We start from the raw sequence: 222967 nt of genomic DNA, 5'->3' as shown, positions 1-222967 counted from the left end.
AAAGAAGAGGGAGGGGAGGAAGGAAGAGAGGGGAAAGAAGTGTCTGAGAGAGGGAGGGAAGGAGAGGAAGGGAGAGAGAGGAAAGAGGTGTGTGAGAGAGGGAGGGAAAGAAGAGGGAGGGAGAGGAAAGAGATGTGTGAGAGAGAGAGGGAGGGAAAGAAGAGAGAGGAAGAGGAAAGAGGTGTGTGAGAGAGGGAGGGAAAGAACAGGGAGGGAGAGGGGGAGAGGGGGAAGGAAAGAAGAGGGAGGGAGGGAGGGGTGTGAGAGAGAGGGCGAGGGAAAGAAGAGGGAGAGAGGGAGAGGAAAGAGGTGTATGGGAGAGAGGGAGGGAAAGAAGAGGGAGGGAGAGAGAGAGAGGAAAGAGGTGTGTGGGAGAGAGGGAGGGAAAGAAGAGGGAGGGAGAGAGGAAGAGGAAAGAGGTGTGTGAGAGAGAGGGAGGGAAAGAAGAGGGAGTGAGAGGAAAGAGGCGTGTGAGGGAGGGAGGGAGGGAGGGAGAGAGAGAGGAAAGAGGTCTGTGAGAGGGAGGGAGGGAGAGAGAGGAAAGAGGTGTGTGAGAGAGAGGGAGGGAAAGAGAGAGAGAGTAAAGAGGTGTGTGAGAGAGAGGAAGGAGGGGGGAGAGAGGGAGCGAGGGGAGGAAGGGAGGGAAAGGAGAAGGTGGAGGGAGAGAGAGAGAGATTGGGAGGGGAGAAAGAAATAGCGAGAGAGAAAGAGAGGGGAAAGAGAGAGAGATTGGGAGGAGAGAGAGATAGCGAGAGAGAGGTGAGGGGGGAAGGGAGGGAGAGAGGAGAAAGAGAAGAGGAGAGAGAGAAAGAGAGGGGGGAGGGGGAGGGAGGAAGAGAGAGGGAGGGAAAGGAGGAAGAGAGAAAGAGGGAAAGGAGGAAGAGAGAAAGAGGGAAAGGAGGAAGAGAGAGAGAGGAGGATATACAAATGGAGGGAGAGAGAAAGAGAGGGGGAATAAAAGAGCAGAGGATGACAAAGGGGAGAGAAGGGAGAAGAGATGGGTAGAGGGAGAGAGGAGGGAGAGCAAAAGCATGAGGGAGCAGGTGAGTGTGTGTGTGGAGTCAAGGGGACGGCTGGAGAGAAGTAAACTTAGGATATAAGCTGTAAATAAACATTGTTAAACTGTTCCCCAAGTTCTGTCTCTTTGGTCCCCGTCAGCCGTTACGACAGAACGATCTGGCCAACATGGACCAATCAGACTCGGGGCTGGACCAAACTCTACATCGGGCGTTTTCGCACCACAGAATTGTCATTGGGTAACATGAAGAAACCATCCGGACCCTGCTCAAATGTAACCACACTCTGACGCCAAACTTGGACCGAGGAACGCAATTTACGGCCCAAGTTTGGCATTCCTTCTGCCTCTAACTCCCTAATTCCTAAACCTAATTTAGGAATTAGGTTTTCTTCGCATTCACTCTACGTTCCACATGTCCCAGCTTAAACCGGTTTGGTCCAGTGACCTAACAAATAACCTTACTTTCAACTATCATTTGCACATTTTATGTTATAAATAAACATTGTTAAACTGTTCCCCGAGTTCTGTCTCTTTGGTCCCCGTCAGTCGCTACGACATAAACTTAAAAAGATAGGAGCCAGAGAGAGGGTTACTTGTTTAGGATGAAGCTAAACAAGGACAACACCAGGTCTAAACCAATAGTTTAGTCTGAACAAAGTCACGAACTAAACCTTGACGTAAGTCGAAGGAAAAAAAAAACAATACATAAATATCACAGGTCTAAAACTATATGCTAAATCAGGATTAGGAATTAGGTTGTGTCACCTGATCTGCTATGTCAAATAATCTAGTCGTCCTCTTAAGAAAAAGTGCTTTCAGCCAATCTGCTTTCTCGATGCAAACTGTACAGTTATGGAGCACTACATCGTCTCATGTACGTAGCACTGCTTTGCACAAAACTTTTAAAAACATGCTCAGATCATGGTTACTTGAGAATCAAGTCTGTGAGCATAATTAATATTGTGATTTCCTTGTACTGCTGTTGTGTTGCTGTTGTACTGCTGTTGTGCTGCTGTTGTGCTGTTGAACTGTTGCTGTCGTACTGCTGAGTATTACAGATTATTTAGCAACCAATACTAACAATAACAGTTCTTTGAATAATAAATAAAAAAAAATAAAATAAAAATAAAAAGACTTCCTGTGTAGTCATGGATTTGTGTTAAGTCCTGGTTGGTGTACTTCTGATTTGCTGTCCTTAATTCAGCAGTTTGCGACTAAAGAAATTCTTGTTGGACTAAAGACATGTGCTGCTGATCAATTGGTCGACTGAAAAGGGGGTGTGGCAAAAGCTCTTAAAACTATTAATATGCATCTCTATGTATCTAACCCAACCTGCATTCACAAGACTACACCTGCAGGGGGAGTTCATGCAAAAACTACTATTTATGTACTACTAGATCTAGGAAACAATGTATTTATATAAAGATAGATTCAACTTGTGGATCATGAGTTTAATCTGCCTTTTTTCAGATAAGCTAAAGGCCTACAGCTACTACTTCTACTTCTTTCTAGTATATCTAATCTAGTACCATCTTGTAAAAGTACAGTGTCATGGTAAATGCCACTGTTTATCTGCCCCTGCGCTCTGCCCCAGGAGACCCCTCTAACTCAGGTCTAATGGCACCCAAGGGAGTCACACCCAAAGGGACCTATCTGAATTATTCACAAACATTGATATTTAGACTGTATAAAACCTGGTTTAATCCTGCTAAAGACCTCATTTGGATCTGGTTTAGACCTGGTTTAGACCTGGTTCCTGGTTTAGACCTGGTTTAGACCTGGTTGCTGGTTTATACCTGGTTTATACCTGGTTTAGATCTGGTTTAGACCTGGTTGCTGGTTTAGGCCTGGTTTAGACCTGGTTTAGACCTGGTTTAGACCTGGTTTAGACCTGGTTTAGACCTGGTTGCTGGTTTAGACCTGGTTTAGACCTGGGTTAGACCTGGTTGCTGGTTTAGACCTGGTTTAAACCTGGTTGCGGGTTTAGGCCTGGTTTAGACCTAATTCCTTATTTAGATCTGGTTCAAATCTGGTTTAGTCCTGATTTTGTCCTAGTTTAGCAGCCCAACCCTTTTAGACCTGGGTGAGACCTGTTTCCTGCTTTGGACGTGAATTGGTTCTGGTTTAGTTCTAGTTTAAACCTGTTTTAGTACAGGTTCAGTCCTCACTCGTATGTTTAATCTTGGTATAGAACCTTGTTTAGGACTGGTTTAGACTTGATTCCTGGTTTGGATCTGGTTTAGTCCTGGTTTAGTCCTGGTTTACTTCTGGTATTTAAATCATCACTGTTTGCAGAGTTTTTATTACAAAGACATGATCAGACAATGCACCATAAGGTTCTCTTTCCTTTTGAAGGTATTTTCATAACATAATCATTTATAGTTACTAGACCTCAATCATAACCACATATCTATTAAACAGGCCAATAATGAACTGAACATAACATATTTATATCACCATGTTACCAATTATTGTTTTGAAAATGCCACCCAAAACAACATATTAACATATTTTATAAGTTTCACTTTCATTTTTAACACTCCTTGCACTAAGTCACTCCCGTTTCAGAGGGTTACAAACCCAACACCCTTAAAAATTCATGGAGAGAGGCTGGTCCTTACAGTGGATAGAGGAGTTTTATACTGCAGCGTGATCCACACCAAGGGACGCACTTCTAAAAGGAAAAGACACTACAAAAAGAGACAAATATTCAAAGATCCAGTCCCTATGGAAATTACAGATGAGGTAGTTGAGCTCAGTGCCATAACACAAAAACGTCCCATTCCTGTCTTGTCTCAATGAGCAGGCATGTTGTGACGTCAACACATTACAGTGTTCATTACAGTGAGGACTAACAATTCTTCCCTCTGAAGGACTCCAGACTGAAGGGTTCAGGTATGTTTTTATTTTTATATTTTTATATAAAAAACATTAAAAAGTATGAAACCTGATGCAACATGGAAAACAATGAAGTAGGAAAAGCAGAAATAGAAAAAAGCAACTTTACAGACAGCACATCACATGACATAAACCTCAACAGGCTTATCTTATCTTATTGTAAAGTTAAACTGTGACATTTTTAGATTGTTAAGTGATGGAAAAAGCAACAGTACTTTCACTTGAGTGCATGGTAAACGAGGATCCAGGTCAGTTGAATTTTCTGCTGAGTGTTCCATGTTTATTCAAAGTCAGGTTAATGGATTGCTACAGGAATGTCTTTGCAGTTTCAATAGTAGGTTTCACACAGATGATCTTCTGGTTGAGGATCAGGTATCGTTTAAAACATCATGACTGATGGTCCATGTTTATATTCAAAATTGTTTTAAGTCACATCCGTGGCCTGGCAAATCCAGACCGATGTCTCTCTGTATTTTTTATAGAGAGAGATATCAGTGTGGTCTGTGCTATTTTTTTTCCTTTATTTTTTTGTATTTATTTTTTTCCGGCTCATGCTTGTTTCTGATTGGCTAATCCACCTGTCAATCACGGCCATCTGGGCAGATCCACTGGTGACCAGACCCAAAGTATTGTGTGTGTGTGTGTGTGTGTGTGTGTGTGGAGACACATAAATGATAAAACAGGTGCACTGTTCATGGAAATGATACACTCTGAAAATGCCTCATGTTCTGATGTTGATGATTTGTTGAACTCTGTAACTTCGAGTGTTTTGAATGTTCTGGACACCATTGCCCCGATGAAGGTTAAAATGGTTAAAGATAAGCAGAAAGCGCCATGGAGGAATGATGACTCGGTCAGGGCACAGAAAAGGGAGTGCCGGAGGGCCGAGCGGGAATGGCGCAAGTCAAAGCTCCAGGTTCATTATGAAATTTACAGAGAAAAGATGCACATGTACAACCACAGTTTATGTAGAACAAGGCAACGGTATTTTTCTGACATTATTTGAAGTTGTAGTAACAACTCTCGTGTCTATTAACAAACCCCCCAGCTCCACTGCCTTGTCCTTAGGATGAACCAATTTTTGTCTTAAACTGTTTGTGGGTTTGAAAATGACAGGAATCTCATACTTTCTGAAAATTCTCTAAAGTTTTTCAGACACACCTGCTGTGTAAGGAATAGTTATACCTTTCCTTTTGAGTTTAGATTCTCTGTTGTCCTGTTTTTTTTTAGCACTTTTAGATCTATTGAAGACCCATTTTCGATATCCACAAGCAGAGAGCGTTCTCCACGTGTTGCTCCTCCTTCACTTTTCCCTCTGTGTTTGTGGGCACCACTTGAGCTCTGTCTTGTAGAGTACAGATAACTCTGAATTTGTGCTGCAGTGGATGGTGTGAATCAAACAGCAGGTACAGGTTTTGGAGACAAAGGTCCTCTCCTACTGTTGCTGCACAATCTAAGAAGGCCAGTGTGTTCTCCTTGGCCTCTTCCCATGTGAACTTGATGTTTGGATCAACAGTATTAATAAGGAATAAAGGGCTCCAGATCTTGAATTTTGATTTTAGTCCAGTTGTTATCTACATATTGAAGCCAATGTGTGGGTGGAGTGCCTGGAAATGAGGCTAATGCCTCCTGTTCAAATTGTTCCATGTATAAGTTTTGACATTATAGGATAATAATAACAGCTGTAATAAGAAGCTGTTTTTGTTAGGAAAGGCAATCCTTCCTTAAACAGGAATGGGGACCTTATACATCATCTATCCCCCATCTATAACTCCATCCTCAGACCCAAACAAAGAGAGCAATGGCAGGGTCGTTAAAGGTTGAATAGACAAAAGCTGTTTCCAGTTTCAGTGTAGTTAGCCCCTCCCTTCAGACAGATATAAGGCAGTGTCCACCAGCAATCTGACCACAACTGAAGAAGTGGCTTGAATGAGCATCGAAACATCTTCACTCCTACAGCAATTTGTCCAATTGACGGATTTAAACTTCGTCTTTTGCAGATAACATTATCAGTGCGGAGAACCTCATCACAGCTCTACGTGATGCCAGTGAGACTCTAAGCGATGGTTTGATTGTGGCAATGATTCTTGGTGGTCTACCAGACTCATTCAAGCCTTTAGCAGTACACATAACACAAAATGAGGATGATGTGACATTTCAAGATTTCAAAAGGAGACTACACATATATGAAGAGTCAGAGAAAATGAGCACTACTGAGGCAACAAACAACATGATGAAAACATTCACAAAGCAGGATAAAAATATCCAAAAGAAGTACACCAGCAGCATTCAAGGTAAAACTGACAATACAAACATGACATGTTACAAATGTGGACTAAAAGGGGCAAAATGAGGCAACCCCGAGTGCAATTTTTGCAGACATACACCAAGAGTCCATATACAAAAAGAAAGGCATTCAGTGTAACTCGCCGATAGGGCAAGGTGCAATGGAATGGCTCAATGCTCAAGGTGTGGGATTCGTTCCCCATGCCTCTGTTCTTAATATGCATTGTCCCTTCATTAAATAATAAACAAACAAACAAACAAACAATGCAGAGGAATTGCAACAATACACTTATTGGACAGCGCTGAACAAGAGCACAGGGCACAACTACGAGACGCTCTGTACATCCCTCCTATCGACACAACATCTTTTCTGTGGCGAGAGCAGCTGTTGGAGGAGCAAATGTGACCTTCAAGATTTCAAATTCACAAGTATGAAATATTGTATTATTTGCCAGCTGTTGATACTAATCCAAACCAGTATAAAGTGTGTCATGAGGTCCAAACGTGGCATGAGATCTTAGCGTGCTGTAACTTTGAGGATGTAATCAAACTCCAAAGTGTAGTCAAAGGTATGGAGATTAAGGGAAGTGCTGTTATGCCAGATCAGATGTCTGAGATCTGTACAAAAGGCAAATTCATCCAAACAAGAAATAGGGAAGCAGACGTTTAGATGGAATATGTAAAACACTGTGCGTAATTGTGTCCAAAAATGCATGAGGATGCAGTGATGTCATCCAAGTCAGTTCTGTGGAAAAATGCTGCAGAATGGACCTTACTGTGAAAAGATTTATAAATTACATTATTGTTCCAACAGGGGGATGAATTTATATTTATATGCGAGGTCATGTTTCCACAAATGGATACATTTCAACAATAACAGTCTATAGTTTATTATTTTTGTGAACAGAAGATTCCTCCTGAGAGATTTTTGCTTTCATTAAACACCCTTTGCCCTTCATGAAAATTTAAAACTGTTACTATTGCAAAATTTTTATTTATTTTTTTCTGATGTCATCTGTAAATTGAATGTTTGACAGTCTCGTAGACACAAGTGCAGCAGGTGAAGAAGAGCAGAGGAGAAAAGACACAGTCTTGAGGTGCCCCAGTCCTATCAGAAGTCAAACATGGAGGATGAAGACTGGGTGGACGGTACTGAGGACAATAAAATTATGTTAAATGATAAACATATAACTCATTATAATTGTTTATTATCATTTCTTTTTCCAGTGGGGATCATGGTTAAAGAGTGGAAAGAAGAACTTCAAGCTGCTCTACAAAATAATGACCAGGCTCTAGCAGCTACAAAGGCTCTGGACTATATAGAAAGATTAAACAATCTTCCTCTGACCATTGCAATCACTGGAGAGGCTGGCTCTGGTAAATCTTCTCTGGTCAATGCTCTGAGAGGAATAAAAAACAAAACAAAAGACGCTGCCCCTACAGGCGTAAAGGAGACCACAATCGAGCCAAAAGAGTACCCTCACCCACAAAACCAAAAGATTAAAATATGGGATCTGCCCGGGATCGGTACCACCAGGTTCACAGCTGACAAATACCTGCAGCATGTGGGGTTTGAGAAGTACGACTTCTTCATCATCGTTTCCAATGATCGTTTCAGAGAAAATGATGCAAAACTGGCTCGAGAAATTCAGAGAATGAATAAAAAGTTCTACTTTGTTCGATCCAAGATTGACCACAACATCCAAGATGAGAAAGACAGTGACCCAGACCTAAATGAGGAGGAGCTCCTTAAAACCATCAGGGATGACTGCACTGAAGGTAAGTGTGTTTGTTTGGGTGGGTTTTCTCTACATGCTCATTCATGTTCTGTTTTATTTTGATGCAGGACTTCAGGACCTCGGTATCAAGTCTCCAAAAGTCTTCTTGGTGACCAGTCTCAGACTTCAGCTGTACGATTTCAGTCTGCTTTGGAAAACTTTAGAGAGAGAACTTCCTGAACACCAACGAGACGTGCTCCTTCTCGCTCTGCCAAACATTAGTCAGGAGGTCATTGAGCAGAAAAAAAAAGCTTTAGGGAGCAGAATAAAATGGCTCACTTTAGCGTCTGCAGCTGGAGCAGCTGTACCTGTCCCTGGCTTTTCTGAGGGTCTTGATTTGACCATGATATTAGCTTTTACGATACTGTGTCTAAGATCACTGGGTCTTACTCGTGAGTCGCTGCAGAAGTTGTCTGAAGTTAGTGGGGTGTCTTTAGAGAATCTCAAAGCAGAGTTAAAATCTCCTCTGGCATCAGCAGGTGAGGTAACCAAAGAGCTCCTGCTAAGAGTGCTGTCCATGTCTGCCACTCACATTGTAGCATCAGCTATTGAGGAAGGATCCAGGTTTATCCCAGTTATTGGAATACCGATTGCAATGGGTCTTTCAAGTTTTACAACCTACAAAGCACTATATTACATACTAAACTCACTGACAGGAGATGCACATCGTGTTTTTATGAGAGGCCTGGCATTGAACACACGTGTGTAAACATGAAAAAATGTAGATTTACCAACATTTACTTTCTTAATGACCATAATAATTCAGTTTTTAAATGTCTTGGTGTATAAATGTTAAAATGTCGGTGGTTTTTAGAAATTATTTTTGAAGTGCTGCAGTTGAAAGATGAAAACTACATTGAAATAGGATTAGACAACTTATACTGTGCTAAAAGTAAATAAACCCTACAAACACACTAAAGACCTACAGCAAGATTAAACCAGGACTAAATCAGGACTCAAACAGGATGAAGCTAGGAGTAAACCATGACTAAATCAAGAATAAGCAAGTATAAATTAAAGCAAGACTAGCCTCAAGTCGCAGGGCAGATTGCCATTTTTCTACAGATTTGATTGGCTGTGAAATTTGAGGGAATTATGGGGGGACAAGCCATAAGTCTGAAGCCAGAGTAGACCTGCAAGGTTTTTGAATGAATAACTGGCTGATTAATGTTAACTCTGCTTCACATCAAACGTAAAAAGACGACTCTGGGTCAGAAAAGCAGGTCCTTTCTTTGGACAGGGAACATTATCTTTCCTTGGTGCTGATTTAATCAAAGAAACTCTCATTGATCGGCTGTAGTGTTTGTGACAGTGACAAAAGTTGAAAATATTTTAACTTTCAGGATCGTGTCGCAGACCCGGCAGGTTGAGGGAGACATTTTTTGAATTGTCGCACAGAAATAAATATGGAAGGAGCAATGTCACTCCCCGTGTGTTGAGCCCATAAAAAACAAGCTATATATATATATATATATATATATATATATATATATATATATATATATATATAGAGAGAGAGAGAGAGAGAGAGAGAGAGAGAGAGAGAGAGGAATGACAGGACTCTTCTCGGGTTGCCTCTCCACAGATCTGACTTGTAACTTGAACTAGTGGTCTTACCTGCTTGTCTCCATGGTGATAGGTAAGTTTAATGCCATATTACACTGTATATTGTAAGAAAAGCAATAACATCTCCACAGAGACAAGCAGGAGGCAGATCCTCCCCTAGAAAAGTTACACAGTGCACCTTTAATAGAAGTTATTTTTGTAATTTAGAACTAGGCAATGGGAACAAAAAATATGATAGAAAAAGTATAATAAACATAAAAATACTGCCTGAATTGAAGTACCCCAAAGGCTATTCAATGAAGTTTACATGGAACAATTGCGCCATCTAGAGTCTAACGACATCAACCACTTAACTGTCCCACTCTACAACCAGTAAAACATGTCTGCTGCGCTCTAGTGACAAAAGAGGGCATTGCACTGTAATCACTACAAGATTAAGAGCAGATTTATAATAAACACCGTTATGTCAGTGACCAGATTGGGACTAAACCTGGCACTAAATATGGGCTAGACCAGGACTAGAACAGGACCAAAGCAAGTCTACATTTTTACTCAAACTGGGCTTAAACTAGGCAGAAAAAGTGTGAACGCACCCTTAATAACAAAAGTACTGACTACTTTAAATTAAAGGGTTAAATCTGGTCATTTGACACTCAAAGTAGGAAAAGTATTTTGTAGGAGAATAATAGGCTTATAAAGAACTTAGAACAATGTCACATACCTAGTACAACATGCACAACAAGCAAACTCCTCCAGCTCCTGGTGAACATCTGGAGATGGGTCTCTAGGCGTTGGACTCCAGTTGCCCACTGCTTCTGACAGGTTCAACCCAGAGACACTGAAGGATGGGCCAAAAGTGGAGGACCCATTTCCCTACGGAGACCAGTGTACCTTGGTTTACATTAACTTTAAACGTGTTTTACAGAATAAAAATCATATGATTAACATACAGATATTATATACAACAAAAAATGAAATAAAAGTATCAAAATTAAACAGAAAGTCTATGTAGTAGTAGTAGTAGTAGTAGTAGTAGTAGTAGTAGTAGTAGTAGTAGAGTTTACTTCTACTGTAATGACCATCTGGTTCTGTGTATTTGGGTTTAAACATAAAAATGTTAATGACACAGAAGCTTTTAAAAACTACAGGCTTTAGAACACGTGGAATCAGGACTCTCTCATGGTGGTCTTCACTTGGTGCTGGTCCCGTCAGAACTGAGGTGGAATAACAATATGAAGACACAGGCAGCTTTGCAAATCATAGTAATCATAACCATAACACTTGTATAGCACTTTTCAAGATACCCAAAGATGCTTTACATGAGGAGACGAAACAAAGACAAACACAAGAAAAAAAAAGTTAATGAAAGGTGTTTTTAAAGAGATGAGATGGGGAGTGTAGATCTCTGATGTGTCTGGGTAAGTAGTTCCAGAGGGTGGGGGCAGTAGTGGAGAAGGCCCTGTCTCCCCAGAACTTATGTTTAGTCCTGGTGGGGAAAGACTGGAGGTTGGCTTCAGCTGAGCGATGTATGAGAAATTGCAAATAGTTCATAATATTGGGTGTTTTTAGAGAACCGACCATTTGACCAGCAGTGGTCAGTGTCCAGTATGACCCACGGACAGCTCTTGTATGTGTGGAGTACGACCCGCGGTCATCCCTGTTATGTGCAGAGTGTGACCCGGAGACATCTCTAGTATGTGTGGAGTATGACCCGTGAACATCTCTAGTATGTGTGGAGTATGACCCGTGAACATCTCTAGTATGTGTGGAGTATGACCCGTGAACATCTCTAGTATGTGTCCAGGACTCGTCTTAAAGCTTAAATTCAACTGTCTAATCTAACTATCTAACTATTCTAATAAAAAGTGGCTCACATATGACATGGTGCCACTCTGCTGGCTTCCTCCTTGACTTTTGTAATCGCTTCAGTTTCATAAAGTGTTAATAGAGTGTCTTTATTAAACGAACACTCACAGTAACCTTTGTAAACTCACTCCATGCTGTCCCTCTACAGGACAGAAGCTGCCATAGGCCCTGATGCTCAGCTGGTTCCTCCCCTCAGCTGGTAGGCAAAATATATACATACATATATATAAAACAAAATCTCCTCCTCACCCTTTGTGGGTAGTCTCATCCCCTCTTTCCCACGTTCGGGACCTCTACCGGAGGCCTGGGATCTTGAGGGTTCTGCACAGTATCTTTGCTGTTCGTAGTACTGCATCTGGAAGTCCTACAGGATCTTGGCTCGATCATTCTCCACTACCTTTGGAGGTGTATCCCACCTTGATCTTGGGGCTTCCAGTCCGTACTCTGCACAGATGTTTCTGTGCACTATGCCCGCCACCTGGTTATGTCGCTCCATGTATGCTTTCCCTGCCAGCATCTGCAGTTATTTGCTTGTGGGATACCAAGGTATTTGTAACTGTCCTCAGTGTCTGCTATTGTCCCTTCTGGGAGAGAGACCCCTTCTGTGTGGACTACCTTCCCTCTCTTTGTCACCATCCGACTACACTTCTCAAGCCCAAATGACATTCCAATGTCTGTGCTGTAGATCCCGGTGGTGTGGATCAGTGAGTCACCGCACTGAACTTGGCCGTGCAAAAGTCCAGCTTGGTTGCAGAAACTACCCGTCGGTGTTCATCCTTGATTGTTGTACATTGATCTGTGTTGTGTTGTGAATAACTGGCCAGTACACAGTGCGGTTCTTCGTAGTTTAATCTGTATAGCCAATATAAATACTGGTCAAGAAACCACAGCTCAACACAGAGAGCAGCACTCTCGTGCCCAACTCTCATCAACTGGCAATGTATAAAACAATTAATTGAAAATGTTTTACAATAAAATTATATAAAATGTACCTGTTTAGCCAACATAAATACTGGTCAGGAAACCACGGCTTAACACGGAGAATAGCACTCTACAAGGGTAACAAGCATTAGCATCCAAAAGTTAGCTTCTATCACGACATGTGTAACAGTCCATTACTGAGTAATAACTCATATGTTGTACAAATATTAGCTCATAAAAGTCCCAGATTACATAATTAATGTGTACACTTAGGCAGTCATTATATAATGAATAATTAAACAGAAAAAAACAATTTATAATATTAGAGCTAATGTCAGTAACCCACCTCGTGCCCAACTCTCATCAACTGGCAATGTGCCAGGGGCACTTATCACTACCGGTCACCACAAGAGGGCGCTACTCGATTACAATACATAAGCCCAATTAAACGTAATGACAAGTGGAATCAAATACCATTTAACCACTGTTACATATATATAAATATATATACATTATAGTTAAAGGTGCACATGCAACCTTTATGGTCTCCAATAACATGTTATTGCCTTGCCTGTAATGTTCCACAGTATGACACTGAACTTGTCTGTGGAGAGGTGAGCCCACTTGCAGTAATAATGTGTTTCATGCTATTTGTCAAAAATAAAATCCCATATAATTGTATAAAGTCAAGACAAATAAGTGTAATGTCACACTTTGGACCATTCCAGGTAAAGCAGCCCATGGGTTTCAGAACGATGACAAATTACGACAGTTGCCATAGCATTTAACAGTTTAAGTTAAAATATTAGAAGACCTATATTTTGAATGTGAAAAAAGTCCTCAAAACATCGGATATGACAAGAGATTGAGTTACAAAATACTGAATAGGTGAATTAAAATGTATTTTGTAACGTATTGTGTTGGTTCAATCAGAGTACTGTATTCTGAATATTTTTACATTGAGTTGCATTTAAATTATAGGGTGAAGATGCAGCACAGGATTAAAAACAGCTTTATGCAGCTTCACTGACTGAGTACTGTTCTGAATTTCCTCTTGTGGATAAATAGGGTCTTTTTGATTTTTGATTTGATTTGTTCAGTGCGATTAAGTAGACCTACGGCAATGTACAGTCTTCCAAAACTGCCCACATAAAGCACCTAATATTCAGCCTAGCTTTATTTTTACGCTAGCTAGTTAACATTTTTAATAACATTTGAGTCGTAGTATGCTAGCATTAGTGGTAGAACGGGTGTAATAATATAGTTGTAAACACTGAACACCGATTTTCCTTTATAAAATCACAAGATTGACCTACCTGTCCTTCGGTCCCACCTTCTGCTTTAAGGCGGAGGAAGTGAAGGTTTGTCCGGGTTAAGGCACCGCTCCCTCCCCCTCATCTGTCAGAAGCAGCGGGACATAGGACACAGCCAACAGTCTTCCGTTTTTACACTTTTACACCACTTTTCTATATAGTTTGACTACTTTTAATAAGTTTTACCGCTGGGTTTAGCATTTTTTTTTACACTTTACTCTGGTTAATTAGCTGTTATTAGCAATGCAACGGTCGAGAAGCTAATGTTAGCCGAGTGCTAGCAGGGAAAGTAGCCGGGGTTAGAGCTCCACTTCTCGGCTACATGTAATCCGCAGAATCGGGGATAAATCATGGAACACTCTAGCCAATTCGGAGGATTATTTCGTTATCTCCAAGACCCTTATCTTGTTGCCCGTTTTCAGCGCATTTGCGGAGTCCGGGGCACGTTTCCGAAGACCACCGCGGAGGAGTGTAACAACAGCGGGGACAGAGGAGAATGTGACCGAAAACAAGCGCGCAGCAACGGGGCATGTTCTCACCACTCGCCGGGGGAAAGCCATGGGGAAACAGCGGGGGTTTTCGGGACTGGAGAAGAGGAGACACACAAGAGCAATTCACAAGGACTTCACAAAAGATCTAAAGGTGTAAATGCATCCAAACAACCAGGGAAAGGTGGGGAAAAGTTGACCCAAAATGGTGCAGCTGGTCAGGGGGGAGAGACTGCAGGCAGCGCCGTGAAACCGCTTCGGAAAAACTCGCTTACTGGAGACGCGGGGCAAGAGTTTATCATAGAAAACCGCATTTTGTATTACTTATTCACCTTTGGAACCGAACTGGGGAATGAGCTGTTTTATATCACGTTTTTCCCCTTCGTAATGTGGAATATTGATGCTTTCGTGGCGCGTAGGATCATCTTGGTTTGGGTCTGGGTCATGTATCTCGGTCAGTGCACCAAGGATCTCCTCGGCTGGTCCAGACCTGCTTCTCCTCCCGTGGTTAAAGTGGAGATGTTCTACAACTCCGAGTACAGCATGCCCTCCACGCACGCCATGTCCGGAACCGCCATCCCCTTCGCCCTCTTCTACATGACCCTCGGCCGCTGGGAGGTAGGTACAAGCCGGGCAGATGGGCACTACAGCGCACGGTCCTCCTGAGCTGGTTCTGTGTAACTTTATTATTGTCAAAATAGGCCAGCAATGAGAGATAAAACACACAAAGGACATATATTACGCAGAACTGAGCTTTTAGCCATGTTATAATGCTGTTACCCCCTCAGAAATATCCACGGATTTTTGTTTTGCTTCATTCTGACATGTTTCATTCACCCTGCATTATTAGTCTCTCTACATCTCCAAAGCTCAAAATGCTCTGTTCCACTTTGTGATGTCATGAAGTGGTGAGTAACTGCCTTTTTACCTTCTTGTATAGTTGAGATGGTCAATTCCATGGCTGAAATTATCCAAATGATTATGATGTCTTACTCCAAATCTTGTACATATCCCAGTTTAGACTTCCGCTGCTCATCCAAGCCGCTCGTTCACTGCTGGTCAGATTACTCCTACAACTTTTTGTCCATTTGGCAGATTCAACTTCAGCTTTTACTATAGATCAGACCTGGATAACTGAGGGATTACACAGACACTCTTCATCATAATATAAAATAAGTATTATATCTGTAGAGAGAAACTGGTTTGCAGCAGTATTACGTGGCTGGGTCGTCCCTATTCAACATATAAGAAAGATTAGAGATAAGATAGAACTTTATTGATCTCACAGTGGAGTAGCATTCACACAAGGTAGGTGGGTGAAGTGTCTTGCCCAAGGACACAACAACATTATGCGGTTACCCAATCACATTTTGGTAATAATCTACGTCAGATTTATCCTCTCTTAAATTTTGATTTCTGTTCCATTTTGTAACCTTGTAACTTCAGCAGAAAAAGTCCAGTTCCTCATTTGAAGAAGGAAGTTTTATTTGGTTTTAGTTCCCATTTTTTTAATTCTGTTGACTTAAGAACATCTTAAATCCCATTCACAGGACAGGAATGAACCTTTCCTGAATATCTTTAGAATGATGTCTCTGTATCTGTCACAAGTAAAAGACACATAGACTAGTTTACACCATGGACCACTATGAACCTACTGCACACTGAGGGAGTACACACATATAACACACATGGGAATAGAAAAGAAAGTACTACCATTTAATGTTGAAAATCACATTCTTTTGTCTAAAGAAAGAATTATTTTTTTTAAATTATTGTCATCGTGGCATCGGTATCGGGTCTATTCCTTTGTATCAAAATCAAGTTTGAAATGTTAGTATCGTGACAACATTATATTAGATTATTTATCAACAAGTTATCTTTTAGTAACTGTAATTGTGATTGGTTGGTGACATATTATAACTGAATATAAAATGGGAATATTGAAAATTCCAGGGCTGCAAGATTAATCAAACTGAAGTTGAGATTTGAATGGACGCACTTAGCAAATAGCAAATTTTGTGAAGTATCATAATTTCATCAACAAACAAAATCTTCTGTATTATTCTGCATTAAAAAAAGCTAACTCTGTAGTTTAGATGTGCACAAACATGCTCTGAAATGTGATTCTTGTTTTAGTTTGTCAGTTCAGATTTCAGTCTTTTTGTCAATTCCTCTGGACGTGTTTAAAATGTGAACTTTGAGCAGAATCCTTTTATTAAAACATAAATCACAAATCTAATCATAATCACAGTGTATGTCACAAAAATCATAATTCCAAATCTTTCAGTCCTAATTCTATAGACTATTAATAAATATACTACTTTACATATTCCTCTTTTCACATCTAAGAAATGTACTGTTCCAAAATGTCATCCTCCCATATCCCTGTGTGTCAGATGCCCTCCCATCCTCCCATATCCCTGTGTGTCAGATGCCCTCCCATCCTCCTATATTCCGTGTGCCAGGCGCTCTCTTACATCCTGTAACTTGACCTGATATCCCCTGCTAGTCTCCATGGAGATATAAGTTTAATGTCATACTGTGGAACATTCTAAGCAAAACAATAGCATCTCCATGGGGACTAGCAAGTAGAGGAGTAGAAACGTTACATAGTTCAGCTTTAAGTATGGTGGCATTTTACAGCAGACAACATAACTGTACTGCAACTGTTTTATAACTGTACTACAACTGTACTACAACTGTACTATAACTGTACTATAACTGTACTTTAACTGTACTTTAACTGTACTTTAACTGTATTATAACTACTTTAGCTGCACTACAACTGTACTTTAACTGTACTATAACTGTACTTTAACTGTACTATAAGTGTACTTTAACTGCACTACAACTGTACTTTAACTGTACTATAAGTGTACTTTAACTGCACTACAACTGTACTTTAACTGTACTATAAGTGTACTTTAACTGCACTACAACTGTACTTTAACTGTACTATAAGTGTACTTTAACTGTACTTTAACTGTACTTTAACTGCACTTTAACTGCACTTTAACTGTACTTTAACTGTACTTTAACTGTACTTTAACTGTACTATAACTGTACTTTAACTGCACTTTAACTGTATTTTAACTGCACTTTAACTGTACTTTAACTGCACTTTAACTGTACTTTAACTGTACTTTAACTGTACTTTAACTGCACTAATTGCTCTAACCTTGATAATGTCTAAAGTGTTTTTCCATCTATGATATTTACTGAAGACGTGGACTCGCTTACTGCAAACAGCTCAGAGCAAACAAGAACTTTGGTCTTTCTTTAAGTATTCATGAGAAAGACGAGACCAGGACTGAACAAAAACCAGGTCTCAGACGGACTGGGGATCACGGCCAAGTCCTGATACCGATCTGGCCTACATACAACAAGTATAGGAGCACTGTTATATGGAGTCCAAGCTAAATGTTTAGAAGCTGTTGGAACGTTTTGGATAGAAAGGCATTATGTTAAAAATAGAACTAGTGAATATATGGTACAGAGGAGGAACAGTGGGTATATGGTACAGAGGAGGAACAGTGGGTATATGGTACAGAGGAGGAACAGTGGGTATATGGTACAGAGGAGGAACAGTGGGTATATGGTACAGAGGAGGAACAGTGGGTATATGGTACAGAGGAGGCACAGTGGGTATATGGTACAGAGGAGGAACAGTGGGTATATGGTACAGAGGAAGAACAGTGGGTATATGGTACAGTCAGAAAGCCTTTAAAAGTAATTATTGACTAATGGACTAAATGTATAACTCAGGAATAAACCTGGATTATAACAAAATAGGAACCAGGATTTAACTTGATCCAAGACTAAAGTAGTACATTTACACCAGACTAAATCTGGGCTGAACCAGGAAACGTGCAAACTAGAACTGGACTTGAGACACACAAACTATTTCTAGGATAGTCCTGCTTTAGTCCTGCTTTAGTCCTGTTTTTGTCCTGCTTTAGTCCTGCTTTAGACCTGTTTTAGTCCTGCTTCAGTCCTGCTTCAGTCCTGCTTTAGTCCTGCTTTAGTCCTGTTTTTGTCCTGCTTTAGTCCTGCTTCAGTCCTGCTTTAGTCCTGCTTTAGTCCTGCTTTAGACCTGCTTCAGTCCTGCTTTAGACCTGCTTTAGACCTGCTTTAGACCTGTTTTAGACCTGCTTCAGTCCTGCTTCAGTCCTGCTTCAGTCCTGCTTTAGACCTGTTTTAGTCCTGCTTCAGTCCTGCTTTAGTCCTGCTTTAGACCTGTTTTAGACCTGTTTTAGACCTGCTTTAGTCCTGCTTTAGTCCTGCTTTAGACCTGTTTTAGACCTGCTTCAGTCCTGCTTCAGTCCTGCTTTAGACCTGTTTTAGACCTGCTTTAGTCCTGCTTTAGTCCTGCTTCAGTCCTGCTTTAGACCTGGTTTAGACCTGCTTTAGTCCTGCTTTAGTCTTGCTTTAGTCCTGGTTTAGTCCTGCTTTAGTCCTGCTTCAGTCCTGCTTCAGTCCTGCTTCAGTCCTGCTTTAGTCCTGCTTTAGTCCTGGTTTAGTCCTGCTTTAGTCCTGCTTCAGTCCTGCTTCAGTCCTGCTTCAGTCCTGCTTCAGTCCTGCTTCAGTCCTGGTTTAGACCTGGTTTAGTCCTGCTTCAGTCCTGTTTTAGACCTGTTTTAGACCTGCTTCAGTCCTGCTTCAGTCCTGCTTCAGTCCTGCTTTAGACCTGTTTTAGACCTGCTTTAGTCCTGCTTTAGTCCTGCTTCAGTCCTGCTTTAGACCTGGTTTAGACCTGCTTTAGTCCTGCTTTAGTCTTGCTTTAGTCCTGGTTTAGTCCTGCTTTAGTCCTGCTTCAGTCCTGCTTCAGTCCTGCTTTAGTCCTGCTTTAGTCCTGGTTTAGTCCTGCTTTAGTCCTGCTTTAGTCCTGCTTTAGTCCTGCTTTAGTCCTGCTTCAGTCCTGCTTCAGTCCTGCTTCAGTCCTGCTTCAGTCCTGGTTTAGACCTGGTTTAGTCCTGCTTCAGTCCTGTTTTAGACCTGTTTTAGTCCTGCTTTAGACCTGTTTTAGTCCTGCTTCAGTCCTGCTTTAGTCCTGCTTTAGTCCTGCTTTAGTCCTGCTTTAGTCCTGTTTTTGTCCTGTTTTAGTCCTGCTTTAGTCCTGCTTCAGTCCTGCTTCAGTCCTGCTTCAGTCCTGCTTTAGTCCTGCTTCAGTCCTGCTTTAGTCCTGCTTTAGTCCTGTTTTTGTCCTGTTTTAGTCCTGCTTTAGTCCTGCTTCAGTCCTGCTGACCCTGCACCTTAAGCCAGTCCAATATTTCACCTCTGCAGTTGCCATATTTGTAACACATTTATCTCCGTCAAATTTGCAGAGATGCGTTTCTCCAAAGTTAAAATGAATACAAAGTTTTGGGAGACGTTTGATAAGAAATTCTTGGAAAGTAAATTTCTTGTTTTAAGAAAAGTGCTGTTACAAGTTTTTAGAGTTAAGAAATAATTACATTGAAAACCCAAACCAGGACACAATCCAGCAGCAGTGTGCCACAAGGTTAACACATGCCACTGGGATTATTGGCACTAAATACTTTTGACCAATTATATTGTTGTGTGTCAGATGCCCTCCCATACCCCTGTATCCCTGTATGTCGCAAGATGTAACTTTTTGGGCCAAGAAACTGCTAAAGTTTTCATTATGGATTTGTTTACTGCTGGAAAACTTCCTGTCCTTACTGTGAGCGGGCTGGCTCTTATTTGTCCTGGAGGAGGGCCTCTTCCTGCTGATTTCCATGGAAATGTTGTTCCTTTGGCTGTAATATTCCACATTATGGCATACAACGAATCTATCTCCCTGGAAAATGTTCTGAATATTTTTTTGAACTTTCTATTTCCATGGAATCATAGAGGCGCCAGCTTCAGAAAGTTACATAGTGCTGCTTTAAGTGCGATGTGGACAGGTCAAATGTCTGTAGTTAATCTGCAGATGTTGTGGTGGAGTTGGATAAATACAGTGGGAGAATGAACCGTGTCACTGATAGAAATGACCAGGGGGAAAAAACATTTGTGGATTTGACTTTTGGAGACTTCTGATGAAAATCCCAGAGAATGAGACAGAATGCTGGGACATAATTTTGCTTACACGTCTCTTCTTTAATTTGACCCACTTCTCTAAACCCCACACTCTGCAGTTTTATCAGTGCACCCACAGCCAGGGGTCAGAGGTCAGGTGCCTATCGCTTACCCCAACAGTGACACGCTGAGGCGTAAATCAAACTCAGCCATTCACACAGACACAATACAGATCCCACGCATTCTGTAACACCGAAGAAACAGAGCGGCAAAGGATCATGGGAAAATGACCAACTTTAAAATCATAAACCAAGTACTATTTCAGAAAGCTAATTATATCAGAGTTAATTACTGATTGATGAACTAAAATACACTTAACTTAGGAATAAAATAGGACTACTAAAGTAGGAAGTAGGATTTAACCAGGAACTAGTTTAGTCCTGGTTTAATCCTAGGGTAGCCTTGGTTTAGTACTAGTTTAGTCCTGGTTTAGTACTAGTTTAGTCCTGGTTTAATCCCAGTTTAAACTAGTTTGGTACCTAGTTTACCTAGTTTATTGTATTAGTCTGTTTGTTGATAAATCAATTTGAAGAACCCAAAAAATGTGATCCAGCTTTAGGTTGGCAGTGTATTCCAGCTAAATCATAACCTTTATGCAAAATTTGAATATCAAGTTAATGTATGACAGTGTTTCTCAAACTATGTACCTTTGGTGATACACGGGGCCCTCTGCAGTTTGAGTAGTTGCTTTATTTACAGACAAATCTCTGCATGTTTTTGTCCTCTGTGCATTGATCATCATTTAGAACCACCTTATCCATGGTTTATTCTAACTTTAGACCTGGTTTAGTCTCATGTTAGAACATGTTTAGGCCTGATAAAGTCCTGGCTTAGATCTGGTGCTACTCAGAAAGCCAAAAATTAAGTTGGTGGTGCTTAGTATGAAAAGTTTCAGAACCACGGCCTATAATTAAAAATAAATAAATTAATAAATAAAAGTGCTATTTTGTACTTTCAAATTTGTATCTGTTTGACAGTTGAAGCTGGTAAAAAGTGTCTATAAATATCTAGGTGCACATTTCTGATGTACTGAAAAAATATTAAAGCTCACAAGAGTCAATTTTGCTTAAACCATGTTATAATGCTGTTACCTCATCAAAAACACAGCTTCAGTTGTATTTGGTTTCATTTCCACATGTTTGAGTAACTTTTTATTATCAGTTTGTTACATCTCCAAAAGTCAAAATGCTCTGTTCCACATTTTGATGTCATGTAGTTGTAGTTTCAAGCTCCTTTTACGTTTTGTTCAGTAGATAAGCAATTCCATCGTTCAAATCATCCAAATGATCCTAGTGAAGGTGTATCTTGTTTAAAAACACAGTGGAGCACTTCCTGTATTACCACATGACATCACAAGGGTCATCACGAGTGTTTTCTGTTTGAGAGAAGAATTCAGCCTAAATGTGTTAAACTTGTGAATGAAACACAACACAGCTTCAGGTCTGTTTGTGATGAGGAAAAAACATTAGAGCAGATCAGAAAATAGCCTAATATGGGCCCTTTAACGAGAATCCAAAATATACCACCAAATTCATTTCTGTCTCGCCCTCAACCAGGGCTGCAGGAGCGAAATGTCACGTACTGAGAATGTCCCATGGAGTTCTATTGTCTGGACGTCCTGTTGCTGTGGGAGACCAAAACCCTTCCCCTCTGGGTTTGGTCTGGAGGAAGTCTCTGCTCCTCTGAACATCTGATCACATTTAACACCCCATTGTTTAATAATAAGGTTTATACTGGAAGGAAAACTGCTCGGAAGTTTCCCTGTACTCAAAATATAACTCGAAGAAAGTATTACATCGTTGTGTAAGTCTCCAAATAGGGCTGGAAGACACTGAATTGTGCTCCAAAACACATATTCTTAGTGAAAATTAGCTTCTTTAACAGTTAAGAATTTATAAAACACTGAAGAGGACACGTTTATTTCACATGGATAATTAAGTGTACTTTAAAGGAACTGCATGTAACATTTTTATTTTTAATTTCATAAACTTGACCTAACTGTGTCCCCAAATACCAGGTAAACATGTTAACACCATAACAACTGTAATGCTCATTTATTCTAGTGACACTGGATACGATGGATTTGGTGTTTTGATTCTCAAGACGAGTATCTTAAAGCAGAATGAGCCTCACATGAGTCTCTCATTTGGGTTGCCAGTGTCAATGCTGAAATCCATTTGGTTTAAACCTACAGTGCCTTTTTCTGATCTGAATGGTCACGACCTAAACCCCAGCACTTTCAGTCAGTCATGAATCAATGCTAGTGCAGCTAGGTCTAATTTAATCTCTCTCTCTCCTTAGTATCCTTTTGCTGTGGGTCTGTCTGTGGCTCTGAGCTGGTGCGTCCTGGTCTGTGTGAGCCGCATCTACATGGGCATGCACTCTCTACTGGTACGTACGAATACTACTATTATTATTACAGCATACAATACTACTCCTATTACTACCGATACTATACTAGTACTGCAAAAATGAAAGAAGAAATTCCCAATCTCTCCATTAAACAGACCCAAGCTGATCATTGATGATTTGAAATGACACTCGATTAAAATTAGCTTGATTGCGTTTGCGTAGGCTTACAAAACAAAAGAAAACATTGGTCGATGATGATGGTCTAGCTCCAGTCCCTCTTTCCCTCTGTCCTGATCCTGAATGTGTAAAACTCTGAGTCATATAAACCTGAAACTTGACCCAAGTCTGAGTTTAATCTGTGGATCCAGTTTCCTCCATCACACGCGAGCAGCTCAAACCCAACTGTGTCTCAGCTGCACCAGGGGGTTGGATTACACATACAACACCCAGGACTGCACAATATATCGAGTCAACATGAAATCTCAATGATTAAATCACAAAGGCTGCAGTTGTCTAGATATTAGAATGTCCACTGCAAAGAACATAATATTTAGCATTTTTATAGAAATATCTTGTACCTTGTATGTCTTGTAGTTTCAGCCTCTACAAACCTTCTGAAATGCAGGGGATTTTTCTATTTGTCTAGCAGTTCATATTTCGGTCTTCTCATAAATGGTGAAGCCGTATTATGTCACATTTGAGCTATAAAATAGACACACAAAAAAAAAAATTCCTCAAAAACCTATAAAAACATGCAGCGGGCTCGCATCTCCACACGGCCTCCTCCTGCTTGTTTCCATAGAAATGTTGTTCCATTGGCAGTAATCTTCCATAGTATTGCATAAGACATATTTATCTCCTTGGAGGATGTTCCAAAGTGTGTTTTCAACTTTCCATTTCCTTGAAGTCAAATATTTTGCATCTTCAGAAAGTTAAACACTGTTGCTTTAATGCTTCTGTGTGGGTTTAAAACGCGCACTCGGAACAGAATCTACTTTTTATTGCAAATCACATCACACAGTACCACAGTGTTTTTCAGAAAAAAATGCAAGTATATTTTTATCCAAAATTGTGTAACCTTCTCTCTACTAGCCTCTTTAATGTTCAAATCTACCCAAATACATTTAAATGTGGAGTTCATTGAGAAACCTGCATTCTCTCTGTTTCCCTTTTAGTTTGACTCCAGTCTGAACATGCTCTGTCTGTGACTCCTGTATTTGTGTTAAAGAAGATTATGAACTGGTCCAGACCTGACAGAGACCAGATCTAACAAAAAACAGATATTTTCTCACAGTACAACAGTTTAACTCAAAGTAGAGACTATCCACATTGTTTATACAGAAATATGCGATTTTAAAGGACCTTGATTGGACTAAACAAGGTCTGAACCAGATCTGACACAGGAACTAAACTTGGGCTGGACTGGGCCTGACACAGGGACTAAACCAGGTCAACATTTGGTCTGATTCAAGGATTAAATCAGTTCTAAACTAGGTCTGAACCAGGGACTAAACTAGGTATGAACTACAGACTAAACTTGGTCTGAACCAGGGACTAAACTAGGTATGAACTACAGACTAAACTAGGTTTAAACTAGGTCTGAACCAGGGACTACATTAGGTTTAAACAAGGACTTTATGCTGTTGAAGTTTTCTAGCCCAAAGCAGAGATTAGCCCAGTGACTTCCCCTTTAAGACACTTTTGTAGGATTACACAGGATTACAAGGCTAAACAAACAAGGACTGAACCAGGACTGAACCAATACTAAACCCGGACTAAACAAACCAGGAGTGAACTAACTAAACTGAACCAAGGCTGGACAAAAACATAACCAGGACGATACCAGGACAAAACAAGCCTGAAATAAGACTAAAGCAAGACTTTAAAAAGACTAAAACCAGGGATAGAATCAGAATTAGAAGACTTTTATTGCCATTGTCAGTGAATACAACTCACAAACTAGGAACCTTCTTCAGTGATAAAGTGGAACATAAAACACTGAATAATAATTAGATATAAGTAAAAATAAAAAATAAAAAAGATATGCTTAAAAACAGAATAAAACCAGGATTAAAATCAGGGCTAAACCAAGACTAAACAAGGGCTACAGCAAGGCTGGAGGAGAACTGAACCAGGACTAAAACCAGAGCTAAACCAGGACCAAAACCAGGACTAAATCAGCAGTTAAACAATGACTAAACCAAGATTCAACCAGGCTATGAGTTAAACTAGGACTAAACCAAGTCTAAACCAAGACTAGACTAGGACTAAAACTAGGAGCTAAACCAAGAATAAACCTGGGCTAAACCAAGACTAAACCAAACCTTAACAAGGGCAAAACCAGGGCTAAACTAGGACTAAATACAATACTATAAGAATTATACTGCAGTGTCAAAATTGAATCATTTTGACCCAGCTGCTATTGTTCTATGGAGCTCAACAGTGACCTCCCTCACCCGGTTCTGTAAGTACATCTCTCAAAAATTTTTCCCATACACTTCCCGAACTTTCCGGCTAATCAGCTCTGTGGTAACTAATGACGACAAGAACTATCATTTTATCTGATATAATCTTGAGTGTGTATTTCTTCACAAAAAACATCACATTCTAAATGCAAGAATCTAAAAAAAGATTTTCAAGCATTGTAATATCATACATTGCACAAAAATAAACATGTCCAAACTAAATTTACAGATACATGCGTGAATACAGTCAATGGGGCTGTCCAGGTTGGTTTTGGTGGAGGATCCAGGTCTGATCCGGGTCTGATCCGGGTCTGATCCAGGTCTGATCCGGGTCTGATCCAGGTCTGTGGGTCTGTTACATTCTCTTCAGAGGAGAGATGGAGAGAGCGTTATTGCAGTTCTGTCAGATCATGTCAACTTTAGTCTTGTTAGTTCTAATTGTGTAGTCCATGTTTAGTCTGGTTGAGTTTGAGTTTAGTCCTGTTTTGGTCCTGACTTAGTCCTGGTTTAGTATTGGTTTAGTCCTATTCTAGTCCTGGTTGGGTCCCAAATTAGTCTGGGTTTAATCCTGGTTTAGTCTTAGTTTAGTTTTGGTTTACTCTTTGTTTAAGACTGGTCTTTTTTGGTTTAGTTTGTCTTGATTCAGTCCTGTTTAGCCTGGGTTAAATCCTGGTTCAGACACAGGTAAATCCTGATTTAGTCCTAATTTAGTTCTTGTTTAGTCTTGGTTTAGTTCTTGTTTTGTCTTGATTCAGTCCTGGACTGGTTTTACCGGCCGCTGGCTTCTTATTGATGTGTGATAAAGGGGTTACTCCAGGTCATTACATTATCTCTGGCAAAGGCTTTAGATAGTACTCTGCTGATGTCGGAAACACCGTCTTATGATTGTACTCACACAGGGTTTCTCAAGCTGTGGTTCTGGTACAGGGACCTTGAGCGGTATCTGTTTAGTCCAGCCCTGATTGTAAGTCTCTGTTAGTTTTAATTTAGTTCAAGACAGGTTGAAGCTTTGAAAGTTTGAAATAGTTTAGACCTTTTTTCTACTTTAGACTCTGGTTTAGTTCTATTTTAGTCCTGGTTTATGTATATTTGGTTTGGTCCTATTCTAGTCCTTGTTTAGTTCTAGGTTTAGTCTTAGTTTAGTCCCAATTTTGATGTGGAGTGTATTAGTCTGTTTGAACTTTGATCATGATAGAACACTATCGAACCAGGGGTCAGAGGTCACTTTTAGGCTCAGCGCGCTTCTCATTTATCTAATCTGAATAGTCTTATCTCAATGCACATGTCACATTATATTTATGAAATTTATAGCAAGGCAAGTTTATTTGTATATTACAATTCATACACAAAGTAATTTAAAGAGCTTTACAGAATAAACTCACAATACAACAAATCAAAACATAAATAATCACAAATAATCATCATAGAATGAACTTTAAAACAGAAGAGTGCAGAATAAAAACCTTTCAGTCACATGCAGATAAACAGAACTGTTTTGAGCCTGGATTTATACATTATCAAAGTAGAGGCCTGTCTCACATCTTCAGGAAGCATGTTCCAGGTTTTAGCTGCATAAAACTGAAACACTAATTCCCCAGGTTTTGTCCTGGTTTAATCCTGGTTTAGTCCGGGTTTAGTCCCGGTTTAGTCCCGGTTTAGTCCCGGGTTTAGTCCCGTTTTAGTCCTGGTTTAGTCCTGGTTTAGTCTTGGTTTAGTCCTGACTCTGGGCATCAGCAGGAGGCCTGTCCTCAGAGTGTGAGATGGTTCATGTGGCTCTAACATGTGGGAGATGTTCTTTGGTGCTGGTCCATGGAGAGACTTCTAGAACCACTTCCTGGTTCTATACCTGAGCACAGGACACATGTGTGAAGTACTTCCTGGTTCTAGTCAGGACCCGAGCAGCAGTGTTCTGGATGTTCTGTTCTGTCTTAAGGCTCGTTTGGAGAGGCCAGTGAGCAGGACATTACAGTATCTAACCTACTGGACACAAACACATGGATAAGTCTCTCTAAGTCTGGTTTTGACAGTTTACCTTTGATTTTTACAATGTTTATTGATTTGATGTGGCTGTTAAAGTTCTAGTCTGGCCATGGTTGTTCTTTGTTCTTTGTTCTTTGATAGTTTATTAGTTTACTCAACTTTATTGTCCCACACAGTTCACAGTGTGCGAGGTGCATAAGCTGCATAGGCAACACAAATAAAGCAACTGATACTTGACAACACACTGAAGGTGTTCTGCATGTATATCTGTGGCAGAATGTTCATCAATTACAATGGTGACACAAGCACACATTAGCAAACACTGCCGAAAAATGTGTTTAGATTGTCTGAAAATCTCAAGGAAAAATACAAAATGGATTTAAACAGCCCAGTTTCAGTAGCCTGTGATCAATGTGTTCATAGTCTCCTTTAGCAGTTTGAGTTTCAACAAAAAAAGTGAGAGTGACTAACTCTAAATCTGCTGGCTAATTGTAATGTTTAACAGCTCACCTGTTTTAGCTCCAGCTAATTCAGTTCCTTCTGGTCAAATTTTGGTAAAGCAAAGCTCAGATTAAAATATAACAAAAGCTTCAGACAGAGCAGTGCCTCAAGTTAGCATCACACCACCAGATAATGTTGATGACATCAGCTGCAAAGTATCAATACAGTATCAGTGCAGTCGACATGAGACGAGTACCATCTGTGAAAAAACTATACAAGAATTGAAAAGACAAAAAATGGTTCTTAAAAGCATGTCTTGTAGAAATCTCTAGACCTGGTCAGAGGAGCTGATGGCACAGATTGGCAGCCTCACTTCTGTTAATCTGCCCCAGGGCAACTGTGGCTACAGAAATATCTCTGTGGACTGAATTAATAATGCAAACCATCTTTGGATGCCCAAAGAAATAGATTTTAAGAGATTTTTTTTGTTTAATTGTACTTTCATGTTTAATTTTCAATGTCTAATTTTGTGAGATACTTTTATCTCATCTTGTACATTTAAAGTCGGACGATATGGCGATAAAACTGAAACGTGATCTAAAAATCTGGGAACAAGAAAATTGTGCTATACATTTTCTGACATATTGCCAACTTCTTTTTTTACCTTCCTGATGGTTGCAAAGGTATCATTGTTATTGGAATATGAAAAATCTCTGTTTAACCTTTTGTCCTCTTTCTCCTCAGGATGTATTTGCTGGTGTGCTGTACTCCTCCCTGATCCTGCTCGTGTCTCTCCCGGCTTTAGACTCCGCAGACCTCTTCATCCTCCACAGCCACTGGTCTCCTCTCCTCATCATCGCCCTGCCCTTCGCCCTGGCTCTACTGTGCTTCCACTTGGACGCTTGGAGCACGTCACGGGGGGACACGGCTCAGATCCTGGGCACTGGAGCGGGCGTAGCTTTAGCTTCTCACGTTAACCTCCGCCTCGGTTTCAGTCGTGATCCTGTGTTCGTCTCTCTCTCCTTCCCTCCGCTCTCCTTTTCACTCTTCGTCACAGCTTTGGTGCGGTTGATCATTGGTGTGGCAGTTTTGGTGTTGACACGCGCGGTGATGAAAGCTATTACCCTGACGACGCTGTGCCGGGTGCTCAGGTTGGGAGGGGGCGGAGACGTGAGGCGGGCGCGGCAACATATGGAAGTGGAGCTTCCATACAGGTACATCGTCTATGGAACGGTGGGATTCAACGTGCTGTTCCTCGTGCCTCTGCTGTTCAGCTACATGCAGTTCTGAGCGAGACTACACCACCCACAATGCACTGCAGGGAGATGACTGCAACTCCCAGGATGCACTGCCCCGAGACAACTGCAACTCCCAGAATGCACTGCACTAAGAAAAAAATGACAGAAAACTACACAGCATATTACAGATCTATGACAGAAAACTACAGGCCCCACAATACCCGTCTCTGACCTTGATTTCATTGATTAATTTATTAGGACAATGTATAATTACATTAAGTATAAAAGCAGAGATGTTTGTACCAGACTGTAGCTTAACACCTAAACCCCTCACTAGGGATGCACTGATCCAATACTAGTACCGGATATTTGAGCTGAAAAATGAGCTGATCCGATCTCTGGTTGGACACATAAATTGATGAAGTCTATTTACTGCCCGTAGTTGACCCAAATCTCATAATGTGTTAACTTACTTTTACAAAGGTGTCGGATAAATAACAGCTACGTAACACATTTGGACCCGTTCTCTCTTATTTTATTTTAGTTTAAAATAAATGCCTGCAGACTTCATTCTCTGCACTGGTATCAGTTGATATCGGATATACTTAAAGCTTTAGTGTTGAAATTACTATTGGAACTGAAAGAGCTGGATCGGCGCATCTCACTTTTCACTGGTGGAAGGAGAACTTATTGTGTTAATTATCAGTGGGGTGAGGAATATATTACCAGAAAAAAACATGTTTAATTGTTCATATCGGTAGGTGGTACAGTTAAGTAAAATGTGATGGTTTAGAAGTCTTTTTTGTTTTATTTATTTTTTTATCCCCAAATTTGTTCTAATTGCAGCGATATCCAGAATACACCACAGTTAAGCCTTTTTCAACACTGACTCTAAGCTAAACCCATGATGCCTTCCTCTCCAGCTTCATGCAGCTCTGAACTACAGCTCCCATGATGCACTGCTCTGACCACTGATCTTCTACTGTGCTTTTTTAAGACTTTAAACCCATATTTTTATACTTCCAAATCGTAAAAGTTTTCACTGCCTTGTAATTGACTGTGGCTTTGACTGTTATTGCTTAAGTAAATGGGAGAATTTACAGATATAACTTATTGCACTGGCTTTAAAGGTGCACTGTGTAAGTTTTCTGGTGCAGGGTCTGCCACCCCCTTGCCTCCATGGAAATGTTATTGCATTGCCTAAAATATTCCACAGTATGGCGTTACACTTATCCATCTTGCATTTATTCAATAGCAGGTGTTCTTACTGTGAGTGGAGTTGCTTCTCCATGGATCTGACCTGTAACTTTACCTGGTGATGTGCTATGTTCCCTCTTTTCTCCATGTAGGTAGATAAGACTAATTCCATACTGTGGAACATTCTTCTGCCACCTAAAAACTTACAGTGTCCCTTTAATGAAAAAAATTAAATAAATAAATGATGAATAACTTCCAGGTAGCCAGTACATCTGAACATGTTTTAAACTTGAGGATGGACCACTAAGAAACTAAACTGCCTTTTGCACAAAAAATATTCCGAATTGTCTCAAAAATGCATTTAATTTTGCCTTAAACATAAAAACCACTTACAAATACATTTTCTATTCTGCCTTTTGCAAAAATATACTGCTTTTTTCTACGGCTGTACGACACATCTTTACATTACTTCATCACACTGGGGGTGTTCTGCATGTATGTCTGGAAATTCAGATGTTGCCATGGTGACACATTGCACACATTAGTAAACACTGACATGTTTTAAAATAATCTGAAAACTCAAGAAATACAAAATGTATTTAAACAACACGTTTTCAGGAGCCTGTGATCAATACGAGCGTTCATGTTCTGTTTAGGAGACTGAAAAACTGTTGGCTAATGCTAGCTAGCTTGTGACTGTAATGTCACTTGAGACGGACATGAAACCATCTCACCTGTTGCAGTTCCAACTACGTCAGTGCTTTATGGTCAGATTGTGTCAAAACAAAGCTCAGATTAAAGTTGAAACAGTAACAGAGCTTCAGACAGAGTAGTGCCTACACTTAGCATCACCTCCAGGGATTGTTGATGACATCAGCTGCAAAGTATCAGTTTTTATTATTTTAGGTGAGCAATTTTAAACCAAGAACCTTAAAGTCAAAACTCAGAGATGTTTTTTTGTTTTTTGTTTTTTGTTTTACTTTTTTCTAAAGCAATAGAACCTGTGGACTGTTAAATGCATTTATTCCAAAGTATTTCAAGGTTTTGTTTAGAAAGATGGACTCTTCATGGCACATATTTTAGAATGTTTTTACATGATTCTTTGACACTGTAGTTGTTTAGTTTGAGAGATTTCTGTGTTTGATTTGTTCTGGTCTCAGGAGAAAAGTTAAAATAATAACTGTAAAAATAAAAATTGTGTTTTCAAAAATATAAAGTGAAGTTTTTTTCAATTTTGTAGATTTCTACTTTTGCTGCTGCTAATGCTAAGGTTGAGATCACCCATTCATTTGTTAAATGAACAGTATGTAGCCGGCGCTCTTACTGTTTTAAAAAAGCTACTACAATCCCAAACTACCCTGTGTGTCCAGAGTCTTACCCTGCAGATAGAGACACATACAGGTTTGTCTCATTCTCAGTTTATGGACAGGTCGGATATAGGTGCTGGGGTTTAGGTAGAGACCATTCAGATCAGAGAGAGGCATTTTACATTTGAACCAACTGCATTTCAGCTTTGAAACTGGCAACACAAATGAGAGCGTCATATGCAGCTCATTCTCCTTTCTGATTGGATAATCATCTTGAGAAACAAAACACCAAATTATTACAAATAAATAAGACATGTCCATTGTTTTAGTAATTAAGTATCAGTATTGCCAGTATAGGCCAAGTTTATGAAATTTAAAATCAAAATCTTCCTTTCCTTAAAATTCCTTTAACTTTCTTTTATGTGCCAGACATAGAGTAAATATCCAGTCTATGGTGCCAGGCCCTTGATCAGGCTTTACTTCATTATAGTGTTAGATGATTCAGTGTTTTCATGCTTTTTATAAATGTTGTTATTCGGCTCTAAATTATGATTTCAATTATGTGGTAATGTGACTTTTTATATAGGTTTCTCTGTTGTATACGTCTAAATAGTAGTGGTGTATCCGTGCTGATGCAGCTGCTCCCCCTGCTGGGGAAAAGTCATTATTACATCTATAGTATATCTACTGTTGTCCACTTCCTACTGTGGGTTTGCTTCAGTCTATTCGGCATAGCGTGTGTTTACAGTCAGGTGTATATTTACATTGTATTCTCTATATGTTTGTTTGTGTATACACTTTTATTACAAATGTTATGTTTTAAATGCGGAACCTTTTATTCGTGACCCTGTTTCCTTCACGGACTGTAAACACCGCTACACGGACCATTTCCCCCACGCGACATTTTTGCTCTCAAAACAAACGTGACAGGAGAAACTTAAAAATACATATTTACAAGTTGAAGGTTTCTCCTCTAGAACATCACAGGGAACAAGAACTCAACAAAATGGAGGACTGCAGCTGAAAACAGTAAGAGATACACAAATGTACAGTTTACTCACAGGTGGGTAAAGCTCAGTTATATTTACTCCAGTAATTTTTTAAAGGCAAGGCAAGTTTATCTGTATAGAACAATTCATACACAAAGTAATTTAATGAGCTTTACAGAATTAAAAAAGACACTAAAATCACACAAATCAAAACATAAATAATCATCATGACATCAAAATCATAGTGGTGTTTGGTTTCATTCTCACTCCATTGTGTTTTTAAATCTCATACACTAGAATCATTGGATGATTACTGAAGTAAAGGTAAAAGGAGCTGTTAACGTGAAAACTACCACTTCATGACATCACAAGGTGGAACAGAGTATTTTGAGCTTTAGAGATCTAGAGGTGGAAGAGTAGCGAGTAGTAAAAATAGTAACATTCTAATAGTAAGGTACTGGTCCAAGAAATTACTCAAGTAACTCAAGAGTAAAAAAGTAATTGGTATAACTACTATTCAAGTAGACATGGGACGATATTGAAATTTTATGTAGCGATTATCATGGCCAAAATAACTGCAATTAGCAACTTGAATTATTATCGTGATATTATTGTTGACAGTTAAAAATGTTCAATTCAATTTATTTTTGTAAAGCCCAAAATCACAACAGCGGCCGCCTCTTAGGGCTGAATAACAGAAAGTTAGAAAATCAACAATGAAACAGAAACAGACAAAAAAAAATTATCAACAGAAAAAACAAGCAAATGGAGAAGTGTCCCAGAGCGGCCCCTGTCCTCAGTCCCTCCTTCTCTGCAAAGAAAAACTAAAAAACCCAGTGGGAAAAAGAGAAACCTCGATGAGAACCACAGTGAAGGAGAGATCCACTCCCATTGACGGACAGGCTGCAGATGTGTCCAGGACTAATGCTCATTTGCAGATAAAGTTACTTATGGATATCAATAATTATCATTTTAATATTACGAATAGAAATTAGATATATATTTTTTTTACTTTTACATAATTGTACTTTCTTATCACGAACTATGATCTAACAGCGATCATTATGTAGAAGTATTTTTTTTCTGCACATTCTGGAGATATTATAATATAAAATGTCCCATGAACGATTATTGTCGACCCTTTTTAACACGGTAAATTATATTATTGTTTATTATCTTATCTATCTCAAGTAGGAGTAAGTTTAAGAGTAAAAGTAAAATAGTGAAAAGTGCAATTTCTTTAAAAAGTTACTTAACTCATTCATTTATTTATTTACTATTATTATTTATTGATTGATTGATTTATTTATTTATTTTGATGGGATGGGGTGAGGCGTGAACCTTGATTTTGTTATCATAAAAAATGTTTTAAAAAATTGACCAAGTCACGTCTGGATGTAAGAATACCGTTACGTCATAAATACTTAAATAGAAGTACAAAGCAGCGGCCCAGTAAAAAAAAAATTATTTGAAACTATTACTTGAGTAAGAGTAACTAGGATCAATGCAATGTCAGCAGCTCTTATATTAGTTTGGAAGAGTGTTAGCAACAAGATCAATTCTCCTGCTATATTTATCCAACCACTCCACAACATCTGCAGATTAACTGGAGACATTTGACCTCATCTCAGTCTAACACTACAGGGAGATAGGAGGACGGTAGGGCATCTGACACACAGGGATGTAGAAGCATGGACAGGGCATTGGACACGCAGGGATACAGGCAACTGACATCTTTGTTTCTCCACAGGCTTTAAAAATGGAGTTGTTGGAGGCCAGACTCTCCTCTCTCTCTGTCTCCGGCCGCTCTGCTCCGCGTGACCCCGTCTACCTCCTGGACCTCTCTATAGCGCCTCCTCCTGGTGACACTGTGGTCGCGTCCTGCTCTGATTTCACCCTTCACCTCCACAACAAACAAACTCTACGCCTTCTACAGAGCTACAGTGGCCACAAAAGTCCAATTTCAAACGTCAAATTCACTCATAAGTCCGCAAACACTTTCTACTCCGCGTCTTTAGATGGCACGGTTCGTTTGTGGGATGTGCGTTGTTCCGGGAAAGAATCGGATCAGGTTTTTAGGAGCGATCCAGTTCACAGTTTTTCCAGTTTTGATTTGAGCTGTGACGATTCTCTTTTGTGCGCTGGAACGGAGCAGATAAACCATGAGGATAGTTTTCTTGTGTTTTGGGACGCGCGGAAACCCGGAAGTGCTTTGTTAGGGGTCTACTCCGAGTCGCACTCTGATGACATCACACAGGTGCTCTTCCACCCCACAGACAAGGACAGGTAAGGTGTTTTAATTTATATTCTAATTTATCAGTTCTTAAAGTTGCCTCGAACTTCTCTATCCCCACGGAGACACCAATCACTACGCTAAATTACAGGTCAGATTTGTGGAGAGATGAGCCCACTCACAATAAGAATGCATGTTTAAGCTTTACAAATACCTCTCATTGAACAAACGCGAGATGGATGAGTTTAATGTCATACTGTGGAACATTCCAGGCAGTGCTATCTCTATAAACATGTTCTGAAATGTCCCTGTGTGTCAGATGCCCTCCCTGTGTCTCCATGGAGTCTTATTCTTCGTAAAAGCTGCTAATCCTGTAGTTTAGACCTTTGTTGTGAAATGAATGGGATTCTTGGATTAGTTTAAAGTTCAGATTTCAGTGTCTCTCAAATATTAAATCTGGACTGGTTTGAGATATACCTTGTCGTATTTTACTGTCCATGTCAGGATATTTATAATTACAATGGCCTTAAATCTTGTTGTGATCCTCAGGTTGGCTTCAGGATCCATGGACGGTTTGGTGAATGTGTTTGATTTGACGAAGGGCTCGGAGGAGGACGCTCTGGTAGCCACGTGTAACAGCGAGTCGTCCGTGAGCGCTCTCTGCTGGCTGGGCGGGGAGCAGGGGTCGGGACAGGTGCGACAGGAGCAGACTCGGCTCCTCTGTGTCTCTCACGATGAAGGATTGAAGCTGTGGGATCTGGAGAGCCTGGAGACGGAGGGGGAGCTGACGGTCTACAGCACCCAGGACGCACGCACCACGATCGGACACAGCAGCAGCGTGAGTGGGCACTGGGCTACTATTGCCAGAATAATGCATCTTTGAAAACATTTTGGTGATATTTGGGGAGAGGAATGTAACTGAAAAACCACTTTTCTGAAGCAGTGGTATGTGAGCTCCATCTAGTGGTGTGCGATCTCCATCTACAATTCTAATATTCGCTGAATTGAATCTATTTTGTCCAACTTTTTATTGTCCTTGGCTAATTTCTTGCTTATAACGACCCTAGCAATGATGCAGTTCAATTTTACATCTGGCTCAGCCCTTTTGACATTGTACTCAGCTCTAGAAATTTAACTAGTATTTGATTTGCACATTTGCTTCATATGTTGGGGACAAAAATGGGCAATCATTTAAAATATAAAACAAGCTAATCAATTTCAAGCTAGGATCCTGGTCAGGAGTACCTAGCTGGAGGATTATTATGTGTTAGGTTGATGGGGAAACCAGAGGACGCAAGTTGAACATGCAAACTGCACATAGTTAGCCCCACACATCTTAAGAATCAAACCCTTTAATGCCACACCACACTTCTGTACAGCAAGAGAGTCTGAGCTCAGGCTGATGGTCCAAACCTACTCTACTATGTGATTTTTACAGTCGTGAAAAAACCCCTCACTTATCTCATGCATTCTGAGCATTCTGATTATTCACCACGATGAGTTTATAAGTGATTTTCACAACTCTCAGACCAGTGCCAAATTTAGCAGTCACAGTAGAGCTAACAACAACAACTAGCTAATGTACACTTCCTGATTTTTGGACAATAAAAAGCTTTACAATACACAGCAAGATGCATTTTTATCAAATACATGGGAAAGAATTAGATAAAGCCCCTGTATTTAATGCCCCCCTCCTGCCTCTCTCTTCAGGCTGACTCTGTGCTGGACTACCTGATCGGAGGTTGCTGGTTGGATTCTGAGGGGCAGCTGTTGGTGGTCGGGGGTAGCGTTGGAGGAGACATTCACCTCTTCACCTGCGATAAATCAGGTCTAAACCTGGTCAGGACTCTGAGGACCGGGCACAGTTCCACCGTGAGGAGTTTCGGGTTCGATTCCCAAAGTCTGAGTCTGTTCACTGGAGGAGAGGACGGAGTTCTACTGCGGTGGAGCCCGGACGAGAGGAGCGGAGGAGGTGGGGATTAAATAATAAAGTCTGTCTTAAAAACATGTCAAAACAGAACTGTAGTTCAAACGTATTACTCACTTTCCTAATGGATTCTGAACACCATAATTATTCACCACAAATGAGTTTCTAAGCTCTTTAGGCTAAGAACAACTAGCATGCTAACAGTGCACCAGTGTTACTTCCTGAATTCTGGACAAAATACTCTATAATGATGCAGAGCTGCTTTTAAAATATGTTTGTACTGGGGCAAGACATGGATTACCTTTGACTTAATTTCATAAAAAATCTGTTCCAGTCTCTTTAAATAAAATAATGATTAATTAATTAATCCATGATATTTAGAGAGTAACTCAAGTGTGATATTTGACTATGTTGCTATGTTCACACAGTTTTAGTCAGCAAAGTGTTATGCAAACTATAGCATGTTTAGTTAAAGCTGCGTAACTTCTCTTACAAATGAGAAAATGTGTATTTCCCCAGGAAGTGTAAAAGCAGCACTTTGTGACAAAGACAAATGGTTCTGTCTGCGTATCTGACAAGAACTAATTTTACTTCTTTTCATGGAAAATATGTTTATAACCCTTTAAATGATTTTGTTTTATGTTGTTCAGTTGCGGAGGGGGAGGTTGGAAGCAGCCGACAGGAGCAGAGTCGAGTGAAACCTGAGTCCTTAAAGAGTGAATCTGTGATGAGACTCAAGTCCAGACCTCACAAAAAACACAAGTTCAACAGAGACAAGAAAGTCACGTGACACCAACTTCACTTTTTTTATTTTAGCAAAATAATTTATCTGTACTAAAAAAGTAGATGAGTGTATCTCCAATTTATATTCCTCCTCTCCTATATTCAGCCTTTAATGCTGATACATGTAGTTTAATGTGTTTTATTATCATCATCATTATTATTAAGAGACTTTAATGTGATAAAATGACTTCTCTGGTGCTGTCCATTCTGTGCTTGAAATGCCAAATCTATTTGTTCCATTAGGCACATAAATTGGACTTATTTCTACCAGTTTGTCCAGTTTATTCAGGCCATTCACCTTTTAAGCAATAATGTAAAAAAAAGACTGAAATACTGGAATTGCTGTGTTTGGTCAAAAACCTTTAATAAACAGCTAGAAAACTAAGAAATTGTCTCATCTGTTTTCTGTTTGTAATTTATTATGCATAAGGGGAACCAATAAAAAACTTTTTTTAATCAAAAATAAAACTCAGTTGAACAAGTATGGAGCTGACATCACTTTGGCCTTTGCTGAATCGTTGGCCTAGAATCTAGAAACAAACTGGTACATGAACAAATAGTAATATTATATTTTGTATTCAAAATTACATTCTGTTTTAGAAACTTGACATTTTATCGTCATTGTGTTATCAGTTGTCAAGCCTTTTTCCTTAGTATCAAAATTAAGTTGTAATTTTTGGAATTTATATGACACTTATGCTAAATCTAAATACACTTAATAAATTCTACTACAACTCATCACTTGTGATTTTGATTTGATCAACATGAACAACAGACTGATAGTGTCACAATACTAAAATTTCAAACTATTTCCATACTAAGGAACAGACCTGGTACTCAATACTGGTATTGAACCCACAGTGATGATAAAAGGGCAAGGCAAGTTCATTTGTAATTCAAAGTGCTTTACAGAATAAGAAAGACAAAAAAAAAAAACATAGCAAAATGTGAAGTTTAATCTGTCAACTGGACAAATCGTTGTAGGCGTGAAGACATTTCGTTGCTCATTCAAGCCGCTTCTTCTGGTCTGGTCAGATAGCTGGTGGACACTGCCTTATATCTATCTGAAGGGAGGGGCTAACTACACTGAAACTGTAAACATCTATTGTCTCCAGATCAGACCTGGACAACTGAGGGATTAAACAGTCATAATTCTTTAGAAAATAGAATGCGATTTTCAACATTAAATGGTAGTACTTTGTTTTCTATTCCCATGTGTATTATATGTGTGTACTCCCTCAGTGTCCAGTAGGTTCATAGTGGTCCATGTGTGTAAACTAGTCTGTGTGTCTTATACTTGTGACAGATACAGAGAGACATCATGCTAAAGATATTCAGGAAAGATTCATTTCTGTCCTGTGAATGAGACTTTTTAGCATGAATACCTGCTCAAATACATTCGATACTAGATTTAGTATTTATTAGTATCTGATTTTCGATACTTGTGAAACATTTCCACTCGTTTGCTGAGCTTTGGCCTATAATTGGCTCAGTCAGTGGAGCGTTCGCCCACTCCTTCAGCTGGACACTTGGTCTGACTTGCCTTCAGTGAGTAACTTTGTGTGTACAGTTTTCCTTGATATAGGCTACAGCAATATGAAGGTCAAATCAAGGTAAACAGCTCTTTAAAAAAGATATGACATTTTGCCATTTAAATTAACCAACCATTGTCATTCCATAATTTGCTGACCCTGAACAATATATTTTAAGTTTTATTTATTTATCTAATAATTTAAATTCAAAAATATATAGACATCTCTCTTCATATTTGTCCTCTCACAGTCACAACCTGTTATGCCACTGTTACATAACCATCTGCCTGTCCAAGCGCTCCCTTCACCTTTCCCCGGGATACCCTTTCTCTCCTCGGGCAGCTGTGAGCCAACTCCCGGGGCTTTTACGGTCCAAACCAGGCCCCGAACCGTTCTCTGGTTTAGCCTCATTACCACAGGCTGAAACTGGGACACTCTTTACGATTTTACCCCGATCTCTCGCTCCTCTCCTCTGCCTCTCCACCAACCTCAGGAGCGCCGTTTTGACGTCACTGATTGACGTTTTGCCTCGGCCAATCGCAGCAGCGCAGGTTGTGACAAAATATGTGCCCCGAGTAAAATGTGCTGCCCTAACAGGTTTAATGTAGTTTTTAAATAAATGTGAGAAATGTGCGCAAGAGGAGAGGGTCAGATGGAGCAGAGGATGAAGAAAAAAGGGTCAGATGGAGCAGAGGATGGAGAAAAGAGGGTCAGACGGAGCAGAGGATGGAGAAAAGAGGGTCAGACGGAGCAGAGGATGGAGAAAAGAGGGTCAGACGGAGCAGAGGATGAAGAAAAGAGGGTCAGACGGAGCAGAGGGTGAAGAGGAGAGGGTCAGATGAAGCAGAAGGTGAAGAGGAGAGGGTCAGATGGAGTAGAGGATGAAGAAAAGAGGGTCAGATGGAGCAGAGGATGAAGAGGAGAGGGTCAGACGGAGCAGAGGATGAAGAGGAGAGCGTCAGATGGAGCAGAGGATGAAGAGGAGAGGGTCAGATGGGGCAGAGGATGAAGAAAAGAGGGTCAGACGGAGCAGAGGATGAAGAAAAGAGGGTCAGATTGAGCAGAGGATGGAGAAAAGAGGGTCAGACGGAGCAGAGGATGAAGAAAAGAGGGTCAGATGGAGCAGAGGATGAAGAAAAGAGGGTCAGATGGAGCAGAGGATGAAGAAAAGAGGGTCAGACGGAGCAAAGGATGAAGAGGAGAGGGTCAGATGGAGCAGAGGATGAAGAGGAGAGGGTCAGATGGAGCAGAGGATGAAGAGGAGAGGGTCAGATGGGGCAGAGGATGAAGAGGAGAGGGTCAGATGGAGCAGAGGATGAAGAGGAGAGGGTCAGATGGAGCAGAGGATACAGAGTTTCTTTCTGTCCTATGTGTTACCTGCTAGAGATAGAAATTAGCATCTTGGCTACAGATGGAAATTAGAATCTTTGCAATAATCTGACATATTTACTCTATAATTACATATGTTCAATAAATGTGCACTATGCATTTTTTCTGAAGGCAGGTCTCCATGGTGATGTTACCGCTTTGCCTGAAATGTTCCACAGTATGACATTAAATTTATACCACCATAGAGAGACGCAGGTAAACCCCACCAGTCAAATGTACAGGTCAGATCTATGAAGAGGCAAGCCTGTTCAGGGTAAATTACCATGTTATTTTGATAAACAGTTGTAACTGAATTTAATGCAAGGTAGAAAAGTTTAATGTCACATTGTTGGACATTAAAAAGAAAGTATTAACATCTCCATGGAGAAGAGCAGGTGGTGTACAGTTCATCAGAAAAGTTGCAGAGTGCACCTTTAATATACACTGTCCCTAATACTATCAAATGAATACATTCACTGTGAAAACCTCTATGTTTGTGCAGTTCTGTGTTGATAACTGTATATATCTACTAGTATGAACAAAGTGTCTTTATGTGGGCTACCTAATGTGAAAGCAGCATCTGGTAGGGAAAAGACGTTTTCTTTTTCAGTACTGACAGAGTCATAAAATGAGGAAATGGGAAGTTGTAGTAAAGTTATGTTGATCAACAATAAACATGGCTCTTGTGGGGACTTCTTCTTCCAGCGTTACCACCAGTGGCTCATCCAGTCCGGGGTGTAGACTTCTCCCTAACACCCGCGGCCATTGCGCGTAGTGCGTCTGTGTGCGCCGAGTCCAGCACGCTACGCTGCGTCTGTGTGCCATGGTCTCTGCCCAACAGTGTTGACAAAAGGGTGAAAAGAACAGCCCCGAACCAAAACGAGCCAAGAAAACTCCAAAACCGGGGCTCGGGACAGGACCTACAGACCAATCAGCAACAGGAATGTAATAGCGACAGTCCGCAGCTTTGTTTACGCGTATTTTGCTGTCATTTTATGGGAGTTTGAGGATTGTTGCAGTGCTGCTACTCGTGGGTTTGGCTGCTCCAGGCCGCTGCACTGCTCCGGGAAAGACATCTGCTGTTTGCCCCGCGCTGGAGGAATCAGAAGTTTAGATTTGATAACACCAGGACACAAACCTCCGCCTCCGTCTCCTCAGTGGATCCAGGACAGGTCTTACGCTCGGAGCGCATTGGGACCATCATCCACAGACCGCGGCTGCAGCTCGGGACTCCTGCTCTGTCTGTCAGCCTGTAGCATTAGCATTGCTAGCACCTGGATTTACATCTGCCTGGGATGATGGGTGATCGCCCAAACCAGCCCAGGTAACGCTGTTCCACGGGCAAACGCCGCCAAACACTTTTACGCACAGCTTTTACTACTGTTTGTGTTGCATAAGTAATGGGCAGTAGTAAATCTGGGGACATGCCCTGACCAATTCCCTAATTATTGATCCTACTACTCCATCCTAATGTGCTCAGTTTTCAGCCTACTTGCTTTGATCGGAGTTTGCATGGTTTATTTAGGACTGTTCATGATAAATTATATGTTAAATTATGCAGGATTTTGAATAGCAGCAAATACATGGCGATATATTTAGTAAATTCAATGAGAATGGCGGTGAAAAGAAGACTTATTATCATTATTATATTCAGTACTTGATAAATATACGATAATCATTGTTTTTGAATGCGCAGAGTTGAACACAAGTGCGCTGATTGTTTATGTTAGTGGCGATTCCAAATAAACCCGTTGCTCTGAGTGCTCTTTAGCTTCAGGTGGCTAATCGGAAAGCTAACCCGCGATAGCCTTAGCATCAACGTAAGCTAGGTTCGAAAAACAGTATTTTCTCTACAAAACGTCCATTTTTACAATCAGAACCGACGCGAACAATTGAACAACACAATCGTGATGTTTCATACGTATCCAAAAGTGAACTGTCTATCGCTGGAAGTGTAAAATTAAATGTAGTTGGCGTGAATCGGAGCTAATGTGGCTAAGCTAACGCACAGAGGCGCTGTCAAGTTTTGAATCTCGGAGGCCCAACATGGACAGTTCTCACGATCCCTGCTGCTAATCTAAAACCAGATGTGGCACAACCTTAAGACAACGTTTGTGAGGTAAAAGTGATTTATTATTTAGGACAACAAGTATCTTTTAGGTGGTAGAAACGTGTACATGTATCTTACGTGTTAAGGTGTAATGTTAGACCTATGCATTTAGCTGCGTGCCTAAAATGGCATAGGAGTCTTGCGTGTCTTGTAGGACGACCACACCAGTACATGGCGACTTCATGCTCCTTGTGACGGATTATCCAGACACTGACATGCAATTTGCCCAGTATTTTTTTGACATAGTACCGTTTTAAAAACCCTATTTCCCCTATCTGCAGTTCTGCATGCATTCATTCCACATTAGAGACTCATAACATTGCACTAAGTTACTGTAATGTAATCTAATTTGATCAATTTGATCCTCAAAATATACTTTAAAGCTCTCATATGGCTCAAAATTGACTCTTGTGAGTTTTAAGCCATGTTGCAATTTTTTTCCCATGGGTTTGTTTCATTCACACATGTTTTAGTCATTATTTATTATTAGTCTGTCTCCATCTCCAAATCTTAAAATGCCTTGTTAACAGCTATCTTTTGCCTTTTGTTCAGTAGAGAGATTGGCAATTCCAGTGCAGAAATGATCCAAGTGATTCAGCTGAAGGTGTATGGAGTTTAAAAACACAGTGGAGCACTTCCTGTAATACTGCATGACATCACAAGGCAAAACAGACTGTTTTCTGTTTGACAGCCTAAATATGCGAGGTGTGTTTGTTAAATATATGTGAATGAAACAAACATAATTTCAGGCCTGTTTTCGAATAAGGAAATTATAAAATGGATCAGAAAAAAACGTAATATTATCCCTTTAAAATTCTATAATAGCTTTGGGTGCTTTCTCAGAGGGTGCTTGGGTGCTTTGTCTCCTGTAGGCTAAATGGCTTCTCTCATTTCAGTAAGGGATCTATATATATTTATAGGTGGTTAAGATTTAATGTCAGTGTCAAAAATTAGTGTTGGTAATATAGCATTTGGCATTTGAACGTAGCCTTAAAATTGTGAATGGGTGGATGGGGTAAGAAATGCCATTTTGCCAATTAATAAATCTATTCTATATGAACATTCAATATGATATTCACTTGCCAAGTTGCTATCACCATTATTGGTCATTTTGAGAAGATCTATGACAAATTGCAGTATGAATGTTTGTTTTGTGCATGTCTGTTGAGAAATAAATGCATCTTGTTGCATCCATTGTACTGTAAAATCTTGTACAAATATATTTGGTGACACTGGTATGAAATAATTTGCATATTTGTTTGAGGAAAAGCAGTTTCAGGAGTAGCAGAGTAAAGTCAAACATTCAAATTTGAAACCACAAACAAATCACTACATGCCGCAGGTGAGGAAGGGGTGACAGCTGTAGATTTGACTTTTATTATGACTGAAATAGTGTTGTCACGTTAGTATAATTTCAAACTCGATTTCGATACTAAGGACTACTTTTTTAAGTATCGATACCTGCTCAAAAGAGTAGCTTTAGTATTGATTAGTATCTGATACGTTTGACAACCCGCGACTGAAATACTGTTTTGTATTCACACAGGTGGGAGGATGTGCATTTATAACCTGTCTCCTTGTACTTATCAACACTGAACTTTGACCTTTAGTGAAAGCGACTTTGTAAACGTGAACTTTGAACCAGGAAGTGTAAGGTTGAGTTTTCTTATTGGTCTTCTCTTTGGAAAGGTTGGTCAGTATTGAGCTCTAAGACTGTTGTTGTCAGGTGTAGGTTTAGTGCCGAGATTTTTTGGAAAGTTGCTTTTAAAATTGTTGCAGAGGCCAGAAATTTTCCAAAATTCTGTTTAATTAAAAGTGGAACTTAAAGGTAGACTATGTGACTCCACCTGCTCGTCTCCCTGGAGAGGTCATTGCTTTGTCTTGAATGTTTCACTGTGTGGTCTGAAAATTGTCTATCTCCACGGAGACGAGCAGGAGAAAAGCAAGCAAGTTACAAGTTAGTTCTGTGGCGAGGTGCCCCCACTCACAGTAAGAATGCATGTTTTTCAAGGTCATTCTGAGCAATAAAAACAAATGTAGCAACATTGTCTGGACAGAATGGCATTAAACTTGACTAAGTAATAACATCTCCATGGTGACAGACCCCCGCCACCACCACCAGAAAAGTTATGTGGTGCGTCTTTAACCTCTGAAAATTTGAGCTTTTTGGCTACGGTCAAAAAACAAGATTCTCAAAGTGCCACATTAGACCATTATTCATCCACTTCCTTCATATGGTGGTAGTTAGTACTTATAAAGCCACAGCTGCCCTGAGGGAGACTGATTTAAATGTTTCTGCTTATTCCCATCACTGCACATAACTAGACAAGGTGTGGAGTGTCTTGCCCAAGGACACAACGGTAATACATGCACGGGTAGAACAAACCGCCAAACCTATGATTAACAATTAGCCACATAAAGAAATAAGGATTAATATTGACAGTAGGATTGTTAAAAGTAATGAAAATTACTATAAAGAAAACAAAGTACTGTCATTTAATGTTGAAAATCATATTCTTTTGTCTAATGGGAGAGTGTTTTATTATTATTATTATTATTATTATTGTAGTATTGAAATCGGTATTGAGTCTGTTCCATAGTATCCAAATAGAGATTAAAATTGATATTTTGCAGTTTAATATTGGCTATTGATTTGGATTTGATATAAAGACATAGTACTAGTTGCTTATGTTATTTTTAATTTTTTTTGCGGTCTTTGTTACCAGGTAAATATTTCGACATGTCCTTTACGCTGATGTGAAAGTGCCACTGGTTTGTCAAGTTTATTTCACAATCTTTGCCTTATAAAAACAGTAGTAACTTCATTGGAATGTATTGTGTACAAGGAACTGAGGAAACTGATTGAGAATATTCTAAAATGCATTCATGTATTCATTTTTTATTTGATCACCCACTTTGGAATATTTGTTGTTCTCAATAGTGTTTGTGAAGGTACGTCAAAAAAAAAAAAAAAACAGCTGCTACCATGGAAATCGGTAGTGGTGCAAAACTAACATAGACATATACTGGTCAAAACAACATTAGAAAGTTAACGAAAGTGCGGTGGAACAATTCGATGAACTCCTGGGTCACACTGGTAAATTCATCTACCGCTCTTTAGTGCCAAAAAATTTGAATGAACGCTACGGCTAGTATTTAGCATCTTAAAAACTCCATTGGTTTAACATTTGGCTCACGGAAAATTCTATGAGCTGCGATGTCACAATCCCGAGTTTCTTGCTGCGATCCTGGAAGTTGGACCGCAGATCTCGGAATGGGGAGATGTCCGAGTTTAACATCAGATGCCCATTCAGTTGTCAAGTGGGAAAAAAACATGACCAGTAACGATTCAGTAAAGTAATAAGTACTAGGAAAGTGCTTAAATCAGCCAAAATGAGGATCCAATTAAGTTCATTTAGTAAAGCGGACATTGTTACATGAGCAGGTAATAAAGCAACGTCTGAGAGTTTGAGAGAGAATTTCTGCTTTTGTTGACATTAGCACTGTGTACACATTAGCAACATTAGCATAACAGCACATTTTTAACTGCAGAGGCTCAACAGCTGTGCAGGAGCAGGTTCACAGAAGCGGCTGGACAAAATAACACAAGTATGATCAATATTTGAACTGTCAGATATCAAACTTCATCCATATACAGGCCGCCGCCATGTTGGATTTTCTGACTCAGACCCCTGAAATGTTCTCAGCATTTCCGAAATTCCAAGATCGGTGCACGTTGCAGTTGTCATGTACAAGTCAGAACTCAGAAAATCCAATCTCTGAGGACGACTGGAACGCACCATCTAACTCAACTGTACAATAAAAGCAATCTTGAATCTTAAAATTTAAAACTATTCAAAACCAAATGAATAAAAACTTGGGAGGTCAGGATAATAGTGAGAGTTTATAACTGAGAAACCTTATAAATGAGAACGTCCAGTTCACTGAGCATTTAAGTTTAGTTTTTGGAGTGTAAATTGAACTGAAATGACTCATTTTTGCTTTTATTTATGACTGTTGTCTTTGTTCGCTTCAGTTGTTGCGAGTGCATGTTTGTCATACCTGAGCCTGGTGTGACACAGGATAAACCAGGTCAAAGTCTGGACTTACAGCTGTAGGGATGAGTCAAATATTGTATATCTGTATCAGTGACATCCAAGGGTTTGGGGAACATATCTAATTATTATTATTATTTTTTTATTTTTTTCTGACAAGCATTATGATTGTGGTTAGATTTGCAATTTATGTTTTAATTATAGGACTAATACAAGAATCATATTTCAGAACATGTTTCTGAAGATCTAAACTACAAGGCTAGCAGGTTTTGTGCAGGAAAAGACTGGAAATTTGGTTGTTAGTGGAGGAAATGAAGGTACTTAAAAAATGGCAGTATTTGTCATCTGCTAATTGTTTCCAATTAGATTGTGATTCGGATTCAATTATGATTAATCTTACTGCTAACAGCTTACTCCTAATGAGACATTAGGCTAAAAATATACATACTTACTTATTTAATACTAATACAAATACACGTCATTTATATATCATTTATATATATAAATAATATCTGCTGATATATATATATATATATATATATATATATATATATATATATATATATATATATATATATATATATATATATATATATATATATAATATCAGCAGATGACTCTTTACAGGCAAATTACAGGTCAGATCTGGTATTTTTGAGCAATAAAAACACCTTAATTGAATAAATGCCACATTGGTTATACTCCATACTGTGGAACATCCAAAACACAGCAATGACCTCTTCATGGAGACAAGTGAATTGAAAATTTACATATATGTAGTGCAACTTTACATGAGGCTAAAAGTAGCTCCTGTTTTCATTCATTTATTTCAGATACACTTAAAGCACATTTCACACGCACACACACACACATGCACGCACACACATATATATATATATATATATATATATATATATATCATATGTACATATATATTCCACATAGATACACATAGACTCATTCAATTCAAATGCAGTAAAAGGTCACTGACAGTAATTTAGATGCACAGTGTTGCTGTGAGTACCATGAGGCATTTCTAAATTGCAACAGAAAGAAAAACAGACCAACCATGGTAAGAACAAGAATACAGCAATGTAAAGGAAACGATAAGCATAAAGTAGAACCAACACTGATACAGAGAAAGTGCAGTATGACTTTAGATTTAAACAGGCCTCTCTCTGTATACAGACCAGACCATGTCTTTATGTAAAAATGTAAATTTATGAATACTTTGGTATTGCTTTTGTTTTAAATCGAGAGCATTTCACAGTTTCACCCCACACACAGTCACACAAAAACCTTTACGAGTGGTTCGAACATTATGTAGTATAAAATTTCCATAACCTCTCAGATTGTAAGTTCTCTCTTTAAGAGCAAAACACTTTTGCACATTACATGGTAATAACTTACTGAAGGCTTTGAATAATATAATTAAAGTATAATATTTTACAAGGTCAGGAAATTCAAATAATTTGGACTGGGTGAAAAGATTGTGAGTATGATCTAAATCCTGTCACTGTAAAAACTATTATACCATTGTTATCTTGTTTGTTTTTACCCACTCAAAACATGTAGTTATAAAAAAGTTCCGGCAGATGGCGCTAGGCCTGAATGTGGCAGCTTAGTGAAATCAAAAGTAGTTTGTGTGCTAATGCTAATGCTACATATCCTACACACAGCCATTATTTTTTCCATAGAGTCACATCTCCTTCAGTTGTGGCACATGTTGTTCTGCTGCTTCAGTTGAACTTCCTGAACACTCCCTTCCTCTCAGACGACAGAAGAATAGACCTGCTCTTAAACCGTATAGCGCCATTTACACTGACTCGTGTTTGATTTGATAATGATTTTTACGAGCACAAAACAAAAACGAGATTTTGATATCATTTTTAATAAATTATCAGTTTGGACCTCAACATTTTTTTTTTTTGTTGCTGTTATTGATACTTTGCAGCTGATGTCAACATTCCCTGGGGGTGTAATGCTAACAGTAGGTATTGCTCTGTCTGAAGCTTTTAATCAGAGCTTTGTTTTAACACAACCTGACGAGCTGATTTAGTTGGAACTACAACAGGTGAGATGATTTGTGCTGTTAAACAAGTCCCTCTCATATAACATTACAGTCACAAGCTAGCTAGCGTTAGCCAACAGTCACACTCACCTTTTTGTGTAAAATCAAACTCCTAAACAGAACCACGAATGCTCGGATTGATCACAGGCTCCTGAACGTGTGCTGTTCAATTTCATTTTGTATTAGTTTCTTTCAGGCAGTGTTTGCTAATGTGTGCATTGTCACACCATGGTAACTGCTGTAATTTCTAACATAGACATACATGAAGAATCCTCCCCAGCATGATGTCACTGCAAAGTATCAATAGTACTAGCCACACTTTTTGGAACTACAGCTTTTTGTCCGATGCATATGGAAAGGCTTTTTTTTTTTTTTTTCATGCAGTGATACAAGAGGATAAATGCAATGCCATACTGTGTAACATTCCAGACAAAACAGTAACATCTCCATGGAGACAAGCATCAGGAAAATTACTAGAGTACCTTTTAATGTTTTACTATATTTGTACAACTCTAAACACTAAACCTCTTCTCATCTTTATCTGTGCACACTTGGTTCTTTACGCTTTCCTCTTTCTCTCCTCTCATAATCCCTCCCTCTTTCTCTCTCCTCCCTCTCTCCCTCCCTCTCTCCTCTTCCCTCTTTCTCTCTCTCTCTGTTATGTAAGCCTGAGCAGCAGCAGCCTGAATCCTCCTTTCCTTCTCTCCTCCTCTCTTCTGTTTTCTGTCTCTCGTTTTTTGGATTTAACTCTTAACGAACGCTCGGGGCTGGACTATGGTGGTGACGGGGGACGCCTGTGTCCCTCTGTGCGGGTAAGGACCACTTCTAGACCTGGTTTAGTTCTGGTTTAGTCCTGGTTTAGACCTGGTTCTGGCCTGGTTCTGGCCTGGTTCAGTCCTGGTTCAGTCCTGGTTCAGTCCTGATTTTGGTTTAGATCTGGTTTAGTCCTAGTTCCTTGCATTTATCTCTTGATGTCTCTGGTTTTTTGGTCACATATGGTTTATTCCTGGTTAGGTCTTTGTTAGGTCTTTGTTAGGTCCTGGTGTGATCCTGGTTTGGTCCTGGTTTGGTCCTGGTTTGGTCCTGCTTTGGTCCTGCTTTGGTCCTGCTTTGGTCCTGGTTTGGTCCTGGTTTGGTCCTGGATTGGTCCTGGTTTGGTCCTGGTTTGATCCTGATTTGGTCCTGGATTGGTCCTGGATTGGTCCTGGTTAGGTCCTGGTTAGGTTCTGACTCAGACCATGGCTTATTACCTGGTTTACAGCTCATCCTGTTTCAGTCTTTATAAACCATACAACCTGCATACTATTAACATTTATTAAGTGTTTTTTATTATTATCATCGTGGCATCAGAACCTGTACTTTCTTTAGACCAGGCATGGCCAAACTGTGGCCCGGGAGCCAAATGTAGCCCTCAGACCAATTTTTCTTGGCCCTCAAGCTTCCAGGTGATTTGGTCCATATTACTTTAAACAGTATTTTTTGCTGTACATTTCTGAAAATCTACTTTAACAAGCCCATCTCAAATATTTAATGTGTCCCATTGAGGATGTAAGCGCGAATAAAAGTCTAGCGGTTCAGTCTGACGCAGATTCGAAGTATTCACTGTATTTGCCACCAGTCTATGGCCCTCAATCTCAATCTAGCTTTGTCTGTTTTTTTTTTATATGTGGCTCTTAATTAGAAAACTTTGGACACCCATGTTTTACACAATAGAATGTGATTTTCAACATTAAGTAGTAGTACTTTCTTTTATATCATTATTATCATATTTATCATATTTTATACATTTTCTTTTATGGTCTTGTCTCCGGGTACTCCCTCAATGTCCAGTAGGTTCATAGTGGTCCACGGTGTAAACTAGTCTATGTGTCTTATTCTTGTAAAGATATTCAGGAAAGGTTCATTTCTGTCCTGTGAATGTGACTTTTTTTAGTATTGATACCTGTGAAAAATGAGTTTCTAGCTTCAGTATTGGTTTTAATATGGACGAGTGCCTGATTTGCTGTACTTTTTACTACCCTACTATTAACTTGGTATTGATTTTATTTTTTGGCAGCTCTAAGTCACAAGTTCCAGATTTGAACAGAACATTTTGTAAACGATCCATGTTTCTCTTAGACGCATTTGAGCCAATGATGTCTCTTTTAAGATCTATAAACTTATGTATGCCTGGTACTGGTTAGATTTGTTTTACAATGTGTAAACGTGAACAACAGCTACATTTACAGGTGCAGTGTAAAACTTTTCTGGTACCGCTTGCTGGTCTCCATGGAGATGTTATTACTTTGTCTGGAAAGTTAAGGTTACTATTAGTCCTTGGTTTAGTCCTGGTTTTGGCCTAAACTGAGAACCAGGAATGAACCAGGGACTGAACCAGACCAATTTTTGATCCTTAGTTTAGTCCCTGATTTCGTGGTTTCCTACTGCCTGCATTATACCTGACTGCACTGACCCATGTGATTTAGTACCTAGCCTTTAGCCGTTAGCCTTTGCTGTTAGCATTAGCGCTGGGAGGAAGCAGATAATTGCCTTTGGACATTAGCGTCACAGATTATCAGACCCTGTTCAGCTGCGTCACTGTCACCCGGACTTAAGAGTTCAGAGGAGACAGCAACACACGGACTACAACGTGTACAAGAGACCCAGCTAAAGGATACTACTACTGTTACTGTTACTACTACTGTTACTACTACTGCCACTGCTAATTAGGGCTGTTGGATTTGGGGAAAGTGTCTTGTGATTAGATTTGTGACTTATGTTTTATTAAATGACTTATGTTCAAAGTTCACATTTTAAACACCTCCAGAACTGACAAACTACTACTACTACTAGCACTAATACAATTTTGCAGAATTTTAGTAGAATTCACATATTTTAGTAGGCTTGATTAAATTACTGTATTGTATCTTTAAAATGTACTTTTATCTTTTTTCCAGTTTGTTGCCAGTGCAGAGACACGAGTGAGATTTTCCTTTTCCTCAGTGTCCTTTTGGAGCTCTCCTTCATAAACAAAGCAGGGTGAATGAAGTGTCTTGCTCAAAGACACAGCGGCAGTGTGCTGGTTCAGTCTTGAGTCTGTCTGTGTGTGTATGATGTTTTGAAAGAACAGTGATCTAAGTGCAGCCTCAAGCATTCACTTCTTTCTCTCCTCTCACCTCTTTCTCTCTCTTCTATTCACTCTCCCACTCTCTATTTTGTTTCCTTCTCTCTCTCTGTCTCTCTTTTCCATCTCTTCCCCTCTCCTCTCTCTTTCCCCCACTCCTCTCCCCCTTCTCTCTCCTCCTCGAGCTTCTCTTCAGATAAAAGTCTTTTCCTTCTTCCCTCAGTCCACTCTGATGCTCAAACTCTAAACCAGGATTTTACATTTCTTTGAGAATCACATTCACCAGAACATGAGGTCATTAGGGTTCACGTGCCTGTGAAAAAACGTTTTGAGTGACAGAACATAGTGCCAGATTCAGGGCTTGAACCAACAACCGTATGGTCCATAGTGCTGGAGTCAGAACTTGAACTGGTGACCGTATGAGTGACCATGTGTATTCCTTTTATATTGGTGATTTATTTAGGTGGTTAATGATATTTGACCATATTAAGCTTCTGCAGGTTATTTCCAGTCATTCTGTGTTACATGTACTCTTCTGAAATGTGTAAAGATTTAAACCTTAAAAGGCAGTAGCTGACATTTGTATGAGGTCTTTCTGCACTGCTGGGCACTAGGGCTTCACAAAAATGCCTAAATGTGATTTTCCTGACAAGCATTGCACTTACTATTAGATTTGAAATGTATTCTTTAAAAATGGGTTACTGTTCAGAGTGAGGATAAGTTCATCTTCAGAATACAGGCCTCTGCTTTAGTGCTGGGGCAGTCCCGGTTCAGTTTTGGTTCAGTTATGGTTCTTTCTTTAGCCCTAACCTCTTCTTTCTTTCTTCCACAGGGCCATGTCGTCTGCAGCCACCACAGCGCCCTCTGTGGACAAAGTGGACGGCTTCTCGAGGAAGTCTGTGCGCAAAGCCAAACAGAAACGTTCCCAAAGCTCCTCCCAGTTTCGCTCACAGGGAAAACCCATCGAGCTCACGCCGCTGCCGCTGCTCAAAGGTGAGACACACACTATACATCAAACATATGTATGAATGTAAGGGGCCTATACTCTGCTCAAAGGTGAGAGGGAATAATATGAAAAAATACATTATATACATTATATGGAGCAGCCAAATCATGTACTTGAGTAAGAGTAATGCTATTTCAAAATGATTACTGAAGTAGAAGTACAAAGTAGTGGTCCAAGACATTGGCTCTTACTTGAGTAGTTGTACTCTACTTGAGTAATGTAATTGGAAGGACAAAACATGAAATAGTGCACAAAATCTGGTATGTTCAAAGAACAGACACAAAAATGAGACAAACTAAATCATATCTGAAGGAGCTGCAAGAAACAAATGTTCAAATAATTTCATATTGTAGTCTGATTTTGTATTTACCTCAGAGTTGACACCTTTTGTTGTTCTTGTATCTGTTAATGTGTTGTTGTTAATGTAACTGCTTTTGTATGTGACACTTGGCTGATGTGAACTTTCTGTTGTCAGTTACCAGAGTTAGGAGACTCTGCTGAGTTAAGACCACTCTTGTTTTGTGTTTGTTTTGGTGTGGGTTACAGCCTACAGTAGCCCTTGTGTTCAGAAAATAAACAACAACTAGCTTCCTCACACCAGAACGCTACACTGTTATGTCAGCATAAAGCTTTGGTTCCTTGTAGACTTGCGTTGTTTACACATGTGAGTGGCTCTGTGGAGTGACCCCTGTGGCACTAGATTTAATTCTGTTTACTTCACTTTTGGGTCGGTCTTGGTCACATACACCGCACATTATTCACCCCAAACACCAGGGGCCACGTGACACTCCATCAGCTGCTCAGAGAACTTATTTCTGTGACAACACGCTTCAAGCTGACACAGCCCTGTGAATACACAGGCACGCACTCGCTTGCCCTATACCCGGTGGTCTTTTCTTTCACCTGTGGCTAAATACACCGGGAGGACTGTACACGCTGGTGATGGAGGAGAAAAGGTTTTGGAATGATACAGACAGATGCAGGAGATACAAATGCCCTCATCAGACAAACGTGTCAAACAAATATATGTGATCCAAGCACTTTTTGTCCAATTCCAAACACTTTTATTGTCACAGCGGACTGTTGAGGTTGCCCCGAAGTCAGCAGTGTTCACACCTCACACCCTGCTCCAGAGTGTGTGGCAGTGTTCACACCTCACTCGTCCCGCTCCAGAGTGCGATGGCAGTGTTCACACCTCACTCGCCCCGCTCCAGAGTGCGATGGCAGTGTTCACACCTCACTCGCCCCGCTCCAGAGTGCGATGGCAGTGTTCACACCTCACTCGTCCTGCTCCAGAGTGTGTGGCAGTGTTCACACCTCACTCGTCCTTCTCCGGAGTGCACATGGAGCTGCTCTGAGACCTCCTATTGAAGCACTCTTGGACAGGCCTGGTTTACTGTGGTCCAGAATGTGACTGTCGAGTTCACACTGAGCCAAGCACCTCTCGGAGTGAATGCTCTGGCACATCGACCTAACCAGAGGCAGTGTGAAAACAACCTTACTCACAGTGGGAACCACTTTTACTCAAGTAAGAGTACTGTTACAGCAATAAAAATGTTACTCAAGTTGGAGTAAAAGTATACTGCTAGAATAACTTTTTAAAGAAATTGTACTTTTCAAGTAGCTGAGTACTACCCACCCAAAGTAAGATGGTACCAAAAATAACAAATATATGTACGTGGAGCCTGAACTTGGAGTACTGGACTAACTACAGCTACTATTACTTCTGCTACTTTTACTACTAAAACTAGGCCTACTTCTGCTAACTACAAGTCAGGCAGGAGCTTGGATAACTTTATTCGTTTGCCCTTTAAAATTTGTGCTGCTCAGACAGAATGAATCAGCTTGTTTTAATCAGATCAGAGTCAACTTTACATTTACACTTTCGCTTCAAAATCAAGATGATTTGGGTATTCGATGATCATGATTATTCAGACCGTGATGTTATCATTAACAATTAAAAACATAATTTATGACCAATGTGGAGGCATCTGTCTGTTTCTGTCTCATCAAATTGATTTGCTGAAGCAGTTCACAGAGGAATGTGCTCTATTACACACTGAATGAAAAGGAAGGATTTCACTGCTGTTTGGCCATGGACTCAACAATTGTGAATAAGTGATACATTGTGGTGTTTTTTTCTGTAGTTATTGTAGTAGTGTAGTTTCTGTAGTTATTTTACTATTGTAGTTACTGGAAACTCCATAATCCCCATGGGCAATATAGAGTTTCCAGGATCACGATATTTGATAAGGATATTTCTTTGCTCTGCCCCAGTCTTTGAACAGACACAAATATGTAACAAAACAGTTTTATATCCCAGAAAATTACATTTTGCTATTATTTTTACAGAAGTGACAAGGTAAAGTAATGATCACAAGTGAATAATCTGCTTAAAGCTTTATTTAAACTCTTTAAACACTGTATAAATGTGACCACACCGCTCTCTTATCCAGTTTGAAGATAAAACAGGGCTGTGGATGAGTTTGTACTGAATTCAAAATATACATTGAGGGAAAATGATCTAAAACTGCTCCGCATAATCGACTCAAAAATATCTGCTGAGCTTATCAGCCATGAAAAAACCCAGATCTCTATTTTGTATAGTACTATAGTTTTTGTAGTTTCTCTAGTTTTGTGGTGTTGTAGTTTTTGTATTTTGTTGTAATTTTTGTTAGAGGAGCATAAATATGCTTGCTTCAAGCCTGAGTGGTCGCCATAGGAACCACACAGCTGCAGACACAGGAATGTAAATTTAGAGACTTATGTAATCTGACACAACACTACGGCACAGGACTGGGGAATATGAGCAGAAATGCAGCTTTAACATTAAAGATGTATTTAAAGAAGCGTTCCTCTGCGCAGGGTCTTGTTTGTGTCACTGTGGAGTGTTTGGATTTAGTCTGTGACACAACGCAAAGAGTAGAGATGTCAAGGTAGAAATACTGAAAAATAGATCATATCGTGAATGTTGTTTGAAAGTGGGGCTTGGCGACGTCTCGATTTATTGAATTTTTTTTCACACACTGGATGATTTTAATCAAGTTTAATCGAAGTCAGAACTGGGACTGCTCATATTTTGGAAGGTCTTTGTTTTCATTCTTATCATATTATTGAAGAAATACATAAGTTGGCTTAAATTACATATGTATAGATATCTAATTGTAATTGTAACCCTGCTTTGCAAGTAAACATGTTTTATACTAATCCTCAACTTCACTATTTTGTAATTTTTTTAAATCTTGATTATTAAAACCCAAATTGACTGTATTTGATTAATTGTCCAGCCCTATTCGGAAGATATGCAGAATTTGGCTCTCCAGTGTTTTGTTTTGATCGTCCCCAAATCAGTTTAAGAGCGTTGCAATATTAACCAGGCTCATGCCAGACTGATAAGTGTCTCTATGATCGAGTTCTACAGGTTTATCAATCTGAAACGGCTCTCACTGAAAGCGGTCAGGAAAATGCAGAACGTCATGATGAATGCTTGAATCTGATTGGTCAAAGCGTCACAACAGCAGAACAAGCCGTAGAAATCAAACCTGAGTTAAATCCAGACAAGAGAAAAGCAGAAATCTTTCCTCTATAAATGCACCAAGCTCTTCTTCCCGCTACACGCGCTTCACTTTTGGCTTCCACACAAACTTCAGTGCGGCTCTGTGATTGGTCCAGCCGCAGGAGTATCTCAAGATGGACTTTTGTGAGTTTGTGAACGTACAAATATTGTGAGAATTTGCTGTGCCAGGTTACTGTAGCGTTGCTTAAAGAAGTGAAGACATTTCCCTGCTCATCCAAGCTGCTTGGATGAGCAGTGAAACGTCTTCACTCCTACAACATTTTGTGCTGTTGACAGGTTTAACTTCGGCTTTTGTTATGGATCAGGCCTGGACGACTGACGAATTACACAGGCATTGCTTGTGTGCTTCTATTTACATCATCTAACACAATAGATTTTATGTTTTTTATGTTAGAAAACTGCCCAGTGGGAGCTGACGTCACCATAAACATCATCACAACAAAGCACCATGTAGCTGTCGGCCCCTCCTACGGATAGCTGCAGATAGCGATAGCAGGTTTTTTTTTCATTTGCATCAAAATGACCACACAACTATGCCAAATCCTACGTGTATCACAAATTAAGAAAATTCAATTGGAGAAGGAAGTACAGTAAATATATAGAGCAGTGGGCGTGTACCGTTGATGGTGAAAATGGCAGTAGAGCAACGATATGTCATCTTGAAAATAAGCGATTTAAAGATTGATCAGACGTGCATGAATCAGGAATCGGAAGTGCAGCTTGAGGTGAGAAAATGGGGAAGGGAAACAACAATAACATGGTTCAAATCGTCTTGCAGCCCCATAAAAAACAGAGCTAGTTAATTTTAAAGACTAAAAATCAGGTAGAGCTGCTTTAAATCCCATTGAGACGTTCCTTTTAGTTTATGTGCAGATGTCTCATTCACATTTCTCTGTAGCTCTTGTGATGAATCTTACTGTATCTCTGAATGTGGCCCGACAGTTAAACAGGTCCATCTGTTCTGTCTCTGTCTCAGTTTAAAGCAGCGCTGCAGAAAATAGACTTTAAACATAGCTCCTTATACAATACCCCTCCTCCTCCTCCCCTCTTTTTCTCTTTCTCCCTCTCATCCTCTTTCCCTTCTTCCCGCTTCCCACATGTATTTCCCTTTCTTTCTTTCTTTCTTTCTTTAATCCCTGTCTTTCTTAGATTTTTCTCTCCTTTCTCCTCATTTCTTGACATTTTTTCCTCTCCCTGTCCCTGACATTTTTCGATAACTTCCTCTCCTCTTCTCCCTCTTTCCTCCTTTCTCCCATAATTCTCTCTCCCCTTCTTTGTTCTCACCCATCTCCTCCTCTTTACACTCACCCACTCTTATCCCTCCTTCTCTTCATCATTCTCTTCCACTTCTCTTTATTTTCCTCTCTGTACCCCATCTCCTACTCTTTCCCCCCTCTTCTCTCCCTCTTCTCTCTTTGCTTTTCCCCCCTTCTCTGTCTGGCTTCCGCTGTACTCCTCTCGCTCTTCTTCCTTTATCACATCCCTTTCTCTCCTTGCTTTCCTTAACTATCTCTTCCCCCTCACCTTCTCTCTCCCCCTCTCCCTCCCTTCCTCCCTCCCTCCCTCCCTTCTTCTCTCCTTTTCTCCTCTCGCTCCTTCTATCTCTCTTCCTCTCTACCTCTCTTCGAGCTCTCCCTCTTTTCTTTGCTCTCTATTTACCTCCCTCTCTTTTTTGTCTCCCTCTCTCTCCTTCTCTGCCTCCCCCCTTCTTTCTCTCTTCCTTCTTTCTCTCTCCCTCCCTCCTTCTTTCTCTCCTTCTCTCTTCCTTCAAACCGCAACTCGATCTCGTTGGTGTCCTCTTACACTTTTCCCCCCTTCCACAACACCTCCAAACCCACCCCCCTCTCCGGCACATGTCCTCCCCGACTTGGGTGCTCTTTTAGCAGGTACCCTAAAGCCCTCAACCACCCCCCAATGACGGAGGAATCGAACCATCAACCCGCACCCCGATAACCAGCCAGGGAGGCCTAGCGTAGCCGTAAGTGTGACCAATGTGTGAATTCTGCGGTTAGCGTTAGCAGTTAGCCGCACTTAGCTGCTCTGCGACTGGTGAATGGTGTTACAGCTAAAGTTAGCCTAGCTGCTGTCATCTGTAGGGGCTGTACTTAAAATGGACCGTGGGGTAAGAGTAGAAGTGTTTTCAAAATGAGAATGGAAAAAGTTTGCTTGGAGATAGATCAGAGAGAGACTTTGTAACACAAGGAGGTTAAATGGAGACAATGTTTTCAGACAGAAGTTCAGAGTTTATTTCAAGTTTGGAGCTAATGTTGTCACGATACTAACATTTCAAACTATATTTCAATACTAAGGAGTAGACTCGACACTCGATGCTGATTCTGGTACCATGATGATAGTAAACAACACTTTCTTTAGACAATAGTGATTTTCAACAGTAAATGGTAGTACTTTTTTCCTTTTCTATTCCCATGTGGCTTTATATGTGTGTACTCCCTCAGTGTGCAGTAGGTTCATAGTGGTCCATGGTGTAAACTAGTCTATGTGTCTTATACTTGTTCTGATCACAAGTTCATTTCTGTCAATGAGACTTTTTTAGTACCGATACCTGTGAAAAAACTTTGTTCAGTGGTTGTTTTAGTGTTGATTAGTGTCTGATTTTAGTTACTTTTGTCATTACTACTTTGGATAGATTTCCCATTTATGTTTCAATAATAATATTTTGTTCAAAGTTCATCTTTTAACGTGCACTCCCAGGAAAATTGGCATTTGACACTGAAATCTGAACTTTAAACTAATCCAAAAATCAATTTTTACACAGAATAAGACTCCATGAACACGCAGGGAGGGCATCCGGCACGCAGGGAGGGCATCCGGCACGCAGGGAGGGCATCCGGCATGCAGGGAGGGCATCCGGCACGCAGGGAGGGCATCCGGCACGCAGGGAGGGCATCCGGCATGCAGGGAGGGCATCTAGCACACAGGGGCTTTTCAGAATATGTTTTGTTGTTGCAAATTGCTTGTGCGTGACTGTTCAAAGCAAATAGTCATTTTGATTTGATTGCAGTAAATCCTTGTTGGAGACTCGTCAGGCTCACCGGAGTTTGGAACAGGATTGAATTATAGAGATTTGAGATTACTCCTCTTTAGTGGGTCATAGGTCATAGTTAAGGACGTGTCAATGGATTTAAAACACTGTAATATTCAACTGTCAAAAATATTAAAAATGAAATCCTGAAGTCATTTTAATGTATGAAAAGCAACATGTGCAATATAGCCAATGAGAACCTGAGCCCGGCATATTAAATGGTCATTATGATTTATTTGATGGGTTCAGGCTGAAATGTGCTTTGAACTTGCTTCACTGCTTTATTTATAAATCTTTAACTATTAGGATGTCAAGACTATTCAGTGAATCAGTATGTCATTGTTTAGTCCACAGTATTATTGAACTCATGATATATTTATAATTGTGACCAGTTTATGACCAAGTCATTTCAGTTCAAGTTCTACTAAAAATGTTTTTACATGAACTTTGGTCCTGAACCAGGCCTGAACCAGGCCTGAACCAGGCCTGAACCAGGCCTGAACCAGGCCTGAACCAGGCCTGAACCAGGTGTAAACCAGGCCTACACCAGGCCTACACCAGGTCTAAACCAGTGGACTACATAATTTCCATTGTATTTCTAGAGAGGAATTTGTCCAAAGGAGGACTGAAAAGTGCACAAGGCAAGTATCACCTAAAGGAGCACGTGTCCCACAGTTTGAGAAACACTGCATTAGACAGTGTGAATGAAAGTGACTAAAAGTGAGTGAAAGTGAGTGAGGGATTTATTGTTGCTTTGGGACCAGTAATCGTGAATAGTGGTAAATCTGTGATGTTTGTTCTCACAATAATCCTTCCTGTAAAATGTGATGGCAGCACATCCTCTCTCTACGTTCAAACTCTTGTTGCCTGTGTAATTGTCCAGGACCCTGTGTGTGAGGGTCAGTGTGTTTGTAAACACAAATGTCCTCAGTCTGTGTCATGGACACTGTCCTGAGTCAGGATTCTGCTCTGAGCCGGAGTTACATAAACCAGGATTAGACCAAAACATCTGCTGCAGCTGTCACACAACATCAGAGACAAGAGGGGAGACGGGGGAGGAGAGGAGGGAGCGGCGAGGAGGAGGAGAAGAGGGAGAGGAAAACAGGGGAGTGGAGGGGGAGAGGAGGGGAGAGAGGAGGGAGAGGGAGATGAGAGTGGAGTAAGGAAGGGGAGAAGGAGAAGAAGGAGAAGGAGGGAGAGATGGGGGGTCGAGAGGAGGGAGGAGTGAGAGGAAAGGAAAGGGAGGAGTGAGAGGAGAGGAAAGGAAGGAGTGAGAGGAGAGGAGGGTTAAGAGGGAGAGTACAAAGAGGGAGGCTGAAAGGAGAGGGGACAGATGAGAGAGCTGTGACACAACATCAGAGAGGAGAGAGGTAGGGTGAGAAAAAAGGGAGAGCGACAGGCCGCAAAGATATGGGAGAGAGTGGGATGAGACGGCTAAAGGGGAAGAGAAGCAGGGATGGTGAGTGCAGAAAAGGAAAGGCACGAAAAGGTAAGAGAGAGAGGGGGAAGAGGAGGAGGAGAGAAAGGGAAAGATGGAGGAGATATAGATCAGTGAGAGGAGAGGGGATGAAAGGGATGGAGAGAAGAGAGGGGTTAGAGGAGATAGATGGAAAGTTGGGAGCCACAGGAGAGAGAGAGGGGGGGGGGGTCTTCATTGTCCCTTTTGATCCACATGAATCTATGAAAATATTCCTCATTGTGTAGTTCTCAGACAGAGGACCTCAACATCTGAGTTATTTTCTCATTTCGTATGAATATTTTGAATGGACACAATTAGCCAATCACAACGACCGCAAAATCTGAAGTACCATCATTTCATCCACAAACAACCTGCGTTATTCCGCACAGAACCATCTAACCCTATAGTTTGCATAGTTAGTTATTTCCATGTGTTGAACAGCAAGTGGATATAGTCATTATCCTGTCAGGCCTACGTCGCATTCTAGTGCCCGACTCTCTTCATAATACATGTGGTTTGTGTGTCTGTAGTAAATATTGTGTGCAGTTTATTGACCCCTGCGTCTTTGGAGAGAGAGGGAAATCCCCAAATCTAAAATCAGCCCATCAGATCCTGTTTCAGATCCACTACTCCACTGCGCCGCTCTACAACAAGACGCTACTAAAACTGAAATACTACAGTCTGCAAAGGTCAATGACATCAAAATGTGAATGGTACCAGCAAATCCCAAAGGCTGCAGTTATTCTCCTGTCCTCTGTCAAAACCAAACGTCCCTGTGTCTCCATGGAGTCTTACTCTGTGTAAAAGCTGCTAACCCTGTAGTTTAGACCTCTACAAACATGTTCTGAAATGCTTGGAATTCTTGGATTAGTTTAAAGTTCATTTTTCTGTTATTTATAAACTGATATTTTCAACAATATTGTACGTTTAAGGTGACTCTATCTGTGGAATCAAGTAGTTCTCTTATTATTGTTTTGCATATTAGCTCTAGTAATAAATTTAATAAGTTTGTAAAATTAGAATATCCAGTATGTAATCTACAACTGATAGTTTGCATTCCCTCTGATGCTAACTGTAGGCACTGCTCTGTCTGAGGCTAGTTAGACTTACATCCGAGCTTTATGTGAACACAATCTGACTAGAAAGAGCTGGAACTACAACAGGTGAGATGATTTGTGCTGTTCAACAAATCTCTCACACATAACATTACAGTCACAAGCTAGCTAGCGTTAGCCAACAGTTTTTCAGTTTCGCTCTCACCTTTTTGTTGAAAATCAAACACGGCCATGAACACACGCTCCTGAAAATTCACAGTTTAAATCCATTTCGTATTTTTTCTTGAGTTTTCAGGCTTTAGGATCTTAAACATTTTTGACATCGTTTGCGAAAGTATGCTTTGTGTCGCCATGGTAACTGCTGCACATTCCACCATAGGCATATGTGCAAAACACTCCCTGCATGATGGCACTGCAAAGTACCAATAAAGAAGCAATCAAAAAAAATCTCTCAAACAAGGGTATTAATGAATTATTCTGCACGTTTGATTTATTGATGTATTTATTTATTTCGTGGACATATTGGCCGACAATAACTGAATAATGTGCCAGAGTTGGCCAAGAGGTTTGTTTTAATGGCTGTTCATGTTTTATGCAATACTTGAATCTCAACCAAGACATTTGCAAGTAAATGTAGAATTGTATCTGACTGTTCTGTTAATACTGTTTTACATACCTGTCCCTAATCACTAAAGGCCTTATATTAAGCATGGACTTGTGTTGTGATTTGTTTCATTCACACATGTTTTAGTAACCCTTGATTATCAGTCTGTCTACATCTCCAAAGCTCAAAATACTCTAAATAAATACTCTATGCCTTAGTCTTGTACAGCACTTTTCCAGATGCTCATGGTCACTTTACAATTCCGTACATTATTCATTCAATCCTCCCTTGATGATGTTTTCTCTTTAGTTCAGTAGAGACGGCTGAAATCATCCAAGTGATTCTAGTGACGGTGTGTGGAGTTTAAAAGCAAAGTAGAGCACTTCCTGTATTATCACATGACATCACAAGGTGGAACAGAGTGTTTTCAGTTTGATAGAAGAACTCAGACTAAATATGCAGGTTTTGTGTGTTAAACATGTGTGAATGAAGCAAAACACAACTCCAGGTTTGTCTGCGATGAGGAAACAACATTAGAACAGCGATCATAAAAGCTTAATCTGCGCCCCTTTAGACTTCTCACATCAACAGCTCTGCTCCGAATGCCCCGCCCCCTGGTTTTAATTGGCTCATTACACTAACAAACTTCAGCCCCGTGTTTAAAGTTGCCGTCTGAGCCACAGGATGTCAGGTCTGATTAAACCTGATTAGAACCAACCCACTGTCTCTGAGTGAACCAGGTTAAACACAGAATACCTCTGACGCCACCTTCACACCAGGGACACGCACAAATGGTTGTTTTCAGATTCTTGGATGTGATGATGTCCCAGATGGGGGCAAGAGACAGTTTTTCTTATTGATAACATTTTAGTTTCTGTTGAAATATCTTAAAAGTGCTTCCATCTGTGTTAAATAGTATTGCGCTATAGAACGTTGTGATGTCATCTGAAACCCAGCAACAAGTCAAACCCTCCAGCTACGGTAGTCCTGACCGAGACTAGCTCAAGATCTGGAGGTGGGTCCACTGCTCCTAACTGCTCCCAGAGACACTGAGGGGTGGGGTCAAATGCAGGTTTAACCCAGAGACACTGAAGGATGGGAGGAGGCAATATAGTCTACTTCAATTTTAAAGGCTGAAGTAAGAACAAGTAGATGTGGTAAGTCATTTAATAATACACTAACAAGTAATGGTAACTGTTTACACCAGGACTACACTTAAGAGTGAACCAGGGGCTAGAGCCGGGACTACACTTGGAAGTAGTCCAGGGCCTAAAAAAAAAAAGACTAAAATATTGATAGACTAGGATTAAGACTATATCTAGACCAGCACTTTAAACCAGGGAATATAGATCAAATCAAGACTTTAACAAGGACTTTAATAAGGGCTAAGGGTTTAGCAGGACTGAAGCAGGACTGAAGCAGGACTGAAGCAGGACTGAAGCAGGACTGAAGCAGGACTGAAGCAGGACTGAAGCAGGACTGAAGCAGGACTGAAGCAGGACTGAAGAAGAACTGAAGAAGAACTGAAGCAGGACTAAACCCCCTGCTGACTTCAGAGCTTGTGGGACTCGTAGCGCCCTCCTGAGGTCGTGGTGAGTTCAGGCGCTGTGGGAAACCCTGGCTCTCTTATGTAACAGTTAAGCCGCTCAGTTCAAAGACGACTTCAGCTCCGAGTCAGTGGAGAAAGCGGAGTCAAAACAAAGAAGTGAAAGTGTGAAACAGCACTGTATATGGAGCCTGTGCATGTTCAGTTATCCACTTTACACTGGATTTGGACTGGATTTACCACTGTGGAGCACGTTCTGCCTGTGTCTGTCTGGTTTTAAAGATCTTGGCTTAGATGTGACACTGGATGTGTTCTTGACCCTTTGACATACTGTAGTCAAACTTACTTTTTCAAATGGACCGCTTTAAATTAGTATTAAAGCTGCATTACCCAATTTTCAAACAGCGAAACAAGGACGTATGTACATAAATCAGTCTAACTTGTGCCTGCTTTTGCAAACACTTTGGTACATCACACTAGTATTCACATGCACGGCTTTTCAGAGAGGTGCACAAACAGCCTTTTCAGATGGAGATGTATACCATGGGCAGACTTCCAATCCTTGTGCTACTTATGGCTTTTATTTCCAGGGTTGTAATCTATTAAATACTATTATGGATATTAGTTACTTAGACCGTATATATATGTAAATGGACATAGCTAACCCGCTATCCGCCATGTTCCAAATGGGAAGTGAACATGTGCGGAATTCCAAATATGAAACTCTGCTCCAAATTGGCCCCTATAGCTGCTATATAGATGCTATGGGTGACGTCACACTCACTTAGTCCACTTCTTTATGCAGTGTATGATTAGTAGCCATGTAGCTGGTTAGCCTTTGCGATGTCTCAATATTTAATTTTTTGTAAAAGTCTATGGGAAAAATGAGTGGAAAATGTACCTTTGGAAATGGAGCAGACTTCGAAGTGGGCGGGACTGTGAAACTCCATTAACTGCAGACAGTGCACAGAGGTTGAAGTGCTGCTTTTACAGTATACACTACGGAGAAAACACATTTTTAATTGTTAATAAGAATCAAGTTGGGCACCTGAGCTTAAAGCCTGTTGTCACTATTTGAATTGTGTAAAGGAAAAACAGATTATGTGTTCTTATTAGTCTTTTTAGGTGAGTTTGGAGGTCACAGAGCTGCAGACTTTCTACTGTATATTATTGATCTACCTGTATGTGATACCTGCTCTACCTTTTAGATATAGAATATTTACTCTCCCTTAATATATGTATTAGGGGTTTTCAATATGCACTGTGGCCTTAAGAAAATTGTGATATGTTTTTTTTTTTTTTTGGCAATTTCCATTTCATCACGAGTCATGCTCAAGTTGTCTCCTGCTCTTGAGAGTTCACACTTCACTGTAATTGGTTAATTCCACGTGCTATTCAGTCAGAGCAGAGCAGAGGCTGACAAGTAGAAAGAGGGAGAGAAGGAAAAGTGTCCGTTTTTGAGCATACAGCGACATTAAATAGAGAATTACTGAATAATGATCTGACGATATCAACAAAACAGCATATTGTCTAGAGATGAGATCATGATACGCATTATAAAATATCACTAACTGCCATGATTTCCTCTCCTGTTTAGACGTGCCGGCCCCGGAGCAGCCCGAGCTGTTCCTGAAGAAGCTGCAGCAGTGTTGTACAGTGTTTGACTTCATGGACACTCTGTCCGACCTCAAGATGAAGGAGTACAAACGCTCCACCCTCAACGAGCTCGTGGACTACGTCACTGTCAGCCGCGGCTACCTCACGGAGCAGGCCTACCCCGAGGTCGTCAAGATGGTATGTTCCAAACACTATATAATCTGATATACACACAAGAGCGGGCCTACCCCAAGGTCATCAAGATCAAGAGTGCACAGCATTTGTCTTGAACATAAAAAGGGTTAACTTTACACTCGTGGATCCAAGCATGTGTTTTCGTCTCGTCCCATCCTATATTTCCATGAAAGCCATTGACATAAATGTTTAAATAGATTTATTCCATGTTTGGCTAAAGCCTGTGTGTGTGCTGCAGGTTTCTCACAACATTTTCCGGACTCTTCCTCCGAGCGACAGCAACGAGTTTGACCCTGAAGAGGATGAGCCCACTCTGGAAGCCTCATGGCCCCATCTACAGGTACTGGACCAGGACTGGACCTCGACTAAACCATTATCAAACCCGGGACTAGACCAGGGGCCTCATTTATGAAGCTGTTCCATACATGTGATTTATAAAACCTGTACTACTACTATATACAGTCTATGGCCGTGACCCAACGCAGATGATACTCTCAATCTGTGACTGACTTTTTGAAACAACCACCAGACCTGAGAAACTCCTTCAGACAGAGCTCATGAGGCTTTGGTTTAAGGAAGCGGTGAGATACTGTGCACTGGAGTTCAGATCAGCCCAAAGAGTAAAGTACAGATAGTGGTGGAGGTTTACAGAGGTCTTTATAAATCAGGAGTTTGTTACTCCTAGTGGCCACGAGAGGCACACTCTCCATAAATGAAGAGTAACTTTTAAATCTGCTTTTAAATAAATGCTCATTATTTTGTGTAATATTTATTAGATGTTTATTTCCCTTCTTCTTTACTGCAGCTGGTTTACGAGTTCTTCATCCGGTTCCTGGAGAGTCAGGAGTTTCAGCCGAGCATTGCCAAAAAGTACATAGACCAGAAGTTTGTCCTACAGGTCAGTACTTCCCACTCTATACTGCGTTTGTGCTGTTTGGCCTCAAGAATTTGACACTTTGAATAATACAATAAAATGATTTGACATGATTTTACTGCAGTCATTGAAAAAGAAAAACAAAATGCAATGTAATTATGATTTTGGTTCCCACATGTGGAAACTATACCTTCTGAGAAATGCACCAGACCCAGATCAAAGAACTAAGACTGCTAATGTTTTATCATGTGACTTTTTTGTTTTGTGTAACTCTTGTGTCTACTCTTTGTGTCTACAGCTGTTGGAGTTGTTCGACAGCGAGGATCCGCGGGAGAGGGACTACCTGAAAACAGTGTTGCATAGAATCTACGGGAAATTCCTGGGACTGAGGGCTTTTATACGAAAACAGATCAACAATATTTTTCTACGGTGAGAGTCAAACAGTTAACTACTTGGTTGTTGGTTTGAACCCTATTGTGTCTCTGGGCAGGACACCTCTACTGTGGCCGGTTGAGGCAGCCAATTAGAAAATACTATTCAAACTCATTGTATTCTCTTCTTTTAATATCAGATTTAAATTCTATAGAAAAAGTCTGGCTTAACAGTTGTGGGAAACTACATTTATATTTCTAAATCATACCCTGTTTACATTTAAATGCTTTCAGGGGTCTTGCTGTTTGAGGGAAGAGAAAATCTGAACTGTTAAACTTATCCAAGAATGTCCATGCATTTCAGAACATGTTTGTATAGGCCTAAACTACACCTTTTACACAGCCACGGAGACACAGGAAGGGCATCTGACACACAGCACATTTCAGAACATGCATGTAGAGTTTTTACACAGAATAAGACATATCTTACAGCCCTACACGTTTGATAAATTGCCTTGTGGGATCTATCTCGTATCTGATGTTTTGATTAGCTCTACTCACTCTTGTGTTATAGTATTTTGCACTGTAATATAACACAGTAATAACATATATTTATATAACAGCATGTGTAAGACCAATCCGCCACAACATTATAACCAGTACATTTTTGGCTCACTGTTGTAGTTACAGCACAATTATAAACTAGACAAACATTTATCAAGTCTTTAGAAAACCACCTGGCAGACTGTTTTTGTATTTGTAAATATTTGTCTCCAATTGTGAGAAATTCTGGCTCGTGTTAAAAGTTCAGTTAAAAATGTTCACCTCTAGGGTTAAGAACTGGCTGAAAATGAGTCAAAACTGTACTCACTTGTAAATAAGTAGTATGACAGTTGGTGAGTGAGAGAAAGTGTGAGTGTTAAATGTATATTTGGGGACTGATGTAACTATTTTAAGGGATAAGTGTTTTAATATACTTTGCATATTAGTAAATTGTAAAAAAGCCCAACCAGGGACGGGAGTTGAAAATTAGCTCTTGCTATAAACTCTGTATGCATCACATCAGCTGCAATGTTCATTTTGTAACTATGTCTGATTGCATTGTCCCTGTCAAATAAATATATAAATAAATAAATGTCCTGAGTTCAGTCCTGCTTCAGTCGGGCTTCAGTCTGGTTTTGGTCTTGTCTCTAACGCTCTCCTGTTGTGTGTTTCAGTTTTGTTTATGAGACGGAGCACTTCAATGGCGTGGCAGAGCTGCTGGAGATCCTGGGCAGGTCAGTCTCGGTGTGATCCAGTCTGATACTTACACTGTTACTGCAGCAGTCCACCTTTAAACCAAAACAGGTCTAGTCTTGGACAAACTTAAAGAGGACATTGAATAAACTAATGAATACACATGGATAAAAGCCCATTTTACACAGAGTTGTATATTGCATGATTCCTGTGTGTTTGATTCTTCCTGTATAGTCCTGTATTAGAGGCTCATGCCACATCTTTACTCCAGATCCTACATCTATAGGGTTTAAAAAATGTAGAAAAGAAAGGAGTGATCCACACTGCAGCTCTTTGGAGCTCCCAATTTTTAATTATTTTAATAGCACCGCAATGTGACATTTTGGGGTCAAGCCCTTCTTCAGACATGAAGGATTCAGTTGCACATGTGTTATGTACAAGCCCAGATAGTCACCTGACGAACCATGTGACAGGAAAGCTAATGAATGCAAATGACTGTTTGAAATAAATTATGAGATGGAATGAAAGACCGTATAAACTGGTGTTCTCTAATATTGTTAAAGCCGTGTATCAGTTTATTTACACAAGAGCACAATATTAGCACCAACAAAAATGTCACAACCATTTTTCAACACTAAACAGTCCTGCGTCTTAAAAAGGACCCGTTTCTCAAGATGTTTAGGATCATATTGCTGTTCACAATAGACAAAATAGGAAAAAATTACAAATGTGTTTATTACTAAATACACAAAAATGATCTTTAACACTTTTTCTGTGCCCTTCCAGTTTAATAAAGTTCTGTTGTATTTCACAGTATAATAAATGGCTTTGCTCTGCCGCTGAAAGCTGAACACAAACAGTTCCTTGTTAAAGTGTTGATTCCCCTCCACACGGTGCGGAGCCTGTCCCTCTTCCACGCACAGGTGAGACTCTACACACCTGTATACACCTATCAGCACAGGTAACTCTATACTCACCTGTGCTGTTTTTACAGTGTAGAGGTCCTTGCCTGACAATACATAACAGTAGAGGTGAGACTGTACGTGACACCGGACTCACCTGTACATTATAAAAACACAGATATATTACAGCACAGGTGACACTGTGTACACTGTAAACATAAGCAGGTATAGAATGGCACAGGTGAGTCCGCTATAACCTGTGCACTGTAAAAGAAACACTAATCTATAACAGCACAGGTGAGATTATTTATACCTGTGCACACTATACACTTCTGCACAGGTAAAACCACATACTCACCTGTACACTGTCAAAACAACAGCACAGGTGAGAATATACACACCTGTACACTGTAAAAGCACTAGGAGGAAAAGGCACAGGTGAGAATGTACCTGACACCAGACTCACCTGGACGTCACACACTGGAAAAACACTGGGATATAATAGCACAGCTAAATCTATACACATCTGTTCACTATGAAGAAACTATGGACACAGGTCAAATATATCTGCATTTTAACACAATAAAACAAGGATATAACAAATTACTTTTGGGCTCAGTGGGGAAAGTAAAGTGGTTTCCGAAAATGTCTCTAGCCAATTGCAATTTATTTATGTTTTGATCTGTGGTAGTTACAGCACAATTATAAACAAGACAGACATTTATCAAGTATTTAGAAAACCACTTTACCCTGGCAGATTAGACTTTATTTTTAGAAAGTAAATGTGTCTCTCTAAATTATGATGAATTACCATGGTTTATGTCCTGGTTTAGTCCTGGTTTAGTCCTGGTTTAGTCCTGGTTTAGTCCTGGTTTAGTCCTGGTTTAGTCCTGGTTTATGTCCTGGTTTATGTCCTGGTTGAGTCCTGGTTGAGTCCTGGTTGAGTCACTGGTTTAGTCACTGGTTTAGTCACTGGTTTAGTCACTGGTTTAGTCACTGGTTTAGTCACTGGTTTAGTCCTGGTCCAGTCCTGACCCAGTCCTGACCCAGTCCTGACCCAGTCCTGACCCAGTCCTACATTCGTTACGGTTCAGTCCCGCTCTAGTCCCGCTCTAGTCCCGCTCTAGTCCCGCTCTAGTCCCGCTTCAGTCCCGCTTCAGTCCTGGTTTGCTGTGTCTTGAAGGTGACTTTGTTTTGCTACATATTTACAGGCTGTTTAATGATTAATTCAGATTTCCTGATGTCTATGGCTCAGAGCAGCTGATGTTTCACTTCTGACCATGCGATACAACTGATACAGATATTACCTTTAATCGTTTAGTTGATGAATCTGTTGATGGACACTTAGTCGACTAATCGTGTTATTTAAATGTTAAAGACTTCTACAGGACAACAGCAGAAGGAGACGTGAGGGAGCTGAAGATTGGGTATTTTTTGGTGTTTATCTATAAAAAAGGCAGATTCAACTCATGATTCACAAGTCTAATACGTTTCTATATAAATACAATGTTTCCTAGTAGTTGTTTCTGCATAAATTGTAGTTTTTGCATGAACTGTCTCTGCAGCTGTAGACTTGTAAGAGCAGTTTGGGTCAGATGCATAGATACTAGTTTTGAGAGCTTTTGCCACGCCCAGTTTTGAGTCGACCAGTCGGTTTGCAGGACATGTCTTTTAGTCAACTACAGCCCTAGACATAACGTACACTCATAATTTAGGTAGCTCTGTTGTCAAATGGAGGGATTTCCTTATTCAAACAGGCTTATTTGCAAGTGAAACTGTTTTTAGATCCATTCTTTTTTATGAACTGACTTCTATTATATCCGAACTTTTAATTATAATTGTAGGCTCCATTCATTACTCGGTCTTCAGTGCTAACTCCTCCCCCTTTCTCTTTTCACAGTTGGCGTATTGCATTGTACAGTTCCTAGAGAAAGACCCCACATTAACAGAACCAGTGAGTATCTTAAACATTTCTGAATAATTATTTTAACTTACCCTCGTTTTGTCCTTAACCAGGAAATGTTAAATCTGGCATGCACAATGTTAGGATTTAATTTCATATTCCACATCTAAATATATCTAACTGTTGTCTATTTTAGGTAATCAGGGGATTACTCAAGTTCTGGCCAAAAACCTGCAGTCAAAAAGAGGTGAGGAAATGTTTATAAATATGTTTACTATGAAGAGGAGAGAGTCAGATGAAGCAGAGGATGAAGAGGAGAGAGTCAGACGAGCAGACGATTATATCTCTCTTGTTTTTGTGGTAGGTGATGTTTTTGGGGGAGTTGGAGGAGATACTGGATGTTATTGAACCCACACAGTTCGTCAAAATCCAGGAGCCACTTTTCAAACAGATCTCCAGATGTGTGTCCAGCCCGCACTTCCAGGTAACACCCTTTCACAATAAGACAACACCATTTCACAATAAAAAACATACAAACGGAGGGGAATTTAAGCAATCAATGGGAGATACCAGTGTTTTTGTCTTGTACAGATGTTCAGATACGTCTTATCAGTATAATACCGATACCAATGAATTTTGTATTAAAGTTCATCGAGGAAAAATATTACCTTCACTCCGCCCTAGCTTTAAAGGAGCTGCACCTGTTTTTTTCTTAAAAACGTGAAAAAACAACAATACTAGTTCATTTTAAACGGTTTGCAGTGGCCCAAACTTATTGCTCACTTACCTTATGCATTCTGAGCGTCCTAATTGCTCACCATAATGAGTTTATAAGCCCTTTTCATAACTTTCAGAAACCAGGGCATCATGGTGAAGCTAACAACAACTAGCATGCGAATGTTCTCTACCTGTTTGTCAGACTGTAAAATCCTTTAGAATTTGATGCAGACAGTACACAGCAGATTTATTTTGACCTGAAGAGCTGCTTTTACAATATATGTGTACTGGGACAAGACACAGTTTGGTGAAATACATGAGGAAAAATCGGGTACAGGCCCTTTGACTGATCTACAAATTAAGTACAAGTAAAATATGAAAAAGAATCTCTTAAAAATGTATTGATATTTGATTAAAAAACTGACCTGTTTTGACCTGTTATGTCTTTTAATTAAAGAGGACGTATTATGCAAAGTTTCTTCCATGTTGTAATGTTGTTCCTTCATCAAGAACATGCCTGAAGAGGTTTTAGATGTCATCCATTATAGTTAGCTGTAAGATTCTGTACAGAGCTCCGCCCACAATCCTACATCACCCACGCTTCCACATGACAAGTCTTCATAAAAATACAAGCTCAAAAAGGAAGCTGAAACTTGGAAAACATAGTAATAAGTTATTTTCAGTGAACATAGCATTTTGAAAACAATAAAACAGTATCATAGTGAGCTAAATATGTTATGTGTCATCAGTTAATACCCCCATGGTAAAATACCCCCTCTTTAATTATTCCCTCATGTGTCCTGTAGGTGGCAGAGCGGGCCTTGTACTACTGGAATAACGAGTACATCATGAGTCTGATCGAAGAAAACTCCAGCGTCATCCTGCCCATAATGTTTGCCAGCCTGTACCGCATCAGCAAAGAGCACTGGAACCCGTAAGTACTATGAATACTACAAATACTACTACTGCTACTACTGCTATAAACGCTATACCAACCTTTGACGCATCAGCAAAGAGCACTGGAACCCGTAAGTACTATGAATACTACTACTGCTACTACTGCTATAAACGCTATACCAACCTTTGACGCATCAGCAAAGAGCACTGGAACCCAAAAGTACTGTGAATACTACTGCAAATACTACTTCTACTAGTATACCAGCCTCTACTGAAAGAGCACGGGACTATACAATGCAACAGTGGCAGAAGTCAAACCTGTGACCTTCAGGTTTAATCACTGAGCCTCTGCCGCTACAACATCTACTACTACCATCACTACAACTGTTTTTACTTCTACATCTCTGTTTTAAACCTTGTATGTATTTCTCATTGGCTTAGGGAAAGTGCAGTTACTAATAGAACCTAATCCTGTGAGGGGTTTGGCAGTACAGAGTGACTCCCCTGATGGTGGATGTCTTGTGGTTATTCACTGGTGGATCATGTTTGTTTGGGCGTATGTTGTTGTAATGTCTTTGTTCTGTGTTAAACCATGGACCCCCTGTCCCATAAAGTATTGTCTCATGTCCTCTTATCTCCCTCAGAGCAATGGTAGAGCTTGTGGTTTTACTTGTACTCACTGTATTTACATGGATTTAGTTTATTATTTTCTCAGTGCTAAACGTCCGTCTTGTCTTTTGCGTTTCTCAGATCATGGCCCAGGTGTTTTGATATAAACTGTATCTCTTGGTGTATTTCTCCATGTTAAACCTCTCTGTTTTTGTTTCCTTCAGAGCGATCGTGGCGCTGGTGTACAACGTCCTGAAGGCTTTTATGGAGATGAACAGTACTTTATTTGATGAACTCACAGCCACCTACAAATCAGACCGCCAGCGGTGAGGATGACACAATAGCTCAACAACTCGATATCACAACATCAGAATAACAGAGCTGGAGACGGGTCAGAAATCTATGGTAGAATTTGGTGTGTTACTGTCAGATGCAGATGTGTTGACCTGGCTTGTGGTTAATATCACTGTAATTACTGGGCCTTACTACATGAAACAAAAACTGGTTCAACGTGTCTTCTCTGTCAGGATAAATAAACAACAGTGAAATTATTTTTTTCACAATATCTTCATAACGTGCAGCCATTTTTAACCCCAAAGATGTGATTGTCATATTTATCTTATGGCTTAATGTCCTTTCAACTGACAAGTTTGAGGAGCCAATCCCAAACTAATAATGAGAAGGTTCAGCATTTGTGGATCAGAAGTTTGGAGATTTATTTCAAAAACAGTGAGTCTTTCATAGAGTTGTTAAGCGATGATGTCACTTCTGAATCCAATTAGGAACTTCACAGCTAATTTCTCACTTTGTTTTTGTTCCTTATTAATAACACAAGAGAGAATTAGCTTTCAGAAGTGTGTGTTGTGTGTATCAAGTATGTTAATTTAGTAATAATCTAGCGTAACATAGGATTATCAGTGTGTATATCTCACTCTATGTTGCCTCTAACACAAGCTTAGCGTTGTCTTGCTTCTTCTCATACACAGTTTGTCACACTCAAAACTTTATTAACTGTAAAAGACTCCTAAAGTGGAAGTGACAGCACACATTCCCTGGGGCTGTGATGCTAACTGTAGGCCCTGCTCTGTCTAAGGCTCTGTTAGACTTTAATCTAAGCTTTGTTTAAATAGAATCTGATCATAAAGTACTGATTTAGCTGAGGTGATTTGTGCTGTTAAACAAGTCTCTCTCAAATAAAATTACAGTCACAAGCTAGTTAGCATTAGCCAGCAGTTTTTCAGTTAATCTTTTTCATCTTTTTGTGTAAAATCAAACAGGACGCAAACATGAGCGCTCGTATAGATCAGACTCCTGAAAATGTGCAGTTTAAATTTAATTTGTATTTTTTCCTTGAGGTTTTAGACTATCTGAACACTTTTTTGACAGTGCATTGTGTCACCATGGTAACTGCTGAACATTCCACCATACACATACACGCTAACACCCCCAGCATGACGTGACTGCAAAGTATCAATAGGCCCCTCCCCTCCGTCTGAAATGACGGCATCAAATTGAACATGAACGCAACCATTCAGACTTTTTTCTTTGTTTCCAGTGAGAAGAAGAAGGAGAAGGAACGTGAGGAGCTGTGGAAGAAGCTGGAGGACTTGGAGCTAAAACGCGGCCTTCGGAGCGACGCCATTATCCCCACTTAACGAACCTTATGTCACTTCCTGTCCTGTCCCCTACACTTCCTCCTCCCGTTTCCCCGACAACGACGACGACCGCCATTTTGTTCTGCTCCTCCTTCTCCACGAATCGGGAGTCGAGTCAAAGCTGTTTTTTCTTAATAATTTTGAATTTTTTTTTTTTTTTTTTTGTGTTTTGTGCGACTTTATTTACCGTAGAACCATCACTTTTTTGTTTAGCTATCATTATTTCAAAGTAAAAGCACTGTAAATAATTACTAAAGTAGCTCGGAGGCAGGCGTCTCAGTGTGGGCTTTTAATTTGAAAGTTCATGCTGGTGAATTTTCACATTAAAAGTCTGCATTTGGACGCAGACTTCCTGGAATACCTTAGTTTTACCATGACGTGGGTGAATGAGACCTTCCCAGTCACTGTAAATAATTATTTTTTTCTGTTTTTTTTTTTTCTGTTTCTCCCGTTAAAGCTGATAATATTATTGCGAAAACAATACAAAAATGACAATAATAAAAGAGATAAAAAGTGGAAATAGACTTTTGTGGGAAGGGGCTATTATTTTGGCGGGATAATATTAGTTAATGCTCCTGTTTAGATTTTACTTTCACCCTTCACTTCCAGTGTCCTTTAAAAATAACACTACAGATAGAAAACGCTTGTCTGGAGTCGTTTACATGCAAAAAGGATTTACGTTTTGGACAATTAATTTCCATAATTTGCATGTGAGGCTAGAAAGGAAAACATGATTTTTTTTTTTTTTTTGTCTTAAGCAAGTTGGACACTTTTTTTCATATAAAATTATGCTTCTGACTGAACCAGGACTGAACCAGGACTGAACCAGGACTGAACCAGGACTGAACCAGGACTGAACCAGGACTGAACCAGGACTGAACCAGGACTGAACCAGGACTGAACCAGGACTGAACCAGGACTGAACTAGAATTGAACCAAGGACTCAACCAAGGACTCAACCAAGGACTCAACCAAGGACTCAACCAAGGACTCAACCAAGGACTCAACCAAGGACTCGACGAGGGACTAAAACGGGTCTGAACTCACCTCTGCTCTGATAATGCCTCTACTTTTTCACCCCGTTGAAAAGAAACATCTTGTGAATGTCTTAAATTCTAGACACTAAACTTACAATTTAGATTTTTTTTTCTGCAAAACCTTAAAAAACCTTAAATTTTTTAGTCCAAAACTAATACTTGCTGCGTGTAAACCGACTCCTCCATCTTTAGACCCGGTTCATCTTTTCATTTCTCATCTTTTTGTCTTAAAACTGCTAAAAAAAAAAATCTATTCACTATTCTACCTGTTTTTCATCATAGGCCAACTTTTCAGTTTTTCTGTGAAGCAAAAAAATATTCAATTTCAGTTTGTAATTTTTCATTTCACGAAGTCAGACTCCACTTTAAAAACTATTAAAACTCTTGAAAAGATTTTGGATTTCTTTTTAAAAGTCATATTCATAAAAGTTGAATGACGTAGATTGTATTATTTTACCATCACAACCTACAACCTATTAAACTGATAAATTGTTGAGACATTTTTTTTCCTAAATACATTTGACTAAAGCTGAAATGTAACGTAAAAGTTTGAGCTAAAGCATAGACCAATGTACGTTATTGCGGTATCTGTATCTGTACACTAAACTAAAATTTCACAATTATGGACGACTGTTTTGATCATGAATTTGTAAACTCTTTATCACATCATTTCACTGTAGCTGCTTCACAGAAAACCCAGGACTTGGCCTAGTTTCGGTATCAGTCTGGCACTGGTACAAACTGCCTACATTTTCAAAACTCCATGTAACTGCAGCGCGATGAACTGCCTAACGGGGGCGCTATTCTTCACAGTATTCAACCTCCAGAGTCAGATGTGTTCACTGATAAATGCCAGGTTAAGCCAGTCTAAGTCCTATTGTAGACGTTTGAATAGAAAAGAGAGGAGAGGTTGTATCCATGTTGGGTGAAAATGAATGGAAGTCAATGGGACAGATGAACAATATGGGTTTTATAATGTTATTGTAATTATAAATAGTTTCAGAGGTGCTCAATAAAAGTCCCTGGTTTAGAACATGGTTAAATCCTGGTTTAGACCTGGTTAACAACAAGGTTTAGATCTGGTTTAGTCAAAGATTTTAGACCTGGTTTACAACTGGCTTCAGTCCTGGTTTAGTTCTGGGTTTTGTGTTGATGAATCTTCTTCTTTGGTCTAATTATGGTCAATTAACCCACTACAACATTTCATAAAATAGTATTTGCAGATTCTAGGTCTGGCATTAGTTCTGGTCTAACACTAATGTTCTTGAGGTCTAGCGATTAAACTCGATCTTAATCCAAATTTAACCAGGTTTAATCCTAGAAGTATTGACCTAGACGTGCTTTAGACCTGGTTTAGTCCCTGGTCTAGTCCTTATTTAGTCTCAGTTTAGCCCTTAGTCCTGTTGTAGACTTGGTTTAGGCCACAATGTTGTAGTAATCTTAGATTTGCGTTAAGTACTTTATTCTGGGTCTAGACTTGGTTTAGGTTTGGTTTTACTCCCTGGGCTAATCCTGGTTTAGATCCTGGTTTAAACCTTGTTTAAACCTTGTTTAGACCTTGTTTAGACCTTGTTTAGTCTTGCCCAAGTCCAGGTTTACTCTTGGTCTAGTTCAGGTTTAGACCCATGTTTAGTCCCAGTCTAGTCCTAGTTTACACCTGGTTTATTCCTGGTTTTGTTCTGGATTAGTCCTGGTCTCGTCTAGTTTATATCTGATTTAGTCCCGTTTTAGCCCTGGTTTAGCCCTGGTTTAGCCCTGGTTTAGCCTTGGTTTAGCCTTGGTTTAGCCCTGGTTTAGTCCTGGTTTAGTCCTGGTTTAGCCCTGGTTTAGCCCTGGTTTAGCCCTGGTTTAGCCCTGGTTTAGTCCTGGTTTAGTCCTGGTTTAGCCCTGGTTTAGCCCTGGTTTAGCCCTGGTTTAGCCCTGGTTTAGCCCTTGTTAGCCCTCTGTCTCGCGTTGCCTTCCATTCATTTCCACGGTGGCGTCTTTAGCGTCAGTCCGTTTTAGCGCCTTAGCTCTTCACTTCCTGTTTAGTTGAGTTTAGTTTTTGGAGCATTTCGGGTCTATATTTTCGTAGTGGGAGGGTGGTCTCTGTCTGTCCATTTCTGTCTGATTTTTTCCTCTTTTTTTGCAGCAAATTTAATGTGTGCTTAGAGCGGCCCAAATGTACAACTTATGATTTCAAAAACTGCAAAAACCAAGAAAAAAACACAAAAAGGGTTGGAGAAATACAAATGTTTAATTATTTTAAAAAATAAAGAGATATTAAATTAAATCTGTTTTGTGATAAAGTCCAGACAATACTTCTTTATTGGAGCGAAAGGGTTTGAATGTGCACGGTTGTGGGTTCGACTCCTGATCTCTGGAGTGAGCACGTTCTCCCTGCGTTATTGTGGCAGAGTGGTTAGCCTGTCTCCTCCCTCTCACCAGGAGGTTGAGGGTTAGACTTCCTGGCTCTCTGGCAACAGGTTGTTCTTAATGTTAAAAAAAAATGAATTCAAACAAATGTAATATGATATAATTTATTTTTAAAACATTCGGAAATAGCTTTTTTTTTTATTTAAAATGCTTTGAAATACATTCATGAAAATATATTCTCTGCTGCAATAATTTTACCTTTTTTTTTTTTAAGTCCAACCATCTCAATGTGCTTCTTGGCTTAAGGGTGAAGGAGGAGCACATGCAAACTCCTCTGGCTCCAGGAATCGAACCAGGGAGCTTCTTGCTGTGAGGCGAGAGTTGTAAACATTCCATATATTTGTAAAGAAAAGCAAAGCAAAATATGATGTGAAGTGTTACAAACAAGGAATTAGTTCAACAACTTTATGCAAGGGACAAAATTTACCAAAGCATATACAGAAATTATACTATGTTTTCACCAGCAGAGGGAGCCAAAGCTGTTCTTTTAAATAAACTGGACTGTTCTGCTTTAGTCAGATAAAAAAAAAAAAAGATAATTGCATAAAAATCCAACAGACAATTTGAACTTCCCTGAAAAAAAAATCACATTTTTTGAAATACAGTGAAGAGAGAAAGATAAGAAACAAGTCAGACTAAAAATAATAGACACACATAACAGCAAAGGTGAGTTAAGTGTCTTGCCCAATGACACAGTGGTAAAACACCTGTAATGCATAACACACTGCCAAAGCACTTAACATCAAGACGATCACGAAATAAAGAATGGGCCTCAGTCCTTGAGTCAAAACAATCTGAACAAACGGATCTGAAACATTTACTTCATTAAAGTCACATTTCTGTGGATAATAACTAAATGTGAGTAAATGACTTTGGATAAAAGTACAAACATAATGAGAGCTGGTTTTAATCAGCTTTTTTGGTTGATTTTTTTTAACAATCCATGGGTCTGTTTCCTGTTATGCCCAACATTTTGAGGACATTTTCCACTTCAATGGTTTTGAAAACATTTAGCCCAATTAACTATTTAAATTATTAATCTCTATGACAATGGCCCTAATTTTTGACATTCTGAAACCCATGGATGTAACATTAGCATCATGTACTCCACCTTGTATCATGTCTACCAGGATTGTCAATGTTCTGTCCCAGAACAAAAGCAGATTTAAACCAGGTTTAACCAGAACTAAACCAGGACTAAACCTGGACTAAACCAGGACTAAACCAGGTTGACAACAGGTAAAAATCTGAAACAAATCCAAACTAAATGTGTTCATCCATTGTCGTACACCAGCACAGTCTGGGGTTGAAAGTCTGTCAGGACTCTTTTCAGTCTCTTCCTGTTGGGTCCCGGGTTCAGACCCGGGTTTAGACCAGGACCAGACCCAAGACTAGACCCAGGATTGGACCTGGGACTTGCTCCAGGTCTTGCTCCGGGTCTCGTTCGCCCCTCCTCTCTCTCGCTCGGGACTGGTTCCAGGTGGATTTTGCGGAGCAGGTTTTGGATCAGTACCGCGCGGCGCAGGTAAACCTCCGGATCCATCAGAAACCTCAACTTCTCCAGAGACAAGGCCAAAATACAGCCACGGTCCTCAGACAAGATCAGGTGCTACAGACAGAAAGACATTTAAACATCTCTGCTCCTCTGACCCTCTCCTCTGCTCCTCTGACCCTCTCCTCTGCTCCTCTGACCCTCTCCTCTGACCCTCTCCTCTGCTCCTCTGACCCTCTCCTCTGCTCCTCTGACCCTCTCCTTTGCTCCTCTGACCCTCTCCTCTGCTCCTCTGACCCTCTCCTCTGCTCCTCTGACCCTCTCCTCTGCTCCTCTGACCCTCTCCTCTGCTCCTCTGACCTTCCTCTCCATCCTCTGAACCTGGATCTTGGTCAGATATGCATATAGCTGGAGGATTACTGTAGCAGGTTGATGAGAGAAACCAGACCAAACCCAAACAGACACAGGGAGAACATGCAAACTCTACCAACCATCTTAAAGGTCCATCTCCTTCATTCGACTCTTGATGATCCTTCATTGTGAAACAACCATAATTAAATGTTCACTGCATTTGTATTTAATGAGGTGAACTTAAACTTAATTTAAACGGCTTATCTCAATGGTGCGCTGAAAACCAAATTTAAGTGAATTTTCCATCAAAAACTAAACGTATTTAGGAGTGTATATGATAAGAAATTGTAGTATTTAAAGAGGGGGTATTATGCAAAATGTACTGTTTTGGTGCTTTCTACCATGTTCTAACGTCGTTCCCTCAACAAAAACATGACTGAAGAGGTTTTAGATGTCATCCGTGCATGTTTGAGTAATGTAGCGATCTCTTCCGGGGCCCTATTCGAACCCTGTTTACAGTTAGCTGTCAGATCCTGTACGAGGCTCCGCCCACAAGCCTATGTCATCCACGCTCTTACACGACAATTCTCCATAAATATACAAAAACATGATACAAAACAGTACACGGCAACTTGATAAACCTGATGTGATGTGCAGTAGTTTCATTTGTGGGATGCAGCTGATTGTGTTGTGGTAGTGCTCTGAAGGGGGAGGGACTTAGCATGGAGAGCAAAGGGAGGAGATACTTATAAAAATATATGTTAATATGTTGTTTTGGGTGAATATAGCATTTTCAAAACAATAAAAGGTAACATGGTGATCTGAATATGATTTATGTTGCAGCTAATACCCCATAGAAGTAAAATACCCCCTCTTTAAGTTATTTTCAGAGTACCCCACACTTTGCCCGGGGACCCAGTTTGAGAATGACGTTTGTACAGAACTCATACATTTGCTTTATACTTGTGCATTTGATATTGACTTCATTTCTCTCTCGTTTGGTTTAAATACACTGATGTTTTTTCACATACATCAGTTAATCCTTGGATCTTGGTTTAGTCTTTTGTTAAATGCGATGGTGTTGTCATGGAAACTGCACGCTCTGTTGTTGTTAAAGAAAGAGAGAGATTATAAACTCGAGGACCTCAAGAGAGCAGAATAACAGGTTTGACCCAGAGACACTGAAGAATGGGTCAAATGCAGAGTGTCTTACTTGGTGTAGGTAAGCCGGCACTGCGGGGGGTAACTCCTCTTCTGCATATTTCCTCTTAAAATAAGCGACTTTCGACGTCCTTAATTGGTCAAGAGCCTCTAACAGGAAACAGCTGTGGACAGAGAAAAGGTGTCAGATGCCCTCCCAGATGTTGTGTTTGGATAAATACAGCTGCAGAATGGATCCTGGTTAAATCCATGTGGTGTGAACAGTTTATGCAAATAAAGTGTTGCATAATTGTCCCTGATTGTCGAACGTTACGAAACACGACACCTCTGAACGTGACTCATGTTCAGTCTCCAGCCAAAAGAAAACAAAAGCAGAGTGAGATATTAAAGCTGCACCATGTCATTTTTCTACGTGCTTGTCTCCATATGGTGTGATTGTTCTGCCTGGAATGTTCCACAGTACAGCATTAAACTGTCATGCTTTTATTCAATAACAGTTGGGTACCTTAAGAACATGTTTTCAGTCAGCATGCTCTCCTCTCCACAGATGTGACCTGTAACTTCCATTTCTCAGTTCAAATCTATTTATTATTGCATAACCCAAAATTGCAGCTTGGCCTAGTGGTGTCTCCTGATCGTCACCATGGAGTTAAATAAGTTATACTGTGGAACATTCCAGACAAAGCAGTAACATCTCCATGGAGACGAGCAGGTGGCGAACCCTCCACCAGAAAAGTTACATAGTGCAACAAGATATAGCAAAACTGATTTTTAGAGAGAAGCACAATTTTGAATGTGCTCGATTAGATCTAAATGTCCGTGTCAGATGACCCCGTCCTCTGCCCTCTGCATCTTCTGACCCTTTCGTCTGCTCCTCTGACCCTGTCCTCTGCTCCTCTGACCCTGTCCTCTGCTCCTCTGACCTTCTCCTCTGACCCTGTCCTCTGCATCCTCTGACCCTCTCCTTTGACCCTCTACTTTGCATCCTCTGACCCTCTCTGTATCCTCTGACCCTCTCCTTTGCATCCTCTGACCCTCTCCTTTGCATCCTCTGACCCTCTCCTTTGCATCCTCTGACCCTCTCCTCTGACCCTCTCCTCTGCATCCTTTGACCCTGTCCTCTGCATCTTCTGACCCTCTCCTTTGACCCTCTACTTTGCATCCTCTGACCCTCTCTGTATCCTCTGACCCTCTCCTTTGCATCCTCTGACCCTCTCCTCTGACCCTCTACTTTGCATCCTCTGACCCTCTCCTCTGACCCTTTCCTCTGCTCCTCTGACCCTGTCCTCTGCATTCTCTGACCCTCTCCTCTGACCCTCTCCTTTGCATCCTCTGACCCTCTCCTTTGCATCCTCTGCCCCTTTCCTCTGCTCCTCTGACCCTTTTCTCTGCATCCTCTGACCCTTTCTGTATCCTCTGACCCTGAATCTTGATCAGGAATGCATACAGCTGGAGGATTATTGCGCATGTTTGTTGCAGAATGTTCCACAGTACGGCATTAGACACAACTCCTCTCTCATAGTATATTCCAGGTAAAGTAAAAACATCTCCATGGAGACAAATAATTTCCAGATCTCCACCAGAAAAGTTAAACAGTGCTCCTTCAAGTTGAAACGTGAAATAATGACTTTACAATTCAGACGATTCAAAATGTGTGTGGACTTTATTTCATTGTAGCAGAAAAGTATCATCATTTTTTCAGTCAAAAACTATAATGTAATAAAAATACACAGATGTTCTTACCTTAAAAGCACAAATGTTTCAGATCCGATGTGAAAATATATCCGTTTTAGAAGCAGGCTCTGTATCTGTAAGTCCAGTTTAAGACCGGTTTAAATCCAGTTCAGCTTGGTCCCAGTCTGGTCTTTGGTCCAGGTTTCGATCTGCTCTTAGTCCAGTTATGATATATTTGGTTTAGATTTAGGTTTAGATTTTTGTGCCCAGTTTTTGATCCGGTTAAAGTCTAGAGTCGGTCCGGTTTTAGTCTTGGTTTTAGTCCTGGTTTTTGCCCGCTTTGGTCCAGTTTTGGTCCTTAGTCTGTTTTGAAGGCAGGAAAACCCTCTCTTTGAGCATCACAGCAACAGCCCTCTCCTCGCTGCTCTCTGATTGGTCGGTTCAGGCCACGGTGAGCTGTGACTGGTTGATTTGGAGGCATGAGAGGAGGATGTTGCTAAGAAACAGAAGCCTATACAGCGGAGACGGACCAATCAGAGTCGAGCATTCAGGGATGGTAAATACAATACAGGAATGAATACAAAAGATGTAAGTGAACAAGGACTGAAGCAGGACTAAAGCAGGACTAAAACAAGACTAAAGCAGGACTAAAACAGGACTAAAGCAGGAGTAAAGCAGGACTAAAGCAGGACTAAAACAAGACTAAAGCAGGACTAAAACAGGACTAAAGCAGGAGTAAAGCAGGACTAAAGCAGGACTAAAGCAGGACTAAAACAAGACTAAAGCAGGACTAAAGCAGGACTAAAGCAGGACTAAAACAAGACTAAAGCAGGACTAAAGCAGGACTAAAACAAGACTAAAGCAGGACTAAAACAAGACTAAAACAAGACTAAAGCAGGACTAAAGCAGGACTAAAACAGGACTAAAACAAGACTAAAGCAGGACTAAAACAGGACTAAAGCAGGAATGAAGCAGGAATGAAACGGGAATGAAACGGGACTGAAGCGGGACTAAAGCAGGACTGAAGCAGGACTGAAGCAGGACTGAAGCAGGACTGAAGCAGGACTGAAGCAGGACTGAAGCAGGACTAAAACAGGACTAAAACAGGACTAAAACAGGACTAAAACAGGACTAAAACAGGACTAAAACAAGACTAAACCAGGACTAAAGTAGAAGGAAAGAAGGATAGAATCAATGAACTGGGGCTGATGTTTTCACTCAATCAAAGGACCCAAACCAGAACTGAACATGGACTTAAACAGGACCGTCCAAACCAGAACTAAACTAGGACCATGTCAAAATCAGGTCTAAGACAAGTCAAACCAGGACTGTACTAGGGATAAAGCTGGGACTTTATCCAGAACTCAAGCTTGAGATCTGGATAAAGTTAACCCAGAGACACTGGAGGATGGGTCAAATGCAGAGGACACATTTCCCTATGGGTAAAATAAAGTGTACCTTAAACTTATCTTAAACTCAACCTAAAAAGAAGTAGAGGAGAAATGATGCAGAAAATAACAGTTATAATAAAGTATAAACAGGACGATAAATATTTGATATTTGCGCTCTTTATTTGGAACAACAAACTCAGTACAAAAGGTGCTTCAGTTTAACCACACAGGACTCTAGGGCTGAACTAGACTGGGACTAAAACAGGACAAGAACCAACAAAGCTCTAGAAGGTTCAAGTGAAGGTTAATCAATAGTTACAACAGGGTTAATCCAAAACTATAAACGGTCCAAACAAGGACTAAAACAGGACTACACCAGGTCTAAACCAGGACTAAATCAGGTCTAAACTACTGAACAAGGGACTAAACTAAGGCTAAACCAAGTCTAAATCTGGGCTAAACTAAATCTAAACTAGAACTAAAACGAAGGCTAATCCAGGATTAAACCCAGTCTAAATCTGGCCCGTTGAGTCCACGTGGGTCCAGTGGTTCATGCAGTGAACAGCAGCATTCAGAAACACTGAGAAAGTTTCATGCAAAAACTCTAGTCAAATTTAAACTGTTTAGAATACACCAAACAACTAAACCAGGACTAACCCAGGACTAATCCAGGACTAGACCAGGGACTAAACTAGGGTCCAGGATCCAGAGATTAAACCAGGGGCTAAACAGGTGACTAAATCAGGCACTAATCCAGGGACTAATCCAGGGACTAATCCAGGGACTAATCCAGGGACTAATCCAAGACTAATCCAGGGATTAAACCAGGACTAATCCAAGACTAGACCAGGGACTAAACTAGGACTAAACCAGGGACTAATCCAGGGACTAATCCAGGGACTAAACCAGAACTAAACCAAGGACTAAACCAGGACTAAACCAGGGCTAGGCCAGGGACTAATCCAGGACTAGACCAACTAAGTCTAAACCAGGTTTAGTCCCTGGTTTAGACCTGGTTTAGTCTCTAAACCAGGACTAAACCAGGGATTAAAACAGAGACTAAACCAGGACTAGACCAGGGATTACACCAGGGACAAAACCAGAACTAAACTAAGTCTAATCCAGGACTAGGTCAGGACTAAACCATTACCACACAAGGGAATAAATCAGGACTAAACAAGGACAAAAGCAGGGACTAAACCAGGACTAAACCAGGACTAAACCAGGACTAATACAGGGACTAAATCAGGGACTAAACCATGATTACACCAGGGCTAAACCAAGACTAAACCAGGACTAAACCATAAACTAGGACTATATCAGGGCAAAACCAGGGACTAAATCAGGGCTAAACCAGGGACTCCACTCAGAGAGAGATCTGGAGTTTAACCCACAGCGTTCGCACTGAGAGGAGTAGTCCTGTCCTGGAGACAGTCCTGAGTCGTTTGGTGGTTAATTTTGATATGTCTGGTCCAATAGTTTTACAGGCACTTTAACTTTTAACTTTAACTTCATGCACCATTTAAAATATGAAATATATTGAAACATCCATAAATCGTCTGCTAAAAATATAAAATGTACTTCTATACAGGCCTCATGCATGAACACATGTGTGCACCGACAACAGGACTATTCACATGGGCTTAAAATCACTTCAGATCTAAAGGTCATCTTGAGTTTTGGACATGTTTTGTTATTCCTGACAGGATCCGGAGGTGGCAGGTTACTTCATAATAATAAAGTACAGGTAGTGGTCCATGAAATTACTCTAAAGTCCCTGTACATGATTTTTCTCCCATGTATTTGAGAAAATGTGTCTTGCTCCAGTACAGTTATATTGTATAAGCAGCTCTTGAGGTCAAAATGAGTCTGCTGTGTACTGTCTACCTCCAATTAGGAAGTGTTTTATTATCCAGTAACCAGGATATGCGCCTTAGTTGCTAGTTGTTGTTAGCTTTACCGTGACAGCAAAAGTCTGTTTTGTGAAGTGCTTATAAGCTCATCACAGTGAATCATTAGGATGCTCAGAATGCATGAGGTAAGTGAGGGATAAGACATTAAAAATCAGGTACAGCTCCTTTAAATATTGTGTATTTGAACTAAGAAGTGCTCGTGTGACTCAACCAATCACATTAAACCTCTGTAACAAAAATAAGATTTAGTTAACATGCATTTTTCTGTTGGCCTTCAGGGCAAAATGGGAAGAAATGGCTGACTTTCTGTGCCTTTGGCCTCTGTTCATGTAAACTGTACACTCTTTATGATTGTGAAACTGCCAATACCAAATTACTCACTTCAGAAATACAGTCATAACTATGTACAAAAAAAATAAACAGATAAAACGTTAAAAAGTGCATATGATAGGTTTGTTGTTCTTGGTTTGTTGGAGTGTACCTGTGTTAAATATTTATCATAGTTTTACAGTAGTTCAGTGCAGTTTGTTGGGAAACATGGATTAAACACTGATTTAGCAAAATAAAGGTGTTGTCATTTATTTTTATTAGTCTAATCATAACGATTGTGTAATTTACACAAGTTTTGGCCCTTGTTTACATTGTGGTTGCTAGGTAACAGTCATTGAATTACCTGTGTCGCATCTGTTGATTGCAACCAGGAAGTAAAATGATAGTTTATCATTTTAAAAATAGACTAAACTTGTCAAAATGTTTAGTAAAATCTTAAATATGTTAAGTATATTTTTGTGGAAAGTCCTCTAACCTGTCATATGCACTTTAAAAGGCTGCGGCCTTTATTCCTTGGTTTATTCTGCATTTCCCTCTGCTCCACACACATGTTTGAATACACTGTTGCTTTTTTTGGTAAATTCATCATCATCAGTAAAATATTTTAAAAATACAGATTTAAGATGTCATTTTTCAGTCTTCATTGTGCTGTGTCATTCCATGTTCCTTCCACTTCCCCAAATAGAAAAGTTTAAAGTTGAAATTATCTTTTAGAAACAATTAAACAATCCAAACTAAATTCATATAACTGGAAGCATCATTTAATTTGGCATTTAAGAATATTGAATATATCTTTCATTAAACTTAAAATAGACTCTTAGTCCAACTTTGTGCTCCTTGTAGCAATCATAGGGAAGGGTATCTGACTTCAAGCATTCATTTGCAAAATAAAAAAATGCAATACTAAAATAACAATACAAAAAATGTAGTTACAAATTATATATATATATATATATATATATATATATATATATATAAAAATTGTAACTACATTTTTATATATAGTCCATCCACTTTGTTCTTCTTCTCTTTTCGGTACCACTTCATAATAACTACATCTTAATTAGCCTTGTGAACAAAGACTCAATAGTTTATTAAGAATGATTCAGGCACAGCAACTAGGGTTTGGGAGTTGGGGTATTAAAGACGGGGTATTTTACTTCTGTGGGGTATTAACTGCTAACTCATAACATATTGAGATCACCATGTTACCTTTTTTGTTTTGAAAATGCTATATTCATCAAAAAATAATGTATTAACATAAGTTTCACTTTCATTTTTGACACTGAGTCTCCCCTCCCTTTACTCTCTGTGCTAAGTCCCTCCCCCTTCAGAGCACTATCACAACACAATCAGCTGCATCCCACTAATGAAACTACTGCACATCAGGTTAGTCAAGTTGCTGTGTATAGTTTTGTATCATGTTTTTGTATATTTATGTATTGTCGAGTGGGAGCATGGGTGATGTAGGCTTGTGGGCGGAGCCTTGTACAGAATCATACAGCTAACCGTAAAGACGGTTTGAATAGGACCCAGCAGAGATCGCTAAATTACTCAGAAATGCATGGATGGGAACAACACGATAACATGGTAGAAAGCTAAAAAAAAATCTATTTAATTAAGTGTAGTTATTATAAAGTATTGTTATTACCCACTTTTCAGTTAACATGTTGTGGTGTGGCTGGGAGGGCATCTGGTTTACCCCTCAAGAAGAGCGTGTCAGGTGTCAGCTGGGAGGGCATCAGGTGTCTCCTTTGAGCAGCATGTGCCACCTTGTTGCAGACTTGTTGTCCATTAGCCTCTCTCATGTCGGTCCAGTGGCTCTGCTCCTCCTCTCCACTGCAGTTTTGACCCAGATGTCCTCCCAGCCCATCATCACCCCCTCCTCTCCACGCTCCGAGGAGGTGGTCTGGGAGGGCATCAGGTTTAACCCTCGAGCAGAGCGTGCCACCTGCAGACTTGTTGTCCTTTGGCCTCTCTCATGTCGGTCCAGTGGCTCTGCTCCTCCTCTCCGCTGCTGTTCTGACCCAGAGCGATCCAGCCCACCATCTGCTTCTTCATGCTGCGACGATTAAAAACGGAAACCAGCAAAGTCACATCCGACAGCTGGAAGAGCGCCACCTGCAGCAAACACTGGGTCAGTACAGATCTGAGGGAGATGATGTTATATTAGTACAGGTTTAGTGTAGGTCAGTTTAAGTCCTGGCTCAGTCTTGGTTTCATCCTTGTTTAGTCCTGGTTTAGCCCTGGTTTAGCCCTGGTTTAATCCCGGTTTAGTCCCGGTTTAGTCCTGGTTGAGTCCTGGTCTAGTCCTGGTAGTCCTGGTTTAGTCCTGGTTTAATCCTGGTCTAGTTCTGGCCTAGTCCTGGTTTATCCCTGGTTCAGTTCTGGTCTAGTCCTGGTTTAGCCCTGGTTCAATTCTGGCCTAGTCCTGGTTTAGCCCCAGTTTAGCCCTGGTCTAGTCCTGGTTTAGTCCTGGTTTAATCCTGGTCTAGTTCTGGCCTAGTCCTGGTTTAGCCCTGGTTCAGTTCTGGTCTAGTCCTGGTTTAGCCCTGGTTCAATTCTGGCCTAGTCCTGGTTTAGCCCCGGTTTAGCCCTGGTCTAGTCCTGGTTTAGTCCTGGTTTAGTCCTGGTCTAGTTCTGGTTTAGTCCTGGTTTAGTCCTGGTTTAATCCTGGTCTAGTCCTGGTCTAGTCCTGGTTTAGTCCTGGTTTAGTCCTGGTTTAGTCCTGGTTTAGTCCTGGTTCAGTTCTGGCCTAGTCCTGGTTTAGCCCTGGTTCAGCTCTGGTCTAGTCCCGGTGTAATACCTGGAACATAAATGTCTCTTTGTACACAGGATTGGGTTGTCCGCGGCGCACTGAGGTTTTACAGCGAGAGATCTCCTGACCCACAGAGTTTAGCAGTGACAGACGAGCGTAAGTGTCTAAAAAAATAAACACAAATATTTCAGGTCATTTCACACATTACTGCTCTGTCACCACTGGCACATGATTTAGGTCTGTGTACTTCACTTTTGGGTCTGATTCACGTGGACCAGGCATCATTCACCACAAACACGGTGCCATGAGCCACGTGAGAGGCATCAGCTGATCACAAACTTATTTCCATGACAATACGCTTCAAGTGAACAGAGCTAACCTCGCTTTGTGTCTGAGTGTATTGTTTATGTTCATGAACTGAATATTAAAACACATTTATGTGTCAAATAAAAACATAGTGATTGATAGTTTGTACCTGGGGGTCTGTTGAGGCTGAGGTTCCTAAAATGGCTCCCTTTCACCACCTCCACAGACATGCGTCCCGTGGTTGCGTTGTACGACAGGCCCAGTAACAGCTCCGGAGCGCCCCCGTGTGTCAGAGACTGTGTAGAGGAGGCGCTGTCCGGGGAGAGGGACATCTGCGAGCCCATACTCTGAAAGCAAAGGAACTGGGTTAGTCCTGGTTTGGTCCCGCTTTCCATCCTGTTTCAGTCTAGGATCAACCCTGTTTAAATCCTGGTTTAGTCTTGCCTGGTTTAGTCCCTGGTTTGCACCTGATTTAGTCCTGGTTTTGTCCTGGTTTAGTCCCGGTTTCCTCCTCTTTCAGTTCCAGTTTAGTTTTTGTGTAGTCGTGATTTTGCCCACTTTTAATCTTGGGGCAAGTACACTTTATTAATCCCTCTTGACATGATGGAAATTGATCCTTCAATGCCACTGGGGCAAACTTAGATGGATGATTTGACCTATTGTGCATGTTTAGGGTTGATGGAGTAAATCGGAAAAGCCCCACACAGAAATCCCAGGAGTCAAACCCAGAACCTTCTTACTATGACGTGAGAGTGGTATCTACTCAGCAACTGTGCCGTGTCATCGTGGTTTAGTCCATTTTAGTGCATTTTAGTCCCGCTTCAGTCCTGGTTTAGTCCTGATTTAGTCCTAGTCTTACCTTTATATTGCTCCTCGGCTGCAGTAGCAGAGTGGTTGACAGAGTCCCACCTTGAGGGTCCAGCTCTGACAGCCTAAGGATCTTTTCTCCCATCATCCTCTCCCTGGACATTCTGCCCCCTAGAGCATAGAGCCGGAAGCGCAGTGCAGAGACGTGGAGGTCACTGGGCTCAATACGATTAAACCTGGATATGAAAACACACAGCTTTAGCCCTGGTTTAGTCCTGGTTTAGTTCTGGTTTAGCCCTGGCTCAGTCCTGGATTAGTCCTGGTTTAGACTTGGTTTAGACTTGGTTTAGTCCTGGTTCAGTCCTGCTTTAGTCCTGGTTCAGTCCTAGTTTAGTCCTGGTTTATTCCTCCTTAAATCCTTGTTTATACCTGGTTTGGTCTAGGTTTAGTCCGAGTTCACTCCTGCTTTAGTCCTGGTTAAACAAGGGTTCAGTTCTGGTTTAGTTTTGCTCTTGGTTCAGCCCCTTCACAAGAAGTTCTTGTTCACTTCTGTTTAAGTTAAATCTTAAACCCTGATTAAATCATAAATCATGAATCCTGGTTTAATCCTGGTTTAGTCCAGTTTAGCCTTGTTTTAGTCCTGTTTCAGTATTGATTTAGTTCTGGCTTATTTCTGGTTTAGTCTTGGGTTAGTCCCATTGTATTCTTGTTTTTCTTTGTTTTGGTCTAAGTTGAGTGCTGGTTTTAGTTCTGGTTTAGTCCTGGTTTTGTCCTAGTTCAGTCCTGGTTCAGTCCCGGTTCAGTCCCAGTTCAGTCTCGGTTCAGCCCAGGTTCAGTCCTGGTTCAGTCCTGGTTTAGTCCTTTTTTAGTCCTGGTTTAGTCCTGGTTTAGTACTGGTTTAGTCCTGGTTTAGTCCTGGTTTCTTACCTAAAAGTCTCGTTAAAGTCTGGACTATCTCCTTTCTGCACAGAGCTCTTGTGTCTCTGTTTCTTGGCAGGCAGTAGGACCATGTGGATTTGCCAAGAGTCCATCCCGGTCCGGGTTTTATCCGGCAGATCCCGGACTCCCAGGACTGAGATCGAGACCCGCTCCAGGTCTGGGGAATAGTCCAGGCTCAAGACTAGGTCGGCGCACTTAGACACGGGTAAACGAGGAGACGACGACAGGTCCAGCGGGAGGTCCAGGACTGGGGGCTGCTCCTGCTGCGTGAGGAGAGACACGGGGGAGTTTAGGAGAGAGTGGACTACAGACAAGAGCAGATCTGTAGTCGACTTAAGAAATTGCTACATCGGAACGTCAATATCGAGTAACGATATTGGCCGAAACCAGTATTGAAGAATCTAAATTAATATCAACCGAAACTGATACTGAACCCGATATATTGCCCTTTCCTATTAGAAATTCTTTTCGACTAAAGACATGAGCTGCCGATCGTTTCATCGACTTAAAGGGAGCATTGCAAAACTACTACGTTTCTCTATGTATCTGACTCACAAGATTACACCTGCAGGAGGAGTTCATGCAAAAAACTACTATTCACACAGATATGTACTAGAGAATGGCGTATTTATATGTCAAAAGGCAGATTCAACTCATGATTAAGTCCCAAATCTTCAGCTAACTCACATCATTCATTCTCCTTATATCCAATACAAAGCCGTATAATAACACATGTCTCAAACGCAGAAGACGTCTCCTCTTGAATAATACTGCTGGGTTTCAGATAACATCACAACATTCTGTAGGCCAATAATATTTAATACAGAAACAATGCAGATTTGTGGTGTAATACAGTGAATTCTCGAGTCCTGTCAACAATAGAAATGATCAGGTTGAACATTTGTGAATTTACCTTGAGGATACATGGCAAAGTACAATCTGCATCTGCATCTATCTGTGAGTGTGACATTTTCACAGTCTAAAATCTGAAAAACAGCAATTCCATAACTTTTACCGAGCAACCGTTATTTAAACAAGGGCTGAAACTTGAATAAATTGCATAATGTATATAATTAGACAAGTAAAAATGGATGGCCACATGTAGATTTAGTTAAATGAAGGTTTAAACTGTCAGAAACATGCCTTCCTTGCCTCTAAACTGTCTGTATTTTGGATGGAGTTTTTCATGCTGATGACGTACATAGATTCTGTTTTACAGCTCACTATTATGTCCTGTATTTTTGTACTTTTCCTCTTTCCACAAACTGCCTCTTAACTGCGATTAATACTGACCACAGGCACTACTAACAAGTTCAAACACTGGATGAAGGAGGTCTTTGAAATCAGAAAGTGTCATGCAGACAGGCTTCTCCAAGGACCAACCAGGCGACAGGAGGCTAGGCCGGTCACCATAATCACCATATGGACTTATTGTTCGATATATGAAAGCTGGAACAAAAGATTTTGGGGCTCAATATTTATCGTGTGGACTTTTTCTTTGCAATAATGGGGCGATTTTTGTTATTTCTGTTGTAATACGATAAGATTTAAGCGGCAGAGGGTTGAATAAATAACTATAATTATTGGTTCATTGTGCAATTTATTTGTTGCAGTTCAGGCCTTTTAATGATACTCTATTTAAAAATGGTTTACTGGGATTATCCAGCTGTATTACATCACCATTGAGACCTTTGATAGTTCAGAAGACGCAGCTAGCAGCCCAAACATGTCAAAAATTAGGTCACTATTACATCCTACTTTGTCATCTTTAAAAACCAAAGTTAGTGAATTCCCGGTTCTGTATCCAGTCACTATTGCAAAAGAATTTGCATCTACAGATGAATTACAGTTGTGTTTTTCATTTGATTGCTGCTCTGCGTGAGCGTGTTCGCTCTCGTTCAAGGCAGTGATTTATATTCTAACACTCCATACTACAGTGAGACTTCTGATAATGTCATATGAGACCTAGTTTAAATTCCTGTTGAAACCAAATTATCCCTGAAGCAGATCTTAACAACGCCATCGACAAACACTTCATATTTACAGAGAAATAAAATCAACAGGGTCTAATTCTAGTGACTCCACAGTATGGAGAGGGCAGACGAGTTTAAAGTAAGAGGGGAACACTGAACAGAAAAACCCTGACTCGTCCAGGAATCAAGCTCACAACCTGTGTCTGTACTAAAAATGATGTCACCATGAAATTATGATCATCGCTGCATAACTCCACTGATGTCAATGTATATTAAAGTGGCTGTACCATATTTTATATAAAGCAAAAAATGTCTTGCCCCAGTACAAATAAATGGTAAAAGCAGCTCATAAGGTCAAAATGAGACTGCTGAACCAGAAGTGTGCTATTAGTATGTTATACCCGTCTTAAAAACAAGAAAAACAGAACTAGTTCATTTTAAACAGTTGCAGTGGTCCAAAGTTATTCCTCATGTAACTTATGCATTCAGAGCATCCTAATTATTCACCATGATGAGTTTACAAGCACTTTTCAAAAGCTCACATAAACCGGAGTGGAGTTTTACCGTGACAGTAAAGCAAACAACTAGCATGCTAACATGCACTTTCTGATTATCGTACAATAAATCACAACATTTCCTGGAGGTGTCTGTACTGTTTAAATCAATTTTGTATTTTTTTCCTTGAGTTTTGTCCTGAATTTTTAGACTATGTTAAAACTTTTTTGACCGTGTTTATGTTTGTGTGCATTGTGTCACCATGGTAACTGCTGAACATTCCACTGTATAGAGATACATGTAGAACACCCCCAGTGTGACGTCACTGCTTGGTCTAAACTGTGTTTCATTTTTTTTTACCTGACATTGACATAAATAAATCTAATCTAATCTAATTTAAACCTGCAGTACCTCTGGGCTCCAGGTGGAGGAGCTGTCATCGTCTCTGTCTCCTGGGGTTTGGGGCTCTAAGTCCTCACTTCCATCTGCTTCCTGTCTGACCACACTTGGACTTGGACTTGGGTTAGACCGGTTTAGGCTGGATCTGGACTGGCTCAGAGCGGTCTGGACCGGGTTGGATGGGTTTAGACTGGTTTGGTCCTCCTGTGTGGACCCTCTGCTCCTCTTGGACTGAGACCTGGTCTGGGTCTCTTCAGCGGCTGCAGAGAGAGGATCCTGGGTCTGAGCAGTAGAGTCTGGAAAAGAAAGTGCAAAAGATGTTAAAGCAGATGTATTGTGCTTGTGTCTGTAAAATAATCTATGACCGTGGACCATTGTATTTTAATTTACACATTTTAAATCACAATATTGATTTAAAACGACTTATGGACAGCTGCTCTCTGAATAACTTCAGGTGAGTAAATGGTGAAGGGAAACAACTATAACATAGATAAAAGCTCTGAAAAATCTATTTTGCAGAATAGGTCTGATTTAAGAGATACAACATAATCATTCGCAATTTAAAGCAACACTATGTAACTTTCTGGAGGTAGCATTATTCTATGGAAATAGAAGGTTAAAACCATACTTTAAACATTCTCCATTGAGATAGATGCATTCAATGCCATACTGTGGAATATTGCCAAAGGAACAATATTTCCATGGAAAAAAGCAAGGCCCTCCTCCAAATCAAATAAGAGTCAGGTTTGTGGAGATGCAAGCCCGCTCACAGAAAGTACACGTTTTTCTAAGTTTTATATTTCAATATAAAAAACAAAATAAAACTTGCTTTTACTTTAGTCTATTTTTGGGAGAAAAAAAAAGTACAAACTGTGGCTTTAACTTATCATAATTATGTATTTTACTTATTCTCTGCTCAATAGATTTTTCAGAGCTTTTAACCATGTTATAGTTATTTAACCATTTACTCACCTGAAGTTGTATTTGGAGTGATCCGTGCATGTTGGAGCAATGTTTAATAACAATCAACCCGTTTCCACCTCCTCCAGAACACGCCCACTGCTCTGTGTTAACTTTCTTCTCCGATTTTATTCTCTTAATCGGTGATATGCAGGATTCATCAGCGTCATGTGGTCATTCTGGTTGTGATGAAAAAGAAATCCACTGCTCACTAGTGTGATGTGCAGCTATGACGTCAGCTCCCATTGGGCACCGCCGTTTTCTTACACAGAAGTCAGCGAGCATGTTTCTTTTATTAAGTTGTTTTAGGTGTCATAGGTTATAACTATAGAGCAGGCACAAGCGCAATATGTCATCTTTAAGTATCACTACTGGAATAACTAATATAACAACAAACTCCAATGTAGCGTTCTGGTTTAATGAAACGCACTGGATTTCTTCTTGTTGTTTATTTTCTGAACACGAGGGCTACTGTAGGGCCACACCAAAACAACAACAAAAGAACAGCAGTCTCAACTCACTCGACTCCAAACTGACCAGTAACGAATGAAACCTTGAAATAAACTTGTCGGCATAGCAACCAAAAGTGTCACATACAACAGCAGTTACATTAACAACACATTAATAGATACAAGAACAATTAAAGGTGTCAACCCTGAATTAAACACAAAATATAATAAAGTAAAAGGTTTTATCAATGATTTTGCTGCTAACGCTGCAGTTTAGACCTATACAAACATTTTCTGAAACGTCCCTGTGTGTCAGATGCCCTCCCTGTGTCTCTATGTGGTCTTATTCTGTGTAAAAGCTGCTAACCCTGTAGTTTAGACCTATACAAACATGTTCTGAAATGCATGGGCTTCGTGGATTAGCTTAACGTTCAGATTTCAGTCTTCTCTCAAATGTTAATACTCCTGTATGGGTTTAAAATGTGCACTGTGGACTGATTTTAAAGCATAAATAACAATAAATAACCACAACACGTACAGAAACATATTATTATTAAGACTAAACCAGATCTTAACATGTTTTTCCTGTTCTTCCTGTTTTTCTAATCTTGTGGAAAAAGAGCCAGTAATTGCTTCCATCCTCCTCTACTAAAACCCTCCTCTCTTTGTTTTTTATGAATGCATGCTGAGAAAAGGCATCGCTATGGAAACAGCATCCCAGGATCTCCATGGTAACCGCATCCTGAGTCATCGCTGCGTGAGAAACAATCACACAGAGAATAAAATGGGTTTGGACGCACTAACCCTGAAGAGTTCTAGGTACTGTTTTGTTGTTTTGAAAGAGACAGACACTAACAAGGACTAAACCAGATCTAAACCAGGACTGAGCTAGAGCTAAAAAAGGACAAAACCAGGAGTAAACCAGGAGTAAACCAGCACTAAATCAGTTTCATGGGATCCAGAATACACACTTCTTCAATACTAGATGTGAGTCTGATCACACGTGCATCTCCCAGAGTTCAGATGGCCGTGACTGAAAGGTGCATTAGCCAATCAGGGACACACACGGTCCATCCGCATCAACAAATCAACAAAAATGGCCGCTTACGTGGAAAAAATATCACGGGGGACGGAAAAAACACAATGGATTTCTGCAGAATCAATAAGCATAGAACTAAACTCTGTTAATCTGAGGTGAGAGAAATGTAATTGTATTCAAAATGATGGGTGACCAATAAGCTCCTTCATTTCACATGCGTCACTGAAATAAACAAATCCAATTGGACGGTCATGTTTGGTTCTGGCTTGATACGGGATGGAAGAAGTGAGCAATAGACCGATATAATAATAAAATGCAGAGATGTGAGTCAGTATTTACCAACCGACTAAACCAGGACTAAACCAGGACTAGACCAGTATTGTCCCTTACCTTCCATGTCGGAGAGCTCGGTGCTTGCCTCTTCGTGGTCGGACAGTCTGGAGAATCTGTGTCTTTTGTTCAGGGACTTTACCGACTGTGACTGCACTAATTCAGAGTTAGCGATGTTAGCACCCACTTTAGCTCCCACCGTAGCGCCCAAGTTAGCTGCCACGTTAGCTCCTAGATTAGCCGCTGCGTTAGTCGCTGCAGTGTTTTTAAAACTCTGCGATCGCGACACAGAGATCTCAAACTGCTTCAGGATTTCTGCTTCGCTGTCGGATGAACTCGAGCCAAAATCATCCTCCTCGTTCCCAAAAGTCTTCACTGGAAAAACAGGACAAAATAAAGGAAAAGTCAGGGGTAAAGATAAGGAAAAACTGGGATAAGAATCCAAGAATCTTTGGATCAGGAATGAGACAAAAAGGAAAATTAGAAACACATCAGAAATGGACAATGTAATCGTAGGACCTAAATTAGGCCTACATGCTATCAATCCTTATTTATTGGTATTTTGAATTGTAACATACAATTTAAAAGAGTATTAAGCCAGTGAAATGAGTGGTTTGATGAACGTGTGTGGACTTTACAGGTCTTATATTACACAAAATTGTCTCTTGTGAACTTTAAGCCACATTAGAGTGTTGTTCCCTCCTCAAAAACAGACCTGGAGATGTGTTTTGTTTCATTCAAACATGTGAGTAATCCTTTATTATTAGTCTCTCTACATCTCTAAAGCTCAAAATGCTCTGTTCCAAGTTAACAGCTGCCTTATAGCTTCTCTTTGGTAGAGATTTATTGGAGATTGGTAATTTCAGGGCTACCATTATCCAAATGATTCTAGTGAAGGTGTTTGGAGTGTAAAAACACAGTGGAGCACTTCCTGTATCACCACATGACATCACAAGGTGGAACAGAGTGTTTCCTGTTTGAGAGAAGAACTCTTAATATGCAGGGTTTGTGTGTTAAACATCGCCTCTCCACAGGTGTGACCTGCAACATGGCCTGGCGGTGTCACCCGCTTGTCTCCATGGAGATAGATAACTTTAGTATCATACTGTGGAACATTCAAGGCAAAGCAAAAATATGGAGACAAGCAAGTGGCAAACCCTCAACCTGTTTAAGAGAGAGACATTTTCTCTTCCTTAAACACACACTCTCACACCCATGTAAACAAACCCTGGAGGCAGTGGGTGAAGTGTTTTTCAGGAAACAACAGTATCCAGTGATTAGAGCCGGAGTCGTACCACAGACTAAAGGTTTAGTGACACGTGACTTACACGGCTCTTCATCTGACTGAACGCGACAACAGGAAAAACATGACCCCATCTGAAGCAAACGTAACACTAGAAAAAAGGCAATTTTCTGTGAATACAAAAAATAAACCTGACTTTGGAAGATGGTTTGAAACTATAATTGAATCATTTTTGTACAACTAAACCAGAACTTAACGTGGTCCAAACCAAGTAAATATGAAGTACATGGGTCAAATTAACAATATCATCTTACATATACATATATATGACTAAAGCAGGTCTGAATTTAGAGAAAACAAGGACTGAACCAGGATAAAACTATCACTATAGCAGGTCTAAACCAGGTCTAACACCAGAACTGAACCATGTCTAAACCAGGATCAAACAAGGGTCAAACCAGGGTCAAACCAGGGTCAAACCAGGTCTGAAATAGTACTAAACCAGAACTAAACTAAAAACAGGAAAAATCTAGGTCTAAAACAGTAATAAATACAAACTGAGCAGAAACTAAACCAAGACCTAATTGAGTCTAAAACAGGTCAATAAAACCATTTCTAAACCACGACCATATCAGGACCAAACCAGGACTAAAGTATGATTAAACTAGGTTTAATCTAAGACTAAACCAGGTCTAAAATAGGCCTATAGCAGGTCTAAACCAGGACTAAACTAGAACTAAACCAGAACTAAACCAGGACTAAACCAGAATTAAACTAGGACTGAACCAGGACTAAACCAGGTCTTACCTTGTTCGGCTCAGAGTGGTGGATGTTTGCTTTGAAATGTGTGTAAATATGAGGCCCCTCCCACAGACACACTTTAGTCAAACACAAAGACAAACACAAAACTCACATGGCACGTTTAAATAAAGATTATACATTTAAAATAATACAAATATTTATATCCTTTCCATTTTAATATGATGAAATGTCCCATAGTGGGGCTTTAACCTTGTTCTAACGGGATGACATGTTTCGCAGTGCGGCTTTAACCCTGTTCCGGTGTAGTGTCCCCTACAGAAACATCCCTGCAGTAGTGTTTTGTTTCATTCACACATGTTTCTCCCTCTTCACAGCTCACAACACTCTATTACACCTTATGATGTCATCAGGTGGTATTTTCAAGTATCGTTTGTTCATTAAATCCATACACTGTTAAAACATCTTCAGTAGAATTATTTTTAAATTGTTATTAACGAGTTTCAGTAACATAACATTTGTCCTGTGATGTAACGGAACGCAACACTCTCGCCTCTTACCCAGTGCGGAGCGGTTGCCGGTTCGATTCCGTCTGCGTCTCTGGCCCCGGGGCTCGAGGCAGGGCAGCCCCCCGACTTCAGAGAAACAGAGCTTCTTGTTGATGAAGAGGAAGAGGAGGGCCAGGGCGATGATGAAGATGCCGACAGCGGAGAGGAAGCCCAAAGCCTCTGGAGTGACTGGCAACACGAGTGGACAGAGGACAACACAGTGACCAGACCAGACCAGCAGACAGCCTCACGAGTAAACAATGAGTAAACAACGAGTAAACAACAACAACGTCAACAAAGATGGAGGAACGCAGAGGACGAGGAGAGACCAGGGAAACTTATAAGAACACTGCAAAAGAAATATAAAGAGCAGAGGCAGTTACAGATGTCAACGTTATGTACTTAAAGGTCCTGTACATCATTTTTCCTACATATTTGACCAAAATGTGACTTGCCCCAGTACAGATTATTATATCAGCAGCTCTTTAGGTCAAAATAAATCAGCTGTGTTCTGGCTGTATCCAATTAGAAATCAATTTACTCTCCGATAATAATAGGAAGTGTAAAGTTGTGAAGAGTGTGTATAAACTCAACGCTGTGAATGAATGAATGTATAAGTGATGAATAACTTTGGACCACTGCAATCTGTTTAACGTGGACTAGTTCAGTTTTTTTGCATTTTTAAGAGGTTAAAAATGAGGGACAGCACGTTTAATTGATAATTGTGAATATTCAGGTCACTACGGCTGCAACGATTAATCACATGAACTGACTATTCTGTTCAAATAATCGTATTTTGATCCATTTTCTGGACTCTACAAACAAGTCTTCAGGTACCACATTTCAGTCTTTATTTGGTTAGATTGTATTTGTTTAAAAAAAGATATATACAACAATAATTGACAATTTTATAATCAAAATGAGTAAAAGTACTCCTAAATAATATTGAAATTAAAGGTCCTATATTACGCAAAATAGACTTAGAATGTTGTTACCTCCTCAAAAACATAATTTTTGTGAAGTTGTAGTTCTGTTGTGATTTTTTTCATTCACACATGTTTGAGTAACACTTTATTATTAGTCTGTTACATCTCCAAAGCTCAAAATGCTCTGTTCCACCTTGTGATGTCATGAAGTGGTAGCTTTCAAGTCAACAGCTCTTTTTACATTTAGTTCAGCAGAGATTGAAAATTCCAGAGCTGAAATAATCCAAATGATTCTAGTGAAGGTGGAGTTTAAAAACACAGTGGAGCACTTCCTGTATTACCACATGATGACATCACAAAGTGGAACAGAGAGTTTCCTGTTTGAGAGAAAAAGCCTAAATATGCAGGGTTTGTTGTGTTAAACATGTGTGAATGAAACAAAACACAACTCCAGGTCTGTTTGTGATGAGGAAACATTAGAACAAAGATCAGAAAATAGTGTAATATGGGACTTTTAACAATAGTGATTTAAGTAGAAATTTAAAACAGCTGCTCAAATAAGTATTCTGAACTAAATAAGTATCTTTATGAAAGTCCTGAATGAAGTACCGCTGTATTATAACCTCTGTTAAAATAATGCCTGGTATCAGCACTGATATTGGTAACTATGGTAACTAGAGACATTTGTCCTGGTCCCATCTCAGAGTCCAACACTACAGGGATATAAGAGGATGGGAGGGCATCTGACACACAGGGATACAGGAGGCCTTTAACGAGACGCGCTTTAGATTTATAAGTGAACCGGGAGCGCTCTCTTGTGGTCGTCGTTGGTATTACAGCTGAACTCTAAACTGCTCTGAGCTTATCTTTTTAAACAAACAGGATTTAGAATAAAATATTGAACTGATCCTTCTCGGTGTCAGGCCATTAATGAGTCAGTGATGAGTTCTTTTCAAATACAAATGATTAGAAAAGTACTAAAAATACAGGCAAGAAAAAGTATAGGATTTACAAGAAGTGAAAAACATCCTTGTAAGAAACAACACCTTAGATAAATAAGACTAAACCAGGATTTAAGTGGCGTCAAGTGAGGACTGAACTAGGTCTTGACTATAAAGGGATTTACTGAAGTTGGCCATAATCATTTAGGTCCAATACTGACAATGTAAACTGTATTATGTTTAGTTTTTTGAGTTTTTTTTTCTTTTCAAATTTAAAAAAGTTAAAAAGAACCAAGTATGAGAACAAGAACTAAAATTCACCCTGAAGTGAGACTGAAGTCAGAACCAAACCAGGACTAGACCAGGACTAAGCCAGGACTAAGCCAGGACTAACCCAGGACTAGACCAGGACTAGACCAGGACTAGATCAGGACTAAGCCAAGTCTTTTACAGGAGTCCTGGTTTAAATCAGGACTTAAACTGGTCCAAAGCACAGATTAAACATAAACTTATAAACTTACTCTCATTTTCAGTGTTCTCTTCAGCCTCCATCACAGATCAGGCATTTTGGGGGAATTTAGCAGTCAAATTTTAGTCCTTGGTCTCTGTTTCCAGTTGAGATCCTGGTCCAGTCCTTAGTTCTGGTTGAAATCCTGGTTTAGATCCTGATCTGGATCCTGGTCCATTTCTGGTCTCTGGTTTAGTTCCTGGTCCAGTCCATAGTCCTGATTCACATCCTGGTTAGACCTCAGTCCTGGTTTGGGGTAAGATCCTAGTCCAGTCCTGGTCTCTGGTCTCTGGTCCAGTCCTGGTCTCTGGTCCAGTCCTGGTCTCTGATTTAGATCCTTTGTCTGGTCTGGATGTTGACTCTCAGGTGTCACTCAGCACTAGTCATTTTAGCGTTGGACTTTTCTGTTTTCAAAAGAGGAGGTGTGGTCCAGTCCTGGTCTCTGGTCTCTGGTCCAGTCCTGGTCTCTGGTCTCTGGTCCAGTCCTGGTCTCTGGTCTCTGGTCTCTGGTCTCTGGTCTCTGGTCTCTGGTCTAGTCCTGGTCTCTGGTCTAGTCCTGGTCTCTGGTCCAGTCCTGGTCTCTGGTCCAGTCCTGGTCTCTGGTCTCTGGTCTCTGGTCCAGTCCTGGTCTCTGGTCTCTGGTCTCTGGTCCAGTCCTGGTCTCTGATCCAGTCCTGGTCTCTGGTCTCTGATCCAGTCCTGGTCTCTGGTCTCTGGTCCAGTCTTGGTCTCTGGTCCAGTCCTGGTCTCTGGTCCAGTCTTGGTCTCTGGTCCAGTCCTGGTCTCTGGTCCAGTCCTGGTCTCTGGTCCAGTCCTGGTCTCTGGTCCAGTCCTGGTCTCTGGTTTAGATCCTGTGTCTGGTCTGGACTTTAACTCTCGTATGTGTCACTCTGCACTTGTTGTATTAGTTTTAGACTTGTTTTCAGAGGAGGAGGCGTGTCTTAAACTGCAGTAAAAACACGGACACAGTTTGATTTGGATTAGATTGTGTTTAAACAAAGAGGAAGGAACGGGAGGAGCAGTTCAACAAGTCAGAAAGATAACATTTTATACAAGACCACCTTTAAGATAAGCTCCAGTTTTAAGAATAAAATAATCTACTAAATTGTCCCATGACACTTTAGGAGCAGAACTGCAGCTTTTGAATAATTTCCTTCACAAACAAAATCTCCTGTTTTATTCTGTATAAAACCCTGGAGTTTAGATCTGCACAAACATGATCTGAAATGTCATTCTAGTTTTAGTCGGTTCATATTTAAGTGTTTTAGTCAGTTCTTCTGGACGTGTTTAAAATATGAACTTTAAACAGAACTATTTTATTAAAACATAAATAGGAAACCTAATCACAATCACATGTTATGATCTATCTAAACAGATAGGTTTAAAGCTGTATTGCGGAACATTCCAGACAAAGCTGCGCATCCAGAGACAAGCAGGTGGTAGACAACAAAAGTTACATAGTGTATCTTTAACCAGATCAAAACCAGAACTGAACCCGGACTAAATCAAGACTAAACCAGGTCTGAACCGGGACTGAACCAGGACTGAACCAGGACTAAACCAGGACTAAACCAGGACTGAACCAGGACTGAACCAGGACTGAACCAGGACTAAACCAGGACTAAACCAGGACTGAACCAGGACTGAACCAGGACTAGACCAGGACTGAACCAGGACTAAACCAGGACTGAACCAGGACTAAATCAAGACTAAACCAGGACTGAACCAGGGCTAAACCAGGACTAAACCAGGACTGAACCAGGACTAAACCAAGACTGAACCAGGACTGAACCAGGACTGAACCAGGACTAAACCAAGTCTGAACCAGGACTAAACCAAGACTAAACCAAGACTGAACCAGGACTGAACCAGGACTAAACCAGGACTGAACCAAGACTAAACCAGGACTAAACTAGGACTAAACCTGCTCTGAACCAGTTACAAGGCCAAGTTCAGATCTAGGCCGTGGGGAGGGGGGTCAGTGTACATCTGTACAGTTTTACACGCGCGTGGAGAAAACACCTTTATAATGACACGATCCTAAAACAGATCTATTTCAGTCATCAGCCTCTAGCCTCATTGTCACAGATTAAACATCGATAACCTGCTGCATCACTGGCTCCTCATTAAAAAGGCCGAGACAGCGCCACAACAAACACACGGACCGACATATTTACTCGCATTTTCGTTCATTTTGGTTGGATACATTTTGATAAATATAGTAGAAATAAGTGGTACGAGGTGTGCTGGAGCTGGTACTCACTGTCCGAGGCCATGGCTGCTCTCACAGCCGAACACAGCGGCTCTGGAGCGGTGTAGCATCCCTGTGTCCTCCCGCTGCAGCCTCCAGTGCCTCCGCCTGTCCGCGAGAGGAGCTCCAGAGACAGGAGCACGAGGAGGGAAGACCTGAGGAGAGGACAGGGGGACAGGGGAGGTACGGCAGGGTAGAACCAGGGCGAAGTCACACAAAACTGGGCTAAGCTGCAGCGTGTAACTTTTTAGCCAATAAATAGACTAAAATAAAAGCGTGTTTTAGATGTGGAAAAAAAAAATAATAATAATAATAATAATGATTACTATTATTCTTATTCTTATTATAAATGAATAAATACGAATAATAATAATTATTATTATTATTTCATTTATAATAATAATACTAATTATTATTATTTCATTTATAATAATAATAATAATAATAATAATAATAATAATAATAATAATAATAATAATAATAACAATAATAATAATAATAATAATAATAATACATCCTTACTCGGGCTTGCATCTCCCCAACTCCTACTTTGTCTATATTCTTCCAGTCTGGCATAAAACTATAAATCTGTCTCCATGGAGAATGTTCTGAATAGAATCATGCAGGTAACATGCCACCTCCAGAAAGTTACATACTGTACCTTTAACCTCTTTTTGTTATGGGGTAAGGCACATGTGTCAAACTCAAGGCCAAAGGTGGCCCTCCACATCATTTTATGTGGCCCTCGACAGGATATATTAAAAGGTAGGACTGTCTTAAAATGTCATTTTATCAGGAGATACAGTTACACATCCATATTTTTTACATCTAGGCAAATGCATATGTAATATTTGTTTTGCATATGCATGTAGTCTGGCTGCTACATGTAGTTTGCTGTAATTTGAAGAAGTAATAAATACAGAAACAGTTAATTAACAAGTTAAAAAAGTAGTACACCGAGGGCAACATTTTGCTAATGTGGCACTCGGTGAAAATGTGTTTGACACCCCTGGGGAAAGGCGTTTCAACTGACAAAATCTTTCCAAAAGTCTTATTTATGGTAGAAAAAATAATTAATTTCTGCTGGCAAAGAAGATGTTGAAATTGGTGGCATTGTGTTTCATGTGGATGGATCCAGTTTTTACAGAGATATTAACGACAAACCAGGTCAACACATCTGTAATCTGACAGTTACACAGTAAATTCCACCTGAGAATTCCCAGTTTTATCAAAATAACTTACTTTTACATATTTTCTTTTTATTACTCTGGGAATTTTAGACTTTTATGATTAATACATCAACATGGCATCTGATGAACTCCAGTTAAATTACATGTAACCATAGAACCAAAGTGAAATGTGTTAATATCAAAATGGATATCTACAGCATTTGGCAAACAGGACTAAACAGGGTCTAAAGCAGGTCTAAAACAGGACTCCACCTGGGAACACAAAAGGTCTAACAGCAAACCACAACAGAAAACAACACATTAAAATAAGAATCAAGCTAAAATATCTTTACTCATTTGAAAATTGCACATTTTAAAATCAATGTGTTTTCATTTGTGGTTTTACAGCCTATTTTTTCAAGTTTCAGTAAGTCAGCAAGTTTAAAAAAAATAAAAAAAACACCACAATTTATATGCATTAAAAACAACATAACAGCTGAATTTTAGGTGTCTTCAGTTTTCCATTTGAATTTCTTGAAGCATCGAGGAGGTTTTTCTGGAACAAAAGAAGTGATTTAAATAAAGTGTGAAAGTGTTATAAAGAGACATATTTTATAATTTGGATATTTTGAGCATTTTTACCATTATCCCGAGCAGTGAGGCAAGTGATTCTAGTATGAGATAAAGCATCTTTCCACATGTCTCCTGAAAAACAGAAAACAGGACTAAAACAGGACTAAAACAGGACTAAACCAGGACTAAACCAGGACTAAACCAGGACTAAACCAGGACTAAACCAGGGCTAAACCAGGACTAAACCAGGACTAAACCAGGACTAAACCAGGACTGAAACAAGGTGGATGTTATCAAAATAAGACTCAAAAGGCAAAAATTTAACTAAATAATAATAGTTTAATCAACAAAAAGAAGAAAAAAAATGAAAATTCCAAGATAATCCAAACTTAAGGAATCACAAAAAATGAACGAGGGGAAACATGAGGCTAAAATAAACCAGGAAACAAGGAACAGGTAAAACACATGAGGGTAGCAATCAGGATTAAATCGATGGCTATACCAGGACTGGACCAGGACTAAACCAGGGACTAAAGTAGGACAAACTAGGACAAAACCAGAATAAGCCAGGGGACTAAACCCGGACTAAACCCGGATTACCTGTATAAATCAAAAGTTTTTTCTCACCTGACACTTGGATGTTTTTGGTAGCCCTGTATCTCAGAGTTTTCTGTTTAATTCTTTCATAACGGGCTGAGGGGGTGGAGCTTTGCTCTGGTTTGGTCACATCCACCTCTACTGCACGATGTCGCCGAGACTTTGACGCCTGAAAGAAAAATAACGTTTAAAATCTAAGACAAAATAGAGGGGAACTTTGTCATAAAATGCAGATGTAAACAGCCCACTCTCACCTGTGCTGCCTGTTCGTACGCTCTGGACTTGATGGAAGCCAAAAGATCTGCTCTTCTGGAACTCTGCAAAGGACATACTGTTAATGTTGTTTTAGTCCTGGTTTAGTCCTGGTTTAGCCCTGGTTCAGCCCTGGTTCAGCCCTGGTTCAGCCCTGGTTCAGCCCTGGTTCAGCCCTGGTTCAGCCCTGGTTAAATCATGATTCAGTCTTGGTTCAGTCTTGGTTCAGTCCTGGTTTAGTACTTATTTAGTACTTGTTTAGTACTCGTTTAGTACTCATTTAGTCATGGTCCCATTCTGCTTCTGTCCTGGTTTAGCCCTGGTTCAGTTCTAGTTTAATTTAACTTAACTTTAACCCACAACAGTAGTTGGCTCTTATGGCTGAAGATGATAATTGATTTAACCAACAAAAAGTTAGAAAATGAACAATGAAACAGAAACAGACAAGGAGTGTCCTCCTCAAAAATATACCTGGAGTTGTGTTTCATTCCTTATATTGATTTATTTCAGCTAATATTTTTAGTCCAATTTGAACAGCTTGACTCATAAGTATGTTTTTATTACAATATTTTCAAGCTGAAATACCACAGCATAGGTTTTCAAAAGATGCTCAACCTAAATAATGCTTTTAAATCTGCTTTAATTTTTAAGAATTGAATTGAAGAAATCTGACCTCCTGTTGAGTGGATGGTCCCTCTCCACTGTCTTCATCTCGACTTGACTCTGAGCTCTGAAACTAAACACATAATGTACGAAAAATAAAATATTAGTCATTTCAAAAGTATATTCTCTTCAATATGATCACAGTAATCACCTCGTATTATTATATTATATGTGTGGGGTGTGAGACTAGCATTACTGTAGAGTAGGGATAGAAATCACAGGGTCGCTCACAATTTGCTACGTTGCCCATAATAGAATAATATCACAATATAATGATACATATACACATAGCTCACAATACAATCATTGGCCAAACATGCGATCATGAATAACCAACAAAAAACGCAGTGCCGCCACAACTTAGTTTTGTTAAAAATAACAAAATTATTATGAAATATTAATATTATGAAAAATTACATTTAAATAACATTAAAGAGTGAGACTGGCAAGACTACCTTGTCCTTTTGCCACTTGTAGAAGTCGAGCACAGTCTCTCTGAGTGTCTGGACCAGGTCTGGATGGGACAGACTCAGACTTGAGTCAGACTGAGGACAGACCGAGGACTTGAGGTTTTCATAAAGACCGTGGACATTCGACAACTCCTGAAAAACATTCAATACATTTGAACACGAACTGTTCAAATGTGTAGCATTTTGTATTTGGTGGGACTAGAAATGAGGGTGGTTCTCCATCTGTCAACCTCAGGGCAGACTGGGGGTAGAAGGTTCAGTGACATTGAGCGCCAAAAGAACAACACAAGCACAATACCATTTTTATTTGAATATGATATTTTACACACAATGTCTGTTATCCTCCTTCATTAATCCAACAATATGCTGAGATAAGGTTACTATAAATTAAAAGTACAATATTTATTTATGGCTTTACTTGGCAGGGACAATGCGGTCAGACATAGACATACTCAAATCTATATTGTCAAAGCTCTTTGTGACAATATCAGGCTGCTACATATAGTCTGCACATAAATATTAAAAACTGTATAAATCGCACACCCAGAAGAAAGAGCCATAAGAATCACTAGTATTGACTGAGTGAGGCCATTCCACCCAGCATCGATTTTCCTTAAAAAAAAAGCTGTTCTAAAGCTGTGTGGACACCAAAAGATTTATGCATTTGAATACTAGTGATGAAGGGTTTGTGAGAGCAAGGATAGAGTTACATAGACTTAAATACCTACTTCCTCCTTTTAATGTTTGAAAATTGGTTAATGTAGCTTTAATTCATGAGTGACACTGCATGAAAATGTATGTATGTATGTATGTATGTATGGTAATCCAGTCTTACACAGTAGAAACATGAGTATTGTGATAGTTACCTCGAGCAGGTTGTTGTTGATGAGAGTCTGAGGAGCTGAGGGCCGTTCCATGAAGCTCTCACAGACTGGAGACATCTGAGATTTCTTCTTCCTGTCAAACGCAAGCTGCAAAAACACAATCGGAAATGCACATTGTGTCATACATTAGTCTATCAGCAAAGTATTGTAAGTCTAGGGATTTTGGTTTAGTCTTTAGTAGGGTTTGGTACCCAGATACTTATCAGTAAGATAAAACTAGTATTGAGAATTACCATTTAAACAAGTAACAATACTGAAAAATAAATCTGATAACAAAATTTGACTTTTTCATTAATAGTTGTATTAATAGATTTAAATATCTGAATTGTTCACTTGGAAAGTACAGATTTTGATGGGTGTCATACATTGGAGTAACTCACCAGTCGGGGCATTGCAGTGAAGACAAACGCTTTTATGTGCAGGAGTTTTTTCAGAATATAAACCACGTCGTAATGCTGAGCTTCTAAAGAGTCTGTCTCAAACTTCTGAATTTCCTCCCAATCCTTCAGAGCCAAACGGATCTGAAACAAAACATATTGAAATTACTGAACATGGAAGCAGCGGATAGGGTCAGATGGAGCAGAGGATGCAGAAGAGAGGGTCAAAGGAGCAGAGGATGCAGAGAAGATAGTCAGATGGAGCAGAGGATGCGGAGGAGAGGGTCAGATGAGTAGAACTAGATTGTCGGTATATTTTTTACCTTTTCGAGAGGATTTGCGGTCTGAGAGTGGAACAGAGCGTACAGAAGGTAGAGCCCTCCCACTCGGATCTGAAAAGTGAAGGGAGGAAGCAGGAACTCATATGCTGTGTCCAAAACCAGACGAGTGAATAATCGGTTATTGTGTTTCGCAGCTCCACTGAAAAAAAAAAAAATTAGGTTAGGATTAATATCATGGGCCATGTTCTACAATCTGATGTCAAAATATGTCAAGGAGGATAGGAGTACAGAGGAGAAGTAAGTGAAGTTTATTAATCTGTTGACACGATGCACTTGGACTTTGTTTTAAGAGGGGCTTTTTTTTACATTTCATCCAATTTCTTCAAACTTTCTAGCATTTTTAGAGAGCTGAAGATGCATACTACTTTGATGAGACCAAACCTTTTTACTCTAAAAACGTTTGTCCAGTTGTCGAGATTCAAGCCTTTTTGGCATGGAAACTAGTTGGACGATTGGGGGATTACAAAGACATCTTTCTTTACTGTAGACATGGATTAATATGGCTCTTGTGTAGTTCACAAATAACCTAAGAAGTGACAATAGTACAAAAACCACTGATTGCACTTTATAATCCATTCCTTTGGTTGAGTGATTTGATATTGAAAAATAAAATATGAAACTCACTAGAAAATCTGCTCAAACTTCATGTCCCTCCAGATTTGACTGAACGCTTCAAACCGTACGGACTCCGTTTGCTGGAAGCGGTTTAGGAGCTGATCACAGTCCGCCTTCACCAGTTTCCGATGATGATTCATCTTTTTACAGCTTTAAAATATTAAAATTGGAACAGAGTCAGAGTAAGACGTTTGGAACTAGGTTAAACCCCCACATGACCACATTTTTACACAATAAAACACAAAATGTGGTGTTTTTTTCATGTAAAAGTAAATAAACGGAGGATGTAAACAAACGAGAGACTCACGACAGACGCTGGATTATTGCGTCATCAGCAGGCGACAGAAGAGAGCTTCAAATGCATAAATAAAAATTAGGAGACAATGATTGCAATCTTTGAATAATAAAAAATATTATGATTTAACATTTTATTTATATGTAAATGTGTTCTAATAGCAGTTTTATAATTACTAATACAAATAAATAAATATTGTAAATTACTAAGTACATCGAAAAAAAAAAAGAACATTGAATAATAAATGTTTACTAGAGTCATCTGTGGTGGTCACAATTTTAAAATATATTTATAAGAAGAAAAATGTGATAATTAGTTGATTTATTTATATAAGAGTATAATTTTATAACGTAAATTTATACAAGCAGAACTATTTTAAATTAAAGTATTTTTTGTTTAGTTTTTCTGGCTTTTGATGGCGTGTGTTGTTTCCATTAATCTATAATATTCTGTCATACTCCCAAGATTGTTCCGTTGTGTCTTTAAACTGTGATCCGGATGTGCGCTGCTGTCCTGCGGCAGTAAACAGCAGCCTGTCCCGCTGACGTGGAGCTACAGTTTCTGCACCAGATCTACGGGTTTATCCGCTTTTATCCTTTACTACCGCCATTTTCAACATTTTTACTCGAACATAATTCAACTACATGCGTGATATTTCATAGAATTGACTGAATATCGGGTTAAAAGTTGTTAAAATAGTTATTTAAGATGGCGGATGATGCTAGCAAGCCGTTCGCAGGACTCGCAGATGTGTCCATATCCGAGGACATTGCAGTGGAGGGGGACATTTCAGTGCCTGTGGGGACATCCAGGTAAAGTCTTATGGTTATCAGGGACGAGCTCAAAAAGTATTTAAAGTAGGACAAGTTGTGCTAGCTAGTAGCCAGCTAGTAAATTGTTGGGACAGGAAGGAACAAGCTCTAGAAGGTAATGCTAATCTGCTGCTCTTCCTCAAACATAGCTACATTTAACTGTTTTGTCTTAATTGATATGGGGAAGCTTATATTTTTCACGCAATTTAAATTCTGTAACATAAAATACCCAATAATTATACATTTTAAGAAAATGACATGGATGCAAAAGAGTTAAAACATGAAAATGAGATGCCATTGGATAAAAGCTACTAGGGCCTACTGCCCAAGTTATTAGTATTTTAAAAGTATAGTTCCTTAATACAAACATGGCACTATTAATGTATTTGTAATAGCAATAATTAAACATTGCACCACCCAACAAAAATCTAACTTTATGCAGGGAATGTGATCACTGAAATCTTAATTAATTATCTTATTTAAAACTAAATGAAATGCATACAGTTGAAACAATGTATGTGAGGCAGCAATTAGTGCTTTGCTTGTCCAGGAGCTAAGTAGGAGAATATGACCACTATCTTTCTTTCCAAATCTTCTGTCTCCATTTGTCTTATGTAGAGTATGCCACTTGCTTGTTTCTATTGGGATGTTTTTACTATGCCCAGAATCTTCCACACTTCCATGGCATTAAACTTACCAATCTGGGATGTAGTGCATCTGCTTTTATAGTTAGTAAAAAAAACAGAAAAAACAAAACAAACAAAACACATGCGTTCCTACTGTGAGAGGGGTTGGCTCTGTACAGATGTGACCTGTAACTTGGCCTGAACATCATGGTAATAAGCAGAAAGCAGACTCTCCACCCAAAAAATTACACACAACAATGAAACACAAGTTGTATTTTTTATCCCAAAATTTTCTATAATGACTATATACTATATGTATGTATATGAATGTATATTGTGCATTATCTCACTGAATAAATAATTAAACAAATCTAAAAAAAAAACAACTCTCTGGCAGTTTTACAAAAGTGTTGAATTGTTCCATATTTTTCTGACTTCCAGGCGAGATGAGGAGCTGTCGACTCTGGATGAGCCGGTGAAGGAGACTGTACTGAGAGACCTGAGAGCTGTGGGGAATAAGTTTGTCCATGTGTTGTATCCGAAGAGGAGCTCGGCGCTGCTCAGAGACTGGGACCTCTGGGGGCCTCTGCTGCTCTGTGTGACTCTGGCTCTTCTGCTGCAGGGGGGAGCCACAGAGACCCAGGAGCAGGGAGGACCACAGTTTGCTGAGGTAAGAAGTTATAAGGGGTCTGGTTTAGTCCTGGTTTAGTTCTGGTTTTCTTCTAGTTTAGGGTTCACACTTGTCCTGGTCTGATCCCAGGTTTAGTCTTTCTGTAGATTTGGTTTGGTCCTGTTCTAGTCCAGGTTTAGTTTTGGCTCCCAGGTCCCCATTTTGATGCTATGTTTTATTCCAATCCAGTTAAGAGAAAAGCACAGCCAGAGACATCTTTCCTATCCACCAGATATTCACAAAAAAACTGTCAAAAAACTGTCAACAGCAGCCTGCATGTCTTTGTCAATGTCATATTCCTGCTGACTTCAAATAAAATCATCAAACACTAAAACTCTGACTATATTTTTAGTCGACTAAAAGAACTATTGTTTTTGCCAGATGATAAAAACATAAACGACTGAAAGGAACAAGAAACCAGACCAATGACATACAAGTGATCATGTTGTAATTAAAATAACAAATCTATATATTTTTTTATTTATAAATTAGCATGACATATTTGTAAAGTAAAAATAATTAGTTGACAAAACTAAAAATCATTTTGGTCAAAAGACTAATATTAGATTAGTTACCGTATTTTCCGCACTATAAGGCACACCTAAAAGCTTTTAATTTTCTCAAAAACCCACAGTGCGCCTTATATATGGATCAATATTGGTCAATTATGACATCCGTAGTCAGGAGGCGTCGCTGAAGTAATAGCGGTAATAACCCTTTAAGGACTGAGCACACTATGAGCCAGTATAGCTTACCTAGACTTTTATTCTTTTTTAGCCATAAAAATCATGTTAAACGAAGTATCAGAATTTACTGCATTTTTTCACACAACTACTTCTATTTTACACATCCATCCGTATTTTTTTATTTTACGCGTCGAATAAATGACTGGGAAAATCCCCGCAGCACCGCGCTCTCATTCGTCACCTTCGAGGGACAACAGAGGCAGATTACCGTAATGATGGTAAAATATTTGGATAGCCCCATGTCTCCGCTTTGAGATGCCGTTTGAATTTACATGAGAGCACGACTGGGCACGGAGTTACGCTGCTGGAAAGTCCGCAACCCGCTTTATCGGCGAAGATAGGATCCGACGCTATAGAGATAACGGGGAGACAGCGCCGGGCGACATACGCCACAATCTGCCAATGGATTGCGGATGCTGGGGCTGATATATCAGTCTCAACTGTGGTCCGAGTTTCACGGAGGGAGGAATTGTCACTGAACTGCCAGACAACAGCAGCGACACAGATAATGGCGATTTTGACAAGATGAAATCGGGCACTTTGAATGAGCTCGACCAACTGTTCAACTCAGACACTGAAGAGGAAGAATTCGACGGATTTGTGAATGAGGAATGAACTGAAAAAGTGAGCTTTACGTGTTTCTTTCACGTGTTCACAACTAAACAAGGCTGGGAGATATTGAGAATATGGACATTAACGTTTGAACAACGTTGAGTTATTGTTATTGCTTTGCACTATTTCGAGAGTTACTATATTGTGAATGCATTAACTTGTTTTGTGAGTGAACAAAGTTTTCAGAACGTTTTTTTTTTTAAAATTCTATTAATAAAGTTTGACTGACTGACTTATCTGACTGTTTTGTTGACATTCTCTTTAGCGCAGCTCCATCTCGTGGATGCGTAACACAAACACAGCTACTACAGTCGTTTCTATTCTATGCGCCTTATAATGCGGTGTGCCCTATATGTGAAATTGGTTTTAAAATAGGCCATTCACTGAAGGTGCGCCTTATATTCCGATGCGCCTTTATAGTGCGGAAAATACGATAATTGTAAAAATTCGCACTGCTCACAAATATCAATGAAACTATATTCAAACAAAGCAGTACCCGACTAAATCTTACAGAATACATTGAGATAGTTGTTCTGGTTGGTCAGATTAGATTTTACACATTTTCATATCTCTGTTTCTCCCACTCTTTCCTCTCCTCAGGTGTTTGTGATCGTGTGGGTGGGCTCCATCGTCATCACCTTGAACTCGAAGCTCCTCGGTGGCACTCTGTCGTTCTTCCAGAGCCTGTGTGTCCTCGGTTACTGCATAATGCCCCTCACTGCGGCTTTAGTCGTCTGCCGCCTCGTCCTGCTCTTGGCCAACAACGCGGTGAGCTTCGCAGTACGCCTCCTGGTAGTCAGTGCCTCCTTCGGGTGGTCCACGTTCGCGTCGACTGCTTTCCTCGTGGACAGCCAACCTCCCAATCGCAAAGCACTGGTGGTCTACCCCGTGTTCCTGTTCTACTTTGTGATTGGATGGATTATCTTAACTTTTTCACCATAAAAAGTCACTGAACCTAAAGACAATGGATGTTCCCATGTTAAGCTTTTTTCAACACAACATTTTTCATGTTTTTATATCCAAAAATATATGAAAAATGTCTCCTTTTGGGATGAATGCTGTTTCACATTCTCTCAACACCTGGATTGTCACATTCTGCTGGTGATGATAAAAGTCTAGTGAAGATGTATGTTCTTTAAAACACAGAGAAGCACTTCCACAGTTCAATAGGTTGTGTTCATGTGACACCACAACATTGTAGAATCCCTTTAGTTTAACCTGAGCTGAGACAGAATCCTCAGGTGGAGTTTCATCTCTGTAATTACTGGACCTATCCACATGAAACAAAAACTGGCACAAAGTTCAGTGTCTTCTGCCAGTATAAATAAACAAAAGTCACATGATTTTTTTCACATTATCTTCAGAAAGTGGTGCCATTATTCAACCCAAAAGACACAATTGTTGTCAGCTGAAAGGACTTTAAGCCATAAGACTAACACGACAAGTTTGTGGAGCTAACTAATAATGAGAAGGTTTAACATTTGTGGAGCATAAGTTTCGAGATTTCTTTAAAAACAGATAATCTCCCGTAGAGTTCTGTATGCTCCGCCCTTCCCCTGAAACGATAACTTCATCTAATTCTATAACATGAACACGACCTGTTGAAATAAAGCAAGTTTTTTTGTTCAGGAGTCAATCCAAGGATTACGCAAATCTCAAAACATGTATTAAAGCCTGCCTGTGGGATCTTATGGACAAAGCGCTTTACCAAATCTGCCTTCAAATGACTACTGACACAGATGGAACACTAGGGGGTGCTGTGGTTTGCCCCATTTCGCTGGAAGTGGATAGAATGTTTACTATTGTGGATAATAAGAGTCTAAACTTGTACATATGGGGGAAAAGGGTTATGAATGTCTTCCATGGAAATATTTTTATGTGATATTAATCTAAATAAGTTAACTTTCATTTCTGAAGTGGTTGGGCTGTGATCTGGAATAAGTTTGAATTAATTTTGAAATATTTGGAGCAGCAGACGGGAGCAGTTTGGTCTTTCTTTTAACTAGGCAGGTCAAAGTTTAGTTTTACAAAACTGAGATGAAACGACACAATTTTAAAAGTGCACTATGTAACTTCTATCTGCTTGTCTCCATGGAGATGGTATTGCTTAGTCTCGAATGTTACACAGTATGGTATTAAGCTTCTCACAGTAAGAAGGCATGTTTTACTGTACTTTTGAGCAAATCAACACCAGCAATGAAATAAAAGATGGATGTGTTTAATGCATTACTGTGAACCACTCCAGGCAAAGAGTTAACATCTCCATGAGGATGAGCAGGTAGCAGAAACTCAAATTAATGTGAAAGACAGATAAAAAAAAAAACATTTCGTATCAAAGAATGAAACTCGTTCTTAAGACAAGCAGCTCCTTTCTGCACGCAGTAATGGTGTTGATGAATTGTTCTTTGGAGTTTTCCCACTGAAACACTTGGAAGCTAAACGCTGTGTTTAGCATTGCTCCTGTCTGCTACTCCAAACTTATGTTAGTTTAAATGCAGTTATTATTTTGGATTACATCTGAGACATGAAATGCAGAAAAATCACAAGACGGATACAGAGAAAATTCAACCGGCAACCCTCTCCTCTGAGGGCACTGACTGAGCCACTGTTGCCCCTAATGCAGAAGGACTACAGCGTTTGATATGAAATATTTTTGTAAACATATTTGGGAGAATGATTGAAGGACCAGAATCTCAGATATGGACTGACCAATCAGAGCACAGCGTAGGTTTGATGGGCGGGTTTGTTTAATAATTAACTTTAATTTATGATTTAAATAAAATAATAAAATTTAACCATTCAAAATTGTCGGTTTTTATGCTGATGTTTTTACACTTGACCCATCCTTCAGTGTCTCTGGGTTGTCAGGAGCAGTGGACCAGATCTTAGGATCCTGCTGGAGGATTATTATGTTTTTGGTTGAACGGAAACCACAAGAAGCACACTCAGACACAGAGAGAACATGCAAACTCCACACAATCTGAGAATCGAACCAGGGACCAGCTTGCTGTGAGGTGAGGACTATAACCACCATGCTGTATTGTAAGAATCTCTTGAGTACTTTTAGCTATTACAAAATCTGACCTAAATATTCATGAGAAATGTATAATACTTTTATAAACACGTATTTTATGAGAAAAGTTTACAGGAGAGTTGTCAAAAGTATCGAAAATCAGATACTAAAACTAGTGTTGAAACGAGATAGTCATTCTTTACAGCTATAGATACTAAAAAAGTCCCTTTCACAGGACAGAAATGAGCCTTTCCTGAATATCTTTGAATGATGTTGAGCTGTATCTTAGACACATAGACTTATACAGATATAAGACACATGGGAACAGAAAACAAAGTACTACCATTTAATGTGGAAAATCTTAGCCTATTGTCTGAAGAGTGTTTTTCATTGTGGTATTGAAATAAAAAAATTAATGAGTATCGAGTGTATTTTTAGTATCAAAATAGGTTTTGAAATTTTAGTATCGTGACAACAGCAGTTTGTAGTTGTGTGGATAGTCAGTCTGACCATATTCAATTGAATTTGCAATTTTAGAATTTAATTTTTCTGTCAGAAAGAGACAATTCATAATCAAAATGACTCAACTAAACATTTGTACAAAATAAATACATTTGGCCATTTTCAACGCTGCACGAGCGCCAGACTTTTCATTGTGAAAGTAAATACCTAAATACCATTGTATCCATACATTTAAAATGAAAAAAGCAGCAGAAAATAAGCCGAAATATGCGTTTCAGATTTACTTTCGAAATCTGAATTACAATTACACTATAGTGAATTACATTTTGAAATTTTAGAATTTTGAGGGGAATTCTATGAAAAAAAGTTTAACTCAAATGAAAAATGTATCTAAAAGAATCCCTTTGTGTCAGATGCCCTTCGATTAATTCATGCATGTTTGAGTAAACCTGTATCATCCAGCATTTGAGGCTTGAGTGCTCAGATAATCCACCTTCCCCCTAGCTCCGCCCACTGCTCTGTCCTTGATTGGCTCTGTGAACAATGGTAGAAAAATCACTCCAATCAGAGGGACAGTCGGCCCGACCATTTCTGCTGTAATCCCTGACTGAAGGACTCTTCTGTGTTTACAAAGGGACATCTTTGTGTGTCAGGGCTAATGCTAATGCCAATTTTGGACCCTAATAAATATTTAAATAACACAACAGACTGAAATAATCTTCACCTAAAAATAATGGGAGTCATCTTTACCACAAATGTTTAACATTTCGTCAATGACATCCACCTGCAGCTACCTGTCCACTAACGGATCTGTCAAGATTATGTGATTTTTTTCACATTACAGTGGAAATGGCTTTGCTGATAAGTTACTACATAGCCGATTAGCCCTGAGCTTTCAAACTTTTAATATCATTTTTTTTTTTTAGAAAGTCTTTGGGAAAAATGAATAGGAAATTTACATGATGAACCAAGCTGTGAGAGGTCACTGTTGAGCTGAATTATTGCAAAGGTAATTGCTGAATAAATGCAAGAAATGTCAAAAATGCAACTAGGTTATTTGCAAAATCATTCAGGCCCAAAACATAATTATTACAAAGAGATTCTTATCATTTTGAGAGCTGCGAAGTGCGGAAAACATATGACTTACTTTAGCCAACCAAAAAACTACAAAAAATAAAGTCTTTTCCAGTTCAGCAAAAGCACTTTGTACAAGAGCACCTTAGACCCCTCCCCTTCTGTACAGGTGAGCCTTACGCCCCTCCTCCTCAGTACAGGTGAGCCATAGGCCCCTCCTCCGAAGTACAGGAGAGCCAATAGGCCCCTCCTCAGTACAGGTGAGCCCATAGGCCCCTCCTCCTAAGTACAGGTGAGCCATAGGCCCCTCCTCCTCAGTACAGGTGAGCCATAGGCTCATGCTCCTAAGTACAGGTAAGCCTTACTCCCCTCCTCATTCCGGTGTGACAACTGCATCTTAGCTCCTCCCCCTCAGTACAGGTGAGCCATGGGCCCCTCCTCCTAAGTACAGGTAAACCTTAGGCCCCCTCCTCCTCAGTACAGGTGAGCCTTAGGTCCCTCCTCCTCAGTACAAGTGCATATTAGCTCCTCCCCATCAGTGCAGGTGAGTTTTAAGCTCCTCTCCCTCTGTACAGGTGAGTCTTAAACTCTTGCCTCTCAGTACAGGTGCACTTTAGGCCATCCTGTGTTCAGGTGTGTCTTAGGCCCCGCACCCTCAGTAGTCCTCGTGAACACAGTCACAGTCCCGTAGCATGTCTCTTGGGGGCCTCTGGGTGCAGACTTGGACTCGGTTCTGGGTGAGTTCTTGCAGTTGTTCGATTAGTGTCTTGACAAAGGGAGTGGGCCAGTACTTCCCGTTGAGGCAGCAGCGGTCCACAAACACTTCCAGTCTCTCCAGGTGCTGCAGTCGGTGCAGGTTTAGTAGGTCCTTCTCCGGCTCACGGCGTAAAAACCTGCAGCAAAGAACACGTTTTAGTCAAGTGAATTAAATTAGTTTTTGCAGGCCCTGTACCTCATTTTTCTCCACATATTTGAACAAAATTGGTCTTGTCCCAGTTAGGGTTTTGAAAGGTATTGATAATCAGATACTAATCGATGCTAAAACTAGTATCAAAACTAGATAATCATTTATTTATTCATTTATTTATCATTATTTATATAGGGGAACCCATGAGAGCACTTGGGCTCTTTTTTTCATGGGCACCCTGTTAAAAATACAATACAAGCAGAAAAACAAAATAGTATACAATTATAGTAAGTATACAAATCCATATAAAACATAAAAAACTGAGCAGGTTTGTGTATAGAAGTTTGTTACCAGATTATTAAATTGCAACTGTGTGGAGAGTATTCCATTTTTGTGACACAAACCAGCTAAAAGCCTCTTTCCGGTCTCAGTTTGGTCCTGCTAGTCCTTAGCCTTATGCAGTCATGTGAGGTTCTGGTAGGTTTGAAGTAGTCCCTTATAGATACACTTCATACAGTGTGTTCTCTTCTAAGAGACAGTGAAGGACAACCCACTTTTTCATAGAGAACACAGTGATGAGTTTAAATCCATCACTTATAATAAAACGAGGGGCAGAGGGCAAGAGTGAAAGAGTGGATCCAGCGGTTTCTGTATGTACACCACATCCCCATAATCCAGAACAGAAGTGTACCCCACATGCCCATAATCCAGAACAGAAGTGTACACACACATGCCCATAATCCAGAACAGAAGTGTACCCCACATGCCCATAATCCAGAACAGAAGTGTACACCACATCCCCATAATGATTTTTTTTTTTTTTTATTCCATTAAAATCTTAAAAGAACCTGATCAGCAGGTACAAAACAGTGTCCTCTGCATATAAATGCAAATTGTAACCAATAGAATTAATAAAACTAGTAAAAGGTAGGGGGCCCAAAATTGAGCCTTGGAGTCCACTCCTTTATTTAAAGTTGGAAAATCTGATTTAAACCCATCGGATACAACTGGCTTGGTTGTGTCTGAAAGATCATTTTAGAACCAATAGCATTTTCATATCCAACCTGCTTCAGATGCTTCAAGAGGATTCTATGATCCACTGAATCAAAAGCTTTAGTCAAATCAATAAACAGAGCTACACAATCTAAACAAGTCATCAAGGGCTGAGAAAATGTCATTTAAAACTTTTATGGTTGCTATGACAGTACTCTGCCCTTCTCTGAAACCTGATTGGTAAGACTTCAAAATGGAGCATTTATTTAAGTAGTAAGTAAAGTTCTAAAATTTTTGCAAGACAAGGTCATTTAGATATTGGTTGGAAATTATATAAAGGCAAAACATGTGCTGTTTTCCATAATTCTGGTGTAACCGCCATTTGAATTGATAAATTAACAATATTTAAGCAAGTATCAATACTGAAAAAAATTTTAAAATGATCATTTGTGTATCAAAATCTGTTGAGTTTGTTCTTTAGTATTGAAATTGAGTTTGAAATTTTAGTATAGTAACAATACCAGCCCCAGTACAGATATTTTGACCTCAAGAGTGGCTTATAGAATATAAGTCTGCTGTCTGCATCTAAGGAAGTGTGAGCTGCCACGCTAGTTGTTGTTACCTTTATTGTGACAGTAAAACTCTGTAGGTTCTCCAAATGTTGGCTTCTGAAAGTTCTGAAAAGTGCTTAACCTCATCGCTAATTAAGATGATGTGAATGCATATGGTACGAAAGGAATAACTTTGGATCACTGCAAACCATTTAAAATAAAGGCCCTGTGCCTGATTTTTACTGTCTTAAAAATGGAAAAAATCAGAACTAGTTCATGTTCATTGAACTAAGGTGTGAACTGTCACCACGCTCTAAATGGGGGTAACCTACAACTCCAGGTAGGCCTTTAATGGAGAAACAATATAAAATGGCAAAGCACAAATAAATGCATCTCCTTTTGCATGCTGTAGTCATTTAACCCCGTGTATGCTGACCGTATGCGCAGCGTCCTTAGGTGTGGGAACAGTGCTGGGATCCGCCTGCAGATGGAGCCACTGGAGCGGTTCTGCTCTATGTCGAGGTGCATAAGGCCCGGGACTCTGGGTGCGATGATCTCCATGTCTTTCAGTGTCAGGGTCAAACGCAGGGTCAGCCGGGTCACTGTGGGGGGAATTGAGCACGCGTAGTTTGAGATCGCGTGGCCTCCTGCAAACAGCCAACAAGAAACAGGTGAGGCTGACGCTGCTAATGCGGCTACGCTAACACTACAGCTACAGGTGAGACTACGAATTAGGGCTGCACAATACTGGTCTGAGGATCAACTCCCAGTTCTGTCACAGTATGAATGTGATGTGTGAGTGTAGGAGGAGATGAGAGGGACGGATGGTGCAGATTGACAGCTTTACTTCCGTTAGTCTGTCCCAGGGCATCTGTGTCTATAGAAGTAACTTATCACCACAGAGTCTGTAGTGAATGAATGATGACTACAGTGTCGCGCGTTTGAGACGCTTTGTTAAGTGCATTACAAGAGTAAGACATTATTATAATTTTCTGATAGAGGGTATGCCACCTTCTCGTTTCCGAGGAAAGGGAGACCAAGTTACTGGTCAGATCTATGAAGAGGCAACCCCGCTGACAGTAAGAATATATGTTTTCTGTGCATTTGGAGCATTAAACCCAATCTATGAAATAATGTGTCTCTGCCCTGAGCCCTGTAGCTACATCTGTGGGGAAGAGCCAGTGTTTAAGCCCCGCCGTTGCAGGTCTTAGTCCCTTGGTTCTTGTCTTAGTCCTTAGTCTTGGTTCTTAGTCCTGGTCTAGTCCCTGGTCCAGTCTGGTCTGTGTTACCAGCAATGGTGAGATCCTGCAGCTGTGTGAGGGGGGAGAGCCAGTGCTTGAGTCTACACTCGAGTCCCTGGTGGATGGACTTGTATCTGACGGTGAGAGAGCGCAGAGAGGACAGATTCTCCAGAGCGCTTTCAGGGAGGATGGCCTCTGGGTAATCCACCAGCTCCAGAGAGGTGAGGGAGGGGCCACCGTAACGCCACTCCTCCTCTAGGGGGAGACAGAGAGTGAAAGAGAGCGAGGATGTAAGATTTTGATTTTAAATTTGATAAACATGAGCCAACTGTGTCCCCAAACACAAGGTAAATATGTTCAAATCAAATACAACCTTTTCTTCTAACAATTCTAATGCAGATTTACCCTTAAAATCCTTTGAGATTTAATAACTGCAAGCTGGTTTTATCTGTAAAATCCAGCAACTCAAAGCGAGGCGCTCATTCAGCTTGAGACCCAAAACAAAAAAAACATAAATAAAAATCTATAAACAAAACAATGCCATAAATCAAGATGTTTTTGTTTTAGATAAGCTTTTCAAATCCATAGCAAGGCCCACAAATTTAATACTGGCTATTTAAGACCATCTTTTAAGACCAAAATGACGTGCCTGACAACAGCAGTTAGACAGAAGGGCGACGTTTTTTCAACAGTAAGTGAATCGGAGCCATTGGAGGGCGCCCACGCTCACTTCCTATTTGGAACGTGGCAGCTGCCAGGCCAGCCATGTCCATTCATACATACAGTCTATGGTACCATTGGTTAAATAGTCTCAGTAAAAGTCACATGTACCATCTGAGAGCTGTGGGTCTGGAGGGCTGAAGTAGTCTTCCTCCAGAGGCTCCGGTGGCTCTCCCTTCATACCCCAGGACAGGTGCTTCAGATGTGTCAGCTTTTGTAGCAGCGTGTGGAAGGCCGAGCAGGGCACTGGCCGGATGGTAGCGCCCCCTAGCCCCTCGGCATGTTGGTGGAACAGCAACGAACGGAGGTTTATGAGACGAGACGCGGCAGAGACGAACTCCACGGGCCAAGGCAGGCGAACGTTACACACACTCAGGTGGGTCAGGCGCTGAAAGAGAGAGTACGACGATTTAAACAGTAATCTGAAACTCAAATGTACAGCAAAATCTACCTTACCGTAAAAATGCCTTAACTTATAAAAAGTAGGAACGAGACAAGATCTCATGCTACAAGATCTGTGAGACAAAATTGTCACAAGATGTGCACACATAAGAAAAATGTTCTTGTAAATATATTTGGACTTGACAAAAAGCGGCTGTGTGTTGGTGAGTTACTCTTATTGTTCCAAAAAGCAGTGCTATAATGGCAACAATAATATTAAATTAATGAAAATTTAGGCCAAATTTGGAACCTGAATTGCAGAATTTATAAATTAAGAATTATTTTAAAACTCTTGTTTTGCCTCGTTCTCATGGACCCAATCTCGTATCTCGTCAGAAATTAAATGTACAAACCTGCTTAGATCAGAAAACTATGTCAAACGTAAGAGGGAAAATGAGTGCACAGGGCTTAGGGCACAGGAACACACAGATGCAGAGAACAAAGATGCAATTTCAGACCTCAGACAGACCAGAAGTGGGAAACCACCTCATGACATCAGCAGGTGGAACAGAGTTTAACTGCTGGATGGAAAAGAAATAAACTAGAAGCAAAGAGCAACATTTACTTTTTTGAGCTTTTAACCATGTTATGCAGTTTTCCCCTCTTCGAATACATCCCTGGAGCTGTGTTTTGCTTCATTCATGCTGGTTTTATTAGTCCATTATTATTGGAGGTGCAGTTTATAAAGTATTTTTTTTCCAAATGCAGACATTATTTTAATTTAGAAAATGTGAAATAATTATTCCAAGGTGACCAAAAACATGTTTAATGGGCCCATATTACCCCATTTTCTGATCTATGTCATAATGTTATTTCCTCATCACAAACAGAACTCGAGTTGTGCTTTGTTTCACTCACACATTTTCACACTCTAACCCTTGTAGATTTAGGCTGAGTTCCACCTTGTGATGTCATCATGTGGAAATACAGGAAGTGCTCCACTGTGTTTTTAAACTCCACACACACTCATATAGAGTCATTTGGATGATTTCACACCTGGATTTGCCAATCTCTACTGAACTAAAGGTAAAAGGAGCTGTTAACTTGAAAACTACCACTTCATGACATCACAAGGTGGAACAGAGCATTTTGAGCTTTGGAGACAGACTAATAATGCAGGATTATTCAAACACGTGAATGAAACAAAATGCAACTCCAGGTACGTTTTAAGGAAGTAACTTTATAACATGGCTTAAAGCTCAAAGGATTTAATTTAGCATAATATAGGGCCTTTAAAAAGAATCAAAGCCACGAGAATGCAGAATGTGTGTTAAAAAAGTCACTTTCAACACGTTCCTTTTAATCCTCTAGTTTATCCCTGTACCTCTCGTAGCTGGTCGGCCAGGTTCCAGCTCAGCATGCGTTCTTCCCACGTGGCGTTCCGAACTCCCAGATCTCGGAGCTCTGGGAATCGCGACAGGTTCACCAGGTACTTCTCTCTGTAGAGCCGCCCTCCGTCCACAAACACGATGGCGGTTAAAGAGGGCAGGAACGTGATCAGGCGACGCCACTCTTTACGGCGAAGGTGACGGACCTAAGACATATTTACAAGTAGAATGAGTAACACAATTTAAATCTAGACTGGAAACCCACCTCTTCTCCCTGGCATTTAATATTAGGTAGGCAGGATATTTTGGTATTTTATTATATTTTTCATATATATTTTTGGTCATGACTTTTATGTGAAACACTTGCTTTCAGTTGTTTAAATGTGCTTTATGATTAAACTTACATTAGCATGAATTTAATAACCGTACAAGCATAAAGTGAAGAATAGAATGTTTTAAAATTTCACAAGCAATTTGATTTCAATGTAATCAACCCTACTAAAACACACAAGTATGCTCCTTTTTATTTATTTTACTAGCAATAGAAAAAAAATATTACAAATTACAATTATTAATAGATTTTGATGAATGTGTAGTATTGGTCTGGCAATCTATTAGACATCATCACAAACACACTCAAAATCTGATTATTCACAAATATTTGGAGTTACAAGATTATTAATATTAGATGTAAACAGAAATATTTTTTAGATGTTTGTTTCTTGTATTAAAGATGTCTTGTTTAATATGTGGGAAACATTATTTTTAAAGGTGCAATATGTAACTTTTTCAGGTGGACGCTCCAACACCTGCTCGTCTCCATGGAGATGTTTTTGCTCTCCTTGGAATGTTCCACAGTATGGACAAACCCGGCCTAATTACACTGCAGATCATCTCCATTTAATAGAACTAGAGGAGTGATATGGTGTTTGTGTCTTAAATATGGCGCAGTGGTGATGAGGCTGGAGGTGCAGAATGACAGCCACTTTTCCACCAGTCTGCCCCAGGACAAGTGTGACACAGGAGTAGCTTTCAGGTGGAAATTAATAATGGATTTAATGTAATCCGGTGATTTTATAATGAGGTTAATTGAAGAAGTGAAAAGTTGTGACACGTTTGAAAGTCAGGCTCGTTGTTTACATCACACAAGGCGAAACTTCGGGAATTTACAAAGCTTTTTTTCCACTTTAACACTTCAAATTGAACCAAGGTTATTTAAAAAATGTTTTAATTCAGCATTTTTGTAGAACCCAAAGAATCAGCACATTTCTCATGTGGACACTCTCCTCTGGACCGTACCGCGACTCTGGTGATCCTGCGGCGGCTCAGCGTGTCCCAGAAGCCGTAAGTGTAGCGGCGCAGGTCGGTGAGGAAGACCGTGGCTCCGCGCCACAGAGCCGGGTGATCCGAGAGGAGCTGCAGGGAGCGGCAGCAGCAGCGCACCGCGTGTTTATCCGCCGTGTTTAAAAAGCTCAGAATGTGGACCACTACTTCAGGCGGCAGCTCCTCCATCGAGGCCGAGCCGGGCCGAACCTTTCCGGGGCTTCGGGCCACGGCACCGGCGCTTTCCGCTCTGGGGAGGGAGACACAGCGCCCCCTATCCACGTGGAGCGAGAGCGCAACAATCACAAACAGGTTTATATGGAAGCACAAGTGTCATATGAATCATTTTTACATATCATACAGTGAACGTTACAGAGGCTGAGTTTGAGCAAAACCAAAAGAAAGAGACAAACAAAAAATACTCACACAAGGTTTAAATATTTTCAAAATAAAGTAATTTTTATCTTTCATCACATCTTTGATACAGAATCTTATGCAAATATACATCCATAAAAATACGTCAAGAAACGCTCATTCATAAATTTCATTGAGGCTCAGGGCTGCATATTGTAAACAGTTGTAATATTCATCAGGGTTTATAAGCTGTACAGTATTCATATTTTTAAATATATAAAACATTTCTGATTAATCAGAATTGTCTAATCAAAGTAAATATTCAAATAATATATCATCAAACTGTTTTAAGATCAACAGATTTACATCAGTAATTAGTGAAAGGGGAAAGATAATAACAGTCCCTCATTTTATACAAAGCTCTTCTTCAGTGTTTACCACTCTCTGCAGGCAAACTCTGCAGATGTGATAGGTTAAAATTTTTACTATGTTCCCCTAATACTATGCTCTGTTCTTATATACAGTGATGCAAAATCATAATGTAATTTCATGCTAAGAGAGAAAATAGTTAAAAACAGTAAAAGGTTTGCAATAAATAGTAATTTACATAAGCCTTAAAAAAATATACATACAGTTAAAAATTAGTTAAAATGTGTATTATATTTTATGCCTCAATAATATTGTCATTTTATTCAAGGGAAAGTAATCATGTCACCAGTAATCGACTACTAAGCCTGGGATCCTTTGTTTTAGTGACTGGTAATGCCTTCACCCACCACTTTGGGGATTTGTGCTGTTTCTCCTCATTGCAACAAATCCTGCGTGAGGGAAACTAAAAATCACTCTCCTGATTAATTCTTCATAATTTCAGGTCAAGGTTACCAAATGTTGTGTACTTGTGATCTGTGTATTACTGAGAGATTTTGTTGTTGTACTAGCATGTTGAACTGAGGCTAGGAATGTTTATATCTGTATTTTAGAAGTTTTCAGACCTCATGTTTTTTGTGTTGTGAACTGATGCTCTTGTAGCCACACAAGCTAATGCTCCAATGCAAAATACTGTTCATTAATTGCATTAAATCTTGAGTGAGGGAAACCACTAAAAATCACTCTCGTGATTCATTCTTCATATTTTAAGCTTTGTAACATTCCCCATTTTCAGGGGTCCAACACAGAGAGTGGTAAAGACTGCCACAAAGATCACCAGCACTCCTCAACCCCGCAGAACATGTACCATCGCAGAGTCCACAGGAGAGCTGCCTCCATCATCAACGACTCCACCCACCCCCAACATGGACTATTCACACTCCTACCTTCAGGCCGGAGGTACAGAAGTGTGAAATGAAGGACTACCAGACTCAAGAACTCTTTCTTTCCAATGGCTCTTGAACTGCTGAGCCACAGCCCCCCCCCCCCCCCTCCTGGACATCGACTTATACTTTGCACATGAATAATTTGCATTATTATAATTGTATCTTATTATTTATCTATTTTATACTCATATACATACATATATAATAGTGCAAATTATTCATGTGCAAAGTATATATATATATATATATATATATATATATATATATATATATATATATATATATATATATATATATATAAAAATCTTTGAATCCTCATGATTTCACCAAAACATTGTCAATATTTTTGATGCTCTCCCATCCTCCTTTTTCTCTGTTGTGTTAGACTGAGCTGGAGGGAGGTCAAATGTCTCTAGTTAATGTGCAGATGTTGTGCTGTGTCAGATGCCCTCCCAGATGTTGTGGTGTGGTTGGATAAATATAATGAGAGAATGGACCTTGTCACTGATTGATTGACTTGTGGATTTGACTTTTGGAGAAAACACCAGAGAATGAGACAGAACACTGGCTCTGCTCCAGATTGTCTTGTTTGTGGATAAAGTGGAACTAAACATTAAATACATTTTAAATGCACTTAACTGTGTATATGGTGTTTTAATAGCATTATCTACTGTTCCTAGTCATTTTGGAGCAAGCTAGGTAAAGTTGCAGCTTTGTGGTCAAAAACATCTAAATCTAAGTTTCTGCTACTTTCAGTGACCTCTGAAATTTCAAGTAGTTGGTGACATTATGAAACACTGCCCGGATTACAGCCAGGTGTTTCTGATTACAAACAGAAACACCTCACTCTCACGCCTTTAATCCTCCAGGTACTGCCCAGTTTAGAAGCTCTATTTGAAATGTGGTTGTTGTCAGAGTTTAGATGTTTAGTCCCACTTTAAAACTCCAGCATGTGGCTCATCGGTTCAGTGGAGGTGATCTCAATCTCCTGCCTCTGCCCGTACAGCCCCTGCTCCACAGCGCCCTCTCCAGTTGCCCGGGCACACAGCAGCTGGGTGCAGTGGAGGTAGAGGCTTGAGAAGAGCTGTTTGCTCACCCAGGCTTCACTCATCCCTCTGCTCTGCATGCTCCGACGAGGCCCTGGTTCAAAGCCCAGAGACTCCTGAGGCACCAGCAGAACAGAGCCACGCAGGTCCAGCACGGAGACCTGCCGACGCAGCGAAGTGCGGAAGAAACGTGTGTTCATGATTGAGTCCGCTACAAGAGAGAGAACAGTAGGACAATCAAAATCCACATTTTTCCCAAATCGTTCAGCCTTAGAGGAGTGACCACATGGTAATGGTTTATTATTACATTCCCTTTTGCAAAAATAAAGGTTGTTTTATATTTGAGCGTAAAACCCCTATTTTATCTGTGGATACCCCCACATCATTCTCCTACCTGATAACCTACTGTCTAATAAGGAAAATATAATTACTTTAGTTAATTACTATGGTTAATAAAGATGTGTCATGGCCGGATCTCTTTGACCTAACCTTCGTAATACTCTTGTTATGTTATGTATCTCTTGTTTGTGCTTCTAGCCGTATTAGAGACAACAGCTCTTGACGATTATGCACAATTCATTCAATAAACCAGACTTTTTGATTCAAGACAACTTCTCAGTTGTTTTTATATTTTTAAGGTTTTTACTATTAGAAATTTCACACCAGATGTTAGCTCCATAATAGTTCAAAATTACTCATAGTTAATAGAAGCAGTTAACATGCTATCTCTTCATTGAAATGTGCACAAAGTTGTTTTGACCTCTTTTCTAAAATCCCCTCCCCCCTCCGCTAGACAGTTTTGGTGGCACGGTGGCTGAGTGGCTAGCCCTCGTGCAAGAAGGTTCCAGATTCGACTCCCGGGTTTTGTGGAATTTGCATGTTCTTGCTGTGTCTGGGTGGGTGTGCTCTGGGCACTCTGGTTTCCTCCCACCCACATCGGCTCTCAGCTGACTGGAGCTTGACACATAACATGACATATAAACCAGTTGTAAAAGAAACTGAGTTGTCAAACCTCGTGCTGCTCTGTGACCCCAAAATAAATCTGTATAAATGTTTAGAATCCTCACCTATCCTCTGAGTGGTGTCGTCTGTGGCTCCGTCAAAGAAACACACGTAAACCACGAGGCCCTCCCCGATCTGAAGCACATTTCACACATTATACACAGTATTATTTGGCTGTTTCATCATATGTTTTCATTAAGTGTAAATTAATTATAATTAAGTCTAAACAGTGTCCTAACCAGTGAGGAAATAGTGATATATCTTTTTGCATTCTCTTCCTCCACTTACCTGTGCGTACTGTGACTCCGCTCCGTCTACTCCAGCCCGAGTTTTGACTCTGGCACGACTGCACTGCTGCACCATGACACGGGCCTCCAGGGGGCGCTCACTGACAGTAGGGGCAGCATAAACAAAACAAGAAAAGACAAAAACATCCCGGGAGATGAAGCCTGAAGTTCCTCTATGTCGATACATTTTTATCAGATCATTTTAACTCAAATAGTTTAAAATGCTGCTAAAATACGCTTTTTCCAGTATTTAGTCACACATGATCAATCAATACAATAAGGCTGAATAATGAATTAAAGAGGCGGTATTTTAATTCTATATGGTATTACTGCTGACATATAACATATTTAGATCACAATGCATATCATCACTGCGGACATGGCAGATGATGATGATATTTATAGACAATGCAGGATGTTGTATGCACAAGCTAATACTCTTCTGTTCAAGTTTGGTTCATGCTCTGATGATGTGAAGATAATGTTATTTAAATCATATTGCACACCACTATACACTGCCCACCTCTGGACTCAGTACAAAAAAGCGAGTCTCCAGACGCTGCAGGTGGCTTATATTGATGTGTTGTGGGTGATCTTGAGGAGGCCACGATGGACCAGTCCGACTGAAATGTTTGTCACTGCACGAGTGAATACGTTGCAAGCTGTACTGAGAACTTTAATGTACAGGTTTATCTGCAGACTGTATAAGTCAGAAAATGAAATTATACTGTCACTCACAAGCATAAGATGCAGTGCAATTTGCTACCAATCCAGAATGTGGAGACATTGGTATGGTTGTCTTTTTAAAACATAGATGTTTATTGTTTGTATTGTTACTGTCTGTCTGTTTTTTAAAAAATGGACCACGAGTCTGAAATAAAGATGAATTGAATTGAATGTTACCTTTTATTGTTTTGGCAATGCTATTTTCCTAAAATAATATATTAAAATGTTTAATTTGTATCACTTTTTTTAGACTCTCTGAGTCCTCCCCTCCCTTTGTTCACATCTCCTTCAGAGTGATATCACAACATGATTTGTGTGCATCCTGCTAATGAAACTACTGCACTTTGTATCAGGTTTATGAAGTTGTAGTGTATTATTTTGTATCCTGCTTTTTTATATTTATGCATGGATGACATCTAAAACCTCTTCAGGCACATTTTTGTTGAGGGAATGTTATAAAAAGTACAAAAAGTCAATTTTGCATAATACTCCCTCTTTAAATATAAGACTTATTTTTGCCGTAAAAACTCATTGTAAAAGCACAGTATTTCTGTGATATAAATATCATAAAATGCACATAGTGACCTGTTGTACCTGTCTGCCCTCCTCTTGTCCTTCTGCTCTGTCTGTCTCTGTGAACTCTGTGTTTCAGACTCTGTTTCAGGTCCAGGTTTGGAGCTGCAGACCATGGGCTCCACACTCTCCCTCTGCACCCTCCTCACCGGCACCTCCTCGTCTGGGAAGAACTTTCTCTTCAGAGGGCGCCCTCTGCTGCTGTGTGTGGGTCTCTGCGGGCTCTGGGTGCTCTGCTAAATTAGAGATGGAGATATATTAAAAATTGAAAACATAATGATTTTCATTGGAATGCATCACACTACTTCATCACACAATTTAGGCTTCAAACTGCACTGTATTTAAATAGAAATATACAATAAAGTATTTAGAATACAGTACTCTTATTGAACCAACTGAAAACTTATTGTAAGTAACATTTATTCTTAAAAAACATCCCAACTTTGTGCAATCCATTCATGTTTTCTGCAATACTTGAAGATCAACCAAGACGTCTACAGGCTGGTTTTTGATGCATTGTCATGATATTGTCTGATTTTTGTCATCAGGAGAACCCAAAACCTCTAGAGTTGTGTGTTTTTGTGTCACCTGTTTCTGTGTTTTGTCAGAGGGAGAGGTCTGGATCACCTCCCTGTGAGACACTTCCACCTTCTGTTCCCTAAGCACCTGCGGTTTATCGTGGCTCGTCAGCACCTGCTCCTCGTGCTGGAAGTTCATTGCATTCGGATTCAAAATTTGGATTTCAGATTTTTCTTTCTGTAACAAAAACAAGTCAAGTGAGTGCTTCCCATGAAAGTGAAGTCATATGCCACGTTCAGATTGTGGTGTCTAAAACCCTTCAAGCGTCTCTAGTTGGGAGCACAAACACATGGATGCACAGTGAATTTCTTCAAAAATTGAATACCAGGTGCCACAGTGGGGCTGCAGTGACTCTAATGCAAACTGTTGTTGTGTCCATAGGCTAGACACTTGCCTATTATGAATTGAATAGAATAGAATAAGAAAGACTTTTGTTCCTGCTGTGATAAGACTCTTATGGTTAATGGTTTTTGCACTTTTAATATGTGTGAATGAATGTTGTTTTTTGCTACGATTGTAAATGAGCTCCTGCAAGAAAAGTATTTCCTGAAAAGGATTCACAAAGCATATCTAAATGTTATTTCAAAAGAGTAACCAAAAGTATTGTTGTAATGTCATTATCTGATACCTCATTTGTGTTAAATACTCTTCATTATATGGCAGACATTACAGTTTGATCAGTAACTTTCACCTTGTTCTGTATGGCCCGTTTCTCCTGTGCCGCTCCTTTAGCGTTGATGCTGGTGGGGTTCTGCTCCTGTCCTCTGAGCTGGGCTACGAGCGTGTTTTGGGCAGCAGTCAGGAGAATGGGACCCCCAGACTGAAGGTTAAAAGGAGAACCAAGATGAAGCAGAAGCGGGACCTGGACCTGGGCCTGCACTTGAGCTTGGACTTGAGTTTGGGCTGGGTTTGGAACTTGAGTCGGGATTTGAGTTGGAATTTGAGACAGAACTTGGGTCGGGATTTGAGGCAGGACTTGGGTTGGGACTTGGGTAGGGATTTGGGTTGGGACCTGACTCTGGGCTGGAATTTGGACTTTGGACTTTTGGGTTTCTATTGGAGTTTGAACTTGGTTTGTTACTTGGTTCTGAGCTGGAATACGGACTTTTATTTGGGACTGAAGTGAGGTCTTGAGGTCAAGTGAGGTTTGAACTTGCTTTTGGGGCTTCGGGTGAACCCTCTGCACCTGAAACACAAACAGAAGACAAATCAAAATATAATGGAAAATCACTCTGCCAGTGACACAGGAAGGACATGCACACTCCACTCAGAGAGATCAGGAGTCTAACCCACAACCACCGGGTAAGAGGGAAAAGACAGGATAGCCACAATAACAGTCTAAACTCACGTTTATCTCTGTGTCAGACTCAGTTTCACTTCCGTCACTTGACATGTTGTTTTCATCCTCCTCTTCCTCCTCTGGATCACTGCGTGTTCTATGAACACATGAAAATGACAAGAAACAAAAGATACAAAAATAAAACATTTCAAAGTTAAAGATGACATATTTTATCCAACTTGTGTTTAGAGTGATTGATTTAGGCCCATATTCACCGCTGTCCCCCCAAGCACTGGGGCACGTTTAAGTGAATGGGCTGAGCTCAATTTAGCCTCAGAGGCTAGTTACATCCAGTGGCTGTGCAGGTCAACCATGCGCCGCAAGCTTTGCTCGTGCTAGAGCTGAGCAGACCGAGCCAAAGCTAATGATTAAAACACAATTTTTAAGACAAATAAAGAATTTTGGACTGAGAAAAACAGTTAAGATCTGAAAATAGTCAAAATGGCCACAAAATGTGACCTTTATGAAAGCTGTCAGCCCCTGTCTGTCCCTGTCTGTCCCTGTCAGTCCCTGTCAGCCTCTGTCAGCCCCTGTCTGTCCCTGTCTGTCCCTGTCAGTCCCTGTCAGCCAAACACGAGCAGGTTGCATTTACATTGCGCTCTAGGAGAAAAATACTTTCTGGGCTGGAGGGGATTGTTTTGGTGTAATACCAATGGAGTGGTCACTAGTCCAAATTCTTTGTACCTGTGTTTGCTGTGTCGAGACCTGAGCTTCTTGTCTCCATCTTGTTTCTGAACAGGAGGAACTTTGGGTTTGTTTTTCAGGCGACACACAACACATTTACTGATCCACTGTGCAATATCCGAGCGCATTGTCCTCCAGTTACATCTGTTACACATGAGGCAATCATAAGAGAATATTAGCCAATTATTATTATTATATAGTAACACTAGTGGTAGTATTTCCTGACCTCTCGTTAAGTAGTCTCAGACACTTGTTGACCTCCAGGTGGTTGAGTTCATCGTGATATTCCCTCAGAGCCTCATTTACTTGCTGTCTGTTCCTGAGTACAGGCACAGCGCGATCTCTCACCCGAATGTGCAGCACGCCATCTGAAAAACACAATAAAAACAACATATAATATCGCTGCTGTTTTACTGATATCAGAACATTTAAAGGCATGCATTTAGTGACAGTTTTAAGTGTTGGTGAAAAAGTACTCTATTACTATCAGCAGTGGGCCAGATTTTGGCCAGCATCCTGATCAAAAGAGATATTAACTAATAATTGACTTTTATGAGCTCTTAATCAAGTTATGATAGTCTTCTCTCATCATTTACTTACTAAAAGTTGTATTTTGATTCATGCATGTTTGAGTAATTCTGTATTGTCCTACAACTGAGCCTTGAGTGCTCACAAATTTTACTTTTCCCCTACCCCCTATCTTCACCCATGATCTGGTAATTAGTTGAGATTATTTGAAACTTCTCAAATTGAAATTTGATTGCACACAATTAGCATATCACAAAGGCTGCAATATTTGGAGTGCCAACCTTTCCTACAAACAACAAAATCTCCAAATCTCCTTATTCTGCACAAAAACTGCTAACCCTGTAGTTTAGATCTGTACAGACTTGTTCTGAAATATCCCTGTGTGTCAGATGCCCTGTGTCTCCATAAAACTGCTAACCCTATAGTTTACGTCGGTACAAACATGTTCTGAAATGTGATTCTTGTATTAGTTTGTCAGTTCATATTTCAGTCATTTTGTCAGTTCACCTGGGCATGTTTAAAATGTGAACTTTGAACATAGCACCATTAAAACATAAATCACAAATCTAATCACAAAGCTTCTAAAAAAAATACTGCTATTATATATTTTTCCCAAATCATTCAGTCGTAACTTAAATGAAATTCTATTGCTTGCTATTGTGAAGAGAGTTCTGCAGTTTGGACTAGGAGGTCTATTGTCTATTATCAAGCCATTTTAGATCATTATTGTGATGTAAATCCGAACCTTTGACAAAATACTTCTTGCAGAACCTCCTGAAGGTGTTCTTCTCGACGTAGGTGAGTCCAGGGGGGTAGGTCCTGGTGGAGATGTACAGCTCCACCGCATCATATTTAGCAAAAAATGCATCCTTCAAACAATAAACAAAACTGTGTCTGAGATTAAAACAGTGAGATATTTTTATTTATGATCTGCTTTGAGTCTACCTCCTGATCCTCGTCCGTCTCTGCAGTATTTTGCCCCTCGCTCAGGCTCTGCATCTAATCACAAAACACAACAACATCTTAAATTAGGCTGATTCCAACATGACCCACTTAATTAGTTCAGTTCTGGTTTGGTACTGGCTCAGACTTAGTAAATTACTGGTTAAGCCCTGGTTGAATCCTGGGTTTAATCCTAACTTATTTCTGGTTGATTCCAAGCTATGCCCTGATTTAATACTGGGTTTATTCCTGACAGCCCTGATTTTGGTCTGGTTTAGTCAAAGTTTCAGTCCTGGTTTAGCCATGGTTTAGTCCTGGCTCAGCCCTGGCTCATTCACTGTCAAGTTCCTGATTCAGTCCTGGTTCAGCCCCAGTTTAGCCCCGGTTCATCCCCGATTCTCACCGCCTCATCTCCATGTGTCTTGATGGTTGGCACAGCATCTGGCTTGAGCACCTCTCTGCCCCCTGAGCCGTCGAAGCAGTCATCGGTGAAGTGAACAGAGCAGACAGACGACCAGAGGTGAGGGTACCAGTGAGGACGCCCAGCTGCCTTCAGCCAGCGAGCCAGCAGCGAGGGACTGTCCATGGGGAAACTATGGAGAGAGGAAGGGGAGGATGTCACAAAGACTGATATCTGCAGATAACTAAATGTGTCTTGCTCCAGGGTACAACAGCAGTATGCAAAGCCAGTAGTTCAATTCTCCACTCCAACCAGATGGATTAAATGTGGCTAAGACCGAAGAAATTGTTGTGGACTTTTGCAAGAAAGCTCACAGTCCAAAAACGAGCTTTATCCATGGGGAAGCAGTGGAAATGGTGGACGCTTAGTACTTAGTACTTAGCACTTGGGGACTGTGTATGATTCCTCTCTAAGAACACTGAGCAAATTGTCAAACAAGGACAGCAAGGACTTGACTTCTGTGTGGAGAAAAAGGGTGCTCCAAAGACTAAGGGGATACTGAGCCAGCCTAACCATGTGCTGTGCTCGCTTTTTGTGCAAATGCCCTTTGGGAGGCGATATGTCGCCCAAAAACAAAAGACCAACCGTTAAGCTAAATCTTTTATTCCTTCTTCCATAAAACTTTTAAATGGAGAGTAAATTTGCTGATGTGTGGGTTCAGTAAGATTTGAATGTATGCTGTGTGTTGTGTATGTACATGATTTTATTCATGGCTTGTGCTCGACCAAAGATTTGTCAACTGAATCGCCCTTTGGGATTAATAAAGCTGTTGATTGATTGATTAAACCAGTAAATGATGCTGTTGACTATTCAATCACCTTTCTCTTATAAGAATGAGGTACATATGCGTGAGTGATGGTGGTCACATGGCTTTCAGACAAATTATTCTTTCCTAATTCAAAGGATTATGGGAGGACCTTTCCCCACTGAAAAAGGGGTCGTGCAGGAACCCATCTTCAGATCCTGAGCTACTTTTAGTCAGGACTACCTTCGCTGGAAGATTTCACCTATTGTGCATATTTTGGGTTGTGTCCAGAGGAGACTCACCCAAACACAGAAAGCTAGTCACTTAGGCAGAAGCCGATCAGCTTGACTGCATAGATTTTTTAAACCTTTATACTTGTTTAAGAGCCTGAATATAAGCTGTTGTTAGACTGTTTAAAGGTTCATACTTGTGGAAGGTGAGCCCCAACTTCCTCTCCACTGGTCCACAGCAGTTGGTGCAGGTCATGATGCTGCAGCGGAGCCACTTCCTCTTGGAGCGGCTGAGGCAGGTGGGGCAGCGTGAGATCCAACACGACAGGTCTCTGCTCATGGAGTACCAGTAATAATGCTTTACAATGGCTTTAAAACAGGTGCCGTGTCCATAGTGACCGCTATTATCATGGAACTGCTGCAGGATCGCGTTCACCTGAAACAAAAGGAGACAATTTAAATGCTGGATCGGATTTTTTGTGTCTTAAAAAAAATGAGATCTTTTATTGTTTGCAGTGGTTATTCCTCACTTAAGTTCACTTAATTCTGAGCATCACCACGATGAATTTTTAAGCACTTTTCACAATTTTCAGAGACCAGAGCGGAGTTTTGTTGTGATGGTAAAACAAGCTAACAACTAGCATGCTAACAATCTAAAATGCTTTATTATTAGACAGCACATAGTGGTCTCATTTTGAAACCCAGGTTGCTCGATAATGTCAAATTATAGTAATAGAGATCCTGCACAGACTGCACCTTTCCAAACAAAGACTCTCTAAGATGTTCCCAGGGGTGGACTCTTCCTGTGAACACTGTGGGTGCGGTCCTGCCTCTTTGTCCCACACATTTTGGGAATGTCCCAACATCACTATTTACTGGACAAGGATATTCGAGACCCTAACTGTGAACCTCAAAATTTAGCTGCCAATGGACCCAATGATGGTACTTTTTGGAGTGCCTACTGTTAATGTGTGCCTTAATAACAAGCAAAAGAATGTCCTGAGTTACGATATACTGTTGGCCAGACGCTTACTTTTATTGAACTGGAAAAGCAGAAACCCCCCAACTCTATATCGGTATATTCGGTCTATGTCGGTATATTTATATCTATATTTATGTATTATTCTTACTACCACTGTCATCTTTTTTGTTTGTTCTATATTTCAAAAACATAATAAAAATATAGTAAAAGAGATACAGAGTTGTGTTTCACCTCATTCATAACCTCTATTGACAAATCCTTGGAAATAAACACAGTTTTCCTCAGCCTGTATATGGTCTTTTAGCTTCATATGGTAAAGTGGAAACACTAAATCCACTTTTTATCACTAACCTGTGTTTATGATGATTTAATAGTATTCTGTACTGTTCTTAGTCTCTTTTGGCTATTTTTGTGCAAACTAGGCATATTTGCAGCTCTCTGGTCAAAATCTAAGTGCGTGTCAACGGTGGCCACTGCATTTTCAAGTACTATGGGACATCACAGAGGATGACAGTTTTTTGCTTTTATAATAGTTAGTAAATGTAAATTGGAGATAGACGTTCATGCTGAGCTGAAATGAAATAAAACTATTTGTTAATAGACTCAGTTATTCCAGACCTCCTCTCTGCTGCGGGGGACTCTGACTGGAGGAGAGCGCAGGTTGTAGTAGAGGACTCCGTCTGAAACACATCATATTATAACTGAAATAACAATAAACAAAAGATTTGTATATAACCTGATATGATGTACTATGACTGACCAATGAGAGTGAAGCGCTTGGCCATCCTCCTCAGAGAGCCTTTTCTCTTCTTAGTTTGTTGAGGAAGTATCCTGTGGCTCAGATACCTGCAGCAGGAGAGGGTTTAGTTGTCTTTTCAATATTTTATACTTCATTACGTACATTAATTAGTTTATTTAATCTGTGTTCAGTTTATTTATGTGTTTGTTATGTGGCACTGTAGTTCTACAAATGTATTCTTTGGTCCCGGTTTTGTCGAAATTGAGCACTGGCGTAGTCCTTGTTAAATCCAAGTTTCATCCGTGTTCAAGCCTGGTTTAGCTCTGGTCTGAAGGCCTAATTTAGCCCTTGTTTGGCTCTGATTGGGTCTTGGTATTAGACCTGGTTAAGTCATGGTTCAGTCCCGTTTAAGTCCTAGTTTATTCCTGGTTTAGTTCTTGTATGATAGCATTTCACAGTTCCTCTCTGGTTTAGTCCTGGTCCAGCCCTGGTCCAGCCCTGGGTCAGTCCTAGTTTAGTTCTTACCTGGCGATGTGGTTGTATGTGGTGAATGATGCGCTCTGCCTGGACTCCTGCACTGGGTCTGGGGCTTCTCTGGGGTGGCGGTCTGGTACTCTGAGGCTGTACTGGTGCTCCTGGAAAGGGGGCTCACTCTGCACCGAGCTGAAGCCCACTGGACACACCTCTGCTGTGGCCGCGGCGCATGTCAACAGGTCCTCCAGAGATGAGGGGTGGAATAACGGCTCCTCTGAGTCTAATGGCTGAAGACAGGAAGAGGGAGAATAATGGACAAAAGGATGATTTTGACATATTGCTTGTTGCAGCCGCTGTAATCAACATTCCCTTTGGGTGTGATGCTAACTGTAGGCTCTGCTTTGTCTGAGGCTTTGTTAAACTTTTCACAATTTGACCAGAAAAAGCTGACTTAGTTGGAACTACAAAAGGTGAGATAATTTGTGCTGTTAAACAAGTCACACATAAAATTACTGTCACAAGTTACAGCTACTACAAATCTAGTAGATGTAAGCCCCACCTGTTTGGAGACCCCGATAATGGTGGGCACAGCATCTGACCTCAGTTCCTCTTGTCCCTCTTCATTCATAAAGAAACATTCTGGTTCAAAGTGTCTGGAGCAGAGCCTGGAGCCTTTTCTGACCGATCCCTCATCTCTCTGAGCCACCACCAGCCAGCGCTGCCTCTGCTCGCCGGGCTTAGGGAATCTGGGAAAGGAAAAATAAAGGCTGTCTTTAGTCACTGTAATTTCACATTTGTGATCTGTCATAACTTTAAAATTATAACTTGAATTCATCTTGTGGCCACAAAAGGTTGAATGGGAAAGACACTGCTCAAAACTACTACTGCTCATCATCTACATGTAATTTCCCAATTTTGGAACAAATAAAGTGTATTGGTGTGTTTCACATGATGAAAGAATGACAAAAACATTGACAGCTTTTCATATTGTGTTTGTGTAAAGGAAATTAAAATATTGTGTGATTAGCTTACCTTTGAGAAATCACGTGGTCTTGTAACTAAAACTCATTTGGTCTGGTCTTCAAGACAGTGTTAGAAAACCTTTCATCTAAACCCTTTTGTTCCCTTTTGGTTGCTAATAGTATTAAGATGTGTTTATAATGTAAGTGAAGAGAAATGCAATCAGACCATACAGTTGGCTTTCAGCTCCCTCTCCTTTGAAATGTATCACACCTTGTATTGTTTTGACTCCACATGGTACACCCTGAGGTGATCAAGCTCATGAAGCCTCCAGGAGCTCGTCTGGCCACACCTCAGTAGGAGTGTCACATCCTTGCGTTGAAATGTATGTTCTCTGGTCATCTCAAACTATATAACCCTGGTGATTTCCATCAGTCAGGGTCTGGCATAAGGGGGAGATGCTGTCGGACCTATTTTTTGCAAGAAATAAACTCTTGTCTATGCTTCAACATTCATCAGAACCTGCTAAAGGAATCTTATTTCCACAACACTTGTTTTATTGATAAAATGAATCACAAAAACAAGCCTGACTAGTCAGCTACTGGAATAGTAGCAGTAATTGTATCAGCAGTAGTTGTAGTTATAATAGTAGTCGTAGTAGTACTAGCCGCAGCAATAGTAATATTAAGAGCAGCAGTAGCAATTGTAACAGTGACAGTAATAGTAATAGACTGACTTGTGGAAGGTGAGCTCTGGGTAGATGAAGCTGGATCCGTCGCAGCCATAGGCCAAACAGTACTGCACCAGCTCTGAGGCCTCTGGAGCTCTCCTCTCTTTACACACCTCACAGCGCTTTATGTAGTCTTTAACCATGTCCGTCACTCCCACCCAGTAATACATGGACTAGAAACAGAGACAACAATATAACAATAATACCACCCATTATGACTGGAGAGGAGGAGAGAGAACAATATGACAGTAACACACAGACACAAAACATGCATTACAGATAATTAATAAAACAAACATAATCTAAAATGGGATACTAATTTTTTAAATCTTAGTTCACAGACATTTTAAAAATAATATACTTACAATTGCAGCATTTTTGGTGGAGGGTCTGCTGCTTGCTTGTCTCTATGGACATTTTAATGTTTTGCTTGCATTGCTTGTTCCAAACTATGGCATTAACTTAGCTATTTTGCACTTGTCCAATTGAAGCTCTTTAATATCTTAATACATTATCCACATAGTATTTCTATGGAGATAGAAGTTTAATGCCACACATAAATTGGAATATTCTAAACACAGTAATCTTCAGGGAGACAAGCAACTGGCAGATCATTCACTAGAAAAGATATACAGAGCATTATAATAACACTAATAATAATAAATTATATTAGCCACTAGTGCCCTATTTACAAATGTATCACATAATGTAAGTTTGAATGTCAAAGCTAGTCCTATATCTTTCTATGTTTTTTATACAGTTGTATATCAGTCTGGTCATCTCTCCCTCCATTGTGTCTCAACCCAGAACCAAACATGATCGTCCAATCAGATTTAGTTTACTTCAGTGATCCATGTGGAATGAAGGATCTCATTGGTCATTGATTATTTACAAACAAATTGGCATTTCTCTCCCTTCAGATAGACAGAGTTTAGTGCTTCGTTCATTGATTCTGCAGAGATCCACCATGTTTTTCAGTCATATAACATATCATAAGATATCATAATGTAAAAGATTTTGATCCTTTTTTCTCATTTTTTTTTCTTCACAAGCAGCTATATTTGTTTTGACAGAGACAGACCATGCATGTCCCTGATTGGCTAATCCATCTGTCAGTTATGTCCATTTGAAAACTCCTATGTCATCTTCATAAAGTACCGAGGAAGTGTTTACTGTGAATCCGAGGCAAAACCATAGCATTTTACACCATTATTTTAGACCACTGTAAATACATAGGATTTATTAAATCTAGTTTAGCTCTAGTTTAGTCCTCACCATGATTTCTCGGACCATGCGCACTCTCCCCGCGTGGTTATTGTTGTCGTGGAACTGGACCATGATTTCTCGCACCTGCTCCTCACTCATCACGGCCTGTAAGAGGCGCCCTCTGTACTTACGCAACAGGCACCCATCTGAAAGAGAAGCGGCAAAGTGGTTATGCTGTCTCCTCCTCTCAGTTGGAGGTTGTGGTTTAGATTCCCTCTTTCAAACACAAACCTTTATATATGAAGTGCTTGCTGGCTTTCCGGGCCACATATCGCTGGGCAGCTGTGGTCTCGGGATGAAATTTCCTTTTTCGTAAATACAGCTCCACACGGTTTAAAATGTCAAAGGACGGCATCTAAACGAGACAAACCAGACAATATACATTCATGTTGGGGTAAGGCTTTTCACTTACTCAGGTACATAAAAACAAAATTGAGTTTTGTTACAATACTAAAATTTCAAACTCAATTTTGATACTAAGGAATAGACCCAATACTCAATACTGATTCTGATAACATGATGTCAAACAAAAAAAAACACTTTCTTTAGACAGTAGAATGTCATTTTCAACATTAAATGGTAGTACTTTCTTTCTTTTCTATTCTTATGTGTGTTATATCTGTGTAATCCCTCAGTGTCCAGTAGGTTCATAGTGGTCCATGTGTGTAAACTAGTCTAAGTGTCTTATACTTGTGAAAGATACAGCTCAACATCATTCTAAAGATATTCAGGAAAGGTTCATTTCTGTCCTGTGAATGTGACTTAGAATCAATACCTGTGAAATGAGTACCTAGTTTTGATGCTAATTTTATTATTTGATTTTTGATAACGCTAAAGGAGACTGGACAGTATATTTCTGTGATAAAATGTTAAATTATTTGTGTCGTTTCATAAATGTGTTTATGCTTCTCCAAATGTTGAGGGATAAATAAATAATTTAGATTCTGAATAATCTTTACACACTGTAGTTTCTTTCACATTAGATTAATTAACCTAATTTCTAATCTAAAGGCAGTTTACTAAAATAATATTGTCAGAATTTGCTCAATATCACACTTAAACAGTTTCAGATTGCTAAAGCGCATTTAAAACTTTGTTATTTTAACCAACTTAACATCACATATTATGTTATGAAATAAGATGATTTTAAACAGTGGGTTTAGCCTCCTCGTTTATTGCAAACATCTGCGCAATCATTGGAATTTGATCAAGATTTTTTTTTATATATATTTAGTAACATATTTTTAGATAACAAACACGTTTCGCTTGATAATAAATAAAATGTGTTGAATCCGTTCCCACCGTTAGAACAGGATCGATCGGTCCACAAAAATCTTCGTAACACCGTCACCAACTTTCCCCTAAATATAGACTTTATTTGCGCAATTTTTAACCCAAACTATTCACACAACCGGGTTAATTTCGTAAACGACATCTTTGACCAGCTAGAATTCGTCTAAAGTGGCATTTTAGACTGATAATCGAAGCTAAATTGTGCTTAAAGTTGATCATGCTAAAATGTGTTTAAAGCTAACTGCGGCTAACGCGTACTAACCGGAAATGACACTTTCAAAATATAAGTAAGTTATCCTTTTAATTCAAAATACAACAATCAAAATAATTTCCTTTCAGTTTCATTTTAACTCTTTGGCCTTTTACACTAATGCCAATTACGATTAAATACATAGTAAAAGGAAATTATAGAGTTAGATTCATTTGACATGCTTTTATAGTGCTATTGTGTTAAACAGGAAACAGCTCTGTTGTCATGTGTGCTGTTTTTACTGGGGTTGTGTTTGGTGCAGGTTGCAGGAGCTAAAGTAACCCCAACACGCTGAGCTCTGTCCGCACAGTTCCTTTGACTGAACTAGGACTGACGCCATCTACAGACATGGAGGAAACGAGAAACATGCACCAAATAGTCGTTTATATTGTTAAGAATTCGTTCCAAAATTGCACCTAAGATAAGTCGGGCTTTACACAATCCACCATTTAATTAAACTGGTCTAATGTTTATTATGGCCAACTAAATAGCTAGAAACAAATAACAAAGATAGATTGTCTTTTGATAATGGAGCAAGTCAGCATCTAGTCCTCAAAGCTTAAACTACAAACCAATAAATGGGAATGATGGTGGTGTAGAACCTGGTTTAGACCTGTTTAGGACCTGTTTTATTTCCGGTTCCATTCTGGTATAGTCCTGTGTGGAGTGCAAAACAATTTTTCTTTGAAACTGACAACATTAAAGTTTTTTTTAAAAATCACCAAAACCAATATTTTATTATTAGCTTCCCATTCCTTTTAGACAATCTCAAGACTCAGAGCTACTTTCTGTACAAAGTGTGTAGACAGAAACTCGTGAAGTAGCATTTCAGTATTTTGCAATGACAATCTGGAATCATTTACAAAAGGACTGGAAACTAAACGAACAGGTCTCAATAAATCAGTTTATATTAATGCTGAAAGGTTTAAAAATGTGATCCATGGTTCAATACTGTCCTATATTACCCCAAATTGACTCTTGTGAGCTTTAAATCATGCTGGAATGTTATTACTTCATCAAAAACATACCTGGAGATGTGTTTTGTTTCATTAACAAATGCTTGGGTAACTCTTTATTATTAATCTCTCTACATCTCCAAAGCACTAAATGCTCTGTTGTACCTTGTGATGTCATGAAGCGGTAGTTTTCAATTTAACAGGTATCTTTTATCTTCAGTTCAGTAGAGATTGGCAATTCCGGGCTGGAACAGAGAGTTTTCTGTCTAAGAGAAGAACTCAGTTCAGTTCGTGTGTTAAACATGTGTGAATGAGCCACAACATAACTCCAGGTAAATCTGTAATGAGGAAACAACATTACAACAGAGATCAGAAAATAGTGTAATAATGGCCCTTTGACAAACTAATTCTTGTGATTGTCTAAATACTGTTTGATCTGTGCCAGGACTCCCATGAAAAATGCATTATGTCAGTGGTTAAATTTAAATAAAAAAATAAAAAATAAACTTCTCTCCAATCAAAACTCCATCATGTGCGTATAGGGCCCATTTGTGTCTAGTTTAAGCACCTGTCTGTTCCCGTACGTCCCATGTTTGATTACAACATTTTCTTTTGCTTCAAGTTCTTTTTCGCACAGTGCCACAAACGCCTCATACAACCGGAGTCCATCTTCTTTGTTGATGTTATTGTGATATTGCATGGCTTTTCCTTTGGCTTTTCCTCCCAAAGTCGCCTGTGGAACGATCAGTAAACTCCCGGGAAGATCCAAAATGGACACAATCTTCCCTGAGGACGACTCACTGAGGCGCAGGTTCAGCAGAGTCGACACTGAGAGAGAGGAGAAATAATTTTATATTTTAAAAAGGTGCATTTTCTGGTGGAGGTTCTGTCACCTGCTTGTATCTATGGAGATGTTATTGTTTTGCATGTTACGTTTCATATTATGGCATTAAACATCTATCTCCACAGAAACAAGCAGATGTGGGCAGTAGGCAAAATTATTGATCAGAACTCTGTGCCAGTTTTTATGTATAGTTCATATGATAAGTAATTACAGAGATATTTACCATAAACCTTGTAATGTTGACAAGGCAAAAGACAATTTCAACCATTTAATTCTGACCTCAGTTTAAACTATAAAACTATACCAATGCTGGGAGTAATATCTTTCATTACATTAGAATGACACTGTGAGAATCATTCTGAGTGTAATACATTTAAAGTGAAACTACACACACACAAAAAAAGGTTTCTGGATGGGAACCGTAGGGGAAACAGTGTCCAGGTGACCAGCGCTGAAATGTCTCTACATTGAACCACTCCTGGACAAATGAAGGATTACACCATCCCTACAAGCCAAATCTACTGTTTTTTGCTCCTAAACTGTGTGTGTTGCGTTTTAATAGCACTATCTGCTGTTCCTAATCATTTCTGGCAACTTTGCAAATTTGCTGAATAAAAATCTGTACTGCCTTCACGTGGTTGTGGATGGAGTTTAGGTGTTTAGTCCAACCTCAATAGTACGTTGTAGTTTACTGACCCATCTTTGGCAGAATTTCATCAGTGGCTCCTTTGAAGAAACAAATGTAGATCACCATTCCTCTATCGATCTGTGGGAAATTACATTACAATAGTTTAATCTCTGCATCTCTTTACCATGAACATTTGGACAATATGGCAATACAATATGAGGAATTATTTGTGGTTTAAGTAGGTCATTGTATATGTTATCTTGTTTTTGTCACTCATTTTTATCTTCTCTTTTCAAAACAGTTTGGGGATTTTGGTGACGTTGGACAATTTCAAAGTCAAATCAAAATAAAATTGTTAAAAAATAAAATGGACTTGACTTGCAAAAAGCTCTCACTTATCACTTGAATTATAGGCACACTTTAACAGGATCTTCATTCGGATGTATCGGTATTTAACATGACTTAAGCCTAATGCAATAATGATAAGGGGCAGTGTAAAATAAATGCAAAACTATTAAAACAATAGCACGCAATATAATAAATATATTAATTATGTTATATCTTGTGACTACTATTCACTGGCTGGGTACATGATGAAGAATAGCCAGCCCAGCGCAAGTAAAATGTGAATACATCCACGATCCATCCATTCTTGGACCCTGAGCGGTTCTGACCTGCACGTACTCCGCCTCAGAGCCCTCCTCGGCAGGTTTGACCATCAACGAGGCCCGGAGACACTGCTGCAGCACCGTGCGAGCCACCGGAGATTCTTTCTCCGACATTATTCTACTTTAACCTCCAACTCTGTCCACTTTCGACCAGGATCTGACCGCTGTCACAGGTGCATGAGAGAGAAAGCAAAACAGAGCGTATTTACTTCCGCGTTACGTCCAAACAAACCCTACGTCACAAAATTCAATGTGTGTGCGTGTGTGTGGTGTTTTTTTTTTTATTGTTTTTTTTATTATTATTATTGCAATTATTTATTTATGTTATTTTTTGTGAGGTTTGTGCGGTTATTTTTTGTAATATAGCTTTGTTTTGCACGTATAATGCACTAATTTGCATTACATTTGAAGAATTTACATTTTTATTTTTTATGATATATTTTGTTTAGTTTATTTGTGGGCTAAGTAAAGAAAGAAAGATTTAAGGATAATATTTATGGTTTGTTTATAAACCAAAATTCATACGCATGCGCTCTGACGTCCCCGTGAGTCTGATTAAACATGGTGCAGTTCACTTACAGCAGATTGTCGCATTTTCTGAGATTATCGGTGAATAAAGCTTCGTTTTTTAGAGCTGGGACTGAATTCCAACACACCCCGGGGTGCTGCGTCCAGTCGATACGATGGCAGGTGGGAAAACGGCTTAAATCTGGCTAAAATCACGGTTTTACAGGAGATTCAGAACAAAGTTAGCAATTAGCGTTAGCCACAGTCAAAAAGGAAGTGGAATGTCAGAATAAAAGCGCTGGTAAACAACGTAAACAATGCGACATGAACTTGATTATTATTATTATGTTGCCCTTATGGTTGTACGTATTGAGTGGACTGAATGAGGTCATCTTAATACATATTTTCATTGTATTTCTTCGTACCTTCAGATAAAATTGCATTGCTACAGGCCTACAAAAATAAAACAACATTAAAAGTAAATGCATGCATAAAATCCAACACAACAAAGTGGCTCGTGACTATAATAAATGTTATTAGACAAAATGGGAGTTCAGCCAGCAATCAGCATTTCGTAAATTAAAATAACATACTTTTTATGTAGCCATGCATTATTAACTTCTATTGGGCATTAAAAGAGCTTTATATCAAGAGTTCTCACTTGCAGACACATCCCTACATCTGTGTACAATACTTTTGCACATGAAGCAAAGTGGACTAATTGCCTTGCCCAAACACACGGCTACTTCACGACTGCTATTATTTGCAGCAATTGAACCACTAACCTTCAGGTCAATGGACTCCACCAACTAGTGGACTTACTTAGACCAAGACTTTATTGATCCACAAGGGAAATTAGTAGGGCACAATAGCTCACACATTACAAAAATAGGCAAGAATCGATGGGACAAGATCTCACAAAATCTCGTCACAGAGAAGAATGTCTTTTTTAAATTGCCACTAATCTTTCCCCCGATATGATTTATATTACATACCAACATCATGAGAATTCAGGTTGATATATTGTTTTATTAAATATTAAATCAAAATTCTGTTAAAAAAAAAAAAAAAAAAGACATTCAATTAACAAAATATGTATGGGTTCATTTATTAATTAGTTTGAACACATAAAAAACTTATATCCAAATCTTCTCCTGTTCTTGTGGACCCCATTTTGTCTCCCATTTTCTCTCTTGAATATTTGTGCGTCGTTCCTCTTCTACATATAGCCCCATGCCCTGTCCCTCCTTGTTCCTAACACATCTGGTTGTGTTATTTTGTGTGTTAAAGCATTCAGTGGACAGTAAGAGCCTCCAGGAACGGCAGAGGCAGCAGATGGCCCGAGGTCTCCCCAAACAGAAGCCCATCACTGGGGTCAAACAGATCATTGTCGTGGCATCAGGGAAGGGAGGAGTCGGCAAGTCCACCACAGCAGGTAAACTATAACTGTTACTTAGGTTAATGTGAATAATTGTATTTTAACTGTAAATGATTTAACCTGTTTTTAAAATTTATATTTAGTCTATTTTTCAATGTTTGGTTTTCTGTTTCTATAGTTAATCTGGCACTGGGACTTTCTGCAAATGATCCAGTGAGTGCTCGTTCATATCCACATTCCCACAAATAAGGAGTAGACTTGGATTGTAATAAATAATTACAAGTTACACTTAATGAGCAAATAAAGAGATCATTTTTGCTTCATTTTGAATGTATGTGATTAATGTCTCCAATCTCTGTCATCTAGGTATGATCCGTAGTAAAAGAAAAAAATCTATTCTGTCAACTAGGCAAAAGTTTTAGAGTAAAAACATTTTGCCGCTTATCCAACAAGAAATGAATAAGCAGCCTGGATGAGCGATGAAATGTCTTCACTTTTGTTCAGTTGACAGAATTGTCATGGTAATTAACATCACAAAGGTTAAAAGTAATATTTTTATGATTTGATTCACAGCTTAGGGCAATTATATCCGTCTCAGGAAAAGTGAACAATAGATTCAAAGTTTTTTCAATTGTGAAAAAAATGCATTAAATGTAATACTTCCTCTTACAATTGTAATTTTTTCATCCTGACATTGGCTTATCACAACATGTAAAATGTGACATTTTTCTAAAATTGCTCAGATCTCCTATATTTTATGTTTGTCACTGATATGTAACAATTGTATTACAGTATTCTTAGGATTTATTTTTATTCTTAACTAGGGATCATGTGTCCGCACTTGTGAAGAGTGGGTATTGGCCCGAAGAGGTTTTAGATGTCATCCATTCATATTTGAGTGTTTTGGCAAGCTCTTCCACGTTTTATTTTAACCCTTCTTATGGTTAACTTTAAGATTCTGGGCAATGCTCGACCCATGCTCACAGGCGACAATTATCCATAAATGTACATGAAAAGATACAAAACTGTACACAGCAACTCCACAAACTTGATGTGATGTGCAGTAGGTTCATTAGCGGGATACACGGTGATTGTGCTGTGAAGGGGAAGTGACTTAAGAGAGCAAAGCAAAGCTTTGAAATCGAAACTGAAACTCATTAAACATGTTAATACATTGTTTTCGGTGAATATAGTATTTACATTATGATAAAAGGTCATATGGTGATCTGTTATGTATTAGCAGTAAATACTCCATAGAAGTAAAATACCTCCTCTTTAAATATTTTCAAGTTAAAAAGAAGCCCTTTTCAAAGACTACTTGCCTACAAATTTGAACTAATCATGCACCTATACAGTGCCCCTCATATTAAATTTGACCATTATTTCTCTATTTTTCAGTCTAAATCCGTTGGCTTGTTAGACGCTGATGTTTACGGCCCTTCGATTCCCAAACTCATGAATCTTAAAGGAAGCCCAGATCTCACAGACAGTAAGTGTTTTATATTTATTTATTTATTCCACAAATGTTACATAAAGAAATAAACAAAACTGAATCCTGTTTTCCAGACAATCTGATGATCCCTCTCATGAACTATGGAATTCTCTGGTAAGTTCAGACGCCTTTATACTATTTTTCACCATATTGTAACACACGGTTTTTTATTTAAGTCATTCTGTAGCATTGTGAGATCTTTTTGTAAGATCTCAAAAATCTTGATTCCCTGCCTTTTTATTTTATGGATCTCTATGGCCAAAAGCCGACACTTTCCACCACACTACTGGTCAGCCTTTGTCATGATCTGAGTGACAGCTGGACACAACCAGTCACATTGAAGAGTAAACTTTCAGAAACAGCTTTAGTTACGTCTTAAAGACTGTGTAAAAGATATTAAGAAAACATGAATGGTGATAAATTATCATCTGGTTTAAAAAAAAAATCATGATATGATTTCTTTTTTTTGGCTTACTGCTTTTCCCTAGGTCTTATGAAAACAATCTAGCTATACTGTATATAATTACTATAAGCAAAGTTAAGGAATAGAGTTTTAATTAATTCTCAAATACAGTTGGCTCCTGCGTTGAGATATTAATTTCACATAGAAATGCTTGTATTGTTGGTCTGTGTAATAATAATAATAATTCATATTATTGTTGTTAATGTTATTATTATTTTATGTATTTATTTATTCAAAAAGGCACCATGTACAACTAATGCAAGAACATAAATGTTGCCATTTGATGCATTGTACCAGAGTTAACCTTGCACTCATTCACATCTGCAGTCCTCTGGAACAGAACAGCCCACAAACATTTGACATAACAAAGAAGTGACAATGGGTTGAAACACAAAAAATATACTTGCACTAAAAACTACCACATCCTCTCACACACATAGACACACATTCACAGAGACACGAACACACACTTATGCATACAGAGCCAGAACCAGTAGAGTGTAGAACCTGAAGATGAATGCTTGCAGTTTTGGGTACTGTTTAAGTGCTTTTTTAGTTCAATCTTAAAACCTTTCATTGTGACACGTAACACATGACTTTATGGAGTCGGGCAGCATGTTCCACTGTGCAGTGGCCTTCACTGAAAAAGTCAATTGTCCAAAGGTGGAGTGACAGAAAGGTATGATACAGTCATGTGGAGAGGCTGTAGTTCACAAAGTCCTTCAAACAGTCAGTAGCCAAGCTATTTAGAATCTTGAAAACCACACAGTGATTGGAAAAGAGTCTATAATTTTCCAGACTGAAAAGATTATATTTTGCCCAGATGTTACAGTGATGGTGCATTAGAGGCTTGTTTAAGGCTTGTTTATATACTGACTCTAAAGGTCTAACTCTAAGACGTTATTGTTTCAGTATGTCGATGGGTTTCTTGGTGGACGACGCGGCTCCGATCGTGTGGAGAGGCCTCATGGTGATGTCGGCCATTGAGAAACTGCTCAGACAGGTACAAACACTTTTAAGATTAGGCCCTTGTGTGTTCTCCTCCCCTAGACTCTATTCTTTATAAAAGCAGCACTTTGTGGTAAAATCAGACCTCTGAAATAAAGCTGTTTGCAATATAATGCAACTTGGTGTAAAGTATTCAGAATACAGTTCTCCGATTGGCCCATGTAACAGAATACAGTACAAAATACATTATACATTATATTTGGTATTCTGTAACTCAATATATTCTCATAGTATTCTTTCCGTCATTTGCCGTGAAGCTCAACAGTGACCGCTCCACCCATCAGCTATGGAAGTAAATTTTGTCTTGAATTTTTTCGCAAACACTTTCCGAAAAAAAAAAAGAAAACTATATTAAAAGTCTGAAAGCTCAGGGCTAATCAGCTCTCTGGAATAATGACCACAAGAACTGCTTTGTTAGCTATTAATACATTGCACCAAATCTTGTGTTTTAAGTATGTTTTCTGGACTTAAAACAACCGCGTTATGAGTATTGGTTCGCTTCCACAATGTCTTTGCACTGTTAGTATTTGAATCTATGGGAAAAATGAATGGAAAATGTACTTTTGGAACCAGCGTACTTCAAGTTGGTGGAACTGTTGAGTTCCATAAGCATTGCTAAGATTCACTGCGTATTGAAGGGCTGTCCCAGTATTACTTCAACATCTAAAAAAAGTATTTTTTTTTACTGTTATAACTAACGTTTTCTGTTTTTTGGTCACACAAGCAAACAAGCTATTCTATACAAAGTTTTTTGATGATGAAATTTGCTTTTGTAGTTTTGTGCGAGTAATTGCAAACAGGAGACATGAAAGACCTTTTATACATCAATAACAACTCATTTAACTATCGCATAGACTAAAATAGATTTATAAATGACCGTGGCATCTGGATTTTTTAGGTTTTGTATGGCTGTTTTGGCAGTGTGTCAATAGCTTAGTTTCCTGTATTTTTTATGGACAATCTTATCTAGAATTTTACCTATTATAACTGTCCTGGTTTAGACCTGGTTTGGTCCCAGTCAGAGGTGACAAAGTAAGTGCAATGTTACTTTGATATATTTTCATGTGAAAATGAGGCTTAAACTATTGACATGACACCCAGGTGTAAAAAAGGTACAGTGTGTAACTTTTCTGATTTGAATGTTCCACAGTATGGCATTTAAAGCACAACTTATTAAACCTTATTAAAAGTCTTTGTCAGTCCTTGTGATGATTAAATGTATATATTGGTCAAATTAATCTGTCTGGTGTCTATTCAAGGGCAGGAGTTGAAGTGCTTAAAATATACTCAAAACAAACATGCACGCAGGTGATGTGAAGAGAGAAAAATACAAACGAACATGACAACACAACACACACAACAACTTTTGTAGGGGAAGGGGGAATTTTTAATTATTTTTGAAATGCATATTGAATAACGTTGAAGCGTCCTCTCAGTGAGTCGGTGTAATCCTCATTTAAATGTTCATGGTAGAAAATGAATCGCAGGTTTCATCAGTCAAAACACCTCGATTTCAAAAGTGTCCAGATGATGACCTTTGACCTCTTCAAGGACGCACGGGCGCTGTCTAACAGGCCCTCTTCTTGGGCTTGTCCCATTTTGAAAAGAATCGGGCCAGACCAGTTCTGGGCCGATTCCTGAAGGCGGTGAGGCGCATGCTCAGATGTTTCATGGCATCCTGCTGGAACTCTGTGGGCTCTGGTCTTAAAGCCATCTCCAGGAGCTTACAGGCAGAGCCATATTCGTAAATTAAGTCTCTGGCTCCGGCTTTGCCCAGCTTCTTGATGTTCTTGGGTTTGAGATAAACTCCATCTGGGATTGTGAACTGGTCCAGAGCCTTCTCCAGAGTCTCCACGACTGCGTCATGGTGGGACCTCAATTTGGCTGGCAGTTTTTGGAGCAGTTTCTTGACCAAAGCGTGGATCACTAGGCTCTCCACTGAACCCAGGGTTTGTGAAGCCTGAGGAGCTGCAGTGGGCTCTGGAGCTGAGGCTGGCTCTGAGTTTGGTTCTGTCCGCAGCTTCTCGTCATCTGCTATTATGTCCTGTGCAGTTTGGGGCTCCACCTTATCTGGGTTTTCCTCTGTAGTTTGGAGTTTCACTTCCTCTGGGTTTGCCTCCTCTGCTGGAAGTTTGCTTGATTTTTGGACCTCTATTAGACTCTCTGTGTCCTCTGGGGTTTGGTCCTCTGGTATGTGGGACTCAGTGAGACTCTGGTCTCTCTCTCTGCTTTCAGGAGATTCGACGCCAGTTAAACTGTCATCCAACATATTCGAGATCTCATCCAGATATCGGATCTCCTCTGGAGTAGAACTCTCAGGACTCTGTTCCAGTCCAGGTTCTTCTGACGTTACGTTTTTCACATCTTCAAAAAGTCCAACTGTCTCTGTCACCTGCAGGATTTCAAGCTGGAGCACTTCTGGAACAGAGTTTGGACTTTGGCTCTCCTGTCCAATTTCTTCTTCTTCTTCTGGATGCTCCTCAGAAAGCTCAATTCTCTCTGAACCTTCTGCCCTCACTGGAGCTCTTTCAGGAGACCGGGCCTCTGAATGCTCCTGCTCCTGGAGCAGGTCCTTCTCTGGGACTGTGAAGCCCAGAGGCTCTGAGTTTGGTACTGTCCGCATCGTCTGCTATTATGTCCTGTGCTGTCCTGTGCAGTTTGGGGCTCCATCTTCTCTGGGTTTTCTCTGGGACTTTGGCTCTCCTGTCCAATTTCGTCTTCCAGCTCCTCCTCAGAAACTGTTCCTGGAGCTCTAATCTCTGGAGCTTCAGTGGATTCTGAGCAAAGATCTTCTGTCGTCAGGACCATTTCTACATTTTCTTCTCTGCAGTCCTCTGATCTTTGGGTCTCCATTGGACTCACGGGCAGCTCTTGTGCTGGATGCTCCTCAGAAAGTTCAGTTCTCTCTGAACCTTCTGCCCTCACTGGAGCTCTTTCAGGGGACTGGGCCTCTGAATGCTCCTGTGAAGTGGATTCTTCTGGACTCTTTTGGGCAGGTTCCTCCTGGAGCAGGTCCTTCTCTGGGACTGTGAAGCCCATCATGTAAAGCAGTGCAGTGGACGCGCTCCTCTTGGCCTCCTTCTCGGAGGCCCCTTTGCCCACCGCAGTGTACTGGTCCACGGACACCTCCATGAAGAGGACCCCTTGGTCGCCAGCCACCATGCCCTCCACCAGACGATACTGGGCGGGCGGGTGTTTCCAGGCCATGAGCAGCTCGGACAGGCGAGTGCATGGGTCTTTGCCCAGACCGAAGTCTGGACGGCTGTGGGGCTGGACGTCAGTGTCCCCGTCAGCGTCGACCTGGTTCTGGTTTGCGTCCAGTAGCCTTAGGACCAGGATACAGGCCCAGGTCTTAGCTTCCCTCCTATTGGGCCTGTGCGCTTCTGCCCACAAGTTCCCGACAGAAGCACGGACAATGAACATGGTGCGGGAGTCCCGTTCCGTGGTGGACTTCGTGAAGTTCACGGGCAGACCCAGTGTGTTTGCCACGGAGTACAGCCGTTTGATAATTGGCATGTAGATACGGGCGGCCATGTTGAAGCTGTGTGTGTATAGTGGAGTAGAGAGATTCAAAGTCTTTGGTGAAGTGCTGTCTCGATCTGAGCTGTGTCTCCGACAAAGGTTTGGTTCAAAGTGAAGATATCTGAGCTGTGTCTCCACTACTACAAATCATCGCGGGAATCCTGGTGATATCACGCAGCTGTTTGTGCCATCGCCATGGACATTCCACCATCTCAACGGTGACGGCAGCTCTGAGGAGTTCTAGAATGTTGGAAAATGTGCAAATTAAATAAAAACAAATATATTTTAAAATACAGTCGACAATTATTTAATTTGAAAATACAGTAAATATACTGTATATATAAAGAAAATGGACAGTAATTAAAATAAAATGCCAAAGCAATTTAATAAACTTAATAATCTGTTGGGTGAGTGAGTTTACATGGAGCCCATACCACCTGATCTTGTCTGAAGTTTAGCAGGGCTGATTATTTCTTGGATGGGAGACCACAGAGGGCAGCAGTGTCTCAAGTGCAAACTGATGTTGTGTCCTTGTGCAAGACACTTCTCCCACACTGCCTAGAATGATTGTGATGTGACAGTGTTGGTGGTGGGAGGGACTGCTGGCTCAGATTGGCAACCTCACTTCCGCCAGTCTGCCCCAGCATCTGTATGTACCTTTCAGCTGAAAGGTATAAACAGATGCTGGGGTACTAGACTGGCCTGCCTGTAGTCCAGATCTGTCTCCCATTGCAAATGTGTGGCGCATTATGAAGCACAAAATACGACAATGGAGACCCCGGACTGCTGAGCAACTTAAGTTGTACATTCAGCAAGAATGGGAAAGGATTCCTCCTGCAAAGCTTCAACAATTAGTGTCCTGGGTTCCCTAACACTTATGCATTGTTGTTGAAAGGAAAGGTGATGTAACACAGTGGTAAACATGCCCCTGTCCCAGCTTTGTTGGAACGTGTTGCAGACATCAAATTGAAAATGAGTGAATATATAAAAACAATAAAGTTTATCAGTCTGAACATTAAATATCATGTCTTTGTAGTTTATTCAGTTCAATACAGGTTGAAAAGGATTGTATTCTGTATTTTTTTAAAGTTTTACACAGCGTCCCAACTTCATTGGAATTGGGGTTGTATAATAAAGCCAGTGTTTCCTGTTTCAGGTGGACTGGGGGGAACTGGACTTCCTGGTGGTGGACATGCCTCCTGGAACAGGGGACGTGCAGCTGTCCATCTCTCAGAACGTGCCTGTCGCTGGTCCGTTTCTCAGAGGAAATGAAACACATAAGAGTTGTCATTCTAGTCATATTTGAGCATGTCCCTTTTTACATTTTTATTTTCAGGAGCAGTGATCGTGTCCACTCCTCAGGACATTGCTTTGTTGGATGCTCGAAGAGGAGCAGAAATGTTCAACAAAGTCCATGTTCCGGTGAGACTTTGTGAACTTCTGTCTAACCATGGGAAACACAGTATAGTTCTTTCGTGCTTGTCAGTTACAATAACTCTTGTTTTGATTGTTCTAACACCTCCTTGGCTCCTCATGCAGGTGATTGGTCTGGTGCAGAACATGAGCGTGTTCCAGTGTCCAAACTGTCTCCATCAAACTCACATTTTTGGTTCAGACGGAGCCAAGAACCTCGCTCTGTCTATGGGTGTGCACTTCCTTGGTAATTATTTATTCTGTATCATTTGTATATTGTATATTGTTCTTTACAAGTTTGAGAAGCCTCTCAAAGTGCCACACTGCAGTCATTTTTTCACTTCACACTTGCATGGTCATGGTTGGACCTAGGATCAATGGTTCGAGCACTTGAACCTAACCTAGGCCTGTTGTTGTGTCCTTTGGCCTGTTGTTGTGTCCTCTTGCCATCTTGCTTAAAGATATCAGAGTGAGTGATTGACGGTGGTCAGAGGGGCCAATAGTCTGCCCCAGAGCAGTTGTGGCTACAGAAGTGTTTTAATACGACACAGTTTGAAGTGAATCAATAATGATCAAAGGGTAGTGCTTTAAGAGGCTTTTCTCTCTCCTGTATATACAATCAAATGGCACAAATACCAACATTTTTAAGTAAATATTTGTACATTTAGGTGACGTCCCTCTTCATCTGAGCATCAGGGAGACTTCAGACAGTGGAAAACCTGTGGTAGTCTCAGCTCCGGACAGTGCCGAGGTTTGGGCCCATCTGCGTTTATTTCCAAATAAAATCAGTACCTTCTCACAAAGGATCAGATTCTATTGGGCTTCACGATTTCAGAAAATATCTGATTATGATTTTTCTGACAAACACTGTGATTATGATTAGGTTTGCGATTTATGTTTTAATAATAGGATTCTGTTCAAAGTTCACATTTTATACACGTCCAGAAGAATTGACAAAAAGACTGAAATATGAACTGACTAATACAAGAATCACAATTCACAACATGTTTGTACAGATCTAAAGTACAGGGTTAGTTTTTATACACAAGATGTTGTTTGTGGAGGAAGTGACTGTTCTTAAAAAATTGCAGCCTTTGCGATTTGCTAATGCATAACATTGTGACTTTCATTTGAATGTGATTAGTCCTGCAGCCCTACATTCTGTTAACAAAATCTCACACATTTGAAATAATGGCACCATTTTGTGTTTCAGGCCGACGCATACAAGAGGCTGGCAGCTGCAGTCGTCCACAGGCTAAAACTACTTCATTCGTGACACTCATTTAGTTAATTCATTTGTTATTTTTATTTGAACAAAATATATATGAAATAATATGCATGAAGAGGAAACACAGCCGCCATGACGCACAAAACCATAGGTTTGTCTGTTTACAGCATTATTTGTTAAAAAATAAATAAATTATTATACAAAAATGTCTGTTTAAAATGATTTTAGTAAAAAGACTGAAATTTACAGTCATGAGAGAATCAACATGCTTCATTTCATTGAGAAAAAAGTCAGTGCTCTAAACCAGTACCACAGTTTGAGGAACACTGTCCCTCTCCATTCATACACTTTCTTAAATATAACTTTAATAATCTCAATGATATTTTTATGATTATTCATGTTTCTTTCACTAAAATTTGACATTTGCGAAGAGGTGTAGTCCCAAACTCCCCAGCAGAGGATGCAATGGTACAAAGAATATACACCCAACTATTCCTTCAATACTGAGCCAGTGGGACAGAGGATGAAGTTTGGACAAATGTACTTTGAGAAAAATATAATTACATAACAAATACACGGGTTCGTCCTGGCTTAGTTCTAGTTTTGTCCTGTTTTAGTCTTGGACAAAGGTTGGTAGTCCTGGTTTAGTCCTGGTGTAGTAAAGTAAGGTATAATTTATTGTCCCTGTGGGGAAATCTGCATTTGACCCATCTTGTAATTGCATTTTGGCAACTTGTCCAGAGCAGTGCCACGCCCGGAGACCCATCTCTAGATCTTGAGCTAGTCTTGATCCGGACAATCTTATCTAGAATTTTACCTATTATAACTGTCCTGGTTTAGACCTGGTTTGGTCCCAGTCAGAGGTGACAAAGTAAGTGCAATGTTACTTTGATATATTTTCATGTGAAAATGAGGCTTAAACTATTGACATGACACCCAGGTGTAAAAAAGGTAAAGTGTGTAACTTTTCTGATTTGAATGTTCCACAGTATGGCATTTAAAGCACAACTTATTAAACCTTATTAAAAGTCTTTGTCAGTCCTTGTGATGATTAAATGTATATACTGGTCAAATGAATCTGTCTGGTGTCTATTCAAGGGCAGGAGTTGAAGTGCTTAAAATATACTCAAAACAAACATGCACGCAGGTGATGTGAAGAGAGAAAAATACAAACGAACATGACAACAACACAACACACACAACAACTTTTGTAGGGGAAGGGGGGATTTTTATTTATTTTTGAAATGCATATTGAATAACGTTGAAACGTCCTCTCAGTGAGTCGGTGTAATCCAGTCCAGGTTCTTCTGACGTTACGTTTTTCATGTAACGTTTTTCACCTGAAATCCTGCAGGTGACAGAGTTTGTACTTTGGCTCTCCTGTCCAATTTCTTCTTCTTCTTCTTCTTCTGGATGCTCCTCAGAAAGTTCAATTCTCTCTGAACCTTCTGCCCTCACTGGTGCTCTTTCAGGGGTCTGGGCCTCTGAATGCTCCTGTGAAGTGGATTCTTCTGGACTCTTTTGGGCAGGTTCCTCCTGGAGCAGGTCCTTCTCTGGGACTGTGAAGCCCATCATGTAAAGCAGTGCAGTGGACGCGCTCCTCTTGGCCTCCTTCTTGGAGCCCCCTTTGCCCACCGCAGTGTACTGGTCCACGGACACCTCCATGAAGAGGACCCCTTGGTCGCCAGCTACCATGCCCTCCACCAGACGATACTGGGCGGGCGGGTGTTTCCAGGCCATGAGCAGCTCGGACAGGCGAATGCATGGGTCTTTGCCCAGACCAAAGTCTGGACGGCTGTGGGGCTGGACGTCAGTGTCCCCGTCAGCGTCGACCTGGTTCTGGTTTGCGTCCAGTAGCCTTAGGACCAGGAAACACAGGTCTTAGCTTCCCTCCTATTGGGCCTGTGCACTTCTCCCCACAAGTTCAGAAGCACGGACGATAAAGATGGTGCAGGAGTCCTGTTCCGTGGTGGACTCCGTGAAGTCCACGGGCAGACCCAGTGTGTTTGCCATGGCGTACAGCCGTTTAATGACCGGCATGTAGATACGGGCGGCCATGTTGAAGCTGTGTGTGTACAGTGGAGTAGAGAGATTCAAAGTCTTTGGTGAAGTGCTGTCTCGATCTGAGCTGCGTCTCCGACAAAGGTTTGGTTCAAAGTGAAGATATCTGAGCTGTGTCTCCACTGCTACAAATCACAAACTGAATCCTGTGACATAATAATAATAATAATAATAATAATAATAATAATAATAATAATAATAATAATAATAATTATTATTATTATTATTATTATTATTATTATTATTATTATGTTGCAGTTATATATTTCGACTCTTCAGGTCCTTGATATATTTTGTTTTGCTTTGTCTTTTGCTTTTTGAAAAAAAAAAAATGTTTACTTTAATAAAAATCCAGAAATCTTGAAAATGATGAGCAGGAAACAGACTTGTGAAATTGGTGTAAATCCCGAGGGGGGGGGGGGGGGGGGGGTTGCACGAATTTTACCTGAGGACAGAGACACAGAGACACAGACGGAGCTGCATCCATTATTTATGACTCAAATAAAGTCACTGGTAATTTTCTGCAGCTTGTTTTTGAAACCCTCAATTTTAGAGCTAACCTTAAACTTGGATCTTTCAACTTAAAATACCAAGAGACAGGTTAAACCCAGTAACACAGGGAGAACATGCACACTCCACTCAGGATCAGATCAGGAGTCTAACCCACAACCTCCTGGTGAGAGGGAGGAGACAGGATAACCACTCTGCCACAGTAACACAAGGAGGACATAACAAATGTGAATACATTACAATTGTATCATTTTTTTTCCATCTCTGAATTTAGATTTTTAGAACAAATTCAAGCCACAGTTTGCAACAACAAAGACATGCATGTTTTTCATTATGGTTTTGTTGTAAAAATTTGGAAAAACCTGCGTCCTTTCTGTAAACGGGCTTACTGTGAACCTGACGTTCATTTGGCCTGCAGGAGGTCCTCCTCCTGCTCGTTTCCATGGAGTCTTGTTCCTTTGGCTATAATCTTTCACAGTGTGGCATAAAATGTATGCATCTCCATGGAGAATGTTCTAAAGCAAGCTTTCTATTTCCATGTAATAAATCCTCCAGAAAGTTACATACTATACCTTTAATTAACTAAAGCAAAGGTGGATGTTTTTTCCATGTAATTTTCTACCTGGAATGTTTTTTGTTTTTTTTCAAGCCTTCAATAATCCACTGATGTAAGTCTTGGTTGTGTGTATTTATACATGTATAGAGCATATATATGGTATGTAATGATAAATTGTCAATTGAATTTTTTCCCACGTGTGTCTCCATGGAAACAGTCAGATTTAATTGCCCCCTGAAGCTGTTTCTTTCATCTGTTACTGAAACATGATTTATACCACATCACATCTGTGGCAGAGTGGTTTTCTTTTCTCCCATTTTCAGTAAGGAGGTTGTGGGTTAGACTCCTGATCTGTCCCCTCTGTGTCACTGTGGCAGAGTGGTTATCCTGTCTCCTCCTCTCAATAAGAAGGCTGTGGGTTAGACATAATATCTGTAATATTCTTGTTTCTTTGACTTTGAGAGTTCACAGTGGATCTGTATTTTAAAGTCTATAAAAACCCTCATGTTTAATACAGACAATCTTAATATTCACGTCTTCTGCATGAATTTAAGTCTGACCTAGTTTTACTTTCTCCCCTGATCTTATAAACTCAAATATCTCCAAAACCAACAGATAATATGTGGGTTGGTGAGGTTTATCAGGTTAAGGTACTTAATTCGCTGCATTTGACCCATCCTTCAACACCACTGTGTTAAAGGCCCTGTGACTGATGTATTTGAGCAAAATGTGTCCTGCCCCAGTACAGATATACTGTATAATCAGCGGTCAAAATAAATCTGCTTTGTACTGTCTGAATGTAATTATAAAGTGCTTTATTATCAGGACTTGCATGTTAGCATGTTAGTTGCAGCTTTGCCACCACAGCAAAACTCTGCTGAGATCTCTGAGAATTGTGCAAAGCACCTATAAACTTATCAGTCAATAATTAGGCCTAGGCAACTAGTTTTTATTTTTTGTAGCACAGTTCACCTGCATTCAAGCTCCTATTTTCTGTTCAAAACACTTTTGAGCAGTGTTGATTGATTTAAAGCTGCACGTTGTAACTTTCTGGGGTGTGTCACCACCTTGTCTCTGTGCCCAGAATGTTCCACAGTATCTGTCTAGAGACAAAAATTAATGCCACCAGACCAAGCTCCAAGTCAAATCTGTGGAGAGGGGACCCACTCACAGTAAGAATGCTTTTTATATTTTGTTTATGTTTTGAAGCAAATGTGTTAGCATTAAAATAAACAATATAAATGACACAGTAAAGCTGGATGCTCACAGTAGGTGAAATAACTGAGTGCCGTTAACAGCACTGTTAAAATGCCTTCATATGTTCTGCTCATGAACCCTGTGTAAGCAGAAAAGTGCGGTTTTAAGTACTAATTTATAGACATGAAATGCCTGGTTCTCATCACTCAGTTTCAGAATAACCTTTGATGCTGTTTTAGAAAAGCTGATCTCTGATTGGTTGATGCCGATCTCAAACAGGAAGTTCATTTGCAGGTTAGCGCTGTCATCGTCTGATTAAGTTTATCTGCAGAGGAAACTGAGGCTCCGCTCTAAACAAAAACATCAGAGTCCGAGTTTAGACCAGAGCTTGGGGGGTGGGGGGTCTTATGTAGTGCTGGTTTAGTTCTGAGCGAGTCCTGGTTTAGTTCTGGGTTACTCCTGGTTTAGTTCTGGGTTACTCCTGGGGAGAGAAATATTAATAAAAAATTGACATATTTTGTCCAACATGAACAATACAAATCCACTTCTTAATTTCTCCTATGGATTTTGTGTATTTATTTTTGTTTACTCAAAACTGAAGCTTGAACTCAAAAACTTTAGTCAAGATGTGTCCACGGACATGGTAAAAATAACCCCTCAAATGAAATACAAAAGTACTTTTTACTTTTCAGTCCTGTTCAGAAATGTAGTGGAGTAGAAAGTACAGATACTGCTCTGAAATGGAGTGAAGTAAAAGTAAAAAGTATCCACTGTAAAATGTACTTCAGTAAAGGTCAGTTACCTAAAAATTCTACTTAAGTACAGTACTTTACTACGTGTACTATCCATATTTTGGTTCTTTACTTGTTAATTTACTTGACCAAGATAATATTCAGGCTGTATTCCAGTGGTGGAAGGTAATAAAGACTAAACCAGTTCTAAAGCAGTATTAAAACAGGACAAAGGAGGACTATAACCGGACTAAACTAGTTCTAAATTGGGACTAAACCGGGATTTAAAATTGGTACTAAACCAGTGGTAAAACACACAAAGACACACACATACACAAAGTCAAAAACAAAGTGTGCTAAAGCAGAACTAAACCAGGACTAAATTAGGACAACACTGAAGCTAGACTACAAACAGGGTTAAACCAGAACTAACCCAGGAATAAATTAGGACTGAATCAATACAAATCCGTGACTGAACCAGGACCAGGACTAAACCTGGACTAAACTAAGATTATACCAGAACTAAACCAGGCGTAAACAATGCAAACACAGAGTAGAACCAGGGCTACACCAGGACTAAATCAGGACTAAACCAGTACTAAACTAATACTAACCAAGGACTAAACCAGGTCTAGACAAGGTCTTGATAAATGATGCTATAATTGGACCCTGTATTGCGCCGTGTGGACAGTGTATTTCCAGTTTGGTTGTGGATCAATGGAGATTCCCCAGAGAGAGATTTTAATGAGAAGAAACCTGCAGTGTCTGAAACTGGACTCAGGCTAAATTTAAACTGCACCACAGGGAATAACAGACAGGCTGAAGACAGGAGACTTATCTGGAGAACGGACCTTTTCGACAGAGATTTCAGCAGCAATCTGGTGTCAAAATGTGTGTAAAAATGTATTTAGGTGTCATTAGTTCAGATGGAGCAGAGGATGTAGAGGAGAGGGTCAGATGGAGCAGAGGATGAAGAGGAGAGGGTCAGATGGAGCAGAGGATGAAGAGGAGAGGGTCAGATGGAGCAGAGGATGAAGAGGAGAGGGTCAGATGGAGCAGAGGATGCAGAAGAGGAGAGGGTCAGATGGAGCAGAGGATGAAGAGGAGAGGGTCAGATGGAGCAGAGGATGAAGAGGAGAGGGTCAGATGGAGCAGAGGATGAAGAGGAGAGGGTCAGATGGAGCAGAGGATGCAGAAGAGGAGAGGGTCAGATGGAGCAGAGGATGAAGAGGAGAGGGTCAGATGGAGCAGAGGATGAAGAGGAGAGGTCAGATGGAGCAGAGGATGAAGAGGAGAGGGTCAGATAGAGCAGAGGATGCAGAAGAGGAGAGGGTCAGATGGAGCAGAGCGTGCCCTAGTTTCCTGTTGCATTGTGGGAGTTGTAGTACTTCAGATTGGGAGCCTTGGGCGTTGCATCCTCAGCACCTCCATGTTTCTGCCTCGCTCACACTTTGCTCTTTTTCACGTTGTGCTCTGATTCTGTTAAAATCCTGACAGAGCAAGATTTTCCTCCTCTCAGCATCCTCTGTCACACACCAACCACCCAGCTCCAATCAGCTCTAAATCAGCCACAACTCCTAACTCCACACTCATTACGGATGTTAAATATACGAGTACTGTTAACTGTCAACTAAAATAGAGAAATAAAAAGAAAGACGAAATATGGATTTGTAACACGTTGTCAAATATGTGAATCCTCTGCTCCATCTGACCCTCTCCTCTCCATCCTCTGCTCCTCTGACCCTTTCCTCTGCTCTTCTGACCCTCTCCTCTCCATCCTTCACTCCTCTAACCCTTTCCTTTGCTCCTCTGACCCTCTCCTCTCCATCCTCTGCTCCTCTGACCCTTTCCTCTGCTCCTCTGACCCTCTCTGAATCCTCTGCTCCTTTTCTTTGCTCCATCTGACCCTCTCGTCTGCGTCCTCTGTTCCTCTGACCCTCTCCTCTGCTCTTCTGACCCTCTCCTCTCCATCCTTCACTCCTCTAACCCTTTCCTTTGCTCCTCTGACCCTCTCCTCTGCATCCTCTGTTCCTCTAACCCTTTCCTTTGCTCCTCTGACCCTCTCCTTTGCTCCTCTGACCCTCTCGTCTGCTCCTCTGACCCTCTCCTCTGCATCTTCTGACCCTCTCCTCTCCATCCTCTGCTCCTCTGACCCTCTTCTTTCCATCCTCTGCATCCTCTGACCCTCTCCTCTCCATCCTCTGCTCCTCTGACCCTCTCCTCTGCATCCTCTGCTCCTCAGACCCTTTCCTCTGCTCCTCTGACCCTCTCTGAATCCTCTGCTCCTTTTCTTTGCTCCACCTGACCCTCTCATCTGCATCCTCTGTTCCTCTGACCCTCCCCTCTGCTCTTCTGACCCTCTCCTCTCCATCCTTCACTCCTCTAACCCTTTCCTTTGCTCCTCTGACCCTCTCCTCTGCATCCTCTGTTCCTCTAACCCTTTCCTTTGCTCCTCTGACCCTCTCCTCTGCTCCTCTGACCCTCTCGTCTGCTCCTCTGACCCTCTCCTCTGCATCTTCTGACCCTCTCCTCTCCATCCTCTGCTCCTCTGACCCTCTTCTTTCCATCCTCTGCATCCTCTGACCCTCTCCTCTCCATCCTCTGCTCCTCTGACCCTCTCCTCTGCATCCTCTGCTCCTCAGACCCTTTCCTCCGCTCCTCTAACCCTCTCCTGTGCTCCTCTGACCCTCTCCTCTGCATCCTGTGCTCCTCTGACCCTCTCCTCTGCTCCTCTGACCCTCTCCTCTGCATCCTCTGACCCTCTCCTCTCCATCCTCTGCTCCTCTGACCCTCTCCTCTGCATCCTCTGCTCCTCTGACCCTCTCCTCTGCATCCTCTGCTCCTCTGACCCTCTCCTCTGCATCCTCTGCTCCTCTGACCCTCTCCTCTGCATCCTCTGCTCCTCTGACCCTCTCCTCTGCATCCTCTGCTCCTCTGACCCTCTCCTCTGCTCCTCTGACCCTCTCTTCTGCATCCTCTGACCCTCTCCTCTGCATCCTCTGCTGCTCTTCTTCGCTCCATCTGACCCTCTCCTGCTCTCCTGGCTCTGCTCTCCTGGCTCTGCTGCTCTGGCTCTGATCTTCCCTGTGAGTGGTGAAATTAGGTTTGAAACGCTTTAATTACGTTCTTCTCACTGAGCACTGTCATCATTTTCATCCAAGCTAAATGGGAGAGTGCAGCCTCTTCACCACAATCACTGGGCCCAGACGAACACTTAGACAAAGAAGAATAATGCATTTTATTTTCCAGAGGTTCCAGGAGGTTTAAATGGAACAAGGAGAGAACATACAGTAGGCCTACTAACTTAAATGAAAGGCTCAGGCACATGTAGGCTATTGTTCTGACCAATTCAAACTCAATAGGAGTTGCTTCAATACCTTAAAGAGCTTATATTATCTTTTCTGATCTATTTTCTTTGTCATTTTAAGCTGTGACAGTAATCTTTTGTCTGTGTTGTCAAATCGTTTGCTCAGTGGGTTTACAGTAGCAGCAGTGTTTTTTTGTTTTTTTTTTAACCAGTGAATATAAAATTACCCAAGAGATGAGTGACTTCTTCAGCTGTGTGGCCTTATTGTCCATGTGCTATTCAAGCCAGGAGCAACTATTTACACAACGACATATGATCTAGTGGCACAGACGGACAGGCGGAGGAGAGGAGACGTGGGCGGCTGTGCGGGGCTGGGAGAGACTGCTGTTATGCCATAAAGTTACCCCCTGACAAAATCTGCCCCCTCCCTTTGCAACCACTTTAAAAATAATAGGCTATTTCTGCACTTTCTCTGGATAATACGTATAAAATGAGAATGGAAATGGCTTCCTAAAGGTCTTGACTTAAAATAACTATTATTAAAGGTCCTATATTGACTCTTGTGAGCTTTTAGTTGTATGTGAGCTTTTATGTGTAATGTTGTTCTTCCAAAACATACCCAGACTTGTGTTTTGTTTCATTTACACATGTTTGAGTAACTCTTTATTGTCTGTCTACATCTCCAAAGCTCAAAATGCTCTGTTCTGCCTTGTGATGTCATGAAGTGGTAGTTTTCAAGTTTCAAGATAAGATAAGATATGCCTTTATTAGTCCCACAGTGGGGAAATTCCAGTATTGCACCGCACAGTTAAAGAACAGAAGGAAAATGGTACATGCAATAAACAAGATAATAGATAAATAGTTTAAAATAATTTAAAAAATGGACTTAAAAACAAATTAAAAATAGACTCTCATATAACATCTCCTATATAACAGCTCCTTTTACCTTTTTTTTTTTTTAGTAGAGATTGCTAATTCCAGGGCTAAAATTACCTAAATGATACCAGAGTGTTTTCAGTTTAAGAAGAACTCAGCCTAAATGTGCAGGGTTTGTGTGTTAAACATGTGTGAATGAAACAAAACACAACTCCAGGTCTGTTGGTGATGAGGAAACTACGTAACAGAGATAAGAAAATAGCGTAATATGTGCCCTTTAATCTATTTGCACTGATAGTTTTGTGCTGTTATTTGGCCCATACTAAATAGCAGTGCGGGAATGTAACAAAGTAAAAGAAGTAAAATACTGTAACACTTGCATACAAATTTTAGGTATCTGTACTTTTGATTTTGAAGTCGCTACTTTTTACTTTTACTCCACTACGTTTTATTTTTAATTTTTAACAGGACTGAAAAGTAAATGTATTGCTGAAAATTCATAATCTGAACAAACAAAAATCTACAAATAAAAACATCCAGAAAAGAAAAAAAAAATTAAAAAAAATTCAGCTGTTTCATTTAAACACAATTCAGCACAAATAATTGTTAAAATCACTATATTTGAAGACTTATAAGACAAAATACTTTTAACTTTTACTCTTTAAGGACATTTTTAAAGAGGTCATTTAATATTTTTACCTAGGTGTAATTTTTCATGTGATACATTTACTATATTATATATAGTAAAAGTAAAGTTTCTGGTGTCTGGTGTACTTGTACTTAATTAACCACACTGAGTACTTCTTTCACTGCTGCTTTACTCACATATTATACATATTATATTCAGTCAGTTTTCTAAAGTTACCTTATTTAAAACGACCTTATCTTTATTTGATCATCTTATATTTACTGTCATTATTTATACTTGTATATTATAATAAAAATAATAAATAATAAAACTTATCCTGAAATGGTCAAGTTTATGAGACGTTTAAGGACAATAGTTCTTAAAAAATAAATTCTACAAAACAAGATCTGTTTTTCTGCAAAAATTAAGTTAATTACTACTGAAATTAGAGACATTATTTTGAACTAAAAAGACAGAGTAAAACAGCATATTGCGTCATGTTGAGTATTATATGTGTGTTTACATAGAATAAAGACGTAATACCTCTGCTTTTTACATATTTAATACATATATTATCCAGAGAAAGAGTGTAGAAATAAACTGTTAACGGAGGGGGGCAAATTAGAGCGGAGTGTCGCCATTTGGGCTGGTTGTGTGCGAAGGGAGGGCGGTCGTCCCCCTCTCTCCTCTCCTCTCCTCTCCTCTTCTCTCCCCTCTCCGACGCACACGGCAGGTTTCGGCTTACAGCGCATACCAGCCCAGTCCGATCACTCCAAACCCGCAGAATACACCCTAAACCCGGGACAACTACCCACAGACCCGCCTCTACCCTCCACCTCCAGCCGGGATCTCACGGAAAGACGCCCCAGACCCCGATCTTGTGGATGTAAGCGTGTGTTTTGTGCGGTTTTTTTTTTTTGGAGACGGGAATGCGCTCTGCTTCTTCGCTCCGTGGATTGTGACTGTGGGAGCGACCATGTTAAAAGGTGGGTTGGGGAATGCGTTTGAACTGGAACAGTGGCATTGTACATCTATTTAACAGTCTTGTCTTTATCTCTCAGCCTAAAGTCCAATATTCCCACTCAAAATAACGCAAATTAAAGCAAGTATCCCGTGCTTTTTCCGCCCTAATCTCGTGTTTTAGCTCGGAATGCTATGGGAATGCTATGCTAGCGGCTAACACTAGCTGCTAATCGGAATGGGAAAAAGGTAGAGCCGCGGAGAGCTGGGATTTTTCTCACGGAGGGAGTCACCACAGGCCCCGGACGGATTGAGTTTCGTTCCCCGGGGAGAGATGAAGCTAATACGGCTTGGATCTAATCTTGTAGCGGGCGGATTTGGCTGTTTCAGAGCGTTTAATAAGCGTTAAAGAGTGGAGGTGTAAAATGAACTAAAACTACAGGCAACTCCCCCATTGAACTCAACTACTCACTCCCTGGTGACATTACTCAGCGGTTTAACTCGTTTATCCAATGTTTCCTGCAGTAATAAATACACTTTACAGTCTCTAAATATCCAAATCTATAGGTTGTGTTGTACTTTAACCCTGGTGAATCAGTGGGTGGGTCCTTTTCAAAGTTTGGTAATGAGGTTTAGTTCAAATTAACCCTGTTTTGTTCTGGATCACTCAGATTTATTCACTATTCACTTTAAAACTTCAGATCCATTGTTTATCCCACAGTTTCTGCCTCCCCTGTGGTCCCATTTGTATCTAATCTGTCTAATTATTTTATTTTTAAAGGTGATCTATGGAACAGATTTGGTGCAGTATCTTCTTAGCTTGGAATGTACCACAGTATGGCATTAAACGTATCTGTCTCCATGGATATAAGCAAGCTGGACCCCCTGGGCCAAATCTGTGGAGAGGAGAGCCTGCTTGCAGTGAAAATGTTTTTCAAGGGTATTTTGACCAGCATCGATAAATAAATGGAAGATGGACAAATTGAATATCATACTGTAGAACATTCCGGGAACCCTCCATCGGAAAAGTTACACAATGTGTCATTAACTATTTATGATTTACTTTAATTCAGAGCTCTGATAAAGTATTACATCATTTTCACGATGTCATCACATGGGTTGGGTGTCTTCCTTGTATTTTGTAAACCAGCACTGAACAAATACCTGGTACCTGAGTAATGCACTTTCTTTTCTATAAATCTGCTGCTTTAATTATTATTTTTACTATATTAAAATAGATACAGATGTTTATAAATGTATTTGAGGCTTTTGAGAATAATCAGGCCATATTTTTTGCAACTGTTAAATAAATCACAAAGACTCAAGGCATCTTTATTACTGTAAGTTTTTTTTTTTTTTTGTAGTTTTAGCAGGTTTTTGTTACTTAATATAAACAATACCCTCATTTAGGGTCTGCATCCAACTACAATTTCCGTATCTTGTCAAGACTTAACTCCCTATTGTTGTTAGTTCTCATGGTAACGTATTGTTCAAATGTCATTCTCAAACATACCATACCTGTCTAATTAGTTTCAGCTTTAGTCCTTGATTCAATCTTCAGTTTAGTTCAGAAATTCCCCTGAAAGTTCCTAACCCAGTGACCCGATTCTGTCCATAGACCTCTCTCGTTTCAGCCCTGGTTTTAACTGCACTTTAGCTCGCAGTAGTTCTAGTTTTCTTTTCTATTCCTGATATCTGTGTAATCCCTCAGTGTCCAGTAGGTTCATAGTGGTCCATGGGTGTATACTAGTTTAATTATTTAGTTATTTTAGGTCTGAATTATCCATAAATGGCAGTTAAAATGGTTGTAATGCTCTTAAAAAAGCCAGTCAATTGCGCAGTTCTTGATATTGTTCTATTTGAGAACTAAATGTCTCGTGTCTTGTCTCCTTAAAGTCTTATTCTGTGTAAAAGCTCCTAACCCTGTAGTTTAAACTAATACAAGAATCCCATCAGAACGTGTTTGTAGAGGTCTAAAGTTCAGATTTCAGTTTTCTCTCAAATTTTACAGCTCCTAATCAGATTATAAATGACTAAGTAAGTGCACTTGGAAGGAGTCCAGTTTTCATCCAGATTCTAGTTGTAGTTTAGCCTTGTTTGATCATTTGGATTTGATTTTAATGTTTTAAACGGTAGAAATGGTGCAAGCGTCAAAGTTGTATTGAATATTTCACATTTTTCTAATCTCCTGCTGGGCTATAGTCTCCTATCATGTGGAGGTCATTGGTTTGATCACTGCTGCAGTCTGAATAACATTTACCCAGATGCCCTCCCCTGCTCTTAACATGAATGATCAGTCACTCTATGTGTTTATAAAGTAATATGAATTTAGCTGGAAATGACCTCTAGATTTCCAGTCATTTTCAGTGTCTTGCAATTTCTGGTATCAGTTAAATAAATTAATAATTAAAAAAAAGTTATTGTGAAATCATTTGTCTTCTGCATTTGACCCATCCTTCTGTGTCTCTGGGTTAAACCTGTGAGGAGCAGTGGAACCCATCTCCAGATCTTGGTCTAGTCTTGGTCAGGACTACCTCAGCTGGAGGATTTGACCAATTGTGTATGTTTTGGTTTGATGGGTGAAACCAGAGGAAACCCCCATCGACACAGGGAGAAATAAGTTACAGATAAGAAATGAACTGAATGAATAACTTTCTGAAAAGGTTTTATGAGGATAGAAAAGCTGTTGCCTTGTGGACTCAGCTGCAGTTTGTCTATAAAACTCTGTGTAAATATTCCTCAATGGACACAGGCACTGTACTGCAGACACTGTAATCCAAGTGTACAGTCCTGTCAAATAGATCCCTTTATTACAGTCAAACACCGTAATCAGACTCCTGTGCTGTTTCATCTGTGTGTTAAAGTGGACCTACTCTTCAAAATGCACTTTTCAGAGCTTTTAAACATGTTACGATTGTTTCCTTCTCATTTACCCTCTTGAAGTTGTATTTAGAGTGATTCATGCATGTTTGAGTAATTTTTATTCTCCCGTATTCAAGTCGTCATTGAATACAGGAGATCCTTTTTTCACCGCCGCAGGTACACGCCCACTGCTCTGTACGCACTTTCTTCTGTTTTTATTTTTTATTGGTGATACACGTAGGATTCGGCAGTGTTGTGTAGCGTTGTGCAGCTATCCATAGGAGGGGCCAACAGCATGTGGCGCTTTGTTGTGATGACGTTTATGCCGATGTCAGCCCCCATTGAGCACCGCAGTTTTTCCAACCTGGAAGTCAGCAGTCCTGTTTCTTGTATTAAGTAATTTTAGATGAATATTGTGATTTAAAAAGTCCAAATTACAACATAATGATCTGTGGGTGTGATGGATTATAATTACAGAGCACACCCAAGCACAATATGTCCGCTTTTTTTGTTTATCACATGTTTAAATGAGTCCTTTTGGTTTCAGATGTGGAGCTTTGTCCTGCCCTGCCTGTTCACACCAGGAGACTGCTGCGGGCTGAAACTCTGGAGTCGCTGTTTTTAGATGAAACTTGTTAATACAGTTTTTACTTTCATTTCCTCATTTTTCAGTGGAGAGACACAAAACTGAGGAAGTGAATAAGAAAGACGATGAAAGAATGATTTGGTGACTAATGTGACTGAATCTTTTTTTTTATTTATTTATTTTTTATTTAGTCTACATGAAGATAAAACTTCTTCTTGTTGGATCATATTTACAGATAAACCGCACAGCCCTACTTCTTACCATTATCTTTACCTGATGAACGCAGACTGATATATGTCTGTATTTTTTATACAGAGGCACATCAGTCTAGTCTCCACTCCTCGTGTTGTGTCTTGAGCCAGAACCAAACATAATTGTCAGATTTGTTCATTTTAGTGACACATGTGAAACTAAGGAGCTCGTTGATCACTCATCATTTACAAACAAAACCAAATTTCTCTCACCTCAGATTAACAGTTTGGTGCTTCACTCATTTTTTCACTTTCTTTTTTCCTCATAAGCAGCCATATTTGTTTTCCTACAGACGTACCACGCGTGTCCTCTATTGGCTAATCCACCTGTCAATCACGCCCATCTGAACTTTATCTTTGTATTGGAGAAGTGTGTATTCTGGATCCCAGGAGAACCATGATCTAGCATCTGACCAGATCTGAGGAGTACCTAGCTGGGGGATTACTGTATTAGGAGTTAAGATGATTCGGTTAATCCATAGCAATGAGCATTTAGTTGACAATTTGTGATGTGCTGATCCAATACCGAAAAAATTCCTGGATTGGATATTGGCTTCCAAATATGGGCTCAGTCGATATCCTGGTTGGACATATGACCTGATGCAGTAAGACTATTTACACAACATAGTTAATTTTTGTTAAAAGGAAATAAATGCTGCTTTCAGTCTCTGCATTAGCATTGGTTTATATCTGGGATCTGCCTATAGTTTTTTTTTGTCACATTAATTCTCTCATTCATAAAGTGTGATTTGATAAAGCTGCTCACAGACAGAGGAATGTGATCTATTGGACAATGTGAATGAAAGAGAGTGGAGGATTTCATTGTTGTTTAGCTCAATAATCGTGAATAATTGTGATGTTTTTTTCTCATTTTAATCGTAACACTTAAATCTGCTGTGTGTTTTAAGGCCTACGTTCGGGTATTGGACCACAGACATTCTTGCTGCAGGGCGCGTCTCCCTCCTGTTCACTTTCCTTGTGGTTTTGCTCAGATCAGCTGTTGAATCTGGTTCTATCTCTGCTACAGTTTGTCACATGAGGAAACCCAGAATAAATGTGAAAGTAAAGCGTGTAGACAGAGTGTGGACAGACGACTAACGGTTCAGACCTGAGGGACGGTTCTGTGCATGACTCAAACATAAAAAGAAGTCAAACGCAAGGAGCTGGAAACAGGGTGGGCAGTAATATAGAACAAAATGACTATTTTTAACCTTTCCGTTTAGAGATTATCACATGAAATATTTATTGTTTTGCCTTGGAATAAATATATTTTTTTTTAGTAACAATCTCCAAATTTACAATTAAATTACAATGACATTTTTCAGTAAATCTGTAACTTTTCCGGTTTGGGGTCGTCCACCTGCTTTTCTCCATGGAGATGTTGCATTGCTTGGAAAGTCCACAGTATGGCATTAAACTAATCTATCTTGCTTTTATTAAATTACATAGGCCTGTCACCATAAATACAGTATCGACTTATCGTTCATATTTTGGGCCTTAATATTTTAAGTCTTTTTTATGGCTAATTATTGGTACATTCTGCTACGCATTTGTTGCAGCTCATGTCTTTTAATGAAACAGTCCATTTAAAAATGATTTACTGGTATTATCTATTTAATTTTATTATTTAAATCTTAATTATTGGTACTTTCAGTGTTATCGTTTATCGCAGGATTTGTTTCTAGACTAAATAAAATTGAATCAATATGAGCAAAAAAACCCTAAATTGTGATACATTTTTTCCCATATTGCCGAACCCTTTGCCTTACTGTACAATACTCAGAATAAAAATATCTCCATAGAGACAAGCAGATGGCCAACCCTTCACCAGAAAAGTTACGTAGTGTGCCTTTAACGTATTTAGTGAGTAGCAAGTGAATTACTAAAATGGACTGATTCATGGATTACTTCAAATAAATAGTTTTGCTAGATTCATATTTTGGTCACATTTTTACCTTATTGAAATGGACATATTTTATATTTAATAATGTTTCATTTCAAACTCCGGAAGAGCCGTTTCCTTCGGTCTGGAGGCTGTTAAAGTAAAATGTGATCAGAAACACAAAGCAGATGTTTATGGTGATTACAGGCTGAATCAGGACTCTCTCTGATCTGGGATAACTACGAGTTTTGGTTTAGACATTTAGTAAACAATAAAAGTTATTACTGTAGTAACTACAAATTACTGGCTTAGCTCAGCCTATTTTAGTCTTGGTTTAGTCATGCTTTAGTCCTTGCTAAATCCTGGTTAAATCCTGGTTCAGTCCTGGTTCAGTCCTGGTTCAGTCCTGGTTCAGTCCTGGTTTAGTCCTGGTTTAGTCCTGGTTTAGTCCTGGTTTAGTCCTGGTTCAGTCCTGGTTCAGTCCTGGTTCAGTCCTGGTTCAGTCCTGGTTCAGTCCTGGTTCAGTCCTGGTTCAGTCCTGGTCTAGTCCTGGTCTAGTCCTGGTCTAGTCCTGGTCTAGTCCTGGTTCAGTCCTGGTCTAGTCCTGGTCTAGTCCTGGTCTAGTCCTGGTCTAGTCCTGGTCTAGTCCTGGTCTAGTCCTGGTTCAGCCCTGGTTCAGCCCTGGTTCAGCCCTGGTTCAGTCCTGGTTCAGTCCTGGTTCAGTCCTGGTTCAGTCCTGGTTCAGTCCTGGTTCAGTCCTGGTCTAGTCCTGGTCTAGTCCTGGTCTAGTCCTGGTCTAGTCCTGGTCTAGTCCTGGTCTAGTCCTGGTCTAGTCCTGGTCTAGTCCTGGTCTAGTCCTGGTCTAGTCCTGGTCTAGTCCTGGTCTAGTCCTGGTCTAGTCCTGGTTCAGTCCTGGTTCAGTCCTGGTTCAGTCCTGGTTCAGTCCTGGTTCAGTCCTGGTTCAGTCCTGGTTCAGTCCTGGTTCAGTCCTGGTTTAGTCCTGGTTCAGTCCTGGTCTTGTTTTTTCCTGGAGTTCATGATGACTTTATTGTTTTGCGTTTTAGATTTGTCTGAACTTGTGATTTAGGAGTGGCTCAAACTCAACCAACCTGCTGCTGTTGATCTGGGTGTGTTTACTGCTTTTACATCATATCCCTGTGTGTCAGATGCCCTCCCGTCATCAGTACCGATTCTGGTAACATGATGATAATAAAAACACTCTTTATTTCGACATTATTAAATGGTAGTACTTTCTTTTCTATTCCCATTTGTGTGTACTCCCTCAGTGTGCAGTCGGTTCATAGTGGTCCACGGTGTAAACTAGTCTATTTGTCTTATACTTGTGAAAGATACAGAGAGACATCATTCTAAAGATATTCAGGAAAGGTTCATTTCTGTCCTGTGAATGGGATTTTTTTTTGTATTGGTACCTGGTTAAATCTAGTATCTAATTTTGACACTAGTTTTAGTGTGTGGTTTTCATTTACCTAAATTATGCAAGTATTTAAACTATTTTTCCTGCTCAAATGACGAAACTTTTGGCCCATTCAGAGTCTTGGCTGCCTAAAATACCAGCTCCATCACTGTCTCTTTTTTATCACAAACCAAATGCCACACTGACACATGAATAATCAGGATTTCACGCCTGTTCAGATGACAATATTGATAACACGTCTTCTCTCTCCCTCTCTCCTCTTTCTCTGAATCAGATCATTTCTAGGTCAGTGGTTGTCAAAGAGTCTGACGACATGCACATTTTTATCTCAGATCGGAGGGAGAGCACGTTTTTTTTATAGCCTGGAGGTGCAGAGGGAGAGCGTCAAGAGGAGTGATGGAGGCCTTACATAAGTCTCCTGTTTAAAAAGATGAAATAACAGACAGCACGGAGTCTCAAACTGTGGTGCAGGGATATCTGTCATGACATGTTTTGAGTCCATTTGACAACTGCACTTCTTCTTTCTTAGTATTTTTTTGCTGGATTTTTTTCCAGTTTCAATCTAAAATGAAATTGTTTGTGTTGACATTTTTAAAAACAGTTCAATACCTTAATCTTGGATACTTTTCAGTCAGATTTTGTCATGTAGACCAATGGGTTTCAGGCTTTTTTCAGCACCACTAGACCTGTCACCGTGATCACTATGTCGACTTATCGTTCAGTATACAGTAGATCAATATATTTTTGAGCTCAGATTTCTCATATGGCTCATTATTGCTTCATTCTCCTATTAGTTTATTTACATTATGGTTTACTGAGAATTTTCTGCTTTATGGTAATTTTGTCAGTGGCATAAAGTAGATTCAGTATTATCTTGTATCGTTATATTTCTCTGTGGCAATATATCGTGTTTCAGAATTTGTTATTGTCTTTGGTCTAAGTACCACCAAAGAAAACAGTTGGCCTTTCGACTACGTGACCACCTAAAACAAGTCTATAACATGGCAATTCTAGTTCTAGTTTACTGTACTAGTTCTAAACAAGGACTAACCCAAAGACAAAAATGAATGAACTAAAATTAAATTGAATCTATATTTAACATGTGCATAATATTTCAAGTACAGGACAATCTATGTATCATGGTACACCTGAAATGGCTGGTGTAATTTTTGTTGTCTCAAATTTGCCAGTTTGAGCTTGTAAAGTTGATTATTTCTGTGATGTTATTAATCCCTATTTCATACTCTTTTCTGGACTTGAGTTAGTCCTGGTTTGGCCTTGGTTTTTGATCTGGTTTTGACCTCTTCACAATCCCGTTCTTCTTTCGCCTTGGTCCTGGCTGAAACAGACTTCACACAGACTACACGATGTTGTATTAGAGATTCAAATGTATCTGTTTGTGTCTTTATTCAAATGTTTTTTCCTCCAAGGCTCTGATTCATTATGCAGAAGTTTAATATTTTAAAAGGACGTGTTTTCTGCACAAAGAGCTTTTTATTCAGGCTTTCTGTAGCTGCTGTTTAAACAAATGAATTCTAATGGAGCCACATAAAGGCTGTTGTAGATGCAGAGTGAAAACAAAGCGTTGACTCATGTACAGTATTTGTGAATGGGAGAAGTGTAGTCGGGAGCACTCAGGCTGAAGGCAAACATTTAGACATGTTTTTTTACATGTTTTTTTTTTAGGTGGAAACGATCATTTTAAGATCACGATAAACAAAGTGGTTTTGAAGACATGCTGTTATGGTTTTAGTTTCTGTTTAACCAGTGTTTGTGGGGTTACTACTTTTAAAACATTTCTATTCTACAGCGTAAATGTGGAAAAATAACATTACAGATTATGTAAAATATGGTGTATTCTTAATATATGCATTAGATATTGCATCTAGACAAATATTTGTATATGTTCTTTTAACTATATATAAAAGGTTTAGAATAAGATCATTTATATTTTTAATTATGCACTATGTGACTTTTCTGGTGGGGCTCCTGCCATGGTGATGTTATTGCTCTACCTGGAGTGTTTCACAGTGTGGCATTAAATGTATCCATTTTGCATCTATTACCCAGCTACAAAAACACTTTGAAAAAAATTTTTAGTTTTTTTTCCCATGATGACAAGCAGGTCATATACTACTATCAGGAAAGTCACATAGTGCACCTTTAATTTGCCTGGACTACCTTGAAAATAAGATTTGCTGTGAATGTTCTGAACGGCGCCTTCCTTGTTAGCACACATCTCTAACCCTCCTTTTCTTGTGTGTTTCAGGGAGGTGATACAGAGAGGACCTGAGAGCTGCTCTATCCCAGCTCCATCGTCTCTGGATAGAAGCAACATCTCCGATAAGAGTTCAGTACCAAAACAACCTTAGCATGACCCGCTAATGACGCTAACCACTCAGCTCCTGGTGCGATGAGTGCGGAGATATAATGGCCAAAAACAAGGATGCCCGACCACCGACGTTTGCAGTCAGTGTGGTCGGATTATCAGGGACAGAGAAGGAGAAGGGAAACTGCGGAGTCGGGAAATCGTGTTTGTGTAACCGTTATGTTCGCCCCAACGCGGACAACTACTACTCTGAACACACCTCAGTCCTCAGTACGATAGACTTTGGCGGCAGAGTGGTTAACAATGATCACTTCCTGTACTGGGGCGATGTTTGCCATAGAGGAGACGATGGATTGGACTGTAGGATTCAAATCATTGAGCAAACGGAATTTATTGATGATCAAACGTTCCTACCACATAGGAGCACAAACTTACAGCCGTATACGAAAAGAGCGGCCTCTACGAAGTTGCAATCTGCGGAAAAACTTATGTACATTTGCACAGATCAGCTAGGTCTGGAGCAGGACTTTGACCAAAAGCAAATGCCGGATGGAAAACTCAACATTGATGGATTCATTTTGTGCATAGATGTTAGCAAAGGTTGTAACCGCAAGTTTGACGATCAGATGAAATTCGTAAACAGCCTCTACTCGCAAATTGCCAAAACAAAGAAACCAATCGTGGTCGCTGCTACGAAATGCGATGAATGTGTAGACCAGCATTTGAGGGATTTGCAAGTGTTCGTAGCGAGCAAGAAAAACCTTCTTCTCATTGAGACGTCATCAAAAACAAATGTAAATGTTGAGCTATGTTTCAATTCGCTGCTACAGCAGTTAGACAAAACGAGAGGAAAACCGAAAACTGTACCCTATCTGGAAGCGTACAAAATCCAACGGCAACTGGTTGCCTCGGTAACGGATCGATTTGAAAAACTGATGGTCCAAACTGTACGGGATTACCATACAACGTGGAAAGCGGTGACGAATAATCTCCGAGGGCAACCAGATTACGAGGAATTTATAACGTTGGAAGGGTCTCGAAAAGCACGGAATACATTCACGAAGCACATTGCACAACTTAAACAGGAGCACATCCGGAAAAGAAGGGAGGAATACTTAACAACGCTTCCCAAAACTTTAAATAACATGTTGAATAATTTGGACGAAGTCGAGCATTTGACATGGCACGAAGCGCAAAGTGTAATCCGAAACAGACATGATTTTCAATTTTGGTTTATAATCTTGGATCAAACTCCTTGGGATGAATCGGATCATATTGACAACAGCGACCGAAGAATACCGTTTGATCTATTGGAGACTCCTGAAGCAGAAAGAATATACCACAATCATGTCCAGCATTTGTTATCGGAAAAACGAAGAGGCGAAATGAAAGAAAGATTCAAGAAGACGCTAGAACGAGTCCATTTCATCAGTCCTGGCCAATCTTGGGAGGAAGTTATGTGCTTCGTAATGGAAGACGAAGCTTACAAGTACATAACCGAAATGGATAGACGAGACGTTTATGCAAGACATCAGCAAGAAATAGTTGAACGAGCCAAAGAAGAGTTTCAGGAAATGCTTTTTGAACACGCTGAACTGTTTTACGATTTAGATCTTAATGCTACTCCCAGTTGCGATAAAATGACAGAAATTCATAGCGTTTTGAATGAGGAGCCGAGATACAGGGCACTGCAAAAACTAGCCCCAGATAGAGAATCGCTTCTGCTAAAACATATTGGATTTGTCTATCATCCGACAAAAGAGACGTGCCTAAGTGGTCAAAATTGTGTTGATCTCAAAGTAGAGCAGGTTTTAGCTAACAGATTGGTCCAGCTGGATCATGGTCGTTCAAATTTGTACTACAACAATCCCAATGTGGATAAACTCAACTTGTGTCTCTTGGGAAAGGAAGGCCTTGCACAGGAATTAGCGAACGAAATCCGTGCACAATCCACAGATGATGAATACACTTTGGATGGGAAAATTTACGAACTAGAGCTACTTCCTGTTGACGTGAATTCGACTTTGCTTTTTAGCCACACCTGGGTCTCCACCTTCAAACCTCATGGATGTTTTTGCGTTTTTAGCTCCATTGAAAGCTTGAATTCCATTGGGGATTGTATCGGAAGAATCAGAGCAGAAATTGCTGGAAGTCGAAGAGATCGTTTTGCCCAACCTTTACCATTCATTCTTATTCTTGCCAATCAAAGGGACAACGTATGCAAAAACATCCCAATTTTGCGTCACCAAGGACAGCAACTAGCTAACAAACTCCAATGCACATTTGTTGACCTTGTTGTTCCTTCTGGGGCATTCCCGAGAAAATTTACAGAATTCCAAATCAAACAAGGACTGAGAGCGGTTCTAGATAATATGAAACACAATTTTGACTTTCTGGCCCCACTTCCTTCAATAAAAGACATGTCTGAAATGGATCTACGAATTGTGATGTGCGCAATGTGTTGGGATCCTTTTAGCGTGGACCTGATTTTGTCCCCGTTTTTGGATTCGCATTGCTGTAGCGCTGGTCCAGCCGGTCATAGCAACTCGCTCATTCTTGATAAAATTCTCGGTGAAACTAGGAGAAGAATTCAAGTTACGGTTTTGTCCTACCACTCTGCGATTGGTGTACGGAAAGATGAACTTGTCCACGGATACATTTTGGTGTACTCAGCAAAACGCAAAGCTTCCATGGCGACTTTGCGAGCGTTTTTAGCCGAAGTCCAAGATGTAATTCCCGTTCAAATGGTTGCGATAACTGACAGCCAAGCAGACTTTTTTGAAAATGACGCGATTAAAGAACTAATGACGGAAGGTGAGCATATCGCCACAGAGATCGCAGCCAAATTCACTGCGTTGTACTCTTTGTCGCAGTATCACAGACAAACTGAAGTCTTCACGCCATTTTTCAATGAAGTCTATCAGAAAAAGCAAGGCATTGAAAGTTCTTTCTTGTTCGATAATTCATCCAGAGAATGCACAACCGGAGCGAGCGAAGACATTTTTCCAACTTCGCCTCATAGCCACTCCCCCGCTTACAACACCTACTATCCCGACTCAGACGATGACAACGAAGCACCGCCTCCTTACAGTCCAATTGGAGATGATGTTCAACTTTTACCAACTCCAAGCGAAAGAGCCAAATATCGGATAGACTTGGAAGGTAACGAATATCCTGTCCATAGCACCCCAGTTGGGGAACACGAACGCAACCATAAAGTGCCTCCTCCAGTAAGGCCTAAACCAGTTCTGACAAAACCAAATGTTCGAAAACTTGATCCGAATTTGCTCAAAACGATTGAAGCGGGAATGAGAAGCAACCGCAGAATGCCTAGACCTCCACTGGTACACGCTGAAGACGTCGAAACTTCGGAAAACTATGCCGATCCGGTTGATACGCTCAGATCCCGAGGGTATATCAACGACGATATCTATGCAGTTCCAGAAGACTCGCACAGCCGCTTGATTAAAATTCGAAACACTTTCGGAGGACTACATCATGGCGGATTGGAAGAGGAGAACGGATATGAGCGGAAAGCTAATACAACCGGACGAAGACCTTCAAAATACAAGCACAGATCCAAAATATTGTTCAGTAAAACAAAGGCGTATCAGAGGCGGTTTCAATCGGACAGTGATGGGGAGGAGAGCGGACCCGCAACGCAGAAAAAGAAAAAAGGGAGAGCACACAGAGGAAGTGAAGAGGATCCACTTCTCTCTCCGGCCGATCCGTGGAAACAGGGAATCGATAACCCTGCCATAACCTCTGACCCCGAGCAAGATGACAAAAAGATGAAGAAGAAGAAGACTGCCAAGACGCCCAAGGAGCCCAAAAAGGTGAGAGCAGAGTTTAATTTAAATTTTTTTCTCCATGTATTTAAAAATTGTCTTTATCCAGTACAAATATATTGTATAAGCAACTCTTCTTCAGGTCAAAATAAGTCAGCTGCTTGCTAATTATAATAATAAAGCATTAGTCTTATATGGAGCTGAATTTCGTGCCTTTTGATAATATTAATAATGTCTTACACTTGAAATGTGTTTTACAGGCTTGTCAAAGCCTCTCAAAGCGCTACACTGTAGTCATTATTTATTTACCCACTCGGTGGTGGTCGGCTGCCATCAGCCCCTCTGACGATCAACACTCTCACTCCAGAGTCGCACCAGCAAAAAAATCCATAATAATGAAGAAAAAAACATATAAGTCGCACTGGACTATCAGTCACATTTTTGAGAGAAATTTATTTTACAAAATCTGAGACCAAGAACAGACATTTTATCTTTAAAGGCAAGTTATAATAATAACAATAAAATAGAGAACAACAGGCTGAATATCAGCCTATCTAACACATTTATATTTATTCAGCTATTCAGTGCCTGGTTTGTTAACGTAAGATATTAACAGTTAATCAGATGTGCTTGTTTTTTATGCTTTAGTTAACAAGTTTACTCTGAATTTCACTCCAAATCACTAAATCCATTGAATTCTTCATCCTCGGTGTCGCTTCTGAACAACTCCGTCAACTCAGGAAGTAGTGCTTCCTCGTCCGTGTGGCTGTCATACTGGTAGACGCCTGTAGTGTCTTTGCACAATTGTCAGTGTGACAATTTGAATAATTTCACATATAAGTCACATCTGAGTATAAGTCACACCCCCGGACAAACAAATGAAAAAAAGTGCGACTTATAGTCCGGAAAATACAGTAATTATTTGTTTGTATAGTCAATAACACCACATTAGTGTTCTCGTTGTTGTTGCCTCTACCGTCATGGCCTTCACCAAAGTTACATAGTTCAAACAAAACACTAAAGGTATTTTTAATCAGACAATGAACATGAAGTACAGGTGAAATGTAAAATACCACATTAGATTACAAGCACAGATTTATCATGGATGCAGTTATTGAGGAAGATATAAGTAACAAGTAGACCTGGTTTAATCCTGGATTAGTCCCTGAGCCAGGACTGAACAAGGACTAAAGCAATGTAAACCGTGTCCCAACCATGTCTTGGGACTAAAGCCGGGACTAAAGCCGGGACTAAAGCCATGTAAACCAGTTTCAAAGCAGGTCTAAATCAGATGTAAACCAGGCCTAAACTGTTATAAAAGTCAAGTGATCACAAAGTTATGGTTAATCGTTAAATATTGAACACAGAGCATTCTTAAACAGGTGCTTTAATCAAACACAGATAATGCAAATGAATGAAGCGCCCACAGCCCCATTAGAAACCGTTTTCACAGTCTCTTGTGGCGCTTTGAGATGATGTCACAGATAATCAAAGCAGACAGACTCATCGTGTATGCTGCCATCTTTACGTCCTGTCCAATTACTGCCCTGTCGCCGTGACAACGCTGTGAAGAGCAAAGTACTCTGGGAAATCAAAGCAGAGTCATTTAAATAAAGTTTCTGCAGAAGACCGTCTTTATCTGATCTGACGGAGAGACACACGAGTTTAACAAAGGGCTCGATCTGATAGTTCAACAAAGGTGAGACCGCGTGCTAATATAAAAATGCACTTGTTGTATAGAATTTAAAAATATCTTTACCTAGTAGGGCTGTCAAAGTATCAAAAATCGTATACGAATCAAAACTAGATACACATTTTAGCAAGTATCAATACTGAAACAGTCCCGTTCACAGGACAGAACCTTTCCTGAATATCTTAGAACAATCTTGAGCTGGATCAGAACAAGTATAAGACACATAGAGTAGTACACACCCATGGACCACTATGAACCTACTGGACACTGAGGGATTACACACATATAACACACATGGGAATAGAAAAGAAAGTGCTACTATTTAATGTTGAAAATCACATTCTGTTCTCTAAAGATTGTTTTTCATCATGGTATCAGATTGGTATTCCTTAGTTTTTACTATCGCGACAACACACCAGAGGATTTAAGCATTTATTCTTTTGATGAATTCCCTTTTAACCTTTTTTGGACTTTGATTTAGACTGTCGGGTTTTAGTAAGCAAAATGGAAAAGAGAATGATTATTTCCAACAGTTTTGTGCTGGATGTCATTCACTGGAAAAGTCTTTTGTAAATGTTTTTAGTTACAGAAGAACAGACTCACCTCTGTGATCTGGCTTATAACTAGTGCTACTTTTTACTATTGTCTTGTAGTTGCAAATTCCTACAAAATTGTTGATTTTCTATCTTTGTACTGTGTTATGTTTTGTTTTCCAGTTTGTGAAGTGCTTTGGTACAACTAAATTGTGCTATATAGAGTTCCTTGGCTACTTATGTGCAGTCAATTTTTTTCTGTAACTGAAGAGACATCCTTGGTTTCTACCTTTGAACTCAATAAAACTCACTTTTTTATGTACTTTTTGGGACAATTTCCATAAAAATGAAAGGACCTCTACCTGATTTTTACTGTTTTAAAAATGTGAAAAACAGAACTAGTTCATTTTAAACAGTTTGCAGGAGTCTTATGTGATTCTTCACTTACCTTATACATTCAGAACATCCTATTTATTCACCGCGATGAGTTTATAAGCACATTTCACAATAAAACTAAGAACTAGCAGTTCCTTATTCTCTGACAATAAAATGCTTTCTAATTAGATGCAGACGGTACATAGTGGAATTATTTTGACCTCCAGAGTTGCTTATACAATACATCTGTACTTGGGCAAGACACATTTTGCCCAAATTCCCTCTATACCTATTTATTTATTATTACCGTAACTTGTATTGTGTGTGTGGTCTGTGTGTGTTGTGTTGCACTGCTGGTGCAAACCAAATTGCTCCATGGGGATAATACTCCTTGAACCTTTAACATAATTTCTCTCTCTGCTATCTTTAGCCCAAATCGTCTAAGCCGGCCAAGCCCCTGTACCCGCCCACCCGCAGGACCTGGGACAGTAACTATTTTGGTGTGCCACTGGAAAACCTAGTGACTCCAGACCACCCCATCCCCCTGTTCATCGAGAAGTGTGTGGACTACATCGAGAAAACAGGTACGTGATGATACATGTATACAGAAGTCTTCTTTTTCTGCTGTTAAAACATTTTAAATGACACGTTTTGCTTTACTTCTGGGTTTGTTTTCGATTTCCTGATTGTGCAGAAAATCAGAACATCAAGTCAGAATTTTCTATTTATTTAAGTTATTTTTCCATATAATGCCTAAATTCCTTTTGATTATGATTCACTCTGCAGCTCTACTATTAAAGCCACAGTATGTAACTTTCTGGAGGTGGTACATCATATGCATGATCTGACCGAAATGGAAAGTTAAAACCATACTGTAGAACATTCTCCACGGAGATATGTATTCTAAAAAAGGAACAACATTTACAAGAAAACGGGAGGGAGGCCAAATAAGAGTCAGAAAAATGAGTTGGATCGGGTATCGGTTTCAGGATATTGGTCCAGCCGATATGCTGGTTGGGCCTTTAATTGGATGTAATTAGACTAGTTCTGGCAAATTTTGGCTTAGAACGTCTCATAATGTTCAACAGTTACCTGCTGCATAAAAAACACAGTTAATTTACTACAAATATGATTCAACTGTGATTAGATGGAAATAAACGGCCTTTTTCAGTTCCTATGCTAGTATCGGTTTATATTGGGTATCGACAGGTACCAAAAGCCAAAGTATCGATATCAATACTGGAAGTTAAAAAGCAGCATCCCTACTCACAGTAAGCAAAAAAATGCTATCATTTTAGTCAGTGTTTGTCTAAAAAGTTACATAGTGTGGCTTTTAGTGGTGCCAGTGACTTTTTATATCCAGTAACAGCAAAAAAGTTTGTTTGTTTTTTTTTTTTTTAAAGAAAAGATGTGTCAGTTGTTTATCAAAAAAGTAATAGGGATTGATCTGATGCAGGTGCCATTTTGCATATTTTGGTTTAAGAATCAGTTGACTGGATGAATGCACCTGGTTTTATTCACGTTTTGGTTTTGTTGTTACATTCTTTAGACTTTTTGCTGAAATTTCTGTTGTTATTTTTTTTTTTTGGAGAATAATTATTATTTTGAAGTTGTCCAAAGTGAAATAGTGCTTTATTTTGCCTTGTGCATGTTTTGGTTCATTGCTTGTTGCTCAAATAGTCCTGCAGCTGTTCTTGTGGTGACTGGGTTCTGTTGCCAAACCAGGTGAAGTCGATACTCGTCTCTGCTCTGATTAGTCACTTTAGTGTCTGGTGTTTCACTGAGCTCAGTTGGATTCAGTTCAGAAACATTTTTAAGACCAGAGTTTGACATTAGCAGATATACAGTCTGGTATCTTCACTATTCTCTGAAGCAAACGAAGCGTGCTCTAAAGTGGTGTTTTGGACTTGAATTTTGTATTTGTATTTTGCTTATTTTTGTATTATTTTGATGACCTGGACTGAAGCAGGACTGAACCAAAACTGGACCCTGGACTGACTAGATCTTAAGACTTCACCAAGTAGGACCAAAACAGGACCTCAAACAGGACCCATGTACCTGATATGGCCTTTTCATGCGGCTTGTTTTAAATGTGAGAGTCCTGTACTAGTTCAATATTCACTTTATTCCAGAAGTTCCCGTGGGCGCCGCCATTATCATTTGGGTTGTATTATTTTGTATGGAGCTGCTGATCTTGACAGCAAAGCCGTTTTGAAGCTTCCCAGAGAATCAGTGCAGTGTTGACTTGTTGTTGCACATAAACATTGAACATTTGACACAAACCCACCTACTTTATATAATATTTTAGCGCCAAAACTTTTCCCAGAATCTCCATTGAAAAGAAAGAGATTTCCACTTAACTGGAAGTGCTTCTACAAAGAAAGTGCAGTTTAGTTACTTTTACAGCGAGTGGATAAGGTCAGTATGCCTGTAAGTTCTTTGTGGAGATTTAAAAATGCTAAAAATGTGTGTTATTTTCTTTGGGGCTGGAGTGTTGGCATTTTTCTGATGTTGAAAGTTGCCTTCAGGGAATCAAGTTAAATTTGGCTCAGGACTTTCTGTTGAACACAAGAATAAACTGCTGTGAATGTCAAGAACTGTCTGCTCCTGTCTGATCCTGTCTGCTCCTCTGGCTCTGCTCCTCTGCGTCTGCTCCTCTGGCTCTGCTCCTCTGGCTCTGCTCCTCTGGCTCTGCTCCTCTGCGTCTGCTCCTCTGGCTCTGCTCCTCTGGCTCTGCTCCTCTGGCTCTGCTCCTCTGGCACTGCTCCTCTGGCACTGCTCCTTCCCAAATCTAATAGTTTCACTTCTCCTGCCTCTAACTGTCTTCTCAGACTTCAGTGAATGAATAATTAAATATGTTGAATTTTTAAGCATCTTGTTGCGTAATGCTTTTACTCACAGTCCACTGATCCTTCTGCTCCTCTCATTTTACCACTCTACAAAAACATAAACTGTCTCCCGATGGAAGACCTCAATATGGCCTCTTTGAAATATCACATTCTCATTTTAATCTTTTAGTATTTTTGCTTCCTAGAATTGAGTCTCACCCAAAACTTGTCGTCTTGTAACTTTCTCCTTGCATATTGTCATATGTGAAATCATTTAATGTAGTTCATAAACTTTTTTTTGTAACTAGACTGGTTTAAACTTGGTTTTAGTCCTGGGTTTAGTCCTAGGTCTAGCCCCGGGTTTAGACCTTGTTTTATCTTTGATAATGAACCAAGATAAATGACGTCTAAACCTGATCTTAAATCCAGGACTAGTCCCGGTTTACTCACGGTTTACTCCTGGTTTAGTTCTAGTTTAATCCTGAATTGGTCCTTGCAGCAAATTACACTTTTCAAAGTAGAAAGTCAGTAAATGACCTGTTCCTATTCTCCCTGTGTGTCTCTCCTCTCTCTGAGCCGTGTCTCTCTCCTCTCTCTGAGCCGTGTCTCTCTCCTCTCTCTGAGCCGTGTCTCTCTCTCCTCTCTCTGAGCCGTGTCATTCTTTCCTCTCTCTGAGCCGTGTCTCTCTCCTCTCTCTGAGCCGTGTCTCTCTCTCCTCTCTCTGAGCCGTGTCTCTCTCTCCTCTCTCTGAGCCGTGTCTCTCTCTCCTCTCTCTGAGCCGTGTCTCTCTCTCCTCTCTCTGAGCCGTGTCTCTCTCTCCTCTCTCTGAGCCGTGTCCTTCTCTCCTCTCTCTGAGCCGTGTCCTTCTCTCCTCTCTCTGAGCCGTGTCTTTCTCTCCTCTCTCTGAGCCGTGTCTCTCTCTCCTCTCTCTGAGCCGTGTCCTTCTCTCCTCTCTCTGAGCCGTGTCTCTCTCCTCTCTCTGAGCCGTGTCTCTCTCTCCTCTCTCTGAGCCGTGTCTCTCTCCTCTCTCTGAGCCGTGTCTCTCTCTCCTCTCTCTGAGCCGTGTCTCTCTCTCCTCTCTCTGAGCCGTGTCTCTCTCTCCTCTCTCTGAGCCGTGTCTCTCTCTCCTCTCTCTGAGCCGTGTCTCTCTCTCCTCTCTCTGAGCCGTGTCTCTCTCTCCTCTCTCTGAGCCGTGTCTCTCTCTCCTCTCTCTGAGCCGTGTCTCTCTCTCCTCTCTCGGAGCCGTGTCCTTCTTTCCTCTCTCGGAGCCGTGTCCCTCTCTCCCCTCTCCCGTCTCTCCCCTCTCCCGTCTCCCCACTCCTGTCTCTCTTCTCTCTCTTCTCTCTCTGAACCATGTCCCCCTCTCCTCCTGTCTCTCTTGTCTCTGAGCCATTTTCCCAGCGAGCCTGAATTTGAGTTTTTCATTTTAATCTTGCGAAATCCCTGACTGTGTTTTGATGTTCGCTGGAGGATTATTCACAAAATCTCTCTCATACGCCACATGTCATTTCAGTCCAAGCACATTTTCACAACGAGACACAGAATCATGTTTGGATCAAAAACAAACCAAAAATCCTCACTAAAAAATGGTGGAGTTTGAAATGTGTCCATGGTTGAACTTGTCCTCAGTGTCATTGGGAGTCCATAGTCCCCTTAAGCTTAATGAGAGCCCTTAACTGTAACGCATAACATATTTATATCACCATGTTTCCTTTTATTGTTTTCAAAATGCTATATTTATGGAAAATGGCCATGAGGGAGCTTGTGGAGTGAGCTTTGGATAATATTGTGCTGCTAACTGTAAGAGGGTTTCAGTAGGGCTTGGGAGAGGTCGCTAGATTAGTCAAACATGTATGGATGACATCAAAAACCTCTGCATGCATGTTTTTGATGAGGGAACAACATAATTTCAGATGGAGGGCAGGGGCCTGTATAACTCTTTGGATGATTCACGTCCTTCGAAAGAAATGGTCTCCAAACGTCTGCTCCACAAATGTTGAACCTTCTCATTATTAGTTTGGAATTGGTTCCTTAAACTTGTCATATTAATCTGATGGTTTAAAATCCTTTCAACTGACAACAATCAATAAACCGGGGACTGAGCCGGGGACTGAGCCGGGGACTGAGCCGGGGACCGAGCCGGGGACCGAGCCGGGGACCGAGCCGGGGACCGAGCCAGGGACCGAGCCGGGGACTAAACTAGGGACTAAACTAGGTACTAAACCAGGGACTAAACCCCGAGACGTGTCTGCTCTTTCCTGTAGATTTGTTGTTAATATCTGAGAGGAGTTGTCAGAGCAGTGTACTTCAGTCTCGGATGACGTCACTGCAGACACACTTTCACTTCCTGTTCCTCTCCAGTGTGTGGCCTTTGACCCTTGACCTCAGCGTGTGGTCAGGGAAGGGTCGTTAAATGGTATGACCGCTTCACATAAGGAACACTTGTCTCTTTTAAACAAGGCCAGTGGTTAAGGACTGTGGAGTTTTAGTGATGCCACACAGAGGAGAAGAGGGGGAGGAGAAGAGGAGTATGAATATATTAGGACAAATGATCGGATTTCACAATCACATTTTTGTGTTACAAATATTTTGGAAAGAAACATTGATTTAACAGTTCTTCACGATTATTTGCCCCTAAAAGATCAGCAGTCCCCTAGTCTGTGATCAGCTTCAAGTTAATGTGACATAAATGCATGAATGTATTTACAATTATTATTTTTATCTTTTTGTTCTTAAAAGTACAGTCTGGAGGTGGCACGTCACCTGCATGATTCCATAGAAACAAAGTTAAAACCACAGTTAGGAACATTGTCCATGGAAATAGATAAGTTTAATACAGTGGGATGCCAGCTCCCTCACAGTAAGAATGCATGTTTTTTTTTTTTTCTCCAAGTTTCAGTGCGATAAACACAACCAAAATGAGAAAAACATGCTGCTTTTTTTGGCTAAAGTTTAGTTCTTAAGATTATATTGTGACCTGAAAATCATGTTTATCAATGAACTGTGTCATGGCATTAATTTCACGCTTGGATAAACCAACTGCATTACATAATCAACCAACTGTTTTTGAATCAAGTGGATTTAGTTTTTTTATTATTCCAAATGTCCAAAATGCCCAATAGTGCACAGAAGAGCTGTTTGTAGTATTGTAACTGCTGTGAGAATAGAGTGAGCTGTTCTGGCTCTGACTAACTCCTCAGAAATGTGCGACCTTCATTTGAGATAAGACTTGGGGAGGATCGAACAGAGAAATACTGCCATAGTTTAAGCACTGGTCATTTCATTTGTGAGAGTCAACACGCCTGCTGCTACGGTACAGAAGAGGGACAGTACGGAACAGAGGAGGGACAGTATGGTACAGAGGAGGGAAGGTACGGTACAGAGGAGGGACAGGGTGGTACAGAGGAGGGACAGGGTGGTACAGAGGAGGGACAGGGTGGTACAGAGGAGGGACAGGGTGGTACAGAGGAGGGACAGTACGGTACAGAGGAGGGACAGTACGGTACAGAGGAGGGACAGGGTGGTACAGAGGAGGGAAGGTACGGTACAGAGGAGGGACAGGGTGGTACAGAGGAGGGACAGGGTGGTACAGAGGAGGGAAGGTACGGTACAGAGGAGGGACAGTACGGTACAGAGGAGACCCAGGGTGGTACAGAGGAGGGAAGGTACGGTACAGAGGAGGGACAGTACGGTACAGAGGAGACCCAGGGTGGTACAGAGGAGGGAAGGTACGGTACAGAGGAGGGACAGGGTGGTACAGAGGAGGGACAGTACAGTACAGAGGAGAAACTGAATGGTACGGTACAGAGGAGGAACAGTACGATATAGAGGAGGGACTGTATGGTACAGAGGAGGGACGGCACATTACACAGGAGGTACAGAGGAGGGACTAAATGGTACTGAGGAGGGACTGTACGATATAGAGGTGGGACAGAGGTGGGACAGAGGTGGGACAGAGGAGGGGCAGAGGAGGGGCAGAGGAGGGACAGAGGAGGGACAGAGGAGGGGCAGAGGAGGGGCAGAGGAGGGGCAGAGGAGGGGCAGAGGAGGGGCAGAGGAGGGACAGAGGAGGGACAGAGGAGGGACAGAGGTGGGACAGAGGTGGGACAGAGGTGGGACAGAGGTGGGACAGAGGTGGGACAGAGAATATATGGTGCGGAGGAGGGACTTTTGACCCGGTTTCAGATTTTGGAAAGAGCAGATGTGATTTGAATAATTCACTGAGAATATGTCTAACACGCTCTAAAGGGCTTCATATTTTATGCAACTTTTACATTTCTCAGCAAAATGGATTAAGTTTGTAGTAAAAAAGTTTAAGAAAAAAGTCCATGGTTAAGATCTGATTTAGTACTCAGGGAATAAATAAATAAAATAAAACCCAGGGGTCTAACCAGGAGTAAACCAGGACTAAAAACTAGAGATGCACCGATATGGTCATTTTAGGCTGATATTTCCTCTATAAGAAGTGTAGAAATGTATTTTTAAATATATAGGCCATTTTACACACATAATATAACCTATAACCTATAATTTTATGCTTAACACAAGAAATCATCAGAATGGTGAAGTCTCAAGGCTTTTTACTGTAATAATTTGATTTATCAGACTAAAAGTGTGTCGTCATGGTGATGCTCTATCTCCGCCTGTAGCAGCAGCAGCAGCAGCGGTGGTGGATCAGTGCCTCCTCTTCAGCCCCCTGTGCCCTGCTCACAGGGCCCCTCTGCTTCTCTTTTAACCTCTCACTCTGTTATTCTCTTCTTTTAAACTCACTCTGTTATATGGAGTAAACATGGACAAAACTGATCCTTTAGGAGGAAAACTGGTCAAATGTCTGCAAAACATTTGCAAAGGGATGGTGGAGTTAATCCTTTCATTACCGCAAGAGCGCAATATCGGCCAATTGGTATCGGTGCTTTTGGTCAATACTGATATCAGTCAGTCATGTGAATGTCTGCCGATATGATACTCAGATTAGTTTGGCAAGTTACCATGTTTTTAGTAGAAATGCACCAAGAGTCCATTGATTTACATTCACTACAGGAGTAGCAGCTTTTATCCAGAATACGACCCCGTGGAGACAGACAAAGGTTTTTCTTAAAGGGGACAGTATATCATCTAAAAAACAGCACCATTTGTTAAATATGAATATGTAATGAATCTACGGCCTAACTAGGTCATAACTATGATGACGTCTTCAGTTTAGTTATTCTCTGTAGAGTCGTTTTGTCGAATAGAAAAAGCTGATTTTGCAGCAGACAGGTCCTGAGGCTCGGGCTGCTCCTTTCTCCTGAATACATTTACATGTCTGAGAAAACCTGATGAAATTTCTCCTAAAGAAAGATCTGTCAGATGTCCTACTATCCTCCTATATCCATGCGTGTCAGATGCCCTCCCATCCTCCTGTATCACTCTACCCCTGTTGTCAAGGGATCCTTAAATGTTTGGCATTTGGTTACAGAAACGTGTTTACACTACATTGATATGTCCTCTCCCTCTGTCTCTGAGCTGTATTACATTAAATGAAGTGCAGTTCTCCCTGTGGACTCTTTCAGATGATGGTACTTGTTTATCGTTCGGAGAGCACCCAAGAGGCAGCGAGGAGAGGCCGATTAACTGCTCTTGATGTTTAATGTAATGTCTGACCCTGACTGCTCCCCCTGCTATGCAAAAAAAAGAGCAGAAATGTATAAAACAGATCTAATTTGAACTGGATTAGGACTGGTTTGGCTTGATCCTGTTTTTGATAATTCAAAAGTTTCAGATTACAACACAACATTCTATAGAGCAGTGATATTTAACACAGATGGGGCACTGAAGTTGAATGTTGCCCCAATACAGATTTGTGTTGGAATAGAGTGAACTCTTGGGTCCAGTCACTAATAGAAATGATCAGGTTTAACATTTGTGAATTTGTCTTTTAGCCCTCTCTCCCTTTCTCTATCTCTACTTTCCTTTCCCTCCCCCCTCTCCCCCTTTCCCCATCCCCACCGTTTTCCTCTCCCTCCCTCGCTCCATCTCTCTCCTCTTTTCTCTCCTCCTCTCTAGTCTGGTTAAACCATAGTCATCACCCTCTTGTTAGTCTCCCCCTCTCTCTTTCTCTCTCTCTCTCTCTCCTTCTCTCCCTCTTCCCTCTCTCTCCCTCTATCTCTTCTCCAGGTTTAAACCATATTCGTCGCCTTTAGCAGTGGCAGAGTTAAAGCAGATTATTGCGTCTCTTTGAAGTCTCATCTCGTCTTTTCCACTTTACAGGATTTTGGACCAAACTAAATGCATTTAAAAATAACTCACTTCCTGCGCTCTGTAGAACTGAATGAGACCGGGAGAGTGACCCTGGCTTTCTATGGGCTTCGCCAAACTTGTAAATGACATAATCCTGATGTAACCGGTGTGTAGGTTTTGTATTTGAACTGTCTCTGGTCTTACGTCTCTGGTCTAGTGTCTGCTCTAGTGTCTGGTCTCTGGTCTGGTCTCTGGTTTTAGGACTAGCCTCTGGTCTGGTCTCTGGTCTGGGTAGTAGGAGTTGTAGCTGTAGATGTTGTTGTAGACGGCTGGAAGATCAGTTGTCTTTTAATAATAGGATTGTGTTCAAAGTTCATATTTTAAACTGACTGAAATCTGAAATGTTTTGTTGTTTGTGGAGGAAATGATGGGACTTGAAAAACTGCAGCCTATGTGTTTGACCAGTTGCATCCATTAGTATTGAGATTAATCTTGTAGCCCAAGTTTGAAGGCTGACCAAATATTGATACTTATTAATAACATTCCCTGGGGGTGTGATGCTAACTGTAGGCACTGCTCTGTCTGAGACTTTGTTGGCCTTTAATCTGAGCTTTATTTTAACACAATCTGACCAGAAAGAACTGACTGACAACAAGTGAGCTGAATTGTGCTGTTAAACGAGTCCCTCTCAAATAACATTAGAGTCACAAGCCTAGCGTTAGCCAACCGTTTTTCAGTTAATCACTCTCGCCTTTTTGTTGAAAATCAAACAGGATCACTTAAAACACTTATGTATTTTTTTTTGGTTACTTTTTGCCTGCATTTGCTAATTTGTATATTGTGACACCATGGTAAGTGCTGAACATTTCACCATAGACGTACATGAAGAACACCCCTGGAGTGATGTCCATGTACTCCCACATCTCCTCTGCTAATGGTCCTGTTCATAATCCTGTCCTGTGCTTTCAGTCCGGGCTCTGGCTTCAGTGAAGTTTGACGCATATTTGTGTTTTAGTGACATACACGCCTCAATAACTGTGGTCTGGAGGTCTAAACCAGGTCTCAAACAGGGACTGAACCAGGGACTGAACCAGGGACTGAACCAGGGACTGAACCAGGGACTGAACCAGGACCTGAACCAGGACCTAACCAGGACTTAACCAAGACTCAACCAGCTACCACGTCGAAACTAGGGTTAAAACAGGCTTTAAATTCAGGCTAAACCAGGACTAAACTAGCTCTTAAAATTGGTAGTAAACTAAGAACTCTAACCAGGTCTAGAACCAAAACCAGGACCAGGACCAACACTAAAGCCAGGACTCAACTAGGATTAAAAGCAGGACTTAAACCAATGTTGAACCAGGACTAGAACCAGGACTAGAACCAGGACTAGAACCAGGACTAGAACCAGGACTAGAACCAGGACTAAAACCAGGACTCGAACCAGGACTAGAACCAGGACTAGAACCAGGACTCATTCAGGACTCATTCAGGACTCATCCAAGTCTTAAACCGGGTCTAAACAAGGTCTAAACCCCGGGCTAAACCCAGATTAATACCAGACCTGAGCCCACAGTAATTGGATGATTAGCTGTGGTGTTTTCTGTGGTTGAGGGCAGAGGTTAAACTGAGGTGAGGCGTGTTTGTTTTCCCTGATAGTTACGGTTCGGTCGGGTGGCGCTTAATCCCATTAGGTTTTATTACTCTGCCAATCCCTACTACACTCTTTTAAGAGTTTAGATGTGTGATAATAGGTTAAACTAGGTCTATTCTAATTTTAATTTGAACTGCTTGTTGTATGAGCTTGTACATTTGTCACTTTTAGGGTGAAAAAAAAATAATTTTTATAAAAAAAAAAAAAATACAATACAGCGAGGGGTAACAAACATTTTAACTTTAACTATCTCTTTGAGATTTAAAGAGGAGGTATTTTACTTAAAGAGGAGGTATTAACTGTAACACATATTAGATCACTGTGTTTCCTTTTACTGAAAATGTTATTTTCACCCAAAACAATGTATTAACATTTTTAATAAGTTTTGTTTTTGACGCTCTGAGTCCCCCTCCCTTTGCTCTCCACACTAAGTAACTCCTCCTTCAGAGCGCTGTCACAACACAATCAGTGTGCATCTCACTAATGAAACTACTGCACATCACATCAAGGGACGTGTGTATTGTAGTGTATTGTTTTGCGTCCTGCTTTTGTATATCTATGTAGAATTGTCATGTGGGAGCATGGGTGATGTAGGTTTGTGGGCGGAGCCTTGCACGGCTCGTACTGGTAACCATCACAGAGAATACCATTTTTGTAAAATACCCCCTCTTTAAGTTCCAGTGGCGTTTAAAACATTAGTAATAATCTATTAATAATGGAATCTTTTCCCGTGTCCCAGCTGCCCTGGGTGGGAATACTGAGGAGGACTCTTTGGCTGTGACCTGCTGTACAGATCTGAACTACTCTGTTGTTTTAACCTGGTTCCGACCTGAGCCTCAAGCTGCACTCACTGTTTTAATCTGTTCTCAATGGGATACAAGGAACGGGGGAGAAAGGAGGGGAGGAGGGAGGGGAATAGGGAAGAAAAAAGAAAGAGAAATGAAGAGTGAGAGAAACGAAGAGTGAGAAAAACAGACTTTCATTTGGATTTATTTGCAGTTCATTTTAAAATGAAAGAGAAAGAGTTTGGGGGGGTGTAAAGAGAGGAAAGATGGTACAGAGAGATAGAGCTGGAGAAGAAGAATAGAGAGAGGGAGAGAGCCAGAGGGAGGAGGAGAGGGAGGGGCAAAGGAAAGAGAGACAGGAGTGGAGCGAGAGAGAGCTTCAGGGTTAAACTCAGCCATCTTCTCTTCTGCCTCTCCTGAGACCCCCAAGGCAAAACGGTCCTTTGTCCAAGTGAATAATACATTTGAACCTGGGTCCTTTAGAGTCTCTACCTGATTTTTTTCTGTCTGAAAAAGGTGAAAAATAGAACTACTTAATTTTAAAAGGTTTGCAGTGGTCCAAAGTTACTTCTCACTTACCTTCTGCATCCTGAGCGTCTTAATTATTCACCGCAATGTGTTTAGAAGCACTTTTCACAACTTTAAAACACCAGACCAGTAAAGCTAACAATAACTAACATGCTAATGCACACTTCCTGTTTCTCAAACAATACAATTCTTTATAATTAGATGCAGACAGTGAACAGTAGACTTATTTTGACCTCATGAGCTGCTTATACAATATATATGTACTGGAGCAAGACACAGTTTGCTCAAAAAAAAAAATCCCCTACAGGCCCTTAAATTTACAGGTCGGAGAAAGGTGTGGGAGCAGAACCAGAGGCCTCTGGTTTGTGAGGCAAGAACTAACCACTGTCACATTGTCTCAGTATTTAGAGATTTTTGAGTTTAGCAGCAGCAGAGAAACGTCTTGTGAGATTTGTCTGTTTTGACCCTCATGAGTCACTGTAGCATTCACACTTTCACATGCACACACACCCTCCCTTTCTCCCTCTATCTCTTTTATCTCTTTCCTCTCTCTCCATCTGTCCCTCTGCTCTTTTCTTGTTTTCGCGAAAATCTGATGCTCCTTTAGAGACCAATTTTTTATTATTATTTTTTATGTTATGTTTTATGTTTTTGTTTTGTTTCTTTTTGTTTTTTTTTAGGGAAATAAAGCATAATTAAGTATTATTACCACTGCAGACCCTGAAAACATCAGAAAAACTGTTCTAAACCAGGTCCAAACCAGGTCCAAACCAGGTCCAAACCAGGTCCAAACCAGGTCCAAACCCAGGTCCAAACCCAGGTCCAAACCCAGGTCCGAACCCAGGACTGAACCCAGGACTGAACCCAGGACTGAACCCAGGACTGAACCCCCTACATGGTACCAGCCCTGGTCTAAAATGTTAAACAAATGCCAAGTGCGGTTTGTAAATGGGTACTGTGATGTCATCGTGATGTAATCATGACACAGAGGGACTTTGAAATGAACTGACTGAGAAATGACTCACCCCTGTGTCACATGATTTAACGGAAGAGTGTGAGAGACACAATAAGAAAGAGGAGGAGAGGGAGAGAGGAGGGAGGGGGGTGAATGGAGAAGGGGAGGAAGAAGCGGTGGAAAGGAGAGAAAGATGGAGAGGAAAGTATGATAATGATGAGAGCTGAGGGAGGTGATAAGAGAGTGAGCTGGGATTGAGAGAGTAAGAGAGAAGGGAGGAAGATGGATGGAATGATGGAGAGAAGAGAGAAAGAGATGGATGGAGCCTAAGGGGAGGTCATTGGGAGCAGCTGTGTCACCAGTAGCATGTTTTTGTTCCTCTATTTTTACATTGGCCTCAGGATTCACACAATTCTCAAATTATATTCACAAAGTCACCAGCATCGCAGAGGGATTCAAATCAGACAGAAAAAAAAAAAATAATAATATAAAATAATAATAATAATGATCAAATGTATTTCTTATTTTGTATTTCTGTTCTCAAAATTATGTTGAAATTAGTCTGAGATCTGGTGCTTTGACTTGAGTTTTGCTCAGATTTAGTCCCGTTTTGTCACCTGGCTTTGACCTGGGTTAAACTGGTGGTTTGACCTAGTTTAGTCTTTAACTAGACCTGGGTTTAGCTAAAGTTTTGGCCTGGGTTAGACTTGGTGATTTTATGTGGTGTAGATGTGGATTAAACCTGGGTTTGGACTTAGTCTTGGTATAGACCAGGTTTGGAAGTGGGTTAGTTCTGGTTTAATCCTGATTTAGTGCTGGGTTTTGGTCTGGTTTAGTCCCTGGTTTAGACCTGGTTTAGACCTGGTTTAGACCTGGTTTAGACCTGGTTTAGACCTGGTTTAGTCCTGGTTTAGTCCTGGTTTATTTTAGCGCTCAATTGATAACAAGTCCACCAACTAAATAAGTAACATAGTGAAATGTGTGTGCACTTTTAACTAAACGTTCTGACAGGGAAAAGTCTTTATCAAACGGTTAAAGCTGGACACAAGAGTGTTTATCTGATTATGTCCCTTTAACTTTGTGTTTTTGTCTGGAGGCTCTTCTCTATATTTAAAACTCCATCTGTTTGAATCACAGCTTTAGTATGGGACATCTGCCCCTCTGTCACTGTGCATCACAGTCACCAAAGTGGACCAGGGACTGAGCCGGGGACTGAGCCAGGGACTGAGCCAGGGACTGAGCCAGGGACTGAGCCAGGGACTGAGCCAGGGACTGAGCCAGGGACTGAGCCAGGGACTGAGCCAGGGACTGAGCCAGGGACTGAGCCAGGGACTGAGCCAGGGACCAAGACTAAATTAGGCTTAACCAGAGCGAGTTAACCAGGCTTATTAGGAAAAAAACAATTACAAGTATTTAATTCCTTGCTTAAGTCTAGTTCTAAGGCATTAAGTATTTATTTTAGTGTTGCTATAAAAATCATCCACTGCATTTGCACCCATCCTTCAGTGTCTCTGCGTTAAACCTCTTAGGAGCAGTGGACCTTTCTTCAGATCTGAGGTGTAGTTTTTAAATGTCTTTTTCCCCTCTCTTCTCTGAGCACACGTGTTCCTCTGGCCTTCATTAAAACCACAGCCTCTGCTCCAAACATCTATTGATTTTACTATTGACCTGCAGCACCCAGACCACGTGTTAAAGTAACCTCGTGACAAACCAGAGACAAGAGACCGTTGCACAGTGGTTATCCTGAATTCTCCTCTCAGTGAGGAGGTTGTGGGTTAGACTCCCTGACCTCTCTTTACACCTGAAAGCCTTTGTGAATGCGAACAGTGTGCTTGTCATTACTCCGTCTGCAGCTCAGAGGAACAGGGCTGATTCTCAGTCTACGGCAGTGAGGGATGTCTTTGAAAACGACAGATTTTGTGCATTAATGTTTTGTCCTTCAAATTAACTTTAACTTCAAATTATAAATCAGACGTTGTCTCAATAATGTCTTGGCAGTTACTCATTCACTCTTATTTCTTGGACCACTGCTTTGTACATCTACTTGTGTAATATTATGCTGAAGAAATGTTACTCTTTCTCAAGTACAATTTTTGGCTACTCTACCACCTCTGTCAACTTATAAATCATGTCAAAATGTCCAGGTACCTCCTTGATTTCCTCAGTCCTGGTTTAGTCCTGGTTTAGTCCTGGTTTAGTCCTGGTTTAGTCCTGGTTTAGTCCTGGTTTAGTCCTGGTTTAGTCTTGGTTTAGTCCTGGTTTAGTCCTGGTTTAGTCCTGGTTTAGTCCTGGTTTAGTCCTGGTTTAGTCCTGGTTCAGTCCTGGTTCAGTCCTGGTTCAGACAAAGAGCTCTTTGTATCAGAGGAACAGAAGTCTTTTTGGACAGATTTTTATTGGTTAGTCGCTCAAGGCTTAGAGTTTAAAAACCGTGAAATTTATTTATTCACTTTTTCAGTTTGTCTTTTTTTCAGAGGATGACACTTTGACACTGACTAAAGCAGGACTAAAGCAGGACTAAAGCAGGACTAAAGCAGGACTAAAGCAGGACTAAAGCAGGACTAAAGCAGGACTGAAGCAGGACTGAACCAGGACTGAACCAGAACAGAACCAGGACTAAACCAGGACTGGACCAGGACTGGACCAGGACTGAACCAGGACTGAACCAGGACTGAACCAGGACTGAACCAGAGCCTAAACCATTAAACCACTAAACAGTATGCATTCCTTAATTTTAAATTAAATCTTGAATCAAACGCTTTGATATAAAATGTATTTTTTACTGTTCACTTTTGTTTGTAAGGAAACTTGATTCTTGATCCATTGCAAACATCACTAATGAAAATCACAATTGCATAGACTACTTTGTTTTTAGTTGCCCTTTAGCCCACGTAACCCTCAAGTTTTAAGTAGCTCCCCTCTACTCCTCATTGTGTCATGTAAATTTGATCTATTCCAAGTTTTGGATTTACTCTTCACCTGTTTCATTTCGTTTCATTGGGAAGGACGTTTCTGTTATCTCTTGTACAGTGTGTAGTTGTTGTGTGTTTTGTATCGCTGATGGGGACATGCGCACACAGGAAGTTAGGCTCGAGGGAACAGGAAGTAGCTCGGATCTGATAACGATGATCAAATATCCTCCTCTTTAACAGTACTGACACAAAATCACAGAGACAATCCCCTGAAATATTTAAGCAGTTTAAAAAGGGAGAAATGTGATAATACGGATTATATGTGTGCAGCCAGGACTGAAACGAGGACTGAAACGAGGACTGAAACGAGGACTGAAACGAGGACTGAAACGAGGACTGAAACGAGGACTAAAACGAGGACTAAAACGAGGACTAAAACGAGGACTAAAACGAGGACTAAAACGAGGACTAAAACGAGGACTGAAACGAGGACTGAAACGAGGACTGAAACGAGGACTGAAACGAGGACTGAAACGAGGACTGAAACGAGGACTGAAACGAGGACTGAAACGAGGACTGAAACGAGGACTGAAACGAGGACTGAAACGAGGACTAGACCAGGACTTAAATGGGAATGAATGAGGACTGGACCAGGACTAAACCAAGACTAAACAGGAGCCTAAACCACAGTATGCATTAGTTAATTTTAATTTAAAGAGAATCAAACGTTGTGATTTAGACTTCCATTTTCTTTGGCTGTGTAATAATGGCTTTTATTGAAATTAATCTGCATTTATAAATTTTATGTGGGCTGAACAGATTTATTTTAAGTTGTGCTGGTTGAAGCCAGTGTCAGTTGGCGACCATCTTAACTGACCCATTTGTGTGGAGGATTTGATATTTTTCTGAATGAAGTTTTGGAGTTCTGATCATTCCCAAAAGCCAAGATGGAGGCCAGTGATTGTGTTTTCAAATCTGTTTAATCCTTAACAGATTGTTGCTTTGTTTGTCCATCTGTTTCCAATTCAGCTCGTCTTTTTGTGAAACTGGCTTGGATTGGTATAAACACTTTTTAAAATTTCACCTTTTGATCCAATTTTCTGTGTTTTTTTTTTTTTGCAGGCTTGACAACAGAAGGCTTGTACAGAGTCAGCGGCAACAAAACGGACCAAGACAACATCCAGAAGCTATTTGATCAAGGTAATACTTTCTCCTTCCTACAGGGGGCAGACTAACCACAGTAGCACGGGGGACATGCGCACTCCACTCAGAGAGATCAGGAGTTTAACCCCCTACCTCCATACTGAGAGGAGTCAGAAATTTGGGGGAATTTTGGGCAGAACTTAACTCCCTGAAATTCGATCTCTTTTGCAAAACCTGTTGAACTGCAGCCTGCAAAAACGAGCGGCCATTTTGTTGATTGTTTCCAGATTTGGGACATTTTAAAAACATTCCGGTGAACTTTTGGGGAGCGGGTCTCTCTCTGAAACAGAGCTGAGTTAGGACCTAAGTTTGTGCCGTAAATTTGCCCCAGAGACGAAAAAGTGCTCAAAACGATGAGGCAGAAATGAGTAAAGAGAAACACATGTCGAAGCTGGATTCATGCCAAATGGTCCAGTTAGGAATATTACTGCAGTATTTGAATCATAACAGGAAAACCAGGACTGGACGGGGGACTGGACGGGGGACTGGACGGGAGACTGGACGGGAGACTGGACGGGGGACTGGACGGGGGACTGGACGGGGGACTGGACGGGGGACTGGACCGGGGAGTGGACCGGGGAGTGGACCGGGGAGTGGACCGGGGAGTGGACTAAATCGTGGACTAAATCGTGGACTAAATCGTGGACTAAATCGTGGACTAAACTAAATCGTGGACTAAACTGACTTAACCGGGACTGGACCTGTGATAATCCAGGTTCAGCTCGACAGGCAATGCACAAATTCGAAGGAATTAAATCAAGAAAATGTAGCTACATGTGTGTATATATACAAACTTTTCTGCGAGTACTGCTACTGCTACATACCTCGGCTACTTTTAACAATAGACCAAAATGTGGCTGTCACTCACACACCACATACGCAGTGGTTAAAGGACACAATGGTATTTACCAGAACTGACGCTCCAGTTAAGTTTTTTTTGGTGTAGTACTAACTAATCTGCACACACACACACACTTTTTCGTGTCCATAGTCTTTGTGGTTGTAGACATGGCGCTGACAATGGTACTCGTGTTACTGGTAGTAGTCTTAGTATTAGTAGTTGTAGTATTTGTAGTAACTTCCTCTCCTCTCTTCCAGATCACAGCATAGACTTTGTGACTCTCGACGTCGCCATAAACGCAGCAGCTGGAGCACTGAAGGCGTTCTTCGCAGACCTGCCTGACCCTCTGATCCCCTACAGTCTGCACCCAGAGCTGGTGGAGGCCGCAAGTACGGAGCATACTTTATATATCTACACCTATTATACTGTTCTGTTAAGTGTTCAAAGCAGGAGAAAGGACTGAATCAAAAAACTGTGACTTAGGGTTAGGTTCAGCACAGAAGTTGATAATGACTATAAAAAAAGCTTGTCTCTTAAAGGAGTTCTGTACTTAAATGTATCTTATATATATTTAAGTTACATTGTGTTAGTCATTCTCACAAAACATTAATTATTTCTATTATCTGCCTCTAAGTTTTACTACCCTGTAAAGTTAAGTAACGTTGATGCAGTTGTATGACCTGGTCTTGAGCCAGTTTCATTGTGGGTAATGGAGTCACTGTTCAGAGTTGAGTTATTTGAGTTTAACAGCGCTGACTGTAACCTTTTGACACCTGATCTGTGACCCAGGAAGTGAAGCAGCTCCTTATTAGTGTGATGGATGAGGCGAGCAGGTGAAACTCCACAGAGGGAGAGGTTTGGGCTAAAAATAAAAAACGAGAACTGGTTAAGATCCGACAGGGGAGACAGAGGAGCAGAGAGAGAAGTTATATTAAAAAGTGTTGCAGATGGATGATAACTGAAATACATTTTGAATACTGGTACTTTGATTTCTTTGATCAGACCAGAATTTAACACAACCTTTCTTGTCCCACAATGGAAAGAATATGTGTTGTCATACTTGACCTTATGAAATATTTAGTTAAATGTCAAAGGTTAAAGGTGTCCTAAGTAACTACCAGCTTGTCTCGTCGAGATGTTATGCGCTTCCCTGGAATGTTCCACAATATGACATTAAACTTATCTATCTTGTATTTATTTCATTATTTTGGCTAGTTTTGTCGCTCAAAAATACAATGGAAAACATCTTACTGTGTGCGGACCTTGCCATAGATCTGACCTGTAACTTCGCCTGGTGGAGTTTTAATATTTTACTGTGAAACATTCCAGACAAAGCAATAACGTGATGACATAATACACCTTTTAAGAAGACCAAAACTGTCTCTTTGGATTAGACTTTGATTGGTTGAAATGGTCAGATTATTTCATATCCTCTGCTGATACAGTCAGTGAAATGTGCCTTGATGAAAAATGAGATTCCTGTGCAATTCTAATTAGAAAATATTTACATGATAATAATTTAATTTAATCTAATGAAATGCAAATAGTTGCTGAGTAACTGAGCATTTAAATAAATAGTAATAGAATCTCACTACTTAAGTCAATTAGATGGATCCACTCTATCGTCCTGCAGCAGAACATATTAACGCCACATGCTTAAAAATCTATCAGGCATTTCTCCTATCAGGCTGTGTTCACATTTTAAGGTTTCAGATGGAAGGCGGGGCCGATATGACTCTATGGGAGATTCACTGTTTTTGAAATAAATCTCCAAAAATAAATCTCCACAAATGTTGAACCTTCTCATTATTAGTTTGGGATTAACTCAGATATGAACCATAAACCAGGTCAGCACATCTGGATTTGACAGTTCCACAGCCAACTCCACCTGAGGATTCTGTCTCAGCTCAGGTTAAACTTTAGGGATTCTACAAGGGATTTTAATATAATACAAAATATAATGTATATTTGAGAATCTGTGTAGTTTTAATGGGGTAGTTTTCATTATAAATCCTAGTGCGCCCTCTGCTGTTTGTGAGGAGACACTGCTTCTGCCTAAGAGTTTTGGGATCTGATGCAAACATACTTATTTCTATTACACTTTTTGATTTAAATTTGATCTATTTTTGTTGAATTAACAGTTGCTTTTATGTTTGTCTTTTTTGTAGAAATCGTGGACTACATGGAGCGACTTCTGGTTTTAAGGGAAATCGTGAAGAAGTTTCCTCCAGTGAATTACAATGTGTTCAAGTACATCATCACTCACCTCAACAGGTAACAAGACCAGGACTGTACCGGGACTGAAAAAAAGGAATGAAAAACGGGACTGAAATATGTGTCAAATATAGAGTTACTGGCTAAAATATCAGGACTAAACCTGGTCTAAACCCTGTCTCAAACAGGATTAAACTAGTGACTAAACCATGAATATAGGAGGGTCCGAGGGCATCTGTCGCACAGGGGCATATCTGGACGGGAGGGCATCTGACACTTTTTTCCTTCTCTCTCTTTAGGGTGAGCCAGCACAGCAAAACCACACTGATGACTGCAGATAACCTCTCCATTTGCTTCTGGCCCACTCTGATGCGCCCGGACTTTGAGAACATGGACACGCTCTCCACCACAAAGCTGAACCAGTCTGTCGTGGAGTGCTTCATTCTGCAGAGCGATTATTTCTTCCATGGAGGAGAAGTGGCCGAGAGCTCGAGCAGCGAAGGGACCCCTCCTCATCACTGTCACAACATGGTCGAGGCTCTGCTCCCTCTGCAACTGCCCCCTCCTCTGCAGCCCCAGCAGATACAGCATTCAATACCAGCTGAACCGCTAATATGAGGGGCATAACATGTCTGAAAGAGGACTGAACCAGGACTGAACCAGGACTGAACCAGGACTGAACCAGGACTGAACCAGGACTGAACCAGGACTGAACCAGGACTGAACCAGGACTGAACCAGGACTCTACTCCCTCTGCAATTGCCGCCTTTTCTGCAGCCCCAGCAGATACAGCATTCTGTACCAACTGAGCCGCTCATAAAAAGGATAAACCAGGACTGAACCACCTCCTGTGCAACCCTCTCAAATACAGCATTCTGTACCAACTGAACCACTCATACGTGACAGCCAGGTCTTAACCGGGACTAGACCAACACTAAAGCAAGCTGAAAATAGCCTAACTTTAAAGGGAGGGAGAGGAAGAACTAGACCTGGACTAGACTTGGACTAAATCTGGGACTAAAACAGGGAGAAACCTGCTGTTGCCTCAGCAAATCCAGCATTCAATTCGGACCAGACCAGGACTAAAACCGGACTTGGTCAAGAAAAAGGTCTAAACCAGAACTTGAGCAGGACTGAACAAGAACTACTTTTGCAACCTCAGCAGATTCATCCCACTTTGACCCACAGAACAGTTGTATACAGGCACTAGTATACACACTAGGACTCAACAAGGACTCAACAAGGACTCAACAAGGACTCAACAAAGACTCAACTAGGACTCAACTAGGACTCAACCAGGACTCAACCAGGACTCAACCAGGACTCAACCAGGACTCAACCAAGACTCAACCAAGACTCAACTAGGACTCAACCAGGACTCAACAAGGACTCAACAAGGACTCAACAAGGACTCAACTAGGACTCAACTAGGACTCAACTAGGACTCAACTAGGACTCAACTAGGACTAACAAGCACACACCACTAACCTAAATGCATTAATGCTAGAATTACTGTTAGTTTAAGCTAGCCCAACTAACCACTAGGAAACCAGGACTAAGCTAGGACTAGACCAGGACTAAACCAGTACTAAACCTTACTTACAGAAAGCAACTCTTTACTTTGTCATGAATGCACAATAAATATATTTAACGACAATAAATGAGACGTTCTGCGAAACTCCCTTCAGTCCTCTGCAATAGTGTCAACTACTTTGGACTGGACAGATCCTCAAATGAAGACGAATTTGACATAATCAAAGACATGTTTGGACAAGTCTTCTGATTCGGTGGCTTTCCGATCATCATCTTTACCTGGATTTGAGAATAGTGTCGTCGAAATCTGAACGAATTTTGGAAAATTTGAAAAACTTGTTGAACTTTTCCGAATGGTAAATCTTTGGCACATAACGTCGATACTAAAGTGAAATCATTCTGAGCAGGGTTTGTGGACTTAACCAAGACTGTTTTGAAAAGCACACAACTGTCCTGCATTCTCCTGCAACGAAAGGGATGAAAGGGATTAAAAACTTCAAATTGTTCAATGGATATTTTAAAATTCCGGGTTGATTCTTGGATTTGAGTCTTCCCTGCTTTTTTTGCTTCAACTTCTGCTAATTCTGACCCGCAAAATCGAAATTAATCTGGGTCATAGCCATGTTTTGTTCCTCCACTGTGACTTTAAGCAAATAGACAAGGATTTATTACAAACTTAAAATGGAAAAAGTGGATTATTTTTTAATTTTTGGAGTTTTTTTTGAAGGTGGAACGAAGACTGTTGTACCTCCACCGCTGTGAACTGCGCCCTCTCCTGGACAGCACATGCACGCTCGGTGTCCAAGGTCCTTTGCGATGATTTCAGTTTTATTTTTCGTTTATTTTTAATGTTTTTGTATTTTTGTCGCTGTGTGATGGAGATGAGTGGTTATTTGTCTGTATGTTCCATGTTTAAGATTTGAGAAGATTTGAAAGTGGTGAAAATTTAAAAAGATAAAACTAATTGTAGCCAAGAAATTGATGCAAAAATGTAATCGCCAACTAAAAAACCTCAGATGATAAAGATGAGGAGTTTGGGTTGTTCACAGCTAGTTTGTAAAAGAAAAACAAAAGGTTTAAAGTAAAAGAATGTACATGGAATTGTGAAAAAAAAAAATCTATAAAATGTGCCTTGTAAATATATATGGCACATATAATGATGGCCAGTCATGAAATCCTAACTTAAAAAATTAGCTTTAAATAAATGGTTACTGCAAATTAGGGTTGTCAAAAGTATCGAAAATCTGATACTAATTGATACTAAAACTAGCATCGAAAATAGATACTTGTTCAAGCAGGTATTGAAACTAAAGAAAAAAATTGCATAATGGATAAATTGGACTTTCCTGAACAGTTCCATCTTGAGTTTTATCAGACTGCTAGAATAAACAAATACTATGATTGTGCATTGACAGCTGCAGTATTGTGTAAAAAAGAGCTTTTAAAATGATCATTTATGTATCGAGTCTATTCTTTAGTTTGAAAATTGAGTTTGACATGTCAGTATTGTGACAACACCAAGTCAAAGAATCATTGTCTTGATTTAACGTTGGTTTAGACTTGGTTTTGGTCCAGTTTAGACCTGGTCTATTTCTTGGTTTACTTCTGGTTTAGACCTGGGTTTAGTCCTCACATAGTTTTCGTTTGCTCACAGTTTATTGTAAAGCAGAGATAAAGCCAAGCTCTGTAATCCAATAACTAAACTAACCTAAAGATGCACTATGCAACTTTTTGATTGGGGGTTCCTCTGTCTGCTTGTCACCTCTTGTCTCCATGGAGATGCTGTTGATATGTCTGAAATCTTCCAGAGTATGGTATTAAACTTGCCCATGTTTAATGTTTTAAAACACCTTGAGCTCATACATACTCTTAATGTGAGCGGGGTTGCCTTTCCACAGATCTGACCTATAATCTCCCCTGTACGTCACCCGCTTGTCTCCATAAGTATAGGTAAGTTTAACCATACTGTGAAATATTCCAGGCAAAGCAATAACAAGCAGTTGGCACACCCTCCACCAGAAAAGTTACACAATGCATCTTTAAATAGAACCACAGAAATGAACTGAGGAAGAAAAATCTGACAAGGGATAAAATTGTGTTCTGAGATCAGACGTAGGTCTGATGTAAGTTTAAAATTTCACATCCAGAAATAATTCTTAATATTTCCAAATGATACTCCGTGGGTTTGACCCAATTTGGACCTGGTCCTGGTTGAGACCTGGGGTTATTTTAAACCTTGCTTAGTTCTCATTTTGTCCCTGACTTTAGGGTCCAGTTTACTCCTTAAACTCATCTGTATTCCCTTTTTCAATTTGAATATGAAATAATAATTGAAACAGTTCGTGAAAATTAACCTCAAAGTACTTAGTCGTTTTTTGTAGCTTCCAACAAAGGGTTTAGACTTGACCTGGCTTAGTCTGGATTTAGACTGGGTTTAGAACAGCTTTAGCCCGGGTTTAGACCAAGATTTGACCAGGTTTAGACCAGCTTTAGCCCAAGATTTGACCGGGTTTCGACCGGGTTTCGACCAAAATTTGACTGGGTTTAGACCAAGATTTGACTGGGTTTAGACCAGGTTTACACTGAGATTTGACCAGGTTTAGACCAGGTTTAGACCAAGATTAGACCGGGTTTAGACCAAGATTTGACTGGGTTTAGACCAGGTTTACACTGAGATTTGACCAGGTTTATACCAGGTTTAGACCAAGATTTGACCGGGTTTCGACCCTTTTACTTTCTCCGTTAAATGACACAAACTCGCTGTGAACAAGTCTAAACTCCATGAACTCGAACTGTGTGATCCCTGCGTGAACCACTAGGAGACGCTACGTTCTTCCTCCCTGTTTTTCTGCATGTCTGTTTTAGTGCAACTTTTAACAAGAAAAAAGAAAACAAAAAATAATATGAACTTGTAAAGGATTTTATCAGGAGCCCGACGAGAAACGGGCTCAAACCTCACTTTTAATTTCTGTCAGAAATCATCATATTTTTGGTTAAATAGTTTGTTTTTCCTATAGACAGATATATATATGAGTAAAGCTATATAAATCTTAACTTGTAGTGGGGTACTCAACAATACGCTATGGGACAATGTGAGCGAATGAATGAGAAACTAATGTTAAAGTCTCTGTACCGGATTTTTACCGTCTTTAAAAACGTGAAACAAAGAACTAGTTCATTTCAAATGGTTTGCAGTGAAAGTCCAAAGTTATTCCTCACTTACCTTATGCATTATGAGCATCCTAACTATTCACTGCGATGAATTCATAAGTGCTTTTCACAGCTTTTACAGACCAGAGCAGAGTTTTGCCATCACTGTAATGCTAAAAACAACTAGCATGCTAACTAGTCCTGACACTTCCTGATTCTTGGACGATACGACGCTTCGATGTAGATAGTACACAGTGGTCTTATTTTGACTGCAAGAGCTGCTTATACGATATATTTGTACTGGGGTAAGACACATTTTGCTGAAATACATGAGGAAAAAAATCAGGTACAGGGCCTTTAAGTCATTTTCATCAAAAACACTTCCATTTTCTATATTTTGCATAAACATTTTTGCTCTGTAACCCTGTTCTAATGTATGTAGATTCCTCCTCAAAAACATACCTGGAACTTAACCTAACTTTGTATTTAAGTGTTTTTGATGAAAAGCAGTTTGTGTATTTTCTGTCTGATACAAAAATCTGTAACTAAAACATCAGATTTTTGAGAATTTTTACAACGGAAAAATACCTAACTGCATTTAAGTGACTGCGCAGACTGGGCACTTTTCAATCTCTCCAACACCACAAAAATCAGACTTATATTTTTCTTTATTTTGTTTTTGTTCTGGTTCAGTTTTGGTCTAGTCCTGGTCCAGATTGTTTGGTACTAAACCAGGACTAGACCAGGACTAAACTTGGGTCTTATTAAACCATCGACCTTCTTGAAATTGGAGTTTTGAAAAGTTTCCTGCTGCTGTATTTGTGTGAGTGGATTGGGAACTTGTACAAATCTGAAATTGAATTATAATTTTTAGATTTCTGGACATTTAGAGGTGTCTTAGAAAAGGGTTGTGGGTTCAATGCTGCTCTGACTCGCTCATGTCTCTTGTGCCATCGACGCTGTAACTCTGGACTGTAAACACAACACACACTCCATAACTTTCAAATAAATATTCTTTTTCCTAAACTGGGATCACAGAGTTTTATGTTGTTTTCATTCTACGCGTGTAATCACCCCTGCTGACCACCAGATGTCGCTCTGTGGCCACTTTGGATTCTTCTATTTAGATCAGGAGCGCAACACAAGAAAAACTATGGCAAAAATTTACTTTATACTGTTAGATTCTTGCGTTTTATTGGAGAAATCATGTATTTTTGGATCTTTTCATGTTTTCTTTTTTACACCAGTCAAGTTTTACACAGATCAAGAAGCAGTTTGTGAAGAAAAGTTGAAAAAGTTCTGTTTTAGTCCCACACCGATGACATCACGTTGGGAAAAGTCTGTCCAAACATTCAGCACAATTTACACAACAAACACATATTTCTGATACTTTGAGCATGATTTCAATAGAAGAAAGGTTGTTTTCTTATATTTTTAATTGTCAAATAATTATGTCTGTTTACTTAGAGGAGTTTTGGCCAAGTGTACCACATGGTTGCCAGGTAACGCCCTAGTGTGATGTCATGATTTCTAACCAGGAAGTAAAATGTGAAACCTAAAAAAAATGCTCAAACTGGGGAAAAAAAGCAGCAAAATCTTACATATCTTAGTGAGCAAGTAGTCTAACCTGTCATAGGCACTTTAAAGGTGTACTAAAATGTTCCACAGCTTGGCATTATACTTATCTTGAATTTATCAGTAGTTTTATTCCTAGAAAAAAGAAAAGAAAAACATGCCTTCTTACTGTGAGCGGGGATCTAATCTGTATCCGGATTTTGACTCGTGCCGTCAGCTAACATCACCATGGAGTCAAACAGGTGTTGTTACTCTTCACCAGAAAAGTTACATAGTGCATCTTTACACGGTTTGAAGTTTGGATTTTAGCCTGAGATCTCCATGATTTTTGAGGAATAGGATTGTAAGTCTAATACCACCCACACGAGGAGAACATGCAAACTCCACTAGGACACTCCCCACCCATTTGGGAATAGAACCCAGGACCTGCTGTGTAGAACTGCCTATTACTGTCTATTAATGTTGTCAATGCTTATCATTCAACTCGATTTCAATGCCAAGGAATAACATTGATACTAATTACCGATTCTGATCCCACAATGATAATAAAAACACACTTTCTTTGGACAGTAGAATGTGATTTTCAACCTTTAATGGTAGTACTTTGTTTTCTATTCCCATGTGTGTTATATCTGTGTACTTCCTCAGAGTGCAGTAGGTTCATAGTGGTCCATGTGTGAATACTAGTCTATGTGTCTTATACTTGTGAACGATAAAGCTCAAGATCTAAGATATTCAGGAAAGGTTCATTTCTGTCCTGTGAATGGGATTTTTTTTAGTATCAATACCTGCTCAAATAAGTATCTAGTTTTGATACTAATTTTAGTATCAATTAGTATTGGATTTCCAATACTTTTGACTCCCTCTATTGCCCATACAGTACCTAAGTCTTTAGTAAAGACCTGGTCGTGCTTGTGTTGTGTAGTTAACTAAATGTTTACTGATCTTGTTTATGTTCATGAAATTTAAATGGAAGCTAAAAACCAAACCAAATATAATGTGACTGATCATATAAGGAAAAGAAAAATCATTATGTTTTGCCATATAACACAGCTCAGCTCCAAGTCCTGGTTCAGTCAAATCTTACAGTCATCTTTATTTAATACTCTCATGGTCATATCTCATGGGTCCGCGGACCACGCCCTGTCCACCAATCACAGCACAGCTCTCTGTTTCCATGGCAACAGGTTGCATTCAACAACATGGCTTTATTTACATTCCAAACGTTTCACCCTAATTTGATTTTAGCTCTGGTTTATGTCTAATTTTGGTCTTGTTCTGGTCTTGATCTGGTCTGGTTCAGGTCAGGTTCAGGTCAGGTTCAGGTCTGGTTCAAGTCTGGTTTTGGTCTGGTTCAGGTCTGGTTTTGGTCTGGTTCAGGTCTGGTTCAGGTCTGGTTCAGGTCTGGTTCAGGTCTGATCCAGGTCTGGTTCAGGTCTGGTTCAGGTCTGGTTTTGGTCTGGTTCAGGTCTGGTTCAGGTCTGGTTTTGGTCTGGTTTAGGTCTGGTTCAGGTCTGGTTCAGGTCTGGTTCAGGTCTGGTTTTGGTCTGGTTCAGGTCTGGTTTTGGTCTGGTTCAAGTCTGGTTCAGGTCTGGTTCAGGTCTGGTTCAGGTCTGGTTTTAGGTCTGGTTCAGGTCTGGTTCAGGTCTGGTTTTGGTCTGGTTCAGGTCTGGTTTTGGTCTGGTTCAAGTCTGGTTCAGGTCTGGTTCAGGTCTGATCCAGGTCTGGTTCAGGTCTGGTTCAGGTCTGGTTCAGGTCTGGTTCAGGTCTGGTTCAAGTCTGGTTCAGGTCTGGTTCAGGTCTGGTTTTGGTCTGATTCAGGTCTGGTTCAGGTCTGGTTTTGGTCTGGTTCAGGTCTGGTTTTGGTCTGGTTCAGGTCTGGTTCAGGTCTGGCTTTAGGTCACAGGAGGCTCAGGATTGTCTCTAGTGACCAGTGATTTATTCATTTGTAGAACTATTCAGACTTTTATATCCGATTTGAACTTATTCCGTGTCCCCTGATGTTTCTTTTTTAACTAAACACTGAACCTTCAGTGGCTGCAGTGGCTGATATCAGAGCCAGTAGTGGGCTACATACCTAAAGTAAAAGCACACTCTTATTCTTGCTACTGTTAGGAAACCTAGGCTATCTGGCTATGATCTGTTACTGTCTCCATACTCCAGTTAACTTTATTTTCAACTACAAACAATTTATCTAGCCCAGGGCCGGCTCTAGTTTTCAGGGAGCCCTAAGCAGAATTTGTCTCTGGGGCCCCCTCCTGGCTCAGCTATTGGTGATTCACATTTGACACATTCTGACTCTGCTCTCATCACTTTGACCAGTTGTTTTTGTGTTTATTTTACCAACATCAGACTGAAAACATCCAGAATGTCACAACTACCACAGTCACAAGAACAGAACACAAACATATAAGGGGGTCAAGATTTTTAAAATTCTACACAAGTTTCTGGTGGATTTTAATGTGTTCCAATTGGCGACAGTGGGTTTTCTCTTCCATTATGTTGGGTCCTTGCACCGGTGTAAACACATAGCTGCCCTCACCTCTGCCCGACTATATACTATACTTACTATAGATATAAAACAGATGTAATTGTTTTAGAGGGATATTTAGGCTGCTGTAAACACACAAACCCTGTTTCCAATAAAAGTTGATATATTATATTAATTTCAATATAAATGTATGGGCTCTTGGGGCCCTCTGCTGGCCTCGGGGCCCCCAAGCAGCTGCTTAGTCTGATAATAGGCTGGACCGGCCCTGATCTAACCTCCACTCATGTTAGTTTTGACTCCCCTAAAAAGATTCTGAGCTGCAAAATTGTCAATAGCCATATTTAAATTAGGATTAGTTTTTTTTTTTTTTTAAATAAGCTTTTTTTTTTTTTTTTTTGTAAAAAAATAAACATGTAGGAAAGTATTCAATGAAGTATTTTACATTTTCAGTTAATATTATTCATTTTTGTGTACTTTTTAACGAGGTAACTCCATGTCCTCAGTCCGACCCACTTTGACTGTTTCCCCCGTGTTTCCCAAACCTGCCGCATCATCCTCCCCATCCCAAAACGTACTCACCCACTTTAAACCCCGACTTTACTCTTTATCTGGATTTAACTCACTCAGTCTTTAACGTGAGGCTTTTATCATCATTTATTAGACTTATTTAACCCAGTTTCGTCCTTTATTTCTCTGTTTTTCGTGTCTTTTTACGGTAAATCTCTCAATCCGCAGCATCATCCCTGTCCTCGCGCTGATTGGACGGTTAGCCTGGCGTTAGCTTAGCATTAGCATCCTCTGGAGCTCCACTGCAGTGTCGCCCTTCCTCCGCCCAAAAAACACACGCAGCCACCTCCCAAACGCCCATCCCCGGCTCCAGGCACATCCACGGCCCCTGGGACAGCTCCGAGCCATGGAATAAAGCGCACAAATCCGGTAAGAAAAGCTCAAATCTGCGGTATTTTCTGCTAAAACTATGCTAAATGTAAGATAACGCTTGGCAGGGCAGTGATTAGCCTCGTCAGGGATACAGGGATGTTGTGGTTTTTGGAGATGGGGCATTTTTGGCGATTAAAAGCAAACAAATTGGCTTTAAATAAAACAGAAATAGTCCATAATTTCGTGGACTCTATTTTGAGATTTTACTGACTCATATTTATTATTTATTGGCAGAATTGTGTTGAAATAAATGGCCAAATGAAGCAGTGCAAGGTGACAGGAGACTAGCATCCTCTACTGGACTGACAGGTGTGTATTTGAGGTATTGTACATACAGTAATGAGGGATAAATACATCAAATAGACTAGTAATGTAGTTTATAAATCATTTGACTTGCTTAAAGAGGTTTAAAGGTACATTGTAGCCCATAAGCTCATACTACAGTGTTACGATCCTTTGCCCAAATGCACTTTAAGATTTCAGATGTGTTCATATTTAAAGTTATTTGTAAGAATGCAAATATTTCTCGTATTTAAAAGTATTATTTGTCACAGTGAACAAGCTGGAAAAGGTGTGGTCCCCATTTAGTTATCTGATTTTTGCTTTGTGTCGTGTCACTCTTCATCATCTGGAACAGTTCATCCATAATGTCATTCTTTTTGCAGATATAAAAAAAAAAAATCTGATTATCATAATATAAGAGGTCCTTGTTATCAGTTTATCTTCTATCTTTTAGACTAGTACGGAGGGGAGTTTCTCTTTTGAGTCTAGTTTACCATGATGTACGCAGATTCTCTCTACTGCAGCTGTGTCTGAATTATATTTATTACAACAAATATATTAGTTTTGTGTTAATTCCTGGTTAAATTGTGATTCTGTGTCAGTCCTGCTCTCTTCTGGTCTGATTTAGACCTAGCCCTGCTTTGTTAAGGACTGCAGCTAATACTATTATTTTAGTAGTTGACTTTCGGCAATAATGTTTTCAATTACTAGTCCAAATAATTCTATTGTACATTTACATTTTTTCATACATTTTTAACTAAATAATGGTTAAGATAATGTTTTTTAACCAAATAAACGTTAAAATATTGCTGTCTATATTATAAAACATTATTAATGAGTTTTAGGTTGTGTCTACACTTTGAGCCCAGTTTAATTTGACGTAGACTTGCTGGTCCAGTTCTAGTTCTGGTTTAGTCCAGGTTTCATTTTAGGTTTAGTCCCATGTTTTTTATCAATATGTTGTGTCTCGTTCAGTTAATTACGGTGATTTCATTAGTCGACTGGTCAGGATTTCTCTGTGATTTATCATGTTGAAAATTTACTTTAGTCCTGGTTTATTTCACTCAGCGTGTGGACGTCTGTCTATTACTACACTGAATATCACATAGAAGGCTAAATGGCCCTGGTTTGTGCCTGTAGACCTACTGTAGTCCAGGTGAGCTTTGTCCTATAGTTTACACATTTTAGTCTGGCTTTCTTTGGACTCTCTTAGTCCTTGTGTAGTCCAGGTCTAGACCCTGTTCTCTGTATGTCCTGAGTCTTCTCCTGTTTCAGTCTTTCAGTGGAGCAAAGATCGATGAGAACTGGATCTGCTCTGATAAGATCCATGTCACATGACCTGTCGTCCTCAACACTGATCCTGGTTCAGACCTGATTTAGTCCTGGTTTATTCCTGGTTTAGTCCTAGTTCAGACCTGGTTCAGACCTGGTTTAGTACTGCTTGGATTAACTCTGTTTTGGTCTACGCTTACTTTCACAAACCACATCAAATCAAAGCAAAGTTGGGACTAAACCTGGACCAAAGCAAGACTAAACAGGGCTAAATGTACACCAGAATCTTAATCTGTATTAAACCCGGACCAAACAAGTGTGCACACATTGTATGGCCCTGCTGGTTGGTGGTTTAGGTTATGCAGTTAAAGCAGTTTTTTTGTAATTTTGCATGGACTAATGGCTCACTCTAAATACTGCAGTAAACTTAGATTATATTTGATTTTAGAAAACTCTTCAGTCCCATTTGTTTCATCAGCTGTATGTCCTTGTCATCCCATGTCTGTGTGGTCGTGTCTTCTGGTACAGCTCTGCTCTGTGTCAGGACTCAGGAGGAGGTCAGTGCATGTAAATGAGAGCATTATCTGTGGAGGATTATTGAACTGACTCTGACTACACTGAACACACCAAGATTACTTTGAGGGACCTTCAGGCTTATACTGGTTTATAACTCAAATCTGAACTTTAAACTCATCCAAGAACCCCATGCATTTTGTACAACATGTTTGTAGAGGTCTAAACTACAGGGTTAGCAGCAGAGTAAGACCCCATGGAGCCACAGGGAGGGCGTCTGACACGTGTGGACATTTAGGTCTCATTATATGACCTAAATTGCAGTTTTAATAGATTTGCTGAGGCAGTCAAATTGTGATTTCAGTTGTGAATGACCTTACAGCCCTGATTGTTGTGTCCTCTGTCATTCCTCTGGCTCAGACTGGACTCATATAATCCTTTATCATCTAATCTACTGTTAATCTCACCTGTCGTAACTCTACAGAGGACCTGGCAACTCCATAAATACTACAGGATACAGAGGAGCAGAAGATGCAGAGGATTAGATGTTTTTTTTTTTATCTTTAAATGTGTCTATTTCTGTCTCTGTTATATTGAGTTTCATTTTTAAATATGATCTTGTTTAGTACAGGAGCCTATAGATTTTTCCTCCTGATGCAGTCCTCTCCTCTCTCCCTTTCTCTCTCTCTCTCACTGTCTCTCTTTCTCCTTTGTCTCTATTATCTCTTCTTTCCCCTCTCTGTTTTTTGTTTCTCTCCTCCCTCCCCTCATCCTCTCTCTCTCTCTCTCTCTTCCTCTCAGTCTTGGCCTTTGTATCTCATCCATCTCTTCTACTTATCTCCTCTTTTCCCTCTCACACTCCCTCCCTCTCCCCTACTAACTTCTAACCCCCTTCCTCCTCCTCCTCTCTTTAACCACAGTACCTGCTTCCTTCCTCCTCTCTTCTCTCTCTCTCTCCTTCCTCTCTTTCGTGCGCTCTCTCTCGCTGCCGCTCTCATATGTCTTCCTCCTCTCTCTAACCACAGTGCACGTGCTCTCCCTCTCTCCCCTGTCCCTCTCTCCCCTGTCTCCTTCCTCTCCTTTTTTTTCTTTCTCTCTCACTCCCTCCTCCCTCTCTTCCTCTCTTTCTTCTTATCATATGTCTTCCTCCTCTCTTTCACCACGGAGCACTGGAGCTGAGATTAATGAGTGGAAACAGGAGCCTGAATGTCTCTCTCTTTCCTCTCTCTTCTCCCTCTTTCCTTCATCCCCTCTCTCTCCTCTCTCTCCTCCACCCCCTTCTTTTGCTCCCCCTCTCTCTTCTTCATTCCTCCCTCCATCCCTCTCTCTTTCAGTACATTATTCATACACAGTGACAGACCCCAGTGAGCGCCTCCTGCTGTGAAAGAGAGGGGCTGTTTATATGCATCAGCCTTTACACCTCAATCCTCAGAGTTTAGTCCTGCTTTAGTCCCAGTTTAGTTCTGATTTAGTCCTGGTTTAGTCCTGTTTTAGTTCTAGTCTAGTCCTGCTTCAGTCCTGCTTCAGTCCTGCTTCAGTCCTGCTTTAGTCCCAGTTTAGTCCTCCTTTTGTCCTGACTTAGAACTGGTTTGGAGCTGGTTTAGTCTTGGTCTACAGGTTTGTGCCGTCCCATAACCCAGAGTGGTTTAGTTGTATATTATATAAATATATATTATAGACATACAGTATTTGAACAAAGCATCAGGGATGTGCTCATTAAATGTGTGAGGGTCCAGTTTCACACTAAACATGAAAGGAGCATAAACGTAACCTCAGAAGTGTAGAAATGTCACTTGAGTGCTGCAGGATTCATCACAGTCCAATTCAAATCACTGTTTTGAATGGACATGATTAGCAACTCTCCAAGACTGGAGTTTATGCAGTTTTTAGATCTGGACGAAGATGTTCTAAAATGTGGTTCTTGTATTAGTTTGTCAGTTCATACTTAAATCTTTTTGTCAATTCTTCTGGAGGAGTTTAAAATGTGAACTTTGAACACAATTCTATCATTAAAACCAAATCACAAGGCACAAAGTCAGAAAAATCAGAATTGGATTATTTAAATGTTTCCTATATGGTTCAGCCCTATTGTTTGGGAGATTACACTAGAGCTTTGTTTCTCTTTTTGGGGCCATTTTAACAGTTTTAACTTGATATTGTGATTTTGCATATCTTCAGAGCTGTAGTTACTGCTGTCTCACACTGTGACCTCAGGACTGACCTTAAACCATGACTCACAGCTCACGTGTGTGCGCAGATCTCCTCAGATTAGACTGAGTCATATTCTCAGATTATAGAGTTTACACAGATTAAACCTGCAGCAGAGCGGTGTGTTCACATGACGTAACAGCAGAGCAGATGTTTGCCTGTGGCTCTGGGCTCTGGATTCTCTTTCATTTATATCTAAAGAACAAGCAGAGGCACAGGGAGCTTATGTAATGTGAGGTCACATACAGCACTGTGTTTAGTCAAAGGAAACACAGGGATGCACTTTGCGATATGACATCATCTGTATCAGAAGGAAACGTAGGACAACTGACTTTAGACAGATATAACACTTAGGACATGGTTTACACTTAAAGATCAATCTCGTAACATTTCAGCCAAAGTATAGACTCAGATAAAAGCATTTTATTGAGCTGAAAAACATGTGTCCTTACTGTGAGTAGGCTTGCATCTCCACAAACCTGACTCTTATTTGGCCTGGAGGAGGGACTTGTTTCTGTGGAAATGTTGTGCTCCCTTGACACTAATATTCTACAGTTTGGCATAACATTTTTCTCCATGGAGATTAAACAATATAGAGTGTGGTTTTATCTAGGCTTGTAGACCTCAAAATCTCATTGGTAGATGTTCTTTAGGGACAGCCTTTTACTACAGTTATTTTTGGCTCTTGTACTGTTACAAAATTGATTAGCCTTAAGGTGCGTTCACATCGAGGCGTCAAAAACACGTTGGATGCCTCTAGTTGGACGCCTTTGCATTTGAAGGCCGATGCCTCCGATGTGCGTCATGGACGCTGTGGATGCACATCGGAGAAAAATACTTGACACCACTGTTCCCTCTAAAATGCGCGCGTGCGCAATTGCGCACTGCTGACACGGTCTCTGTGCACAGAAAATCTGCGCTGCGCACAAAAAAAATCGAACCGAAGTTGATAAACACACAACAATTCATTCTGCGCTATTTTTCAATGTGAGTCAGTGAGTGTGACCGGGGACGAGCTGCTCCAGACAATTATGTGATTCACAGACGTATTTGCGCAGCTTATCCACGTCATTGAGGCTCCTCATGTCCCGCTCTCAGAGGTTTAGCTTAGCCGATGTGGAGTGAAGACTCGCTAATGATGCTAATGATGCTAATGATGCTAATAATGCTAATAATGCTAATGATGCTAAGTGTTTATCCCCTTAACGTTCCGACGGCCCGCCCTCGGGCGCACTGTTACGCACTGTTTTGTAGCAGTTTTGCGTTTTAAACATGACGAAACGGACAAAACAAAGGAAGTACGTGACCGAGGACACTGTGGATGTTTGTACAAGTTAAACTAGAGACATCTTGGACCCGGAGCGGTTAATGGAACCGAGTGAAGATCTCATGATGGAGTCAGGAGCAGAGGACATTATGTTTTGATGGACTGGATGCTGTTCCTGATCGGTAAGTGTGGTTTATTCTGCTATTGACTTAATTGTGGGACAAATATATCATGCGTAATTATTAGCATTAGCTAATACCAATCTGCGCCGAGCGGGACTCGATCCTCCTCCTCTAACCACTGAGCCTCTGTCACAGAATGACTGTCCCACTGAACAATCATGTCCAGTGTGTTCTTAGTTTCCAGTGTGTGTTTGTTTACATTTTGAAGTGTGTGTGTTTATTCACTGTTTGCAGTGTGTGGTTTGTAAATATATATGATATATATAATGATATTGATATGATATATAAATGTACAGTAATAGAGCAGCTGTGCAGATACAGATTCCTCTCAGTGTGTGTTGGTCTTTGACTGTCACTAGTTTATGAGTTGTAAAAATTAAATGATCGTGTCATATACTGAAAAAGAGTTAACGGACTGTCTCCCAGACACAGTAGGACAATCTCACTCAGTGCACAAAGCTTCACACAACGACTTATACTCATAATACAAGTCAGAGCTTTATAATGAAAATGTTAAGTGTGTTTTCAGCATTGGAGTTTACAGTTGTCTTGGTTTGGTTGGACGCTCATGTTTTTTCATAGTTAAAATTAAATATTTATACTTCCAATAGCATTAACATACTACACAGGTCATGAGCAAGACTTTTGTCATTTTCATTGTATAAGTGGCTAAAGCACTTAATTAAAAGTCTTATAACAGAAATGTAGATGCAGTAATTTGATTCCTTTAATAAACCATTTAACTTGGATGGATGTGATGCAGCATGACCACAGTGCACGTCTGATGACCACAGTGCACGTCTGATGACCACAGTGCACGTCTGATGACCACAGCGCGCACGTCTGATGACCACAGCGCGCACGTCTGATGACCACAGTGCGCACGTCTGATGTTGCTTACACTGGTCCATGGGACGCTCAGGGAGTTTGTGTGTTTGCTCAGACTCGTGAAAAATTAGAGGGAAAATTGCTTGACACATGTCCAGAGTGTCTGTTGCGGTCTGCTAATGCCTTTGGATGTTTTGTTTTGTGTCTTTGTGAACGCTGCAGACCAGGTTTAGAGAGTGATTTAGTGTATTTATTACATAAAACCATCAACAGAGGTGATCCGCTCTGCGGCAGCGTGTCTGGGTCTGTGATTAGTCTTTGTGCTACCTAGTGTGCCCAAGCATAAGTCAGTTGCCACTAGTTTGTGGTTGATGTCTTTCTACTTTTTCCAGATAAAAACATTGCTAAATCACTGGAGCGTAGTCTCAAATGCCAAAAGTTCCGCTTTTTCAACTGTGGTGTCTGACACTTTGGACGTGCGAAGAGAGCGTCCAACGTGTGAATGCTCAAGACGCACCACATCAATGCCAGTTTCGTGCCATTCTGATGCTTGAAAATGTGCCGCAAACATACAGGGTGGCCAAGAAGCGCATCCACCATTGACTTTGCATGTAAACTTGACTCCCCTGGTGTGAATCATTAGACTGCTTCTTCACACGGTGGTAGTGACTGCAGTGGTGTACGGTCAGGGCCAGCCGGTTGTTTTAGAGGCTTGTGCATTCATACTGAAGACCACAGCCACACTTTGTAGAACACAGTTTGTATAAAAAGTTCCATTATTAATTATTATTAACTAAATATTGACGTCGATCTCAGGTCTGCATGCTTTTCCATAAAAATCACCGCAGACTGGTGGACTGGCATCGGTATCAGCGACTAAGGCCAAGTGTCGGGATTGGACCGAATCCTAAGAATGATATTGGGACAACAGTAATTTTAACTCTCTCTTTCCATGGACTCAGCTGGTGACGTGCCACCTCCAGAAAGTTACACCGTGTTGCTTTAAAGAAACACGGAATTCATCTGAAAAAGTGTTTTTTTAATGAGGCGGTTTCTTCTCTCTCCAGCTTCTCGACAAATCACTGTCCTAATTATGACAATAAATTTCACTTTTTCCAACAAAGTTCTTGTGTGTTATAGTATATTAGTGCGTCTCCCCCTCTCCTCTCTCCGACCTCTCTCTCTTTGTCTCAGTCTACCTTTCTCTCCCACCCCCTCTCCTCTTCCCCTTTCCTCTCATCCCCTCTTCTCTCTCCCTCACTCCCTCTATCCTCTCCCCCTCTCTTTTCTCCCCCTCTCCTCTCTCCCCCTTACTTCTCTCTCTCATCTCTCCCCTCTCCTCTCTCCTTTTTCTGCTCTCCTTTCTCCTCTCTCCCCTTTGTCTCTCTCCCCCCTCGTCTCTTCTCTCCTCTCCCCCTCTTTTCTCTCTCCCCCTCTCTTCTCCTCTCCTCCCTCTCTCTCTCCTCTCCCCGTATCCTCTGTCCCCCTCTCCTCTATCTCCCCTCTCCCTCTTCTCTTTCCTCTCTCCCTCTCTCATTTCTCCCCTCTCCCTCTGCTCTCGCCTCTCTCCCTCTCTTCCTCTCATCTCCTCTCTCCCCCTCTCCTTTCTCCTCTCTCTTCCCCTCCTCTCTCCCCCTCTACTCCCCCTCCTCTCTCCTCTCCCCCCCTTCTCCCCCTCTCCTCTCTCCTCTTTCGCTCTTTCTCTGAGGCTGAGCTGGTTCATGTTTGATTCATCTCTGAGCTCATTGTGACACTGCTGTTTGCCTATGACCTCATCCTCCCGACACAGGAAGCAGCACACGCCCAAAGAGCCAGTGTGTGGTTGGATAAACACAGCGGGAGAATGGAGCTTGTCTCTAATAGAAATGACCAGGGAAAATATTTGTGGGGTTGACTTTGATATTTCTGATGAAAATACCAGAGAATGACACAGAATACTAACTCTGCTCGGTCTGAGAGAGGGACACACCAGTCTACTCTGTGTCTTCTGCAGGGAGGGCAAGTGATGCAGAGGGAGGGCATCTGACACACAGGGGCAGTTCAGAACATGTTTGTAAAGGTCTAAACTGCAGGGCCAACAAGATTTTACTTTATAACAACAGTATATTTTGTTCTTTGCAGAAGACATTTCTAAATAATTTCACTGACTCAAACTCAAACTCCTTCTGTGAACTGAATCTTGATTTTAACATCACATTTTAAATCTCTTCCACAACATTTGTCAGATTTGGCTGTAAAAACCACCTACCCGTCACACATTTCAGTTTTGAGTTCTTATGTAGCCTGCCAGAGGACTCCCTGTTTGAGAGGGTCCTGTCCTGGTTCAGTGAGGCGTGTGTCTCTACAGTACAGTGTGGTACTTTGTGTATCCTATGTACTTGTACTGCATGTGTGTAGTACTTTCACGTGTCAGTCCCGTGTGTTCTGTCTCTGTTAGTAATGACCCATTTAACACTGGCCTCTTCAGCATCTCTTACTGCTGTGTTCACTGTCCTCTGTCAGACTGTGGAAAACAGAGACTGAAAAGACATGTCCAAGTAGGAAATATTTACACTGACAGTTATCAGTGTTTTAAATTGATTGGCGCAATAATTGTTTAGTTTTCGTGTAGTGTTTAGATTTAGTCCACTGTTGTCCTGCTTCACCTGTTTGAGTTCTGGTTTA

At 40.3% G+C, this 222967-nt stretch overlaps 12 protein-coding genes and 1 long non-coding RNA gene across 17 annotated transcripts; 7 read left to right on the top strand and 6 right to left on the bottom strand.

Moving 5' to 3' along the window:
* Nucleotides 1-7326: 7326 nt before the first annotated feature.
* LOC117390142 (interferon-inducible GTPase 5-like) lies at nt 7327-8694 on the top strand. The gene is made up of 3 exons (XM_033987798.2): nt 7327-7351; nt 7430-7981; nt 8049-8694. The coding sequence occupies exons 1-3, from the start codon at nt 7327-7329 to the stop codon at nt 8687-8689; spliced, it is 1218 nt and encodes a 405-aa protein (XP_033843689.1). The 3' UTR covers nt 8690-8694.
* A 5042-nt stretch (nt 8695-13736) lies between these two features.
* On the top strand, nt 13737-31090 carry sgpp1b (sphingosine-1-phosphate phosphatase 1b). Its single transcript, XM_033988869.2, has 3 exons — nt 13737-14752; nt 22514-22603; nt 28195-31090. The coding sequence occupies exons 1-3, from the start codon at nt 13997-13999 to the stop codon at nt 28738-28740; spliced, it is 1392 nt and encodes a 463-aa protein (XP_033844760.1). The 5' UTR covers nt 13737-13996; the 3' UTR covers nt 28741-31090.
* A 966-nt stretch (nt 31091-32056) lies between these two features.
* wdr89 (WD repeat domain 89) lies at nt 32057-37501 on the top strand. 2 transcript variants are annotated; one of them, XM_033988425.2, is made up of 5 exons: nt 32057-32221; nt 33932-34467; nt 34964-35252; nt 36125-36386; nt 36992-37501. In XM_033988425.2, exons 2-5 carry the CDS (start codon nt 33941-33943, stop codon nt 37129-37131), a joined length of 1218 nt encoding a protein of 405 aa, XP_033844316.1. In that variant the 5' UTR covers nt 32057-32221; nt 33932-33940; the 3' UTR covers nt 37132-37501. The 2 variants fall into 2 exon arrangements, with proteins under 2 accessions (XP_033844316.1, XP_055086870.1); XM_055230895.1 differs by lacking the exon at nt 32057-32221 and adding an exon at nt 32238-32255 and having other exon boundaries at nt 36992-37304.
* Nucleotides 37502-40756: 3255 nt separating this feature from the next.
* Nucleotides 40757-77933, top strand: ppp2r5eb (protein phosphatase 2, regulatory subunit B', epsilon isoform b). 2 transcript variants are annotated; one of them, XM_033987997.2, is made up of 14 exons: nt 40757-41348; nt 52196-52356; nt 65251-65447; nt 65683-65784; nt 66250-66342; nt 66617-66747; nt 67907-67966; nt 68740-68848; nt 70728-70781; nt 70927-70977; nt 71095-71214; nt 72254-72381; nt 73178-73279; nt 74509-77933. In XM_033987997.2, exons 1-14 carry the CDS (start codon nt 41320-41322, stop codon nt 74606-74608), a joined length of 1437 nt encoding a protein of 478 aa, XP_033843888.1. In that variant the 5' UTR covers nt 40757-41319; the 3' UTR covers nt 74609-77933. The 2 variants fall into 2 exon arrangements, with proteins under 2 accessions (XP_033843888.1, XP_055086869.1); XM_055230894.1 differs by lacking the exons at nt 40757-41348; nt 52196-52356 and adding an exon at nt 57816-57924 and having other exon boundaries at nt 74509-75128.
* LOC129457322 (uncharacterized) lies at nt 77865-83117 on the bottom strand. Its single transcript, XR_008649194.1, has 3 exons — nt 82808-83117; nt 81117-81228; nt 77865-79669 (listed from the first exon to the last, which is right to left on the bottom strand). It is a non-coding gene; the product is annotated as an uncharacterized LOC129457322 (long non-coding RNA).
* Nucleotides 83118-87789: 4672 nt separating this feature from the next.
* Nucleotides 87790-104110, bottom strand: syt16 (synaptotagmin XVI). Of its 3 annotated transcripts, none has more exons than XM_033988901.2 (9): nt 104016-104110; nt 99390-99566; nt 96888-97202; nt 94062-94345; nt 91171-91445; nt 90296-90479; nt 89606-89783; nt 89179-89294; nt 87790-88493 (listed from the first exon to the last, which is right to left on the bottom strand). In XM_033988901.2, exons 1-9 carry the CDS (start codon nt 104026-104028, stop codon nt 88299-88301), a joined length of 1737 nt encoding a protein of 578 aa, XP_033844792.1. In that variant the 5' UTR covers nt 104029-104110; the 3' UTR covers nt 87790-88298. The 3 variants fall into 3 exon arrangements, with proteins under 3 accessions (XP_033844792.1, XP_055086867.1, XP_033844791.1); XM_055230892.1 differs by having other exon boundaries at nt 99390-99623; nt 104016-104062; XM_033988900.2 differs by lacking the exon at nt 104016-104110 and adding an exon at nt 101766-102021.
* Nucleotides 104111-105089: 979 nt separating this feature from the next.
* Nucleotides 105090-110264, bottom strand: snapc1b (small nuclear RNA activating complex, polypeptide 1b). The gene is made up of 10 exons (XM_033988337.2): nt 109954-110264; nt 109312-109468; nt 108992-109132; nt 108594-108698; nt 107713-107859; nt 107268-107330; nt 106597-106659; nt 106373-106511; nt 105815-105877; nt 105090-105728 (listed from the first exon to the last, which is right to left on the bottom strand). Exons 1-10 carry the CDS (start codon nt 110082-110084, stop codon nt 105676-105678), a joined length of 1062 nt encoding a protein of 353 aa, XP_033844228.1. The 5' UTR covers nt 110085-110264; the 3' UTR covers nt 105090-105675.
* Nucleotides 110265-110730: 466 nt separating this feature from the next.
* On the top strand, nt 110731-116510 carry yipf6 (Yip1 domain family, member 6). The gene is made up of 3 exons (XM_033988253.2): nt 110731-111051; nt 112119-112347; nt 114306-116510. Exons 1-3 carry the CDS (start codon nt 110948-110950, stop codon nt 114645-114647), a joined length of 675 nt encoding a protein of 224 aa, XP_033844144.1. The 5' UTR covers nt 110731-110947; the 3' UTR covers nt 114648-116510.
* Nucleotides 116511-117207: 697 nt separating this feature from the next.
* On the bottom strand, nt 117208-125979 carry LOC117391030 (uncharacterized). Its single transcript, XM_033988844.2, has 6 exons — nt 125735-125979; nt 124432-124641; nt 122778-123054; nt 121995-122201; nt 121142-121352; nt 117208-119147 (listed from the first exon to the last, which is right to left on the bottom strand). Exons 1-6 carry the CDS (start codon nt 125945-125947, stop codon nt 118910-118912), a joined length of 1356 nt encoding a protein of 451 aa, XP_033844735.1. The 5' UTR covers nt 125948-125979; the 3' UTR covers nt 117208-118909.
* Nucleotides 125980-128153: 2174 nt separating this feature from the next.
* On the bottom strand, nt 128154-143231 carry LOC117390140 (uncharacterized). Its single transcript, XM_033987796.2, has 21 exons — nt 143020-143231; nt 141949-142072; nt 141727-141863; nt 140458-140624; nt 139321-139507; nt 138813-139048; nt 138309-138394; nt 138167-138228; nt 136764-137002; nt 135535-135724; nt 135135-135188; nt 134935-135058; nt 133888-134029; nt 133662-133805; nt 132987-133074; nt 132330-132824; nt 131648-131815; nt 131081-131295; nt 129762-129861; nt 129539-129608; nt 128154-128682 (listed from the first exon to the last, which is right to left on the bottom strand). The coding sequence occupies exons 2-21, from the start codon at nt 142070-142072 to the stop codon at nt 128363-128365; spliced, it is 3348 nt and encodes a 1115-aa protein (XP_033843687.2). The 5' UTR covers nt 143020-143231; the 3' UTR covers nt 128154-128362.
* Nucleotides 143232-143974: 743 nt separating this feature from the next.
* dtd2 (D-aminoacyl-tRNA deacylase 2) lies at nt 143975-146584 on the bottom strand. Its single transcript, XM_033988421.2, has 3 exons — nt 146363-146584; nt 145757-145826; nt 143975-145044 (listed from the first exon to the last, which is right to left on the bottom strand). Exons 1-3 carry the CDS (start codon nt 146468-146470, stop codon nt 144734-144736), a joined length of 489 nt encoding a protein of 162 aa, XP_033844312.1. The 5' UTR covers nt 146471-146584; the 3' UTR covers nt 143975-144733.
* A 320-nt stretch (nt 146585-146904) lies between these two features.
* nubpl (nucleotide binding protein-like) lies at nt 146905-157516 on the top strand. Its single transcript, XM_033988208.2, has 11 exons — nt 146905-147046; nt 148154-148298; nt 148420-148454; nt 149640-149730; nt 149808-149847; nt 151109-151199; nt 155883-155976; nt 156063-156148; nt 156266-156386; nt 156808-156890; nt 157353-157516. The coding sequence occupies exons 1-11, from the start codon at nt 146918-146920 to the stop codon at nt 157413-157415; spliced, it is 978 nt and encodes a 325-aa protein (XP_033844099.1). The 5' UTR covers nt 146905-146917; the 3' UTR covers nt 157416-157516.
* A 10369-nt stretch (nt 157517-167885) lies between these two features.
* Nucleotides 167886-208737, top strand: arhgap5 (Rho GTPase activating protein 5). Its single transcript, XM_033988022.2, has 7 exons — nt 167886-168219; nt 177479-181374; nt 184358-184511; nt 200928-201005; nt 202107-202238; nt 204018-204123; nt 204363-208737. The coding sequence occupies exons 2-7, from the start codon at nt 177640-177642 to the stop codon at nt 204679-204681; spliced, it is 4524 nt and encodes a 1507-aa protein (XP_033843913.1). The 5' UTR covers nt 167886-168219; nt 177479-177639; the 3' UTR covers nt 204682-208737.
* The last annotated feature ends 14230 nt before the right edge of the window (nt 208738-222967 follow it).

Source organism: Periophthalmus magnuspinnatus, chromosome 22, assembly GCF_009829125.3.
Source record: "Periophthalmus magnuspinnatus isolate fPerMag1 chromosome 22, fPerMag1.2.pri, whole genome shotgun sequence".
NCBI classification, from domain to species: Eukaryota; Metazoa; Chordata; class Actinopteri; order Gobiiformes; family Gobiidae; genus Periophthalmus; species Periophthalmus magnuspinnatus.
This window is presented reverse-complemented; position numbering and strand designations above follow the sequence as displayed.

Excerpts from the sequence above, each read along its gene's own strand:
- LOC117391030 (XM_033988844.2), bottom strand. The coding sequence starts at position 125,947 with ATGGAGGAGCTGCCGCCTGAAGTAGTGGTCCACATTCTGAGCTTTTTA. Across the intron at positions 124,642-125,734 it reads GCAGGATCACCAGAGTCGCG|GTCCGTCACCTTCGCCGTAA; the intron begins GTACGGTCCAGA and ends AATATGTCTTAG. Across the intron at positions 119,148-121,141 it reads CTAAGGACGCTGCGCATACG|GTTTTTACGCCGTGAGCCGG; the intron begins GTCAGCATACAC and ends TCTTTGCTGCAG.
- snapc1b (XM_033988337.2), bottom strand. The coding sequence starts at position 110,084 with ATGAATCATCATCGGAAACTGGTGAAGGCGGACTGTGATCAGCTCCTA. Across the intron at positions 106,512-106,596 it reads CGTACGAACAGGCAGCACAG|GCGTCAAAGTCTCGGCGACA; the intron begins GTGAGAGTGGGC and ends TTTTTCTTTCAG. Across the intron at positions 105,878-106,372 it reads CAAAAACATCCAAGTGTCAG|GAGACATGTGGAAAGATGCT; the intron begins GTGAGAAAAAAC and ends TCTGTTTTTCAG.
- yipf6 (XM_033988253.2), top strand. The coding sequence starts at position 110,948 with ATGGCGGATGATGCTAGCAAGCCGTTCGCAGGACTCGCAGATGTGTCC. Across the intron at positions 111,052-112,118 it reads GTGCCTGTGGGGACATCCAG|GCGAGATGAGGAGCTGTCGA; the intron begins GTAAAGTCTTAT and ends TCTGACTTCCAG. Across the intron at positions 112,348-114,305 it reads GAGGACCACAGTTTGCTGAG|GTGTTTGTGATCGTGTGGGT; the intron begins GTAAGAAGTTAT and ends TCCTCTCCTCAG.
- LOC117390142 (XM_033987798.2), top strand. The coding sequence starts at position 7,327 with ATGGAGGATGAAGACTGGGTGGACG. Across the intron at positions 7,352-7,429 it reads GGATGAAGACTGGGTGGACG|TGGGGATCATGGTTAAAGAG; the intron begins GTACTGAGGACA and ends TTCTTTTTCCAG. Across the intron at positions 7,982-8,048 it reads CAGGGATGACTGCACTGAAG|GACTTCAGGACCTCGGTATC; the intron begins GTAAGTGTGTTT and ends ATTTTGATGCAG.
- sgpp1b (XM_033988869.2), top strand. The coding sequence starts at position 13,997 with ATGGAACACTCTAGCCAATTCGGAGGATTATTTCGTTATCTCCAAGAC. Across the intron at positions 14,753-22,513 it reads TGACCCTCGGCCGCTGGGAG|TATCCTTTTGCTGTGGGTCT; the intron begins GTAGGTACAAGC and ends CTCTCTCCTTAG. Across the intron at positions 22,604-28,194 it reads TGGGCATGCACTCTCTACTG|GATGTATTTGCTGGTGTGCT; the intron begins GTACGTACGAAT and ends CTTTCTCCTCAG.
- LOC117390140 (XM_033987796.2), bottom strand. The coding sequence starts at position 142,072 with ATGCCGTCCTTTGACATTTTAAACCGTGTGGAGCTGTATTTACGAAAA. Across the intron at positions 139,508-140,457 it reads CCAGAGCTCACCTTCCACAA|ATTCCCTAAGCCCGGCGAGC; the intron begins GTCAGTCTATTA and ends TTCCTTTCCCAG. Across the intron at positions 129,609-129,761 it reads CGGAGTCACAGTACGCACAG|ATCGGGGAGGGCCTCGTGGT; the intron begins GTAAGTGGAGGA and ends AATGTGCTTCAG.
- nubpl (XM_033988208.2), top strand. The coding sequence starts at position 146,918 with ATGGTGCAGTTCACTTACAGCAGATTGTCGCATTTTCTGAGATTATCG. Across the intron at positions 147,047-148,153 it reads TCCAGTCGATACGATGGCAG|CATTCAGTGGACAGTAAGAG; the intron begins GTGGGAAAACGG and ends TGTGTGTTAAAG. Across the intron at positions 155,977-156,062 it reads TCAGAACGTGCCTGTCGCTG|GAGCAGTGATCGTGTCCACT; the intron begins GTCCGTTTCTCA and ends TTTTATTTTCAG.
- syt16 (XM_055230892.1), bottom strand. Across the intron at positions 91,446-94,061 it reads CCTCCACCTGGAGCCCAGAG|CAGGAGCAGCCCCCAGTCCT; the intron begins GTACTGCAGGTT and ends CTCCTCACGCAG. Across the intron at positions 88,494-89,178 it reads AAGAGACATTTATGTTCCAG|GTGGCGCTCTTCCAGCTGTC; the intron begins GTATTACACCGG and ends TGTTTGCTGCAG.
- wdr89 (XM_033988425.2), top strand. The coding sequence starts at position 33,941 with ATGGAGTTGTTGGAGGCCAGACTCTCCTCTCTCTCTGTCTCCGGCCGC. Across the intron at positions 35,253-36,124 it reads CGATCGGACACAGCAGCAGC|GCTGACTCTGTGCTGGACTA; the intron begins GTGAGTGGGCAC and ends CTCTCTCTTCAG. Across the intron at positions 36,387-36,991 it reads GGACGAGAGGAGCGGAGGAG|TTGCGGAGGGGGAGGTTGGA; the intron begins GTGGGGATTAAA and ends TATGTTGTTCAG.
- dtd2 (XM_033988421.2), bottom strand. The coding sequence starts at position 146,470 with ATGTCGGAGAAAGAATCTCCGGTGGCTCGCACGGTGCTGCAGCAGTGT. Across the intron at positions 145,827-146,362 it reads CTGAGGCGGAGTACGTGCAG|ATCGATAGAGGAATGGTGAT; the intron begins GTCAGAACCGCT and ends AATTTCCCACAG. Across the intron at positions 145,045-145,756 it reads TGAAATTCTGCCAAAGATGG|TGTCGACTCTGCTGAACCTG; the intron begins GTCAGTAAACTA and ends CCTCTCTCTCAG.
- ppp2r5eb (XM_033987997.2), top strand. The coding sequence starts at position 41,320 with ATGATGGGTGATCGCCCAAACCAGCCCAG. Across the intron at positions 52,357-65,250 it reads GCCGCTGCCGCTGCTCAAAG|ACGTGCCGGCCCCGGAGCAG; the intron begins GTGAGACACACA and ends TCTCCTGTTTAG. Across the intron at positions 67,967-68,739 it reads CTGCTGGAGATCCTGGGCAG|TATAATAAATGGCTTTGCTC; the intron begins GTCAGTCTCGGT and ends TGTATTTCACAG.
- arhgap5 (XM_033988022.2), top strand. The coding sequence starts at position 177,640 with ATGGCCAAAAACAAGGATGCCCGACCACCGACGTTTGCAGTCAGTGTG. Across the intron at positions 181,375-184,357 it reads CGCCCAAGGAGCCCAAAAAG|CCCAAATCGTCTAAGCCGGC; the intron begins GTGAGAGCAGAG and ends TGCTATCTTTAG. Across the intron at positions 184,512-200,927 it reads GGACTACATCGAGAAAACAG|GCTTGACAACAGAAGGCTTG; the intron begins GTACGTGATGAT and ends TTTTTTTTGCAG.